At 47.3% G+C, this 260,116-nt stretch overlaps 7 protein-coding genes across 9 annotated transcripts; 5 read left to right on the top strand and 2 right to left on the bottom strand.

The window, feature by feature from the left end:
- The first annotated feature begins 25,248 nt into the window (after positions 1–25,248).
- ERGIC1 (endoplasmic reticulum-golgi intermediate compartment 1) lies at positions 25,249–79,357 on the top strand. Of its 2 annotated transcripts, XM_054287828.1 has the most exons (10): positions 25,249–25,347; positions 46,512–46,573; positions 53,005–53,077; positions 62,304–62,398; positions 63,029–63,153; positions 65,446–65,550; positions 68,649–68,709; positions 69,744–69,844; positions 72,414–72,536; positions 76,694–79,357. In XM_054287828.1, exons 1-10 carry the CDS (start codon positions 25,328–25,330, stop codon positions 76,799–76,801), a joined length of 873 nt encoding a protein of 290 aa, XP_054143803.1. In that variant the 5' UTR covers positions 25,249–25,327; the 3' UTR covers positions 76,802–79,357. The 2 variants fall into 2 exon arrangements, with proteins under 2 accessions (XP_054143803.1, XP_054143802.1); XM_054287827.1 differs by lacking the exon at positions 25,249–25,347 and having other exon boundaries at positions 46,456–46,573.
- A 2,900-nt stretch (positions 79,358–82,257) lies between these two features.
- Positions 82,258–86,555, top strand: RPL26L1 (ribosomal protein L26 like 1). The gene is made up of 4 exons (XM_054287830.1): positions 82,258–82,323; positions 83,126–83,298; positions 84,072–84,212; positions 86,384–86,555. Exons 2-4 carry the CDS (start codon positions 83,131–83,133, stop codon positions 86,510–86,512), a joined length of 438 nt encoding a protein of 145 aa, XP_054143805.1. The 5' UTR covers positions 82,258–82,323; positions 83,126–83,130; the 3' UTR covers positions 86,513–86,555.
- Positions 86,556–87,651: 1,096 nt separating this feature from the next.
- On the top strand, positions 87,652–99,341 carry ATP6V0E1 (ATPase H+ transporting V0 subunit e1). The gene is made up of 4 exons (XM_054287831.1): positions 87,652–87,778; positions 89,387–89,434; positions 94,349–94,472; positions 97,015–99,341. The coding sequence occupies exons 1-3, from the start codon at positions 87,675–87,677 to the stop codon at positions 94,440–94,442; spliced, it is 246 nt and encodes an 81-aa protein (XP_054143806.1). The 5' UTR covers positions 87,652–87,674; the 3' UTR covers positions 94,443–94,472; positions 97,015–99,341.
- A 742-nt stretch (positions 99,342–100,083) lies between these two features.
- CREBRF (CREB3 regulatory factor) lies at positions 100,084–123,286 on the top strand. Its single transcript, XM_054287822.1, has 9 exons — positions 100,084–100,168; positions 109,412–109,589; positions 110,489–110,614; positions 111,461–112,544; positions 116,491–116,685; positions 118,348–118,537; positions 119,059–119,132; positions 119,486–119,608; positions 120,667–123,286. Exons 2-9 carry the CDS (start codon positions 109,581–109,583, stop codon positions 120,780–120,782), a joined length of 1,917 nt encoding a protein of 638 aa, XP_054143797.1. The 5' UTR covers positions 100,084–100,168; positions 109,412–109,580; the 3' UTR covers positions 120,783–123,286.
- Positions 123,287–127,491: 4,205 nt separating this feature from the next.
- Positions 127,492–132,252, top strand: BNIP1 (BCL2 interacting protein 1). Its single transcript, XM_054287829.1, has 6 exons — positions 127,492–127,579; positions 127,660–127,752; positions 128,019–128,110; positions 129,031–129,132; positions 129,825–129,943; positions 131,636–132,252. Exons 1-6 carry the CDS (start codon positions 127,496–127,498, stop codon positions 131,830–131,832), a joined length of 687 nt encoding a protein of 228 aa, XP_054143804.1. The 5' UTR covers positions 127,492–127,495; the 3' UTR covers positions 131,833–132,252.
- Positions 132,253–148,946: 16,694 nt separating this feature from the next.
- NKX2-5 (NK2 homeobox 5) lies at positions 148,947–150,455 on the bottom strand. Its single transcript, XM_054288161.1, has 2 exons — positions 150,152–150,455; positions 148,947–149,554 (listed from the first exon to the last, which is right to left on the bottom strand). The coding sequence occupies exons 1-2, from the start codon at positions 150,453–150,455 to the stop codon at positions 148,947–148,949; spliced, it is 912 nt and encodes a 303-aa protein (XP_054144136.1).
- Positions 150,456–178,593: 28,138 nt separating this feature from the next.
- On the bottom strand, positions 178,594–187,792 carry STC2 (stanniocalcin 2). 2 transcript variants are annotated; one of them, XM_054288069.1, is made up of 4 exons: positions 187,624–187,792; positions 185,324–185,466; positions 182,693–182,904; positions 178,594–179,231 (listed from the first exon to the last, which is right to left on the bottom strand). In XM_054288069.1, the coding sequence occupies exons 1-4, from the start codon at positions 187,790–187,792 to the stop codon at positions 178,859–178,861; spliced, it is 897 nt and encodes a 298-aa protein (XP_054144044.1). In that variant the 3' UTR covers positions 178,594–178,858. The 2 variants fall into 2 exon arrangements, with proteins under 2 accessions (XP_054144044.1, XP_054144045.1); XM_054288070.1 differs by lacking the exon at positions 187,624–187,792 and adding an exon at positions 186,678–186,787.
- Positions 187,793–260,116: the final 72,324 nt, after the last annotated feature.

A 260,116-nucleotide genomic window follows, 5' to 3' on the forward strand; every position in this document is an offset into this window, starting at 1 on the left:
AGCTGCTAAAGGGTTCATTTTCCTGCCCTAACAAAAGCCAGGAAATACAAAATTAACCCCTTCCTCCCGAACAATCCCCGTCAGCGCCGGGGCCACGGTGCCTTTGTGAGGGCGAGAATAGAAACACGAGCACGGAGTGTGGGGGTGGGAGGTGACGCTCTCTGAGAGCAGATGGGACCCACTGCCATTATCCCGGGGCTAAAACACATCCCTGCTCCTCTGCCAGAACACGTCCGAGGACATGAGGACATGAGGACATGAGAGCATCGAGGGCTTCTTGGGAAAATGACTTCATGGGTGATGGCACAGCTGAGTGTGGCTTTTTCTGTCCTGGCTCCTCCAGGGGCCAGGGGTGTCCCAGTGCAGCTTGGCCGATGATTTTTGGAGATTTCGGAGCTGCTGAGATCTTCTGCTGTGCCTGACAGCGATGCCAGTGTGTGCCAGCCCGGTGACAAGTGACACAACCCCTGGCCTGGAACGGGCCCATTGCACAAAGCCCTCACCCAGCCCCACTGGTTATTCAGGCTTTTTAACCAGTCACCCATGGCCAGAATCAAATGGAACCAGTCCAGAATTACAGCACCTCTGGAACAGACCCCAGCCTGGATCTCGCTGCCTTTCCAGTGTGAGTTTTGCCTGAATAAAGGTACGAAGGATCGAGCCCCAACACTTGAGACACTGGACAAAAATGCATGTGGGAACATTTGGAAACCCTGCTGGATGCATTTCTTCAGCATGTGTAACATTTTCTCTGAATTCAGTTTCACAACCCAGCATTTCCTTTTGTAAATATTTGGACAGATTTTACAGAGGCACAGATTCATAAGAAACAGAAGGAAAAAGAAAGGAAAGATACATAGGGAGAGAGAGAAATAAAAAGAAGGAAACAAGCGAGCAAGGGAGGAGGGAAAGACAGATGGAGAGAAAGAAAGAGAAAGAAAGGGAAACAAAAAAAGGATTCAGAGATGAAAGGTCACCATAAAGAGAACACAAACAATATAGAATTACTGATGACTCACACTGCAATGAAAACATTACTTTTTTATGCATTTAGATCCCAAGATTTAACCCTTTGGCTGGGGTTTGGCTGAGCTCAGACTGCCTCAAATCCTTCTTCTCAGAGCTGGTGAGAAGGGGGAATAGCATGGCAGGAGGATAAGTCCTAACAGCATTAAAGCAGCTCTGGGTAGGGGTCTCACTCCTGGAGAGCCTGGTACATTTATTTCTGTGGGCCACGAGTGAAAAGATTTGGTCTCAGAGCTTGGATATTTCAACTGGGGACACATCTGGACCCTGATGGACTTTGGGGAATATGGAAAAGCCCTTTCTCCCAGCCCAGCCTGGGGAAATCTCAGCTCCCTGCTCTGCTGGCTGCTGCCAGGGGCTGTGGGTGCCAGTCCTGCACAGAGAGAGCCCCAGTGGGCACTGCCCGGACTCTGAGCTCCTCACCACGAGCTGCTGGTGCTGCAGGCAGAGCTCCAAACACCCCAAAACCTGAGAATCCCAGAGCTGCAGCTGGGCTTGGCCAGCAGCTCTGCCAGCAGCCAGCTCCTGAGACCCTGGACCTGTGTGTTCCCCTGTCCCAGCAGCCACCAACACTTGTCACAGCCTGAAACCCAGGATCTGCAGTGGGACAGTGCCCCATCCCTGTGTATTCCCCTGTCCCAGCAGCCACCAACACTTGTCAGAGCCTGAAATCCAGGATTTGCAGTGGGACAGTGCCCTATCCCTATGTGTTCCCTTGTCACAGCCTGAAATGCAGGATTTGCAGTTGGACAGTGCCCCATCCCTGTGTGTTCGTTCATCACAGCGGCCACCAAACCCTTGTCACAGCCTGAAACCCAAATCTGCAGCATGGACAGGGCCCCATCCCCGTGTGTTCCTTTGTCACAGCAGCCACCAAACCCTCGTCACAGCCTGAAATCCAGGATTTGGAGTGTGGAGAGTGCCCCATCCCCGTGTGTTCCCTTGTCACAGCCTGAAACCCAGGATTTTCAGCATGGACAGTGCTCCATCCCCATTCTGCAAGGCTCCACTCTGCTGGAGCAGCTCCACAAGGCAGAGGTTCTGCTTTCTCCTCGGTGACTCACAGAGCTGCCTGGGGCAAGTTGCTCAGAGCTGGTTTTAACATGATTACAGGCATTACAGAGCCAGCCTGGGATACCTGGATTTGATATTCAAAATCCTTAAATACCTGCCTGCAAAGGAAAATCTCTGGGAATTAGTGGCACTGATACACTTCACAGCTCTGGGATCAGCTTAGTGGGGCAAATGGTTTAGGCAATTTAATCTTCCATTTAATTGCCTCTATTAATCTGCTATGAATCATGCCTTGCACTAGGCATAAGGGTATTTATTCAATAAAATCGCTGTATTTGTAAAGTTCTCATACTTCAAGATGAAAGGCATTAGATACACAATAAAACACACTTATGGGAAATTATTCTTCCTATTGCTGGGACGGGTATTTTCGCAGTAACATCTCCTGATGGCTGGCAGGGCAAGGCAAGGAGGTTTCCGTGGGAGGAGGCTGAATTTGAATAGAAAACAAATGACGTCGCTCCCACCAAGGAGCAGGAGAGGCGTGTTCTCCTCCCCAGAACATGAGCCTCGCGTTTATTGCCCGTCAGGTGATGTCAGCGTTTTGTGGGCGCAGTGACTCTGTAAGAGCTTCAGATTCCCAGAACCATCCACCCTCATAAAGATTGAGATAAGAGCTGCTGAGGCACTGCCATTTCTTCTGTTCTCCTTATCTTTCCAGCGAGGTGAAGGCTTCATAAACGCACGTGGCACAGGGGAGGCTGATGTTGAGGCTGGGATGGCTCTGCCCATTAACCCAGAACAGAAATGGAAGGGGTAGAGCTGGAGATTGGCATCTTTTCCCTGTCCTGGAGCCACCACAAACCTGTTCTCCACTGGTGGTAGCTTCCACCAGGGAAGGGTCTGTAAAGCCAGTGTGAGCAGCTGCCGTGAGAAAGAATTTCATGTTCACACAAAACAACTTCTCCCAGCTCACAAATAACTGTCGGTGGAAAAAGCCAGCTCGGGATAATACAGGACTTTTAGGGCTGGAAGCTGAAGAAATGATGGAAAAGGCATTTCTGTCTCCTCCTGCAGTCCTGTGCTAAGTGCAGGAATCAAGGGAGATCCTCCTGCTGTATTTTCACTGCTCATCTTTGCCACTTCTGCCACCCTCCAGGTCTAAATTTGTCCCACATCTAATGGCATTAAAAGGGGACAGAAAGGGAGGATGTAATAGCAAAAGCAACTGGAAACTTTGCCTTTTAAACTTTGCCTTTTTAAAAAATAAAGTGATGTTTCTGTAATCAAAAAACCACAATTCCTGCATTCCTGGACTATGGAGTAACTCAGTGTGGGGACCTAAGAGTGACCCTCCACGAGAGCACGACAAAAAGTAAAGAAACCCATAGGGAAAGCAAGGCACAAAGAAATTCCAGTGGATATTACACTGCACATGCTCCAGCTGAGTCCCTTTGGTACTCTTGTTCCTTTTTCTGTGCTTTTTTATTCTTCCAACCTTTCTGTGCTTTTTTAGCCCGAGCTCCCAAGGTGTTTATAACCAGCTGTGGTGTTTAAACCATAACTGTTCAGAAACCCCCCGGTGTCAGTAAAGGCAGAGCTGCTTATTCATCCTGTGCCCTGCAGTTTGTGGCAATGTTTGCAAAATGACACGGTTCCCTCATGTGATGGAGGGAGGTGGTGAGTGTGTAACAGCGGTCAGTGAAAACACAGCATTACTCACAGGGGAGAAGAACGCTGGGCTGTTTGGGACATGACAGCCTCGAGGCTGTGGAAAAAGCCGAGCTGTGGCCCCCGGTGCTGTTTGCAGGAGCACACACACGGGGCAGGGTGAGTCACCCCCTGCCCCTCGAGGGGGACAGGGCTGAGGTGCAGCACAGGGACCTGCTGGTCCCTTCCTCTGTCCCCGAATTGCCTCCTCACGGCCACTCCTGGCCCTCCCTCGTTGCTCATGGGCCACTTGATAAAACGCAGGGCTGAGCTGATGTCATGGCCTTGCTGTGCGAGCTCCAGGTGAGCCCAGGTTGGTGCTGTCCTCTGAAGGGCTGCACAGAATGTTTCTTGGTGGGGATGGGTGAGGAGTGAGGTCACACAGCAGCACCGGCTCACATGGATTTGCCCAAACATGGGATGTTTCTCCTGAGGGTGGCCACATGTGTGGACAGATGCCCTGTGGCTCTTGGAGCCTCTCTCCAGCTGTGATTTCACCTTGGCCACCACTCAAAATCCAGAGCTCTGTTTAGAGAGAGGCCCAGCCCAAGGGATGCTCACATGAACACACTGCTGAGAGACGGATTCTGACAGCTGCTGTGCTGTAAAGAACTCCAATCCCATTAAAATCCCAGAAAAGCCACCCAGAAAAGGATGAGGGGAGCCCTAAAATGGAAATGGTTGAAAACTGGGGGAGACTTTTCTTTGAGTGAGGCATCTCCTGGAGGGCACGAGCAGCCAGAGAGCCCCACAATGGTGCCAGCCCTACCTGGATCATCCCAGAATCACCTGGATGGTCCTAAACGCACTTGGATCATCCCAGCCTCACCTGGATCATCCCAGCTTTACCTGGATAGTCCTAACCTCACCTGGATCATCCCAGAACCACCTGGATGGTCCCAACCTCACCTGGATAATCCCAGCTTTACCTGGATAGTCCTAAACTCACCTGGATCATCCCAGCTTTACCTGGATGGTCCTAACCTCACCTGGATCATCCCAGAACCACCTGGCTGGTCCCAAACTCATCTGGATCATCCCAGAACCACCTGGATGGTCCCAAACTCACCTGGATCATCCCATCCTCACCTGGATGGTCCTAACCTCCCCTGGATGGTCCTAACCTCACCTGGATCATCCCATCCTCACCTGGATGGTCCCAGCCTCACCTGGAGGGGAACCCTGGGTCTGGTGAGATTGGCATTCAGAGAGGGAAGGCAGGAGATGCTGTCTGAGTTTAAAACTGATCTCACCACTGAGAAGCACAGTGTCTCACGTGGAAATTGAGGATGAGAGTCCAAGTGTTTTCCCAAGGCCTGGCACAGTTGTTTCCTTATGTTTTTATATATCTTACAGCAATCTCTGAGAATGCTCTACTGTAATCAGGTCAATCAATAATTAACACTGCCATCCCCCAGTTAATGGGTTGTCACAACCATAACCAGGCTGAAGAATAAACAAATTTGAATTGAATTACTGAATAAAATAAAGGAATTCTGTTCAACACGCCAAAGGAAAAAAAAAAAAAAAATCCTTATTCTGGATGTGTTTGAGCACATTTATTTGAACACAACCCCTGACTTGGACACACAGGATTTCAAAAATGTGTGAAATGTAAGCCAGGGGCTGAACTTCTCCATTTGGCCTCTGATCAATTTAATAATTCAAGGCATTTTCCCCTCTTTTTTTCCTGTCTGTCCAGTTCAGGTTTGGCTCACGTGCCATGTCCACCAGTGGGATGTGCCTCATGGACCAGCAGTCACTTTTGTTTCTTCTTCATTTTATTTTTCTTGAAAAAGAGGAACAAGAAGTGAAAATAGCTGAAGGAGTGGGGCACATTCTCAGATGGTAAATACAAGAGGAGCATGAATCATCCCCTTATAGAAATGACGAGAAAGGATGAAAAAGGTAACGGTTTGGGAGAAGCAAGTTATGTTCTACATGGCTGATTCAGCTCTCTGGAGTGAAAATGAATCATCAGAATATTTAAATCATATTACCAGTATTAACAAACACAAAACCCCCAAGCTCAGGAAACCTTTGTTATGAAACAAATGTGATAACAGGCGAGAGAAGAACAAAGGAGCGCTCGCTAAACCCCGCGCTCGGCCCTGCTGCGTGTCCCAGCCCACAGAACTCAGAAAATCAGAGTGTGCTGCCATTGCCATCACAATGCCCCGCTCACAGCAGAGCCCTGAGGAGCCTCACAGCCCCAAACCCTTCAGAAAAAACCACACAGATTGTCCTGTCCTTCCAGAGCTTTTACACTGGGGCAGCGACACGGAGTTTTCACAGCGAAGGAATGAGCCAGTGGAGAGGGCAGGGTGATTGTGCAGGGTAATTAATCCCTCCTGAGGAAGGGTTCACTGCTCCTGAGCAGCACTCAGTGAGTGGATGACACAGACAGCAGCTCCCACACTGAGCAGGAGGTTTGACACCCGAGCTCCTCTTATCTCCCCGAACCCCAGCCCAAGTGACAGCGTTAATGAAGCTGTAACACATCAGATTTCAGGCAGGCTCCAGGTGGAGATAACAGAAAGGTCAGAGGATGGGTTTAAATCCCTTTATTTTCCTCCAGGCTGGCTCAGCTTAGCTTGGCTGGGACATAAAGTGACCCACGTGTCTGGGGATGTTTTCTTTGCCAGTACCAGGATATATCACAGCAGAGGCAGCAAAGCAAACCACAGGACTCCTTTACATAATGACTTGCAAAGGTTTTCTAGTGAGATATCTTGTTCAGAGAAAAGTACATTTGTGTATTCCGTAAATGTTTGTCACATTTGAATTTCTCAATACCAAAAGAAACGTGGCTGTTCAACAGCTGGAATCCTCAGAGGGATCCAGATGAGGTAGAAACCCATCTCCAATTGATTTCTGGTTTGGTTTTTAGCCTCAATCTTGTAGCTTCTTTCTCAAATCTCCAATTTTATCTTTCACCACTGACACCAAGGAACAAAAACTTTCATTCTCTGCCGGTGAGCAAGAATCCTAAGGAAGATTAGCCCAAAAATCCTGGGCAGCTATTTTTAACAAAAAAACTTTTGACTAAAGGAATGTATATTCCTGAAGCAAACATGGAGAGGAAAGGCAGAAAGGGAGACTGACAGGCCGGGAGACAAACGCTGCTCCACAGAGAAGCCTCTGAAACATCTGGAATGTTGCAGTGAAAGGTTATTTACCAGGAACGTCAGCCAGGCCCAGTGCAGATGGTTCTCATTAGGCTGAGATCAAGAGACCAGCAAGGCTAAAAATATGTGTTTGCTTTTTTAGAAACAGGACTAGGTTTTCTGTGCTTCAAAAATAATAATCACCCTTACGCAACTGCTGTAACTTAGAAGTGTTTTCTTGGAATATTGTTTGGCACGGTGGCTGGGATGCAGACTCTGCCATTGCCATTACTCACACAGCCCTTCCCCCTGAGGCTTTGGTGATGTAGCTTTTACTTAGAAACAGGAGGATGGCACATTACGCCGAAAAACGATGACTTTTGTTTATAAAGTAACAAAATATCTGAATTTCTGCTCTGGGCCAGGCTCTTGCCTGGAGTGAATGTGTGCAGCTTCCCTGGAATCCAGTGGAGCACTGGATGGAGTGAATTTGGGGGCCACTGGCAACAGCACATTCCATGCCAAGCACTGCACCTGGGGCAGGTTGGGAGTCCTCATGGTTTTCTTGGGAACCTGTTTGGAAAGAGTTGGTCAGAATCAATGGGAAAAACTCGGGTTACATCAGGCTCGGTGAGGAGGAGAGCAGGACTGCAGTTCCAGGGGGAGATGAGAGGTTCTGATTCCTGCTGACATGGTTTGTGAGGCCACATTTCTCCCCAGAAATCCTCTGCCCTGCAGGCACTGGGGACTCCAGTGAGATAAGCATTGCTTATCTTGCATTACCCATCACAACACATTTGGTGTTGGAAGCTCTGACTGTCAGCCAGCAGAGCAGGGGAGAGGGAAATATTCCACAGGGAATGGTCAGACGTTCTCAATGGGCTTCTGCAGCTTCCATTCAGATTATGAAACCATGGGAAAGGAAGGGAAAGGAAAAGAAGGGAAGGGGAAATGGGAATGTGGGCTAATGAACAATTCCTAACGAAGAGATTTGAGCTCGCAGTGGAAATACCAAAGGAAATTGTTCGCATCTTTCTGATGGACCCAAATTGAATAAACAGGTTTTGGAAGAATGCCTTTGATGAAATGGTTCCCACTGCCATGGGTTGTCCAGCTCCAAAGCAGAAGAAAGGCACAGGGCCTAATGGAACCTGTTACTAAATCCACTATTTTCGCTTGGGAAATGGAATTTGGGATGACACAGACTTAAATTCTGAGCCTGGGTACAGCAAGGTAGTGTGAGCAGCAGCAGAAGTGATCAGATGATAGATGAGTGCACTCTGTCACTTAGCTTTGAATCACTTCCTTTTCTCAGTTTGTTTTCTTGCGGTCACTACTGCCAGAAAAAATAACATTTTGAAGGGGAAAAGTGTGATCACTGCTTCTCTCATGGGATTCAGTTTGTGAAGGATGATTTCTCAGAGAGGCTGGCTGCAATGAGAGACGCTGTGAGGTCTGTCCTCCGGGGCATGAGATGTACAAAAACGACTTTGTGGGTGTTTATTAGAGTTTTTGGGGTTTGGGCTTCTTTCTGAGCAGGGCAGTGGAAAAAACACCCCTGGTGTCTTTCTGTCAGTGCAGAACAGTTCAAGAAAGGAGAGCAGAGAATCTCTTGTCTCCTTTGGAAAACAGGAACAAAAAGCAATGGGTAAAAACTGATACACCTGAACATGAGGAAGAATTTTCTCCTGCCCAGCCCTGATCAGAGAGCAGAGAGGGGATGGAGCCTCCCTCACTGAGGATATTCCAGAATTTTCTGGACGCAATCCTGTGCCCTGGGGCGGCCCTGCTGGAGCAGGGAGGTGGCCCCAGTGACCCTCTGTGGTCCCTTCCAGGCTGGGATTTCTGTGAAATGCCAGATTTCTGTGAAATGCCAGAGCCTCAGCAGGCAGAGCAGGGCAATGTGCCCCCGCCTGGGCTGCATCTCCTGGGAGAGGAGCACTGGGGTGTGCAGGGGTGGCTTCTGTCACCTCCCAGCAGCACCAAACTCACCTCAGGACAAGAACAGAAGCAGATGCAAAACAGGTTAAAGTCAGTGCTAGGAGCATGGTCAGAATGAGCAAACAATCCCTGAAGTATTCAGTGACAAATTCCACTCTCATACACTGAACTATTCTTTTTTTTTATTTATTTATTTTTTTTGAGCCCAGCACTGAGCATTTCTTGAAATAACATCAGCCCCCTGTCCAGGGCTGTGCTCTGCTCAGCAGGGCTGTCAGCTTGGCAAGTGGGCGACCTTCTGTGTAATGTATAATTCAAGTATCCAATACACAGATGATTGCAGCAGAGGCAGAGAACATGCAAATTATGTCCCACATCCTGCTGTTAGTCATCCTCAGGGGGGGAGCTCACCCCTCCAGAGCCAGGATCCCAGAACACACTGTATGTTTGTTAATCCTCACTTTTTTAAGTGTTTCGACAGCAGCAGCAACCTCCCAGCCCTCCTCTTGAAAATGACTGTAACCTAAAACTCCTGGAGTAAAAGACTCAGTCCTCTCCCCAAAAATAGCAAAGAAATTATCCACATTTCGTTTCACTGCTGCAGAACAGTTAGAGGTATTAATTTTAAAAAATGATAGCGAATTACACGGAATCTTTCATCAGAGGGGATCAAAGGACTTTGCATATTAATTACATTTCAGAATAAGTCTCTGAGCTAAGCTTTATTACAGGAGATAGTGAGTTTTAGGATTCATCTGGGCGAGAGGAAATCAGGACACCTGGGATTTACTGCCTGTGACGTGCTGCCCAACCTTCCTTCAGATCCTCTGTGCCTCAGTTTCTCTGTCTGGAGGAGAAGAATGGTTATATTTAACTTTGTTTTCAAAGGCTGAGGAAGAAAATCCTCTGGCACAAGTGATGTCTGAGAGTTTATGTGGTGTGACCGTGTTCACAGGGGTCTGAGGATGAGGGGAGAGACGAGGATCTGACTCCATGTTTCAGAAGGCTGATTTATTATTTTATGATATATATTATATTAAAACTATACTAAAAGAAGAGAAGAAAGGATTTCTTCAGAAGGCTGGCTAAGAATAGAATAGGAAAGGATTATAGCAAAGGTTTGTGGCTCAGGCTCTGTGTCCAAGCCAGCTGACTGTGATTGGCCATTAATTAGAAACAACCACATGAGACCAATCCCAGATGCACCTGTTGCATTCCACAGCAGCAGATAATCATTGTTTACATTTTGTTCCTGAGGCCTCCCAGCTTCTCAGGAGGAAAAATCCTAAGGAAAGGATTTTCCATAAAAGCTGTCTGCGACAACGTGGCAATTCCAGCCCCAGAGCTGCAGGAAGGGAGGTGGAGTGACAGATGTACCCAGTGGAGTCCTAAAGCTGATCTGTCTGCCAGGAAATTTCCCACTGGGCCTTCCTTGGAGGTGCCAGGATCTCTCCTCCCCCCTTGCTCTGTCAAATATCCTGAAGGCACCGCAGGGACCACCCTCACAGCCCTCACAGCCTGAGCCCCTCCTGGCTTGGGACGCTGCCACTTCCACTGTCACTTTCTTGGAGATAACCTTCTGTTTCTGTCTGACAGCTCAGCGCAGCCTAAGGATGAGATCATCCACGTTTTCAGGGGCTATCAACAGGAAATGGGGAGCAAAGCTCCTCTAAAATTTCAGCTTTCCTTTGAGAAGGATCTCCAGGCTTCATTGTTGCTCTGCTTGTGCTCTGTGTGCTTGAGAAACCTTCCTAGAAGAGACCAAAGGGACAAATCCTGCTCATTTCTCAGAGGATCTGGGACAAAATAATTCATGAGAATGAATCTAGAGTCACGTTCTAGCAATAATAACATGAAAAATCATCTCATTTCACAACACTGGTAATCAGCAGCTTGTGAAAGAAGAATCAAGAGCAAATGCCTTGAACAAAGGTTATTTTCCTTTGTACATACTTTAAATGGGTCTTATGGAATGGTAGATGTGACTGAGTGGCTGCATGTCACGGGACCAAAGATGATAAAATGATGAGAATCAGCAGCGATAAAGCAGCCCAAGAGGGAGAGGATGGGCCAGGCAGCATTTGGTTCCTCCTTATCAAACATGTCAGGAATAACCAAAACAAACACTGAGCCCAACCTGGGGTGAGTACAGGATTAGATAGGAGGGTTCAGAAGGTTATTGTGATCCCAGATCAGTGCAAATACCAACTTCCCTTTGGACTCTGGCAGAAGAGATGTTTTTGAGTGCTGCCTGTGTGCCCTCAGAGGTGCTGGACTCTGCTCTCACACAAAGTCCGAGTGTGGGGGGAGACCTGTCCTGCCACTGCCAAATCCTGCTTATCTTGCTTAATCATTGACTGGAATTCCAATTGGTGCTGCCTGCAGAGGCAAAGGAGGGGATCCTGCGGACAAGCCAGGGCACTGGGATGGGGTTTGTTCCCTTACAAAGGAACTGAGATGGGGTTTGTTCCCTTACAAAGGAATTGGGATGGGGTTTGATCTCTTAGAAAGGCACTGGGATGGGGTTTGTTCCCTTAAAAAGGCACTGGGATGGGGTTTGCTGTCTTAGAAAGGCACTGGGACGGGGGTTTGTTCTCTTAGAAAGGAACTGGGATGGGTTTTGTTGCTTAGAAAGGCACTGGGATGGCGTTTGTTCCCTTAGAAAGGTACTGGGATCAGGTTTGTTGCTTAGAAAGGAATTGGGATGGGGTTTTGATCTCTTAGGTACTGGAATGGGGTTTTGATCTCTTAGAAAGGCACTGGGGTGGGGGTTTGTTCTTTTAGAAAGGAATTGGGATGGGGTTTGCTCTCTTAGAAAGGAACTGGGATGGGTTTTCTTGCTTAGAAAGGCACTGGGATGGGGTTTGTTCCTTTACAAAGGCTCTGGGAGGAGGTTTTATTTTCTTACAAAGGCTCTGGGATGGGGTTTGTTCCTTTACAAAGGCTCTGGGATGGGGTTTGTTTCTTAGAAAGCAGAATGGCCTGTCCAGCACCCAGGAGGAAGGGGACCCCAGCAGGTCCCATTGTCCTGTGAAGAACAGAGCCAGTGGCAGCTGAGGGACTGGAAGGAGAATGTTCTGGGGTAAGCCCAGACCTTTTGCAATCAATCCAGTGCTCCCCACGGGGCTGCCCTTCCTCTTTTCTACGTGGCACTGCCACAACAGGAAAGGCACCAGCGTCACTGTGGATGTGCTCCTGTCCCATTCAGCACTTGGCACAGAGCTGCACAGCTGGGACAGGTGATTTCTGCACAAAATCCACAAAGAAACCTTGGCAAAGTGCTCTGGCAGAGTCCCAGTGCCCACTGGAAGCAAACAGATCCACTCACTGACCCCCATTTCTTCCCTTGGCTCATCCTCATGCAAACCAAGCACAGCTGGAGCAGAAAAGGAAAATCCTGGAGGTTCCTGGGCTGCCACTGTCACCAGCGCCAGCACTTGCCAGAGCTGTTTTGAGATTTGGCTTGCTAATGTCTGAGGAGTTGAGATGAGAACGATTGTGGAAATGAGAGACAGAAGTCTGGGACAAATGCTGCTGGATTGCTTCTTCTGGGGCATGTTCTCATCTGCAGCCCTTTGTAATTGCAAAAAATGGTGCCTTGCAGGTACCTGGAAGGGACTGGAGACAGACAGATGCATCTCCTCATCAGGAAGTCTGTCTTGATAGGCAGCCAGGATCCGAGGGGAGCGTGCATTATTTGCTATTATCATCAGCATCACCATCCCTAACCTCATTTCCCTGGGGATTTGACTCCAGTGGAAACGCATGAAGGGCTGTCCTGGGCTTTGTGCTGTGTTTACCAACCTTGCTGCCACACAAGCCCTTCCATGAACTTTGTGCCTAAGGAATGGGTCACACATGCCCCAAGCCCCCTGAATGCTGCTGGTTTTTATTGCCAGCTGCATTTGAGAGAGCAAAACACTGGGAGTGCTGAGGAAAACACCTGCAGAGGCTGCCTGGCTCCCCTCAGCCAGCAGCTCCAGGGGAGGAAAGCGGGACAGCACAAAACCAGTAGCAACGAGCAGGAGTTGCTGTGTTTGTGCCAAAACAGAACGCTGAACCCCGAGCTCTCTCACAGTGCATGTGCAGGAACATGATGTCAACAACTCCGTGCTGCAACAGGAAACAGAAGATAAGACTTGGTGAAGCTTCAGCTCTTCCTGAGAACTGACCTGCCACTGTTTTCGTTTATGCTGTGCTTTACAAAGCCAAGGTTACCAACACAAATAAGCTTTTTTGGCAACTTCAGCTTTATTTTTATTTCCCAAACAGTTTTAGGTGACTGCCAGTATGTCTTTATTTCTGAATGCTGTCCTAATTTTGAGAAAGAAGTGTGTATACAAATGCTGCTCCATCTGCAGTTTGGGCTGTACAGCCAGAGTGTGGAATTTCTTGACTGGATGACAAAGAGGAATAAAAAAACAAAATGAAAAATGATGTGCTAGTCATAATTACCAGGCATTCCAGAATATATTTCTGGAGAAGTTATTTGTCCTAAAGATTCATATGCCTGCTTTATAATTGCCAGATGACTATGCAAATATTAGCAGTGACATGACAACAAATGACATCCCCCCACGTATGGAAATGAAGCGAAATCTAAATTTACGAGCCACTCATTTTCATTATTCATCTGAGCCTAATCACAAGCACTGGGAAATGTCACTGTAAAATCCAGTGAGGGGTTGGTTTTTTTTTTCTGAACTGAAAATCAGAGGGCTGTTTCTTTACTCTGACATCTCACTGAATTTAGCACCCGCTGCCCCTGGTGTGCTCTCAGCCAGAATTTCAGCAGCTGAAATGAGTCTGTGGGGCTCTGAGAGCACAGAGAGGGATGCTCCACGAGGAAAACTGCTCCTGAAGGGAGCAGGAGCCGGCACAATGGAGCCACTGATTAAGGAGAACAATCCTGGAGGATTTCCTATGATGCCAAGCTCCAGGAGGAAACAGCGAAGCGACGCAAAGGAAATGAGTGCATTTGCTCAGAATGAAAAGGTCAGCCAGCCCCAACTTTTCAGCTTTGATATACATGTACCAGCCCAACTCCCATTTTTATCGCAGATTATAGCTTCCCAAGGCCCTCAGGAAGCTGACAGAGAGATTGTGAGGTTATCGGGTGGTGTGAGAACGGAACTACCTGTGATTTACAAACTTGTCATTGCAGCCCAGCCACTTCTGTGCAACGAAGAACAAAGAACCACCCAACAGCATCCCTTTGCATCCTCATCACACAGCTTTAAATAACAGCTGCAGTCAGCAGCAGGGACATTCAGACTTCCCCCTTAAAACCCTCTGCAAAGGGAGTTCAACAGAATGCAACGTGGATAGGGAAAAGCTGGTGAGCTGCAAATCTACACAGATTCTCTCACATCTCCTTCACGTGGACATTGCCCACAGTTAAACAGGCCTGACTGTAAATAAAGCAAAATCTTTGATGAAAAATATTGTTTCATTTGGGAAAAAAGCCATACAGGACTCCTGGGTTTCATCCACAATAATCCCATTGCTTCCCTATCACAACTTTATCTCCCCTAAATTTAATTTCCTTATTAATAAAATAGCAACAGTAATATTTAACCTTCTGTTGTGGGCTATTGCGAAGTGGTGAATGGTGAATCTTCACTGCTTGTCTGAAGGAAAACCAAATTATTACTGCCTGAACAAATGGACTATTTCTATTAATTCAATAGAGGCAGTGGGATTCATATTCTTTCAGTTAAGCCTTAGCTTTTTCAGCTCTGTACAGCTTTGAAAACCAACTCTCAGCTCTTTATGTGTGTTGAAAACAGATGTTGAACTTGTTGGTACAGGTGTAAAAGGGTTTTATGGGATTTTAGCCAAGGAAGGACACAGCACACAGAGTGAAACCATGGCACTGCTGAGGTTAATGGGAATACTCACAGCATATAATACAAACCAGCTCCTTGCACAGCATCTTTTGTATCTCAAGAGCCTCACTGAGACATAACTAAAATACCAAATCTAAAAGGCTTCCAAACACTACCTCAAGACGAGACTGGTAGAACAAAATTTCAGCCCATGGTACTTGAATGTATAATGAAAAATCCATTAGTGACTCACTTTTCCTAAGGATAGAAGGCAGCATCCTTATGAGTCAGCTTTCTGCTGAGAAAAACTCCTGCCTTCAATGGAGCAGGAGCCACAACATTGAAAAGAGCTCAATTATCAGCCATTACACTGTAGGCCAGAGTGGGGAACAGGTAATGAAAAGAGCAAAAACACATGAAGGACTCAGCTCATGGAGGACCTCTCAGCGTTATAAGACTGACCTTTAAATTCAGTGAGAAATGAGAGTTGCATCAGTCCATCACCTGCCTGGGAAATTTACTGCAGACCTCTCTGGAAGCCAAAGCACACGTGGGTGCTGTGGCTGCACTGCTAACAAGGGTAGGGTTAAATTGGGTAGGTGGCTGAATCAATTAAAGGGGAAAAATGAAAAAAAAAGTAATTAAATGTACTGAGCATTATCAAATTTGGGTGACTGTAAGGGATAAGAAAACTTTTGTAGAGTATGACAGATAACATCTACAGACAAAGAAACAATCATATGTAAGAGGAAACGTGTTGAATACTGACAAAAACAGTGATATGGGTTCTGAAATGATTTAAAGAAAGTTTCTTGCATCTCTTGTAGAGTAAATGAAGGGAGTCACTTCTGTTAGCACTGCACTAGCAAGGTACATTTTATTTTTCATCTCTCACTTCAGCTCCTAAGTCCTAACTCAAGCAAAACTCCCACTGGAGTCAATTAAATCTTCCTTCTGATTTGAAACAACATATCTAATGCAAGAGAAAGCCTTTCAGGCCCGTCAGCTTGTTCACACCTCTTGGCTGCCTGCAGTCCTCTGCAGCAGTGCAGTGTCCACATGAATCACAGCCCCTCAGAGCCACACAGCCTTTGGGAGGCTGGCATCTCCCTCAGATTTGTTCTACACCAGATTAATCCCACTGTCTTCAGTACACTTCAACGTGATTTTTGTGGGGGTGAGTCAGAGAGTTTGGCCTCCCACCTGAAATAACATTATCTGTGCCTCTGGACAGACACGATTCCGCTGCGCTGCTTTTTCACGCTCCACTCCTCCCTCTCAGTGCTCCTGCCTGGGATGTGCTGCCCACACAAGGCCGCCAGGACAGGGGCTGCAGCACCGTGCCACTCAGCAGCAGGACCTTTCTTTATTTATTCCCAGATAGGCTTCTCAGCTGTGTCACAGATGGCCCATCAATCTTACCAAAACTGACTGATTTCACAGCGAGAGAACTCTGCCGAAATTCTTTACTTCCCCCTTCTCTTGCTCCCCTCCACCATTTACCATCAGTGGCTCAATCACTTTTGCAATTAACAGCAAAAGGCAACAGAAAATGTTCTCCAGGCTGATGGGAAGGAGCCTCCCCTTCCAGGGGTTCACTTTCAGCTTCCCACCAGTTTTGACCAATTTTTGCCCTCTCTGGGGCAAGCCCAGCCACCTTACCCCATTTCCCTGCCCCGCCTCAGCGGGGACATGGGAACACAGCGTCACTTACTGAACTTTTTGTGGCCCCACGGGCACCAGGGGAACACCAGAGGTTCCTCATTTACATAAAGCAGCTCCAGCCATGACTCATCTCTGCCTTGTCACTGTGACGAGGCTCCTGGTGGCGAGGGGACAGCTGCGTCCTCCGTCACTGCCGTGTCCCCAACGTCCAGGCTCTTGCACAGCCTGCAAGTGGGGAAATAGCAAAATGTAAAACGCACCCAGGAAATTTCCCTGCAGTGTGGGAAAGATGAGCTTCTCCTACTTCATCTCCTACATCTCATCTGCAAGGCTTTGCTGGCTGTAGCTTGGTGTCCACCAAGTGTCCATCAGATCTCTGTCCTCCTGGAGAAAGATCTTGTGTGAATTAACATCGTGGTTTACCTCATTCCCCATCCATCAACCAAGGCCAGGGACTGCTTAGAAGATTGGAAGAGGGCTGAGGGATGTTGTCCTGTACCATAAACCAGTGGTGACCCAACTGAGAACGTCCTTCTCCATGTCAGGAACAAGTCCTCAACATTGGGGTTGGGTATTGGTCTGCTGTGACTCCCCAGAACAAGAGTGGGTTTCAATCTCTTTAAACTTTTAAGTTTTAGGAGTTAATCTCTGTGGACAGCCCATGTCCTCCATGGAATGAGGTTACTGCTCTGACTTCCCTCTGGAGGAGACCTTTTCTGCACATGGGCTTGAGGGGGAATCCAGGAAAATCAGTTTCATTAGGCTAATGTTAGCCTCTCTAATGAAGTTTTCTTCTTCCTGACACTGTTCACACCATTGTCACCAGCAAAAACATCCACTGATCTGGAAAAAGGACATCAGGGAAATTCCACTGAAATAAGTAGAATTGGAAAGTTTTCTTTTTTTTTTTTTTTTTTTTTTTAATAGGGTTGTTCTCACGATGATTTCAGGGAAGAGAGTGAGTGAGTAAGAAGATGAGGAAGGGGCAGGGAAATACCAAATGCTTTCAGTTTACGCCCTCAAACAGTGAATGAAATTTGAAATCAGTAGAATGGAAACATTTGGGATGAAGAATGGAAGAAAGTGAAGCACAAAGGATGAGAGACTCATGTTTCAGTGCTGGAAAAGTCATGGTGAGCAGGACAGTAATTTTTACGTGTTTGTTATACCCATACAACAAAGCCAACCAAAACAGAAGGGGCTAAATATTGTACCAAATATTCCAAGGTTTATTGCCTAGAGCTCATAACTGGGATAACCAAAATCTGCGTACAGATTTCAGAGTCAGCAGAGGCCAAAGAATTTCCTGGGGCATCATAACTTTGGCAACCCATATTGCAGAATAATAAAACAGGAACTTCAAGAGAACACAATGGAGATGTTTTCTAGACCTTTTTCCTCCCAGAACCTCATCCAGTGCCTGCAGATTGCATGCCAGGCAATCACAAACTGCCCAAGAGTCTGACATGTTCCCCTGAGTGGCCTCTGACACCAGAGATGAAAGGTACAGACGTATTTACAGCATGGGATGCAGGGAGCCAAGGTACATTAGCATATGGCAGCTAAGATGAATGTTTGGAAGTAGCCCAGTCTCTGAGTCAGACTGATCCTTTCCGTTCATAAACTTTAAAGTGCCAGGAAAAAAGCGAAAAAGTCCAATTAAAATAAATCCTGGCTAACTCCACTGCAGGCTTATCATCACAGCGTGAGGAGGACAGGGTTTTGTTCCTTCTCCTCTGAGAAGAAGCCATGAAGTGGCCTCAGCAGAGACGGGGTGAAAGGAGTGTTCTTTGGTGAGGGAGAAGTCTGGAGACTGCTGGGCCTGCCTTCCTCTGAAGGCTGGAGGAGTTTTCTGGAAGGTTTTATTTGTTGCTTTGGTTTAATGATTTCTGATTTTGCACGCTGTCATTTGAAAGGAACCTTTTACTTAATTTCTGGCCATTCAGCTCCTCCAAACACATCTCCTCTTAGCTTCTGCCTTAAGCTGGATTTATCCTGCTCAGGTTCCTGCACAGGCCTGCCTACATGTGTGGTCTGTTTGTTCCCAGCTCCCTTCTGCTGGACATTCCCTTCTCCAGCAGTTTTTCTCTCCATTTATTCATATCTCTCCATGCTTCCTTGCATGCTCTGTGTCTTACAGCATCTCCTCACTCCCATCTCAAGCCAGCACCTTGAGACAGCTCAGAGTCTCTGTTTGGCCAAGTGGTGATTGCTGGGGCTGGCACCAAGGACGGGTTGGGTCACAAAGGATCTGGAACTGGCCACCAAAACCAACCCCACTCCAGATCTGAGGCCAGACACTGTTTACAAGGGCCTGTAGTTAGAGGGCAAGGGGAAATGGCCTCAAACTGACAGAGAGCAGGCTTAGATGGGATTTTGGGAAGGAATTGTTCCCTGTGAGGGTGGAGGGGCCCTGGCACACGGTGCCCAGAGCAGCTGGGGCTGCCCCTGGATCCCTGGCAGTGCCCAAGGCCAGGCTGGACAGGACTTGGAGCAGCCTGGGACCCGCAGATGAAACAAGGCCAGAGATAATGATTTCTGCCTTAATTCATTAGAGGGTTAATAAAACATCTTTATGATATAATTTTTCTTTGGCCACACCCTGATTTCTGCAACAGATTCTTTAGCACTGACAAAACCTCCCCAATCCACTGACCACCACAGCAGTGCCAAGAGACCGAGTGAGAACAAGGAAAACACAAGTCTCATTTGCAGCAGAGGCAGCAATTAAAAATCCATATCCTTACTATGAAAAAGATGAAAAAAATAAAGGTATGTATTTCTTGTCTGCAATGTCCCATTGGGCTTACTCAGCTAGACAATATCTAGAGGAAATCACTGAGAAGGCTGATAAGGCAGCACAGAGGACATGCCAAAAGCAAGGCAGGGAAGTGCAATTCAACATCTCACGCACAGGGCTGGCTCCAGAGGGTCAGAGATGGGAGAGAACCCGCTAAGCTGCAGCAGCAGGACTGGCTGCCCACAGCAGGAGTTGGCAAATCTTCCAAGGAAACTTCCAGAGCCTTGTTGGAGAAATTCCTCCTTGTCAAGCTGTTGTTTGGGTTCAGTTCTTTACTGCCTGAGGGCCTTTGTGATGGCCTAGTGCTGCTGAATCCTCCCATACTCCTTTTGTGGTGGTGTTCACAGGGGTCCCAGGATGGGGGAAGGGATGAGAATCTTGACTCCATGTTTCAGAAGGCTGATTTATTATTTTTTTATATATATTACATTAAAAGAAAATTATATAGTAAAACTATATTAAAAGAAGAGAAGAAAGGATTTAATCAGAAGGCTTGAAAGGAATAGAAAGGAATGATAATAAAATCTTGTAACTGACCAGAGAGTCTGAGCTAGCTGGATTGTGATTGGCCATTAATTAGAAACAACCACATGAGACCAATCACAGATGCACCTGTTGCATTCCACAGGAGTAGATAACCAATGTTTACATTTCATTTCTGAGGCCTCTCAGCTTCTTAGGAGAAAAAATCCTAAGGAAAGGCTTTTTCATAAAATATGTCCATGACACCTTCTGCTGTAAAAAGCTGTTTCCATGTATTGCTGACCACAGCAGAGCTCCACAGAGACCTGACCCTGCAGCTGGGTGCCTGATCTGCCTTGCACAGCTCCCACCTGGGAAGAAGCCCCCTTTCAGAGAGGTCACTGTGGCACAGCATCCCCACCCTGCTGAGCCTGAGTGCCCACTGCAGCGGCTCTGGGAGACATCCAAAACAGCACTCAGGCACCAAAGTGCAACTCGTGCAGACTGCTGGCGCCTGTGCTGCTGAGAGCAGCCCAGGAAAGCTCTGCCTGCCCTGCTCGGCCACGTCAGATGCTGGAAGTGCCCACAGCTCCTGGGGAACGCTGCCCAGGCGCCGCAGGGTCTGGCGCCTTGTCCTGCCCCACTGCTCTGGGTGGGCTCCCTTCCCTCGGCTGCTCCTTCCCTCCTGGTCCAGAAATCAGCTGGGGCTTTTGTCAGGAAGACCTGCAGGACCCAATTTCCCAGGCATGATGGAGGCAGCATTAGGGAAGTCTCAGGAGTGATTGTAGATATTTAACATCAGTGAGTCAGGGACCCCTCCTCCAGTGCCCAAGCACAGTCACTGTTTCCGAGGTAAAAGCCCAAATTCAACACCAGAAATTCTGCACTTCTGGTTACACAGTGGCTCAGCCTTCACATTTTTCTCCCTTCATACCCTCAAGTTTCTCACACACTCTGTGTCAAATGTCCAGACCTGTCCTCCAGGGAAGGGCTCTCCAGCACTCTATCAGTATTTAAAGCAGAGGGTGGCTCATCTCCCAGGCTTATTTTCACTGACAAGACTAATTTAGATGTGGGTGCCCAATGTGTTCTCTAAGCCCAGAAGCAAACACTTTGTGGCCTGTATGAGTTTCACAGTGATGTATTCAGAGGTCCCCCTCTCCTGAGTATTTCCCACTGGCTGATGTTGGATCTTACCATCAGTGTACAGGCTAAGGGCACTCGAGTCCTTCAAGGCCTGGTCCTGAACTATTCCTCTCCAGTGTAAAGGGAATTTAAGGCATTTAACTCACTAAAGAACAGAGAGAATCAGGCATAATCCTCAACTCTCCTCTGCTGCTAATCCCAGATCTCCTTGAGATCTAGCCCTCTTAGTGTTCAAAGTCCTCTGCCCAGGATTTCACCCTAGTTAACTGTTAACTAGCATCTCCCTTTGGCCATGACCTTTGCTCAGGTGTTTGCAGTCTCCTGAAGCACACGGAACACTCACCACCGCAGGGGTGCTCTACAAAGCATGAGGTAAGCCTGGGACAGGGGCTGCAACTTCCTTGTGGCATTCATTTCCACAGTGGAAAAAGAAATAAAACACAAAAATACAAAAAATGTTCTGCTCGCCGTAACTTTCCCATAGTAAATTCCTGGCACCCAAAACGTGCCAGGAAACAGGCTTGAGAACAGGCAGGTTGTATTAAAAGCAGGGTAAATTTTCTAGGGCTTTAAGAGTGGCAGATTCCTCTGAGCATTTGCCCACTGTCACAGGACAAGGGAGAGGCCATGTGGCTGCACAGACCCCCTTCCCCACACTCATACACATCAGCTGTGCCCATCCCTGGGACTGAAAAATAATCAGATTATTTCTTCTGCCTATTGAGCAGGAAGAACAGACGTCGTTGTGTCTTCTTAAGGAAAAAGTGTAGCTATTCAATAAAGAAGGAACTTACACAGTAAATTCAGTAGATATTCATTTATTTTATTGTGTATTTGAAGTCCAATCTCACAAAAATAGATGGACATCATTACATGTGGTAATGATAAACAAACTACACTGCAACAAGACTTTAAGACAACATTCAAAGCTTGCTTTTTGTTCCCTGGAATTTGGGAAGTACTGCCAACACGTAGCTTATCCAAATCCTAAGAGGAAGGGCTGAGCTTTCATTACTGATTATACTTAGCACAGCACTTGTATTTGAATTCTTCACCTCCACGCGCATCCTGTTCCTGCAGCAAGATTTCCTCAAACGCTGGTATTTATATTTTGAAAACGCTTTATAACATTTTTTTTCTCTTCATTCTCTGCAATGTTTTTTCCCTTTCCTGAACGGCAGTTGTGCTCAGGGCTGCAGGCCACACCCTGCAGAACACAACGCATAATCGGGGGCACACGCCCTGCAGAGCAATGCGCTCACTCCATTCCCAGCCCACCCCTGCAAGCTGAATAAAATCACATCACCCAGGGAAATGGCCTGGGGTGGGCCCTGCCTCACAACATCCCAACAAAAGCCACGGGGCAGCTTTTGGTTGTGTTTTTACACACCTCTGTGGCAGAAGGGGAATAAGTGAATAAGCACTGCACCTTGCTAAGAGTCACAGCGCATTCCCCATCGATGAACGAAGCCCAGTTGACCCGAAAGGATGAGTGTGTGTACCCAGCTTTACCTTTGGCAAACAGTGCTGCTCGTGACCCACACAGCACCCACACCAAGCTCCCAATGCAAGAGCTGTGGCAGGAGCCAGAGGCTGAAACTCAGCCCTGTGTAAGGAATCATAAACAGATTGAAAAAGGAAATTGTATATATGAGTGTTACAGGATGTTAGATCAGCCCAAACCGTGGTGAGCAGGTGAGGATTGAGGTTGTACTTTCCTGGGAAAGAGAAAACTTTGAGAGTACAAAATTGAGATTAGTAAAATTCAGAGAATCATGGAATATGCTGAGTTGGAAGGGATGATCCAAGTCCAGCTCCTGTCCCTGCACAGCCCCAAAATCCCACCCTGGGATCCCTGGAGCGCTGTCCAAGCTCTCCTGGAGCTCTGGCAGCCTCAGGCTGTGCCCATCCCTGGGGAGCCTGGGCAGTGCCAGCACCTCTGGGGCAGAACCTTTCCCAAAACCCAGCCTGACCTCCCCTGGCACAGCCCCAGCCCTGCCCTGGGTGCTGTTCCTGTCACAGAGATCAGAGCTGCCCATCGGGAGGAAGTTCCAGGAGACCTCTCCTCAGTCTCCTCAAGGCTGAGTTATCAATGATTACTATAAACTCTCTAAATTAACTTTATTAATGTGAAGTCAAAACTTAAAAATAGCATATCAACTGGAGATGAAAAATATCCCAGAAACCTGGGCATGAATCATTTTACCTGCAAAAACAAATTTATTAAATAAAAAACCAAGAAGATGATTCAAATAAAGCACTTTTTGGTCACTGTTTTTTTCCTAGGAAGGAGGTACCAGTTTTGTTGTTGTGAGACATTAGTCAGGAACTCAGATAGACTCATCCATGATCTGATTTATCTGTAACAAAGTGATCTGGAATGAGGAAAATGCTCTTTTTTGCAAGAAGAATTATGAACGTGATTTAGGACTGAAGGGATTTGTTTGCTAATTTAGAACTGAAGCTGATCTTACTCTGGAGTCTTAGGTGAGTCAATTAATCCTCCCGCTTTGGTTTCTTGGTTGTTAAAGAGTCTGAAAATATTGGTGTACTGGTTTCAGAGTAGCAGTTTGGCTCAATGAACTTTCTCAATGCAATTTGAAAGGAAATAATAGTTTTAAGTCTGCTGTTGTCAGAAAAAGGTTGGTTTATTGCTCCCACAAAAAAGAAAGCGAACTTTTCCATCAGTTGTCAGTATCAGTTCGCTCATCGCAGCTCTAATGGTGGGACAAGCACCTCAGACGAACCCCTTGCTTTTGGTTCCCATTCTATCACACACCATGAGCTCAGCTGCCCCACCCAGCTGGACTGGGGACAAATTCCTGTTCTTATCTCCAGCTCAATGGAGGCCTTATGTAATTAAACAATATTGTGACGAGGGTCTTATCTCGGGGCATTAACTTCTTCTTCCCTTGGCAAGGATGTGAGCGAGCTGGGCCCGGCTGCAAAGCTGCTCTGAGCCCACGGCTCTCTCCAGTTTGACCTTTTAGTGGAAAATAAAATCAAATCCCCACAAGGCGAGCTCTGACTGGGCTGTGCTCTTGAGAGTCGAGCCTGCAGGACGAGAACTCTTCAAGGCCACCTCCAGATTTATGTACTGAACAAGTGAAGAGCTTTTGTAAAGCCTTCAGCACTCTCTTGGCTCCTGAGAGAGCCGATGCCTCTGCACAAGACAGTTAATAACAGCTAATGATGTGGGGGCCTTGCCAGGAGGCCTGGGTTGTGTAAGCACCTCGGCAGGCACTGTTTGTTTTGGTTTTTTTCCACAACGATCGTCCCCCCTGGCTACGCCTGTGCAACAGCTTGACCTCATGAGAGATGAGAATTGTCTCATTAATTTCACTGGGCTGCTCAGTTCTGGAGCGCAGTGTGAAGGGCAGCGGGATTTCGTGGCTGATCTGTTAGCAATCTGCTGAATCTGCTCGCACAATGCAGTAGGATAATTTAGGTGTCTGAGATCAAAAAAACCCCAAAAAACCAATTAGGTATTTTTATCTATTCCCCGGGGGCTTCTGGGGGATAATGCTGTGTTATCTCATACTTGGGATTCCTCCAGTTCAGTTTTTTATATTCCCAGCATGAATTATTATCTCTTTCTTTGAATGAAAATGGTATTGATTAACAGCTCTGACTATCCAGTAGTTTTTCCCTGCTTGTTTCAATTTGAATTTCTCTTTTTTTTTTTTTTTTTTTTAACCAGGTATGGGCCTAGTTTCTGTGTGAAGGGGAAAAAATGGAAAGATGTGCATTTCTAAGTAAAGAAATGATGACAGCAGGAGGAGGAGGAAGAAAGGTACAGAATCAATTAGAAATGCAGTATATTGCATACTCAGACTGCTCTCATTTCACTTTTTCTCTTGCCCTGCTTTTAGACTTAAAGGCAAGGATAGTTGTATTTTGTTCCTGCAGTGCAGTGTAACGTGAATGAGAGTGACAGTGATTCTGAACACAGCAGCAGTGACACTACCTGCACAAAGCGTCCCTGAGGGTGCTGTCAGCTGGTGACAGAATTATGGCACAGTGATGGTGCATGGAGCAGGACAGGATTGGCCTCATGCACGGCACTGAACCTGCCAGGGGTGCAGCCAGAAAAAGGCATGCAGGCAAAATGCAAAGACTGGGGAAATGCCTCATCTAATGAATGGGAAGCTTTTTCTAAATTTAATCCCTTGTCCCGGGCTGGGGACAGGGTGGGGATGGGGCACAGCTGGCGCTCGATGATCCTAGAGCTGTTTTCCAACCAAAACAACTCCGTAATTCCGTGCTGCCAGCGCTCTGAGAGCCGCGGGGCTGAGCGGAGCACGGCGAGCGCCGAGCGGACCCGGCAAAGTGCGGGAGCCCCGGGGCCGCCCGCATCCCTCACCCCGTACCCCGCATCCTTCATCCCGCATCCCTCACCCCGGATCCCGCATCCCGGATCCCGGATCCCGGATCCCCAGCGCGGTGGGGCCGCTCCGTAACCCGGCGGCGGAAGCCCCGGCCGGCTCGGCCGCCCAATGGGCTGGGGCTGCGCGGCGCCGGGGCCGGGGCCGGGGCCGTCACTTCCTGGCCCTGCAGCCGCCGGCAGCGAGGCCACAGCCGGGGCCGGGGGCGCCCGCAGCCCGCCCGCCACCACCACCGCCACCACCATGCCCTTTGACTTCAGGAGGTGAGTGTCGCCCAGAGTCGCGACAGAGCCCGCCCGCCCCGCGGGCAGCGCCCGCCGCCGCCCCGCGCCGCTCCCCGCCCGCGGGTGCGCGTGGGATGGGCGGGCGGATGGATGGATGGATGGATGGATGGATGGATGGATGGATGGATGGACGGACTGTGAGCAGGGAGGCTGTGCCCAGCTCCATCGTGCGGTTCCATCCAGCCGAAGGGGGTGTGTGCAGTGTGGGTTGCCTGGGCAGGACGAAGGGAGCAGCAGGAACCTGCGGGGTGATGGATGCGGGTGCTGGGATGGAGGTGCTGGGCTGCTGCTCCTCCCGCAGGTGTCTGGGGTCTCGCTTTTTGTGAGAGGGGTCATTATTTGTGATGGGGCTCCCATGGCAGCACCTTTAGAAGGTCATGGTGCGGCTCCCATGGCAGCTTTAGGGCATCATTCCTTACACTGGGGTTCCCATCTTCTGCAGCTTTAGGGCATCATTCCTTACACTGGAGTTCCAACAGCAGCTTCAGAGGGTCATTTCTTATGGTGGGGTTCCCACAGCAGCTTTAGGGGATCCCGGTGGGGCTCCCACAGTGGCTTTAGGGGGTCCCTGCTTATGCTGGAGCTCCCAGAGCATCTTTGAGGGGTCACTCTTTGCAGCTGGCTCCGTGTGCCAAAGCTGTGCCACGTGTCTGTTGGCTGGGGACCAACATCGACAGCTCCACCGCTGGTTTTGCCATTTTGAGCAGGTGCAAGTTGTAGGATTTGGCCTTTCTGTGTGGCTCCTTCATCCCCATGGCCATGTGAGGCAGTGTCAGGTACCAAAGCAGAAGTGAAAAAGACCTCTCTGACTTCACTGGAGCCAAAATAGCAACTGCAGGTTCATTTTCTTTTTTGAGCTGTTCTTGAACAAACAATTTGCATCTTTCCAAGTTCAGAGATGTCAAGGGGAGGATGCACAGATGAGTTTTCTAATACAGATTTTACTACAACGTTAATAGCACAATAAAAAATAGATGCATTTTTGGGAATACGCAGTTAACTACAGTCCTTTCCATGTAGGATCATCATGACCCCTACATGTGCACCCCTGTGAGATGGGAAATGGTGATAGTGCAGTGTTTTATTATATTTTTACTGTAATTCTAAACCAGGCCTCTCATTTATACAGGCTAACAGGATCTTGTGTGATCCATGGGGCATTGTTGAACATGGAGGCAGTTGCTTCTGAATGAAAACTTGCTGAAGCTGGAAACAGCATCTGCTGGATCATGTGGGATCCGGGGCCCAGAGCCTCATTTCTTTCTGCTTTTGTGTAAAATTTGATAGAAAAACTCTTCTTTGGAGACATTCTGCCAGCTGCGAATCCTATTGCCGTCCATTTTCAGAGTTGTAAAATACATGAACAATAAGAGATCCTGGGCTGTGGCTGTCACTTTGTAATAGCAGATAAAGAAAATGTTATTTCTGATGTCTTTGAAAATGTAATTTCTGTTGGGTCTCAGAATGGAAACACTGGCTCACCAAGAGCACAATCATCTTAAGTAAGATACAGCACTAGTGCTTCACTTTGGAATGGAAAAAAGATGTTCAGTAAAAGCTGAATTGCAGGGTTTGTGTTAATGAGTTACAAAAACAGAGACATCAGTTCAGATCTGCATTTTAAAGATTCACAATTGCAAATAACTCCTTTGTCATTCAGAGTGGAGGATTAGAAATAGACACTTCAAAGCTCTTCCTCAAATAACATAAGCTCACTGAACTTCAGCTTTTCTGCAAGGATGAATTTTTCAAAAGCTGCCATTGATAATAGGAATTTCCTATCCAAAGTACAAAGGAGCTATTGTCACGTGCAGCAAACCACTTTCCTGTTTTAGAAGCATGAACAGAGTTCAGGACCAAAAGGTTTGCAAAGGTTAGAGCCCTTTTTAGCTGTTGTGGGTTTTGTTCATAGTGCAGGCAGTGGAACAAAATCTGCTGAGGCTGGAAAATTTTACTGTTGTAGGTAAAATATGATGCACACGTAAAAAAAACCACACAGGTACTTCCTGACAACTCTAGAATATGCAATACAAGCCTCTTGGAGAAATAAGGTCACCACATTGAGTAAGTTTCTGAATGAAAATGACATTTTCACCGTGTAAATTTCAAGGTTTTTCTCTCAGCGATTTCAGCAGGATGTTTTGGCAGGTACGCTTTGGTACCCTGCCTTTTACATGCCTGTGTGTGGCCAGGAGTTTGGACTGCCGAGAAACTTTCAGAAATGCCCCCGCATGTCTTCTAGAGTCCAGAATTCCATGTGGAAAGGTTTTGTGTTCTTCTGGGGGCCACACATTTCACGTTGCATCTGAAGGAATTCTGGCCTTAGCTGCTCTGCCAAGGACATTTGGGAGGGCAAGGTTTTGTTGGTTTTGTATCCTCCCCTTTCTTAGAGCTTTATTTTTGGTATTTTAAGGTGGCAGGATGTTGATACCAGGTGTAGAAAGGGCAATTGTAGAGCAGCTGCAAGTTTAGACTCTCTAGGAGGAATAGGTTGCCCAAACCTCATCTGGAGATGATGAGACACAAATGACCAGTAATTAAAACAGCCCAGGACCAGAAATGTCCCTCATCTTCACCAACTAAAAGTCAAAGAAATAATTTACTTCCATGGGACTAGATCTCTTTGCCCTATCTTAAACTTAGCTAGATTGAAGAACCAAAATTCTTTTTTGGGAGTTTTCTCCATCAGTCAGTCTGATATGGAAGTAGCTTGGTTTGTTACTTGTACTTTTTTGTACATTTTTTTTTTCTGTAGGATTTCTGTTTTCTTGGCTTATCAGTGGTTCCCTTACCTAATACAAACTTTATTTAATTCATAAATAAACCAATATTTTCACAGTAATCTTGCATGAATAATAATTATTCTGTGTCAAGTATCTTCAGGGTTTTAATAGTACTCAGTATTTACCTAATGCTTTTCATTTTTCCAAGCATTTAATTCAGACTAATCCCCCCAGTCCTGCTGTGATGTTGGTACAGAACCAAATTTTCAGCTTCCAGATTGGAGCCTTCAGTACAGGTCTGTTCAGTGCATGTCACAAGAACCCAGCCCTCCTCCAGAACTACTGAATCAGTTTGTATTTCCAGAAGGCCTGGTTCTTTTCCTATTTTTTAACACCCATTTGGCTGAAAGACAGAGACAGATTTTTCCCTTCTTGCCCATCTCCTGGTTTTTAGAACTTGTGTCAGCAAAGCAGCTTTGGATGTGTTTGATGGGGGATTTTGAGTTCTCTCACTGGAGCTGAAAGGGTATTTCCCCTTGGAGCCCTTAAGATCTGGTGTCACCTGCACACTTGCAGCCTCAGAGGATGGTTCAGATGATAATTAGATTAAACTCTAAGCCTGGGTCATCTTGAGTGGTGATTGTGAGCCAGCCAGGAGGGATCCCACATGTTGTGTGATCCTGTTAGCAGGAGGCTGAGCTGGTGCTGGGACTTCAGAGTGCTCAGGTGTTGAGAATGACACAAATAAAAATGAGAATTACAGATAAAAGAATGAAGTGACTCCCGTGTAGTGGAGGAGGACATGCTGGGGAGAAGCATTGCTGCAAATTCTCTTTATGCTGGTGGCTTCTCCTTGCACCTGCCTGTCTGCATGTAAGAGTTACTGATGGGTTTGTGAAATACTGAAACTTCTGAACTATCTTGGTCACTTTAGTTGGTTAGACTGAGAAAAACTAAAATAGACCACTCTGAAATCAAGTTTTTGTTCTAATCCTGGGTAATTCACAGTTGTGCCCTGGCCAGGTGTTTTGCACAGAGTAGCAAATGTCTGTGAATCCCTATTTTTATTTTTAACTGAGAGATTCGGAATTTATTTCCAACAGTTAATCATTGTGATGTTTTCATTAGGGTTTTTATTGTTCCTTGTTTGGTTTTGGGGCTTGGTTGGTTTTTTTTTTCCACAATGTGTTAACCTGTATAAAGTAACAACGTGCTATACCCGGATTTTGGAGGTCATGGGAAAGGAGCCAGGCTTAGAAAGGATTTAGATTTAAATGCTGATCTAGAGTAGAAGGCAAAAACTTTTATTCCATCTGCACAGTATGACAGGCTCCCACTGTCAGCTGTTCTTTGGCATGTCTGTGATAAATGGTATTTCAGTGTGGGTGTGCTGATTCAGACCTATGGATCATTTTTATTGTTTTGGGACACAGGCAGGTCTTCGCTTTAGTTCCTGAAGGTTTTCTTTTAAATCAAATTGTTCAGTCTTAACCAAAGCTGGCACACTCCAACCTTCCTGCTCTCAGCAAAGAGAGTTTGTTTGGTTTTAAATTAACCTAAGGGTTGTGATGGTGAATGGCAAACTGATGCTCCCACTTGTGACCAGGCACAGCTGTGAAATCGATTCCTGACCAAAAGAAAAATAAGGGGACCATGAAAAACTGCTTTGTTCCTTCTTTTCTGAAACCTGAAGACTAAAATCAAGTTATTTGCCTTAACAAGTGAATGAGTAGGTGTCTGAGGGATGCTTAATTTGGAAAAAATTTTTCTCTGTAGACTGAAAATCACCTAAAACGCCCTGGTTTGTGCTCATTAATCTGGGCAGGAATCGATTTCACAGCTGTGCCAGGTCACAAGTCTGAGCATCAGTCTGTCCATCCCCTACCACAAATCTTAGGTCTAACTTAAACCCAAGCATACTCCCTTTGCTGAGAGCAATAAGGTTGCAATGATTTTGTCCAAAATATTAATTCCTGTATGTGATTGAGCTGGTGGCCATCAGTTCCTAAATCGATGTCTAGGGGCTGTAGCACAGCTCTGGTTTGGGTGGTTCCAGGTTTACAGAATTCCAGAATGGCAGAATATTCTCTTTTGGAAGGATCATCGAGTCCAGCCCCATGACCTTGGCATTGTTGGCAGCAGGCTCTGGCAAACTGAGCTCATTTCAGCAGTAGCTGCATTTCCATCCCCACCTGCAGCCACGTCTGGAGCCTGTTCCAGTTCACATTGTGCAATGGCACTGGTAAACAACCCTGCCAAGTGGTATTGCTGCCACCTTACGTAATGACCAACGTGGATTTGGGTGCCAAGCAGTGCCATGACTAACTTTGGCTCAACAATAGCCCTTTGAGGGCACCTGAGAAATTATTCTGCAGTCACAGCAGTCAGATGGGCAGGCAGAGCTGTACAGACAGAGTCTATTGATGTTTGTGCCACAAATAACTGATTATACATGGTCTGCATGTATGTAAATATTTCTTTCTAAGTGTCCCTAGTGCATCATTTCTCTCAAAATATGATCAGAGTGGAGATTTTTTTTTTCCTGAGTAAGTAGGGAAATATTAAAGTCTGGCTCTGTAGGAAAGTTTTGCATTGTTCCTTCTGAACTTTAACTGTCCTCCTTTGTTCAGTGCTTGGTGACACAGATGCTTCCTTCATGCCATCATAGTTCATTGATGTGAAAATGACTGAATCACACTGTAAACAGAGCTGAAGCAATGCCACCAGCCTGGGCTGGGAACTGGGACCTTGTTCAGCTTGTATTTTGAAGTGTGCTGGTGTATTTTTTAGGCATGTAGTTCAAATGGTGGAGGTGGTGAGGAAAGAATAGTCTTGCAATGAAGGAAGGAGGGGGGAATCATCTGTTTTTCTTGTCTTCTGTCCAAGCACAAGCCCTGAAGTGATGTCTAGGTATTCCTGTACAGAGCCAGCTGCTCTCGAAATGGAAAACTTGGTCTGCCAAAAAATTAACCACAGCCTTGCCACAATCTACAAAATTTTCCTTATGCTGAAATGCCTGAGTATTTTAGTAGTAAATCTTCTTTTACTGAAATGTCTGAGTATTTCAGTAATAATCATGGCAGACACACACAAAATGTAGCTGGCCAGTGCAGCTCACTGAATTGTGTGTGTTTGCATGTTTGCTTTTCTGTTTGTTTTTTTTGAAGGATGCTTCCTAATGAGATGTATTTAGTTTAATTCAGAGAAGCCAGAAAGATTGGCATGTAATAGAAGAGCCTTCAAAATGCTGTGTTAAAATGTGCAGCCTGTATTACTGCTGACAGGATCTCAGGTCATGATTCCTTAGTGTTTATTTAATTATATCCTAAAGCAGATCACCTCCTTCCAAATTGTTCCTCTCTGCTGACCACTGTGTGCCCCCTAAAACATCAGTAATGTAAATGTGACCTTGTTTTCTGATAAAGGTGAAGTCTTTGAGCCTTGCTTGGATTCTGTGTCATTCTAAATGAAATGTGAAATCTGAATGGAGCTGCTGCATTATAACAGTTTATATCTGGACCAAAAACCATTGGTAAAACCTCTAGAGTTGCAGCTCTTGAGTCTGTATCAATTATGGTTTTTTAGTGGGGGTCCATACCACAGATATTTTTTGAAAATTGTTTCAAACTAGGGACTTGGAAGGCAGGCAATGCAGCAGAATTGTACTTGCTTGCAGGTAACACACTTGGATGCAAATAAAAGCCAGGACTGAGATGTAGAAGCTTGTACAGAAATTCTTGTCTTCTTGGATTGGAATCCGAATAGGAGAACCTGAGCTGGTCACTGCAGAGTTACTGATATTGTGGAAAAGTAGAATATATTTTAATCCCTTGTATGGGACAGGAGTTTCTCTTACTGATATGGAGAAATCTCTCTCTGCAGTAGCTATGGATTGGCCTATGTGATTTTGAGGGAAGCCTTATGGAGTTCTTTTCTTCACCTATCCCTCTCTCCCCTTTTTTTTTCTTGGTTCCCCAGATGTTATATTTGTTCATGCTCTTTTGTACCAATCTCTGATTTTTGTGCTGAGCAAGCGCAGCTGAGACTTAAACCAGAAAGGAGCTTCCCCAAATAAAACCTGCACATTTCTGATGCTCACATAGTTCTTCCCAGACCTTGTTTCAAGGTGTTCAGCAGTGCAAGGCAGCAGCAGAGCCTTGGTGTTTTGTGATTCCTGGAAGCTGTGGCAAAGACTATGGTACAGCTCTTTTTTTCCATAGCTCTCTGGTCGTGTGCAGGTAAATTCTTGGAAATCACAGTCCAGATGTGAACTTTGTTCAGTGTCTGCAGCAGATCAGGACTTTTGTCTGTTTGTGGGAGGGGAATGTGCAGGAGGTTGAGAATCCTGAACTGACAGGTGTCCCACTGGGAAAAGGAGAAATGTTCAGGACCAAGGGCATCATGAAGGGGGGAAGTGCTGGGGAGCTGCAGGAACCAGAATCTCTGAGTTGAAGGCTCTGGACCAGGAGGGTTCCATTCAGTTTGTGGCATTCAAGTATCTGAACAATCCGCTTGGCTCGGGGAGCAGCCATATCTGTTTAATGCTCTTCCCCATTCTCTCTGTTCTCCAGAAAATGCTGCTCCCACTCAGGGCTACAATGGCTCTTACAGTCCTGCAAAGGGCTGGATCCCTTTAAATACCAGTCCCCTTGCTTGAGCATTTTTCCTTCATGACACTTTTCTCCTGTTTTGATGAAGCATAGTGTAATTTGCTCACTTTATTAAAAATACATTTCTCTTCCATCCTTCATTTTGACACCTGCTTCGCTGCCTAAAAGGAAATAAAATGCTTGCTGGCAAGACTCCACCTTTGAGTATTTGAGATTATACTTTCCTCCTCCTCCTAATTGCCTTTGGAATGTGTTTGAGCCTCACATTTTATTTTGCAGGAAAAAGAAAAGTGATGTACTGCTTCCTGTCTTCCATCCTTCAGTGTCACCTAAAATAGTTGCACTTTTGGCATATTGCAGCAATACAATTGCTGAGTATACTCCTGAGAGAACTCCTTGATATGCACTGGAAGAATAAAACCACGAAACTTGGCACGTGGTTGACAAAAAGGTGTTCTGCAGGGCAGCATAATAGAACCACAGAGCAGGCAGAAGGGAGGAAAAAGGAGAATTGGAATCCATCTAAGTGAGAGCAGAATATATGAATTTTTGTGCCTTTTTTCAGCAGCTGCTGTGAGGATTGCAAGGGTTTTGTCCTAGAAATAAATGGGTTTGTTTTTCTGTCCCTATGCAGATCCTGTACCTGCTAAGTAACCAGCAGGCCAGATGACATAATGTGCTCAGGCTGGTGCCTCCAAGGTTCTCTCAGCCCCTTTCCCTAAATGTCCACTTACCCAAAGGCTGGATTATATAATTAATGACAGTCCTGCTGGCCTAGCCTTGTTTTCTTGTTCTCAGCACTCCTCCTTGTTTCAGACACTTCCTCTGTTGGTTTCATTATGTTCTTGGAACTGGAATTAAGAGGGAGGAGCTGGCTGGCAAGGAAATGTATTCCTGCATTTCACTCCTGGGTTTGTAAGTGTGGAGAGCCAGCAGGTCAGAAAAAAAATCCTGTTTGCTTTGAGAACTGCTGTGATGTTGGGAGTGAGAAGTCAGTCATGCAGCATTGCAAAAATTGCAGTCTTCACCTGCCTGCAGTCCAGATAAACTGGTTTAAAACTCCATCAGCCCCTCCACCTCCCTGTCTGGTCCTTCTCATATCAGAGCTTGCTCAAAGTAATTGAGGATTAACCAGTTCCACTGTAATTCTGAAGCCCTGAGAGTTGGTCCAGTAAAGCCCAGGTTCTGCAGTGTGTGTGTGTTATTGTCCCATTGTGTGTAAATGAGGACTGGCCCATTGCTTAATGAGCTGTGTAATTTATCTGCTGTTACGGGGGTGTAACCTTATAAAATGTGTTAATAACTTCTTGGTATTTACAAGTATCGGCTTCTTGGTCGGGCTTTGAATCTGTATTTGCATCTCCAGCTCACACTCGGGGCCAGGCTTTGGTGTTTGTGTATTGAGTGTTTATTTTCTGTGTGAAACTGATTAGCAGGATCACTTATCTTACTTTGCACATGCTTCAGAGTTTGTGTCCCAGTTCCCAAAACCACCAGCACTGCTCACAAACTGCTCTCCAGGCACAGCCCTGGTGTTGAACCAAGCTGGGCTCTTGCAGAGCACGTCCAGTTTGTGTTCCTAAAGCCACCTTCCTGCTGCTTTCAATCAGAGAATCACAAAATATTCTGAGCTGGAAGGGACCTACAAGGCTCATTGACCCAGCTCCTGGCCCTGCACAGACTCCCCAGCAATCCCATCCTGTGCATCCCTGGGAGTGCTGTCCAAACTCTCCTGGAGCTCTGGCAGCCTTGGTCAGAGCCCCACGACCCTCTGGACAAAGCCCCACGACCCTCTTTTCCTAATATTCAACCTAAAAATCCCCACAACCATTCCTTCAGGTAGGACTTGGAGCTCTGCTAGTTTAGCCTCAGATATTTGCATTTTCCCGTCTGTAGATTGCCACGTGCTGGAGGAGAGGTGGGCAGATGTTGCCAGGTGCTGCTGTGCAGAGTGAACGAGCTGAAGAAGAAAGGTTTAATTGAGTGGAACAGGAATTACACAGTGAGCAGAACAAACTCAGGTCTGTTGGCGCCCATTGCTCATCGTGGGATCACAGCCTGGCTCTGCCTGAGCTGTCCTGAGCTGCTCCCTGCACATCATGTTCTCATCTGCCAGCAGACAGGAAACATAGAAATGTCATCTAAACAAAGAATTAGCAGAATGAAGTGCTCAAAAGTCAGTAGTTCCTATTTTCTGCCCCTGCTGCTGACTTCCTGCCATTGTTTTCCCATTCATTTAAACACATTTCACCTACTTGGTTGGACTGGGAGAAGAGTGATTGATTTTATTGTCTGTGCTGGGTTGTAGGAGCTAAGTGTTCTTACAGACTTGTCAGACTTTAGGTGGGAAGAAAAACAGCTAAAGAAAGGATTTCAGAATTAAATCTTGAGCTAGTATTTCTCAGTGAAAATAGAAAAATTAATGCTTGCTATACACTTGTAGAGTAAGGTGTAAGAATAGGGCAGCTCCACTTCTTCACCTGTTTTAGAATGAATTTACTATGTGTAGAAATTCTTCTTTCTTTGCTAGGTTTGTGGAGCAAAATTGGAGATTTTTGCCCAGCACAGGTATAGCAAGGAGCACAGGAGTTGAAAATGCAGAGGGTGTTGGAACTCACCACTTTTTTAGTGTCAAGTAAGAGAGGCTTAGCTTTAAAAGGACAGGCTTTTCTTGATTCTTCCACAATTAAAGCCAATCCTTTCCTAGCTCTGAAATTCTGGTCACATCTGACTTTTTTTTCCCTGTAGCAGCTCTCAAGCACGTGGGGAACATAATCCAGCCCAGGGCATTGCTGAGCAATGTTTGTCCCTTGCCAGGCTTCTTTTTATTCCTCTCCTCTCCTGGTGATGCCCAGCCCCTGGCAGGGTCACTAAGCAGAGTTGTGTCCTGCTCCTGCCTTCTCTCTGTCCCAGACCCCAGCTGTTCTCCAGGGCCATCTTTGCTGTTTTATTTCACATATTCAATCCTTAGGAATGGGGTAAGTGATCTTTCAGGTCATCTCTGAACACCCCAGCTGTTACACTGCTGAATAAAATAAATTTAACAAGTAAAAAGGTTAATCTTTTTATCTCTGGTTCTGGGCACAGGAGTTCTGGGGATGGTTTCAACAACTGTGAGCAGTAAAACTCCCCCCAGCTACTTCAGACAGGCGTCTGGGATTTTATTTTTTAAGTAAATGGTATTTTGCTAATCAAAAGAGTGCCTTGTGTGCAAACCTGACACAGCTGTGCTGTTTGTTCTACCTCTGTATTTCCCCTCAGCTTGAGCTGTCATGTTGAAAGCTAAATTGGTGGCTTTAGATTTATCCTTTTTACAGTAGTAACAGCTTTGCTTTTCAAGATCTTACCACGAGTGTCTGATGTGCTTTGTAGGAGGGAATGAAGCCAGAAAAGTGTGTTCTGATAGAAGTACCTGCTGCCTTTGGTGCAGTGAGACTGTGCCTAAGCCTGCTTGGTTTTATTTAGAGCTAGATGGCCTCTGAAGAGTTTAAAAGCCACCTGATGGCTTGTGCTCCTCAGCTGGTGTGCTTGGGCCCCTGGTGCCCAGCAGCTCTGTTGGCAAAGCAGGGATGGATTGTCCCAAAGTCATTGTTTGGGAGCAGTGACCCAAGGAAACAGAGGAGCAGTTGCTGCCTGTTAAACAGCTTGGAAACTCTTAGCTAAGATATTCAATTTTCATTTAAAATCTATTTTTTAAGTAGCCTCGGAGTATGATCTATGCCATCTTAGTTTCTCTTATTTTTTTCTAGCCCCATCTGTTTTGGGGGTTTTTTTTTATCTCAAGAGATCAGGTCTGGAAGCAGTTCCACTGGATGGCTCAGACTGGAGGGACCACAGAGGGTTCCTGGTGGCACCTCCTGCTCCAGCAGGGCCATCCCTGAGCTCAGGGCACAGCAGGGCCCAGCCTGCTCTGCCATGGGACCCCAGAGCCCCTCTGGGCCCTGCCCAGGGCAGCAGCTCTGCCTCCTCTGAGGGGAATTGCTGGGATCAGCCCTGCCCGGGGCTCGGGGGCCATGGCTGGGCCTGCTCTGACCTCTGCACACAGGGACAGACAGAGGGACACAGGGACAGACAGACAGGGACAGACTGGGCTGGGCTCAGGCCCTGCCTGGTGCTCTGGGGCCATGGCTGGGCCTGGGGAAGATGGGCCTGCTCTGACCTCTGCACACAGGGATGGACAGACAGGGGGACACAGGAGCAGACAGGGGGACATGGGGACAGACAGGGGGACACAGGGACCCCCAGGGCTGAGGGCTCCTGCTCCTCTCCAGGCTGAACAGCCCCATCTCCCTCAGCCTTCCCTTGGCGCCGAGATACTCCAGGCCCTTGCTCAGCTCCGCAGCCTCCTCTGGTCCCAGGAGCTCCAAGTGTCCATTCCTATCTAGAAGCTACAGCCTTAAAATCTGGTTTATTTCATATTTACGTGTTGGATGCTGGGGAGAGGATGGGGAATGCCATCCCTGGGAGTTCCAGGGCTGGTCACAGACCACACTGTGCCCAAGCTGGAGGGAGCCAGGTTTTCTCTTGGGCACTTCTAAATTTTAAGGCTTTGCTGAGATGAGCAGAGAAGCTGCCTGAGAAGTCAGCAGAGCACACAGCTAGAAATGCTCCTTGTCACTCAGCAGCATGCCTCTGCTGGGAAGGTTTCTCTAGAAATACCACTGGGGATTAAAGCCAGGGCGTTTCCATTCGTGTCTCCAGCTTGAATGATCCTGCTCTGACAGCAGGCAGAGCTTCCTTTTGGTACCATGAATTCACATGGAAAATAACCAACATGGCCTGGGTTTTTTCCTCCCTTTCTGCTTCCAAGGTTCATTGATTTGGGGAAGGGGAGAAGGGAAGGTGCTGAGACAGGGTGGTTAAACTCTGACATCCCCTTTGTAACACCAACCTCCTCTGAAGCATTCGTGGAGAGAGAAAATGGAGGCTGTTTGTGCACAGTCATCTTTGAATGTCAGATGGACTTAATCCAAGTTATATTTACCATGACTGAGTTTCTCTTTGCCTCCCATGTCCTCCTTCAAAATGATGAAGTGTTTTATGCAAAGTGGATTCTCAGCTGTAATTGCTGTCTCTGCTAAGAGCCTTAATAGTAGCAGCTACTGAATGAATCATAGTCCATAAACTCTTGTGCTGTCTCTAGGAAAGGGTCTTGCAGAGGTGGGAGCAGCAGGAATATGAGGAAACAAAGCTGTGTGGTGGGATGGGGGAGACTCTCCAGAACCATTGTTCCAGCTCATTTCATGTGCACTCAAATGTGTTTCCTCAAGTGGGGCTGAGGTTTCTCATTCTCTTCTTGCTTCACACCTGCCTTGGTTTCCTGAATTGCCCCTGCAGCTCTTCTGTCGTGAAATCAAACTTCAAAATAGACCCAGTTATACAAATGTTGTGGGAAGAGCTGGTTGTCTCTGCACCAGGTCTGTGGGGAACCCAAATAAAGGGGATGGAACCATCCATCTCTGCTCTCTGCTCAGTAAAGCAACAACAAGGTTCAAGGAGGCAGATAGGAAATGGTAGAAGGAAGAACAGAAGTGTTTCAAGTGACAAATCCCAAGGTTATGTCCTTGTCTCCAGGGAAGATTAATCCTCAGAGTTGAGGATGATTGGACTCTTTAAAGGCACTTAAATAGAAATTGGAGTTGGCTGGATTCACTGATATCTACATGAAGTAATTAGAGAGGCTTGTGTAATTCTGAGGGATGTGGCCTAAAAATGAATTTGTTTAGAATGTCTGAATGACAGATGCTCTCAAAGAGAAGGCAGTGGATGTTTTCAAGCCTGTTATCAGACAGACCTGCCTCAAAGTGACTCTTATCAAAAACCAAATGTAAGCTGGCATAGGCTAGACTGTCCTGGGCTGAGTTTGGCACCTGCCTTGCTCTCTCTGTATCTTCCACAATGCTGTAATTTTTTTGATTTTTTTTTTCACCAAAAGCCATCTGAGATTGTTGTTTTGAATGAATGTTCCCAGAAATGCACAGTGCAGCAGTTTCTCTGTCCACCTGAAGAAAAAAAAACAATGTAACAAATAGAGTACTTTATCTTCTTTTGACAAAAAGCACCTTTTTATTTCAAGACTGAGTTTTTTAAAACTTAATGTCTTCATGGGCTGCCTGTGTGTCATTTCTTGAACATGACAAGTACAGTGTGTAACAGCAGAAATTCTCTCTTCCACGTTGTAACTGGGTTTACTGGTGAGTGTGTAATGAGTGGACTTTGTAAGGAACCCGCAAGCTCTTTGTTTAGTCAGGAATTGGTGAGTGTGGAGAAATGGTGACCTCATGCCTTCTTGGCTTCTTGAGATTTGAGGTTTGCAGCCGTGCTCTGGTCCCCTTTGCAAGGAGGACTTGACAAATGGGAGAAACCAGCAGCAATATTTCACTGGGCTTTATCTGCAGTTTGCAGCTCCTTGCTGATCAATGGGGAGGGGCAGCAAAAAAGCAAAGGGTAAACAAGGTTTGGTAACTGCTTTAACCCCACTTGTATTCCCTGTGCAGTGGCAAGGAAACAGTTCTGGCATGAAATAGCTTCTCAAAGGCCAACTTAGCCTTCTTTCACTTTAGAGAGCAGAGAAAATTGCCTAATTGCAGTGGTAGCTGCTGTGCAAGGTTTAGAGCAAAAAAAGGAGAGGGGTTTTGCTGTGACAGCCATGGTTTCAAAGGGGCTGTGAAAAGACAGACTCATTCCTGCCTCCTGCCTTGGGAGTGAATTAATTGTACTGCAGATACATAAATTCAGTGTGAGAAGAGGCATCTCCACAGAAATCTGAGCGGCACTGCCCAAATCAGCCTCCCATTGAAGGGCTGAAGAGAGGAGTTGTTATTTCTTTGTGCTCTTTTCAACTGGAGCCCTTGAGTGAGGGTTTTTGTTGAGCAGGAACCATCTCAGCCTGGAAAGGTGTATTATTCTTTATTTCCACCCCATGTCTATGTGTTATTGTTGTCTTGCCTTTCTCTTTTTCAGCCTGCAGCCCATCTCTTTCTCAGGGAAGTCATGTTTCTTACCAAGAGGGAAACAACCAGGGATGGCATTTCTGCTGACCCTAAACCCCTTGTTTCAGAATCACAGAGTCCCAGGATGGGTCAGGTTGGAAGGCACATTGGGTCACTGGTCCAACCTTGTACATCCAGACAGTTCTGGAATATCCCCAGTGAGGGATCCTCCACATCCTCAAAGTTGACTTTGTCTCTCTGTATTTGATAATTCTCCCTTTGTGTAGTTCAGTCACTTCTGCTGTGGAATTGCCAGGTGTTTGATTAACTTCATAGTGAATTCTGTTTCTGCTGGAAAATGTATTGTCCCTGCAAGTCACTTCAGGTTTTTTGTCAGTGAAACAAATTGGTTCAGCAGCACCAGGCTGCCTCATTTGTTCAAAGAGATCTCAGAGCTGCTGATGTGTAATGAAATTAAGGTGGTTGTTCACTCCACACTGGACTCGTTACTGAGAGTGAGTAATGTCACCAGGAATTAGTGACCTCAGCTCCAAATGTGGTATCTGCTGAAAAATAGATGTCACTTCTCCAAGCTGGTAGGCATGGGAGGTGGAGAACCGAGTGTTGTTTCAACACCCACATTCTTGTGGGTGAATCACAGCCATGGACCCTTTCTGCTGAGCCAAGATGACAATGGTGTATTTACACCACCACTGACCTGCTAAAAGTGGAATGTCAGCCATGATACTGGTTGGGGTTTTAGTTTTTCTTAATCATCTCTGACATGAAAAATGTAATTTGTTGTAGTGCCTCTGACTGTCAGGATGTGCTGAAGTACCTACAATAGAGGCAGTATGATTCAAAAAGATTGATGTTTAAATATTTGGTTCTCCTGGGGAAAAACATAATCTGCCTGAAGAACAAAACCGTTTTTCCCCTGCCTGTGAGCATTAATTTGTGGAAAGGGACAAAAATGAATATTTTCCTGCGGATGTACAGTGCCCAGATTCTGTTCTGTGACCAAGTGCCACATGAGAATGTGTTACAGTTCTGCTTGATTAACTGGAATCCAAAATACACCCCAAGAGCTCCCAAACAGCCTTTCCCTGACCTCTCAGGTAAATTAGTGAAACCAGACCTTTGAGAATGGTACATGAGAATATTCCACTGCTGCTCACTCGAGAGCTTCTGCTGGGTCTTTGCAGGGACCCCACATCAGTGATTTTGGGAGAAATTCAGCCTGGGTGCCATGGCCAGGGCATCCCTCCTGTCTTTGTGCCAGGGAGAGATGGGCAAATGCTGGCAAATGAAGGAGGAATTAATGTTTTTCCTTCTCTGATATGAGCTCCTTTGGGTATCAGTTTCCCTTTGTTACAGGACATTTGAATTTAGCCATTGCCTAGTTTAGTTCTCCTTAAAAGTTGTTTGGTTTTTTTCATTGCGTCACATTCTTTGCTTCTTGTTCATGAAAAACTTAACAGCGCCTTACAGAGTTGTTGAAAAAGCTCTTCTCAGATTCCAGAGATGTCAGAGAGGATTCTTCTGTTTGGAGGTGTGGAAATCTTCAGTGAAATAATGTATTTATTACTTCATTTCCTGAAATATTTCGGGTCCAAACTTGAAACTGTTCTAGTGTACATAAAGCGCTGGCAGGCAGCTCCTGCTGAGGGAGTGAGCTCATCCTCTGCTCTGGGGAGGCAGCTGAAGCATCAAATGTAGAAAAAAACTGCATTGTTTGTGTGCTGTGCCCTCCCTGCCATTCCCCCAGCCCTGACAGTGACAGCTCAGGTGAGACCCCACCTGCAGAGCTGCCCCAGCCCAGCCAGGACCTGGAGCTGATGGAGAGACCCAGAGAGGCACCAGGATGGGAGGAAAGGCTGGCAGAGCTGGGATTGTTCACCTAGACAGGAGCAGCTTTGAGGTGACACAACTGCGGCCTCACAGTGCCTGAAGGAGCTGCAGGAAAGATGGAGAGAGAATTTTACAAGGAGTGACAGGACAAGGGGGAATGGCTTCACACTGACAGATAGTAGGGTTAGATTGGATATTAGGAAAAAAAAATTACTGTGAGGGTGAGGGGGTCTTGGCACAGGGTGCCCAGAGCAGCTGTGGCTGCCCCTGGATCCCTGGCAGTGCCCACGGCCAGGTTGGAGCCACCTGGGACAGTGGGAGGTGTCCCTGCCATGGCAGGGGTGGCACTGGATGAGTTTGAAGCTCCCTTCCAACCCAAACCATTCCATGATTCTATGACAAGCTCCTTTAAGGGCCAGCAGAATTCTTTCACCTGCTCTTGGAAATCTTTTTGGCTGCCCCTGGATCCCTGAAGTGCCCAAGGCCAGGTTGGCAGCTGGGACAGTGGGAGGTGTCCCTGCCCATGGCAGGGTTTGGATGAGGTGCTCTTTAAGCTCCCTTCCAGCCCAAAGCATTGTGTCATTCTATGATATGCTTCTGTTAATATTAGTGTAGGTACAGCTTTTGAAATCCTCCTGGCACTTGCTGGCACTTGAAATGTGCCACCCTTTTGTTTGGCTCCTTTGAGGTCACCGCCTCAATCTCACCTCAGTCTTTCCAAGAGGAATGTGGCACTCCTGTCCATCAGAGAGCTGCAGTCCTGCCCCACACCTGCCTTAATCCCACCAAGGTTTGTGAATTCTCTGTTTGAACCTTCTTAGGAATGACCCTGCTCATCTCTGTGATGCTGCTTTACCAGTTTGTTGACATTCCCATGAGGAAGGTGAGAAAGTTTTTTTGCTATGTCCTTTCAACTCTTGGATTGATAAAAAACCATTGTAGTTGATGTTAGTTATTAGTTAGTTATTCGATGTTAGTTATTAGTTAGTTATTAGTTAGTTATTGGATGTTAGTTATGGATGTTGGTTCCTGCAAACCTCTGACATTGCCAAATGGGCTTTTTTTATTTCTTTGTTTGCAACCCTGCACTCCATTGAAAGAAAAGACACTCTGGATGTGTCAGGAAATTCCTTTGTTGTACTGATGACAGCCTAATTCTATCTTTAGCCTCAAATTCTGGAATTGCAAGGCCAAGCCTTCCCTTTATGAGAACAGGGATGACCTGGAGGAAGAACTTTCCTAGCAGCAAGTTTGTTGTTTCCACTCTGAACCGATGTTAATTGATCAACTCAGATACAACTTCTCCTTACAAGTCTCGCCTTTGTGAGGGGAGAAAGAAACTTGCCCAAATCTAAATATAAACAAGGTGCAGTGGAAAATGCACATGTGCCTGCTGTAGGGGTGTGAAGTGATGTCTCCCTTCCTAAAGCAGCACGAGCTGCAGGTTAAGGGAGTTCAGTGAGCAGTTGTAAATCTACACCCTGGTTCCTCCTGGTCATGAGAGATGACTCCCAGGCTCTGCCATGGGTGGCACAGGGTGCCCTGTGAGCTGGCAGGTGCAGCCCCTTGTCACAGACATCTTGTATGAAAAATCCTTTCCTGAGAAGCTGAGAGGCCTCAGGAACAAAATGTAAACAATGATTATCTGCTGCTGTGGAATGCAACAGGTGCATCTTTGATTTGCCCATGTTAGATGTTTGTAATTAATGACCAATCACAGCCCAGCTGGCTCAGACAGAGTCCAAGCCACAAACCTTTGTTATCATTCTTTGCTATTCTATTCTTAGCCAGCCTTCTGATGAAATCCTTTCTTCTATTCTTTTAGTATAGTTTAATGTAATATATATAATAAAATAATACATCAGCCTTCTGAAACATGGAGTCAAATCCTCATCTCTTCCCTCATCCTCACACCCCTGTGAACACCATCACAGCCCCTCTGCACACCCAGGCTCCCTGCAGCACTGCTCACACCTTCCACAGCCTGGGCTGCAGCAGGGAGGCAGCTCTTGCAACAGAGCACAAGGTTCCTCTCTGTTCCCAGGCTACAAATACTCTTCCAAGTGACCAATGCCTCAGGAACCTGGAGGCTTGTTGGAATTTTTACTGCAGGTGCTTGCAGGAACATCTGACCTGAGGGCAGGTAAAACCTGTTACCCTCTGCCATGCACACAGCTCCTCCCTGAGCATTACAAATCATCTCTGCTGTCTAATCCTCATTCTTTTCTCTTCCCAGCACAGTGTAAGTGCTCTCCTGAGATTGCTTGCAGTTCTGGGAGGTAGGCAAGGAGCCAGTGGCAAAAGGAGAAAGGTTTTTCTAGTGCAGGCAGATTTTTAACCCTTAGGTCTGATAGGAGCTGCCACAAATCTCTCATTTCTTGGAGTTTTGGGTCTCCTGTTACAATAACTAGCTCTGATAGGAGCTGCCACAAATCTCTCATTTCTTGGGGTTTCAGGTCTCCTGTTACAATAACTCCTGTCAACTTCACAGATTTGTTTGCGATGTTTGCTTGATTTACTTATTTTTATAATATATGTAATTAATGAAGCCTTCTTTGGGCTTCTGTCATTGCATTTGATCTCTCTGGTGTCTCACAAACAGACTTTTCAAGCTGTCATTGAATCCTTTACATTTCAGATCTTCTAACTTGGGGTTCAAATAGAGTGAAAAAGGTGGCTCTTTGTCCTTGCCATGCCATCTCCATCATTCTCAAACTTTGATGCCATTTGGGCTTTCCCTTGCCCTTCTCCGAGTGCATAACCCCATTGCAGTTTTCACTAACGGGGATCAGACTGAGGAAATTGTATAAATTGTGGCCAGTATCAGATGAGAAGTTGCCTGGAACCCTGAGGAGTGTTGTTCCTGTGCCAGACTGTGAACCCTCCTAGCTCAGAATGTGTCTTTTCCAAGCGATTGATTGTTCTGCCAGGAGATTACACATAGCCAGTCCTTTTTCCTTTGGGCTGGTGATCATTTGGATTTACTGGTGTCACACATCAGTGAGCAAAATCTAACTGGCAGTGTTTGCCTCTTATCCCAAACTTGTCTTTTTTGATTGTTGTGATCATTTCAGCATCCTTGTGCAAGCTTTAATACACCTTCCCTTCCCTTCTGCTTGGCTCAGGTTCTGGATGTCATCCTTCAAGCTTCTGCTTTCATCTATAAAACCTTAATCGAGGACTTTTTGTGGTGTCTCTGCCTAATCCAAGCTTACTTAGGCCATGGAAAAGTTAATTTGTGGTGTTGGGTGTTGCTTATGTGATGAAATGACAATCTCAGAGGAGAGAGCTCTGCCTCATATGACATCAGCTTTCCAGTGAGCTGTTTAAAAAGCTGGATTATTTTTTTTCTTGTAAAGCTGTGATGGGCCATCATTTCAATACTAGTAAATATTTCTGATGGTGAGAACAAACTTCCTTTTATAGTATCCACACGCTGCTGTTTTTACGGAATCCAGCCTGGAGCTGTTTCCTATTTCTGAGTGTTGGCTCACACTCAGCAGCTCCTGGTGTTCACATGCTCTGTCTCCCTCTGTTTCTCTCTCAGCTTTTTTAGCCCTGTTGATCTATTATTGTGTCTTTGGCCAGACGACGCCAGCTTTCAGCATTTAATGGGCTGGGAGAGAGCAACAGCTTCCTCTGCCTGTGAGACCATGATGTCATCAGCTACTTTGGGCTCTTTCACCATCCTGATGCTTTGGTGGATGTGGAAAGAATGCAAACAGCACTTTCCAGATGTTCTCAGGGCAGCTGGAAAACCATGCGTGGATTGTTTGCTTGGGGAATATTGCTGCTCTGTTTAGGTTCAGCAGGGAGAAGGGTGATGAAAACACAGCTCCTGTGCTCTCAGGTGTCTCACAGAGGGTTGTTGGGGTGTTAAGTGATGGCACAGCTTATTCAGGACTCCAGCTGGGCACCTGAAATATCTTCCTACCTGCTCTCCATTCCCTCCCTTCCCTTCCTTCCTCCAGCTTCAGCTCCTGAGTGAAGTACAGGATCCTTCTGACCTCCTGCAAGGCAAATGCTGTTTTGTTCATGCAGTTCCTCAGAGTTACCTCAGCAGTTGAAGATAAAGAAAAGAACAGTTATCTAGTTTTTAAACTCCCAGTAAAATATTTGATGTAGTAGAAGCTCCTGAATAAACACAGGGGAGTTTCATCTTGGTGCAGTGCAGACTGGGAATTTGGAAGCCCTCTCCAGGGCTGGAAAAAGCATCAGCTCTCACCCACTTGTGGCATATCCAAAAAAGTCTATTTTTAGGGAGAAGCGGTCACTTCCTTCTTTAGGGTGGGTGGGTGGGTGTTTTTAATGCATTAATTAATTTTTATTGAGTGATGGAAAAGCTGATGTCAGAGCTGCATTGCGGTTGGGCGTGCAGGAGCACAAGGTGGTAGGAAATAACACAGCTAACACATGAGGGCAGGGAGAGTTTAACCATGGGCAGTTTAAAATAGCCCAGCTGAGCCCTATGGATATTAAAAACTATGACTGAATCAAAACAACCATCTAATATTAAACTGGACTTAGCTGGGGGAGGAACAAACCTGTTGGGTTAATTTCTGTTGTTGTATCCAATGTCCAAGGGATGTTTTTTGGTCTCAACACCTGCATTTCTGACTTAGGGGTTATCTATTTTTGACTTTGCAGGGGTAATACAGGTTGTCTTTTACTGGGGTTTTTATTGAGGAGTCTGTAGAGTATCCTTTCCTTTTTACAGTGGTCTATAAACTTGTCCAGCATGACTTCTTGCCTGGCTGCTCTCACAGTTCAGATTGCACAGATCCACAGCAGGGAGGGGGAGGGAAATGCTTTGGAAATGGGAGCCAAGGCAGAGCACAGTTACATAATTGTACAAAAGAAAAGAGGTTTTTTTTGTTTTGTTTTTCCTTCCCATATCCTCCTGCCTACTGAAAAATTGTTGTTGGAAGGCTGGATGGAAAAAACTTCAGCATCGTTCATCCCTATGGGGGCATGAAATGCATTGAAATGTTCCACCTGTTTTATGGCTGGTGCTTTTCCTCTTTCAGGTTTGACATCTACAGGAAGGTGCCAAAAGACCTTACACAGCCAACCTACACAGGGGCCATTAGTAAGTAACTTCTTTTTGATGTCCTTGCATAGCCCTGGTCTAAAATTAAAGATTGTTTGGCCTCTCTGTCTGCAGGAATTCTTTTAAAGGGATGGTAAGTATTGGAAAGGGTGTCCTTTGTTGCTGAGGCAGCTTGTTCTGCCCATCAAACAGTGGGATGGTTTGTGTGAATTCAGAACTGAAGCATGGTTTGGGTTGGAAGGGGCCCCAAAGAGCCTCCAGCTCCAGCCACTGATAGGGATCCACTCTCACTCCCATGGATCAATCCACGGACTCTGGCTGATACACATCTCTTGCCTTGGGCCCCTTTTCCTCCCTTCCTGCTCCTGAGGGAGGCTGGAGGCTGAGTAATGCCATTTCACACAATGATGTGCAGCGAGCTGGCTGGGCAGAGGGCTTGGTAAACATTGATCAGGCTGATCCTGCCAGGCCTGTCCTTCCCCTGCTCGTGCAGCTTTCCTGTCCCTCTGAGCAGGGACTTCCTTTGATCAGGGAGCTGTGCCCCACTCAGCCACGCTGGGAGATGGGTCAGTAGTCTTGTGTGTCATTGCTGACGTGAGTGATGTCACATCCCTTGGTGACAGCACGCAGGACTGAGTCAGTGCCAGTGAATCAGGACACAAAGGAAAGCCCTCTGTGAGCTGGAGAAACTCCTGCCTGTGAGCATGGCTGAAGAACAGGTTGGTGTGGAGTCCCTGTCCTTGGGGATGCTCCAAACAACCAGAGCTGGGCCTGAGCAGCCTGCTCAGAGCAGGGGAGTTGGGTGGGATGGGCTCCAGAGAGTCCCTGCCAGCTTCAGCTATCCCGTGCTTCTGTGAAGATAACACATTTCCCTAAATATTTACTCTCAGAGTCCTTGTCCCCTGAGCTCTCCTGGCCACTGAATTCCTTGTATCCCAGCTCCCATGTGGGTTTGCTGAAGTTGGGAACAAAGAGCTTGACTCAAACTGTTTGGGAATTCAGGGGCGGATGAGATTTGGTGTTTTGAAGGAACACTTTGAACTTGTGAGTGATCCTGCCTTCTCTGCTGTTTTGGAAACTCAAGAGTTCCCACACTGCCACTGGGCTCCCTTTGAGAATTTGTCTTGTTATGAATCACCTGCAAAAGAGTATTTTAGCAGCAAAAAAAACCATCAAAGGCCACCAGAGTTTAGGCTTTCAGATCTGCAGTAAACAGCTCAAGTGATAAGTCTGTTGTGGGAAGGCTTCAAGGTTGTGACTCTTACTTACAATTATTAGCTGACTTATTTCTCTCTATTGTTATTTACAGCTTCTCAGGCTTTGATTTTCTTCTCTAACTGGTTCTCCTTCTTCTTCTCACAGTGTTTTTAGGCAGCCTGATAGAAGCTTCTCAACCACACAGGCAGCCAACAAACTGGTGCCTTTGCCTGAGAGGATCTTGTGAGCAGCTTTTCTAAAGGGCTTTTTTCTGTCTGACCAAGCCTGTGGCTTGTAATTTGAAAGCCACTAATCAGGTGTTGTAGGAGGCCATGGATGAGACCAGCCCATTGCCAGGCCAGCTGGGAGCCTGGGAAGGTTGCATGACCTGGAGAAAAATTGCTTTAGGGAAGTCAGCTTGTGTTAGTTAACACTGGGAGCTTGAGTGCAGGGGAAGGCTCTGCCTCTCAAAAAAGCTTTTAGGCTTTAGTAATCATGTGGAATTTCTATGACTGTAACTTTATTTTGGCTTTCTTTAAATCCTCCGAGTTTTACAGAGCAGATATAAAATAGTCCATGATATCCAACTATTAATTTAGGCCTTTTCCATATGATTTCTGCTGAAACCTTAGTTCAGTATCACTTCTGTGCTGAAGGCTTTCTGGGATAGGAATGGACCTACTACAGGGTTTCAGCAGTGACTTTTGGATTGTATAAAGGTCTATTTTCAAAAACAAAGGTTGAGGTTTATTAGGGAAGAAGGCACAGCTCAGATTACAGAAGAAAAGAGATGGAAAAGAACAGCTCTGCTCCTCACCAGGGCTGAAGGTGCCAGGGCTGAAGGGAAGCAGCAGCTAAGGGAGAGGAAGTGTTGGGGGATTTTGAGGGAGAAGAGCAGGTGGTCTCAAACATGAGCAAGCTCGGAAGCCAACTGGAGTTACTGAGGCTTTCTTAGGTATGGATTTTTAAATCCCAGATTTGCAGTGAATGCTTTATACAAGATACTTCAGATCTGTGTGGCAGCCACTCAACTACAAACAATTTTTTAGGAATGAAGAAACCAAGAATTTACTTGGAGTGAGGTTTGTCCAGAACAGCACAGCCACTGCTGTGGGCTTCTCTGGGAAGTGTGTAGAAGTCACTCATTCCTTTCCCTCAGTAAAAGTCCCTTCTTCAGGCAGCATCCCTGTCGCGTTGTCCCTCTTCCACCAATTTTTCCAGGTGCTCCCACTGTGTGTAGCATGTCTGTGGTGCCAGTGTGACAGACGTGGTGACAACCTGGCCATGTTTGGGTACAGAGGCAGCAGCAGCAGCACTCCTGGCTGCCTGACAGTTGGCATCTGGCTGGGCAGGAGCTCTGGAGAGGAGCCTGCAGCTGCTGGCACCCTCCTGCTGCCCAGCCATCGCTGTGGATGCATAGTTTGCATGCACATGTTGTATGCACACATGGAAACGTTATCCAGAAATACTCTGTGCTGTTTGGGGGCTGGAGTTTTAAATACACATCAGGAAATATCCGAGTTATGATTCACATGGCGCCTGTAACAGGACCCGTTCCTTGTGCTTCATAACAGTTTGCTCCACTGAATAATAAATACTATTAATTTTATGCCTTAATATAGACATGGCTCCATGTTCTCAGCCTGTGTGATGTGTTAAACACTTTGCCTTTCTCTCATTTCTCCTGGGGTGGGGAGGCAGAGCCAGGAATGCACGCAGCCGGGGTTTGGAGTGGAAGGGATAAGTACAGAAAGGTTAGTGCAGGAATACAAACCTTGGCAGAGTTTCCCATCCTTTTGGGATTGCAGATTAGCACTGTGTCTACACCAGCAACCTTTGATATATTGATCATGTTATCATATTAGAGCTTTAGAAAACCTGTCTCAGATGTTGCTGGAGCTCTGTGGGAACGTCGCCGTGCTCTTGCAGCTAACGAAGCTTTGTGCATGAATTGTTTGATTCTGTCTGATCCCAGCCTTTAATCTACTTTTCCAAATATAGTACACTTGTCAAATGTGGGTGGTAGGACTGCACATTTGCATGGAGGCAGGTAAAAGCCTTCACTGTGAAAGAAGCAGCAGAAGCACCCCGTGCATAAATTCCTGTGCTGGGAACGTCTGTGCCTGCAGCTCCAGCTGAGAGAGGAGCTCCTGTTCTGCAGCTGAGGAAATGCTGCCTCTGGAGAGAGTAACTGATAGTGCTGGCACATGAGCCTCATGCCAAAAGCTCCCCCTGCCCTGGAAATGTGTGTGTATAGGAAGAGTTGAGCAGTGCAGTGTCCTGTTTCCAAGAGGGTGCTGCAGCAGATGCCTGAGGAAGAGCAGGAGGGGCAGGTCAAACACTGCACCAGGCTTTGCTCAGTTGACTCCTGAGCTTCCAGAGCTGGAGTTGGTACCTTTGTGTTTAGTATCCCTCAGTGGATTTCTTCCTCAGGGCATGTGTGATTCCTTTTTGTAATCTAACAGGTTTTATTTCAGCATCTGTAGTCAAGAATCCTCAGAATTTAGTTGTGCAAAGGAAAACCTTCCCTTGTTTTTAACCTCCCCTTTCCATGTAGTTCCCATACTGGAAGAGACAGTGGGTGATTGTTCCCCACTCACCTCCTTCAGGCTGCTCATGATTTTATATCCCCCTCTCATGTCCACCTTCAGCATTCTCTTTTACAGCTTCAAAACTGACTCTGTGGTTTGAGGACTGGGAAAAGCATTGAGGAGCTTTGAAAGTCAGTCCCTGCCAGGCACTTGAGGGCATTCTTGCAGGGTTTATTAGATACAGCTTAGTGGAATTTTACTGTGCTGTGTTTGGTAAGTATTGTCACGAACCTTCACTGCAAGAGCTGAACTGAAAATGGACTTGAGGGAGCAAGTACTGGAAAAGAAGAAGGTATTTTGATTATATAAGTGGCAGAGAAGGAAGTTTAAAAATTGGAGGAGAGAGGAAGCTGTGGGAGAGAATTTAGTTAAGAGAGTTAGTAGTAGCAGGCTTTCCTAGAAGTGCTTGAGAGCAGAGAGGTCTGGCTGATGCTGTGGAAAGCCTTTATGGGATTATAACAAGCAGCAAGGAATATGGGAAGCAATTAAAGAAAAAAGGCTTGTCTACGTCAAACACTCTCCCTGCAACGGCCAGAGATCAGAGATCTCGTGTCTCTGTCAGTGATCAGCACTACAAACACTGGATCCACTCATGTGCTGCCTTGGTTTCTTTTTTTGGGCTGTTATGTAGGTGTGGATGTTCTCACAAGAATTTGCTGCTGTGCTTTGAGCAGAGCTTTCTCCTGGTGCCCCGTGCCAGGGTCACAGCCCTGGTGACCTTCTGTGTCCTGGTGGGAGCAGCTGTGTGCCCATCTGAGGTTTCTCTCAGGATTAATGGCCCTTCTTGCTTCCTGTTTTCCTGCTGGTCTTTGGGGTTTTTTTCCCTCTCTTTCCTCACCCTAACTAGTGAATAATAAAGTTCTGGAATGCTCTTCCCAGGGAGGTGGTGGAATCACCATCCCTGGATGTGTTTAAGAAAAGACTGGACGTGGCACTGGGTGCTATAGTGTGGTTGAGGTGTTAGGGCACAGGTTGGACTTGATGATCTCAGAGGTCTCTTCCAACCTCATTATTCTGTGATTCTGTGATTTTTTTGGCATCTCTGTTAATCCCTTGCACTTTAGAGTGGGTCAAATGAATCCACAATTGAAATTACCCTGATGAGGAAGGGGAAGCAACGCATTTCTCTTTCCTCAGAGCTGGAAGAATGAGGCACAAGGCTTTAGGTCACTCAAGGCTCTGTGTCAGTACTTGCCCTCAGCACCTCTTTCCTTCCCTTGCCTCTCACATTCTTTACCAAGGGAGAGATAAAATTGTTCCCAGCCTGTTGTTACTTGAGCTTCCCGAAGGAATGGGCACTCAGGCTGTGCAGGTCATGTAGAATAAAGTTGAGGAACGTGGCTTTTTTTAAAAAAATGTATTTCTCAACCCTAATTAGTGGTCATTTCACAGAGGGCTGTGCTGGGACGGAGGGGTTGTGCTGGGATTATGCTCTGGCTGTCACTCAGTTCCTGCTTTGCCTTTCTGTGAGTGATTCATGGTGAATTTGGTATTGTATTTAACACAGGGACACACTGCAGCCCTGTCCCCTTGGGCTGGCACATCCTTGCCTGCTCCAGTCATCCGTGATCCATGGGATTTACAGCTGTGCTTCCTTCCAGCCCCTCCTGGGTGGGTCACTGTCACTGCTGCTTCAGTGTCCCTGCTCAGGGGTTGGAATCATTTCCTGGTGAAGAGCAAACAATAAAATTCCAGCTACTTTGGGTTCCCTCCATGCAATTCCGGGTTGGAATTCCTCAGAATTGTTGTCTGGCTCCCTCACAATTCCTTCAGTGGGGATTTTCCCTCTCTGCAGAGTCAGCAAATGGAGAAATGAGAGAAGTCAGGCACTGGCTGCACAACTCCAGTATTGCCATTTCTCTGCTGTCCAGCTCTGAGGTGCCTTTGGAACACAGAGCTTTGGAACCTGACTGAGAGCCAAAATGTCCCCTCATCCCCAAAATAGTGTGAGGAGACTGTGTGCTTTCAAAGCAAGGAGGTGCTGGTTCTTTTTGCCTACTGGAAGTTTTAGTAGTGATAAAATTGGGAGCCAAGGCTCCAAGGAAGAGATGCTGTCAAGAACAGGGAGTGCTGGCACACCAACATTGTGTGCTGGAAAAGGAGAATGTGGGAAGATGGAAATGATGACAGAAAAAGTGGCCCAAAAGTGGAAGATATCCCTGTTCTGGGTCATTAATTATTAAGCCAAGGGATGCTCATATTTTCACTGCAAGAGGCAAAGAAATTAAGATGAGGCTTTTCTATTATCTAGAAATTATTATCTTATTAATAATATCTCTAAAATATTATCTTGCCTGTAAGCAGAATTAAGACATGTCTTTGGTAAGTCCCAAGGTTGGGAATGCAGTGGTCAGGATTTTATGTGAATTTGAGAGCTTTTAGGTTTTTTTCTTGTGTGCAGAATCTTCTGGTGTTTGCTCAGTGGGAAAGACACAAGTTTGATATTTATGCATTCATAAAATAATTGAATTTTTAATGGTTCCTCAGGATGTTTGGATATTGGCATGGCATTGAAGTCACTGCTCTGGTGGGCCCCTCTTGGTCATGGACTCTAAAAATTGTTAATTCTCATTTGTGTAAGGGTGGCATATCCATAGGGGCAGTGATAGGGCTGTGTGAAAGCAGTTTTTGTCTTTGTTACAACACAAAACTAACCTTTTCCTCTCCTTGCCTCTGTTCCAGTCTCTGTCTGCTGCTGTCTCTTCATATTGTTTCTCTTCCTGTCTGAGCTCACCGGATTCATAGCCACTGAAATGTAAGTAAAAGTCATGTTTTCCCCTGCGTTTAAAGTCATGTTTTCCCCTGTTTGTGTGCCTGTGAATCTTTACAGCTTTACTGTTATCTGACAGAAATATTCCTGTTATTTCACTAGGTCATTTAGTTGCCTAATGGGTTTGGGATTCCTTTAGGTTGAGTCCAAATTCTCAGACAATCATTCAGCTTTTTAATTTGTTAAAATTAATAGGCAAACTTGGTTCTGAACTATTTTTGATAGAGGATCCTTTATTAGCTGCATGCTGGATTGCATAATTAGCAGCATGGAGAAATGGATTGCATAAAATAAGAATTATTAATTTAATATCAATAATTGCTTTTTTTATGATGTCAGAGCTGAATCTCTGATTCATGCAGGTAGCTTTATTAATGTGTGAATTTTTTTCTTCTTTTGTTGAGCCTTACTAGGAAACCTTATTCACAGGTTTTGTGTCTGAGGACAAGTTGCCCCAAGTGGTGTCAGCTGTGAGAAAATGGAAATAATTTCTACTTTTTGAAATTATTCATTCAACAAGTATGAAGTACTTATTAACACCGAGTTAATCAGAATTTTATTTTTCCCCTCCTGTTCTCATGTCCTTCCTGCCTGAAAGTAAACTTTTAGTAACTCTTAACACATGTACCTTTGTTTTGGGCTCTAGGAAACCTTCTCCATCACCCTGCTGATGTGGCAGTGAGCTCACTGAGTGTGAGGCACAGTTCCTGGATAGTTGGGAAGGGTGGAACTTCTGTCAGGCTCACATGATGGTCCTGATAGCCACAGATGTCAGTGCTGAGCTAAAAGGCTCTGAAACCTTGCTCAGATTGGCCATTTTGATAACCAAGAGAGGCTCTTGCATTGTTTTTGTGCAGCTCTGTCTTGGATCAAGAGTATGATTTCAGGAATAATGTTGAGGTTGACTAATGTTTAACTGAAGGCAGGAGTGTAATCAAGCTCGAGATCATTTTTTGTGCCTGTTGCACGTTTACTTCAGAGATGGTATCTCACATTTCTTGCTTGCTCACAGTTTCTTTGACTTCAGTTCCGTGTGTTTGCTTGTGAAATCCGGGGTCACCTTATCAGCCACTTCACAGAGCTGAGTTTCCTTGGGTTTCTTGTTTTACAAAACACAGAAAAGCCAGACAGACTGCTTCAAGTAAAGCACTGCTTTTTCTTTCTCTCCTCATAGATCCCATTCTCTTGCCTGGTTTTCTTTTTTCTTCCAGTTAATGCTTTACAGGAGGAATTAGTAATATTTACCTAGTTTTGACCCAGTTACTGGAGAGCACATCTTTATGTAGTGGCAGTTTCCTGACTAGAAATTCCTTTTTGAACAGCACAATTGCAAAACTCTGAGGAATCTCCTTGCTTTTTCCTTAAGAAGATGATGCATTTTCCACAGAAATATTGGGAAGTGCTGTAAGCACGCTCAGCTGACAAGTTCCTCATTAAAACCTCAGAGAGATGGTGAAGTGCCTTTCCCAGCAGGAGCTGTGTGGGCTGAAGGTGTTTGCAGGCAATAAAGCAGTAAAGTTGGAGAGGGGATGTCACACAAGAGTCTGGGACAAATGACTGCAGGAACCTGATTCGTCATGGGCTGTCCAGCACAAAAGCTCACACAAAAGAGTGGGAAAACCTCCTCCTGGTGAGTTACAAGTCACCAGACTCTTGCTGGGAACATTCACCCCCAGCAGTTGTGAAAAGGCTCTCCCAGAACAGCGGAAATGCTTCAGAAAGTCACTTCAAGTCCTTCCCAGTTCAGAGACTTCGAAAGCAGGAGTAAACTTTTATTTTCCATTTCTTACTCATTGGTTTCTCTTCTGAGAAACCCAGTACAAGTTGTTGTGAGCCTCTTGTGGTTCGCTCTCAGTCAGGTATTACTGGCAGTGAGTTGTGAGGCAGCAGAGCCTCATCACTGGGAATAAGAATTGGGAGCTCTGCGTGGTCTGGAACTTGTGAGAGCTCTGTGCTGCCATTAAACTAGGTAATAGCAGATAGCAGGGGAAATACTGTCTCAAAAAGGTTCCTGAGCCTTGTTTTCCCATGATCCAAATACTTACAGATATATGGAAGATTCCTTATGTGCAAACTGTTCAGCTCTCATCAGCTTTTATTGCAAGCTTCAAGGTGTTTTTTTTAATATTGAGAGTCTCCTACAACAGATACCTCACCCAGACTGAAGTTTCCCAATGCCAGCCAGGACCTGGATGATTACAGGTGTGCAGTTACGTGGGATGAACTTTCCTGCTTTGTCACTGCCAGCTGTGCTGTGAGACTGCATCACTCTTTCTCCTTTCGTGTCATATTTCCCTCAAAGCATTGACAGAGCCAGGCTGGGTGGGGAGAGCTGCACAATTCTGATGACAAGGTGAGCCCTTGGCCTGGTGTTTTACATCAGAGACGTGGCACGTGCCCTGCTGAGCCCTCAGAGCCTGTTCCACAGTTATTGTGTGTGAGGTGTGTGCAAGGACAGCTCCTTCAGGGCAGGGGTGCCCACAGGATTCCCTGTCTCACCCTCAGCACTGAGATTCCCTCCGTGGCTGCACCTCAAGCAAGAGGTTGGTGTGGTTTGTTCAGCTCGTGCTGCAACATGAGAAAAGAAGAATCTGCTGTGCACCACAGTGACCCCAAACACTCCCAAACGCTCTCAGGAGTGCAGCAGCCTCAGTGCCTGGCGTTACTCGAAATCTCGGTTTGGCCGCACTTGCCCAACTTCAGAGCTGTTTTTCCTTGACCAGCCCGTTGTGGTGGCATTTACAGTCTCAGCTGCTGAAGGCTTGTCTGGGTGGCAGAGAGCCAAGAAATGACACCCTCATCTCGAGGATCACAGTCACAGCCCTAAACCCAAACATTACCTGTGTGGGGAGGACGGCAGCTGTGTCATAACTCGTGTGGGCATTTCTAATGAGCGCTGGGGCTGTGCTCAGGAGCTGGCTCCAGTTAGGAAGTCAAAGCAAGACACTGCAGGAAGCTCATGGAAGAGGTAACACTCCAAAGGCACGTCCTATTCCGCTGCTGACGGGTTTCCTGGGGAGACCAGCCCTGAGGAGGGTAGAAAACTCCCAAGTTGCTCATCTTCCAGATTTATCCTGTGACCCTCACAGGCCTGTGAGCAGCCATGAAGGAAATCCAAGCTTGGCACTTAGGTGGGGCTGCATCCTTCCCAGGAAAAGCACAGTGAAGGGCTGGTGAAGGAAAAGAGCTTTTTTCTTTTCTCAGTCACAACCCATCATTGCCATTAAGGGGAGGGTGAGTTTAACTCTGGACGTCAAGGATCCTCTTGATTTTTAGGGTTTTTTTTTAGTCCAGACTAAGAGTGACTGAAGACTTAGTGCAAACTTCAGGCATTGGAATGTCCCCATCCCTGGAGGTGTCGAGGGACCACCTGGATGTGGCACTCAGTGCTCTGGGCTGGGGGACAAGGTGGGGATGGTCACAGGTTGGACTCAACGATCTTGGAGGTCTTTTCCAACCTAAGTGATTCCATACCAAGAACATTGATGAATCCCCTCAATTCTGTAGAAGATAAAGAAAAGGAGGTCTGTGCTCCACGTTTGAACCTCCGAAAGATGAACAGCATCAAACTCTCCTGTCCCACTGAGCCAATGACTCAAATGGCTGAAGAAATTAAGCTGAAGGGTTAAATGTGCCTGGTTTTTCCTGGGAAAAACCAACAGTTAGTTGAGTTGAGAGTACTCTGAGGGCTAGAAATGGCTTGTTCTGCCTTTAGCAGCCTCCTCATTCCTCTGCTGCTGTGTTGCAAATCAGAAGCATAGAAATCACCCCTCTCTTTTCTAATTAACTCAGATCAGTGCTAGACGTTAATAGCTGGCAAGATGATAATCTCACTGTTTTATCACCCTAATTAGGTCATGAATTATGTCCTGTAAGATCAATAATAGTTTTCCAAGTATTCCATCATTAAGGATTAAAGATGTAATTAACTAATCTAGTCTGCCTTGCATTGGCAGCCAGGGGATGGGGTAGGAGGGTATGAATGTGGTGCTTGTGGTATGAATGTTTCTGCTCAACACTCATTCATCTGCCACAGCACACTGTAGGAAGCAACAGACTGTTCCTGGCAATGTTTGCCTTTTGTTTTTTTAATGTAATAACAGACAAAAACCTATCTGAAGTGACAAGTTTGCTAATTGGAAAGCTGAGCCCCCCGCAAGGCAATTAATTACTTAAGCAGAATATCTGCAGTAAAATCACTGCCTTTTCATGAAAGCATCAGCCATGAATCATGGAATATCCTGAGCTGGAAGGGACCCACCAGGGTGATCAAAGCCCAGTTCCTGGCCTGAAACAGGATAACCCCAAGAAGGCTGTCAGGAGTGTGGGAGGAAGCAAAACTCCAGGAGTTTCAGGGAGCAGTGTTCCTTGTCCACACTGGATTCGTCTGCATGGCCAGGACTGGTTCTGCAGAGCAGCAGGATTGTCACCAGACCTGTCTTCAGAGATGTTTTATCCCACAGCTCTCCAGAGTGTGTGGGGTGTGTTTTGTGGCTCTCAGCCCATGGAAATGGTACCAAGCAGCAGAGTGTGGTCCGGCTGCAGCAGGGGTTCCTTCTGCTGCCAGCCCTAATCTGGGAGCACAGAGATGCCACATTCCTGTGTCCTGCCACTGAGCTGGAGATGCACCTCCAGCCCTGCTGGCTCATCCATCTGAGGCAGATGAAATGCTGGAGCCAAGCAGCCCAGCAGAGCTTTGTAGGCAGAGGAGACTGGAGTTGTAATCCTGCTCCTGCCACGCACTGACCTTGAGACAGAGACTGTTCTGCAGAAGGCTGTAATCCTCAGCAGCCCTGAGAGAGGCAGGCAGGTAAGAAGCTTAATTGGTGTTTGTGAGGCAGGGTGGGGATTACCTCAGAGGAGGTGTTGGAGCTTTGTGCAGGGTTGCTGTGCCCTGTGTGGGCTTGCAGGAAGCGGAAGGTCGTGGCGTGATGTCACCTGCAATTCCTGACTCAAGTCTACATTGACGTCTTTCCAAGCCTTCTCCTTCTTCCTGTCTCCTGGAGAGCTGTAATCCCTTCCTTTGTAGGGCAGCGTGTTTGCTGTGCTCCACAGCTGATCTGGGACAGGCACCTTCACACTCAGGAGCTGCTTGGGATGCAGGAGATGACAAATGGCAGAGCAGCAGACACATGACGCAGGAGAGAGTTTGCTGACCTGCTTCTTGTTGTTGTTTCTTCACACAAATGGAAAAGAAGATTTTGTCTAATGCTCTCTGCTCTGGAACCACTGAAAATGTGGTGATGCAGGAATCTCAGCATTGGAGGGTTGTGTTTCTGCAAGGTGGTTGATTAGAGCTGAAAGGGCAAGTGGAGTCAAGAGGGCTCACCTGAGAAAGTCTTTTGAGAAGCTTTGGGCTTCCTCAGGAAAGAATAATTATTTTCCCTCTTAGGCATGGGGTCCTGGAGACCAGAGGGTGCCTCCTGGCAGTTGGAGGACGAGGTAAAGTGCAGCTTTCTGGAGGAGGTGGCTGTGTTTTCTCTGTGGCTGATGACTGAGGAGGAGGCTGGCTGATTGTTTGCTGTGAAAGGGGGAGAAAAAAGGCTCAAATCTGAAACAGGGCCTTGGGACAAGAAGGACACAGAGCAAGGCAGACGTGTTTAGAGAGCACCCATGCAGTGTGTGAAGCTCTGGAAGGTGAATGCAGTGCCCACCCTCAGATCCAAAGCCTCTCCAGCTGTTGAAGTGCTGCAGTTAGTGGCCAGAGCTGCCGGGTGGAAAGAAATCACTGTGGAAGTTTTGTTTCTGGGGAAACGAAGCTGTTGTGTCATAAATCTGAGACCTAAAGCGCAGGGAACAGGTCTGACTTTCTTTGGATAAAACCCTGGAGCCATGTTCTGCCCTCTGTGGCCCCCTTGCCTCGGCCCTCACGTGCCATTGGCATGATCTGGCCAAAGGGTCCCTGCAGCTTTTTGCGTGGAACGCTGGAAGTTTGTAAGCAGACAGGGTAAGCAGCCCAGTAGCATCACTCAGGAATGTGAAATATTTCCAAGTGGCTCTTTCTAGAAGTGAAGCAGATTCCTGATGTGTGGATCATGGAGAAACTTCCCTGCTGTTCCTCGGGTCAGTGGTGGGAGGCTCTGTGGGGGTGGGAGGTCCAGCTCTCACCTTGTTGTACTTTCAGAGCTTTGCACCCTCACCCTCCTTCATTCTGCAGCTTTTATTCAAATGTTCCTTAGTAGCAGCCCGGAAAACACCAACTCCTCCATGTTTGGAGAAGGTACACCCAGCCTTTGGGGTCACAATATCACTGCCTCTCTCTGCCTGGCCTCAGGTTTTATTTCCTTTGTGATCATCCCAGATTTACTGTTAAGGCGCTGTTCCTCCTGGGACACTTCATATTCCAGCTATAGAGTCAACTTCTTTTCTTCCACCAGAGATGTTAGTCCTTCAGGGAGAGTGGCTAGAGGGGGTAAATAGTGCTTTTCCTGACATCCCAGGAGAGTGATTGAATAGTAGGAAGGCTGTGTGCCATTTGGCTTCCTGGCCCTGGTTAGGAGGATGGCAAGGGACAGGTGAGTGCCAGCCCTTTGCCCCCCCAAAGCTGGGTGCCAGTGGTTCACTGCCAGGAATAGCCTTGACCATGGAAATTTGCATTACCTGTGAGATTTCCAGAATTCAAATACTTCAAATATTTGAGGAGATAAATGGCCAGTTTGTTGAAACAACATTTTTGTGAGGTTTGCCCCAGCGAGTGCAGCCTGTGGTGTGTTGTCATTGCACCCTTGGTTCCCCATGGTGAGAGGGAATATCAGTGACACACCAAGGATGCACTTTGGAGCTGGATTTATCATTTGGGCCCTCAGCAGGAGCTGATCATGCCATGAGGAGGCAGTGGCTGGGCTGGGAGGGAGAACAGGATGCAGCTGGATGGGTGCTCCATGGAAGGACAGGCTGTGGTTGAAATGAGGGGAAGGAAAGGAAGGATCGCTGTATGAGCTCCTGCTGTCTGTGCAGTGATAGATTGGGTTGTGAAATTTGGAACATGAGTTGCAGAGGGGCAGAGGGCTACTGGGTGAAGAGGAGGAGGAGGAGGAGGAAGTGGCAGTGAGCCTTGCCCAAGGGACAGGCTGGGAGCCACTGGTCCAGTGACTGGGCTGTGGGGCAGGAAACCAGTTTCCTTCTGCAGCTCATGGGCTGTGTGACCTGCACAGGCTGCCCTACTTCCCTGTGCCTCAGGGATCAGCCAGCAGCCAGGTGAGCTCAGCACTTGCCTGCCTGTGTCAGAGCTCCCCGTGCTCAGTTCGTGCTCTGATTTCTGCCAGAGAAATCAGAAATTTCTTTCTCATCACCGAGCGGCTCCTGTGCCTTCACTGTCAGAGCTGCACGATTCCTGACAGGTTCAGGGTTAGAATCAGCAAATACAAACACTGACAGTGCTAGGGCTTTTCTCCAGAGAGCTGGGATGTTGGGCTGAGCTGCTGCCCCTGGCTGCGCTCTGCCAGCCCTGCTGTGGATGCTCCTGTAGCCAGGATCACCGAGGTGGCACTGCTGGGCATCCCTGGGCATCTCAGAGAAGGAGCCAGGGTTTCTGACGGGGGCTGGAGCTGGGAAATGGATGGCAGCACTGAGAGGTGCCTTGCTCTGGGGGATTAGTGCCCATCCTGGCTGGGGCTGCTCCTCCCCAGGCCCTATTTGGATATATGACTTAATCCAATCTGCCCAATCTGGCAGTAATGAACACGTAGAGGAGAGAATGCATTCCACCCAGGAGGAGAGGGCTCAGCCAAAAAGCTGCTAACTAGGTCACTGATGAGCAATCTTTCCCCTCCCTCTGTGTCATTTTTATTAATCACTTGAAAAATAGGTTGAGTAATGATTGCAAGCAACTTGTCAAGCCAATTAAAACCAGAGAAAGGTAGGGCTGTGAAGCCGAAGACAAATGCTGTGCTGGTTTTAAATGAGTGTCTGTAAACCCCACTGACCTGTGAGTAATTGCCTCCAAAAACCCTGGCAGCATGTGTGTTTCTCAGTGTGAAGGTTTGTTTCTTCTGCATCCACAGGGCAAACAGTTCATCGTGGCCCAGAGATGTATCACCAGAGCAAAATCACTCTGAATCTGTCCTGTAGCTGCCTTACTCTGCTTTGACTCTTAGCATGTGGACTCTCCAGTGGGGCTTGTCAAAGAGTTTAGTGCACTTTGAATGTAAAATAAAAATGCTACAGAGCACTTACTCGGTTTATTTTATGCAATTTGCCTGAATCTAAGCTCCCATAGCTTTATAATCTGCCCAGCTGGAAGATAAAGTATCAAATCTTATTTGTTGAACGGGGAAAGGAGCTTCTAGGTAATGTCACCATCGTCTCCGTTCAATGGGGTGAGTCTCCCCAGAGTGGATTCTCCAGGACCATTCAGCAAATGCAGCACTGGGCTTGTTTTGGTTTATTTTTACGTGTCGGATGGATGGTGTGTGTGCCAACAATAAATATTTATACTCCTGCATTCCTCTGCCTCTCTATCTGTGTTTTGTCTCCTGTGAGATGCGTGCCAGCCCTGTGGGTGCAATGAGACAACATTACTCTTTGGGAGGCTGCTGTAGTGTGTGAGATCCTGCTGTCCAGGATGTTTCTTCCCATCTGTTCCTGGCTCAAATCCCCTTCTCCTCAATTTTAGTCGCCACTTTTGGTTACCATTCATAGCCTGAAATGTGATATTAAGGGGAAGAATACAAATATGTCCTGCTGCCTTCCTTCTCCTGCTGCTGCTCTGTCAGCTGGGCGGCAATAACAAAAGGCAATTAGTGACACAAATAAGCTTTCCTGGGGGTAGCTGAGAGCAGCCTTTCTCTGGAACTATTTGTGGCACAAATGGAAAAACACGTGCTTCCCTTCTGCCTGAAAGGAGCAGCAGCCCAGGGAGGGAGGGGTGGATCAGTAACCTGCCATCTCTTCAGCAGTGGCTCTTGTTTTGTAGCACCTCTGAAACCTCAGGGTGGAGAAGGGTACAGGGAGCACAGAACAGAAGTTTTGTTTTTTGCTGGTGCAAAACTTGTTTAAAGCCTCCTGCACTTGCCAAGAAATCAAATAAAGCCATGATTTGCCCCCATTCCATCCTGGAGAGCTTTCCCTTCTTTCTGTAACTCTGCTGTAGCCATCACACAATCAAACCTCCTCTTTTCAGTCTCCTTTCTTTCCTCCCTGTGCAAGTTTTTGGGTTTTCCCTGTGGGAAGCAGCCCTGAGCCTGAGCCCACCTGTGTTTCTGCCCTCCAGAGTTAATGAGCTCTACGTGGATGACCCAGACAAAGACAGTGGAGGGAAAATAGAAGTGAACCTGAACATCAGTTTGCCAAACCTGCACTGTGAATGTGAGTACCCCTTCACTTAGCAGCTTTTCTTTGTGCTTTGAGTAATACTTGAAATGGGCCCAGACTGGTACAGTGGCCCTTCCTCTGTAACAGGATGGAAATAAGTAGCTGCAGCCTCTGCCAATACCCCATTGCTTTCTGTTCCAGGCCAGGGCACCTGTTTTCTTGGACCATGTGGTTGATCTCCGTCACTGGCTTCTTTCTGAATCTCATTTCCTTTCTTTTTTTTTATTTTATTTATTGTTTAATAGCAACCTTTTTGTGTCTGGGAGCAAGAAACCTCCCAAGCTCCATTTGGAACTCTGAATGCCCCAGCTGGTTGTTGGCTCTTCCCAGGTCACCTGCCTTGTCTGCCTGAAGTTGTTCTTTTTGTGTGGTTGGGGTGCAGGCAGCTGGCAGGACTTGGGAGGTGTATTTGTGTAAAATAGACAGTGTGAAAAGTTTGGTTGCAAAGCTTTTCTGCTATAACAATTTTTGACAAAGGGCATTATCACCTCAGTTTAGTCAAGTGTCAGGAAAAAAGGTGTGGATTTTTTTCAAGTAAAACCAATACATACTTTTCCTATGCAACCTTCCTATTTCTTAATTTAATTTTTTAAAAAAATTATCTTTTCCCTCCCACTCCTGCAGTGGTTGGACTGGACATCCAGGATGAAATGGGAAGGCATGAAGTGGGTCACATTGACAACTCGATGAAGATCCCTCTCAATAATGGGGATGGCTGCAGGTTTGAGGGCCATTTCAGCATCAACAAGGTGAGTGGCACTGACAGTGACAGTGACAGGGGGTGAGCGTGTGCTGGCTGGGGAAATGATGGCAGGATCCATTTGTGAAAAGGAACATTTGGAAATCTCTCTCTCCTGCTGTGTTGTGTGTGTTTATGGCCCTGTTCAGACAGAAGTTCAAGTCAGTGTGGGGAGAGGAGGCTGCATGGCCAGACCCACAGGGAATGTGTTAGATCAGGGGTTTGCTTCACTCTCCAGAGCAGGTAATGGAGACAGAAATGCTGATCAGCTCTGTGCAGCAGCCCCATGTCCAGGGGATGTGTGAGAACCCCACAGATGCCAAAGGGCTCCTGTGTTTGCTCCTCACGACTTCTGCACCTCCAAGCCCTGACTCAGTGTGGAGAGGTCTCTGGCAGTGGCCGCATCCCAGCTCTGCTTTGTTCTGAGAGCTGCAGAATGGCAGGAATGTTCCCTGGCATTCTGGAGGGTGCCAGGCTCCTGCAGGGATGTTTGGAATACAGCACGTGGCGCCACACATGCTTGCTGGGGATGCTCTGCTTCTGGCTCAAGGAATGAAAATCCAGGCCTGGAGGAGGCTCCTCTTTGGGATGGGTGTGTTCAAGATTGAATAATCTTGCTATGTAATGCTGGAGATGACTTGCTGGGGTGGGGGAGGCACTGGTGGGACCCAGAGATGTCCTAAGAAGGGCACACCCTTTATTCACTCCTCTTGGTGTACCACAGGCTACAAAATCCTCCTGCCTTCTTTTCCTCCCAGGTCGTGCTAAAGCACATCTAAAAATAACAGACAGCACCTCTTGCTGATTCTGTGGCATGGAAAGGATTGGGGATTTGAAAAGAGGACTTCTTCCTCATCTCCAGGCCACCAGGATGGCTGGCAGCTGGTAGTCCACAAAACTGGGAAAGAGCTTCTGGAAAGTTCTTGTCCAGACAATCCCCAGAGCACACAGAGCTGAGGTAGCTGGGGGTTTGTGTGCTGGATGTGGTGTGTCCTGCTCGCCAAGGGGGCAGAATGTGGCACTGAGGAGCTTCCTGCACTGCTCATTTGTGTCTCATTTAGTGCCTGGGAGGGGAGGGGAGCTGGCCCAGGGCTTGTGGCTCTGGAAGCCCAAATCTCCTGTGCGTGACCTGGCACTCTGCAGTGCCTTGGCAGGAATTGGACAGGCTGGGAGCTGCAGTGGGACCTGGCCAGCCCTGGGAACTGACCAGGGCTTGCATTTGGGTGTTGCTGTCCCAGCTGCTGAGGGAGCACAGGGTGACAGTGTGAGATGATGGTTTATGCTGCTTGCTGCAGGCCCTGACGCCCTGTTTGCTCAGCTTGTTTATGACACTGCTGGTGCCCACACCTGAAAGTGCTCCCAGGAGAGCACTGCTGTTCCTCAGGTCATTAAATCAGCTTTCCTGAAAGCACATGGAAGGGCATGTGGCCTCCCGTGGCCCTGCTGGTGAGGTGTGTGTGCAGAGAGCAGCTGGGCAGCAGTTGTATAACCACCCTCCCACTCCTGCCCTGGGCTGTGCCACATTGCTCCTCAGGGTTGCTGCATTTCACAACCTTTTCTCAATAGGAAAATATTCTTGCATCCTCCATGTCAGTGATTGAGCTGAATCTGCTGAAGGACTTCAGGGCTAGTGACCTGAAAAGTGCATGCATGCAGAGTGGTGCCAGCAGAGAGACACCAGGGCTCATTTTCTGTCTTGGAACTGAGCCTTTAGGTGAAACTTGTGCTTTTCAGTTCTTTGTATTTCCCTCCATTAAAAAAATTTAAAGGAAGGGCCCCTGCTAGCTTCTGCCAAGGAGAAGATCTAGGTTAGTTTGTATGGGATGCCCACGTGGGTTTGGTGGTGGATTTTCTCTTTATATAAAACTCATTCCTGCACACAATCTCAGAGGTAAAGTTGCTCATGACTGGTACCAGAAGAGAAATACATCCCCAGCTCCCTGGGCTGCTCTGCAGCAGTGGGCCCCTTTGCAAATGCCAGATGTGGGAGTAAGACATTGAGCAAGAGAGACAGGAATTTTATTTTAATAGGGATGAAAGACATAGCCCTAAGTGCTGGGGATCCCTGGAGCTGGGAGTGACCCACTCCTCATCCCCTGGTCAGGACCATCAGCAGTGTGGGGTGCCAGACTCCGGGCTGCAGGATTTGGGTGCAATGGTGTTGGTCAGCTGCAGGAAGGTATCACGGATTCTCCCATCTTCCTGGATGAATCCAGGCATTCCCATGTCACACCACAGAGCCTGGCAATGCCTTGAGGGGTAAAATGTGAAATCCTGTCTTCCCTGTCGTGGCTAATTTTAGGTCCCTGGTAACTTCCATGTGTCGACGCACAGCGCGACGGCGCAGCCGCAGAACCCCGACATGACTCACGTCATCCACAAGCTCTCATTTGGGGACAAGCTGCAGGTGAGTCCTGAGACTTCCCTGGCTCTAGGGGAATGCAGTGAGAGTGGTTTGATGTTAGACACTTCGGTTTTATGGAAGGCCTGGGTGTCCCTGCAATGTAAGCTCAAGGCTGGAGGAGTTCACAGCTGCCACCAGCTGGGGCAGGAGCAGTGTCCAGGCACAGAGCAACTGTGCTGTGTTCTTCTGAAACTCAAAGTGTTTCAGTGAGTTTCAGTGAGTTTTCTTTTGGAAAACTCTGTGGAGAGAGTTAGAAATGAGGGCTTGTGGCTCAGCAAAATCCTGGTTTTAGCATGAGCACAGCAAACAAACCCTTCTGCCTTTGTGGAGCAGCAGTGATGCACTCAGGGAAGATGTGTGCTGGCTACTGTGCTCACCACAGCAGCAGTCAAGCTCTTTTTAATTCACTTCATTCTGCTTATATAGCAGACACCCATTAGTCAAATTTGCTCTGTGAAACACAAGTTAGACTTAGCACTGCCAGTTCCCTGCTGGGAAGAAGCTGAATGCATGCACTTGCCTGGTGGATAGAATTTCACCAGGTGCTGCAAGTTATGTAATATTACCTGATTTCTCAATAAGGACAGATTACAGCACTAGCCTACTTCCAAGGAGCTGCCCTCACAGGTGGGAGTTCCACATGTGCACACCCAGCTTGAGACTCACCCTAAACGTTGCTTAGCCTTAGCCTCTCTGTAATCTTCTTTCCTCAGCACAGACGTCTCATTAGTCTGCTCCTTGTACACCCACTTCCAAAGCCCTTTTTCATGCTAACAAGTCTAAGCGTTGCTTTGTAGTCTTCTGGTTCTGCTCCCGCCTCCTTTTAGGAATGATCTTGTGTGGGAACCAGGAAATATTAGCGTATAAATAAGCTTGGCTTAATGTCTGTGAAGCACACTGAGATTATGAAAAATAGGGGGTGAGTGGTAATGGGGAGCTGTGCAGCCTGCGTGGGAAATGGGTGCTCTGAGGGAGCATTCCCATTGTTTTATCATGGAGCAGCTGGAGTGTGAATCAGCATGGAGGAGGAGCCTGGAGAGACAAGCAGCAAAGTGCCTTCAGTTCTTGTGGTGAGAAACCTGTCTGGCAAACGTGGAGTTGGCTCCTGGCTGGGGCAAGTGGAGTATTTTCAGAGCTGAGGATGAGTGCTCGTGGTCTGAGGTGCTGCAGGCGAGCAGCAGCTCAGCAGCACAAATTAAAGAAGGATATCTTCACCAAACAGGTGCTACCACGACTCAGCAAGTGTGGGGAGCTTTCAATCTGCCTAGCTGCACCTTTGAATATTTCAGGTTGTCTCCACCTGCTTTGATGTAATAAAAGCTTATATTCCTTACAGAGGGTGAGGAGCTCCTCATTCACTTGTGTCATGTGCTGGGAGTTTGTTCTGTGTGGGATCACTGACTCTGCCACAGTGATCCACTGAGGGACAGGCTGTGTTCTCCAGAAAAACCAGTCTCTCTGAAGCAGAGATTTAAATATCATCTGGCACTGAATGAGCTTTGAGTCCTCATCAGGACTTTGTGCACAATAGTGGCAGACTTCCTGCAGATTTTTCATCCTCATTTAGATGAGATCAGAATTGAAACCTGCAGAATTAAAACTCATGCAGTGAGTTCTGCATGTCAGGTAACCCAGGAAGGAGAGGGATGAGGAGAGTAAGAGATGATGCCTTTTTACTGTCAGGGGTGGACAACTCTCCTGACAAGGTTAAAGCCAGGATTATTCAACACCATAATGTAGAAATTATGATTAAAAATGCAACATCTCCTATTTCCACGTCTCTCTTTTACTGAGTTACCTGACAGCTGGAGGTAGGAACTCATTGGTTTGAATTTTGGTCTTTTGGATGAGGGGAAAATCCACCAGAATTTTGAAGTGGACCTTAAAGTCTCTGGTGCAGATATTCAGTAAGAGACTTGTTAGCTGTATCAAGAATGGAACACCACACTGTAGTCCACTCCGGGGGCTTCTTTTTCTTCTTATGCCTTTTACAGTGAGTGAAGAATGAGCACAGGCTGCAGATGTAGTGTGGGAATGGTGGTGGTTGTGTGAAATTCCAGCAGAGCAGAAGGCCTTGCCGCAGGATCAGCTGCTGCTTTTGCTCTGCTCCTGCTCCCAGCACCTTCCAGTTGAGTTTGCTGGGATTTTGTCTGTCCAGAATTTCCTTTCTGCTGAGCAGAACTGGTTCACTTGCTGCTTCCCCCCTCATCCACTCTGCAGTGCTGGGACCAGGGAAATGTCCATGAGGAACAGTCCATGAGGATGAGACAGACACATGTTGAGAGGGTCTGGGAAGGAGATGGCATTGCCCTGTTGGTGAGGTGAAACTGTCACACCCCTGACCAAATCCTCCCTCCAAACTCTTCTTCCCTGTTGTCTGACTGAAGGTCAGGAATTTCTGGGTTGTGGAGTTCTGTGTCCTTTCTTTGTGCCTTGTGAGCAGCACAACCCCTGACCTGCAGCTGCTGCCGTGGGCTTTTCCCTGCCTGGAGAGATCACACATGGATGATTCTGCTGCTGGAGATCAGACTCCAGGTCACAGCCTGTGCAGGGCATGGAAGTGCTGTTATTGTGGGCAAACAGATACTCACAGGTCTGAAACCAGCTGCAGGAAAAGCTGAAGGGAGGTCAGTGTTGGGATGTGTCCTTCCATCAGCCATCTCCAAGGCTGATGAGTTGTACAGACCCAGCTGCCCTGACACCAGCCACCTTTGGAGGAGAAAACTGCTGAGTTTTAACCCCACTGTGACTCCCATCTATTTCCCTTTCAGCCTGATAAAATTAATTTCACAGTTACCTCTGCAAAGCTCTTAGGAAATAGCTCACGGTGAAAATTTCACAACTGGCCTCTTCCAACTGCAATTCCTTTAGCTTCGGAGTGGTTTTGGAGTTTCATCTTGTAAGATGTTGTGAAATCAGCTTTTTCACTTGGAGCCAGCCACTGTGATGATGGTCACTGAAAAATATTTGGGGTCATCTTTCACTGAGTTGAGGCTTTGTTTTTTGGAAGGGTTGAATCAGGCTGGTTACAGGGTAGGGAAGCAAAGGTCAAGAGTATCAAGTCAGAGCAGAGTTTCTTCATCCTCCTTTTTGCTTTCCAGGTCCATAACGTCCACGGAGCATTCAATGCCTTGGAGGGAGCAGACAAGCTCAGCTCAAACCGTGGGTATTCCTGGCACTGCAGCTCTCAGCCACCCTCTGCAGGAGGGAAGGCAGGGCCATTCATGCAACACTGCTGTATCCAGTGTGTTTCATTTGCTTCTTTAGCCAAAATCATCCAGACATTGCTGGCTGACATTTCCATTTCCTCCAGTGCTTAGCCCAAAAGGTCCTTTGCAGTCCTTGTGGAGTTTTTTATCCATATGCTGTTCCTGTAGTGTCCCTCTGCTGCTGTTACTTCCACCAGAACTTTGCCTTGTACTTGTTGCAAATTACCTGGAAATTTCTGCTCTGTGGATGGCAAGAGGGACATTTTCATGGCCCAGCACAAAAAGGAAAATTCAATGCATGCTACAGTTCAGTGTAGAGAGTTGTCTCTTAAATGTTCAGGCTCCTCCAGGACATCACTCCTGTCCATTCCTTGGAACAAAATTTCTGTGGCTGTTCCTGAAGCTATACAGTTGTGGTTTGGGTTTTTTTTTTTTACCTCCAGAAGCCAAATGTCATCGTGTTACGCTTGGCTAGAGGATCCTTCAGAGATGCCATTTAGAATTCTGTTTCTGAACTGTTTTAGAAGACACAAAAACGAGAACGAGCCATTTAAATAATGAAAAAAAAAAAGTTAAGCAGCTGTGGGAGAAGGAGGATGAGAAAGCAAGAAAGAAACGGTAGTACACAGGTTGTGATACCTCAGAGTTTTTAGTCAAAATTCTCTCAGTGGGCTGCAGCCCTAACCTCAGCCAGTTCCTGCTTTAACCAGGCTGTTTGTGTGGTGATGAAAGTGTTGCCATTTATAGTTGCAGGCAGTTAGGAAGGTTGGAGGAACCCAAACCTTGGGTGGGTTGTGGTCCTGCAGAAGGTGTGGGCGGCTCCTGGTGTCACCCAAGCAGAGCTCTGAGCAAAGGGCACAAACGTGGCATGTGAAGCTTTGTCCCTGAGATAAGGAGGAGGGAGTCTCCCTTTTTTGTGACTTGTTCTGTGGGCTGGCTCCTTTCTCTCAGTGCTAACATGTCCTTCCCTTCCTCCCCTGAGCACAGCCCTTGCCTCTCACGACTACATCCTGAAGATCGTGCCCACGGTGTACGAGGACATGAGCGGCAAGCAGCGATACTCCTACCAGTACACCGTGGCCAACAAGGTAAAGCAGCAGCAGCCTCTGCACCCACGGGCTCCTCTCTGCACCCCAGGGGATGCTCAGCCACCGGTCCTGCTCTCCCCGTGCCCTGTGGGTTTGTAGGTGAGCAGTAGCCTCTGCTGGGAGAAGGAGGAACTGAAGCTGCTCGCAGTGGGGCTTTTCCTGCTGCTGGAGTCTGCCAAGCTTGGGCTTGGGAGGGTTTGTCAGAGCAGGTGCTGGTGGTGCTTTCATTCCTGTTCTTCCTCCTGGCGTGCTCACCTGTCAGTTTAGCTGATGAGGATTTCTGTGAGTTGTGTGGGAGGTGTTTACAGGCTGCAGGAGCTCCTGTTGTGCCTGGCAAGGTGCATCTGAATGGAAACGAATCCAGCTGAGCACATAAAACATCACTTAAACCTGGTTTTAGCAACTAAACAGTCTCAGTTGTGATGGATGGGTGAGACAAATAAATCAGCAGAGTTTTTAGCTTTTTACAAATGTTTATTTCAGATATTAAGTCACTGAACTGAAGCAGCAAATATGGTGGTGGTTGAGTATTTCACAGTCCCTGCATTATGATAGTGAAGTATCACAGAATCCATTAGTTTAGAAAACATTCAAGATCACCAAATCCTATCAGTGACCAATTCCCACTTATCACCCAGCCCAGAGCATGAGTGCCACATCCAGTATTTTAATAATTCAATGTACTGAATTTTTTTGAGGGGAAAAAAAGAACCCTATTTACTTTTTACAATAAAAAGCATCTTCCAGTTGAAAATTATTTGCCATTTTGGTGCTAAATGAAAGTCCAAAATCTGTTTGTAATGTCTAATTACTTCTAGTTTGCCCTAAGTGATAATTAGGCACACACTCTCCCGGACCATTTCTCAGTTAATGTTCCTGACTGGTGACTTTGGGCTTGCTTGTGTGGTGTGTCCCAGGGATTTGGACATCTCCCTCTGTTCAGATTACAGTGTATTTGTTCTGCTTAATGTCACAACTGCTGTTCTGATAAGACTCCTGTGACAGGAGTTCTGAAAGTAATTTGGAAAGTAGCAGGAGCTTTTGACACTTCTGTGAGCTTGGCTGCAGACTGGGGCGTTGAGCCAAGTCTGACTCATTAGGGCAGGAGGGCTGGTGGGGAGAAGGGGACAGGAGGGAAAAAATGAGGTCAGTTCTGTCAAAACTGAGGTGCTGAGAAGCACAGCTGTGCTTTCTGCTCAGGGTGCTTCCATCCTTCACTCCACACTGAGCAGTGGGAAAGGGAAATGGGAAGCCCCTGGACCAGTCTGGCACAGAGAGGCTGCTCTGAGGGTCTGAAGGGTACAAACTCTGTCTCCTCTCTTAGCTCCTCTGTTTCCTCCCTTCCCACAGTCCCAAAGTGAGCTGCAGAACTCCAGTAAAAGCCTGAAAATGTCACGACTGGGGACTTCTGCTTCTCTTGTCATCATGGGATGAACCACCTAAAAATAGGGGAATTTGGGATTTATTTAAGATGATTGAAGATAAATACTGCCTCACCAGCACACGGAGAGCAAAATTAATTTTTTTGTGTGTGTCATGCTCACATGAATCCTGTTGCTTGCTCTTTTTTTGTTTTTCTGAAGAACTTGAGGCTGTCTTTGCCTGTTTGTGAAGGAGAATTGCCCAGGAGAGGAGATGTGAGCTGGCAGCTTGTCCCCGGGCTGAGGGAGGGAGAGGCAGCCTGTGCCACACTGGGCTCTCCTTGGACTCTGGGTCCCAGCCTGCTTTCCTGGGATTTCTCTTCACCCTGTGAATGTCTGAAAAGTGATTCCTGTCTCCACTGCCAGCACAGGCAAAATACTATCTCAGGAAGATGTGGCTTTAGTTACCAATTTAGTGCTGGTACTGAGCAGTGTGTCCTGCTGGGTGCTGTCCTGTGGCTGGACCTGTTAGAAACAAATGGATTAAAGGAGAGTGCCACTGGAAATCTGGAATGTGTCTCTCCCAAAGCAGCCTGGGATATTTTTTGAACCTTTGCTAATACTTTTCTGTATACAGTTTCATCCTGGCTTTCAGGAGTTTTAAATGTGCCTTGAACATGGTTCCACATGATTCATACTAAGAGGGCAAAGCATTCCCATTGGGGAGGGGGCCTGACAGAGCAATGCAAGGACAAGGAGGGGTTTTCAGGCTCTTACAAACTAAATTCCATCTGTTTGGTGAATTATTTATGTACAAAATATAGACATACATGTGATTTACAGAACCAAAACTTCACCTGCAGCCAGGCTGTTTGTACTGAAATAGAGCAGTTCTAGGATGGAGAATCAATGACAGCCTTTCTGTTTAGTCCTGTAACTCTGAATGAAGGTGAGAGTAATCACCATCACTCTGTCCCCTTAGCTCTTTCATTATCAGGCTGGAAGGAGATTGTTTTCCTTTCTGATAAGGATGGGAGGTGAGCACTCACACTGGAATTCACTGTTTGCTTCTTTCCATCTGGTCACTGCTATAAAACACTGGGGTGAAGGCCAAACCCACGGGGGCAGTTTTCTGGCAGACACTCTCTGGAATGGGTTTACTTACATTTTGTGCCATTTTCCCCTTTTTTTGCCCCGTTTTTCCCCAGGAATACGTGGCCTACAGCCACACGGGCCGCATCATCCCGGCCATCTGGTTCCGCTACGACCTGAGCCCCATCACAGTGAAGTACACAGAGAGGAGACAGCCTCTGTACAGGTTCATCACATCGGTGAGTCACCCCAGCCTCTCCTTCTCCCGTCCCCTGCCTGCCTTTCATGGCCCTCCTGAGCCTCTCTTGCCCACAGGAGTTGGGTTTCTGCCTCAGGGCAGTGTGATGTGGGGATACAGCAGCGCATCACTGGGGTGCTGCTGGACTGGGAGGTGACTCCAGTGCTCTGACAATTTGATTTAATAGCTGGGCACAAAAAGAAGGGAAATGAACCCATTCCAGAAGGACCAGGCTCTGTCCAGGCAGGATGGGCTCTCTTGCAGCATGTCAGAAGCTTGGAAGTAAAGCTGAAAACTGCAATAAACTGCTCAGTAATGATGAGATCAAATGTGCAGAGAATCTAGAGTAGTTTGGATTGAAAGAACCTTAAACCTCATCCCATCCCACCCCCTGCCATGGCAGGGGCACCTTCCACTGTCCCAGGGTGCTCCAAACCCTGTCCAACCTGGCCTGGGACACTTTGAGGGATCCAGGGGCAGCCACAGCTGCTCTGGGCACCCCCACCCTTTTCCTCCCAAAGTCACCCTGGTCTCTCCAGAGGGTTTTCCTTTGTTCCAGTGAGGGAAGGAGAACTGTTAGATGACACAGAGCTGCTTGTCCTTGCCATCTGCTGGTATTTGGGTGATTTTTACAGTAAATAGGAAGAAAACTGGCAGTGGAGATTTTATCAGCAGCCGCTTCTCTCCTCTCCTACAAGACACTGATTATTTTTTTTTACACTGAGTTTTACTCATTGCTGCTGCTTGGCTTAATAAGGAGTGCCAGTTGCAGGTATTTACTCCTGAGCAGAAGTGGAAAAGAGCTGCATTATCAAATTCCAGAGGTGTTTTCCTGACGAGTTACATTTGAATGTGTCCAGAGAGCATCCTGCAGTCCTGATCTCAGCATCCAGAACAAAGCTGTGCTGGCAAAACTGCTCATTAGGCAAAGAGCTATTTAAAGATCCTCCAGAACTTTAAAAAAAAAAAGTGTCTTCAGGGAGTTGGCTTAAAATTGGAGCTGCAGTGAGCTGTGCCAGTGAGCATGGTGGAATGTGAAGCACTTGATAAATTGGCTGCAGTGAAGACCTCAAATTCTGATTTTTAAACTGTTTGACTGTTTTAATTGGAATTCACATAAACAGCGTGGTGGAGTTGCACTTCAAGATTTTGATTTTGCAACTTTTGATAAACAGCAAGTTCCCTTCACGGAACTTTAGACAGTGAATAGAATACACAAATAACCAGATAAGGGGGCTTGAAGTAAAACCTAAATGTCATGGTGAAAGACTTTCTCTTCTTAGCACATCCACTTGGCTTCAAAAAATAATCCTAAAAAAGGTCAAACATCAGCATTTCACGACTTGGCATCTCATTCTGCTTCTTTCCCTAAAATTGTGCTCCCAGAAGTTTCTTACACATCACGTTGGGGGTGAGGATGTGGAGGTGTTTTCATGGGAAATGATTTGATAGCTGGGATTATTCTTTAATTTGATTGTCAGCATTGATTCACTGCTGATCTGCCATTGTATGCCTATAAAAAGCACCTTTTTTGAATGGTATCCTGTTTCTGAGGATAAGCCTGAGGAGCACAGTCATGTGTCTGACATTGCCTTTGTGTCACCGTGCTGGCAGCCCTGCCTCCTCCTGTGCATCCACTGGTGTTTGCCTTTAGGCACCAGCCTGCATCCCGCTCTGCTGTGATCCCTTCTGTTCAGAGTGCAGGGAAGGGGCTCAGGGTGCATTCCCCATGTCCAGAGAGCTCTCACTGCTGGGATTATTCCCCTTCTGTGTCTCCTTCTGTGACAGACATCTTTTCATGAAAAATCCCTTCCTTAGGATTTTTCCTCCTGAGAAGCTGAGAGGCCTCAGGAACAAAATGTAAACATTGATTATCTGCTGCTGTGGAATGCAACAGGTGCATCTGTGATTGGTCTCATGTGGTTGTTTCTAATTAATGGCCAATCACAGTCAGCTGGCTCAGACTCTGTCCGAGACAGAAGCTTTTGTTATTCATTCTTTCTGATTCTATTCCTAGCTTAGCCAGCTTTCTGATGAAACCTTTTCTTCTATTCTTTTAGTATAGTTTTAATGTAATATATATAATAAAATAATAAATCAGCCTTCTGAAACATGGAGTCAGATCCTCATCTCTCCCCTATCCAAGAACCCCTGTGAACACCTCACATCCTTCCCTTCATCCTTTCATGGCTGGGCCTGACCCCACAGACCTCATGGAGCTAAGGGCAGATCCCTACCAATAACTCATCCCATTAAACCCAGGGAAGTGCCTGATCCCTGCCTGTACGTGTCGGAGCTGTGCTGATCCAGGAACATTTGGTGCAGCTCCTGTGCTGACCTGGAGCCCAGCGCTGCTCACAAGCCCTCCAAGCCCTTTTTTCGTCACCAGTTCTCAGAGCTGTGTGTGCAGGAGGCCCCAGTGCCAGGTGCGTGTGACTCATCCCCACTCAGCACTACAGAGCTCTGCAGATGAATTTATTTATATTTTTTTTTTCTATTCCCCAGCCCCTTGTGCTGCTGCACTGAAGTCAGATTTTCCTGCCTGTGATGCAGGATCTGCGTGTTGGACGGGGTTTGTGTTTGTGGTGTGCCATCTCCCGTCAGCTGAGCTGCTCTGATGAAACAACCCAGCTCCATGGTGGGCATTGCCCTGGGGAGCCACCCTGTGCCACACCCCAGGGCACAGCAGGGAGGGGGTACAGCAGCAGGAGCTGGATTGTCCCCTAAAAACCCTGACTTTGCCTCAGGCTGGTGCTCTGGTGTTAGCAGCCTGGATCTGCTGGAATGCTGAGTGTCCTGCACAATCCCCATTTCTGCAGCTCCTTGTCTTACTGAGCTCACTGAATGTTCAAATCTGGGTAATAAATGCACATGGTAAGGAGCTGGAGCTCTCAGTGCCTTTGCTCACCCTTGATGAGCTGTTTGTTCCTTCCCCTCAGCGCTGCTGCTGCTGCTCCTACGTTGGTTTTTGTCTCTGACTTTGCCCATGGGGAGCTGTGTGGGAGCAGAGACGTGGCAGGCTGTGTGTAGTGTGGCACCAGTTCCCTTCTGGGCCTGCTGTGTTGCACTTTTATAATGTTTATCATGGAATTATTTAGGTTGGAAAAGATTGCAAGGCCACCGAGTCCCAGCTGTGCCCAATCCCCACCTTGTCCCCAGCCCACAGCACTCAGTGCCACCTCCAGGGATGGGGATCCAACCCTCCCTGGGCAGTTCCAGTGCCTGAGCAAAAAAAAAAAATTGGTTTTTATGTTGTGTAGGATGGGGTGGTTCTGAGAATAACAACAGGGTTGTGAGAAGGGGAGCAGGAAATGGAGCTTATCTCCTGACAAGGGCCTGCCTGGGAAAAAGGGGATTTGCTATGAGCTAGGAGCTGAAGGAGAGAGCAATCCCAAACCAGTGAGCCATTGTGGCAAGGAAATATTTTGTATTGTTGGTCTCCTTCAGCCTAAATGTCTGTGATTCTATTTCCACAAAGACTCTGGTTTGACAGAACACACAGAATATTTCTGTGTTTTTGTAGCACTTGAGAAGTGAAGTAAGCTGTTGAAGCTAATCAAGAGATCAATTTTTTCCCTAATTCTGTTCTTGGAAGTAATTACATGTTTTAATTCGACCCAAGATCCACATCTTGTGTGGAAAACTCTGTCCCACAAAGAGTTAAGCTGGCTGCTGTGAGCAGCCCTTGTCATGGAAAGTGTTAGGCAGGGCTGTGGTGTCACTGTCAGCTGGGTTTCTCTGTTACTCACTGCCCTTCACGTGCTATTTCAGAGCCTTCTGCCTGTTTGTAAATTATCTTGTGAAATGGGGAAAAGGGCTACAAGACTGGTGTTTATGACAGAAAACAGTATAGGAAGATGTGAGCAACACAGAATTTCTAGAAATCTGAATTAGGTGGAGTTCAGCCCTTGCAGGAACACTGTGCTGTGGGAGCTGGGATTTGTGATGGTCAGGCTGTGAGGAGTTCAGCACTCATTTATTCCACTGCAGGGAATGGTTTTTGTGAATGATCCTCACGGAATTCCATCCCCAGAGCTGTCACCCACTCCTTGCTGTGCTTCCAGCAAAGAGCCCAGCAGCAGGACCCCTCCTGCAGCCCAAGCTGTGTGAAAGTTCCCCTCGTTGTTGACAAAAGTGTTTGTCTGTCTGTAATTGCAGATATGTGCCATCATTGGAGGAACATTTACTGTAGCTGGGATCCTGGACTCCTGCATTTTCACAGCATCAGAGGCCTGGAAGAAGATCCAGCTGGGCAAAATGCAGTAGCAGTGAAACTCTACCCTCGACTCCAAGGACAGGAGCAAATATTGACAAATCTACCACTACCTGTTTTTGTCTTTATTTTCTATTTGATTGAATCAGTATGTTTTTCTCTAATCAGGCTGGTCAGCGAAGACATCTTCAACAAATCAAAGAAATCTCCGTGCATTTCAGAGCTCTGAGAGGGAAAAATCAGTGGAATCAGGGTGTGGATTTCCTCCCCCCAGAGAGAGAGGTTGAAATGCCATTCGAGATCCAAGTGAGGATGGCAGTCTGTCCTCTGGCACGTTCCTATGGCAGTGTACAAACTAGGGAGTAGATGGCAAAGAGCTGAACTGTCTTGTGGCACTTTTTGGAGTTCTGTTGGATTTGCATGATCAGACAATCGACTTTTGCATAGGGCAAAATTACACATGAGGAAGAAATTCCACCCGTGGTGCCAAAAAGGTGATGTATCTGTTGGTGAGGAGTGGAAAGTGTTAGTCCCCACAGCAAACCTAAGAGACAGAGGGCAGAAATAACACCAAGAAATGTTTTGTGCTTCTATTGAAAGCTCAGTTGTTCAGATACAACCTTCCTAACCAAGTGAAAAAAGAACAGGAAGCCTTCCCCAGCTACCTTTTCCTAGGTGATCTGTGATCCCAGCAGTGGAGGGCATTTCTTTCACTCTGGATGTAAAAGTGGTTTCATTCCTTCCCACTAACTGAATATCCAGTCTTGTGTTTACAGGTGGCATGAAGTAAAAACCAAACTGAGCAACACAGTTTTATGTGGCCTTTGCTTTGAAAGGGAATAGTTGTCTTTGCAGCATTAGCTTTTCTTTCTTCTGTTTCAAACCCAAAAGTCTGGATTCTGCACTTCTGCTTTATTATTGTTGTTGTTGTTTTCTTTTGAAAAGAGGTTTTATATTCTCTGTGCTCAGAAAAACGGTGCAGCCCTCTGGGTGGATGAGCACAGCTTCCTCTCTTGCTCTGTGTGTGTGTATTCAATACACCTGTCAAACACAGGAATTCTGACTTTGCAGGATTTAAGCTGCCTCCCTTTTCGTTTAAAACTCAGCCAGGCATCTTTCCTGATGCTCTCCCACAGGTACCCAGGGCAGCATTCCCACAGGCTGACCCTTGCTGGGAGTTCTGTTTGATCCCTTCAAAAGATTCCTGAGCTTCCCTGTCCTTTCCTTCAAGCCTTGTCTTCTGGAGCCTCCAAAACACAGAGCTGTGAGGGGAAAACTCCTGCCGGGGGTGTCTTGCTTGTCATTTGGTCTCAAAAATGAGAGCAGATGCCCACCAGTGCATTTTCCAGAGCCTCATCAGTGTTCCTTGAGTAGTGACAGTCTCTGCATGCCTTGTGAATGTCTGAGCTGAGGATACACAAATTTTAAGTCTTTCAGGATGGATTAAACAATAATAATCATAAAATGAGAGTCTTGAACTCAGTGCTGTAAATTGTAAGATGGGTGCAGGGTTTCTCTTGGATGATATCCATTGCCTTTTCCTGGAGGCAAAATATCCAGACTTTATGCTGTGATGATATGAATTGTTGAATATTCAGTGTTATTGTTAGAGTCAGATGCATTTCAGAAGAATTCGTGATTGTTGAAATTGTCTCCTTGCTTTGGGAGCAGGGAAGGTGCTGCCAGTTTTACCCACCCCCCAAAAAGCAGCAGCCAGCTCCTCTCCCCCTGCCATGCCATGCCCTGCAGTCACTTCAGACACCGTTGGAATCTTGGAATTTTTCCCTGTCCTTCTCTGGACTGATTGCTCTTGCTTTAGGTGCAAACTGGATTGTGGAACTTCCTGTACCCGTTCATGTATGGGTAGATTTTTTTTACTTTTTATTTTCCCCCCATTTACAAAAATGAACTTTTTCAGTGAGATGCTTGTGTTCACCTGGGTGTGTGTGTCCCTGTGCCTGTGAGTGGGACCCCCTGGATGAGGGATTTTCCATGGCAATTGCTTCTCCTGCTGGCTGAAGGATTTCCTCTAATCCACTGTGACCAGCTGAAACTCACAGCTAAAATATCCTCATTTTTCCTTTTGGATTTGGTCAGTCTTTGCTGACAGCTTGGGAACAGTGGATTACAACAATGAGATTTTTAATATTTTAGCATCTTCCTTACACTGAGATTTAATTAGTGCATCCTTCTCCTGAGCTGGGCAAGGGGAGATCTTTGCAGTACAGTTCATTTTCTGGAATTTCTCCTCTGGTACAATTTCTTTGTCACAAACAAGAGGTGGTTGCAGATTCTTTGTGTCTCCTGGTGTATTATTCCCATCCTTCTCCCCATTCCCTGTCTGTATTAAACTGCCTCCTGTGCAGTCCAGGCCAGTTCTCTAAACCAGACCAGTGAAATTGGTTTGTTTGGAGTTTTTGGAGGTTTTTTTTTATTGGAAGTAACACACTTCAGCGTGCCTGCTCTCTCTGCCAAAACATCCCCTGCAATAAGGTAATAAATCAAATTTTTTTTTTTTTGTTTTTTTTGCAAAATGTGGAAACCAGATTGTCCTGAAGTTCTGGCAGGAGGAACATCTGTACCTGGGTTTCCTTAACCAGGTCTCAGCCTTTGGGAGCTGCCAGGCCAAGGCCACCTTCAGGGGCTGCTGGGGTTTGTGGTGAGCTCGTCCTGCAGGGTCACACCGTGGCACTGCTCCGTGTGTTTACAGCAGAATCTGCTCCTCATCTCCCCAGCTATGAGAGCAAGGCAGTTACTGCCTCTGCACCCAGGAAATCTCACTTTTATTCTGATTTTTCTGAAGAGAAAATGAGCTTAGTTGTGCTTTTAAACGTCCTTACAAACAAAAGAATTTCAGGTCAGAGCAGAAGGAAGCCCTCAGTTGTAGGGCTCTGATTTTGCCCTTCCTAGTCAGTGTTTTCATAGAAGAATTTGGGTTTCCACAAAAGACATCCCTGTAGATAATATTTGAAACTCCCACTTTAAATTATTCCCTGTAGCTCCAGACTCCACTCTTTGGTGAGAACTTGAGTCATAGGATGCTTTGCAATGGTGGAGTTAAAAACTTCCAGCACTAGGGAAAGGTATTAGGTGTATTCTAGGCACTATCTGGACTGCTGAAGAGTATTTTAAAAAGAAAATAAAATGGAAATGGGGTACAGAAATCCAGGAGGGATGAGTCTGTGAATGTTTGATCTGATCTCTCAAATCCTTGCATTTATGTGCGCTGTATGAAATGAGATCTGCAGTGCAGGTGGCCCCGTGTGCCACCAGCTCCTGAATATTTCTCATTTATTGTTCCTTCTCTGCTGGGGCTGGGAATGGCTGTGATGTCTCTGCTTTCCAGGAGTTGTGTGAATTTGCAGATTGGGGGTGTCACTCTGGGGTTTGTCCCTGGAATGTGGGAGAGGGGCAGGGAGGAGGAGCAGCCCTGCGTGTCTGGTACAGCAATGCTTTAAGCACAAGTCTTTTACATTTCTACCGTGGAGACTGTTAAGGAGTTCTGGCATTTGTCTTTTTAATTTGCAACCTTATGTTAATAAACTATTAGCCTTTTTAGTTCCATAATTAAAAATAAAACTCTTACGTGTTTTGATTGGCTTCTTGTCGCGCTCCTGTTGCAAAATCAATCCAAAGGAACTTTTTTTTCTTTTGTTTTTAATTATGATTTCAGTGAGCTGAGCGTTATCACACAATGAAATCACTGGGAGCAGGTCACTGTGGTGAAAGTTAGCACGAGGCTCTTTTGTAATCAGCCCTGAGTCATGTCTGGACATTCAGTGCTCGGTTTTGTACAGTACCAAGTGTCCCAACCTCCCTTTTTTTAAGGAAAGGTGAAGAATGGACTGTGCTTGGGGCTTGCTGGGTTTGGTATGTGAAATAACCCAATTTTTGTCCCCTCCCCTCCTTTAATGTCCACTTAGTCTTGCTTCATAACTATTTAGAAATAAATGAGGCAATGTTTAAAGATGGAACAGTAAAGGGTTACAGCGCAGTGAGTTTGGGCTCAGGGTATCTGCACCATCTTGAGAAACCAATTTTTCCTGTATGCTGGGAAGATCTTTGTGGAGGAACAGATCCTGTTCCAGTGACTGGAACTCACATTTCCACAAGTGATGGGTGCTGCTGGAAGCCCCTCACTCTGTAAATGACAAATAAAGGCTCTGGGGAAGGTGTTTGTCCAAATCCCAGCCTGCTGCAACTCGGTCCCAAACCTTTCCAGCCTATCTTTATAAAAAACCCAGCCCAAACCCAACCAAGCCAATCAATTGGTAATTTCTACCAATTCTCATTGAGAATAAATTAATCTGTGTCCTGAAATATGTACTAGGGCCACATGTACCTGAAAGGGGAATGGTTTGTGCGGGTGAGCCGGGATGGAGGTGACAGTGACACAGGAGCAGGGGCTGAGGGACATGGCATCAGTGTCACTGGTGTCCCTTGGGCTGAGGGACATGGCATCAGTGTCACTGGTGTCCCCTGGGCTCAGGGACATGGCATCAGTGTCACTGGTGTCCCTTGGGCTGAGGGACATGGCATCAGTGTCACTGGTGTGCCACCGTCTTGTGCTCCGGGTCTATCCTGGCTCTGTCCCTGCTCTATCCTGGCCCTATCCCGTGTCTATCCCAGCTGTATCCCGAGTCTATCCCAGGTCTGTCCCGAGTCTATCCCGGCTCTGTCCTGGGTCTATCCCCGCTCTATCCTGGCTCTATCCCGAGTCTATCCCGGCTCTATCCCGAGACTATCCCGTGTCTATCCCGGACCTATCCCGGGTCTATCCCCGCTCTATCCCGAGTCTATCCTCGCTCTATCCCGAGTCTGTCCTGGCTCTATCCCAGCTCTATCCCGTGTCTATCCCAGCTCTATCCCGAGTCTGTCCCCGCTCCATCCCGAGTCTATCCCGGACCTATCCCGGGTCTATCCCCGCTCTATCTCGAGTCTGTCCTCGCTCTATCCCGAGTCAATCCTCGCTCTATCCCGAGACTATCCCGTGTCTATCCTGTGTCTATCCCGGGTCTATCCCCGCTCTATCCCGAGTCTGTTCTCGCTCTATCCCGAGTCTATCCCGGCTCTATCCCAGCTCTATCCCGTGTCTATCCTGTGTCTATCCCCGCTCTATCCCGAGTCTATCCCGGCTCTATCCCAGCTCTATCCCGTGTCTATCCTGTGTCTATCCCCGCTCTATCCCGAGTCTATCCCGGCTCTATCCCAGCTCTATCCCGTGTCTATCCTGTGTCTATCCCCGCTCTATCCCGAGTCTATCCCGAGTCTGTCCCCGCTCCATCCCGAGTCTATCCCGGCTCTATCCCGGACCTATCCCGGGTCTATCCCCGCTCTATCTCGAGTCGATCCTCGCTCTATCCCGAGTCTATCCCCGCTCTATCCCGAGTCTGTCCCGTGTTTATCCCGTGTCTATCCCGGCTCTATCCCGAGTCAATCCCGCTCTGTCCCCGCTGCAGCGCTGCCCTCCGGCCGCCAGGGGGCGCGGCTCTGTCCCCGCGGCGGCGCAGGCGGAAGCGGCAGCGGAAGCGCCTCTGGCTCCTCTTCCGGGCGGGCGGCGCGGCGGCGGCAGCGGGTGAGGCACCGGGAGCCGCAATCCGCGGCCATCGGGGCCATCCGCCGCCATCTCCGGCCGGCGGGGCCTCCGCGGGGAAGCGGCGGGGAGCGGGAAGGGGCTCGGGTGGCCGGGAGCCCGTCCGGGGCCGCGGGACGGGGAGAGCTCGGGCTCCGGGGGGAGCTCGGCCTCCTCCGGCTGCGCTTCCCTGGTGCATTACTGACTTAACACAGCCCAGCCCGCATGGGAAGTGCTAACGTGTACACTCAGAAATTGGAGAGTTGAGCAAAACCAGCCTTTAATCTAATTTATCCTCGATTTAATTTATCCTTTGCTGTCCGGATCAGTGGTGCCCGGACAGGCAATCCTGTAGCGCAGTTGTTAAAGTTTAGGAAAGGCCGGAATTATCTTGGGTTTGCAGATATGTTACCTGCACGCTGTGCTGAGGAGCGTTACTGGGGGTGCTGGAGCAGTGCGAGCCCAAAATACACACATTTATAGATTGGTGTAAATCTATATCAATCTATAAAAGATGAGGGGTGTGACTGCAGGGCAGCATCCAGCTGGCCTGGAACAGGGAGCTTTGGAAGAACGGTCTGATGTGCACGTGTGTCCATCACAGGCTCACTGTCACCCAGGACAGAGACTTCAATTTACTTGAAATTCGAGATATCAGGGTTTGTTGATCAGTAGTGGGATTAAAAACAGTTGAAATTGCTTTTTTATGCCGTGGCAGCCTCTGTGGGTGTGCATGATGAAGTGTAGTGTGTATACTGTGAGCATCTCTCTAACTGCTGGGGTTTTTGGGGTTTTTTTCGTGCAGCCAAAATGAAGTTCAACCCCTTTGTGACCTCGGACCGCAGCAAGAACCGCAAACGGCACTTCAATGCCCCCTCCCACATCCGCAGGAAAATCATGTCCTCGCCCCTGTCCAAGGAGCTGCGGCAGAAGTACAACGTGCGCTCCATGCCCATCCGCAAGGACGACGAGGTCCAGGTACGGCCCTGCCACAACTGAGCTGCTTCCGGGGGGTTTCAGAGCTGGGAAGGGGCTGGAGAATTCCTGAGGGAGCTGGGAAGGGGCTCAGCCTGGAGAAAAGGAGGCTCAGGGGGCTCTTCTGGCTCTGCACAGCTCCTGACAGGAGGGGACAGCCAGGTGGGCATCCAGGATGAGAGGGAACGGCCTCAGGCTGGGCCATGGTGTTTCCCAGGACGAGGAAAGAGATGAGAATCTTGACTCCACGTTTCAGAAGGTTCATTTATTACTTTATGGTATATTAAAAGAAAATGATATATTAAAACTACAGTAAAGAATAGAAGAAAGGATTTCATCAGAAGGCTAGCAAGGAAAGGAATGGAATGATAATAAAATATTGTGACTGACCAGAGAGTCCGAGACAGGTGGACTGTGATTGGCCATTAATTAGAAACATACACATGAGACCAATCACAGATGCACCTGTTGCATTCCACAGCAGCAGATAATCATTGTTTACATTTTGCTTCTGTTAGCTTCTCAGGAGAAAAGATCCTAACAAAAGGATTTTTCATAAAATATATGTGTGACAACAGAGCTCTCCCATTTGGGTTTACTGCACAGAAAATGGGGGAGAAGCACAATCCTGATCCATTGCATGTTCTGTGTTGGTAATGCTGAAATTGTCGGGTCACTCATGAGTTTGTGGCTTGACTCCTGTGCAGCTCAGCTGCTTTGTGGGGTGGGCTGGCTGTCCGGGGCTGCTCCTGGAGCTGTGTGTGTGCTGTGTGCAGGTGGTGAGGGGACACTACAAGGGCCAGCAGATCGGGAAGGTGGTGCAGGTGTACAGGAAGAAATACGTGATCTACATCGAGCGCGTGCAGCGCGAGAAGGCCAACGGCACCACCGTGCACGTGGGCATCCACCCCAGCAAGGTAAGGGGCACCTGGGGCTGCTCTGGGGTGGCTGGGACCTGGTGCCAAGTGGGGGGATTCCAACGGCACCACCGTGCACATGGGCATCCACCCTAGCAAGGTACGGGCACCAGGGCTGCTCTGGGCTGGCTGGGACTTGGTACCAAGTAGGGGGATGCACCTGGAAGCTGCTCCATCTGTGCATCTCCAGCCTGTGTGTGGAAGCTGAGTCATTGTTTAGTTTTGATTTTGTTGTTTAGCTTTGCTTTCACCCCACTCTGATTCAGCGGAAAACTACAGCTAAAAAAAATTAAATGTTAGTTTTACTGCTAATTCTCATGTGCAAACAACTCTCCTTGCTGTGCAGTGTGATTTAATAAGGTTTATGGTATGAATATTTTAAATTTAATATTTTTAATTAAATCTGTTAAAATAGTTAGAATAAGTTTAACATGCTGCACATCCCACTCTTAGCACTAAAATAAGAATAAAAATCTCAGTCTTTGTTCCAGAATTTACAGAAAAGTTTTCTAGTAGGAATATATTAATCTGGGCCTAGTTGTTACAAAGTGTGTGGATGCAGAATGTTTGTTAGTATAAAAATAATCACTTTGTTTTGCTTCTGCCTCTTGCACAATGGTCAATATCGGTGCAGGCTGGGATATAAACACAGGCTGGGGATGCACGGCTGGAGCAGCCCTGGAGGAGGATCTGGGGGTGCTGCGGCCAAGAGCTGGAGCTGCCCTGGCCCCCAGAGCCCCCCATGCCCTGGGCTGATCCCATGGGCAGCAGGAAAAAATCCTTCCCTGTGAGGGTGGCAGGCCCTGGCACAGGTGCCCAGAGCAGCTGTGGCTGCCCCAGGATCCCTGGCAGTGCCCAAGGCCAGGTTGGACATTGGGGCTTGGAGCACTGGGACAGTGGAAGGTGTCCCTGCCATGGCAGGGGTGGCACTGGATGATCTTCAGGCTCCCTTCCAGCCGAAACCATTGTGGGGTTCTGTGAACAACAAATGGAGATGTTGCCTCAAGGAAGTGTTAGGGTGTCATGAGGAGAGATGTGAGTTCAGACCATATTGGAGAGGCTTAAACAGATGCTCAGAATTGTGATTGTTCTTGCAGACAACTGTGAACTGAATAATTCTGAACCTGGGTTTGACCTGAGGTATTTAGAGCTGGTGAAAACCAGGCAAAACTTGTTTAGATCATAACAGGAAACATTTCAAACTAAACACAAGAACTTGCCAAAACCTGGTTTGAGGCAGATGAATTCAGTCTGCTTCAGCCTTGCCACGTGGGCACAAAGATGGAAGTGTTGGTGGAAAAAATCCAGTTGTAACAGGTTTTCTGTAAATGGTTGGTGTGTTCAGCAGAGGGAGGGCAGAATTATTCCAAAACATCACGACTTGTGTGCGGCAACAACATCTGAGTGACAAGGTGACATTGTGGTGGAGCCAGTGCTGAATAGCAGTGAGAGAAACAGAATTTTCTGCTGCTGCTTTCCTCTGGGAAAATTTTCATTAATTGGGAACTAGACCTCAATAAAGCTTTGCATAAAGATTCTGGTTATTAATGCAGAGAGCAGAGGAATGTTTTGTTACAGACTTGCAGTGTGAACAATTTGAACCTCTCCTGGGCAAAGAGGTGGGAATTACAATTGAGACCTAAATTACACAAGGAATTAAGGAGAAAATGTGCCTGTATGGCATTTCTAGGATTTGATTGTAGTTCGATTTTCCAGGTAGTGCTTTCAGTAGCACCAGCAATTTCTTTGCCAGTTTGAGGAGGCAGGAGCAGGAATGGTTGGATAAATTCTTCCCCGGGAGGGTGATGAGGCAAAGGACTGTCTTGTTACTGACTTGTAGTGTGAACAGAGGTGGGAATTACAATTGAGACCTAAATTACACAAGGAACTAAGGAGAAAGTGTGCCTATATGGCATTTTTAGGATTTGATTGTTAGTTCTGTTTTCCAGGTAGTGCTTTCAGTAACACCAACAACTTTTTGCCAATGTGAGGAGGCAGGAGCAGGAATGGTCGGATAAATTCTTCCCCGGGAGGGTGATGAGGCAGAGGGTGCCTGGAGAAGGAAGTGTCCAGGGCCAGCTTTGGCTGCTGCCTTTGTGCTGGTGGGATCAGCTCTGGGCTGAGGTGGATTTGGGCTGGGCAGGGAGGCTGAAGTGCTGTTCCCTGTGCAGGTGGTGATCACCAGGCTAAAGCTGGACAAGGACCGCAAGAAGATCCTGGAGCGCAAAGCCAAGTCCCGCCAGGTTGGCAAGGAGAAGGGCAAGTACAAGGAGGAGACAATCGAGAAGATGCAAGAATAGCTGCCTTCCTGATTGACACCATTAAAAAACTGCTAAAATTTAATATGTTGTGTGTCTTCTTTCAAAAATATTAATATGTCCTGCTCAGCATTTAAATATTCATACTTGTCTTTTGACTTTGTAAAAAATATACTAAATTTAAAAGCTCTTGGTACCTTTTTTTCACTGTTAAGAAAAACAGTTAGAAATGCTTCAACCAACCTGAAAGAGCGGTGCAATCCTGAAACATCCATCTCAACAGTCGTTGTATTTCTGTCTCTTCATTAGATGTGCCCATGTTTTTTTTTAATATTAACATGTTAATTCTGTGCACTGAATATGTAATTAATTCAGGTCTTAGATTAATGAGGAGAAAGGGGTTTACGAGCAGTGCTGACTGGTTTGGAAGGGATGGGGTGAAGCAGTGTCAGCACTGCTGGTGATGCTTATTTGATGAATTTTCTGTGAGAGATTTTTCCTGGCACTTTGTACCTCCATAATTGAGAGCTGCTTGTTGAAAACATCCCTGCAGTTCAGCGAATTGACTGGCTCAGTGAATGGCCCTCTAATTGCTGCTGCGGAGGGACAGAAATTCATCTGCCTGAACAACAATGGATGCTGGCAATCGAGGAAAATTGTTTCAGAAGCCATTCATAGCCTGACAGTGAGGCTGTGTTGGGTGGACTGGGGTGGGTTTCTCTCATGAAGGCTCAGGGGTTTTATCCCTCCAGCTTGTGCTGCTCAATATGACATTTCTTAACCTTGAGTGGATTTTTGAGGGGTATATGAGGAATTCCGTGAGGTTTGTTCATTACCGGGACCTTTCCAGGTACAGAGCTGCTCTGTGGGATCGTGTCCCAGTTCTCTGAGGAGCTCAGAGCCGGCAGGAGCTCCGTGTCCGCTTACCCGGCAGCGTGTTTGGGATGGGGATCCCAGGGCAGTCCCGATCCCATCGTGGTCCTTATCCCGCGGCAATCCCGATCCCATTGCGGCTCTGATCCCATCGCGACCCTTGTCCCATGACAGCCCCGATCCCACTGCGCGTGCCCCGCGCGCTCCCGCGGCCCCATGGCTCCCTCACCGCGCGCTCCCGCCGGCCCCGCTGACGTGGAGGGCGCTGATTGGCGGGCGCCGGGCGTGGCCTGGCAGGAGGCCCCGCCCCTGTTCCCCTCAGAGCGCGGCCATGGCGTACGGCGGCCTGGCGGTGCCCATCATCGTCATGAGCGTGTTCTGGGGGGTGGTCGGCGGCGTCCTGCCCTGGCTCGTACCCAAGGGGCCGAACCGCGGGTGAGTGACCGGGGGGCGGCGGGCACCGGGCACCTTCCCTTCCGTGCCCCGCGGCTGTGGGGGGAGGCCCCGGCGGAGGCGGCCCCGGAGCCCTGAGGCGCCCCGAGGTTGCCGGGCCCGGGGCCGCCGCAGCCCCGCGGGCGCAGCGCTGGCGCAGCACGGACGGGCCCGGCCGCCCCTGGGGCTGCCAGAGCCGGGCGGTGCCTCGGGGCCCCTGGCGGGTTTGGGTTTCCCCTGAGGCCCTGGCACAGCGTGCCCAGAGCAGCTGGGGCTGCCCTGGATCCCTGGAATCCCAGATTGGACACTGGGGCTTGGTGCCACCTGGGATAATGAAAAGTGTCCCTGCCATGGCAGGGGGTGGAACGAGATGAGCTTTAAGATGTTTTCCAACCCAAACCATTGTGTGAAAGCCCTGCAGGCAGAACGTCCTGTGTCAAGGTGGCTCTTTGTCAAGCGGTGTTTAAACAACAACTTCCTCTTTCTTTCTTTCCTTACTTGACCTTTCCTAACTTTCCACCGTCCTCTGGTTCCACACTGGGTGAGACTGGAAAGGCTGCAGAGGAGGATTTCTGGGGGAAATGTGTGCTGGTGCCCTCGTAGCTGAGGACAGCAGCTGGGCCTCTAAGCTGATGTTTTTCCTGCAGTGGTTGTGGCTGCTCAGATTAAAAGGCAGACGAGTTTTTGTCTTTCTCTTTTCTCTAGGAGATAATGGCTCCTTAATCTCTCTTCCTCTCTCTGACACTCCCTCTACTCCACAGGTACCAGCTGTCTTTCTCTCAGTTCTTTATCTAAACCCTCAATATTCCTCAAGCTCTGATATTCCCTGCCTCACTTTCCAACCTGTGTTTCATGCCTGGAAACTTGCCTGTCCTCAGAAATACCTTGGGAAAAGGCTTCCAGGCATGGGAGTGTGGGAATTCTGTGCCTCACCAACAGAAGTTACTGACCTCCCATGAGGTTTTGTTACTCAGTTGGGGGAGGAAATATATAGATGGAAATGCCTTTTTATAATTTAAAAATAAAAAAAAATGAAATAAAACACTTTGCCACCGAGTTCTATGAGCTGCAGAATATCTCATTTCCTCTCCTCCCATTTCAAACCCATCTGTGTGTGTGTGTGTAGCTGCAATTTCAAGAGTTTGGTTCTTCCTTCTTTTCAGCTTTCCAGTGGTGTCTGACACAGCTGTGTTTCACCAAGAAAAGAAAATTTTACACTACAGCTTTGAGGTTTGATTTTGTATTCCATCTGTAGACTCCTCATTCATCATATAAAATTGAAAGTGACAATTTGCCACTAAAACTTTCTTAGAATTCTGCAAATGGAGAAAGTGTGCATCCAGACTAATGTGAAGGGCACTGCATCAGGTTTTGCTGCTGCTCACAGTGATTTTGTTCCATCCAGCTGTAGAGTGTTTGGCAGAGCTGTGTCAGTCCTGCAGATCTGAGCTCTGCAGTTCACTCAGCTGGAAGAAGCCAGAACATTGATGTTGAGTCATCTTTCATATGATCAAAGTTGAACTTGTCCTTGTTTGCTGTGGGGTTTTCTCTGTGAATGTTGTGATCAATCACAACACCACACCTGATCACGTTTCTCCTTCCTCTTGGCAGAGTTATCAACACCATGCTGGTGACCTGTGCTGTCTGCTGCTACCTGTTGTAAGTACAAACACTGCCCTGCCCACTCCTCTTGTAATCACAAGTTCCTTTTTTACAGCTCAGAGCACTTAGAGGCTTTTTGAATGTGTCACAGAGATCTGGACCTGTTCTTTGACAGCTCTTGGAATTCTGAGTTCTAAAGAAAGACCTTCAGTGTGCTGAAGAAATTTTCCCATTGGAAATGCTGAATTAGAAAACCTGAATTCCTCCTCTGACACATGAGTGTGAGCTGTGCTTGCATGGAGTTGCTGTTCCTCCTCTCCAGTTCCCTTCCTCATTTGTTCACATATATAATGACAAATTAACGTTTTCCTGATTCTTAGGCTTTTTTTGCCTTTTCCCTTTCCACTTTATATTTAATTCTCACTCAAACCCACTGAACAGCTTTTCTTTTAAATTCCTTGAATATATTCTCAAAATCTGGTGGAGTGGTGGGTGGGAAAGCTGCTGCATGGTGGGTTTTTAGTGAGACTTTGATATATTAAGACAATTTCTCTCTAAATGCACAGTGTATTTTGAGGCTGCCTCCTTTCTGTAGGAGATTTAGTAGCAATTATAAAATGACTTGTTGAGAGCTCCTCATATAATGTTATTTATCAGGATTTAAGCCAGCTGCAGCTGGAGGCTGCAAGACAAAGCTTGCTTGTGTTTTTTCTCTCCTTTTTAAATACTGTGGAGACTGATCTTGTAAAAAACTGCTGTGCAGAAATAACTTTGAAGGAATTTGTTATGGAGAGTAAAGTGGTAAAAATCTGGCTTTATCTTAAGGGTTAACTTGTTATAAAAATTATTATTTGGAGTTCCATTTGAACCTGAGTGGTATTTGTACTTTCCTGAACTATTTAGGCATTATTTATGCTATTCAAAGGAATGGAACATGAATATTTAGAGAAATGCATCTCAGTGTTCCATGTTCCAGGAGAGGCCTGTTGGGTTAACAACTTACACAGGTTTGGTTTAGGTTAATAGTGTGATACTCAGGGTTAGTATCACTTTATACTCTAGAAAATTTATTTCTGTTCCAAGTATTTGATTTGTGAACTCCTAAGAATTCACTCTTGCTTAACTGTAGAAGCCCAGCAAACTTGGCTCTGTTTTGTATCCACAGAAGTTTTTAAATTTAAGTTTTGCTGAGTGGATATAGAAATTTGAGAATTTGTGCAATCAGCTTGAATTTCGGGTTAAAATTTGGGAATCTCAGGGCTGTGAAGGTCTCCTTGCCCTGCACATGAAGTTTGTGGCAGCCCAGTCTCATAACAGGTTCCAAGTGTTTGGCTAAAAAAGGACAATTTTCTGGTGATTTTTACTGGGTTGCTGCATTTATGTTACAGTAAGTTGGGTGTTTTTTAATTAGGAGGAGCTTTGTTTTGATTTTATTTAAATTTAAAGTTCTCACTTGGGTTTTTTCTACAGAAATTATGTCCCACTCTTCTAAAACCCTTGAGGTTTGGTGTCTGTTGTTTGAAGGAGAATTTTCCTTGAAGCAGAGGCTGTGTGGCATCTGCAGCATCCTCTGGATTGTGATGGGAAATGTATTTGTTGCAGAATTTCTTAACTTTGGCTAAATTCTGTGAACTCTTCAAGTGTACAGTGGTGTGTGACTTGTAGGTTTAGTAGATTATTTTATCTGAACAGACCCATTATAAAGCCTGCTGTTATTAACATGTTTTATAAACTGCTCTTGTGTGTCCAGGGGTTCTTTGCTAATTTTGTGGGCTCTAATTTGTTTTCTGAAAGCCAAATTTCTCCATTTATACTTCAGGAGAAAAAAAAAAAGCAGCAAAATCTTGGGATATTTTCAACCTTCCATAGTTGTACCCAACCACAGAAATTGCATTTGTGGTGTCTGCTTGCCAGAATGCAACAAAAAGCAGATTTTTTTTATCATGTTCCAAGACAGAACTTGCCTCATCACAGATGCTTTCATTTTTTTATTTGCTCATTTATTCTGTATAAAAATGTAGAAGAGCCCTCTTTGGAAAGGACCTCAAAAGATCTGGTGCAACTTTTTCCCTCTGTTTTATTCAAACATATGGAGCTTTATTGTTCTTGCATTCTTTTCCTTTTGGGGACGAGGCACTGAAAACATTTAAAACCTTAATTTTGGGTGGTTAAAGAAAGAGATTAATTTTTCATTCAGCCTTGAAAGAAGCCCAAAGAATTATTCCTGGGGGTTCTTCATTAGATCTGTTAGGATAAAATAATTTCTGCTGCCCCAGGTATTTGTGTGTCCTGAGCAGTGGCTGGTGCTGGTCTCTGTTCCTCTGTACAGCTGTTCAGTCTCTGCTAGATCTGCTTTTATACTCTTTGAGTCACCTTTCCTGTTCAAAGTAGGGAAAAAACAATTTCCTGTCTTCATTAAACACCACTTGATTAATAATAAATTGGTTTTCACTGAAATTAATTAGCAGTCAATACATTTCAACTTAAAGCTGTTCCTTCTGTATTTAGATTTAGCAGTGATAATTTGAATAACCATGTTAATTACATGGGATTCATTTGGTTGTTCTGTGGAAGATATTTGCATCTGATTTGTGTACAAATCCTGTACCCAGCAGCCTTTTGAAGAATAAACCATTCTCAGGGACCTCATAAAATCTAAGGCAAAGTCCAAGGAGTTACTGCTGCAGAAATTAGAGGTTACACCATATTCTGAGGTACTAAATCTATTTTGCTGTGCACAAAGCAGTTCCTGAACAGTGTCATCATGTCCTAACAGAGGACAGGGTGCTTGGAAAATTGTATTATTTGCTGCTGATTCTAACAGGATTAAAATATGGATGCCCAAATTGACATTTAAACAGAGATAGCAGGACCTTAATTTGTAACACGAGCACAGACAGATGGCAGTTGTGGTGGGAAGACCTTTTAAAAAAATCTCTGCTACAACAGAAGGGACTTTAATTTCCTTGTCTGAGCTGGATAATTACCAGTAACTGTTCTAAGTGGGATCTGGTAGAATTCGAGGACCCGTGGGTGGCTCGAATGCCATACCTGCTTTTAGCAGCTCTGGAACATTGCACCTTGGATACAGAGGTTTGTTTGACTCTGAATCCACTTTGCTGGATTGTTGTATAAAGCAGCATCACTGAACCAAGCACGGGAGAAGCTTTTCCATGCCTTACCTTGAAGGCCAGGCAGTTGCAGCCTGAGAGCTGCTTTAGATTGCTCACCCTGCAGGCAGGGGAGGGCTGTGCCGCTGCCCTGATGGCACCGGGCTCTGAGCTCGGGAATCCTGCACGGCCCCAGCAAACAAAGAAATGCCTTTTAAACCTCCACGCTGCCCTTCCCCAAGCCTGCTCCCACAGGCTGAGCTTCTTAATGTGCTCCCAGCCCGTTTAATTCCCAGCCCTGCTGGGCCCGAGCTCGGGAGGTGAGGGATTCGTGCAGGGAGTTCCTTCCTGCTCCGCGGTGACAAAGGGAATAATGTGCTTTACCGGGCTTCTGGTGTTCTACCCTCCTCCCACTTGTGTTACTTCGGGATGCTGGAGGCAGATGGCACAGTGCTCCTTGGATCTGTCTGGTGGATCTGAAAAATTAACCCTTACAAAGAAATCCCCTGATCATTTTAAGAGCTAATTTGCTATTCTCTTAAGTAGATTTAACATCGTGGTCTCAAAATGCATTGTTGTCACTGCTTTGGACAGCAGAGTAGAAACGTGTCAGCCTGAAGGTTTTTGGCTGCTCTCAGTGGTGTCTTGCTGATGTTTTAATTCCTTTGTAGAGCCTGCTACGTGTTCCAAGGCTGTGTGACTGATGGGCTGCTGCAGGCTCACTCCTTGTTTTAGCTGCAGTTCTACCCCCTGCAAAACTGAAAGGGGCATTTTGCAGAAATATTGGTAAAATTGAGGAGGATTGATGTGTTTTCCTGAAGTCTGAGCCACATCTTTGCCTCCGTGGCTGTTGCAGGCAGCCGACCTGCACTTGGTTTGCTGGTCAGAGCATCAAGGTTTGTGTGGAATTTTCCATGACTGCCTAAGCACTCTGATACATTTGTGGCAGCTCCCATTACAAAGCTGCTCTGCTTTTTCTCCTCCTTACAAAGCATTCTAGAAATAGCAGACAGATGAGCCAGTGTGTTCACTAAATGTGTTTATAGAGTTAGTATTTAACATAGATTTAAATCCATGGAAGCATCCATTGCTTTTTCTGATTCTTGTAACGTTTACAAAGCAAATATGTCTTTTAAGAGTGGAATATTTATTTCTGTTTAGCTTTCCTGGATATTTTCCACAAACTACATTCCTCTTGTTCTCAGTTCTGGCCATGGCTTCTGCAGTGTTAGTTTGTGCTGTGCTCCAGTGACAAGGCTGTGTGCTGATCATCTGGGGTTTGTGTCATATTGGGGTTGTTTTTGTGGGGTTCTTTTTTTGTGTTCTTTTGTCCCCTTTTGCTTCAGGTCCCTGTTTCTTGACCTCTGTGCCAGGTTTAAATTCACTTTTGTTAAACCTCTGAAAAATATACCGTGTCTGCAAGGTTGTTGTGCACTGAGAAGCAAATGAGAGAGAGGATGTTTCTCAGAGGTTGTTGTTTAAAGGATGCTTCAAAGGCACTGAAAAAAGCTCTTGTCTCTTTTATGTTTTCATCTTCTGAGCCCCCAAATAGCTGAGTTTCATGTGTCTCAAAACACTTTTCTGTCAAAAGAGAGGTGTGAGGGCAGTGCTAGCAGGTGGGTTTGTGTTGCTTTCAGTTGAGCAGGACAATCTGTTTCAGCTGCAGAATGATTTGGTGCCATAACTTCATTGCTGGTGGCTGGTCCTTGTGTTTGACCTTGAGTAGAATTTTTATATGAACCCAGACCTTCCTAAAATAGCCTTTTCTTCTCTGATAGTCCTCATGTTTGGACAACCTTCCACTGTCACAAGCTGTCCTTTGGCTGATTTGTCTCTCTTGGCTTGGGGGGTTCTCTTGCAGTTGGCTGATTGCAATTCTGGCTCAGCTCAACCCTCTCTTTGGGCCTCAGTTAAGCAATGAAACAATCTGGTACCTGAGATACCACTGGCCTTGAGGATGTCTGTGCTGTGCTGCAGCTCATTGACGGTGAGTATGAGCAGATTTATTGAAGTATTTGCTGTGTTAAAGCTTCAGGAGAGATTGAATGGTAATGTGAGCAGTGTGCTAAACCAATGTAGCTCTTTGGTAGGAGGAATCTGTCTTTCTGTAGGCTGCAACAAAACATTTTGGATGTTAGTCTTGATTGGATACATGAAAAGCTTGAACTGAATTATTGACAGTCATTTTTCTTTCTATGCTGTTATGTAGTGCAATGTTCAGGGGTTTGTAAGGAGAACAAAACATTACTTCCAAAAAAAGATGCAATTGAACTGGGTAACATAAGTGGATTTCCTAATCTTTACCAATTGTTAAACCTCTCCTCAAGCCTGCTATGCTACCATTTCATCTAAGACCTGTCCTGATTTCCAAGGCAACACAGCATTGCCCTCATTCATCTGGGAAGTTGGAATGGGAGCTGCCATTAGAATGTTCTTTATCTCCTGAGTTCACAGCTTGATGGTTTATTTTGTTTTTAATGACAGCCTGTGTGCAGCTTTAATCCCAGCTGAGCCTGGTGCTTGCTATCAGGGCAGTGCTGCTGGAATGTGGTTCTTGCAGTTCCTGGGCTTTCTGACAGGGCCAGCACAAATAAAGTGTTGTACCAAGAGGAGCTTGATGCTCTTGGGCTTGTTCAGGAGGGCAGCATTTGGAATTGAAGGTTCAAATGAAGGAGATGTGGAAACAAGCAGCCATGATTATAGTTTTTAAGCTGGTAACTGAATAATTAAACACATTTTTTGTTTGTCCTTGTACAACACAGTCTCAGCTCAGTGCAGCAGGCAGTGACAGCTGATGTTACAACTCTGTTAAATCCTTTCTGTGAGGTGTCCTGCACATTTGCTCCCCAGTTTCAGAGAGGGTTTCCTGTGAACTGGGCTGCTGGCAGACTGGCCTGTGTGTGTGTCTGCAGCTCCTTTTAAGCACCAGGCAGAAGCTGAAGGTAGACTTGGCCCTGCTTCAGCACCAGGCCTGTAATTAGCCAAGTCAGTCAAGCACAATTTCCTAGGAGCATTTTCACTGCTTGGGTGCTAACATATAATTAGTTAGCTAAAACAGAGAACAGTGTGTTTTGGTAATGGGCACAAAGATCCCATAGGATGATTCAGTTGCCTGGGATCTGAAATTGGAGTTATCTGGACAGAAAAATTGGGTTTCATGGTCTGTGTTGAAACCAGCAAGGAAAGGCAAGAGGTGAGACACAACCTCTGGATTCCTGCTAACAGAACCAGGCCCTTCCTCTCTATTCCAGCGAAGGATTTTCCAGAGAACTGGAATTAAATTTGTACCAAGGAAGAGAGGGACCTTGTGTGTTTGAAGCTGACTGCAGTTTCTGAGGAACTGTCATTTTAAAACTTATTAATGGAGCATTTCAGCCCTGCACAGCACATGCAGTTTTGTTACATGAAGGAGTTTGTTTTAACCTTTCATCTGATTTTATTGGCTTGATTTTGGAATAAAATTAAGATTGTTGCCTCTGAAAAGGAAAGGTTTAGAAAAGTAAAAGCACATAATAATCCTCAAATATCTGTTGTTTGTTGTTTGAAATGTGCTGTCCCAGGTCACAGCACTGCAGTGTTTGAGTGCTGTGGCAGGGCTGAGGTGCTCCAAGTCCTGTCCTTGTTCCCGTGGAGTTTGTGCCTAGACGGGAGCTGGGGGTGAGATTCCATCTGATAAGAGCTGGGATATCTCTCTGACACTGCATGGATTCCCATCAGTGTAGCAACCAGTTATTTCTGGATTTGGAGCTGTGCTTTTCCAGCATTCAGGGGAGATGTACTATACTTGTTTCTGCCTCCTGTTCCTTTCAGTTGAGGTTTGGGTGGATTAGTATGGAAAATGCAAAGAAAATGAAGTGCTAACTCCCAAAGTGGAAAGATCCTTAAAAATAAAGATGATTAAAGCAAACCCATTTTACTTAACTGAGCAGCCTGAAAATGCTCCAGTAAGTTCCTCGTGTTCTGCTGAGGAACTCTGCATGTGCTGGCTTGATTGATCTGTGCCAAATCCCACAAGTTTGCTCTGTGTTTTCAGGCAGCCTCCCTCCCATCCAAGGGATGATTTTCTGGCAATTCACTTGATGCATCCCCAAGTTAATGGCTTGGATGGCAGCGTGCAGGAGCACACAGAGCTCTGTAGCCGTGGTAAATCCAGGCTGTGCACTCTCCCAAACTGTGAGCCAGCAGTGCCTTTTCTCCTTAGCTTGGTGAATTCACAGCCTGTGCTCTCAGAGCAGGAGCTGCCTTTGTGCAAGTGGAGAAGGGCTCTCGTCCAGCTCGCTGGGTGCTGTTACAGCAATGAAAACATTGGAGGGAAAGAGTTGTTCTACCAGCTTATAATGTAACTAAAACTGCTTGCAGTAACTTCAGAAATGAAACTGCCAGGCAAACATCCCCACAGATGAATTATCTCCAGTTCTTGACCACTGCCCAGTGCATTTGTGGAGTGGAAATAGCTGTGCTTAACAGCCAGGCCTACAATTAGCAAGCTGTGTCCATGAAGGAATAATGAAGGTGCCTCTTGCTTTGCAGGTGCAGAAGAGATGAAACCTGCAGTGACCCAAAGGTGCCCTTTCTGTAGCTGTTGGACACGAAGCCTGCAGTAATGCCTTAACCTTTCTAATGTTCTTCAAGTGGCTTCTTCAAAGTCCTGTGGTTTTCCTACTATTCCATTTAACAGAGTGCCTAATGCAATTTATACTCCTCTTTGGTACTGTCAGTTTTTGACTGTTAACTCCAGATGTGATGAAAATTTCTGTTTTTTACGGGTCATGGAATCACATTTCCTGTTGACTTTATCTGTAATAACTCTTTATATTTACAGGTCTTATCTTGTCTGTCATTGTGCTGTTCACCCCTGTTCTGTTTGCACTGGGCAAAAATGTGTGCAATAAACTGTGTGAGGAGAGGACAAGCAGTGGTACCATGTGCTGATGGTGATTTTTATTTTTTCCAAATTAATTGTATTCTTGAGAAATCTGGCCTTAAATTTCTCATGCCTGGAAATAAAACTAATCCTCTGCTTGATACAAAACGTTCTCGTGCCATGTTTAACTGTTATTTGTCTGTGGGTTTAATTGGATACTTGGAGTTGAGCTGAGGATGTTTACATGATGTGGATAAATTGTAATGAAGTTAAATAGCAGGAATAGATGGGGAATTGTTGCCTGTATTGAGACCTCTGGGGTAGATCTCTAATAGGATTAAACTTGCAATTTAAAATTGCTGAAAGGTGCAGGAATAAGTGAATGCTTGGCTTGAGAGCCTCTTTTCCAGGAACTTCCCATTGTTTGAGGGGGGCTCAGAGTAGCAAAGGTAACGTGGTTAATTTGATGAAGCCTTCACTGTGATTGTGACTGGAGGCTGATTTAATCCCTGGCACATTTGGAGGATATTATAGGAGCAAATGGATTGAATTGAACAGCAGACATTCCAGTTGTTTTGTACTGACCTGACCCTTGCATGTGGATTGCAGAGCTGGGAAAGCCCATGGCAATGTGGGCAAGGGGTTCCTGAGGCTCCTCAGTGTCAGCTGAGTCCCTGGGACTGGGATGGATCTGCTCAGTTGGTTCTGAGGAGCAGCTTCCAAGGGTATAAATGCTGCTCCCTGGATGCCTCCTTACCTCATGTCCAGATAAATTACAGTTATTCCCTTTATTGTTCTGCACAAGGACATAATGGAATGGTTAATATTTTATTTGCTTTTCCCTCTTGGATAGCACCATTAACTGTTCAGTGGGACAGCACTCATTACTACACAGGAAATTCCAAGATCCTGACATGTAACTTGCAGTGATCCAAAACTGGACAGTGTGAATTGCAAAAGAAGGAAGAACGTGCTGGTTATTACAAATAAACATAGCAGCTGTTGGGACTGCAATAGTGGATTTTTTTTTTGTCATGTCACCTTCTAAGAGCTGTATTTTACCATGCAAGATGTTGTACCCCGTCATGTTACACAGTCTGTACCAAAAATTACAAGGAAAATTGAAACCAAGTGATCATATAAAAACTTGAAATTGTTGTTTGATTTTTGAAGTGTGTGGAGAATAAAATGTGTTGACATTGTACGAGAGGAGGGAGAGAAATGCTCCAAGATATCGTTGACAGATTTGAGATTTTGAAATATGTTGATCTGCTTGTCATATTTAGCCTGAAGAGAAATATCCCAAGAGAAGCACTCAGTGACAAACAGTGCTGTTTATTGTGTTACCACTGTCTTTAACAAGCTTTCTATTTTAGGTTCTAAGCTATCACTTGCTCTAGAAGAGAGAAGAGGTCCCATGGGTGTCTCACTGGTGCTGAATTGAATGGGAAGAGCTATTCTAAGCCAGGACAAAGAAGCCATAGAGCAGTTTTCACCTAGATGCTTCCCAGAAAGACATTTCCCTTTTCCAGAGTTAACGTTTCCTCTGAAGCAGATGCCAGGTGAAGGCAGATGAAGAAGCGAAGCAGATGAAGAAGCTAAAGAATAATGTTTTGTGTGTTCTGCTGGGTGGTGCATGGTGGTTGGGGAATGGTCTGCTCCTTGTGTGCCAGGAATTAACATTGCTTGGGATAATTTCCTTTTTTTGCATGACTGCAGGAAGTGAGAACAGAGGGATTCAGCCGCTGATGTTGAACAAACAATGCAGGTACCAGAGCCCTTATCACACATCCCTCTGTTGTCTGACAGCAGAAGAGAACACAGAATGTTCAAGTGTAAAAGAAAGAAGTTTGTGCTTGAAATGGAAAGCCTGTGCCTGTATTGAAAGATATTTGGGTAAAAAATGAGGAAGGTGAAGGAAGCTGACTCCACAATCAAGTTATGAAGGCTTTTAGGCCATAAACTCTGCAATGTACAGAGCAAGAATTCAGGTCAGGGTCATTCAAACGCTTGTAACTGCTTTTGTTCGTATTTAGGAAATGCATTTCTGCCCCTCACAAGAAATTGTTCTGCAGACTTTATAGAAGTTTATTTTACTTTTCCTCTAGTGGAAATCATGGAAGCATTTTACTCCTGTGCAGGGCTGAGTTACCAGAGGTGGGTGGCTGCTCCCTTGTTTCCAGAATTAAACCTCATGGACTCTTCTGGGGCAAAAATAGAATAAATGGGGGAAATATGAAAACTTTTTTAAAGAATAGAAGACATTCTTTACAAATAACAAGATAAGAACGGCTGGCTCTATTTTTATTATGTTTATTACTAATAATTTCTCCGGTTGTGTCTGAAGCAGTCCAGGCCAGCCACGTGTCAGTGTGAAAGGTGGTTGTGCATGTAGCTGAAGGCAGTGGGACAAGTGACAGAGCTGCAGGTAGGACACGGACGGATGAATGAGGGGGGTAAGTGTGAGAGCGATGCCGCCGAGCAGCAGGACGGGCTGAGGGACGGGGACCCAGCACGGCCTCAGGAGCGGCGGCCGCGCCTCGGCCCCGCCGCGCTCTATCCGCGGGCACCCGCCTCCCCGCCTTAAATACCCCCCGCGCGCCGCTCCGCCGTCACGTGACAGACACAGCCCCCCGCTATTGGACGGCGCAGCCCCCTTCCCCCCGCCTCCCGCGCGCGCCCGCCCCCTCGGGCCACGTGAGGGTCGAGTCACGCGATTTCCGGGAACCCGTCAGGAAGGGACATAAACAAACAAACCCGGGGCCGCATGGAGGGGCCGGGCCGGGCCGCGCGGGGCTGCGGCCCCCGCTGAGCACCGTGAGTCAGGGGCTCGGGGGGACCGCGGGGCTCCGGGGGACTGCGCCGCACCGAGGGCGCCGGGGGTCGGGGGGCCCGGGTGGTCCGGCGGGAGGAGGCGGTGTCGGCGGGCGGGGGGCTGCAGGGAGGGAGGGAGAGCGGCACGGAGGTGTCTGCCCGGCTGCCGGGGGCAGCGGGATAGGGATGGTGCCAGCAGCCCCTCCGCTCCGCTCGCCTGCCGGGGGGGTGTGGCTGCCGGGGCGGCGGGAGAGCTGCAGCGGTGCGCGGGGGGTGTCCGGTCCCGGAGCGGGGCTCTGGGGCCCGGGGCCGGGCTGGGGGCGGTGGGAAGGGGCTGCAGGGACGGAGCGCGGGCTCCGCGGGGAGTTGTCGGCGTTATCCGCTCCAGCCTCCGCCCGGCAGGAGCGGCCCGTGCCTTTACAAGGAAAGCGAGTCTCGCAGCGAGCGCCGGGGAGAGGAAAGCGCCGTCCTGCCGGGGGAGCCCGGCCGCTCTGGGCGTGCGGGCGGAGGGAAGCCCTGCACTCCTGCCTTTCGGGGCTCGTAGACGCCTCCTCTGTTTGCGACCTGTTTGAATGCCCGGGACGGCCGGGGGTGACCCATGGCCGTGCGGGGTCTCTGTGCCTGGCTGTGCTGGTGCCCGACGGGCGGCTCCGCTGCGGAGCAGAGCTGGCGGAGAGGGGTCACCGCTCTGCGAGTGCGGGGCAGGGCAGGACGGGACCTTCCCCGCTCCGGCGCGCCGTTTATGTAATGCCAGAGCGGCGGGCCGGCTGTTCGCTGCGAGCCGCGGCCCCGGGACGGGGCTTCTCCCGGGCAGCGCGAGTGCGCTCCGGCTGCCCGCAGCCCTGGCAGGGCTCGCTGCCCAGGGGCCGCCCCCCGCGGGACGCGGCTCCCTGGGCGGTGTGTCCGGCGCGGAGGGGCCGGGGGCGGCCGGGCGGGTGCCCGGAGTGGCGGGCGCGGCCCGGGGGTCGCGGGGCCGCGGCCGGGGCGGCGGGAGGGGGTTTGTTTACATGTCGCCTCACCCTAGCTTGAAAGGGCCGCTGGGCGGGTGAACGACGGGCGCCGCGGCCAATGGGAGCACGCGCGTTGGGGCAGACAGCCAATGAGCGGGCGCGGAGGGCGGGGCGGCGGCGGCCGGGGTAGGCTGCGCTGGGCGGTGGGGCGGCCATGTTGGCCGGAGGTGTGTTAGTGGGTCAGGGCCGGGCCGGGGGACGCGGCGGGGCCGCGGGCACCGCGCGGGGCCGTGGCCGCGGGGGCCGCCCGCCGTGCCCGTCCCTCCGCAGCGCGTTGCTTCAGGGAGGCTGTCCCACCTGGGCGTCTGCACCGGCCCGGGGCGGTGCCCGCGCTCAGGGGGTCCCGTTCCCCGCGCTCAGGGGAGGACGGGGCGCGTTCCCGTCTCCCGCTCCCCGCCCGTCCCCGCAGGTTTGGGTTATGAAACATCCGCGGGTTCCCCGCGCCGCCTCAGGAGCCTCAGCGTGTCCCCACACGGGTGTCGGACTCTTCTCCGTGTGTGCTCCAAGCTCACGCCGGTTCCTAGATGGGAACACTTTAATTAAAACCCCTTGTGCTAGCGAGGACTCAAATCTTTATTATTTACCTTTATTATTAACCTTTGTCCCCAGGGTCCCCGCCCTGGGCGTCGTTCCCCAACCGCGGCATCGCTGCCGTGCCCTCCCTCGCCCGGCAGCCCCTCAGCCCACGGCATTTCTGTGCCGGTGTCCGGGATAATTCCGCTGTCACTCTCGGTGTAAAACACTCGGGGTTTGTTCCGGCTTCCCCGTGCAACAGGCTGGAGCTGGGAGCAGCCAGCGCTGCCAGCCGAAATGTGCGATTCTCACTTAAAGCGATCGTGATCTTTCTGTCGCTGCCACTCCAGGGGTAACTTGTTGAAATCATGCTCCATGTAACAGGCAGAACGGAATCGGATACTCGTATTGTCTTATAAACACTTCTAAATGTTTTAAAGGTTGTGTTTAAAAGGCCTCTAAGGTCACTTCCGAGCATCCTTGTGGGGAAGGTTAGTTATTAAATGTGTTTTCATAATAAAAATTACAGAGAGGCAGATGCAGGTGCTTTAGAAGTGTGGTCGATTTCTGCTGTTGGCTTCTTAAATGAGAAGTCAGGATTTCTATGGAAAATAAATCATAGAATCCCAGAATGGTTTATGTTGGAAGGGACCTTAAGGATTATTTAATTTCAACCCCCTGCCATGGGCAGAGACACCTTCCACTGTCCCAGTGCTCCAAGCCCTATCCAGCCTGGCCTTGGGCATTGCCAGGGATCCAGGGACAGCCACAGGTTCCCTGGGTATGATCCTTCTGCAAGAAACCTTTTCTGCTAAAATAATCTCAGTGAGATTCCTTTTAAATGCATAAATAACAGTAGCTCAGAGACCTCAGACATGTCCACAGCCAATAGTTCACCTGAGCCAAGAAGGAATTACTCTGAATTGATGGGAGTATTCCCTGATAAGAGCAGTCCACAGCAGAGACATCAGGCCTCCCAAGCATCCTCCCCAGGTGGTTTTTAAATAGTGAGAGAGGCAAACAGCCTGGCAAGGACAGAGATTGAAGTCAGCATTAGCAGGAATTAATTGGGAAGAAACAGAAGCTTTTGTCCCATTAATAGACTGATGGGATAAATAAGAGAGCTCACAGGTTTACATTCCCATGGCCTGCATGTCCATGCTCTGTGATTTGGGAAGTTCAGCTAAATGTTTTAACATCAAACCTTGCATAAGAAGTGCTCGAGAGTTGGCGTTGGCATGAAAGTTAAACCAAAAGTTTTGTTAAAATTGTAAATTTAAAGTTTAGACCTTGCTATAAAAATGTCCCTGATTTTTTTTAAATCCTTCTGGTTTTAAACTCTTAAGCCACGTATTTTTTTGGGTTTTTGGACAATTTTGACTGATGCATTTTTTGAATTTTCTGCTGGCTGTGAAGTATCTGGTACAGATGCCCCATTTCTAACAAGAGTATAGCAATTATAATTTCACAGTACGAAGAGTAGACCAGACTGTACCGTTCCCTTCATCATAAGACTTGGGTTGCTTTTTGTTTTTTCCTGGAAACTACAGAATTATTTTTTCTCTTACTCTGAAAGACTCTGTCAGAAAAAAATACAGGAACAGCCATCCTGTCAGGATCTAGAATATTGCTGGAGATAGGAACCTGAATTGTTTAATTTTGCTTTTGTTTTTTTGCCTTTGCTTTCACCCCACTCTGATTCAGGGGAAAACTACTAAAAATTAAAATTTTTATAAATTTTATTTTATATAAACATTTAATTTTTTTAGCTTTATGAATGAAGCTAAAAAAATTTTAAATGTTAGTTTTACTGCTAATTCTCATGTGCAAACAACTCTCCTTGTTCTGCAGTGTTATTTTAATAAGGTTTATGGTATGAATATTTTAAATTTAATATTTTTTAATTAAATCTGTTAAAATAGTTAGAATAAGTTTAACATGCTGCACATCCCACTCTTAGCACTAAAATAAGAATAAAATCTCAGTCTTTGTTCCAGAACATACAGAAATGTTTTCTAGCAGGAATATATTAATCTGGGCCTAGTTGTTACAAAATCTGTGGATGCAGAATGTTTGTTAGTATAAAAATAATCACTTTGTTTTGCTTCTGCCTCTTGCACAATGGTCAATATCAGTGCAGGCTGGGATATAAACACAGGCTGGGGATGCACGGCTGGAGCAGCCCTGGAGGAGGATCTGGGGGTGCTGCGGCCAAGAGCTGGAGCTGCCCTGGCCCCCAGAGCCCCCCATGCCCTGGGCTGATCCCAGGGGCAGCAGGAGGGGCTGGGATTGTGTCCCCTCAGGTGAGACCCCACCTGCAGAGCTGCTGAGACCCCAGCCAGGACCTGGAGCTGCTGCAGAGATCCAGAGAGGCACCAGGGCTCAGAGGGATGGAGCTGGCAGAGCTGGGGTTGTTCACCTGCACAGGAGAAGCTTTGGGGTGACACCATTGTGGGCTTGCAGTGCCTGAAGGGAACCCACAGGACAGATGGAGAGAGACAATTTATAAGTGACAGGACACAGGGAATGGCTTCACACTGACAGAGCAGGGTTAGATGGGGTATTGGGAAGAAATCCTGCCTGGTGAGGGTGGGCACACCCTGGCACAGGGTGTCCAGAGCAGCTGTGGCTGCCCCTGGATCCCTGACAATGTTCCACGCTGGGTTCAACAGGGCTTGGATCCACCTGGGACTGTGAAAGGTGTCCCTGCCCATGACAGAGGAGTGGAACCAGATGATCTTTACTCTGTCTTCCAGCCCAAACCATTCTGTGACTGTGATTCCATCATTTTCTGGGATCTGCTGTTGGCTGACACAGCTGGGGCACCCCCAGAGCTGGGAACTGGCTTTGGCATGGGGGGGGTCCATGATCCATGAGCTCTGTGCTGCTCTGGGGGCTCATGGCCTCTGCTGCCTCTGTGATTGCAGATCAGAGCTTCTCCTGAGAGCTGTCACTTCCAGGTCTTGAATTCTATCTGCTGTGGGCGAGTAGGGTTGGAAAAATACCACTGGAGGGGGAAGGGATGGTCAGTGGAGGAAGAGAAACAGAGACAGTGTTTCTGTTTCCCTCTCCTGAAGGGAAGAGGCTTAGAAGAAGTGAAACAGTCTGAGTAGCTTTAGTTCTGTTCAGTGGCAGTGCTCCGTCAGACTCAGGGTCTGGGGTTTTAAGCAGGTGTTGTTTTCTCTCCAGGACAAAAAAGCAAAGAGCATAATGCCTTAGATGCTTGTGCTGGCATTTTAATAGAAATCCTTCACCAACAAGGGGGACTTGGTTGCTTTTATGAGTCCAGGAATGAGACTGTGGTGGGTGGAAATACAAGACGACATTTTAAAAGAGTGTCTTTGCTCACTGCTATGAATTAATAATAATAATACTACTAATAAACTTCATGTCTTTGTGCTGGGGGAGAAAAGTAAAATAATTTTTTAAAGTCTGGATAATAATTGAAGAATCATGTAGAAAGAAAAAAGGGACATTATTCAGAAACAAAAGTAAGGAACAGAAGTGTTGATTGAGGTTGGAGAAGTCCTCCAAAGCCATTGAATCCAACCTGGGTGTGATTCCCACCTTTTTACCCACACCAGAGCCTGGAGTGCCATTTCCAGATGTTCCCTGGACACTCCAGGGATGGACCCCAGGCACTCTGCATGTTCTCAGCTTGAGGACTGCCCTGAGCAGAGGGTGTTCTGTAACAGAAAACAAGTTGGCACAAACTGTGGAAGGAGAAAAATGTTTTTAAGAGACGTGCAGGAGAACTTCCTGCATCTCCAACTCCAGTATTTCATAAAATAACCAGATACCATAAACAGTGCAAGGCACCTAATGGTTCTCTCCAAGCACATGGTGTAGTTTTTGCGCTTCCTCTGAAATTCGGAGTTGGCCATGAATGTTTCAGCCTGAGCTTTTAGGTTTGGTACCGGCAGGCTCTCATGAGCTATTTTTTTATACCTGCATCAAAACTGTGCCTTTGACAAGCTGTGCTGTGTGATGCAGTCACCATCGTGAAAGTGTAATTGTTCCTGTAATGCACTTACAGCAGGCATTTAGCTGCTGGGATAATGAGCACTGTGCAGCCAGCAAAACAGCCCAGCCATGCTCCGTGTGCCTTCCCAGTGTTCAGAATACACAGCTGAACTGGGCCAGAAATAGCAGCTTTCCCTACAGCCATGGTACAAATGATTCATGCAGGTGGCTGAGGAAGACTTTCAGAGGTGCTAAGCTGAAAGCTGAATTTTGGGGTTTTCTCTTGGAGGGGCCTCTTTGTGCTGTGGCAGGAGGGTGTTTTAGTGGCCCAAGAGGCAGCACAGGCACAGGAGCTGCACTGTGTCCCCTAAATGCTGTATTTGGAGTTTAGCTCCTGCTGCAGCCTGGGTTAGACCAGTAATCCCAGGTAATGCACCTGCTGCTCTCCTGTGGGAAATTCAGTCTTGCTGGGCATCCTGGAACCACTGCTCCTATTCAGAAAGTAAATATTAAATACAGGGGATTGTTTTTAATTAGGAATTGTCATTAGATTAATTAGATGTTAACTCTACAGAGCAGGCTTTGGATCCTTGTTGATGAGTGATGGGATTTTAACCAATGTACATGTGCATGCCTCCATCAGCAGCCCAGGTTCTTAAATGTTAGAGGGACACAGCTGTTCCTGAGATCACAGAATCATGGAATGTTTGGGCTGGATGGGACCTTAAAGATTATTTCATTTTAACCCCCTACCATGGCCAGGGACACCTTCCACTGTCCCAGCTTGCTCCAAGCCCCATCCAGCCCAGCCTGGAACACTTTCATGGATGGGGCAGCCACAGCATCTCTGGGCACCCTGTGCCAGAGCCTGCCCACCCTCACAGGGAGGGAGGAATTCCTTCCCAATATCCCATCTGACCCTGCTCTGTCAGTTTGAAGCCATTCCCCTTGTCCTCTCACCCCATCCCTTGCAGAGTCCCTGTCCCTGTGTGTCACAGGCTCCCCTCAGGTGTCCTGCCCTTCCTCAGCCCCAGTGAAGGCAGGAGCCTCCCCCAGGAGCAGAGCTGGGCACTGATGTGACTCCAGACCTGCAGGCACAGAACCAGCTCTGGGCCTGGCTCTTTAATCACCTTAATCTGATTTCCCTGCAGGCTGTTTGTTGCCAGAGGAGCAGGCGCCCTGCCCACTGCTCGGGCTCTGTGTTCCACCTGTCTCTGCATTTGGGGAGGGCTGATGGAAGGCATTAATGGAAATTGTCCTCAAGTAGAAATGCCTGCTATATTTATCTTCAGTAATTCTTCGTGCTGCTGTACTTGAGCTCTGCCACAGCTCTTTTAGTTCATTCAGAGCTGCATTCATTATAGATAACACAACAGCTGGACTATTCTTTTCTAACTCAGTCTTGGGCTCAAAGTGCCAGTAATGATAAATTCTGTAAGAATGGGACTTTAACTGCAGTCTACAAATGACTTTCCTTCACAGCAAGTTCTGATTTGACACCTGTGCTCCCATATGTGTCATTGACTTGTGCCATACATCTTTATTTACCAGTTTGTGAAGAAGCACTGGTGGGTAGGTGTAAACAGCAGGAGGCTTTTAATGGTGACCTTGATCTTTCTGGGAAATTTGGAAAGCAGTTGGAAGCAGGGCTGCTTTTTGGGAGCGTGAAGGATATCTGGATTGTGCAGCTCCCTGAGGCAATGTCTTTCTTTTCATGGCCTCACTGTGTTTTCCTCCTCCACAGAGCTGCTGAGAAAAATCCTACATTGTGGAATAGTTGACTAGATGCTACTGGGATTCAAGTCATGTTTAAATATTAATATTATGAAGTATCGGGAATAAAATATAAAGAGAATTATAGGATTAGTTGGGTTAGCTGATGCACTGCTTTGACCTGAGAGGATGTGCACTGGCATTCTTAAATAGTGGAAGAAGTTTATCACTCCAGTCTTGGAGATGGTAAAAGTATTCTGAGCCTTGAATGTTTGCTCTGAGGATTTGGAAGTGATCCAGAGTCTGGCACCTGGAAGTGTTGGTGGTTGGTACTGAAATCAGTGTCAGTAGAGATGAAGTTTCACCCCTTTGCTGGCTGTGTGTGGAACAGCTGAGGCCTGTGTTCTGACAAAAAACACAACAAAGAATAAGCAGTGAAGAAGCAGCAAATGTTTCCTTTCTTTGCCCTTTGTATCACGGAGAGCTCTGGCAGTGTCCTTGTGAATGCAGGAGGTGGTTTGGAGGTGATGTCAAAGCATTCATCTCATGTGCTGATGAGAAAGGCATCCATGTGCATGGAAAAAAAGTGTTCAGGTATTTAGAATCATAACCTTGCCTCTCTCTTTGTGCCTGAGAACATCCCTGTGTTTGTTTTGGAGAGCAGACCCCTTCTCTGAGCCCAGTGAAGTGACTCAGTCACTGCTGCCACATCCCCACCTGGGAAGGACCATCCTGCTGTGGTGTGGCCTTTGCTGGGTGAAGGGAGATGGGGCTTGCTGAGGCACAAACTTCACTTTAAATGTCACTTTTGAATAAGTAAAGGGTTCCCTGGAGGTTTTGGAGCAGAAAGGAGCTTTTCTCCCAAGGAACTGGCTCATTCACCACAGGGCCCTGTGAGGAATGGCTGCTCTGGCAGGGATGGCGAGGCTTCAGCTGAGAGCTCCTGTGAAACTGGACCTGGAACTGGTGTTCTTTATATTCCAGCTGCTCTTTGCAAAGCAGGCTGTTTCATAAGTGAAGACTTCTTTGCATAGTGTCTGTTTTTACCACAGTCTGATAGTCCATATGCTAAAGAGGCCAAAGTGGCTGAGATACCATCTGAAAGTGGGAATAATCACGGGGATGCTGCCATGTGCTGCTGGGGGAGGGTTCTGAGCTGTGGGAGAACACTTCCAGTTTACTATTTGTTTTTAAAACAAGACAATAAACACAGCCTGAGCAGATTGCACCCAAGTCTGACTTAGGAGCGATGCTGAGTGAGGATTTTCCTTACACTGTTCAAAATGCTGGGTTAAGCTCAGAAGAGTCATTAGACAAACAGCTGAAGTAGAGCAGGTCTGTAGAAACTCCTAAACTGGTAAAACTACCAGTAAATAAATTGGTCCAATCACAACCTCTGCCTTACTTGAATTAATAGAGAAGATATTTTATTAGACAGCTGTGGATTTGGCAGTTTTTAATTTGCTCTCTTGGGGAAATCTGTTTCTTCCACTCCTGCTGGATGATTCCTGTGATCCTTTACCACTAGATGTTGCTGTGTGAGTGATTGATGTAATCTTATCTGATGCTGGATGGATTCATCCCTGAAGAAAAGGAGGAGATACCACTGGAAACAGCATTTCTGCCTGTTTGAAATTTGTATTTTGAGACTTTTGCCTGAGACATTTTTAGAGTTTATTGGCTCTGTTACATTAGTCATAAAGGTTGTTTCTCTCTTGGATACCCAGCAGTGTGCTGATTATTGTTCCCAATTTGGCAGCATTTTCTCTTCAGGTGTGTCTGTAGAGCTGCTGGTCTCAGCAGAGAGAAAAAAAGGCAATAAAATGTAACTTGGCCAAAAATGGTTTTGCAGCAACTCTGTTCTGTAGCATCTGTGGCTTTTCATTCAATGAAAGATGGCAGGGGAAGAAATTTTCGATACATTCCAGCATGAGAAAAAAATCAATTTTCAGGGGAAATTCTTGCCTTTGACTGTTTTTTAAGCTTTCACCTTGTTGGTGAAGGATTACTCACCTCCTTGGGGGTTTGCTGTGTTTATTCTGCACAGAAGTCGACAAATAGAAAAGCTCCATCAGGGTGAACTGAAGTTATCCTAAAGAAAAATTTCATTGCATGGATGTTGTAAACTCCCTGAGACTGAAGTAAAGCTGGAAAGGAATCTACAAGTGAATAAAACAAGAAGTTTGGAATTGGATTTGGGGAATCTGGGCTTGGAAATGCCTCAGGTAAGTCTGCTAGGATTTTCTTCGCTTCTGTAAATAATTTTGCTTTTGTTTAAGAACAAATCTGACCAGCACAAGGAGGGAGGATGTGTAGGAGATTAAAGGATGTGTATTTTGTGGGGTCCCTGTGGTGTCTGTGGTGGAAGCTGTGGTGCTGCTCTGGGTGCTGTGTTTGTTCCAGCTCCAGCCACGTTGTCTGTGGGTGAGGGAGGATGCCTGGAGAGCAGAACAGCCTTTTATTACTGCAGTGATTCACCCTGAGCACACTCAGTGACTTCAGCAGCAGTGTCTCTGCCTTCCCAGCCCTCAGGGGGAGAGCGTCTAGGAGAGGAATTGAGGGCTGGAATTAAATGTAGCAGAAGGCCTTGCTGCCCATTCCCTGCATGCCCACTCATCCTGCATAATGCTTTTTTTGCCAAATTACACTTCGTTCTTGAGAGAGAGGTAACAATCTAGATTTGGTTGTCGTACATTTTGCTTTCCTTACAATTTTATATGGAAGTTTTATGAGTTCTAATGGCTCTAAACACAGTCCACACCGCTTTAGTACAAAATTATTTGTATTAGAGGGACCCCCAGATCTTGCCAGGACTGGCCCTCAGCTTCTACAAACGCCAGCATATCCCAAAACTTGGCTAACATTAGACTTTCAAAGCAGCAGGGAAGAATGAGGGAGCAGTGAATGCTCTTGCAGCTCTGGTGGATAGAAATGTGTCCTTTGATTGCTCCTGCATGTTGTCATCTGCTCCTGAAGCATTTTCTGGCTCTGGGGAATGATGTGCTTATCTGTAGTGCTAAAAACCTTCTGAGACCAGGAGGAATGGTGATTCTCTTTCTGTTTGTGGAAGGCGAAAATGTGCCTTCTCATATCATGTTTGAAATGTGTGTCCACTGTGTTGTAGCCCAGTGTGAGTGGAATGGACCCTCCTTTTGGGGATGCCTTTCGGAGCCACCTGTTTTCAGAGCAGACTCTGATGAGCACGGATCTCCTGGCGAGCAGCTCGGATCCAGACTTCATGTATGAACTGGTAGGTCAGCTCTGTGTGCCCACAATTTCATCTCCTCACCAGTTCCCGTAGGAATAAAGGGCTGTTCCTTCAAGAATGCTGGAAAATTATTCATTATTGCTGGCTGCTGATTAGGGAAGAGCTGCACTGCTTGCCCAGCAAGTGTGATCGTTCTGCAGCAGGCACTTCTTGAAACAGGCTCAAATCCACCTTCACTGGTGCTCCAGCCCTGTCCAGCCTGGCCTTGGGCACTGCCAGGGATCCAGGGGCAGCCCCAGCTTCTCTGGGCACCCTGTGCCAGGGCATCACCACCCTCACAAGGAAGAATTTTCCCCTGCTGTGTTCTGCTTCACCCAGGCTGTGAATGCAGGGGCAAGGGAAATAAAAATTGACTCACAAGTTACTTGTATGAGCATTTCCTTTTTCAAAGGAGAAAGGTCACTCATGGTCATTAATTGGTTGTGTTAGAATGAGGTTTTCCAGAAACTGGTGAACTCAAGTGTATTCTGTTAAGCGCACAGCAAAGATTGACCTAGATTATAGAGATGCTTGTGATGTCTTTCATATTTTAAATGCATGGATATTGGTACTGGTTTAGTTCCTGGTGAGCAGATGGGTTTGCAATAGCAGGGAAATACAGTGTTATAGGAAGAGCAGTGTCTTCAGAAGGACCTGTTGCTGAAGCACAGGACCTGAACTTTATTCTGACCCTCAAAAGAAGCTCTTAGTTGAAAGTTGAGGTCTCTTCCTAGGTCACCCCTCTCTCATACTGCACTGGAATTGAGCTCTCCTTACCAGGTTAAGGAGAGGAAAGAGATGATGGATACTTTTTTTGGTAGTAATTTTAACTTACTTTATTGTGCACAGGACAGAGAAATGGACTATCAGCAAAGCTCCAGGGACAACTTGCTTTTCATGGAGGACTGCAAAGACCTTGAGAACTTGGAGTCTTTTACGGACATCCTGGACAAAGAAGCTGCTTTCACCTCCAAGTGGGAGCAGTGGGATACCTACTGTGAAGACCTAACTAAGTACACTAAATTAACCAGCTGTGACATCTGGGGAACAAAAGAGGTGGATTACCTGGGCCTCGATGACTTCTCAAGCCCGTACCAGGATGAAGAGGTGATAAGCAAAACACCCACACTGGCTCAGCTGAACAGCGAGGACTCCCAGCCTGTCTCAGATTCACTCTATTACCCTGATTTGCTCTTTAGTGTGAAACAAAACCCTTTAAATCCTTTGTTACCTGGCAAGAAGATGGCGAGCAGAGCAGCGGCACCGGTCTGCTCCTCCAAGAATGTCCAGGCCGAGGCCGCGCTGTCGGACTGTGCCCAGAAGGCCAGCAAGGCTGGCAGCCAGCCTGCTTCCAGCACACAGATCATGGCCAAGACCAACGTGTACAGCAGTGAAAAGGTGAACATTCACGTTGAATGTAAAGACTATGTTAAAAAAGCAAAAGTAAAGATCAACCCCTTGCCGCAGAGCAGGCCGGTGCTGAGCCAGGCGCACGCTGACGCGGCCAAGGAAAACACCTGCTACTGTGGGGCTGTGGCAAAGAGACAGGACAGGAAGGGACTCGAGTCCCCCCATGCTCACAGCACAACTCCTGGTTTGCCTTTTAAAGAGACTCGGGAGCTGCTCCTCAGCCCTCCCCAGGAGAGCCCGGGGCTGGCTGTGGGGGAGAGCAGCCTCTCCGCCAGCGCCTCCGTGTCCGACTCCTCGCAGAAGAAAGAAGAGCACAACTATTCTCTTTTTGTAACAGACACTTTGGGTGAACAGTCGGCCAAAGCAGAGCCCGAGGAGGAGGAGGAGGATGAGGATGATATTGAAGATGAGGACCACGATGAAGGGTTTGGCAGTGAGCACGAGCTGTCTGAGAACGATGATGAGGAGGAGGATTACGAGGACGATAAGGACGATGACATCAGTGACACCTTCTCAGAACCAGGTACCGGGGGGTTGCTGGGTTTGTCCTCTGAGGGGGAAGGAAAGCTTTTGAACTCCTGGTAGTTACACATGAGCAGCACTGATCTTAGGTTGTGAACTCTCCTCCCACGTTTTCTAAGTGCTTTGCAACATGCAATTTATTCAAAGTATGCAAAGTCTCTGTTGGCCTGTTTCATGAAAAACTGCACAAACTGTGGTTGTGCAACAAAAATAAAGATAGTGAATACAGGAAGCCCAGCTGTAGCCTGAGGTTAGAGCAGCTGCCTGCAAGTGTGGCCTTCTTTTTTGTTGTAGCTCTCTGGTAGGATGTGCAGAACTTTCTAGCACTTCTCATAGCAATGAATTTATCCAGAGTTGGATCTGTCAGGATGAAATCACATCCTGAGTGAAATGATTCCATAATTATTTAAGTCCTACTCTCAGGTACAGTTTTTCCACAGAATCCAGAGAATGACTGAAATTAATTGAATCATTTCTAGATGGTTTCAGCAGTAACACTTAGGGGCTTCAGAGGATACTGAATTCCTCTCTCCTGCCTTCAAAAATGGAGTTCTAAGAGCAGGAATAAGACTTAACCTTCACCTAGAATGTAGCAAAACAGTAATATTGTATAAAAATAAAATCTGCGCAGGATTGTAATCAAGTATTAATTTAATTTCATAAAGTATTACAATATTCACATCTTATAAATGCCCTGTAGTAGAGAATAAGAATTAAAGTATTCAGACATTTGGCAATATGTAACTTCAGGGGGATAAAGCAGCTGAAATTTTTCCTTGTTGAGAGCAGCAGCTTCCCTAAAGCTTGTCAGTGTTTGTCATAATGAACTCTCAGATGAAATTATTTTCTAATTAGATTTCCTGCGTTGGCATTAAACTCGTTAAGCATTCTGCCCTTTATGCTACTTTCACATGCACACAACACATTTTTATTAACATTTTGAAGCCTCTTCCTCCCTTCTGGAGTGAACTCCCTCTGCTTTCTGGGGCCCTGAGCAGCTGTTCCAGCTCTGCAGCCCATGGGGGATGTGTTGCACTGGGAGCCTGGAATCCCTGAAAAAGAGAGGTTGTGTTAAATGCTGTGGGTGGAATTAATTAATTAATGATTTTACTGACCAGCAATCCACATTCTGCAGCAGTAGCTGAGGATCTGGGCTTATCCAACCTTGCCAAACCCTTCCATGAATGAAGCCTAAAACCATTCACCTCAAATGTGGTGATATTAAAAAATTTATCATCTATTTTAGAAAATAACATCTCCAGGTATTCTAATCATGCCACTGTTATATTTTGTGTTGCTTTTTTACCTCTAAAGGTAAATACTGTGGGTAAAGGATCTAAAAATAGGCACAGCACAGGAAAATTAAACCTTCCACAGGTCTGAAAGCAAAATCAGTTGGTATTTTGAGTGAGGCTGTAATTTACTGAAAGGACAAAAATCTGCTAGTTATGGCTGACCCTCTAATGTTTTTTTATACATAATTTACTTCTGGTTATTCTTCATGTATGCTTCTAGACTGAATGAAATGCTTTCTTCAAATGTTATCTGAGAAAATATTTAGATATAGTGAAGGAAAAATAGCTAAAAATGTGACTGGCTCTCAGGCAAGTTTGGACAAGAATGTTTTTATTATCACCATGACACAGATTTAGCAAATTTGGTCTCCTGCAAAGGTAGTTTATTATGGGAATTACCAGCCCAGACCTTTTCTAGCATTTGGTTTTGCTATTACTGAGTATATTTTTCTTATCTCATTTCATAGAAAGATTTTTCAATGACTGTTAGTCAGGAGATTGCAGAAATGGGAAATGCAGCAATTTATTCATTTGCCAGGAGCACTGGAGAAGAAATGAGTGTGAAGTGCTCGTGGAGACGCAGAGATGGTTTCCAGAAGCTGCAGTGGGTCAGTGTGAGCCCCTGGGGCTGAGCTGGGGAGCACTGGCAGTGATTTGCCCGAGGCCTCAGCGGTGCAGGGCTGCAGAGCAGCAGCTCCTGCCTTTGTTCTCGGGGCTATTTTTGGGTTTCACCTGGTCAGAGTCACGTGCACCCTGTGCTCTGTTCTGCTTCATTTAACCCTGGTGAATTTAAACCCAAAACCACGGGGAGGGATGTGAAGAAAGACTTTTGGGAAGGGGTGAAAGGCTTCAGAGTTGAGTACAAGAACCCTTTGAGATTTCTTAGAAGCCTGCCCTGCTGTGTGATCTTTGCTAAGAGGAGGGATAAATGCAGAGCAGAGCAGCTGAACAAGTTTGTGTGTTAGCTTAGGACACTGCTCTGGGTTCTTTTATGTCACTTTATAATGGCAGCAGGTCAGTGTGGGCCTTGCAAGGCAGGATGTATTAAGTCAATGTAATTGAAGTTTCTAACTTAATTACAGTTTGAATAAGCAAACAGGAAGTCCTGATTTTAACCTTGTTGTACATTTGTACACTTCATCTCTTACAGAGATTTGTTTTCATTGGTTGGATTAATTCTGTGTTATCATGAAGATGGGCTCCATTTATATATTTCTGTATAATGAGTTCCATAGCTTTTTTATAAGGTGGAAAGTCAGTGGGCTTTTTGAGTGTATTTTAATACTTATGTCAAACAGTATTTGAGTAAAATGGAAATATAGTTACAAATATTTATGGCATTTGAAACCATATTTCATGTAAATTATCAATAACTTTGGCTATACAGCACAAATGTTTTATAAAGCATGTTTCATTGTTTGATGTGCCTTTAAAATCCTGCCTTCCCAACAAACCAGAGAACCCAAGTAAATGAGTTGATGAAATTATAAGAAACAGAACTTCAGGATGGATTTCATCCCTCTGCATACCTGACTTCTGTTCGTGCTTTGGGTTATGATGTGAGAGACAGACCAAAGCAAGAAAGTTTGTTTTTCCTCTTTCAACTGGTTTTTCAAGTGCAAACAGACTAATTGAAGGGACTGTTTTAAAAGGAAGAAAGTGTTCTTTGTGCTGCTGGAAGATGAAGCAGAGCTGAAGCATATGGGGTCAAGGCTTGCTAAGCCTGCAGCCCATGCATGGGTGGCTTTTCCTTCAGCTCCATCACAGAATGTGATGTTTAGAAATGCTCCTTTTTGAGTCAATGTAAACTAATATTTAGCATTTTAGCACAAAAGGTCATGCAGTGGTTTGAGAGTTTTTTTAACCTTAGTATAGATTATCTTTATTTTCTAAAGCATATCTGGGGTTTGAAAACCTGTGGTTTGGGTTTACATAGTTATGGTAAAATATTTCTGTGATGGGGGCAGTGGCATTACAATTTCCATGTCCTCCATGAGCAATTCATGATATCAAGTGCATCATAATTCACCTCTAAAATATTATACAGCTTTACTGAGGGTCAACAGAGCCCCTTTCTCCAGCCTGGGAGGGATCAGTGCTTGCATTTATTCCCTGCAGGTCTTTGGACTCAGGAGCAGCAGGAGTTGGATTCAATCCTCTGGGCCTCATCCAACTCACATTGTTCTATAATTGAATAATTTTTTCTTTATTGTCTTTTGCTAATCCATCTTTATTTAATCTGCTTCTCTTTCCATGCTTTTTGTCAAATGTGGAGGTGAGTTAGGATTGTGTTCCTGCCAATTCATGGGGAAAATTGTCAGGATGGGTGAACGTGGTCCAACATCTGCTGTCTGTACTTGGCACTGCTGGGATTGTGGGGAACTACAGCTTAGGGGGTCAGAGAGCATAAAGGGACTTTAAATACGTAAATAATTTTGTTTTTTTCAACTAATGAAGGCCCATCAGTGGCTCAGTGTCTGTCCTGGATTTAAGGCCAGTACCCAAGAGCAGTCAGTGCTGGAAACCAAGTGTTAGATAATGCAAAACAGAGCTGGCTGTGGTTTTGCTCTCGACTTGAATCCTCAGTCTGCTGCTAAAGGGCTACAAACAATTCTGTCAGCAGTATGTAAACAACCCCCTGCATCATTTTAGGGTATGAAAACGATTCTGTGGAGGATTTGAAAGAAATGACTGCCATCTCCTCTCGGAAGAGAGGCAAGCGGAGATACTTCTGGGAGTACAGCGAGCAGCTGACACCATCCCAGCAGGAGAGGATGCTGAGGCCCTCGGAGTGGGACAGGGACACCCTGCCCAGCAACATGTACCAGAAAAATGGGCTCCACCATGGTAAGAAATCCTCTTTCTGGTCACAAATGACTGTATTCCCCTTGTGACACCGTCAGCAGCCAAATTCCCCTCCCTGTGAGTGCTGGGAAGTTTTGGCCATGAAAGCTCCAGCCCTGTAAATCTGTTACTCTGCAGCGCCCAGGGAAGGCACAGTGAGCACACAGTAGGGACTTTCAGTGTGGTTTCTTCCAGAGGAGTGTGGATGAATTGGGAATTGTGACTTCCAAGGGCTCTCAGTGGAAACCCCGAGAGTTCAAAGCTTTCTCAGTGTGATACTGTAAATATTGGAAGGGGACTTGACTGGTGTTTGCTGCTCGTGGCTGTTGCTGTCAGTGCTGCCTGTGTTAGCAGGAGGCTGGGAGGGCTCTGGGCTGCCAAGTTCAGGGACTGGTATGAGCTGAGGACAAGCACTAAGGCACAGCTGTCTCTCTCCTTGTTTTTCTCCTGTGAAAGCAGCACAGTGAAGCAGTTACTCCTCTGGGAATAAACTATTTCCTTAAGATGCCCTCTTAGAAACTTAAACCAGTTGCTCTAATAACTGATTGATTCCCAGTGAGCAATTACTGCACCACAAACATGATTAACATCACCCAAAACAAACCACTCTTAGGGGTATTTCTGTTTTCTTCTCACAGGACCTCTTTTAGGCTGCTCCATTTTGATTTTGAAGGAGCAATTTAAACCAACTTCCCTGGTTGTAAGGTTAATGTTCCCTTAGAGTTGAAAATTACTGCCTTTAACATGGCAATTGGCCTTCTCTTAAATCATACTATTTTTTTGTTGTTCTTGCTGTTACCTGTAGATTTATTCAGGGAAGAAAACATTTTTTTCTTTGAATGTCCTTAGTTTTTAAAAGCTTCTTTATCTTGTAGTGAAATAGCAGTACCTAAAGTCCCTAATACTGCTCTTTCTCATCATGGACCTCTGAGCAGCCTGGTCTAGTGGAAGATGTCCTTGCCTGTGGCAAGGGGGAGAAAAAGATGAATTTAAGGTCCCTTCCAACCTAACCATTCTGTGATTCCATTATTTTATATTTGTTATCCAACACCAAATAACCAAAAGTGCTCTAAGGACTCAAACCGACAGACGCTTGGCCACTTGACCTTGAAGTCAAGTGCAAAACCAGGCCTTAAACAGCTTCAAATACATAAAATACAAAGGGTTAACTGGCATTTATGTGGATGATTTCATCTCAGCATTGCTGAAGATTTTTTCAGCAGCAGGCCTCAGCACTCTTTCTTAGTACAGGGCTTTGGCAATAAGATTATTTAGGAGTTTAATCCACTGGAGTGTCCAGAAGGATATTTTGGCTGCATATGAGTTAACAAGTTTACAGCTGCAGCAAAACAACAGGGTTTGAACTTGTGACATACATTTTGCAGCAGGGTTGTGTGTATGCTCTCTGTCACATCCAGTGGCCTTGCCAGCAGTTTTTGCTCTTATCTGATCTGGATAGAATATGAATTGTACAAAGCTCTTTGTGTGGAAATGCTTTTTCTATTGTGAGAGGCCGTGGGGATCACCTGATTCCAGCCCATTCTTCTGCAGTGAACAAAGGAACTTAAACTGCACCCAAAAGATGCCTATTTTAGAGTGTTTTCTCACAGGTTTGTGTATGTATTATGTCACTTCCCTACCCATTTTTCTTCATCTTTAAAACAGGAAAATATGCAGCAAAGAAGTCACGGAGGACTGATGTAGAAGACCTGACTCCCAACCCCAGAAAACTCCTCCAGATTGGTAACGAGCTGAGGAAGCTGAACAAGGTGATCAGTGACCTGACACCCGTCAGTGAGCTTCCCTTAACTGCCAGACCCAGGTCAAGGAAAGAAAAGAACAAGTTGGCTTCCAGGTATGCATTGGGTGAAGCTGCAGGGATGAGAAAATTTGGATTGCTACAAGTTTTTTCTTTAGATAAAGATCTAAATAATTTTTGCCTAAAGAAATTCTGCTTCATGTGGCAGCTCCTGCAATGAGAGTTGCATTTTATCAAATGGGAGTTGCCAGTTTATCAAATGGGAATTTCCAGTTTATCAAATGGGAGTTGTAGTTTATCAAATGGGAATTTCCAGTTTATCAAAAAGCAGAGCAGCTGGCACCTTGGGAGCTGTGGTTTGTGTGTCCCTTAGATAAGGATGTGTTTCCACTGGAATTGGTTTCCTTAGCTGTGGAGCAAACAGCTGGGACAGTGGCAAATTCCACAAGTGTCAGATGTGAGCAGATGCAGGCAGCAGAGTGTTTTCAGAGCAGCTGAGTGAGGATGGATGAGTTTGTGCATCACAGCTCTGGGAGGGTTGGTTGATGAGTTCATGTGGCTCTTACTACTCTGGAATTTCTGGCAGTGCTCTAATTCTTCCCCTCTTCTTGCCATAGGGCTTGTAGACTAAAAAAGAAAGCCCAATATGAAGCCAATAAAGTGAAACTCTGGGGTCTCAACACGGAATATGGTAAATACAACTCTTCACATCTTCATTTTCCTTTTGTTTGGGCAAGTCTGTGTTTTGCACCATGGTGTAACCTGGCTCATAGAGAAAAGAGTTGGTACAAACCCAGCTCATTGAATGAAATGAATGTAACTTGGGTTATCTGCAATGTTGAGCTACTTTGCAGGTGTGAATTATGTAGATGTATGCATGTTCTGTAAATATTTTTGAAAATATTGGTAATATTTGATGTAAACTATTACATTTAATTTTACAGTAAGTGTGATGTGACACCTTTGACACAGCTGTGTGTGGGTAACTGTGAATCCCTTCCAGAGGAATGTGCTGTAAAGCTAATCCTTTTTTTTTCTTTGCAGATAATTTACTCTTTGTCATCAACTCCATCAAACAAGAAATAGTTAATCGGGTGCAGGTACCTAAGGATGACAGAGGAATCAACATGGAACAAAAGTTGAACATACTTATTAAAGACACTCTTGGTAAGCAGTGAGCTTTGTGTATTTACCTGGGTACGGAGATAGAGAATCTTTTGTCCTGAGGAGGCCCAAAGCTCATCCCATTCCACCAGAGACTCCTTCCACTGTCCCAGGTGGCTCCAAGCCCCAATGTCCAACCTGGCCTTGGGCACTGCCAGGGATCCAGGGGCAGCCACAGCTGCTCTGGGGACCTGTGCCAGGGCCTCCCCACCCTCACAGGGAGCAGTTCCTTCCCAATATCCCACCTAACCCTGCTCTCTGGCAGTGGGAAGCCATTCCCTGTGTCCTGTCCCTCCATCCCTTATAAAGATTCTCTCTCCATCTTGTCTTACTCAGGCACTGTGAGGCCACAGTGAGGTCACTCCAAAGCCTTTCCTCTCCAGGCTGAACAACTCCAATTCTCCCAGCTCTCTGATCATCCTGGTGCCTCCTCTGGGCTTGCTATATTTGATTACAAACAATTTCTGATCTGGAGGAACGAATTAACCCTTTCCTGGTTCCATTTGTCCCAGCCAAAGTGTCCCCTGGCTTTGGTCACCTGTAATGATGCCTTGTGAATGCTGAGCTAGAGAAGAGACTGGATGGAGTTCCAGAATAAAGCAGGGATTTATTAAAAGCATCTCCTCCATGGATGCACCTTGGGCAGCACCAGAGCCCAGCCAGGGCTGCACCCAAGATGAACCAAAATGGCCCCAAAATGCACGGCCGGGCACGGGGTCTGTCCCTGGGATCAGTTCTGCTCCATTTGCACCTTGCAGTTCATTGTCCCATTCCAGCTTTAGCCCAGGCAGTCCCACCCTGCTTGTTTTCCTCTCTCCAGCCCACGGTGTTTGTGCTCCTGGGCTGAGATTTGGGTAATTTGTCCTTGGTGCCCAGCTGGAGCAGGAATTGTTTTGTCTCCCTGATCTCTGCACAGAGCTCACCATGCCCTGATGTGAAGCTCAGACCCACACACTAAAGCAGCACAGAATGTGAAAAATAGAAAAGCTAAACCCTGAGGCATCAGCAGGATTGTGCCATGAGCAGTGAGCTGAGAGCAGCTTCTCTTCCCTCCCTTTCAGGACTCCCTGTAGCTGGCCAGACGTCGGAGTTTGTGAACCAGGTGCTGGAGAAGACGGCGGAGGGAGACCCCACGGGCGGCCTGGTGGGGCTCAGGATACCCATGGCCAAGGTGTAGGGCAGGACTGAGCTGCTCCTGGGGCAGGTTCTGCCTGTGCTGCCGAGTTCCTCGCTGTAAATGGCATTCTGGTCTGCATGTCAGCTTAGCATTCTGTAAACACTCACCTGTAGGTTCCATTGGTTTCAAGTAACAGTGTAGGAAAACAAATCACGGCGTGGTAGAAAATGCTGCAGAGCATTTCTGGACCATAAACCAGATAGTTTCAAAGCTGCTTCAAGCTCAAGGGCAGAAATGAGAGTTCTCTTTCAAATGATCTAGGACCAGAATATATCACTTTTGTTTTAGAAGCAAAAACATGGATTTGCTAGAGAAAAAAATATTTTAGCATTTGCCAGACATTGTGACAGGTTTATGGTCCAAGTGAAGTAAGAGGAAGCATTTTTTTGGTGAAGCTGTCAATGTAGGGAGTTTTTTGTTCTTTTTTTATTTTATTTTTAAATAATTGAATTTTCTTTCCTTGTTCTTAAAAAAAAACCAGTAAGCTTTCTTTGCAACCATTAACTTGTACATAGCACACGCAGCATTAGAGCTAGTGTGCCATATAAGATTTTAATTTTCTGAGCTTAATAGAGTATTTAAATGTCCGTGCAAGCGAGAGAAAACAAAAGTATATTCTTTGTGCCTTGTATTTTGTGGGGAGAGCTATCAGTATAAGCTGGTAAAGTTTTGTATGAAGAAAACCCTGAGGGGCAAAACCGAGCTGTATAGATGGTGAAATTTTAGGTTTTAATGTATTTGTTCCAGCTCTTAAAAATTTTTGAATGTATATAGGAATATGTTGAAAATGTAGATATATGCCACAGAGTCTATGTATTGTATAAAAGATGGCTCTAGAAAACTCAATTTCGGTACTTTGGCCGGAAGAAAACAAATACTTGCACATTAATGCGATTGTTTATTTTTGTACCAAAGACAAATGCAACTGATATGGCGAACTGCCAGTCTAAGTAAAGTTTTGCACAGCTTATATGATACTGTACTGAATGTAAAAACAAAAGAAAAAAAGTAAAAAAATTAAAGGTCAGGGTTAGGGATCTTACTGAACTGTGAATTTTTTTGTTTGGGTCCAATTATCTACAGAAGGAGCATTCATACATAACAATATTATTTTGCTGTTCTTGTAGTTCGCTTCCATGGTAGATAAGTTGGTGGCCGTCTTGGAGTCTTTAAATCTTTTTTCTCTGCACTTACTGTAGGAGATTTTAATATATTTGGATTTTAGTAAGCTATTGGTAAAATAGTTTTCGACTTTGAGAATTTAAAAAAAAAAAAGTATTTAGCTTGTTGTAGTATACTTCCACCAAACAACCAAAATAAAATTATTTTTATTGTAACGTGTATATATGTAAAGAGGAAAAAAAGAGCTACAAATATCTAATTCCTTAGTTGCCACTTTTCCAGTTGATGTATTATTATGCATGTGATGTTTCCAAGGATCAACACAGGCTTCAAACAAAACAAAAAAAAAATTTATAGACTTTTATATTTTTGTACAGGTATTTCGAAACTAGCTTCTTCAGACTTATATGTGACTTATTCTTGTTAATTCAGTAGTTTCTATGATTGAAGAATATTAACACAAAGTTCTTATTTGCTCTTCTGCTAATAAGAGTTGGCTTTGTAGTCAGTGTTAACGTACAGATAAAAGCTTTAGCCTTTGATGAGAAAGTCCTTTATCTCAAGGCAAGATCATTCTCTGGTTTCATGGACCCCCCCTCCTTTTCCTCCCTGTTCTTTCTCTCCCTATTTAAAGATGACAAAACACTGTTTACTGAAAATAGAAATACCAAATATTTTCAAATGTAGCTGCTGAAAAAAAAAATGCAAAAGTCCATGAAGGCTTTCTCCCCACTCCCTTTGGGGAACTTCTCCACTTTGTTTCTAGTTTGTCTGTTTGTACTGTGATTCCTTTTTGTTTATAAGTAGATTATTTTTGTATCCAAGCTTGTACTATAAGAGAAAAAAGCCTGAATTGGTAACAGTGGCCGGTGAAAGTGGTGGCCCTGCCACACTCACAGCTTCCTTTGTACCTAAATATTTGGGAAGACTCAAAAGGGAGGAGGAGGCCAAAATACCACTACTGAGCTGTACAGAAAGTCTTTCCTACAAGAGACTGAACAAATACCCAGGGCAATTTAGGCAAAAGTTTGTAAATCCACTTAAGGCTTGCAAAATCTGAGTGGAATGTGGGTGTTTTCCTTTGAGGCGTTTGTGGTGGTGGTGGTGTTGTTGTTCAGGTGAGGTGAGAGTTGGCTGCTGCTTTCCACGGTGGGTCTGGTGTATTCCTCTTGTTCTTGTGGAGCTGCCCAGGGCCCCCAAACCCCGACAGAGAATGTGTCCTGTGAGGTGCAGGCTGTGCCCGAGCAGGGCTGAGCACGGAGCTTGTCCCTGTGCTCCAGCCAAACCCTGCAGGCCAGGCAGCATCTCAGCATGGAGAGAGAGCAGTTTGAAATCAGGTAAAAACTTCTGGGACAAATTCAACTGACAAGGTATTTAAAAGCCCCCCCCCCCCCCCCCTTCCTTTTCTTACTGCCTGGGAATCCTGGGCAACACACAACTTTATAGCTTTTTGTTTTTGTCTGAGAACCAGACTATGATTTTGGTCTCGCATTTCAAAGTAGACTTTGAATCTTTAGTGAGTTCCATACCCTCGCATTTCAGTGTTTCCTATGTATTATTTTAAGTTAAAGCTTTGAAATAGTTGAGCTTTTTAATGTTGACACTTTATTTTGTAACTATTTATATGTATGTATATCTTAGAAAAGCACTTTGTTTAAAAAAAAAAAAAAGAGGAAAAAGAAAAAAAAAAAAGAAATTGCGTTTTATATGATTCCTGCCACTTGCTGCTAACTCTGGGCTGGTCAGAATGCTGCAGCGATACTTGAGATAAATAAAACCTGGCAGTAAAATGTAGAGTAAAGATAAGACCTTTTGCTGGTTTAACTTTATCATAAAGGTGACATAGGCAAGCTGTGCAGCTTTACATTTTAACCAGGGGACTCTGTGGCATTTAAACCGTCTAGAAATGGTTGTACTTTAATGCCAGTAACAATCTGCTTCCTCTAGTGTCATTAAAATATATACATTTAGTGTATACTTATCACAAACAAAAATCTTATAGGGTATAAAAACCAACAAATGTACATGTTCTGTTTTTTGGCAATTGTGGCATGCGTTTTGGGGTGATCTTTAGAGAAGACCATTTTCTAAAGATTTTCAGTGTTCATACATAGTATGTGGATCTTAACGAAGTCCTGGGGTTTTTTTTTTTGTTTGTTTGTTTTTGAGTGTAGGCATTGTGAATATTCACTTTTAATCCTATATCCAAAAACAATGATCTATTTTTTGATTTAATACAACCAGAAAGCTCTTCCTTTTTCTGATACACTGGATTCTCTAGGATTTGTTTCCATATTAAAAGCATGCTGTCATAACTGCTCTTGTCGAGATCTCGTCAGTCTGAACGTAGGTGCCACACTTGGAATCGATGGGCTGCTTGTTCTGCTGTACCATGTATGACCCTCGTCCTTCCCCTCCCTTCATGACAGATGATGATGTGGCTTTATATTGTGCCTTACTTGTACATCTAGAACTAAGTGTTTTTCATTCCCTCTGAACTCGTCCAAGCTTCTGAGGTGGAATCAGAGCTGACGTAGGCGTGCTGGAGCGAGTGCGGACAGGGCCGATTTCAGTTTCTCTCAGTAGTCCTTTTGTATTTCTATGGAAGACCAGTTTTTGAATGGCCTTGCAAAACGTGGGGGTGCTCCTGAAGGGTGTTTTTAAACCCAAACCCCCTTTTGCTAACGCTTCCTTTTATGGTTTATTGAACACATTTACTGATATTTGGTGAGTACTTTTTGTTTTTTGGGATGAGAGAGACTTACTACTAAAGCTATGTTTACGTGTGGATGAGCTGGATTTTCCTATCATACCAGTCGAAATCATTGTGATTTAATAAAGTTGTATTGCTGTAAAGCTGATGTGAGAGTCAGGCTCAGCTGTGTTCAGTTCCTAATTTATAGATTGACTTTTTTCCATACTAAGAGGGCCAGGGAAAAGTTGGGGTTTTTTAAAAAAAAAGCAAACAAACAAAAAACCAACCTAAAATGGATGAAAGGTCTTTTAACTAACCTAAAAGCAAACAGACACTTTGGAAATGTAGAAGTGTCAGTTTAAAATTTATTTTTAAAAGACACCCCCCAATATTTATCTAATATTTGCCTTCATTAATGAAACAGCTAATTCACAGCTATAATGACTGGATGTGCTTTTCCATAAATCATTTAAACATAGCTTTTTTTTTTTTTCTTTAAAGAAGCTCTAAAAGGTTTTATCAGGAGAATTTCCAAGGGTTGTATCCAAGCTGCCTCCAGCAGAAATAGCAAATGCAGTTCTGCTCCTCAAACGTGCTTGCTCGTCTTCCTGAAATTCTGCTGAGGCACAACCCAGTTCTGGACCGTGAATGTCAGGATCTGTATTTGGCCTTGAGACCCGAGTTTCAAGAGTGCATCTAAGCATGATTTGATTTTCTTTTGAAGTTGGAGGCTTCAGTTGGAATCACCTAGTGGAGTGTGCTGCTAGATGTGGTCTTGGCTTGTTGACACAGCCTTGCACACAGCTGAGGTTTATTTTGTTTACCCCAGGGATCGTGTGAAGTACATTTCAAACAGTTGCTGCCTCAGTGACTGATCCTTCTTGTAACTGTATTAAGGGCATTAGTCTGTTGAGAAAACACCACTCTTGAATATCTCCCAATGTACATTGGGATTCTTCAATGTCATTAATCAAAGATGGCACTTTCAGGCTGTATCTTCTTTGCAGCAAACAAAAATCTCTGTCTTTCTACAACTTGCATTTCACAATATGCCATGTTTTCCCTCCAGTGCTTCGAGAAGGTGTCTTTGCACTCTGAATATAATCCTCAGCCTCTTAGACATCCATGAACTTCCATGGGAGCAAATACTGACTCGGAATTTATTGTCTTTCTAACAAGCTGTGGAGCTAAAAGTGGAACCAGAGCTCTTTTAAGCCACACTTGCATTTTTTTTGTTTCCCCATTAAAAAAACCACCAAAATTCCAAACTTTTTACATCATTGTTCAGAGTTTTTCTGGAGTTTAAAATAATTTTTAGTTGGGTATATTTAAAGTCAAATTTGCGTGACTTAACTTCTGGATTGACTTTTCTGGTGTTGGAAAAAGCACATCCCACCCTATCAAAATCTTCTGATTAGGAAACAGAATCTAGTAAAAAAACTTGATTTTAATCTCTCTTATAATGATGGATATTCATACATTCTTATTGGAATCGCCTATCTTCCCAGAGTATTATATATCCAAGGAAAACTTCTTGCTCAGTATTTGTGGTTGGGTGAACTCTTAAGGCTGATGGCACATGCAGATGCAAAAAAAAAAAAAAAAAAAAAAAAGGCATTTTAAATAAAACATTAAAAACATAAAACATGGCATCCTGTTCTGCCTATGCTTGGGGTCATGATTGTAATGCTGTCCTTGATATTCTATAATCAACTTCCAACTGGAGCTCAGAAAAACTTACTGAAAGTCTTGTCTCTGTTAGAAAATAAATTTACCTTGTTCAAAGCATGATCTGTTAAGAGTTGCAATGTTAAATGTTGGTTAATAGTTGTGCAGTTTTATTTTTTTGAAAAGAGGCACAATTAAACTATTGACTTTGTTTACTCTGTCACCCTTGATCCCTAGCACTTCTATTCAGATACAAATTCATCAATGTATGCAACATCCTTTGTAATTTAAAATAAAAATTGTGGAGGAAATACTGTCTCGAGTCATTGTGTGGAATGATAGTGTGGCTTCTGCTGCCTTGAACTAAGTCCCTGACATCTTGATATTTCCAGGAAATTTCCTTTGGAAGGGATGACAGCTAGGTAAGGAAATATCTGGATTTTCCTTCCTCATGCTCAGAGCTGCCTCTCAGCACTGCTGGGGCGGTGTGGGAACATCTGGAGAAGCTGGGTCAGTGCCTGGAGAAACTGCTCCCTGCAGCTCCTGTGGAAATGGCCTGAGGCAGAGGGAAGGAACAGCACCAGGGGTGAGTGTGAGAAAAGCAAAGAGCATTGCCTGATTCTCATTTCGGGGATGCAGAAATGACCCTGCGTTCACCCACCCTGCTCCTGACCAGTGTCAGCCTGGCCAGGAGCCCAGGGAGGCTCTTGGATATAAACCTGGAACTTCTCCAGGGGAATCTTCTGGCTCTGCATAATTCCTGACAGGAGGGGACAGCCAGGGGGAACAGGGACAGGAGGAGAGGCAATGGCTTAGGCTGGGCCAGGGCAGGCTCAGGGTGGGCAGAGCAGGAATTTCCCCATGGAAAGGGGGCTCAGGGCAGGCTCAGGGTGGGCACAGTAGGAATTTCTCCATGGAAAGGGAATCTGGAACTGCCCAGGGAGGTTTGGAGAGCCCATCCCTGGAGTGTCCCAAGGAGGGCTGGAGGTGGCACTCAGTGCTCTGGGCTGGGGACAAGGTGGGGATTGGGCACAGCTTGGGCTCGATGGGTTTCGGAGGTGTTTTATAACCTCAGAGATCCTGGAATTGTGCTGTTTCTCCCTTTGGAGCAGCACATTCCCCGCCATGGCCCCGGCCCCGCCACGTCCCCTCAGCCCCGGCGTCCCCGCCCGCCGCCCGCAGGGGGCGCCCGCGCGCGCCTGGCCCGCCCCGGCCCTGCCCGGCCAAGATGGCGGCGGCCGCGGCGGTGCCGCTGCGGGTCTGCCACCAGGAAATCGTCAAGTTCGACCTGGAGATCAAGGCGGCCGTGCAGGTACCGCCGCCAACCGCGGGACACCCCGGCACGGCCTCGGGGAGAGCCGGGCCCGCGCTGACCGCGCCGTTGTGTTCCAGGACATCCGGGACTGCCCGGGGCCGCTCAGCGCCCTCACGGAGCTCAATGCCGCCGTCAAGGAGAAGTTCCGACACCTCCGCGGCCGCATCCAGGTGAGGGGCCCGGCCGGGGCTGCTGAGGGCACCGAGCTGTGCTCCGGGCCCACCGGCTGTGCTTTAGGGCTGGAGGAACCCGGCTGTGGGTTCCTGCCGGTGTTTGGGGTGTTCTGCGAGTGTTTTGGGGGTCCCGGCTGAGATCTGGGGAGTCGCAGCCCAGGATTATCAGATAAATGTGCTCCGAACCCGCTCCCCGGCCGGGGCTGGGCTGTGCGAGCTGCGGGTGGCTGCTGAGGTTCTGGTGTTTGTGCTCTCCGCCGAAGGAGCTGGAGCAGATGGCCAAGGAGCAGGACAAGGAGTCGGAGAAACAAGCCTTGCTGCGGGAGGTGGAGAACCACAAGAAGCAAATGCTCAGGTGGGTCTGGCAGCTGGGGCTGTTCCCCAGCCCGCTGTAAGCTGAGATTGGCTGGGTTTGGTGCGGCGTTTCCCAGAGTCTGGTTTGGAAGCCCAGCCCCTGCCACGTGTTTTGTGCCAGACCGAGAGGTCAGGGACAGAAAGGGTTCAGCTCCCTTCTCCTGCCCTGACTTCCTGACTCTGGTCTGACCCTTTGAGCTCAAAGAAGGTGGCTCAGGAGTCTGGCTCAGTTTTCTTCTTCCCTTGGTTCTTGAATGCTACACTGAGGAGCAGGAATGTCAGGGTAGAATGTTGTTCTTGTGTGTAGGAATACAGAGAAGGTGAGGGGCTGAGGGAGCTGGGAAGGGCCTCAGCCTGGAGAAAAGGAGGCTCAGAGGGGATCTTCTGGCTCTGCACAACTCCTGACAGGAGTGGGCATCCAGGATGAGAGGGAACGGCCTCAGGCTGGGCCAGGGCAGGCTCAGGGTGGACATCAGCAGGAATTTCCCCATGGAAAGGGGGCTCAGGGCAGGCTCAGGGTGGGCACAGCAGGAATTTCCCCATAGAAAGGGGGCTCAGGGCAGGCTCAGGGTGGGCACAGCAGGAATTTCCCCATGGAAAGGGGGCTCAGGGTGGGCACAGCAGGAATTTCTCCATGGAAAGGGGGCTCAGGCACTGGCACTGCCCAGGGAGGTTTGGATTCCCATCCCTGGAGTGTCCAAGGAAGGGCTGGAGGTGGCACTCGATCCTTTGGGCTGGGGACAAGGTGGAGATTGAGCACAACTGGGACTTGATGATCTTGGAAGTATTTTCCAGCCTAAGTGTGTATTGGATTCTGAAGATCCTTGCATGTATCAGGGGTGCCCAGTTACAGTGGTGAAAATTGTCTGTGCTTGCAAGGTGTTCCCGTCACGTTACAACACTCTGCTCTTGTGATTTCAGCAACCAGGCAGCCTGGAGAAAGGCAAATCTGGCCTGCAAAATTGCTATTGACAACTCTGAGAAAGATCAGCTGCTGCAGGGAAGAGATGTCTTGAGACAAAGGTATTGGACTCTCCCACTGTACTGTGGGATTTAAGCAGTGTCTCCTATATTCACTCATTTTAAATGGAAGTGACATAGTATTTCTAAGTTATTAATTATATCAAGTGTAGCTTTTCTTTTTTAAGTGCATTTCCCTTTTGTGGAGATTTGGGCTGTTCAGGATTATGATGAATTCAGGTTTTCTTGGCATGTCTAAGCAGAAAAGGGGATAAATTAACCTTCATAGCTTTACAAATTCTTTACAAAGTCTTTTACATTAATTCCAGATAGGTTTTAAACAAGACCTGGGTCATTATCCAAGCTGTTTTCACATCCAGAACTGGATGTGTGTGTGTGGGGGTGTGTATTGAAAGCAACAGCTGGGATACTCAGGATGATAAAATGGGTTTGTGTTGGTGCTCCCATATAGCAGCTCATGGAGTTACACAGTCCTGGATGAACAAGTGGTGAAGTACAGGGCCCTGTGAAATTCTGGGCTGTTATTTGGGCTCAGGACTTTCATATTTTGTGATTATTCTTTATTGTTTAGCAAAAACAATCTGAATTTCTCATGCAGTGAAAACCAGCACACTGTACACTGCAGAGATGTTTAGTGCCAAGTATTGCTCTCATCTCCCTATCAGCAGCATTTTCCCAGAGCATCCAAAAAAAAAAATTTTACCTCTCCCTGCTTTGCTTTTTTCTCTTTTCAGGAAGACCACAAAGGAAAGTCTGGCAGAGAGTGCAAGCAACATCACAGAGAGCCTGATGGGCATCAGCAGGATGATGTCCCAGCAGGTGCAGCAGAGCGAGGAGACTGTGCAGACCTTAGGTACAGGTGGAGTTTGGGCATGGAGGGTGATGGAAGCAGCTTTGCTCAGCTCTGTCAGCCTGGGGAGAGGAGCAGAGTGGGACAACGTGCTGCAATGATGATTAAAGGGATGGCCAGCAGGGCTCCTCTAACAGCTGGACATAAACAGGAAATATCAGTGTACTTTGTGTGGGGTTGCTGTTTCACGATCATGAGAAGGAAAAGGGGTCAGGATGAGGTTGGGTTTCTTGTAAAAGCAAACTGAGCTCACACAGTGCCCAGAGTGAGTCTGGTGTTACTCTGTGCCACTGTCCTGGCACACATTTGGGGGCAGCAGAGGAAACAAAAGGATTCAGGTCCCTGCACAGAGCAAGGAGTGTCTGCAGGGCTGTCCCAGCCAGGCTCCAGCTGGGATGGCTGAGACACCAAGATCAAGTGCCTTGAACCCGAGGTCACTTGCTCTGTCAGCAGTGCCTCAGGGACTGTGAAACCAAGATTTCACCCAGTCCTTGGCTTCAACTCCCAAACCATAAATCAAGTGACCTGTCAGAACTGGTGATTCATGGAGCATTCACAAGTTGCTGCCTGGGCCTCTTCCTAGCTGTGCTTTTGGGCAGGAGGGAACTTTAAAGACAAGGATAAATAACTCAAGTTTGTCCTCCTTTCCTTCTGCCCCATGTGAGGCTGGCAGCTGGGCACAGTTTGTTCTTCTCCCATTAAAGGGACAGTTTGGCAGGCACTTTTTCACCCTGTTCCTGAATGATCAGCACTTGGAATTCATCAAGGGAAAAACTACCAAAGGTCGTTTACAAATCCCAGCTGCAAATTCTGAGTTAGCAGTGGGAATTCCTGCTTCCTGAGCATTCCCTAGGATGCAGTGAGGGTTTGAGGCAGGGAAGCTCTGCTTTGTCATTAACTCTGGCAAAGAAGTTTTCTGTGTTCACTTGGATCAAAATGCCTCTTGAAATGGGATGGGACAAAGTGTTTTGCACAATATTGCAGACCTGTTTCTGCTCTGTTTTTGTGAACCAGACAATGCTGGATTTGACCTTTCTGTGAGCAGGCAGTGTAGGGTAATGCACTGTCCTGCAGGCTGTGCTTTCTGTAAAGTAGAAAAAAAGGCATTCCAGGGCTTTTGCTTTTGTTTTGAAAGGAGCAAGGCTAAGAAGTTTGGGGCATGTGTTTGTTTTCTCACACACTTCTAGTTGACCCTTCTTGTTTTTATTAGGCAAAAAATTGCTCTGTGTGAATTGCTCATTCAGAAATGCCTATTAAAAACTGTTTGAGCTGAATAATTCTGCAAGCCCACACTGATTTACTGCTGGGGCTTGGGGGACCACTTTCAGAGGTGCAATTAATATATTCAGTTATTACCCTGTCCTGCTGCTGCTGGTGATTTCTCTCTCTAGCACCATTCCTATTTCACTCTGCTTCCAGCAGTGCTGTCTGAAAAACCCGAACTAGATTTGACCTGCTAACCCAAAAATTCAAAATTCAGGAGCTTCAGTAGTATCTTTAATCTTTTCAGTGCTCTTATTTCACTTTGCACCCCTGAGCTGTGAGAACTCTGTGTCAGTCTCACCCACAAGTCAGCCTGACCCAGAAGGATCCCTCAGGCACTGTGTTACCAAATATCCTTACACACTTTGCTGGGTATTTTTAAAGCACAACATGCTGATTTAATTTTTTTTTTCTGTTCCCCTTTAATTTCAGCCAATTCTTCCCGAACCATCCTGGAAGCAAATGAGGAATTCAAGTCCATGTCTGGCACCATCCAGCTGGGGAGGAAGCTGATCACCAAGTACAACCGCCGGGAGCTGACGGACAAACTGCTCATCTTCCTGGCCCTCGCCCTCTTCCTGGCCACAGTGCTCTACATCCTCAAAAAGAGACTCTTCCCGTTTTTGTAAAATCCCAACAATCACTGAACTATTAAAAAAAAATAATCAGAAGGAGATGGTTGATAACGGTGGGGCTTTTAAATGAAATAATAAAGGGATATTGCAATGGCTGGAGGAGCGTTAGAGTAGGCAGGAGTTTGTGCTGTCCCCTTGGAGCTGGTGAGCTGCCTCAGAAGAGAGTGATAGATCGTGCTTGGAAAGAAGAAATGCCAATTTGCCCGTGGGTTTGGGGAAGCAAACACCTGAGGGACTGGGCATTCATAGGTGCCAGTCTGAACTTTCAGCCTCTCACTGATTTCTGCCTTGAAATGAAGTTTTGTCCTTGGCTTGGACTGGAAGCTGCTCTGCCATCTGTGTGTAAGGTGCTGAGAGTAAGAGGAAAGATGGAAGAGAAAAACTCAACATTCCATTAATAAAATATTTATTGTATTCATGTCAACAGAGTTTTGTTTAAAAGAGCCTTTCAGTGTAAAAATTCTGGTTTTTCTTTAGCAGCAGTGGTTGCTTATGGATTGTTTTTCTGGGAGCATAACACAGCCTGGCTCTGTCCCTCTGGCTTTGGGAGGGCTCTGAGCAAAGCAAAAATGGGAACTCCACTTGTTACTCTGAATTCAAACAACAGTTAAGAAAATTAGATTGGCAATCTACTAAAATCAAAAATCCTTTTCCTCCTTTTCTTTATATAATTTCATCCTTTATCTTTGCAGTATTACTGCCAAGGGGGGCATTTGGAACTTGGAGTGTTTTATTCCTATTTTGTGGCCCTGGAACAGGCAGACTGGACAGAGTGGATGTGGTTTCCGTATTGATCATTCCTTGTATTTCAGGGGAGTTCTTCCTCCCAGCCTTTCCTGAGATACAGAATTGCACCATGAATGAATTAAATTGATGATGTGATCATTGGGGGTTTGAATAAGAGAAATGACTCAGCTTCAAAATCTAATCTTTGTAAATAAGATGCTGCCTGCATAAAGTGTCAATTTACAGGGAGACAATTAGAGACGAAGGAATTGGGGGAAAAATAGCAAGGACTACTGGATTTTTTGAGAGAGGGGAAGGGGAGAAATTCCCCTTCCCCTCTCTCAAAAAGGGGATGCAACAGGTACTTGAATAATTTCCTTCCACAGGCAGCCAGGAATCACCCGGGCTCCTGACTGGCCACAGACCTGGCAGGGAATAATCAGTGGAGACAGCGAGATAAATGAGATAAATTTTATTTGTCTTTGTGGTGAGAAGGGTGATTTGGTGCAGCAGCTCAGGAGGTGCCTCAGCAGCCACCCTGGAGCAGAGCACAGCTCATGATCATTGCCTGTGTCCCTCCTGGCACACATGGTGCTGATTGCCTGGGTCTCACCTGGCACAGCTCATGGTGATTGCCCGGGTCTCACCTGGCACAGCTCATGGTGATTGCTCAGGTCCTTCCTGGCACAGGTGAGAATTGTTCTCCAAACAGGCTGCAGGTGCTTTGTATCACAACCAAATGCCACAGCCAGGTGGCATCATGGTGATTACCTGGCTCCCACCTGGCACAGTGGGGTGCCCCAATCAGCCCTAACAATGCCCATCTGGGGCTGATTGGGTGGTGCTCAAATACCCTCCCTGCAGACTCACTCTGGTGGTTGCTTTGCTCCTGGTCACAGGCTCAGGTCCTGCAACAAAGGTAGGACTTGGTTTCTCTTTTTATTTTGGCAAAGTGAGCAAATTTTTGGGAAGATGAAGTGGTTGTGCCTGGCTTTTTGTTGTCTGATCCAGAGAATGTGGAAAGTTGTGCCTGGGCAGGTTTTCTTTGCCTGCAGAGGTTTTATATTTGCACTCAGGATGTTGTGCCTCAGGGTCTTGCTGCCGTGTGCCTGAGGTTGTGTTGTGAAGGGTAAAAATGGATTTGTGTTGGTTTTCTGAAAAGGAGTAGCATTTTCTTGGGTATCTGCATTACCAAGGTCAGCAGATCCATCAGAGGTGGTGGGAAGGGAATGGCCTCTGCATGTTTGGCCTTCGAGGCCAAGGGCTGGAGCCCATCTGAGACCAGGGACTCCAGAACTGCAGGAGTAGAAAGAGTTTGGGAAGGAAGGAAGGAAGGAAGGAAGAAGCAGGCTCTGGAGAAGTGTTGAGGGCTGTGCTGGAGGGCTCATACACAAGTGAAAGCAACAGGAGTGCTCCTGTTACTCCTGGGCCATTCTCCTCCAAAAGGTGCCTGGTACCCTCCCTACAAGTGGAGGGTGGAATTTACTGTCACAAAATAGTTGTAATAAAAGTATTTTTTCTTTGAAGAACAACACTTCTTTAAAACAAGGACTAAGGAACCACTAGGAGCTTAAAAAGGGCTGAAATCTTGCTGTGGAGTTGTGGGGCTGAGACACAGCTGGCAGCAATCAAGTAGCTTTGGGTTAATGAACTCCTGCTCATTAACTGTGTCCTGCAGCCCCTGAAGGGACTGGGGGTGTTTGGCTGAGCAGCTGGAGCCACTTAGGGATGAGCATGAGGCAGCTCTGATGCCTCAGCACTTTGAGAGGTTTGGAACTTGGAGGTTTGTGTGAATTTAAGGTCCTGCTGGGGAGTCCAACCCACTGGGAGCAATTTGCTTTGTCTGAGCACTTGTGGAAAGAAGGGAAATGCCTGAAGTTGTCCCTTGGAGTGCCAGGAGCCAGGCAGGGATGTTGGATATTTGGCTGTGGGTGTAGATCCAGTCCTGGTCTCCATTCCCACGTGGCCATGGTGGGAAGGCTGTGGGCAGGAGCAGGTGCCATTGCATCCCCGAAATCTGCAGCGTGAAGGTCACTTCCAGAGCATTCAGTTAGGTTTGTATTTCCTTGGAAAGTTGCCTTTTATTAATGGTTGCAATAAATGTGGGCTTGAGGAGCATTGGAAACTTAACATACACTGTAAATGTGCTGAGAGAGACTGACTTGATTTGACTCATAATTATTTTATTATTGATTATGGTGTTATCAAATACAGAAATATTGCAGAGTAACTCTGGGAAAACAAATGAAGAGGATAATCCTATTTATTCCCTCCTCCCCTCCAAGAATCAAGAGGAAATGAAGTTTGTAGTTGAAGTTGTGCTTTTGAAAAATGCTTTCCACATAACTGACTTTACCAAAATGGAAAGGTGAATTCATAGCTTGGAGGTTTCTAAAAATGTCTCTGCCAAATGTGCGTGGCTGCTATCACGTGCCAAGTGGCCCAGAGCAAGCCAGGCTGGAATCTTTGGGGGCTGAGAATATCCAGGGGACATGTGCATGCTTGTCTGCAAATATGTGGGGCTCTCCCTCAGAAAAAGGGGAGGATGGAAATCAGCTTTAACAGTGCTTTGCCACCCTGTTTGTAATCAGCTTTAATATTGCTCTGCCACTCTGTTTGTAATGGTGTGATTCTCACAGAAGAGAATCTGAAGCAAGTCTTTTCCCCAGATGTGGTGTCTTGGTGATTGTATATTGCTGCAAAGCCCTTTCTGTCATTGAGTGAGTGCTTGTTGAGTTTCCTTCCCACAAAGGTGAGAATTGTTCTCCGAACAGGCTGCAGGTGCTTTGTACCGCAACCAAATGCCACAGCCAGGCTCTCAAATCATCCTGCTGCTCTCCAAAGCTGATTGTGGGCTTGTTCAGGGTGAAGCTGTTGAATAAACACAATTTTATTATTATCTGCTAGCTTATACAAAATGGTACGGACTGTGCCACAAAGGGAATGACAGCTCCACTGAGTTGAGGTTTGGTTTTCTCACAGGAACCTGCGATGGAGACTCTGTGCCAGTTTCTTTGGTGATGGATTGAGGGAGGTGGTGGCTGCCTGTACCTGTGTCTTGAAGTTTTAATCCTCTCCCACATAAAGAGAGCTGCAATCTGAGGAAAGGACAGGGATCTTTATTAACTAAATTGGGTTTAGACCCAGGCCCTTCGTGTGTTCAGAGATCTCCACTCAGTTTAGCACCTCCAGGTGTTGCCTTGAGCACTGAAATGCAGCCTTGCAAAGCCACTAAAAATAATTGGGCTAGAGCTGGGGCGCTTGGTGGTCAGAGATTTGGTGCTGATGCCTGCGCTGTTTACTCAAGAGTTGGACTCGATGATCTGTGTGGGTCCCTTCCAACCCTGAATATTCTGTGGCTCTGAGCTGAGAAGCAAAGCTGGTGAAGGTCCCCAGCCCCATCCAGCCCTGCCCGGGCTCTGCCCTGGCTGCTCCTGCTGGCAGTGACCCTGGCCATCTGGGGGACAGTGACCCTGCTCCCGAGAGTGCCCAGCCTGCTGTGACACCTTGCCAGACCGCTTCCACTTGTGCTTCCTTTTATTTTTATCCCGCACGGCGAGGCTGATCCGATGCCATCGCTGCCACATCAGAGCCGGCTCCCGCATCCCGCTTATCGAGCGGGGCCGGGGCTGTGCCGGGCGGGCTCTGCCCCGCTCGGGGTGTCGGGGATGGCATGAAAGGAAAATGCCACTCGGCTGCTCCGAGCCCGGCCCGCCGATAACGCCGCGTGTGTCCCCGGGGCGGCGATAAGCGCGCAGAGGGCAGGCGGGGAGAGCGGCTCCGCGGGCATCAGCGCACACCCGCGCCTGCAGATAGAGCCTGTATATATAGAACCACATGAAAGCCTCTCGCTTTCTTCTTTTCAACAGCGGCAGGGCCGAGTGTCACAGCCGGGGACGCGCTGGGAGCTGACCCGGCGGGCTCGGGGCTCGCTGTCCCGCGGGGATGGAGCGGCGAGCCCGGGGCCGAGCGATGCTCTGCCCGCTGATAACGCCCCGGAGCGCCCCGCGCGGCTCGCTGCCCTTTATCTCCCAAAGGGACAGCGGGACTCGGCTCTCCTGCTCGGGGTATTGCCTTCTCGTAGGTGTCACCCCAGCTCCGAGCGGGTTTTGCCGCTGCCGATGGCAGATAACTCTGTCAGAGGCATCCGGGTGCTGACATTATGGCCAGCCAGCCTGAAAGCGAGATAAGATTTTTCTATATTGAGTAAGTCTATTGATCCGGTCGGCCTCCTGTCCTGTGTCTGATGATAACTTGATGTTTCCAAGAGAAACAAGGCTCCCCTTGCTCAGTACATTCACAGAAATATAGTGTATATATTAAAGAATGATAACTCGCTGCTTCAAATTTAAGCAAGCCTTCCCCTGTTCTGTATGCTGATATACATATAACACATATAAATATATCTATAAATATATCTATAAATATATCTATAAATATATCTATAAATATATCTATAAATATATCTATAAATATATCTATAAATATATCTATAAATATATCTATCTATAAATGCATACACCAGTGCAGTGTTTGGATTAAATAATGAAGGATTCCTTTCTCAGCTGTGTTCTTTAAAGATGTTGCTTTTGCTGCTTCTCATTTGTATATTCTTACCAGCATTTGCAATTTCTTCATTGTATTATTCCCGTTTGTTTAAATGACAGGGATGATGTTTGAAAGTAGCTACAGCAAAAATCAAAATAGTTTAATGTCAGTGGCTCCTGGCTTTCACTGACTGGCTTGTGCCAGTAACCTGCTTATTCGAAACAAACCAATAAGTTATTTTTTTGATTGAGGAAAAAGAAAACCCAAACAACCAATCTCTTTATCTGTAGATTTGTTTAAAATAGTTTTGTCCTTGGTAATTGCAGCCTTTGACCCAAAGTTTGTTCCTGATCTTTCACAGACTTCATGATAAATAACTCTGTAAGCAATCAATAAGGTAATGTTCATGCTGAGAGACAGCAAGTGGGAAATTACCTTCTCATTACTGAAAGTGAATTCATTTTTGCGAAGATGGGGGTTTATATTTAGGTTTTGCAGATCTCAACAAGAGCTTCCTGGTCTTATCACCTTGTCAAAAAAAAAAAGTGTCTGTCAGAGGATTCCAGAAGAGATAGCGAGGAAATGCCAGTGGAGAAAGCCTCGCTCCAGCCACAACAAACAGTAAATATAGACGGAGAAAAACCTTTTATGTTCAGTACTTAGCTGCAGATGAAAACTTTGCTTCTGCCCCTGCGAGAGGGGAATGGCAGCGGAGCTATTTTGGTGGATTAGAGCCAAAAGATAGCAGCAGCTCTCTGTGCCCTCGCCGGGGCACTGGACTCGGTGAATTGTAGCAGTGAGCGCGGTGTGTTAATTCGGATGTCTCAATTAATTGTAGCAATGAGCACTGTGTGTTGTTAATTCAGGTATCTCAATTAATTGTAGCAATGAGCACCCCTGGTGTTGTTAATTCGGGTATTAGTGAGTTGTAGCAATGAGCCTTGTGTGCTGCTAATTCGGGTGTATCAATTAATTATCGCAATGAGCACCCTGTTTTGTTAATTCGGGTATCTCAATTAATTGTAGCAATGAGGGTCCTTTGTTAATTCGGGTATCAGTGAATTGTAGCAATGATTGTAGTTAATTCAGGTATCTCAATTAATTGTAGCAATAAACACACCTGTGCTGTTAATTCGGGTGTATCGATTAATTGTAGCAATGATTGCAGTTAATTCGGGTATCTCGGTGAATTATAGCAATGAGCACCCTGGGCTGTTAATTCGGGTATCTGTGAATTGTAGCAATGATTGTAGTTAATTTGTATCTCAATTAATTGTAGCAATAACCACCCCTGTGCTATTAATTGGGGTGTCCCAATGAATACTAGCAATGAGCACCGTGTGTTGTTAATTCGGGTGTCTCAGTGAATTGTAGCAATGATTGTAGTTAATTCGGGAACGTCAATTAATTGTAGCAATGAGCACCCCTGTGTTGTTAATTCACACATCTCACTGGATTGTCCCAATGAGCACTGTGTGTTAATTCGGGGAAATTAATTAATTGTAGCAAAGAGCACCCCCGTGCCGTTAATTCGGGTGTCTCAGTGAATTGTAGCAATGATTGTAGTTAATTCGGGTATCTCAATTAATTGTAGCAATGAGCACCCCCGTGTTGTTAATTCGGGTATCTCAGTGAATTGTACCAATGATTGTTGTTAATTCGGGTATCTCAGCGAATTGTACCAATGATTGTTGTTAATTCGGGTATCTCAGCGAATTGTACTAATGATTGTTGTTAATTCGGGTATCTCAGCCTCCTCCCCGGCAGTTCCTCATCCCTGACCCCACAGCAGAAATTCCCGAGGCCAGCACAGCCCTGGGTCCCTCGGACCGTGTCCATCAGCCCCGGGCACTGCTGGTGACAAATGACATTTTCTGTGCCTTTGTACTGCGGGGCACAAGATGGGAGGTTTTACACCCCAAGATCAATTATTTTTAACTGGAGAATGATAGCCCTGCGTCGGAATTATCTCAGGGCTTAATTCACATCAGTTAAAGCTTTTCAAAGGCTTATTAAAATTCCTTAAGTGCGTCCAGCTTATCAGCAGTTGAGTGTCGATGGCATTGTACAAATGCTGCTATTGGAAATAACTGTTAAGTATTGTTTGGCCTTATTATTCTCATATATACATTTTGTGCCTGGGACTATTAATACTACTTAGTACTTACATGATTCCTTTCATCTGGTGATCCCAGGGAAGCAAGGACTTCTCTCCACTTTTTAAATAGAGGGAAACTGTCAGGTCCAGCAGTGCCTCAGGCTTGGGTTTAACATCTTCCACTGGATCCTGTCAGATTGGAACAGGATTTTATTAATCTGTGCTGCTGCACCTTGTCTGGTGTGGGCAAACGCAGGGCAGCAGAGCTGCTCCTCTGTGGAGCTGGAAAATGTGGCTCAGTGTGAAAATCAGTCTAAACAGGCAGCAGGAAGGTGACGCTGAGCAGAAATCGGTGCAGCAGCCCCTGGTGTGGGGCAAAGGGAAGGTGGAGAGAGGCGTGGAAGGGTTTTTGGAGGAGGATTTGTCACTCTGGGTGTCCCTGTGGTGGCAGAAATTCTGAGCACAGGGCTGGAGCCCCACGGGTGCGGGGAGAGGGGCAGGGACGGGCTCTGGGGAGCTGAGGGTGCCCCTTGCTCTGTGTTCCTGTGCCAGAGGGAGGGAAAATCCTGGTGGAAATACAATAAATGTAATCATTGCTTTCCTGGCATCTGATAGAGCTGTGGGAGGTTGGGATGGGGTTGTTGATGTGTGTGAATATCCACTCAGAAACCCTTGGGATTAGTTTGTGTATTTTCCTTTTTTTCCTTTTTTTTTTCTTTCCCTCCTCTGCAATTTAACTCATTTCAGGCAGTGATGGAAGCTTAGATTTTATTGTGGTCTGTATTTACTCCACAGCGAGGCTCTGTCCGGAGCATTTTGAGGAGCTGACCATTTATTGCAGGAACCACTAGGTAGCACTGTGAAATAAAGTTCTGCTTCCCTGAACAAAGCCCTGCCAATTCCAGCGTGGCTGGGCTCAAAATGGAACAGAGGCAGCACGGGAGGCTTTGAAACTTTCTCCAGTCAGTTCACAGTCAGGTGTGGGAGAAATGAAGCTGTCGGGGAGGTTTAGGCTGGATTTTAGGATAAGGTTCTGTACTCACAGTGCCTGAGCACCCTCTGGGGAAGAACCTTTTCCTAAAATCCAGCCTAAACCTCCCCTGGCACAGCTCCAGGCATTCCCTTGGGTCCTGTCACTGCCCACCAGAGGAGAAATGCAAGGTTCTGATCTTATCTTGATTTAATATGTTAAATGATTATTTTTCCAAAGGAACAGAGTCAGGTAAAAATTTGGTTTTGATCATTAACTTGTTTTCATTGAAACAACTTCAATCTTTGACTTATTAATCCCCCAAAATTACTCAAATAAGGTGATTTGTCAGGTTTATTTTGTAACTTTTAGGCTTCACCAAGCTAGCAGGTTATCCTTCTGCATTTTACCTCCTCGGGGTCAGGGTGCAGCACCCAGGCTGCAGAGCAGAGCAGTCTGTGCCCATTTCTGTTCCAGTTCCCAGCAGCCAAGTGCAACGTGTGTTCCTGCAGCAGCCCCATATCGCTGCTTTTTAAAATTAGCCCTGGCTTTGGCTGCTGCAGGGACAGGAGACATGATAAAGGGATTGAGCATCACGCTCTGCCAGGGCTGCTGGGCTTAAATCCTCCGGTTACAGGAGCCCTGGCCTGGCCCTGCCTGGCCCCAGGGGTCACAGGGGGGTCTTGGTCACTGCCAAAGGCTTTGGGGACCTTCAGTGCTGCCTGAGGAGCTGCACATTCACAGGAGGGGATTCCTTTCATGTCTTGGCTGTAGCTGATGCAGGAGGTTTTCTATCTGCAAAACCAAGGAATTGGACGAGATGGTCTTTGTAGGTCCCTTCCAGCTGAGTTATCCCATTCTAAAATTATTCCAGAAGGACATGGAATTGCTGGAGCGAGTCCAGAGGAGGCCACGAGGCTGATAAGGGGACTGGAGCACCTTCCCTTTGGGGACAGGCTGGGAGAGCTGGGAATGCTCAGCCTGGAGCAGGGAAGGGTGTGGAGAGCCCAGAGCACCTGGCAGGGTCTGAGAGGGAGCAGAGGGACCCTGCCCCAGGAACAGGAGTGCCAGGAAAGGGAGGAGTGGGCTCAAACTGAAAGAGGGAAATGTAGCTCAGGTGCATGGAGGAATTGTGCCCAGTGAGGGTGGGCACAGGGTGCCCAGAGCAGCTGGGGCTGCCCCTGCATCCCTGGCAGTGCCCAGGGCCAGGCTGGACAGGGCTGGGAGCACCTGGGACACTGCAAGGTGTCCCTGCCACGGCAGGGGTGGAATGAGAATCTTTCAGGTCCCTTCCAACCCAAACCATTGTGTGTTTGTGCACAAAGGCACTTTTTGAGGTGGGTGCAATTCCCCGCTGTCAGGGAAATGACTGCAGAGTGCTGACCAGAGTACTGCACAGTGTCCGCGCTGGGGCTGCCCCCAGTCCTGGGCAAGCCAAAGCCATCCCAGCTCCAGCTAAAACAAAACAGCTTATTTACCCTGACAGGGGCCTGGATTGGATGCTTTCCTTGATGCTTTCACCTTTTATAGGTTTGGCCACCCTGGCTCGGGGCAGGATGCCGTGGTGGCCTCACCTGCTGCTCTGGGGGTGGCTGTTCACGCTGGCTGGCAAGCTGCTTTCCTTCATCCTCCTCCCCCTGCAGCATCTGCAAACGGCTTATGTGGCATTTTCATCCCCTGAAGATTTATGGTGACCTCTCAGGGACCTTCACCAGAGGATCAGTACTCTGCTGACACCTGTAGATCAACATAAACTTGACCCTTGGTCTGGACAGATCCATCAGCACAGAGCCCCTCCTGTGAGGCATCCTGGGCTGGGGAGGAAGCGGCACCGGTGGCACTGCAGAACCCTCCAGCCCAAGGTCAAGAGTCAAAATGATAAAGGAAGGCTGAACCTGTGGTACCCAGGCAGAAAATCAGGGTAATAACAAGGGAGAACTCGGGGAAGGACGATTCACCCTGTGGGTGATGCTGGAGTGAAGGAAAAGCTCTGTGGCGCTGCACATTCTGTGGAAATGCTGCTCCCTCGCAGGGTGTGTGATAAGGAGGGATCTGCTGCTTTAAAAAGCTGCTGCTTGGGCTCATCCTATCTTTAGCTCAGGGCAGCAAAAGCCTTCTCTCTTCTGAAAAGTCAGTTCTCCTCTGTGCAAAGGTTTTCCCCATTTCCCCCCCATTTCAGGGATTTCTCTCTGGCTTTTCAACCTTTCCAGGTGATGGAGGATCCTTGTTCCTCACTTGAGTTCTGCCTCTGTAATGCCATGCATGAGGTGGAACCATCATCTCAATATTCCACAAATGTGAGAGCTACAATTAAAATTGGCTTCTCGATTTCAAAATCTCAAAACTCTTGAGTTTACCCAAAAAAAAGCAAAGCAACAAGCAGAGGATGCTGCAGCCATGACGAGCACTCTGCAGAGCTGCATTTTCCAGACTGATTTTTATTTAAGGCGTTTTTCTTTTCCCCCAAGAAAAAAAAAAATCCACAAAATGTCAGTGACTCAAAGAGAAAAGGAAATCCAGTTATCCATTCTGTATTTAAGGAAAATATAAAAATACAGAATGAAGACCTGGAGTCCACACTTTTCTCTCAGCTGATTTTTCAATCTCCTCTGCTTTTAGTCTCCTCAGAAGAGAATAGGATGTTGTTATCTTGGGTGATAAAACAGGAATGATCTCTTTTGAAAGCAATGGGCCAGGGAATTTTGAAGGCAAAAATCTGCAAAATTTGTGATCTTATCTTAATAACAAGATGACGTAAATGGGAATTAATTAATTAATGGGGAATTAATGGGTAAATGGGAATTAATTGCTTAAGTGATCTCTCCAATCCCAGCCACCTGTGCCTCAGTCTGAAGCTGACTCCTGCTTTACCTGAGCTCAGCTCCTGTTTCTGGGTGTTTTGGGGGTGAAATGCTGATCCCAGGGGCTTGCAGGGATGTGATGCTCACATCAATAACTCTGTGTGTGTGTGGCTTAGAAAATCCAATTAGGAGGAACTGGGGAAATGAGGTTGGGAAATCATCCCTGGCAGGACCCAAGGCAGGTCCTGGGTGAGCGAGGTTGGGGAATCGCCCCTGGCAGGACCCAGGGCAGGTCCGGGTGGCTGCAGCTGCGGGATGCAGCTGCGGGATGCTGTCGGTGCCCTGCTGGTCCCAAGGACAGGGCTGTGCCCCACAGGAGGGGTTGGTGGCTGTCATCTGCACAGGCGCTGCCCGAGCCATCCATCATCTCCTGCCGTGGCCTTGCACCACCTGTCTGTCCCCGGCAGGGCCGGCAATTAAAACCTGAGCTAATGAAGGCAGCAGGACATGAAAGGGCTTTGCAGGAGCTGATCAAAGGGGCAGAGCGCAGCAACTTATTTTTCCAGCCCTCCAAACCGAGCAGGTATTGAGTGAACTCTCAAAGTTGGAGGGAGAACCCCTGGACTGCTCAACCTGCTGCAAGCACGATGCCCCTCTCTAATGGGCTGGGAAAATGCCCAATCTCCTGGCTTAGACCTGTGGTTTACCCATTTGACCGTGATTCTTTGCTGACACCAAAAATTGTGTTATTTTAAGCGGGGATGAGTTAAGGGATGTGTTACATCAGTGGGCTCAGTGCTCCAGCTGCTCACATACACAGCTGGTTCAAAATGCTCTTCTCATGTGAATTTCTCTTCCTGGGTACTCAGTTTCTTGAAAATAGTTTATTTTCTCTCTCAGCTTATTGATCCAGTCTCCATTGGAATAATTTCTATTTCATTGGAAGTTCCAGCAGGTCCTTCATGCAGGGGCAGAGAAACTCGCCTGTGTGATGTCTGTAACTCTTTGGTTCTATTGTCTCGTATCGTCCTAATTCAAATTGTCCAAATTATTATTACTCTAATTGTATTATTATTATTTTTATAACCATTTTATTACTATTAAACCTTTAAAAAAAAAAGAAGTGATTGGCATTTTTCACACCTGCTTTTCCTCACCCCATCAGCTCCAGCCCAGACTGAGCAGGACAAGGGGGGATGTGACTGATGGGCTGCTCGGGATGATCCTGTCTCCAAATGGGTCTTTTTTACTGCATGTTCCTGTCTCTAAGTGGGTTTTTTTTGCTGCAATAAACTCTGGAGTGGCAGCGTTTAAAATGACTGCAGGAGACAGGTAGAGACCTTCAATTAATGTGTTCTGTGTCACTTTGCTGAGCCTTGATTGATGAACTTTCACAAATGCGTCGCTTGATCTGCTGGGAGAAATCTCTGCTTGCCTTCTCTGTGTCAAAACGCAGCGGTAATTTCGTGTTTTGGGCCATAACAAACCTCTAGGAATGAAAAATCGGACTCCGGACTGAAAGCCCATCCCTTTCTGGCGTTGGAGTGGCATTTTAAAGGTGTTGATTCTTCTTAATAATCCCCATTAACGAGAAATCGCTTACTGCTGATACTGATCTAAACTGATGTCAGTGAGATGAATTAGGGCCGGGCACAGGGGGTTGTTGATCTGTTGTTTTCCCTCCGAGTTTCTCAGGAACACTGAAACACTTAATTCCTGCCAGGACCCTCTCTTGTTTTCAGACTCCAGAGAATAACTTCCGATGTGAAATCTCCTTGAACTTAAGGAATAAAATTCTGGCACTCTAGGAACAGCACGGGTGTTTTTTTGGGAAAAACAATTACTTCAGTTCCTACAAAACTGCCACAGGCGAGGGATTTGGTATCAGTCCCTTACAGCTGACAACTCGTTCCTGTACGAATTCTGTGAATTCCAAAGGGTTTGGATAAACTTGCCTTGTGCAGTTTGTCTGGAGAAGACTGAGCTGCTCTCAGCCTGTCACCTTCAGGTGGAGCTGGGGCACCGAATTACCAAAAAACCACCCAAAAAACCAAAAAACAAACAAAAACAAACAAACAAAAAACCCAACAAAAAACCAAAACAAACAAACAAAAAAAAAGCCCCCAAAAAGCTGGGTTTGAACAGGGCCTTGAATGCCAGTGCCAGGCTGCATAATCCCCCCCCCCCCAAAAAAAACCGAGGAAAGAGCGAGATGAAATCCAAGTGCAAATCTTAAAAGCTTTTTTTCCTACACCCCCTGGCCTGCCCCCGGGCACTGGGAGGATCCCTGATTTCAGGTTCTGTGGGGAAATGCCAGGATCCCCCTCTGGATCCCTTTCCTAAGCACAGGATTTTTGTGCTGTTCCAGAGATGGGAAACGCTTCAGACTGAGGCAGGACCAGGTCAGATTTGATACGTGGGATTTTTCTGAGCCTTTTGTCCCTGCCTGACCCTGTGGGCTGAGCTGATGTGGGGCTACAGCTGGAAATGAGGCTGTGCTGGAGAGCAGGAATAGGAGAAATGGGGTCTGTGAGCACAGGGAGCCCCCTGGGCCGGTGTCTGTTGCTGGGGGGGTCTGGTGCCTTGGGAAGGCTGAGCTGGAAGAGAGACCAGACAGAGCTACAGAATAAAGCAGGGATTCATTCACAGCATCTCCTCCATGGATGCACCTTGGGCAGCACCAGAGCCCAGCCAGGGCTGCACCCAAGATGAACCAAAATGGCCCCAAAATGCACGGCCGGGCACGGGGTCTGTCCCTGGGATCAGTTCTGCTCCATTTGCCCCTTGCAGTTCATTGTCCCATTCCAGCTTTAGCCCCTGCAGTCCCACCCTGCTTGTTTTTCTCTCTCCAGCCCACGGTGTTTGTGCTCCTGGGCTGAGATTTGGATCATTTGTCCTTGGTGCCCAGCTGGAGCAGGAATTGTTTTGTCTCCCTGCTCTGTGCACAGAGCTCAGCATCCCCTGATGTGAACCCAGACTCACACACCAAAGCAGCACAGAATGTGAAAATAGGAAAGCTAAACCCGAGACATCAGGTCGTTCCTCCTGTCTCTCCTTGGTCTTCCATTCACCCAGCTGATGGAAGATCTTTAGCCGTGGCTGCTGTGCCCTGGCAATGCTGCCCCAGGCAGCTGTGCTCGTGTCCGCTCCTAAATCACTTTCTGAGCCGGCTCCAAGGCTCCGGCTGCTGCTCCAAACCCCGACTCACCCTGCCCTGCATCTGCCCGTGATGCAATTCCGCAGGAGGAGGGGAATGGGTGAGCAGGAGCTGTGGGACATTCATCCCTGCTGACAATGAGCACAGCCCTGGAAATCAGCCCCAAAGCTGTGCCCAGAGCAGCCCCTGCAGGGACAATCCCACTGAACAGGCAGATTTCTTGGTAGCTGTAGCTCTGAGTTGTTATGGGAGGAAAATCAACTTGTTTGGAGAAAATAACAGCGTGTGAGGAAGGGAAAGGATGTGGGGAGTGTGTGAGAAGGGCTCTGTGTTGATGTGGGGAGCTACTTTTTCCTGTGGCTTTTTCTGAAGTTTCACTGTTGTTTGCCCACTTAAAGGAGGGCCCTGCTTAGGGCTGGTTGCTGAAAGTTCAAATTTTAGCTAACTCTCAGTTTCTGCACCCATGTTAACTCAGGCCTTGTCCGGCTTTTGGGGCTCCCTGTGTGCTCGGAGCCTGGCTGAGCTCTGTGCTGGTGGCAGCAGGAGTGGCACGGTGGCACCACTGTGACCGTATGACAGCTCAGGCAAACCGTGGCCCCAAACTGTGACTGCCCCCACCCCTGACCAGTTTAAACCCAGCTTTTAAACTCCTGCCCCACTCAGTCTGATTCTCCATTCAAGGGTTATCTGAAAAAATGACAGAACTGTTCCTGATAACTAAACTCACTCCTAGGTATGAAAGGTTTGTCATAGGCACGTTATTTAATTTAATTTTATTATTATCTGATGTTAGAATAATAATATTTTCCCGGAGTTTTGGGACACCTTGGCTCTCCTCAGGGCATTTTCCTGTTGCTCTGCTGCCTCTGTCCCACCTGGATCCTAAGGCAAAGCCCCCGTGGAGCCCTGGGGATGGTTCCAGGTGAGGGGAGGTGGCTTTGCCTCCCCCTGGCCTGCCCAGGTGCGCTGTCCCCTGCTCCCGGCTGGCAGGTTGATGTCCCCTCTGTCACAGAGCCCGTGTGGCTCTGCGGGGTGAGCTCCCCGAGGCAGACTCCCCTCGGGATGAGGCTGAAGGTCCCTCCTTGCCCAGCCCCGAGCCCCACACAGGTGTTTGTGCCCCATTCTCTGCACTGGGGGCTCGGTGGGCAGCACCCAGCGCTGCTCTGGCATTCACGGGGCTGGGAGCTCCTTATCTGTGCAATCCCACCTCGGAGGGGTCTGTGGGGCTGGGAACGAGGGAGAGAGGCTGCAGGCGGCTCCCATTCCCCGGCAGCCTTTCATGCTGTGTCCCAGGGCCACAGCCACCCTGTCTCCATCCCTGTTTACTGATGGGGCCGATAGGGCCGAGCAGGAGGGGGGGCAGCGCCCCCTGATCGCGCTGTCACCGCCCGGGCAGCCTCAGCCGCTCTCGGAGGATGTTGTGACTGCGCTGAATTACAATGTTTGTTGTTTCTCACTCCCAATAATTGACATTTGATAGCGACTACCGTAAAAGCGACCGAGGGGCTGGGGCTGCGGCACAGGAGAGGCGGGAACCGGGCAATGGGGAACCCCGGGCGCTGTCCCCGGGCACTTTGGGGACAGCCGGGGGGTCCTTTGTGCCTCCCCCCGATGGGCAGGGGCTGTGGAAATATCCCGCGGATGGGCTGGGGGCAGTCCGGGGGCTTTGGGTTATGGTTTGGGGTCATATATATTATATATACATATAATATATGTACATTATATATATATATATATATATAATATATATACATATAATATATGTATAGTGTATATATATTATATATATACATATATGTACATTATATATATTTAATATATAATATACGTACCTATTTGTTTGTTTGTTTATTGTAATTCCCTGCACAGAACTCTCTCCAGTGATTTCCGTTCAGGGAATTAAATTATAAATCAGCCCCGCTCCCCCGGAGACTGGGAACGATGGGCTCGGTCCCGATCCCAGCCCGGGGACACGGGGTCGGTGCTTAGCCAGGCTGAGAGCTCGAAAAGCGGCTTTAAAATAATTTTTAAAACTCCTTAAAATACAAACAATATTTGCAAGCGGTAAAACGGGAATGGCGAGCGCACGGGAGGGCTGCACAAAGCCGGGGAGGGGGGACCGGCAGGGAAAGGCTCCGGGATCGGGGAGGAGGCCCCGCTCCCCCCGGGCTGTCCGGGATGCCCAAGAACTCCAGGGACGCGAGGTTCAGCCACTCTCTTTAATGACAACTCGCTGATCTCTCAGCTCGTACAGCAAAGGGCAACGCGTTCGAGGGGGCGGACAGTGCATTTCCATGCTAACTCACGTTTCAGTGCAGAACCCTACGGGACCTGGCGGGCCGGAGTGTCCGTGTCCCTCGGGAGTCTGTCTGTCTGTCTGTCCGTCTGTCCTTATCCCTGCCCAGGCCGGCAGTAGCGGCCTCGCAAGGGACACCTGGGGGTGCCGAGATGCCGAACTGACCGAACAGCGGGGACCGTACGGGAAGTGCAAAAATTAAATGTGGACGTCAATAATAATAATAATTAGTATAGAGTAAAAGTTAAAAAAAAAAAAAGAGTCGCAGGGCTTGGCTGGGTGTTGTTGGGAACAAGTCACGCGAAATTACCGGCTGGTTTGTAGGAAGGAAGGAGGGGAATTATCAGGGCGATGAGCCGGGAAATTCGGGCATCCCTCGCCGGTGCTTGCCTGTCCCCGCACGAAACACCAAAACCCGCCCCGTCCGTGGCCGCCGCACTCGTGAGATCCGCGGGGACGCTGCCCTGAGCCGTCCCAGCCCGCAGCCCGGCCGTGCCCCCACCCGGGGCGGCTCACCAGGCTCGGATGCCGTGCAAGGTGGAGATGCCCGCGTTGCCCTGCGGGATGGGCGCCTGCACCGCGTTCAAGTCCCCCACGCTGAAGTTCATGAAGTTGTTGGCGGGCGCCGAGGGCTGCACGGGCTGCATGGAGGGGTAGCTGCAGTTGTAGTTGGCGTTGCAGGCGGGGCTGTTGTAGTTGCTGTACGCGGGGTAGGCGTTGTAGCTGTAGGGGTTGATGCTGACATTGTAGGGCGAGCTGTAGGGGGAGGATTCCCCCAGGCACGGCTTCCCATCGCGCACCAGCACGGGCACGGCGATCCGCCGCGGGGGAGGGATCCCCACCATCTCCAGCGTCTGGTCCTGTCTCTGCCTTTTGCATTTGTACCGCCGGTTCTGGAACCAAATTTTCACCTGCGTGGAGGTGAGCTTTAGGACGTTCGCTAGGTGGTCCCTCTCGGGGGCCGAGAGGTATTTCTGCTGCTTGAACCTTCTCTCCAGTTCGTACACTTGGGCTTGAGAAAAGAGGACGCGAGGTTTCCTCCTCTTCCTCTGTCTGGGGCGCTCGGGGTCTTCCAGGTCTCTCTTCTCCTGCTCCAGGCTCTTGTGTAGGGAGCACAGTTCTGCAGCAAAATCAAGGGGCGAAGGAAAAAAGAGGGAGGAAAAAAATGTGCAAAAATTTTATAAATTTGTATTTAATAGAGAGCGAGCGAGCGAGTCCTGGCTCTTCCTCGGCCTCGCAGGCCGCTGTGGCCGCCCTGCCCCGCTCTTTAGGTACCTCTGCAGCAAAATTTCCTTGGTTTTTGTTTGAAAACAACGGTGCCCTGTGCGGTAATAAGAGTCTCACCCGCCTGTGCCCCAGCCTGGATTTATCGCTCGTAGCTTTGTGTTGAAACCCATCCCGAGGGCTGAGCGAGTCAGGAATCGCATTTGTCACCTGGTTTGTGTCCACACTCGAGGCCTCGCGTGTCACAGCTCTGCCCGTCCCGTTGGACAGGGACACATCCCCGGGGGTCTCAGCGGGGCCCTCCCCGGTGGGCTCAGCCCCGCTCCCGCACGGGATAACGATGATAACGATGCTGCCGCTCCCCGAGCCCCGACACCGAGCGCAGCCCGCACTGTCCCCTGTCCCCGCAGCCCTGGGCACCCCCGGCCGAGCTCCCAACCCTGCTGGGGGATCCCCATCCTCCTGCCCTCCCTCGCTCCTCACTCGGCCTTACCTTTCTTGTCCGCCTTGGCCTCCTTGGCCGAGTCCATCTCCACGAAGCTTTTCCCGTAGTAGGAGCCGGGGAAAGCGGCCGCGGTTTTGCCGGGGGGCGGCTCGGGCAGCTCGTCCCGCGGGTCGGGCAGGGCCGGGGGCTCGGAGCCGAACGCCTCCTGCTTGAAGCTGGCCAGCATGCAGGACGGGGAGGCCAGCGCGGCCAGCTCCATGGAGCCCAGGCTGTGCTGCTGCTGCTGCTGCTGCTCCAGGTTCAGAATATCCTTCACCGAGAAGGGCGTGCTGGTCACAGGGCTAGGGAACATTGCGGAGGGCAGCGGGGCAGCGGCCGCAGCCCAGGGTCATGGAAAAGGAGGTTGGGAGCGGCCGAGGTGCAGCAGCGGTGCAGCGTGGGCTCCCGGAGGGGGCACATAGCATTCCCGAGAGCGGCCCTGCCTTGTGCACTGCCGCCAGGTAGGAGCGGACCATAAGGCCGGGGAAGGAGGGACTAGGCAGTTTTTGGGTGACTTTAGCTTTCTATTGGCCAACATTGCGGTGATGGTATGAGAGATGCAAAGTTCCATGTCACCTAATATAGTAATACATCTCAAAAACAGCTCCGCTCTTTTAAAGGGGCGGCACTGCATTTATCCAGCTTTGCAGCGGAGGGTTTGTTCATCCATTTGAAACAAAAAAAAGGAGAATGGCCTAATGCGTACAAACTCACTATCTGATGCTATCTATCATACAGTCACATTAAATAAACAGGCCGGGAGGAAACCATCAACAAAATATGTGCTGATTTAATTTTTTTTTTTTTTTCAAGTGAGAGAACGGAGGTTTCGTTTTTAGTATTCTGCAATATCCGATGACAGGAACTAAAAAACGTGAGTTCACCGCTGTGCGAAGCGCGCTGAAGGGGAAATCCGCGCTCAGGGTTTATACAGATTTTCTAAAGCAGCACGGTGATTGCAAAGTCCAGCTGACAGCAGAGAGACCCTGAGCAGCCTCGGCCTGGCTTTGGAGAGGGAAATGCCGACTGGGTTTTCCTCTCGTGTGTTTGTAAAGCTTTCAAACAAAAAATGCGACACTGTCTGGGAAAAAAAATTAAAAATCAATCAAAACAAGTGCGGGTGAAGGTGTTGCAAAATACACGTGGGCATGGGAGGGGTAGGTAAAGCAAGGGGCCGCGGGGCTGCTGTGCCCGGCCGCGTCCCGCAGCTCGGGTGGGCGCGCGGCCCCCGGTTCATGGAGCAGAGGTGGGGCTCCTTCATTTAACTCGCGTGGAGCCGCTCAAATAAATCTCGGCTGCAAAGGCGCAGGTTGCGGAGGGGCGGTTCGGGCTTTGTGGGTTAAGGGGGGCGAGAAAAAAAAAATAGAAATAAATAAAGAATCTCAGCCCGGCGCTGGAGCGCTCCAAGAGAGAGGCACGGGGATGGGCTCGGTGGGAGCAGGGCAGAGAAAGCCCGAAGGGCTGCGGTGAGTTTGGGGGGCCCTTGGCTGAGCGGCGGGGTCAGAGCCGCGCGAATCCTTTCTCCTCCCGCAGGACGGGACCCTCCGGGGCGGGCGGAAAGCGCTGCCCACCCCCGGCAGGACGGAGCCGCCGCTGCCCCCCGGATTTGGTGTTTTGGCTCCCCGGGGAACTGAATTTCGGATGTTTTTGCGGGAGCCGCTGCTGGGAGCGGTTTGCTGCCGAGCCAGCCCCGGATCTGGCGATATCAGTCGGAGCGATCCCTGCGAGCGGGGAGGCCTGAAATATTGCGATTTAATGAGGGGAGGGGTCGATGTTCGCGGCTGCGTTTCCTGCAGGCTTCCCTGGGAAATCACTGCAGGGGATGGATGCTCCCGTGCTGCAGGAGCAAGGGTGAAGTGCCCCGGGAATGTGGAGGCAGCCTGGGGAGAGGGGCTTGGCAGAGTGTTTTTGGCACCCCTGGCCCTTCGCGGCCTTTCTGAACCTCGTTGCCTCCTTTTTATTACAAGCTTAGAGGGGTAGGTTAGATGCGGGCTAAAATAGCGAAGCCATCCCGAGCCTCCCCAAACCCAGAGCCGCCTCTCAAGTTCGCCTTGGCGACATCCCCGTCCTGCGGGGTGGGAGCAGCGCCTTGCAGCGCTCCCTTCCTTTATCCCGGGCCTTCCCGGGTCAGGCTCGGAGCCCGCACGGCCGCTCCTGCCCCGGGGCTTTCCCGGAGAGCCCGGAGCGCGTCCCGGGACTCACGGAGCATTCCGGGCTCCCCGCAGCCCCCCGGTCCCACGGCGGCTGCCGATCGATGTGGGCCCGGCTGCGCAGGGTGGAAGTGATTAATTGAACGATAAGCCGGAGCTATCATTTGGAATGTCATTAATGCGTCGGGGAGACATTCATTGGAGACAGACAGCGTTATCTCCGCTTTATCTTCAACAATGCATCACTTTTAATACTGCAGTTTAGAAACAAATGGGGGCTTTAGCCTCAGCCCTTCTCTTCGTGTTTATATTTTTGGAAGAATCACAACTAGTGGGAGTCCCGGGCTCGGCCCCCTGATAAATGAACATTAGCACTTTTTAGAACTACTGTATCAACAAAAAGAGCTGCAGGGCCGCAATAATTGGTGAAAAAGCAAACACTCGGCAAAGAGAGGCCAGGTCTGCTCTGTGTCCGGCTGATTGATGAATAAGTTACTGACGTACAGCAGCTCACGGACTTTCCGGGTCGGGGCTCAGCACCCATTCCTCCCCCCATTCCCGGGGCTCTCCAGCGGCCCCCTGAAGCTCCGGCTGTCCGGTGTAAGGGACAAAGGGACAGCTTCCCCCAGCTCCGGACACTGCTGGCAGCCCGCAGCTCCTGCCCAGCCCGGGGTGATCCCGAACTCTCCCGCATCGCTTTTAACTTTTGCGGTCTCGTTTTTGACCGTGTTTAAATAACTTAAAAAAAAAAAAAAAAAAAAAAAACAACCAAACATTAAAAAGGGGTAAAGCGAGCCAGGACCCCGAGGAGCGCCCTGAAACACTTTCTGTAGAGCCAGGGGTGTAAGTGGGGGCGATGGGGCGAAAAGCCGCGGCTGTTTTTTCTGGCTGTCAGGGCAAAGTGGGGGTGCCCTGTTCTGTCCCCCGCTGCCTTCACTCTGCTCGCAGGTCGCTCTCGCTGCCCCCTCGGAACTGAGCCTGCCCCGGCCTCTCACAGTCCTCGTCCACACCCGCCCGTTGCTTCTCTCCGGGATTGCTGAATGTAATTAATGCTAGGTTCAGTGTGCTTTTATAATTTTTTTCTTTCTATTTTTTCTTAAAAAAAAAAAAAAAAAAAAGGACACCAAAAACTTTTTTTTTGCTGAAACCAACCAAACAAAGAGAAAAAAATCCCCAACCCCTCAATTAGCTCCAGAGGGCACATCCTCTCTCCCTCGGAGCTTTCGACACCTCGGACTGTTTAGAGAGAGAGAGATGGTACCTTTTAAAAAAGTTTTCCTCTTAATCCCAGCCGGTTAAGATGTCCAGGGCCCCCTCCCGTTCTAATTCCCAGCTATCTCCGAGGACTCTGTTTATACCTCGCCAGTAAACGCTGGGGTTTGAAACCTTGTCACTAATTGAGTGCTAACACTTCAGGTGCTATAGATTTGTTAAGAGCCAGTAGTCCAGAAATAGCCTATTAGGGTTTCCTTGCGGGAACCGGTGCCAATCTCCCGCTTCCCTCCGTGGCGCCGGCAGCCGCCGGGACCCCGCGATCCCTGCGGGTCCCCGAGGGCTCCCCACGGTCCTTTGGGCACGAATTCTTCCCAAGCCATTGGGAAGGTGCTGCGAAGCGGCGAGCCCTGGCTGGATAAATGCTGCCGTGCGTGTCGCGTCCCACCGGGGCTCTAGGAGGACGTTTGGGGGTAGTGGGGATGGCTGGGCCAAGGAAGGTTTTGCTTTCACTCCTCTGGAATTCTGCAGAGGGAAAAAAACGCTTCGGAGCTGTCCAGGCACTTCACTCCGCCGCAGCTAAAACCTCATTTTTTTCCCACCTTTTTTCTTTCCCTCTTAATTTCCCCCATTTTTTAAAAATTGGGTTTTTTATTCTCTTATTTTCCCCCGGTCCTTTCAAGCACTAACGGCCGTCAAAAAAAAGAGTTTGGACTTTGATGCGAAGCCGGCCTCGGAGCGGGGCCTCTGCTCTGCCCGGTGCCGGGAGCGCCGCGCTGCCAGCCCGGGGCTCCCTCCGGGACCAGCCCGGTACCGGCACCGGAGCCAGGGGCCCCGGGTGGCCCTGCCACAGCCCCAGCTCGCCCCGCCGGGTGTTTCGGAAATAATCGCGTCCCTTCCCTCCGTGCAAACCGCGGGGAGAGCGCGGGTGCTGTCAGGGCACGGCAGCCGGACAGCACCACGGAGCATCCCTGTATTACAGCACAATCGGTGCGGAGCCCCGGTGAAACCTCCCCCGTGAAACCTCCCCGGTGCCGCTTCGCTTTGGGCACCGCAGGCCGGGGCTGGCCCGGGCGCCGCTTTCCACCTCCCTCGGTGACTCGGGTGCGGTGATTCGGGCAGGAGCCCTTGCAGAGCAAATGCCTCCCTGGAGTTTCCCCGGCTGCCCTGGGCTCCGTGCCTGGAATCTGACAATTCAGCCGCTCCTCGCACCTCGGGCGCTGGAAGAGTTTTCCCCCGCGGCTGAAGCGAAAGCTGGGCAGATAAATGAAAAGCTTTAATTCTACCCTGCCTGTAACTTTTTTTTTCTTCTTTCTACTTGTAACCGTGCTGGGTTCGCTGGTGAGCAGAGAGCGATGGGGGAATTCTCCGACCTTCCCGCCGCCCTTTCCCCGTCCCCGGGCAGCGCTCGCGTTATTTGCTCTCGTTTCGGACCCGCCGCTTTTCTGCGCTCCTGAAAAAGTTTTTTTTACCCTTCCAGGTAATTGCCAAAGCTCTTGTTCGTTATGTTTCCATGGGGAAACACTCCGGGCAAAAGCCATACTGTGATTTTTAGGGATGGGGAATTAAACGAGTGACGAGATTTTGATGTGACAATGCTTTGTCACACTCGTCCCGCCGTCGGTGTGCGGTGATGGACAGGAAAACAGTTTCAAGAACGAAATACCTTCCGGGCACTGGGAAGTCTGGGCTGTTTCGAAGGACAAAAAGCTCTAAAACACGGCGGGGCTTTGTCCCCGTTCGGGCAGAGGGGTCCCCGCGGCTCTCTGGGAACGGGAGCGGCGCTCGGCCGGGAATCCCGAAACTGCCTCAAGATTTCAGGGTGTTAGCGGCTTGTCTGTCCGCACGATGTTTTCCAGAGGAGATAAAGGTCTGACCGCTCGGGTACTTCCTGCCGGCCGTGTAAAATCCGATCCCTCTTGCGGTGTCACCGTGAGCGCTCGGCGCTCCTGGGAGGGCCGGGCCGGGCTGGGGGAGTCACTTTTAACATGAGCGGCTGTTCGGGCTTTAATTTGTCCTAAAAGCGTTCTGTCCTCGCCCGCACACACCCGCAGGGGTGAGGGACCGGCCGCGTTCCGGCATCGGTGCCAGCTCAGCCCCGCCGGGCACTGCGCGTTCCCCCGGGGCTGCCGCAGCAGCATCCAGATCCATCCCGGTCCCTACCTTCTGGAAAAGGCCCTTCCCGAGGGATCAGCTCCCGAAACAGGATCCATCCCGGTCCCTACCCTCTGGAAAGGGCCCTTCCCGAGGGATCAGCCCCTTCCTGAGGGATCAGCCCCTTCCCGAGGGATCAGCTCTGCCGGGACGGATGGCGGGATGAGCCCGGGTGAATTGAGTTACAAGCCCTGACCCCCGGCTCCGCTCCGGCGTCTCCCGGCCGTGTCCCCTTTGCTCCCAGCCTGTGACCCATGAAATGGGCTGTGCTGGGGCGAGCCAGGGCTGTGTGTCCCCGTCCCTGTCCCTGTCCCCATCCTCGTCCCTCCCGCGGGCCCGGCCCGGGATGGCCGCTCTGCCCTTCCTGCCCGTCCCTTTGCTCCAGAAAAGCGAATTCTCGCTTGGGCCCCGCTGCTTTTGCCGCACTCGGCCCTGGGCTGTCCCGAGGGAGCCTCCCCGCTGTCCTGGCAATGTTCCGGGGTGAGCTCCTGCTGGGAGCGCCGCGCCTCTCTCAGGTAATAATAAATAAATTCAAAAAACCACAACAACCCCTCCTCAAAAACCAACATCCCCTCCGAATTCAACAAATCAGCAACTACCAAAAAAAAAAAAAATTAAAAAAAGAAAGGAAGAAAGGAATATCCTTCTCTACCACAGAGCTCTCGGAGCCGAGATTATTTGATTATTTTTGATTATTTGATTATTTTTGCCCCGAGATGCGTTTGGCAGAGCCGGCTCCTCCTTCCCCACTCCTGAATTCCGCAAACGGAGACACCGCGAAAAACTCAGCCCTGCCGGAGCAGGACCAGGGCTTTGAGCCGGTTTTATTTTTTTTGGAAGGCAGGGGAATTATCCGTTGTTGGGTTTTGTAAAGGTCTGACGGGGAATGGATCGATTTCTCCGAATTGTTTCATTTTTGCATCCTCTCTGGAAAGCAAAAATTTCGGGTGCTCCTGTGGCTTCTTTTATAGAAAGTAAATGTCTAAAAAGAAATCCCTGCAAAATTAAAATATATAAGAAAGAGAAACCGATAAATACACAGAGGAGAAAGGGTTTTCATCAGCGTGATGAATCTATAAGTCACCGTACGTAAAACACAAATATCTCAAGTGCATGGCAAGAACAAAAGGGCAGAAAGAAACGAAAATCTTGTAAAAGTTATTCTAAATTTTTACCTTGTTCTTTTCCCCCCCTATTCTGAGTTAAATGTTCAAATTTTGGATATTTTCGCGAGATCATTATTATCATTATTATTTCTCCAAAGAGATGTTGCATAAATAAAACCAGGTCTGAATTTTTTCCCCCTAAATTTTGCCTTAATTATCAGCCCGTTTTTCAGCGGTAGAGGGGAAAACACCATTTAAACAGCACTTCATTTATTTTTTTTTTCCTGGAGTCCTGGAAATCCAATAAAAAACCTGGTGGGAAGGAGGGAGAAGTGCCCGGGTGCCTCGGTGCTTTCCTCCCGACCAGCTCTGTGCGATCCCTGCCCGGATCAAACCCAGCCGCCGCCGCCCTTTCTATTTGTCAATTAAATAATAAAAACAACAAGAAAATTCCGAGTGAAACGCACAAAACGTCAATCGCCCTTTAATTTCGCGTGCAGGGTTTATTTGTTGTAGAATCGAAAGGATTTGGGGTTGGCTGCTGCCACTCTCTCACACTTCTGTCCGCTCTCCTCCCGGGCGGTGCTTTGGAGTTACTTTTGGTTTTTAGTGACATCGTATCTGCCGTGCCTGGAAGCTAAAATTAGTGCGGGGAGCGCTGCTTTGGGAGAGGAGGAATCCGAGCCAGGGGATCAACCCCGGGGAGCTGCCCCGGAGAAGGGGCTGGGGCGGGTCTCGGCTGTGGGATGGGGGATTGTGTCCCCCAGGGGCAGGGGGAGAGTTTATAAACCCCAGAGCTGGGTTTGGAGCCAGCGCAGGGATCTGCAGCGCTCTTGCCGTGCTCGGTGTCCGTGAGCATCCCAGGGTTTGTCTGGAGTGCACATCCCCGGGGCAGCACCTGCTGCAGGGCAGGGAGGGGAGCGCGGGGAGGATGCTGTTGGACAAACACCGCCGGGACCCCATGGCCAGGCCCTGCTCTCCAGCTTTCCCATCTGGGAAAAGGTCCCTGGGCAGGCACTGCAGCTTTTTGGGGCACCCTCACCTTTGAGGTTAGAGCTGGAATCACAGACGATCCTTCCCTCTGATTTCTGTTGTTTTCCTGACCCCGGCCCAGCGCAGTTTTAATGTTCAGCCTTGATCAGAGCTCAAGAGGACATTTCCTCCTCCAGTGTTTCTCTGGGCAAAGAGGCACCACCGGATTTTTTCCGTAATGATGAAAACATCTGGCCCTCTCTGAGCTGTCAGGCTCCGCTGTGCTTCTTCCCAGATGCCTTCCCCAGCACAGCCCCGGTGCCCGAGGAATTCCCGAGCTCCAGCTCAGGGATACTCGACCCCGTCCACACAGGGAGGCTGACTCCTCCTGCATCTTCACTCCCTGGGTTTGGATTTTAGGCACAGCCAGCCCAGGGAGGGGGAAATCTCCACCCTGAATTATTTTCTGAGGTTTTTTCCCCTTCACTGTGTCCAACAGAAGTTGTTTCCATCTTGTGTGTGTAGCTGAGGATTAGCTGCTCCATGGCTTCCATCCTGGAATGAGGGGGTACATCCACGCTTTTTCATTATCTTCACTGTCAAAACTTGCTTTAGTAATAATGTGCCCTTAGTTTTGTGTGTCAGAGTTAGATCAGGCATCAGGCATCAGGCATCAAAAAAAGTAAAAAGATCATAAACTCCCCAAAGGGAAATAAGGAAATATTGAAGCACTGATTCAATGAGATCCCAAAGTGCTGATCAAATTTAAATAGCTGAATTACAAGGATCTCTTGCGTACTTCAACTTTCATAACAGAACTGAGGTGAAAAATTATAAATTTTATTTACATATTGTGTTTTAAAAGGAAGAAAGTCATGAAACTGATCTGCCCCTGGAAAGTGAACAAAGGTACATCAAAGTGGAATGACTGAAAAAATAAATATGTTCTTAGGCCACAAGAAAACACTCTGAAAGATGCATTTGGCTCCAAGTAGCTGGAGCAGCCTGAGCCCTGTCTAGAGCAACTCTCAGGATTTCAGCATATAAAAGGAAAGGGGGCGATATCCTATGTTTAAAAATATGGCTTTACTTAGTCCCAGGGAAGAATAAACAAAGCAAAGCCAAAATCCTCAATGTCTCTAGAGAAAAAAAAAGTGTTTAACCACAATTCTAAACTATCCTTTTCCTTATCCCTCCCCACTTTTTAAAAAATGGACAAATAACAGCGCCAAGCCCCAAAGCCTTGTGTCATATTCCAGCCTCTCCAGCTTCACTCTCATTGATGCCAAAGTTCATGGAAGAACAATAATATTTACAAAATATGAACCTGATCCAGTAGTTCACATTCAGGCAGCGCTCTGCACTGAAGGTGATGGAAGCTGTGGCCAAACAGAGCAGAAAATCCCAACGTGAATTGAATTTCATCAGGGATGGGAAAGCTCTGCAGGCTGATCCTTCCTGGTGCTCAGGATTTTGGTGCTGTGCAGGAGAACAGGGATAACTCCATGGTGGAGATCTAATGGAAAGAGATTCCTGCTCCCATTCCTGTCCTCATTCCCACCACGTTTATTCTGAACCACTTGTTAGCATTAGCTGGATTAAAGTTCCAGCGGGATAAAATGTCCTGCAATAGGGATTTCTGCTTTACATTTTGAGGGCAGTAAATGCTGCTGTCTCTGTGTACATTTTTATTGTAAGCTCCACTGGCCCTGGAGAAAATCCTCATTTTGAAAAAGCCCCTTGTATGACTGGAGTCACCCTGAGCTGCTTTTTATGTGTATCACACATGAGGGGAAAGGGATGTGGTGTGAGCTGCAGAGCCAGGACCCCAGCACTCAGGATGTGACTCTGTTGTGTACATTCCCTGTCAGGCTTTTGGGTTTATTTCAGCTCTGCCTTTCCCCCCTAAAGCCTGAGTGTCCCAAAGTGCACAGGATGCACAGTGCTTGTGCAGCAAAGGAACAATTCAATATTTAGGTTTATCCCTGTTGCTGAGCTCCCAGCTTTGTTCCACAGCAAGGTCCTGAACCTCGGAGTTTTTCAGTTTTTCCTTCATTTCAAGGGTGCCCAAGTGCTCTGAAGGTGTGAGAGGTTTTCCTTTGCTATCCCACATGTGGAGAGGAAATAACCAGGAATTTTAGCCCTGGATTTAAGGAGCAGAGTGTGAGGTTAAAAGCATCCATGAATTTGGGGTACTCCATGTAAGATTGTTGCAGCATGAATGAAGAGAATTTCAGAGGTTAAAAGATGCTACAGCATTCCAGGCATGGAGAAAGCCTGGAGAAATTGCTATTACATGGAGGGAAACTTGGTTATGTTTAGGTGATTCTCATGTAGATAAGAAAAATTCCTGGTCCTGGTGCAAAGGTGAAATATTTTCCTGAATGCACAGATGTGTTACAGTCACTCAAAGCAAGAATCCTTGGGATTTTTCCGGTGCATTGTTTTCCAGCCTTGCTCTCCCTGAGGTTTTCCAAATAAAGCAGGTAGATACAGGTTCCAAAAAGAGCCAGGTGCCTTTTGGCTCAGCTGCTAAAAAGTGTTTAGTAAGTGAAAATAATGGAAATATCAGTCAAGTCTCCATTAGGTGGAGAGCCAGGGATCAGAGGCTTCTCCAGCTGGCCAGTTTGGAAAGCTTTTGGGAAGAAGAAACAGGGGGGGAAAAAGGAGATTTTCTTGGGTAAATGCCCTGAACTGACGGTTTACAAATTGTCCTCCCACTCAGGCAGCCCCTTTCTTTGGGATGAGAAAATCTGCAGCAGACAGGTGCCACCAACACGTGCATCTGCTCCACCTGCAGGCACTTGGGCCGTTCTAAAGCCAGAAAAAGTGGAGCTCCTGCTTGCTTTTTGTTTACTTTCCATGTTGTAAATTTAAACCCATCTAATTACGGTTCTCCAAGTGAACAGTCCATTTGTACACTCTTGCAGCATCCTGCCCTCCTGCTTTTTACAGGCAATGCTATCTCAGCTCTGTCCGTATCAGCTCTGTCTGCTTTGGGACACCCCACCCTGGAGTGGCTTCACTTTTATCAGTGCTGGTGGGACATTTTCCTGCTGGGAAAGGCCATCCTGAGGAACAGGAGCTGTTACCTCATCAGCAAGGTGTGAGGTGGGGCTGCCTTTTGATCACTTGCTTGACTCAGACTCGATGTGAGCTCTGTGGCAACTCCATGGCTGGGGCACCAAGGCATCCTGTCAAACCCATCCCCTTCTCCTCCTCCCTGCCATCCAAGGCTGCAGATAAGCAATAGTGAGATGTCTGTCTGTCTGTCTGTCTGATGGAACCAGCAGTTTCTGGTCTAATCCATGCTGGGCTGCAGCACAAGTGTCTACCAAGGATGACAGAGTATTATGTTTTATACAATACATACTGGTGGGTAAATTTAGAGTTGACAAGTCCCTTCCACAATTGGAGGACTCAAGGACAGTCCTATCAGGTGGCAACTGGCTGGGGGAGTATTTATAATCCATTTGCTGACTGGAATTAATATGAATCTGTCATCCCTTGTGCCGCTTGGGAAGCCACGTAACCAGGGGCTGGCGGTGCCAATGGCTGGGGGAGATCTTTGTTGGCAAGAGCTGGACGTGTTTTTCCCCACTGATTTCAGAAAAAGCTGTCACTGAGATAAAGCCCTGTCTGGATCCTGTGTTTTGTGAGCCCTGCAGACCTGGGGAAAGGGGACATTTGACACGGGCAGCAGATTGAGGTGTGGGGGCAGCCGAGGCACAGCTGGCGTGTCCCAGGAGCTGACAGCTGTCTGGGGAGCAAGCTCAGAGCTTCTGGCAGGCCAGAGCAGCTTCTCCTGCTGCTGTCTGCATTTAGCAGGTAATGCTGCCTGTTATCTGTGCCCACAGACGGGGAACTGAGGCTTCCTCTGCTCTAATCTGGTGAAAAGCAGCCAGGCCAAGCAAGGGAGGTGCTCGGTCCTTTCCTGTCAGCCGGAGCCACAGATTCACTCAGTTTCCCCAACCTGCTGGATGTGAATGCCTTGATGGAGTTTCTTACCCTGACCATTTGCTTTTTGTGTGTGTTAAAAGCAGCTGAGAGTGTTCCCTGCAATGCTGTGCTCCTGCAAACACCCAGGGGCTCCTCAATGGGCTGGAGCTCCTCTGGGAGCAATGAAAGTTGTGAGGGGAGGTTTCCTGACAAATGGCATCCCTTGGCTGTGCAGCTGGGTGATGTAGATGTGATAAATGACAATAAAAGTGGGGACTGTTACAGCTGAAAGGAATTGTACAAAGTAATTAATTTTCCCCAGGTTTTGATGTCCATTTTTGCATTTCATTGTGTTCACAAAGGCACAATTTCCCTCCTTCTTTTCCTCTACTCAGACACAAACCTCTTGGAGATATTTTTTAGCCACATTTTATCTCCAAGCAATAAAAGCCAAGTTAATTTTAATCCATTAAAATAACACCCTCCAAGACCAGCCACCCAAATTTTAGAGACAGAATGACAAAACCTTTAAGGAAAAAAAAAAGTTTTATTCAGTGAGGAGACTTTTCTCAGGAATATGGGGAGGCTGGTGGCATTCCCTAGGGATCCATGGGGCTGTCCCCTGCCTGGTGACCCAGCTCTCCCTCCTGCTGATGCTCTCCCAGGCCCTGGGGTGCAGCTCCCTGCCCATCCCAGATGGACACAGCCAGGTTTCAGAGCTCTGGCATTTGGAAAAAAGATCAGAAATCCGGCCTGAAGTTTCCAAGCAGGGAATTGGGTTTCATTTCCTCTCCTCTGCCCCCACACTGGGTGGAACTGGGGCTGGATGGTTTCAGAGGCAGTGCAGGTCATTAGAGGAGACTTTTATTCCCTGCCTGTGTCTCCTCTGTGTGCACTGATGGCTGAGATCAGGCAAGACAGTTTAGCTCTTAAAAGGTTCAAATGTCTCTTCTAAAATGAGCTCAGAGAGAATTGTTCTTCCTTTAGGACAGTCCTTCACTCCTGAAATGGGAAGTTTTGCCCCTGAGACCTCTTGGCTTCTTGCAGAGATATTTTATTCTATTTTTAAAGAAAATTTAATTGACTGTAATCGTGCCTGCTAAATCTGAGCAGGATCTTGCATCTCTCAGTTCCAAATGAAAGTTCCTTGGAGTTTTAAATGAGACTTCAGGCAGGTTTGATGTGCTTAGGGCAGGTAAAATAACTGGGGGATAATATCCAGAATTTACCATTTGGCCTGAGACTGCAGGGAAAGGGATACAAATCTCCCCAGTTTGGCACATTGCATGCACAGAGAAAATTGTACTGCAACCCACAGCTTGCTTCACACCAGATCTTTTCACTGTCTGAATTTGACTCCAAGCCCACGCACGTTTCAGAGGAGAGCTATATTCTGCATCCCTAAATCACATGAACTGCTGGAAGTTGGCACAGGTTTGTCCCCAAACAGAAACCAGAGAAAAGGCTTCCTTCCAGAAAATCTGTTGCCAGATGGTCATTTTGAGCAGAAGGAAAGGAAGAAAATGTGAAATGCTGCTCTGCTTTGAGGAGTGGTTTCATAAATGCAGCTTCATGCACACTAATGTTATTGGCTGCTCCTTCCAAAGCAGTGTCAAGAAGTGGATGTGTGCAATTTATCAACGTGTCTGTTCCCTGAAATTAATGGAAGAGCCGAATTGGAAACCTTGGACTCTTAAATTCTTCTGTATTTCATCTCCTTTTGCTCTTTTCCTCCGCACAAACCCCATCGCCACTCTCCGCTGACCATTTCCCAGGCCCTGCTGTTCATTTTGGTTTCCTCAGGTATTTAATTTTATTTCATTTTTTTCCTCCTGGTGCTTTTTCCTGGCACCACAGACAGGTCTGTGACTGCTGGCTGCTCTCAGCCCCTGCTCTGAGGACAGGCAGTGCCTCTGCCCTCTGCCTGCCTGCTGTATCTCACCTGTCCCTCACAAGTTCACTAATGGCCCCGATAAGCAGCTCCAGGAGGATCCAGGGATAAAATTCCCTGGGGACAGCTGATTAGGGAATATCCCACTCTGCAGCTGGTGCTGGCCCCACTCAGAGCTGAGCTGTCCCTGCTGTCGTGGTCGCTCTTGGTGCTTTAGGTGAGGAGAGGAGCCAAGGCTGGGGGTGTTTGCTGCCCTGCAGCTGCTGATCCTTGCAAGGCTGTGGGCACAGAGGGGTTAAACTCCTTCAGAGGAGGTGCATGGAAAACCAGCACTGTTCCAATATTGATTAATTAGATTTTATATCATGAATTAAGCTGTTTTTCCCTGTGTCTGAGCCCTGTCACACCTGGGATGGAGGGAGGGCTTCTGTGGGGCCAGCAATGGGACAAGAGGAATGGGCAGGAACTGATCCCAGAAAATTCCACCTGGATTTGAGGAAAACCCTTTTTCTGGGCAGGGCCAGCCCTGAGCAGGGCCCAGAGGGGCTCTGGGGTCCCATGGCAGAGCAGGCTGGGCCCTGCTGTGCCCTGAGCTCAGGGATGGCCCTGCTGGAGCAGGAGGTGCCACCAGGGACCCTCTGTGGTCCCTCCAGCCTGACCCACCCTGGGATTTTGGGATCCCTGCTGTTCATTATCATTGGCATCCCTGCTGTTCATTATCATTGGGATCCCTGCTGTTCAGTATCATTGGCATCCCTGCTGTTGGATTTTGATTTTTCTGACTTAGAGATGGGACAGCTGAAAGGTGTTTTAAAAAAACTTTAATTCTATTTTTAGTCTCATGTGAAGGGTGAGATAATACAGATATAATTTACACTATCACAATCAGACGCTAATTATTTTTTAATTACGTGATAAGTGTTTCTTGGCTTATTAGCTTTAGTCACACTATTCTGTAAATAAAAAGCTGAATAATTTTAAAGCTGATAATTTAAAATTACCCCTCGTAGGTCTTACCACAATGCATCTTCCACAGTTCTATTTCTCTAAAGCATCCAGTCTTTTTTTCAAGGCCATCCTTTAAACTTGTTTCTGGTTCAGTTTCTCAACAATGTCCGTCCATTCCACGGCATTTCTAAGCCAGCATTTCTTACCTCAGGTTTTGCATGGAGATTTGTATTATGTGAGCCTTCTGCCCAGGCTTTGGGAATTTTCTGTAAATGCATTTCCTCCACTCTGCAGTGCTTCCCAGCCCCTTTCTGTGCCCATGAGCAGCGCAAGGTTGCCTTCAAGTGAAAGCAGAAAGGAACTGCAGGGAGGGAGGGATGAGGGCTGGGGGAGCTGCAGCTCTGCACCTCACAGGACAACAGAATTTATGAATTAAAAAAGACGAGGAACAAACTGCCACACCGATAATTTGACAAAATATCCCTAATTTTGGTCATCCCGACTGGAATCTGTGTCTCCGAATTCAGAGAATTTGTGCTCCTGTGCCTGCGCTGCTCACAGATCGAGCTGTGGCTGGGTGGGAAGGGTTGGTGCTGCCAAAAGGAGTCAAAGCTTCACCTTTGAGAGTCAGCACCTGACACGGGGCTGTTCTCACCCTCCTCTGCTTTTCCTTCTGTGGAAATGAGTTTTTATGTCTTGCCTGACACCAAGGGTCAGATTGTCCTGAGTGTGTAAAAGAATGAGCTTTGCTCCCCCTCCCTGCAGCCCACTGCTCTGCTTTTCTTTTAATGGAGAATTTAAAATATCTCATGTATTAGTGACAGGTAAATTTGGTCTATTTGGATTATATTTCTCCTAAAAAATGCAACTAACTTCAGAACTACTGACAGAAGTGGTCTGAGTGTAACTTTCCTGAAAATAGCCTTATCTAAATTTTATTTTCTTTTACTAAAATAGCTCTTGAAATAATATCTCAGAGTTTACTTATAGTTAATATCAACTTTCCACTGTTTCAGAGCCCAGCATCCATTTTTTGGAGGTTCTAAATTAATATTATTTTTATTTCAAGTCCCTACACCTCCTGTGCTGTTACCCTCAGAGTTGTATGAGAAACTGAATATTGAGAGGAGAAAAGTGAGGTCCTCTCCAGAAATGAGGAGACCTAAATAGGAGTGTCAATTTAAACAAATCAAAAACCTCCAGCTGCTCTGTGTCCTGTCCCCATCACAGTTGGAAGGCAGGAGAGTGTGAAAGGATTTTTTTTTGTCTTTCCTGATGCCCTAAATCCACATAGGAGAGAATTCTGGGGCTGGGGACAATGTGTTAGAGGTTGTGGGGCCATATTTGACTTTTTAGACTCTGAGCAAATCACATTTATTTCACATTTCCTTCCTGTCGTGGATGTGGCTGTTCAGGGCAGGCTGCTGGGAGCAAACCCAGGAAGAGAATTTGGGAGATAATTTGATTTTAGCTGGGCGCACAGCAGCCCAAAGCTGCATTTCTGTAGTCAGAAAAGGGGCTGTGAGTGCAGTGTAACAATAAACCACCAAATCCCACAAACCGTTCCCAAGTTTGGATGTGCTGGTGTTTTTCTGGGCTGGCAGAAATCCCAGCCTGCCCCAGAGCTCCCACCCATTGGGGTTTTGCTGCTGCCTGGAACCGCAGCTCCTGCACAAGGGGTTTTCCTCCCTCTTGCTGAAGATGGTGCTGCAGAATCGGGAATTGTGGCTCTGGAGAGGAGCGTGGGTGGGCACGGCTGCTGGGGGCCACGGCCTCCTCCTCCTCTTCCTCTTCCTCCTCCTCTTCCTCCCCTCCCAAAGCTGCAGGAGCTGCTGGCAGCCCTGGGGGAGCCCGGCAGAGCTGGGGGTGCTCCTGCCCTCCCTTCCAGGGAAAACGGGATCCCTGGGGATGCTCCCACACCTCCTGTGCCCCACAGATGTGGGGGTGTCGGGGCAGGATGGGGGAAACCCTCACCCTCCTTTGCTGCTTCTCCTCACCCTGCACAGGAGGGGAGGTTTGGGCGTGGGGCTGCTCCACAGCCAGGGGATGCACTGATGCTATCGTGATTTAAATCAAGATTTTCGAGTCTTGAATCCCAGTCCTGTCCCAGGATTTCCTTGCAGGGATCCTGGTTCACGATTTGCAGTCAGATTTCCTGGCTGGTGGGCTCTGGGGAATCTCATGGCAGGAATTTAGGATATTACTGCCCCGTTTTCACCACCTTGGGCACAGGACAGGCTGCACTTGCAGCTCTCCAGTCTGAAAACTTGGTTCTTGGTTTATTTATTTATTAATTTTCCTATTTATTTTGTTTTTGGGGTTTTTTTTAATTTTTTTCCTCTTTCTTTTTGGTTTCTGGGTTTTTTTTTTTTTTTTTTTATTTTTTTGTTGGGGGACAAACTGACCTTTGCCAATGTACGTACCAAACTCCTCCTGAGATGGAGGTGTGGGTACCACGGGGCAGGTTTTGCTCCAGGAGTGGTGACCCTCACCAAAATCCTGTAGGGATCCTAAACTGGGCTGTTGTGGTTGACCAGTGAATGTCACTCAGAACCCTAAACACCTGCATAAAATTTGTTCTGGATTTGCCATACCTGTATATATTTACTTTGTCCCACTTATCAGGCATTTATTCAGATTTTCAGTAGGATTATTGATTCCATAAGAAAATTATGCCATGCATATTTTTAGAAAATTTGTTTCCCTTTTTTGTTTTTGTTTTCTTTCATGGTTTATGAAATTTATCAGTATTGAAATGGAAAATCAGAAAAGAAATGAGAAGGAATTAGTATCTAAATTAAACTGTCTAATGTGTCAATTAGAGATGAAAAATAAAGAGTATAAAGGCCTGTTCTGCGTGTAAAGCTGATTTGTTGAGGGAATTTTTAAGTAGGGAGTGAAATGAAGTATTTTTGCTTGTCAGGGTCTTCACAGTTTTAGTAGTAGAATATATTTTGGACTTTCTGATGGCTTGAAATGGAAAATAAACTTTCCTGCTTTTCAATTCATTAATTAACACCTGAATGATAAAGTATCCCACTCAAACAGATTGAACAAATCTGATAATTTTTCTGTATTTGCAGTAAAAGTTATTTTCCTCAAAATTTGTTGAGTTTTTTGCCACGTTCAGGTCATGGTGTGTGGCTTCCACCATCTCAGCAGTTTGACTTTCCTTTAAAATGTTCTCATCATGTATAATTCGTGCAATTTTTCCCTGTAGTGCAAAGGATTTCGAGACATGATGGTATAATTTTGATTCTATTTCTGATGTCATTTTAAATTCAAGAAGGCAAAATGAAAAAAAACCTAAACTGTAATAATTTAATGTACATCTCCACCAGGAGCCCCACTGGCTGCCCGTGCATGACCCAGCAGGTATTTTCCGCCTGGCACTGCTTTTGTTGACATTGATCTTGACTGGGGAGGATTTCTTATTTTCTGCTCTCACCCTCCTGACATTTATTCCCGGAGCTCTGAGAGTTGTTGTGAGGAGTTCGGACTCTTTTGAGCTTAAGGATTCTGCTGGGGATGTTTTCCCAGTGCCCAGAGCTGCAGCCTGGCATGGGCAGAGCCGGGACACCAAGCACTGCTCCGGGTTAATTTTGCCAATTCAGGAGTCCTGCTTGGCCTGCAGGAAGCCACCAGCACCCTGGGCCAGACCTGGAGCCCCAGGTGGATGTCTTGGAAAACACAACCCATATCAGCTGGCTCCTGACACCTGTATTTTGGCAACAAACCCTTCCCGTGCCCTGCCAGGCGCTGCTGCTGTGCTACGTGGCTTTGGGCCAGTCACTTCTCACCTTTGCTCCTTTCATCCTTTGCTGTGGCTCTCCCCGGCGTCGCCTCCTCGGCCCAGGGACTCTTGTACCATGTATTTACCTGGTCTGAGGAGGGTAATAATGGGTAATAATCATCAGGGCCACCTGCAGCAGGTCTGACAGGTCCAGCTGGCCGAGCACGGGCACAGCACGTTCCCTGCCGGGCTGTGCTGGGCACCAGTACCCACAGCTCCTTCCTGCTTGCAGCTGGGCTGCCCAAAATCTGGGAGCTGGGTGGGATGAGGGAACAGAGAATGGGTGCAGGAATAGCAGGGTGTGGTGCCAGTGGACACAAAGTTGTGTGTGCTGGCTTTGCCTTCCTGCTGGACAGGCACATCCTTTGGCTTTGCCTTCCCACTGGACAGGCACATCCTTTGGCTCTTGGAGTGTTTTTTGGGGACCAGAGCAGCCTCCCCTGTGTGCACAGGCTGAGCCTCATTAGCAGCTCATTAGTAATGTCTCCGGAGTGATTTCTTCACTCCCTGTGCCTTCCACACGGTCTCCTTGCAGAGGATGGGTGTCCTCAGGGAAGGGTCGAGCTGAGTTTGCCTCTTGAAATACACCCACAGTGAGCAATTTGTCAGCTCCGCTCCCTTGAAACCCCTGTGAGAGGGAATTGTGGAGCAGCTCAGAGTCCCCATTTGCCTCCTCATCTTTCCACATCTTCTCTGTTCCTCCCCTTTCTGTCTTGTCTGTTCTTACACTTTCCACTTGTTCCTTGCCTCTCCCTTTCTCCTCATTTTCTCCTCTCTCCTTTCTACCCCCTTCTCTTCCTCTCTCTGTCTGTGCTGCTGGATATTCTGAGCAGTGACAGCAGCTGCTGGGAGCTGGAATCCAGGGAGATAACAGCACTGCCATGAGAACCAGCCTGCCCAGCCACAATTAGCCCTGCTGATATCTTTCACCTGGGCAGAGCTGCCTTATCATTGCTACTTCTCGGAAAATGAAGGGTCACAGATACTGATCACAGGCTCCAGCATTTCCCTCCGGTTTTTGCATTGCTGGAATCCCTTTCTGGCTCCCCTCTCCCCAGGATTAGTTCTGCATCCCTGTGGTTCAGCTGTGCTGCTGTCAGATGGAAAGCAGGCACCGGAGCTTCCCAGCGCTGCTGGCTGGAGCAGAGACCCCAGGAAAATCCACCTGGTGTGAGTGACACCACAGCCAGGAGCCCTGGCAGTTCAAAGCCAGAAATAAAATAGCACAGCAGTGCTCCAGGGCCTCTCTGCTGAATCCTTGCCCTGTCTTTGGGAGCTGTTGAAGGGCACGAGGCACAGGGGATTTTTCCTGTGGGGCTGATCCAGTCCCACCCTGCTCCTGCAGGGAATGGATCCCTGTTCTCTAGGGATATGGAGATATTGGCAAATACTCCCACAGGTTTTTTTTCCCCACCCTGGATGGGCTTTAGCAATTATTTCTAAAGCCTGTAAATAGTGGGGTTGTCCTTCCTGTGTTTTGGTGGCAATTTCACCTGTGTGATAAAGAGAAACCAGAGCCAACTTTGTGCTGCTGTTTCGTGGGCTGTAAGATTGCAATCAGAATAACTTTTGGTTTATCCCAGTGGCAGACTGGAGGCCCCAGCCCTCCTGTGACACCAGAGTGGCCTTGCCAGTGCCACAGGAGGGTCCCTGGCTCCGGCCCTGCTGTTTTCCTGCCGGAGGAGTGAACTGTGAGCGCGGGGGTGCGTGCCCTGCAGCGTATTGGAGCAGGGGTTGTGCAAGCCTTACTACGGCTGCAGCTGCACCTGTGGGCAGCCAGGGCCTCGTGTGGGGCTGGGACATCTCCTGGACTGGGCTGACCCTGCCTTTCATGTGTGTCCCTGCAGTGCCCGTGCGTCAGCGCCGTGCTGCTGCTGCGTCGTGGGCACACGCTGTGCCATCACCCTGCAAAAGCCCTCCTTTCCCTGCTGATGGGACTCCAAAGTGAGCCCTCGGTGGCAGCACCTGCTTTTGTGACCCCTGAAAGGGTTTTCAGTTCACTCATTTTCTTGTGCCGTAGAGAATTGCTAAGATAGAACAATACTTGCATTCTTAATTCAAAGATAAGGATGGCTGTTGCACTGGAGATTTTATTTTTCCTATAAAATCCAGACTTCCCATTTCATCCTCTGCCCTCTCTGCCCTGCCTGTGCCTCGTGCTGGTAGAGAACATGATCCTCCTGTGAGCTGCCCACAACCCTTTGTCCCGACAGAAGAAAACATAGGTGAATCGCCAGAGGAATGTGAATCCAATAAATTGCAACATTTGGATGTTTATCTGACCCTCAGTGTTTACAAGGTTGTCTGGCAGTGGCACGAGAGAGGGTTTGACCAGCTTGTTGGTCAATTGGGCTGAAATCTGTTCTTGTCTGGTCAGTCTGGCAGTGCCCTAAGAACAGCTTGTTCCAAGCAAGCTCCTAAATGAGTTTATGTGCTAAACTGGCATCATCCCATGTTCTCACTACTGTCTCTGCTCCCTTCTCACTCCACCCCTTCAGGTTTTTGATTTCTGTGCTATTGCTCAGAATAATTACTATATTCCCCCTCCAAAATGGTCTCTTTTCCTTGGGTAGGTACAGCTTTTCCTTGGGGAGGTACAGCTGTCTTTTCTCCTTTAAAGAGAGGGCCTGACCTTTTTTTCCAGGCTGTGCTAAAGCTGTGATATGTGACCAGCAAAAGGGAAGTGTAGGATGGCCAGAATTCAAGCAATAGGATATATAATGTCATAAACCTTAGTAAACTTTATTGCAGATATTTAAGAGCAGTATTCAAGAGTTATCTTTGTCATACTTAAAGAGTTGTACAGTTCTGGATTATGTGGAGAGGCAGGATGGATTTCCTGCTTTTCCATGGTTTGCAAATGGTCTGTGCTTAGGGAGTGCTGCATGAAAACCCCGTGCCTCAGATCAGGCATTGCTGAACGTGGGAAGTTTGAGGACAGATTATTTTCAGCCTCATCTCTTTTCTGGCTTTGACAAGACTGTCCCTGATAAGCCTGTGGAGTCAGGGAAGCTTCGGTGATTTGGAAAAAGCCTAATCCTAATGTCCTGCTGTTATTATCAGTGGGTTGTTTCAGAGGTTCTGATGAACCCAAGATCCTTTAATTGTTACCCAGACTCGCTGCCCAGCCCTGGGCTGTTGGCTGTGGCCAGCTCTCTCCAGCCCGTGTGCCACACACACAGAGCCACATCTCCTTTCCCAGGAATCTGCAGAGTCAGCCCTGCTGCCAGGGCCTGCTGGCACTCTCAGGAGCCCTTTCTTGCTGCAGAGCATTTCCAGCCTCCCTGGGCATCCTCTGGCCCCTCCAAGCCATCCTGGCTGCTTTGAATCCCTCTTTCTGTGCAGGCTGAAACGCTTTTAATGAGCTTCTGCAGACTCATCACCAGTTAGTGGCAGCTTTTGGGTCAGCAAGTGTAGGTGGGAGAAAACCACGTAATTCCTGTCATTGCTGTTGCAAAGCATCTTGTGCAGGCAGTTAATGCTGAGTGCCCAGGAAGGCACTGTTTCATTTTCTGCATGGGGAGGCAAAGGGCAATGTTTCCTTCTCCTTTTTTTGGCCAGGGCTCTCTCCTGTGATACACGGATCAGTAGCCCCAAGGTTGGGGCTTGCTGACAGCCAGGAGCTGCTGCAATCATAAATAATAATAATATTTTACAGAAGGCTTCAAGCATGTGCACTGCATCCCTCTGCAAACTGATTTTGTAGTGACTTGGTTTCATGTCAGTTTAGCAAAATGCTGAATGTGCATAGTTCCTCTTCATTTTATCTTAAAATAGGACATCTAAATAAGGAGCTCTGTAGGCCTTTCCCAGTCTCTCCTGGCTGTCAGCTTTCACTGAGCTTCCCCACACCTCCCACTGCATTTTTCTCCAGGGTAGGAAGAGACTCTGCAATGTAAGTGGGATTATTCATGGGTGACAAATGTAGCCCGGTGTGACAGTGGGATATAGAAAAGCAGCTACAAACTGCAGAAAATCTGAGAGATGGAAGCGGGGTTTCTAGCAGGGATTTCGTGCCATAATGGCTCAGCTAGCAGAGGGCTGATGCTGTGCTGGGTTACAATGCAGCCTGGTTTTAGCTTTTCCATGAGCTGCTGTTTCCAGTGGCACTGGGGAGGGAAGCTGGTGCTGCCTGTGCCATGGAGACACTCTGCTCCTGCACTGTGTCAGCCAAGCCAGCCCTGGGTTCAGCCCTGCTGAGGCTCCTCTTGCTCAGGGCTGGTGGCTGTGGTGTCGCCAGAGCCACTGAGATGCACGGCAGCCTATCCAGCACTGCCCCTGGGGCTCTTCCTTCCAGCAGAATTCCTTAAAACAGCCTCCATCTACACGGAGAACCTCGCAGCAGACTCTCCAAAGAAAGGCTTCTTACTTGAAAAGAATTTCTAAATCAACTCCAAGCCACGTTTTTATAGGGGAGGATGGTATTTGCAGGAAAGGTTAAGGCTGTAACAGGCAGTATTCTTGGAGATAGGAATTCTCAGCCCCTGCAGCTTCCCATAATTTGATGTGTCTCTAACCCTCGAGTCCCCAATTAAGAAAGATATTCCCATTTCACATTCCCAATCAAGAAAGACACCAGGTTTTCATTTCAAACTGGCTGGGAGATTCTTCCCCTATAGAAAATGCACAGGAATGAAAAAGGTGAGGATTTCATGAATTACAAAGTTCTGCTTAGCCCCAGCCCCGTGCCAGGACCTGCTGGTGCTGGTGCTGCAGGAAGGACCTGGGAAAGGCACCAGAGGAACTCCTGCAGCCCCTGGCATCCCCTCTCCAAAATCCCCCCCCTGGCTGCTCACAGGGCAGCTGCCCACCCTGGCCCAGGCTTTGCTCGAGGCTGGAGATGAGCTGAACTCATCCCTGGGGGAACAGGCAGGAGAATTTGTGCCTGGAGCAGGTGTGAGAGAAGCCTTTCCTGCGAGAGTCTCCGAGGGGAGCATGGAAACACGAACAGAACCAGCAGTGAAAACTGAGTGGGATTTGTGTTTCTGGTGAGATGTCAGGAAATAGCTTTAAAAAATGCTCTGCTGAGAGGCTTCCCAGCAAGCTTTTAACTGTTCCCTCACCTGGGCAGATGGCTGGGACGGATTCCTCAGGCGTGACGCAGCACGGGGCTGCTCTGGAGCCGCCTGGGCTCTCCTGGCATCTCCAGGCAGAGCAGGGAGGGAAGGGCAGCACCTGGGAACCTGGGCAGAGCAGGCGGGAGCGCTGGCAGCGGCTCTGACTCAGCTCACCGTGTGGGCTGACATATGGAAATTGCCATATACATTTGTAAATGTTTTGGTATGCCTGAGCAAGCCAATATCTGGAATTAATTTTGTTCTTTTGGGAGGCAAGACAGGGGAGCCCGTAAAGAGGATAAGTCCAAATGGATCACAAGTTTGGATACTGGGAGGGGGGGGTTTGTTCAGCTGGCTGCGGATGTGCACTTGCAGCTTGAATTTTCTGGATTTGGTTTTCCTCACCTCACTTGTAAAGGGACTCGGAACAAATTGAACTAAGATCACTCCAGCCTCGAAGCAGACTTGTAGCTGGTATTAAACATATTTTAGTGGGTTGTGCAATGCAGAATCCTTGCTCTGCAGTCTGTTTTAGTGTTTCTTTTTCTCCCTGTGCTTCTGCACTTTTTAATGTCAGCACTCTTGTTACTGACTGTGCTATTTTGTGAGACCTGAGGGGAGCTGGGGGTCGTTTCTCCATCACTAACGTTTGCCACTTTGGGGAGCAGGACGCAGGCTCACCATTTTTCATGTCAGGAGGTGAAAAATAACTTTTTTTGGTCGAAATTGTGGGGAGGAGGCAGAATGCAGCTACCTCAGCTGCATCACAGCCATGGTGAGGAGCAGCTCCTGCAATAAAAATGCACTGGGATGGTGAATGTCAGCGAAGGGTCCACACCAGCTATTCCTTGGCTGCAGGCTGGTCTGAGCTCACATCCCAGCAAACTCTGTGACAGCTCTGCTGGCAGGGTGCACTCTCCCGTTGGTGTTTGACAGTCCATGACAGGATTATAAAGAGCTGCTGCACCTACAGGCAAAGAAACGCTACAGGTCCTACATTGCTGCAAATCTCATTTAGGCTTGTGAAGCCCATCTCATCCAAAGGCTTCAACTGGATTAGTTATTTTTAAACCCCACAGAAGGAGTGTTAAAAATGTGCTTTTTCATGCAAGCAGCCTTAAAAAAAAATTAAAAAAACCCCCGTGCTTTATGTTCTGAGGTGCTTTCTCATAATTTCCCCATCCCTTTGCTGCCTACACCCCGACACGGTATGAAAATGACTTTGGAGACAACACAAAGGGCTGTTTCTGCAGCTTGCTTTTTGTAAACCTTAGGGTTTTGCTTTTCTCCTTTGCTGAAACTCCAGTAAGCATCTAAGATTTCAATGTGATTTAAGAGAGAATTACAGCTCCTGTGATATCCCTGCACAGAGCCACTGGCTGGTGCTTACTGATAGGTTATTAATAGTGCCAGTGGGGAGTGAAAATAGATGTCCTCTGGTTTTAGGGTGAAATCTTGAAGGGGTGGCTGGCTGTGTGACATGAACTGAGTCTCTCATAGGTGCAGGAGGAATCTTATCAGCTCTTGCAGCTTGCAGCAAGGTTTGCTGCTGTATTTGCTAATGGGTCTGGCTGGAATCCAGGGTTTGGGCTTTGGGGGCTGCCAACACCTTGGCCACAGGCAGGTGCTGTGGTCAGCCACAGATGCCCTCCCTGCTGCTCTGGGATGCACCCAGGGATGCTGGGCTGTGCCTGAAGCCAGCCTGGCTGAGCTCAGTGTGCCAGCTCCAAAGGGATTTGAGGACCTGGGATCACCAGGGCAGTGAGGAGAAACCCCAGGAGTGCACCCCTGCTCCTGCCCCAGCCTCACCCTACTGATCCAGAGCCATGGGGTGGCTGCAGTGACCCCAATCCATGGGGAGACCTCCTGGTGGAGGGGCTTTGTCTGAGCTGGAGAACTGCAGGAGCTTCTGCTCCCTGCTTTTCACCCCAGAGCTGGTTCTGCATCCCCCTTCGTGCCTCAGGGCCCCAGCTATCAGCAGAGAGGTGTCCCTCTCCTGGGGAATGGCACACAGCCTGTGCCCTGCTCCAAAGGGGGGGTTGGCTCTGTCCCCATGTCCCTGTGGCACTGCCTGGCCGGGGGCACGAGCAGCCAGGTCACCCCAGCCCTGCTTGGCTGCGGCTGCTGGCTCAGCCTCACAGCGCTTCTCCCACCCCTTATCTCACAGCAGCTGCAATTCCAGCCACACAAAACCCAGCCACAGACTTATTCCAAACATTTATTAGTGTTTAAGGAAAATAATAGTGTGTGAAAGGTACAGAGCTTTGTCTAAAGCCATATGCATTTTCTTTATTTACAAGCTTATTTGGCTGCAAACTCTACACGAGATAAAACTAGTATGTTTTTCTCCCAGAGATTTGGAATTAAGGACAGTTTGTCTTTTATTTATTTATTTCATTTTATTTTTCTCCTTTTAGTTCAGCACTGTGAGTTAGGACAGCATTTTCCAGGGTTTACTGCTATCTTTTTTCCTGTAGGCGTTTTGCTTCTCTCGCAGTATTTTCATTCCAGAACAAGGCTCATTCCAGATGCAAAGCATAAAGGAAACATTCATACCTTGGCTTTTAAGCTAAACCTCCTTCATGAACAGCAAGTTCATAAGGAATGTTGATTAAAGCATCATACAGTATCTAAATGGACTTTTTTTTTTCTCCTTTTTTTTTTTTATAAAGAATTAAGGCTATGTAGATGTCACAATAAAATAATCTCAGGTAAAACACACCCTATCTGTTAGATATGAAAGAAAGGTTTAACAATAAATAAATGATTTATGCTGTCAATAACATTATGGAACTGTATAAAACTATATTTACGCAGCTTTAAACATAAAAAAACCATACTAGTGGCATGAATATATACAACACAGGTCATGACATACGTTTAAATTATCATAGCCAGCAGTGTTCTTTTTTTTAAATGGGGACACTATAATAAATAGAAATGTTAAATATTTACAATAATAGCATATGTGGAATCAGTAGATGAACACATAAAATCTTCACACACAGAGGAAAAAAAAAATGATGCCTTATACAAAAATCCCTCCCACCCACAGCTTGTCCCCCCCCTCCCCAATTTTCATTGACTAAACAAGGGGAATACACAATTTTCCCCACAGAACCAATGAATACAAATAAAACTGTATGCATGCTGAGGTGATATGTTGACTGAGACATTCAAAGATGTAGATCTCTGTTTGGTTCCCATTGATGAATCAAGACCTCTAATGACAGAGGGATCTTATTTCAGTTCAATGCAAGAACATTGGTAGCAAGTTGTTGTTTCTGGTTTGTGTTAGCTTTTTTTTTATTGTTTTTTTTTTTTTATTATTATTTTTTGTGCTAAAATGCTTGGATTGTCTTTTTGGTTTGAGCTTGTTCTTCGTGGTGGTGCTGTGCCACCAAGGGGGAGAGGACACTTGCAGGAAACCCACGGAGGCACGTGCCAGAAACCTTCTTGGGGCACCACCAGCAGGATTTTGGAGCAGAGGAGGTGGCCAAGAGAGTCAGGCCCACACCAGGGTGCTCTGTGGGGCAGCCTGCCTGGGTGTCCCAGGGGTGGCTGAGCTGTCACCAGCCCCACGGGGCAGATGCCACACTCACTGCACCATCACCGAGGTCTTTGCTGCTACAGCACCTGGCCTGAGCCCAGCTCTTCCCACTGAAACCAAATGAAAATTTCATCACAGAACTTTGCTAAAGTCGGGCAGGATCGAGGCCAGGTCTCTAAGCAAAGACCTGGTGATCACAGAGACACCTTTTCAACTCAACTGTCCCCTCTTGCCTCCTACGTGGTCGCTATTTAAAGCAGTGCCTCCAAGTTCTGCGGGTGGATCCCTGCATTAAACCCTGAATGTAGCTATTAGGAGCCGTGCTCACTTAGCAGGAACTGAAATCTGAGTTGGAAATTGTAGCCAAATTCCAACACCCTCCTCTCCTGTTTATGCAGCTCCTTCCCACCATGCAGCAAGACGTACGTTGGTTCATGGGTACGTTCTGTCTCTGCTGAACTGCCTTCCTGCCCCCACAGCTTTCCTCCCAAACTTTCCAAATGAGAAGGCTCCAATCCCCAGCGTGATTCCCACTTTCTAAGAAAACCTCCCTTTTTTCCTCTAGAGGAAGCTGAGAGCTCACCCTCCTGTCCCTGTGGGTGCTGCAGCCTCCACTTCCAGTACAATATCTGGGAATATAGGATTGCAGAGCTGCAACCTGAGAATAACAATTGCATAGGGGGTAGGAGAGATATGGCCAAACACCTCATTCACACTTGAAACTGCTTAAAGACAATAAACTCTTGACACTCTTCACCTTTCCTAACTCGTTCTGTGGAGATTGGTTGTCGTTACCTGCACAAGAATTACAAAACCCAAGTCAATCCCCTCTCCTTGTCTTTGGCATTTGGATAAACCAAGCTATAGGCAGGTTAGAGTGGGGCTCCACATCCCAGCAAACCACACCACACTGCTAAGGAGAGGCAGGCTTCTGATGGGCCTTCAATGCAGCCCTGATAAGAACTAAACATATGGGGATTTATAGGGTCCTTTGCTGTCTGAGCCCACACCTGCCCCTTCAGGCTTGGGCTGTGAGGGTGGAAGACCTGTATCACTGAGGGGGCAGATGGAAGCAGAGAATATGCACAGGGCTTTCAGAGGTCCATGAGAATGCTTTTGGGGGTCCTCCACACCCTGTGCAAGTCTTAACAGTCACGTTGCCTTGTCTGGAAGCTGATTACTTGCCTTTGAAGTGACTGGGTATGGTTCTGTGATCAGCAAGTGTCAAGTTATGCAGCTGTTAAAAACTAACAGGGGGCACTTAAAACCAGGCAGCGTCGCCCAGGTGGGAACAATGGCTCAGAAGTTACTTCAGAGAAAGTGGTGGAGCTCCAGACCACACGGTTCCTGTGCCAGAGACGGGGCAGCTCCTTCATTAGAGAGCTTCACACAGAGAGCCCTGAGCTCTGGCGTTCCCAGCCACAGGCAGAAACCAAATCCCCCTGGAATTCAGCCATCTGCTGTGAGGCTGTGCCCTGAACCTTTGGAGGTGCTAAGCCACAAGCAGCCACATGCAGCCTGGCAGAGCCCACTTGGAACCTTCTCCCCTGCCAAGGAGACCAAAGGGAAAAAAAAAACCCAAATAAAAAAACAAAAAAACACCAAAAAAAAAAACCAACAGAAACCCCAAAACCAAACCCAACCCAACAAGATCCTAAATTTCAGATGATGTCCGTTTCATAAAAAAAAACACCAAAATAAAAAGGGGGAAAGAATTTAGCTGGAGACATTTTGCCACCCGAGCGCCGAGTTTGCTGGATCGATAACCCATTGCCACTGCTCTCCCTTTGCTACTATATACACACTGATGCCGAGGTCCATAGATATCTTGCAATGCCCTGTGCTTGACCTCTGAATGGGAAATGCTTTGGAATGTCCATAGACAGGAGGATGGAATCAAGGGAGGAGGTTTCGGGGAGGGGAAGGGGGAGCTGGTGCCTCTTTTCACCTCCGGATGTCGGAGAAGTCGGACAGTTCGTCTGCCCGGTCCAGGATGCCGTGGGCCCCTTTGGGAGCGTGGCCCCCAGCTTTGACCCGGGCGTTGGAGTGGCCCTTGGTACCTCTCTCTGCCTTGGCTGCTCGTGGGCTCTCCCTGTGCTCGGCGTCAGCGTGGGCCGCCATGTCCCCGCGGCCTGCAGCGGCCCTGCTGCCTTCCCCCACCTTCCTGTCGTCCCCGTGCACGGCCGAGGTGCAGAAGCTCAGGATGGAGCAGAGGCTCCCCCAGTTCTGCTCACACTGGGCCTGGACGCTCCTGGTTATTGCCTTTTTCACCTCCTCGCCGCAGGTCAGCAGGATGTTCACCAGGTCAACGTAAGGCCTGCGGGGAAAGGGGAGCGGCGAGAGAAAAGTTAAAAATCCACCCCAGGGAATCGGTGAAGAATCTGCCTCACCCTCCCTGGGCACAGCAAATCAAGTGGTGTGAGTGCCTGGCACCCCCTGACTCAGCAGCAATTCTGCCCACGTTAATTATGGAAAATCCCATATTCTAATCAGGCATTTTGCTGCAGGAAATGCACGGTGGCATCCTGTCAAAGCCTCTCTGGATTGATCTTGCCTGCTCTCCCCCTGGAGATACTCTGGGAGAACTGGAATGTTCAGCAGAGAACAGATGAGCTCTTGCTTGGCAGGTGGAAGAACCGTCTCACACTTTCTGCCTCCATCTCTTTCCATACCCTCCCATCTTTGTCACTCAGGACAGCAGGCAAAGGACACTTGCTCCTGCCCAGGGCCATCAGCTTCACCAAGCAGGCTCTGCCTCTGGGAAAATGGCAGCTACAGAGCATTCTCCAGCCCCAGTCTGCAAGAGGGAGGCATTTTCTCACTCAGCTAGAGAGTCTTTGGCTTTCCTCATCATCTCTGGAGCACTGGGTGCTGATCTCCATCACAGGCAAGATCCTATCTGGACCCAGGGTCTGCCTGAACAGAGCTCAGACAAATGGAATCCACTTTGGTGGCACTTTTTTCTTCCCACACCAAGTCTTATTTCTTCATTTCCTTACAGAGCTTTCAGTATCCACCTTTTCCCAGCCAAACAAGGCCTCAAAACATGCCCTGCCTGAATCCCCTCTGTGCTTCTCACCCACCCCTGAGTATCCCCAAGGCACCAGCAGCTCGAGCACAGGCACTTGGGCTTCTCAGCCACAGGTCACCGAGTGCAGCAATTTTAAAATACTTGTGGTCACAAGTTTTGTGGGTCAATATTGATGTTGTCTATTGACACAACTGCTCAGCTGCTTGCAGCCCCAGAAGGACGTGCTTAAAAATCTTCCATGGCAGGAACCAGCCACAGCACAACGGGGAAGCTGCCCAGGGTCAGCAGCCGTGGCTGTGTGGGGTGGGTGGTGGGGCTGCACCCCCTGGGCACCCCATCCACCAGCTCTGCTGCCTGTGGACAAGTCTAAATCTCTTCTCATTAACTTAAGACAGAAGAGATGAGGAAAAACCAGCACATTATGCTCAGTGTCTAACTTTACCAACCGCTTAAACTCATTTTGAATCGCTAATCTTGGAGAGCCACCTATTCCCCCTATCTCAAAATATTTCCCATGGTTGGATTGTTCCTACTGTTCAAAAAAAAAAAAAACAAAAGTTACTTGGAATGCAGCAGGGACCAATCTGCCAAGGCCTGTCACCACTTCCACCATAGCAAATCAGCCTGACCCCCACAGCTGACTCAGGAGGAGGCTTCGCTGCCCGACCGCGTTCCGAACACTCATCGGGAGAGAGCAGCCAGGGCAAAACAGAGAACAAGCCTGAGAGCTGCCACTTGCTCCTCTGCTCTCAGGGTTTTGTTTTAAATGTAAAGCAGGAGATAAGAGAGAGCTGAGCACGCTGCATACAAAGTGATCCAGCAAGAGGACATAACCCTCCGTCCCTCCCAAGGAATGAGCTCTTGAAATTGGGCATAACCTCTGCAGAAATCTTTGTAAGAAAAAAGGTCGCTGGTATGACTAAAAAGTGGCTCAGCTGCCAAATATTTCAGGTATTCAGAGCCTGCCAGAGCCCTGCGGATTAATACTGGCCCATTTCTCCTTGCCTGTTTTACTTTCTGCATTTCAGCCGGCCTGACCAGAGTACCTGAACTGAGCACAAGGCTGCGAGTCAGCAGACGTGATTTTATTTCCAGCTCTGCCACACTTGCCTATTGATCTCGAACAAGTTCCTTAGTTCAGGAGCTTCAGAGATGGCCTCTAAATTTAGGGGAGGGGAGGAGGCTGGCTGGTTCTATTTGGGGAGTCCCGCATAGGAGAGCCGAGCTCCCACCCCGGGAGATGCTGGAGTGTAGGAAGCGCTAAATGAGATCATGCAAATTATAGGTGTTCAGCTGAATGACCCTCTCTTCTCCAACCAACAACCCCCCAGCTCAGCTCCCCAGAAATAAGCAGCTGCCTCTGAGCATTCCTGCTTGAGCCTGTTCATAAAACAAAGATAACTCACTCCTCCTCGGACAGGCTTTTGGCTCGCACGGTTCTTCTCATCCCCAAATGATGGGGGGGTTAATTGGTGCCAAGTACCCAATTTATAGCTGCTGACACAGCCCAGACAGTGCCCAGAGAGGTGCTGCTGGGCAGGATGGAGCCCTGCTGCCCTTCTCCCCCAGCCAGCAGGATGCTGCCCACGGCCCTGGGCACAGCAGCTCTGCCCCCAGCCATGCCTTTGATCCCAGCCTCAGGAATGTCCAGGGAAAGGGCTTTGCTTTCAGGCCACCATGTGCAGCTGGAACAAACCACAGCACAGGATTTATGGGAGCAAACTGGCACTGAAACATCTCTCTGCAACTGCAGCTGAAATATTAGTGGGGGGTGGTTTTCAGCACTAAGGGAGGCAGAGCACAGCTCTTTTGGGTAGTGAGGAAAATAAAATGCAAGGCTAAAATTCCCAAAGAAGTGATTCTGCAAAAAAATTTGTCTCTCATGAGTGCTGGGATTTGAGTTTCTGTGCTAATATCAAGGCACAGAGGTGTGGTAGGAAGATGCTCTAAGGTTAAGCCTGATGCCAGGCTGTGGCTCAGCCTTGTTTCAGGAGTGAGATGTTCACCTGCAAGAAAAACAGGCTCTGATTTTTGCATTTGTGCACAAAGAGTCAGTGCAAACAGCTTGTGCTTGGTTTGTTGCTGTCATGCAGCAGCTTTGATCAATTGCAAGTAGGATTTGTGCCTGCCATTCCTCGGAGGACAGCTGTGCTCCCAGTCAGAGGAATGAAGTCCTCAAAAATCTGACTTGTGCCTTCATTTTGTACAACCCCATGTTTTATTAAAAAGCATCTGAGATAAATAAAGAATAAGATGAATGGGAGATTACCTGGGGGACTGCAGCTCTTTCAGGGACAATTAACTACAAGACATTTCAAAGTATGTATTTAAAGAAGAAATTATCATCTTGCTGACAACTTTGCATAAACCTTCTTCCCCCTTCTCTAGTTGTCACCTCTAACAGGATACTGAGGTCAAAATGATGCCTTTGAGCCCAGAAAACAAAAAAAGCATTGTGAGATGCCTCTGGAAATGGCAGACACCCATGCTGTATTTGCCAGAGCACCAAGGGGACCGGCACATCCAGCTCCAACTCATTTCACCTCCCTGCACAGCCACATCTCTCCCCTGGTACACAAACCTCAAGGGGCCCTGCAAAGAGAGCTCTGCCTTGGTGCTGCACATGGGAAAACAGGAGGTGCTCAAGGCCAGAAGGAGGTGAAACAGCTCTTGGGCAGATGCACAGCCCACTGGCACTCCTGGAAGGAGCTCCCACGCTCTGACTGCACCAGCACGGAGGCACTTACTCATGCTGCAGCAGGTCTTTGAAGTGAATCATCTCCACAATGACCTGGACGTTCTCCTTGGCAGCAGAGCAGAGGTCATGCTTCAGGTAGCACTCCCGCTGTAACTGGAACACCATCTCTTTAATGGCAGGGCACTTACGGCTGATGCAGCTGAATTTATGCCTCAAGGCATGAGCCTTACACTTCAGAGCGTCTTTAATGAAGGATTTTCCCTGAGAAGGAAAGAAATGGAGTAGGTCTGTATTTTTGTCCATTAAGCACAGCAGCTGATTTATGCCCAGCCAGCTGCTTCTCTGCAGGACAATGTCAAGGGTTATTACAGAGCTAAGGATATCACTGCATGGCTTTCCCCTTCTTCTCTGTTTCTCTGCCCTTAAAGACCCTGCCAAGTTACCCAGCTTTGCTGCCCCAGTGCATCTGAAACACCCAGGGCTTCCTCACTGCTCCTCTGAGCTTTGCTCTGCCCCAGCAGCTGAATGCCCAACGAGGGAAAGAGCAAAAGTAAGCACCTTGAAGTAATTCAGTGCTGGAGTTACTGGATTAATTTGCTTTCAGGGGGACAGAACAACAGGTTCACACAGAGGAGAGGGCATCCTGCCATGCTGAGCTCCTCAGGACCACAAGCAGATACCATTCAGTAACTGCAGGGTTTTTTTTTATTATTTTTAAATTAGTTTACAAACATGTATGGATGATCTATATGCACCTGCCCTATTCCCCAGACATCAGTATTTTCTTCCTCAGAGAGGGACTCAAATCAGCACTAATTATCATCATCATAATCCTACAGTGTCTTCATGCCTGTTGCAAGAAATTCTAGGTGAGATTAAGAAAATCACACCAAGAAGCTAAAAATTAAGGCGGAGGAAAGCTCCTTTAGCAGCATCTCTTTAACCACTGTGACTCCTTCACTCAGTTGATGGTGGGCAGCAAACCTACCCCTTCCTTTCCTCTTTTATGGGACCCTGCAGCTACAGCTCTGCTCAGACTCCCTGTGCCTTGCTGAGAACAGGCCCATGGAAGGCAATGCCTCCCCCTCTTCATCAGCCTCAGATTCTTTATGCAGGTGCTCCATGAAGACCAAAGCCTTGCTCCCCTTTATCCAGGGGTGCACTGCCCCAGCTCCACTGACACTAAATAAGATTCACCCAGACCTGCAAGCAGATGCTGTCCCCAAATTTTTCAAGTCAGAAATGTTTGTTGCTCATCCAAGAGCTGCTTCACCCCTTTCTGTTTCCCATAGCAAAGGCACTCCCTTGCCCTTCCCTCTAGGAACAAACACAGCACAGTAGGCAAATAGGGGTGAAAAAGAGAATTCTTATATAAACCCAAACTGACATCAATTCTCAGGTTTCAGAGCAGAGAACAGAAAATGGCCAGTGTTAGTCTTGTCATTTAATGCAGCTTGAAATAACTGGGGATGGTACAGAGAGGAGCTGTGAAAAGCCATGTCATAGCAGAGGCTAAAGTCACCTTCATGTTAAATAAAGCTGCAGGGGTTTAAGTCTCCTGCTCTGCACTGGGGACAGGCTGGATGTGAGGCAGGCTGTGTTTGATGAGCAGTACCTGGGGATCTGGCATCAATGGCTGCTCTCAGCCTCCACAGGCACCATTCCCTGCCTTCCCAACTTTCCTTCCCTGCTCCTTTGGTCAGCTCTGTCCACTGACAGAAACATTGTGCAAAAATAAAGGAGTGCTTTCTGGAAGCCACTTGGAAATTAAGTTGAAGGTTTTCAGATACCCACAAAAGCAGCAATTCCCATTTTAATGAGTAGCCAGGCCCTTTGTAAATCTTTGTGCATTTGAACCTAAAGCTCCAGCACTCCCCAAAAGTGCTCCCTGCTGGGTGGTCCCAGCACCCCTCATGGGACAGACTGGATCCTGAGGACAGCTCTGCTTTGTGCCACACTTTGAGCAGTGCCATGGAGCTGGTGCTTTTAGTCAAGTTATTCTGGAAGCTGCCCGCTCAGGCCAAATGCCGCTGGCCTGTCGGAATGCTCCCTTCCCTCCACTCTGAAATGGGAGAGGAGGTTTACAGGACATAATAACAGGATGGCTCAATGATGTATAAATGGTCTGGGGAGAAAATGAAGGAGACAAACTTAATGCCACATACCATGGAAGTAACGTATTTTAACGTCAGTGCTCGAGCCCAAGGCTTGCTTGGGTACAGCAGCTTTAGGGGGTTGCCTGGGCTGGTTGTGTGCAAGTCTTGAGGGCCAACTTTAATTGTTGGGAAATACTGAGATAATTCTAACTTAACTGGAAGCCCAAGTTGCACCTCATAGTCAGCTTTGACATGGTGTAGAGGCTTAAGCCACCCAGGTTTCTTAAACCCATGTTTGGCTCCATGAAGGGTTCTGCTGGAGTTATCCTGGGTACAGGAGGTGGAAGGGATCCAGGCAGCTGCAGCTACAACCAGCCTGTCTCCTAGGACAGGCTGCTGCTTTATTACTGTCCTGAGGTCCTGATTCTGGACCTTTCAACCAAAAAACTCCTAGGGAATTAGTGAATCACGGCAAGCAGACCGGCTCTGGGAATTTATTGGTGCAAAGACGCGTTAAGGAGCTGCAGTACATGCCAAGTGTGCGTTAGAAGCAAGCAGGCAGGTAGGACATGTCCCCGTGTTACCTGGGCATCGAATTTTCCAGCGTTGTGCAGGAACGTCATGCAGATCTCGTGTAAGCCTCGGATCTCGCAGGAATTGTTCTCAAAGCATTCAAACACTCCACATCCCACATCGCCAGCATTGACCAGGCAGTGCTGGATTTCAGCTAAAACGAGTATTGGTTAGAGTTAATCTGGAGAACTCTTCACAGGAACTGGCGGTGGGTAGAGAGACAAGAGTTGTTTTGCTACCAACATCAGTTTGAGAGAAAAATGCGTGACAATGGTTAATCGTGCCCGCTTTTCGCAGGAATTAGGCCAAAACTTGGGTGTATTATGTTATGAAAGTGATATCCAAGAAAGAAATGCCAAATCCACTATGCTTACGTCAAACTATTTCACTTGAGAACTGTCTCATGCTCTTGAATTCCTCAGGAGCAAAGGACAGGCGTGATTTTTGTTCTCTGGCTAGTGCAAAGCCCCCCCCCGCAAATTTAAGTACCAAAATGAGAAGCCCAGGGCCCAGCCAGCCAAAGTTTTTCATTTTTGCTACTTTGAGCAAGTTTCTGGTCATTTAACACAAGGTTTTTTACAGACCACTGGGTTTTGCCTGTCAGGATGACTCTGAAGTTAATGGCCAAACTCCCATTGATAGGTAAAGTCCTTTGCACCAGGAGTTGTATAAAAATGCAACTGTGTGCTCAGCCATGCAGAAATCAATAGAAAATATTTATATTTCTATGTGTAGTACATAAAATAGATGTACTGGAGCTAGCAGTTACACATGTGTTTATTCTGCCCTTTCAGATGTTATGTAATACTGCAAAAAATGCTGTCTAATACTCACTTTCAAAAAAAAAAACCCAAAAAAACACGCAAAAAACCAAACCAACCCCACCAACCCAAAAATCTAATTCTTAACATGACAGCTTCTGGTCCTTTAAAAAAAAAAAAAAAAAAAAAAGGATGTAGTAGTACTGCCAGAGGGAAGGTGGTTGCTCAAAAAGCCTGGGGATAAAGTTAAACAGGGGCAGCTTTTAGACCAGAACTGAGGATGCTAAGAATTCCCGTACTCTGTGCCCTGTGGTACCTTTAATTAAAGTTCGCCCTTGGGAGCCAGCCTAATCCCCCTGGAACCGCAGCGCGTTTCAGCCATCCCCAGCCTCCCCCTCTGCCATGCGGTCCATTTGCAAGTCTTTACAGCAACTTTCGGTCTAATTCCCACCCGCTGCAAGGCAGAGCGAGGAGCCGCGGATGGAGCGCGGAGCCTGCCGGAGTTCTCACGGCCCCCCCGCCACCCGCTCGAACCCAAATCATCACCGCCGCACTTTTTATTTTTTGCTTTTTCCCCTCACCTTTGATTTTTTTCCCCTTCTACCTGCCCTGAAGTGCATCTGGGGGCGGCCCAGGGGTGGGACGCAGGGGTTTTCTGAGCACAGAGGGAAAGGCGGGGGGGAAGGAAGGGGCACTGGAGCCCCTTGTGGAGCGCTGCGGAGCGCGGAGCCGGGCGCGCTCGGGGCCGGGAGCGCGGCTCCGGTGCTTGTGTTGGCATCCGGATGCAAACCCTTCGCCGGATCACATGTCCTGGCTCCAGCGTGCTGAGAACTGCACAGTGCCGTGATTCACATGTGGCAGTCCCTAATGGGCATTCGTGCATTCCTGCTCGTGTGTGTTTAAACACGTCTCGCAGCACGGAGAGTGTTAAAAAAAAAAAAAAAAAAGGGAAAAAGAAAAAAAAAAAAGGGGGAAAAGGGAGGGGGGGCGGGATGAAGGAGGGGGGGAAGGGAAGCGTCTGGATCCCGCGCTCTCTCTTTGCACGGCTGGGAAGCGATCCAGCCAAGTGCACGCCCCAACTCTCTCTTCCTAGGCAGATAATGCCCGGGGGAGGGAGCGCGGGGGGCGGGAGAGGAGGAGAGAAACCCCCGGCCCGTTGCATCATTGCCCGGCTCCCTCCGGAGGGGGCAGAGCCCCGGTCATGCCCGGACCCTCCCGGCTTTCCCCGGCCCTCCACCCGCTTCCCAACGCCGCGCCGAGAAACTTTCTCCTCCTCGCCGGGCTCGCAGCATCTCCGCGGGGCTCCGGCCGCGCCGCGAGCCGGGCGCGGGGCCGCGGCCGGGCACGGGCAACACGTGCTTGGCAGAGCCGGGCTTTAAAGGTAATTAGGAGCGAGCTCCGATTTCCTGCGATGATTTACGCCTGACAGTCGGACAGCGAAATAAAACGCCTGTCATAACTCGACGCGGCTGCAGCAGCAGCAGCCGAAGCAGCAGCAGCAGCGAGGGGAGGGGGACACGCAGAGGCCAGCCCGGCGCCCCCCGCCGTACCTGTGTTCTGCAGGGACAGGCGCCCCTTCTGCTGCGGGGTCCTGTCCTGCGGCCCCTCCGGCGGGTGCGTGGCCTCAGTGCCCGCGGCCGCCCGGGCGCTGGCCAGCAGCAGGGCCAGCAGCAGCGCCGGGGCCAGCAGCAGCAGCTTTCCGCCGAGCTCCGCGCACATGGTCGCGCCTTCCCCCCGCCGCCGCCGCCGCGTCCTCCCCCGCGGGGTGCCGCACCCGGGCCCAGCGCGCTGCTCGCCGCGGCCCCGCGAACCGCATGTGCCCGGCGCGGCGGCGAGCGCGGAGTGGCGGCGGCGGCGCCGGAGGGAGCCTCAAATATCCCCGCCGAGCCCCGGTGTCACTCGCATGAGGGAGCCGAGCAGGTGTCGCTCCGCGCCGCGGCCAATGGCAGCCGCCGCCCCGCTCCGCCCGCCCGCCGGGGGCCGGCCCGGCCCCGCCGGCAGGTTGCAGCCGCCCGCCCCCCGCCCCACCCGCACCGCGCCGGGGGATGGGGGTGCCGGGGGATGGGGGTGCGGGGGGAGGGAGGGATACCAGGAAAAAAAAAATTAAAAAAAAAAAAGGTGAAAAAGCGGGATTTTGACACGCTGATGAGGGAGGCGGCAGCCAGCGGACGGTCACCCCCCACCCCCTCCGTGGGGAACTTCGGGGCGCTCCAGCCGCGCTGGCCTTGCGGGAGGAGCAGCGGGGTGCCCGTGCCCGGAGCCGGCTGCCACCGCCGGCCGTCCTGCGGCACTGCCGCCTCATGGCAAGACTTGATTTCAAAGAAAAAAAAAAATTCCCTTTCCGAAGCAGCTATTGCAATGACTTTCTTGGAAATCTTCCACTCCCTCGGTTTTTTCCCCCCACCACCCTGAGATTCTGTACTCTGCTTGCTGCGAGGGGATTTGGGCCAAATGCATCACTTGAGAGGGGAAAGTGGTACCCTGGGTGCACACCCGGATGATGGGCGAACAGGGACGGGCGCTGCTTTCCCGGGGGGGGAGAAGCCCCCTCAGACCGTGGGGAGAGCATCACCCTTGCGACCCCCCCAGCCGCTCTGGCTGCTCCCTTTTGTCCGGTAGCTGGATCGGGGTGGGGGGGACACGCTCACACACACCATAGGAAAATCCGTAGCAGGTGATGAGAAGTGCCGCGCTGGCTGGGGAGGGGCGAGCGTGTCTCCCCTTGCCCTGCCGTAATGCACATCAGATGTTTCATCAGACCCCGCCGGCCCCATGCGCTCCTGCCGCCCCCGAGCCCCCGGCAGTGCCGGGGCGCGCTGTGCCGGGCCGGGGGCGGGGGTCCCGCCGGGGGGGCGCAGCTAGGAATGTCTCCAGCTGCTGCTGCCGCCCGCTCCCTCACAGCTGTCAAAATGCACTTGAGGAAATCCACTCACACCTCCCCGAGCAAGGGTCTCCTCGGCGGGACGTGACACCGCGCCGCAGGACCATGGCTCCACGGCTACGCACCAGCAGGCACGTCCTGACACCCCCTCGCAGCCCCCGGGCAGCCCCGGCCTCCCCCGGGTTTGTCTCAGGCCCACGGGGGTTTGTGTGCCGGGGCTGAGCGCTGCGAAGTTTTATTTATTTTTTTTTTTTATTTAATCCTTGCGGAGGATTTGACATCGTAACGTCTTTTTTAAGGTTGAAATTCTTAACGGCGGTGCCAAGCTCGTGTGGAAATTCCCTTTTATCAACATGCTGCTGCCTTCGGAACTGCAACTTGCAGCTTTCCCCTAAGGAGCTGGCTGTGCCAGGGAGGATGGCTGCAAAGCCCCCGTGCCCCTGGGATGGGCTCTGCCCTTTCTGATAGCAGGGCTATTAAGGGAATAGGTTTTTCTTCTTCATTTGTACCTCACCCGGAGTGCCTGGCCCTTCTTTTGTCCTTGTTCTCTTACTATTTATACTGCTGAAGAGTTTTGCTATTTAATTGCCTTTGCTAGGTCTAACTTAGCTTGAGCGTTGAAAGACCGGGGGCTGGATGAGTTGAACTCAGGCAGGAGAATTTAAGGGATGGCAGTTTTTCTCTGTTGCAGGAGATAGCAGCCAATGCACTGCTTCTAACCAGCGAGTCTGTATTATATTTATATAAAATATATTTTTTTTCCTGGTGCCTGGCAAATGATGCTTTCTCATAATGCTGTTTCCCTGCTGCTTTCATTCTGATGTCCTCCTGCAGCCACTCCTTATCATTCTTTCTGCCTCTTCTTAAAGTTACAATTTTGGACATGTTTTACCTTTTAGACTTTTGAATTTTGTGCAGTCTCCATCCTCCAGACCCCATGTTCCCCCCTCCGCTTGGTTCCTCCAGTCAGGTCTCCTAATTTCTCAGGGCATGTCCTTCGAGCCTCACAACCCTGGCTGCTCCTCCTTTTCAGCCCCTATTGTATTAATCGCTGCAATCAAGGTTATTTTAACATCTTTTCCTTACCAAAACTGTGCCTAAAATAGCCCCTCATGGTGTCACTTTGGGGGAGAAATCTGCTGCTGCCAGCCCGTTGAGCATTTCCCATCTCCTCCTGCTCAGCGGAGCAGGGCAGCAGGTGGCACTCAGAGCTGTGGGATTTCCCCGCTTTTTCTCTCTCTCCTGGTCATTTCCAGGGTGTTCCTGGGTTTAGGGGTCCTGGTGCCATCCAGCCCTTCCTTAGGGAGTCAGGGAGCTGTGGCTGCACTCTGGAGTGGGTGCTGTGAGGGATGCACAGGTCATGCTCCAGCAAATCTGGCGTCTCTCGGAGCGTGGTGTAACTCGCTCCCTGGCAGCATGCTGGACTGCCAGGTGATTTTATGGAATAGTTACCAATCCCAGTGATTTAGGGACGTCTGAACCCCAAAGGCACTGCAGCTTTGCTCCAGCACTGGGAGCTTGTGTGGACACAGGAGCCTGACTGCAGGGTTGTGCCCTGCTGCGAGGCGTTTGAGGACACATTTGAGCAGTGACACTTGGAGAGGACCACAGCTCCTTCCAGCAGTTCTGAACACCTGTTGGCTTTCAGGAATACACTCCGAGCTGCCTTTGGTTAACATACACAGGCTTTTCTTTTTAAGAGTGTTTCATAACTCCATTGAGGCTTCATATGATCAAGCAGTGGCACGAGCGTTTTGCAACTGCCTTGAAATGGGAAGCATTTAATTGTTTGGCGTCTTTGGGGAGATGAGCTGCCCTCATGACTATTAAGAGGGCTGTGTCCCTGCAAGGCCGTTGCAGGCAGGTGAAGGCTGAGGAATGCTGTGCAAGAGGCTCCGGCACACAGGGAGAGAGCAAGCACACCCACTTCTGAAGGACAGAGAGGCCGATGACTTCAAAAGGGAAGAGGATGCTGTGGGGAAGGTGTGCCAAGGTCTGCATTCTGGGCTTTCTATCTGTGACTAAACACATTTCACACTAGAGCTAGAGTGAGCTGTGCTGCGCAGCCCCAGCAGCGCAGTGGGATTTCATCAGACTCGAGGAAAATAAGCAAGGCAGGGGAATTGAGTGTTGCCTCCTCTCCTGGGTAATTTTCCCACCTCGAGGCTTAGTGCAAGGTGCTGACTTGCAAATGACACATCATTACGAGGCCAGCCCAGAGCTGCAAAGCCCTGCTGGGAACGTGGTCAGGAGATCGGGGGAAGCTGCCTCTTGGACTTGGTTCCTCCTGGTGTGGGACCTGCTCTGGGAACATGTTGATTTAATTCCCACAAGCTGGTTCTCGGATGGTGCGAATAAAGCTGCTGACAGTGACTGAAATGGGATTCGACACTGGAGAACCTGTTAGGCTCAGTAAATGTAGGGCTGTTGGGAGGCTTCAAAGGGTTGTATTTTAAGCCACTTTTCCCCTCTCATCATCGATTTTGAATTTCTGGTAGCTAGTTTTTATGAGGAACGAGCAGAAGTTGACAATAAAGTCACAGAAAATGAAATTTATGAAAAGCCAAAGCTAATTGTATTAAAAATGACACATATATTCTCTTCCTGATTGCTTGTGTAAAAATCATGTATTTGAAAAATATTCTCAATGAGTTATGCACAGGTTTAAAGCTGATGTGGCTTCTTTGATAAAATATGAACCACTGGAAAGATTTATAAGAGTCAGAAACGCTGCAGAACATTTTAGTATTTAGAGCGACAGGAAACCACTCTGAGATATTTTTAAAACAGGTATTTACTCAAGTAATTGGTTACTTTTAATGTGGAATAATAAAACCTGGTGCAGCTCTATTGGACTTGACATAAAAGACAGGTATGTAATTTGTGAGCAAAACAGGGTGGAATGTACACATTGTACCTGGGGAGGTATTTCAAGAAAGACAACTCCTTGAGACAAAAAGCCAAAACAACTGACACGCCGGGTTACATGCCAGAATTGCTTATTCCTCAGTTAATCAGCTGTGTAATGAGTGTCCAGAAACAATCCCTTCTGCCCAGGTAGTTTGAGTTTCAAACTTCATCAGCTTTGTGGCTGTCATAAAATGGATTACATGGAAGTTGGACCAAAACCACATGTTTCTGAGAACATTTTGGTTCAAATAATAATAATAATAATAATAATAAAAAAATGTGGCAATGCCTGTGCCAACAATTTACTACAGAATATCTGAACCAGATGCTGTTAAACTATAATTCCAAACAATTTGCCAGAATTATATATTTTCTTTATTCCTAAAGTCAAACTGAAGATATGCATGTTTTCTATTACTGGTGGATATAAACAAAAATGTGATGAGATTACAACTCATATAAGGCAGATAATGCCCAACAGTCAGGATTTCTGGGACTACTGCACGAGCTAAAGAAAAACTGGAAGTTCTGTTGGTAATTATGTGTGACAGGCTTATCAAAATGGGGCTGTTCAGACTGAGACATATCAGACTGCAGTCTGCTTAGTCACCACAGAAGAGCTTTGGCCAAAAATCATCCATTTCTCCCTTTTTCTCACAGTAGTACATTTTTTTTTCTGCCCTGAGAGAACGGGGAAGAGATCTGCAAGACGTGGAGAGTTACATTCTTGGGTAAAAGAATCCATGGAGGGGTCTCCTGTTAGGAGATACTTGTAGGCCATCTCTAATTTGCCAGTTCTTATGCAGCTGAGCTGCTCAGTGATGGCTGAAATGACAGACCCTGACGTCAGAATCAGCATCTTGCACGGACAGAGTGAGTTTTAGCAGGGGTTTTTGCGACATTGCATGTCATTCAGGGTATGGAGGCTTCTAGCTGGCACTCCCACCAGCTGAAACAATCTTTACCTGCTGTCAAGAGGCTCTCAGAAAACCTCAAATAATTTCCTGGAGTGAAGTGGCTACCTCAGGCAGCTGCAGCCTGACACAGAGGAGTGCTGGACGTCCTGTAACACCCCTATGCCCAGGTTGGCTCCAAATCAGCAGGGAGAAAAATCCACCAGAAAAAATAAAAGGAGAGTTTCAAGAAGCAGCTTTGATTTAGGGAATTGTTCAGCAAAGTCACCAAAAGCAAATCCCCCTGAGTGCTGTAAAGGAAAGAAGGATCTGCAAAAGATTTGCGGTGGAGTCTCTGGTTTCATCCAGACCACGGCCTGCTGGGACACAGCTCTGGCTCCCAAGCCAGGGCTGCAGTGTGGGATCCAGCTTGGAGAGCATGGAAACTCCTCACAGCTCTTCTGCAGAAACCCTGCTTGATTTTGGGAAAGGAGAGAGCAAAAAAGCATTTTCTGGGTCCCCCACCTGAAGACCACGTGGCACATAAAGCCTTCTCTTTGTTTGATGTGATTCAAGGTTAACATGGGCTCAGTATTGGGCAGCATCAAATCCAGAGGTGAGCTGGGTTCCATGTGCAACACAGGATGGTTTTGAGTTTTTGAACCCACCAAATTCTGAAGCAGGATCTACAGGAGAGGAGAGAATCGCTGCTGAGGCATTAAAGCCAAAGCCCAATGCAAATAATTTGATCCAGTGACCCAGGTGACATTTATCAGACACACCCAATTTTTGTGTGTTTATGATGCAGTTACACGAGGCAGAAATTAAAGATAGGCAAGATTTTCTGGTCCCTTCTCCTCTGAAGTACCAGATCCTTCCGGTGTTCTGCTTCCTCCATTCCTCCTCCTCCTCACCTCATGAAGGAGCCACAAGTAAAACTTGCAGTCAAAGAGGACGTTGACCTTTTTTTTTGCTCTGGGAAATAAAAAACAACAAGCTACCTTGGCATTCCTGGCCTTCCAATTCACACTAAGCCTACCAGCTTGTGGCCAGACCAAAAGCAAAATGCTCCAGCCCACTGTGGTAGGAGTATCAGAAAGGCAGGTCAGGTAACGGGACTGTAATTCCATGGGGCTCGCCAAGAAGGAAACGTGCCAATGTAATTAGAGTGGTAATTATAGCACCCGAGTCACCACCCACAGACTGCACAGAGAGTGATTCCACAATCAGAGTCCAAACAATACAGTGCTCTGGAGCTGCTCTGGCTGCTCCCAGCTGGCCTGACCTGGGATCCACAGGGCATTGCTGCTCCTGGGAATGGCCGTGCACAGGCCAGCAGCTGGTGAAGAAATTAAGGCTCAGCTTTTGGTTTTATATCGAACCCAAGAGATTCAGTGCAATCCTGCAGGGCTGGGAAGAGCAGTGAGAGAGAAAATCACCTCTGCAGTCTGATCTTGGGCTCTCACTGGCCTTCCATAACCACATTTCACTTTTTATGTATAGATGGTCTTCCCGCTGATTTGGGATTTCTCAGTTGGATCAGACAATAATTAACCCATAGGTCCAGGTGTTCCTATGGCCTGGTAGGACCTCTGTTTTCACTCCTGTGGGATCTGGACAGATGCTCTGACACACAGCACAGCCTGTTGACCATGTTGGCTTAGAGGTATTGCATCCATGGCCCACATGACACAATTTATAGGTTTTTATTCTTCCTGTGGAATAATGAGTACTGTGAGTTGAAACTCACATTAAAAAAACCCCATGCTTTAAAGTAAATAGTTAATTGCAAGTTGAGGCTAAAACGATTCTCCAAATCTCAGCAGTTATGAGCCAGGCTTAGAAAAACCAGGGCTCAGTGTAGGGAGCGGAGTCACAGAGCTGTCCTGCTCCAGCTGCCAACACTGGAACAGGAAACTTTTGAAATAAAAATGAAGGTCCTGCTGCTGTTAGGGAACTTACTGGGGCCACTTGGATGCAGGAACTGCCTGAACCCCTCTTTCTGCAGGGCTAATGCCGGCATCTGATTTCAAATTAACACAGCGTTCATCCACCGCAATGTGATTTGCACTAACTCTGCCACCAGGATGTGCCTCTTGCCTGCGTCACCCCTATCTGTGTTTATTTAACGTGTTTTTAGGATGAATAAGATTTGCTTGTGGTGGAAGCCCTTTATTTTGTGGGGCTGTGGGGACGGGAGCCCTGTGCTGGTGTTTGTACCTTGCCCTGTGCTGGCTCTGGGGAAGTTGTGTCCACAAATGTTCCCTCCTGCTTCCAGCAGGATCCCAGGCCAAGGAAAACACATTCCTTGAAGAGATAGGTAATTGCTTGAGACTTTGTCTAATGTTAGAGCAGGACCAAAAGAGCACTTGAACCAGTTCAGTATTCATAATAATACGTGGTTCAGAGCTGACTAAAAGGCTATAATTCTTTAGAGGGGTTCCTCTGACATCATAAACCACCAGAGTTCAGCCAGTCAGCAGAAAGCAAAGATTGGATTATAGCTGGGCTCATCAGCATGGCACCGTACATGGCAGTTTCTCATGTCTGCAAAGGGATTATTTCCAAAGGTTTTTTCCTCCTCATTCCAAATTACTTTATAACCCAAAATGGAAGAATTGCTGGATGCTGTTTTCTGTGTGAAAAAACCCTCAGAGGTAATACTTGCTGTCTTGTCTGTCCTGGTGTAATCAGATTTTAATCTGGAACTGTGTCCAGGAGTGCAATTGAATCCTTTCACCCCTTTAATAAGCTGTGGTGCTGCACTACAGCTCCAACAGCACATCTGGCTGGTGCACAAATGGCCCCTCATGAAATTGTTCTCCCATCTCCCCAAGAGTTTTGCCCATCCATGTACCAATCCTGGCCCCCAGAATTACTGAAACAGAATGTAAACATAACAATATAATGTAAATACATACATAATATAGCATAATATAATGTAAACATAATGTATATGAAATATCTTCTGGATATGAGTTTGGTGGGTCCTTTCCTGGGGCTATTTCAGCTACACCCATTTTCACAGTCAGTAGTGGGTTCTGTGTGCCAAGCATGCCTTGATTCTTGGTTGATGTCATATTGCATTCAGAAGTAGCTGGGGACCGTTTCAAAACAGAGATCTGTTTATATAAATATTTATATGTAATTTTCTGATAGCCTGGGGAAACCAAGTCAGTGACTGAGGAAATAAATAGGCATGGAAAAAATCATAAGGGTATTGTTTATGAATATAGACAGATGATAATAACAAGCAGAACGAATTCATTGGAGAGGGAGAGCTGGCATGATGGATGCTAGCTTTAACACCATGTACTAAACTTTCTGTACATCTTGTTTCAGAATTCCTATTTCATGAAAACCCACAGGAATAAATTAGTGTGTGGGTGAGAGGTTCAGACAGAGCCGACTTGAGGGTGGAATGTGCAGAACAGGACCACAGACAGGGTGTCCATGGCCTTCTGCTGCCTCCTGGGACTCCTCTCTGTCATTTCCAGTCTCTGTGTTCAGCCAGGTGTCTCTTCTGATAACTGCTGGCCCTTTGGCTAGAAGCTGCCCGTGCTTTTGTGCTTCTGTCCCCTGCAGCTCTGCTGGGTGTCCTGAGAGCTCTGAGGTTCCTCTGTGTCTTGGAGTCCCCAGCAGGAAGGTTGGGGTGCCTGTCTCCAGTGGCCTGTGTCACACCAGGAGTTTCACCCAGGCTGGGATGTGCAGCAGCCCCTGCTCCAAGGGGTCTCAGCAGCCTGGAGCCATAAAGACCCAAAAGAAGAGAGTAGGATATGGGCTGGTGATCCAAGATCAGCTTGGTTTTGAAGTGCTTTGAATTCAGAGCTCCCCGTGGTCAGTGGCTGGTGACAGGGCTCTGTGTCGACATGTGCCACCCCTGGGTGATGGGGAACGGGCACAGCAGCCTCAACTCTGCCCAGATCTTCTGGGGAAGCTTTGCAGGGCACAGGCTTGAGCCCAGCACAGGCTGCAGCCAGGCCAGCCTCAGCTTGAATGGCACCGGGCTTGGGTTGCCAGGAGGGTTTTCAATAATAACAGCAGCTGTCCCAAGCAGTGGCACAGTAACACCCATTTATATGATTTATGGGAACACTGTATGTAATGATTCCAGCATATACAAGCAGGACTGAACTCCTTTTTAGCCTCCTGAATAGAGGCAGTTGTGTAATACCCACAGGAGCTTAGTACTTGTAGGAGTATCCGGCGCTGCCTGTGGCTGGAGGAGCTGTTTACATCCATCATTTCAGCTGACCCCATTAGGAGCTTTTGCAAGCAGCAGAAGAAATTTCCCTGCTGTTGAACCTAGGAGAGAGCAGGTAGCCTGCTGCCTTCCTGAGGTTTCCACGTCCTCCTGCCTGCTTCTGTGGCATGGTCAGTCAGGGGGATGCAGTTTGTGTTTAGGGCTGGATTATCAGTGAGCATAGAGCTGGCATTGTCTTGGCTGGCCCATCGTTGTGGGCAGACTGGCTGACTACAGTGGCTTGAGTCCTGAGATCATACCAGCAATTCTTCTTCCACAGCCAGCCTCCCGTTATAGGCTGCTGGAACACACTGGGGTATTTCCAAATTCCTTTTTTTTGCCTCTGTCTAGGAGGGTTATGGAGTTCCCTCGGCGTTTGCCTCTCCTTCAATGATCATCTCTGTTGGGCTCAATGCACTAAGCAGGATCAAATCTTTGGGTTTGTATTTGCTAAAATGCAGGCTGTTCAATTTCCTCATTGCTGGGAAGGATTTGTTAGGTATGGAAACCTTGGGGTCCCCCTTTCAGAGCCCTCCTGACACAGGGAACCCTCGGGGATGTGTGGATGCACATCTGTGTCCACACACATTCCTCCCTGTGTGCCTGGAAAGCAGAGCTCAGCACAGATGTCCTCAGCTGGCTGAAGAGCACTGAGGAGAGGTTCACAGTGGCCTTGTGACAGTGATTCACAAGAATAAGTCAGGGTAACATTCTGCAGTCTTCTATGAACTCCAGCTAAACAGAAATCAATTGTGTTCTTTGCAGTGCAAAAAAAAAAAAGTTTCTCCCCACCCCCTTTCCACCTTATTTAAAGAGAGTATTTTGTAGTGATTTACATTTTGGGGTTAAGTGTATTATGTTGGGCAAAGTTTGATAATAGGTGCTGGTGTTATTCAGATGATCTTGATGGATCATCACGCCAGAGTAGCCATAAAGACCCAAAAGAAGAGAGCAGGATATGGGCTGGTATCTAAGATCAGCTTGGTTTTGAAGTGCTTTGAATTCAGATTCATGAAAAAAGATTGTTTTAGGAAAATTTGATTGAATGTTATCTTGTTTTTCAGTCAAAAGTCTCTATTAATTGGCTGACATAATAGTTCTGTGCCTCTTCTGTGAAGTTTTGAACAAACCTGTACGATTTTTTGGCACCTACAAACAGCTCCTATGCCAAAATGTGTCTCCTGAAATAATCAGATGATTAAATCTCCTGCCAGGAGGATATGATTTCTCTCAAATTGATGCCTAGTCCCTGCAAATTTCATCTCTTGTCTCATTAAAATGATTTGGAGCCTATTATTCTCCTACCAAAAGTTCAGCCTGTGTTTTAAGGACAGAAACAGCATAACTTAAATGAGGATGTTTTCATTTCTCAAATCTCGGGTTAGACTGTGTGTCATTCTCTGACGTATCTCTTGAGCATTTATGGCTTTCAATGACGTTCAGCAGAGCAGATTATCATTGTTTTACTTTGATTTTTGGGTGCTGGTTTAGTCTGATGGCACCATGTCTAAACTATGAACCCATTTCCCTCGGTGTCCTGTCCTGGGTGTCTGCTCTGGGATAAAAGTGGATTTATTTGTGGATGAAGGCTCCAACGGACAATGCTTGTGCCCAAGCATCTCTTGGCGTTGGCCCTGCTGCAGTTGGGTGTGCTGAGGGCAGTTCAGAGCTGCCTCTGGCTGTGCTCCAGGGTGAGATTTTCCCTTTCCTTGCTGCCTGACCAGTGTGATGATGACAGAGCTTCTGAAGGGCTCGCTCTGCTTTTAGTGCAGCCTCATTTTGGATGAGTTTCCCAAGTTCTTCAGTCCTGGCCTTTCATGAGAGCCACATTGCACCTTCCTCTCCTTTCTGCTGCTGCATCTGCCAGCCTTTACCTCACTGAGCTGTGTCAGAGCCAGCCTCTTCCCTGTGACACCACGTATGCCGACCTCTGTCCCCTGTGACGTGACTTTCCACCAGGCTCCACCTGATTATGTCATTTTTCTGCAGAATATGGTCTTTGATCCAGCCTGAACTGGTCCAGCAGGAGCAGCTGATTCCCACCAGTCTGTAGAAATGGCACAAAGGCTTGGAGGATCATGAATGGGTTTTGTGAACAGGATTCACCACAATTTTACTCCGAGTTCACATGAGGAGCAATTCATCTCTGTCACAATTCACCACAATTTTACTCAAAGTCCACATGAGGAGCAATTCATCTCTGTCACCCTGGAGGGACAGTGAGGAAACCATGAGTTGCCCCCAGAGTCAGCAATTGTTCTTATTCCCACCCACTGGAAATGTCCAGGAGAAAACTTAGCCCAGTTAACAGAGAGATGAACCCCCTCCAAACTATCACCTTTCTCAGTTAATTTAACTTTCCATGGTAGAACAGCAGGTAGCTGAAATGACGGGTCACTCAGAGCCACTCAGATATTGACATATCTGTATAATTTATTATTACACAGACATGAACTTGACTAAGAGCTGGATTCCTCCTGATGGGGCTGATAATGACAGCTTATTTAGTTCTTGCAGTTCCATGTACTTGAGGCATCCCATTTCCGTGGGACAGAGTTATTCCTGACCAGCACTGTGGTTCCCAGGCTGTCACTGTCCCACCTTTGATGGCAGCTGAGGTTTTGCTTGGGCCTTGGGGACACTTGGGGATGGCGACTCTGCTGCTTCAGCAACTTCTGGTTCCCCCCATGTGGTTTCCCTACACTTGGGCAATCCTGTCACAGGTGACCTTTGCCTCTGCACTGCCTGGAGATGGCATCTGCCCTCAAACCCCTGTGGGAAACATGAGGTCTCCTACGAGCTGTGGGACACCCACCACAAGCTTGCACTTGGGCCTGCTCCAGCTTTCAGCTCACTCACAATCCTTTTTGGAAGGGCTTTATCCTGCACGCAGGGAAGGAGTGGAAATTGCACACAGATGGGAGCTAACAGCTGGTGCTTTAACAAGACCCCTCTTTCTGCTTCCCTGGGGGAATCTGGCTCATTGACATTCATTCCCTACCTTCCTTTTCTTCACCAGTGCAGAGTCTGGATTTCCTTTGGTTGGTTGTTTGTGACCTGACTTTTCACAGCAGCTTTTTTTTTAGTGGAGCCCTGGTATGAGCAGGTATCTTTTCCTATTATGAGTTTTGCATTCTGCTCAGTGCAAGCTGCTTCCCAAATCCATTGCAGGGCTGAAGTGCTCCACCAGGGCATCCCAAAGCAGTCTCCTCACTGCACGTTTGGTGCCAGGTCCATCTCCTCCCTCTGTCTGGCATTTCCAGCAGTTTTCATTGTAGCTGTCTGCAAAACTCCAGCCTGTGCAGGCAACAGGAAAAAAAAAAATAGAGGAAAAAGAATTTTACTAATAGCTATTGCTAAAGCATTTTGGTCTAAAGACCTAAAGTCCTTCATGAATATTGCAGTGGCTTCTCGAGTGGCCTGCAGTCCACACAGCCCCCATCTGCTGTGCTTTTTCAGACTTCAGCTCATCTGCTCCCTCCTGCACGTCTTCACCAGTGGAATAACTTTTTCCTAGCTGAAAGCCTTTGCCAGCTGTGCTAATACTTGCTTATAAACTTGCTTACAGAGATTTCACAATTCCAGCAGGCAGGACTTTACTCTTAGCCCCTGCTTAAAGTGCAGGCTGAAATCCTGAACTTGGCCCTTTCTGAGAAGTCATTTCTTTCCCTCTGCAGATTCATTGCAGGGAATGCTCATTCCCCAGATTCCCATGTAAACCTGGCAGTCTTCTATGAACTGCAGCTAAAAAAAAATAGATTGCATTCTTTGCAGTGAAATAAAAAGAAGTTGCTAGCAACACATTTCCACTTTATTTAAAGAGAGGATTTTTGTAGTGACTTAAAATTTGGGGTTAAGTGTATTATGTTGGGCAAAGTTTGATAATAAATGCTGGTGTTATTCAGCTGATTTCGATGGATCATCACCTTGGGGTAGCCATTTACCTGCTTATCATGTTTTTCAACCATTTTCCTGTGAAGGCTCTGAGACAGGAGACTGGCAACCTCCTTTGGGTGGTGCTGTGTTTGTAATCCCAGGGCAGCTCCCATCACAGAATGGGTTGGGTTGAAAGAGACCTTAAACCTCATCCAGTGTCACCCCTGCCATGGCAGGGACACCTTCCACTGTCCCAGTGCTCCAAACCCCATCCAGCCTGGCCTTGGGCACTGCCAGGGATCCAGGGGCAGCTACAGCTGCTCTGGGCACCCTGCAGTGCTCATTGTTGAACAAAAATGTTCCACTTTTTAATTACTTTTCAGTTATATTGGTCTATCTGATATATTTTTATATTAGATTGATTAGGGCTGTTTATTTCCCCAAATCAGTTTTGTTTGATTGTGTGTTTGGTCTTTTCCTTATAACAAAAGAAAGGTAGAATCATAGAATCATTTTGGTTGGAAAAGAACTCTGGTATCATCAAGTGCAGCCTGTGCTCCATCCCCACCTTCTCCAGCCTTAGGATGATATTTTTCCATATTAATAAGAAAATGTATGGGTTTTCTTCTGCTCTTATAGCCCTGATTGTACAAAAATGGAAAATGATCTTGGATTCAGACTCTGCTTTTGTTTCTGTGAGCTTATTTCCAGGATCAGCTTCTCTTGCCCACTCATTCATTTGGATTTTCACCCCTGCAGGAATCAGTGTCCTATGGATTAATATCAAATATTTCCCCCTCTTGTGTTACTATTTAGCTTTTTATTTTAAGCTGGGAGTTCTGGTGTCTCTGTGCACCGTTTGCACAATGATTTTGCTGTTTTGAGCTTCATTTTCCAGGCAAGGTGCTGTTTATTGCTGTGTTGGTATTGTGACTGTGAGGGAACAGTATGTTTTCATCCCTGATGTTCCTTCCCTGAGCAGATCAATCCCAGTGAACTCTTACTCAGCAAAATGATGGGAGATTTACTCAACATTTGCTCAGAAAATACATTCTGTGGTTAGATACACTGCCTGATATGACCACACTTCAACAGCGCTGTCAGAGCTGACCTGGGATTTAGGGCTGTGGGGTTGATGCAGAGCAAAGGCTTCTTGCTGCTTTATTTTAAAAAGTCGGGTAAAGCACTGGAGTAAAAATAAAATCATGCTTAAAAATACATAAAATTTAGGAAGAAAAGACAAAAGTTATTCAGATTTTGGTTCTGTGAAGCTCGACAGTGTCCTTTTGAGGGCTCTATGCCAAAACAACAAAGCCCTGTGATTCTCAGGCTGTTTAAAAGAGCAGGAGACAGAGAACCAGTCCTTGCTGAGGCTCTGCCAAAGCCTCAAGTGGAGGCAGACGCTGATGTCAGAATTCTGCTGGGATTGTCTTGTTTGCTCCGTGATTGACAATCCCTGTGACACCATCCCTGTGCCCAGCACGGCTCTGTTGGAGTTTTCCACTGGCTTTGGTGAGAACTGGCTCGAGTCCTGCATTTGTCTGATGTGTTAATGTGTTAACTGTGTCAAAAACTTTGTGACACCCTTGCCCATTGTGCAGCTGATGATCTATGGGATGATAACTGTATCTGAGGAGGACAGACGACCACAGGAATTTCTCTCAGTGTCTGTTGCATTGTTGTTAAAGACAGAACTATCTGTGGCCCTGACAGCACAATTGCATTATAACAGCAGTAGGTTTTGCAGGGAGTTAAATTTTGGATTGCCACTTAATCACCAAACCAGTGAAGTGTTATTTGACTGAATGGAGAACATTTTGCCTTTGACTGGGTGGTTATTATTTTGAAGTGCCACGTAATTTGCTGTTATTATTTTCGGTCAAGAATTAAAAACAAGTCCCTGGTTTGGGTCCAAGCTTTAGATAAAGAACATTGCAGCAGAAACGAAGGGAGGAAAGCCCAACATATCCTCTCTGATACTCCTGTCATCCAGGGCTTTGTTGTTAAGGGTTATGTGTATAACAGGATGGCTTAAACATTTAATTTGCATTATAACATTTAATGAATACTACATAAAAGTAGAATCTCTGTGTTTTCAACAGCTACACTCCCTAAAAACCCTTGTGGCAGCCATGGCTGAGCTCCAAGGTCCTTTCTTGACTCTGCCTCCTTATCACACTGAGCTCCAGTGGATTTAAATGGGAGTTTTGCTTGAGGAGAAGGCTGATACTTGGGATTCAGAGCAGGATGTTCTGTGAAAGGACACTCACCCATAACCTATATTGCCTTGACTTGGCAGTATTGTTTTATCTGGTATATCTGACACTCTCACTTACGTAAGAGTGAGAGTACGTAAGAAAATAGTTTGTACTGTCAACAGCTCTGTTTAACCTTTAATAACAAAATTAGTAACTAAAACCAAGGGGCCCAAGTCCTGAGGCCCATATTTGGGTACTTTCCATTGAAACCAGTGGTAAATTTGCCAGGGACAGGTCTGGAAAAGCCCTGAATTTTGAACTCCCAATTTACCCCAGCAAGCTTTTTCAGTAGCCTCTGTTTCTGCTCTCCAAAGAGCAACTGGGACTACAGTGGCAGGGAGAGGAAACGTTAGAGGAACCTTCCTGTACTTTCCATGTAATGACTTTATTGGAGCAGACATCTGATGATACCAGGTTTTTCTAATTCCCATTTTTATAAGCGACCTAATGCGCGGAAACGTCAGTTCTGGGCATATGTTCCCGTCCCTGGAGTCTTGTTCAGACATTAGAGGAACATTTTCTGACTCAAAAGATAAACACTTCTGCTCGAGTTCAGGGACGGAAATTGTTTTCATCGCAGCAGGTGTTGCCCATTAGTTCTACTAGAACTGAAACCCTAAGCTGGGCTTTAAGGGAGATGCATAATCGAGCTCTTACATCATTGTGAGATGTACCGTACTTGAACCTTTTGCTTGCTGAGACTGTATTTCCTCCAAGAAACATCCTGTTTTGCAATCCCCCAAATTCCCCATGTGCCATACAGCATTAGGGATTTCATCACCTCCCGGGCACACAGGCTGTGCTTTCTGCACCAGACCCGTAGGGAGGGAGAGACAGAGAGCCAGACAAGTCAGAGGTTTCCATATTTCCTGATGGGACCATGTGATCCATGAAAGATGGCTTTATTTTCATTGCCCCCCTCCTTCACTTCACGCTGTTTCCATTCTAGACCTGCTGGAGGCTGCTGATTGCATCATGTCGAGGACAGGATCATGCTCCCCTCAGCCCTGTTCAATTGTTCCAGGTCTCATCTTGCTTTTAATGGCCTTGGCTGCTTTATTTCTGCCCTTCACTGTGGCATGTTTGAGAACAGAATTTATTTCTTAGCGGTTTTTCATTTCGCGCTGTCACTGTAAATCTTCATTTATAACTTTAGGACCTAGTTGGATTCATCTAAAGCCACTGGGGATTGTTACTCTGGGTTTAAATAGAGGTTTGCCAGACCTCAGCAGGCTCTGACTTCCCTGAGTGGCTCCATCTGGGCACCCACCTGTGCTGGCAGGTCCTGAGCTGTGTTAAGCTCAGCCCTGGGGATGTGGGGCTGCTGTGCTGGGCTGTGGCTGCACCTTTGGGCTTGGTTTGGGTTTCTCTGGGTCTCTGGAGCGTGGCTGACCCCAGCCATGGCCACTGGACCTGCTGACCTCTTGCCCAGGCACTGGAGGCTGTATCTCTCTATCTGGTGATGCTGCCCTGCTCTCATCCTTGTCCGTCCCTTGCAAAGCACATTTCAGTGGTTGTGGGAGGCAGGGTCTGGCCCTCAGCTGCTGCAAACCCTTTCAAGAGTGCTTTCCCTAAAGACTGCTCATTTCTTATATTTTGTACTAATATTTGAGACCTATTTGCATCTCTGCTGCGCATTCACAGGTTGTGCCAAAACCACAGCGCTCATTGTTGAACAAAAATGTTCCACTTTTTAATTAGTGTTCAATTATATTGGTCTATCTGATCTATTTTTATATTAGATGGATTAGGGCCGGATTTTTATTTCCCTAAGCAATTTTGTTTGATTGTGTGTTTGGTCTTTTCCTTATAACAAATGAAAGGAACAATAACAGAATCATTTTGGTTGGAAAAGAACTCTGGCATCATCAAGTGCAGCCTGTGCTCCATCCCCACCTTGTCCCCAGCCCAGAGCCCCGAGTGCCACCTCCAGGGATGGGCTCTCCAACCCTCCCTGGGCAGTTCCAGTGCCTGAGCCCCCTTTCCATGGGGAAATTCCAGCTGTGCCCACCCTGAGCCTGCCCTGAGCCCCCTTTCCATGGGGAAATTCCAGCTGTGTCCACCCTGAGCCTGCCCTGGCCCAGCCTGAGGCCGTTCCCTCTCATCCTGGATGCCCACCTGGCTGTCCCCTCCTGTCAGGAGTTCTGCAGAGCCAGAAGGTCCCCCTGAGCCTCCTTTTCTCCAGGCTGAGCCCCTTCCCAGCTCCCTCAGGAATTCTCCAGCGCCTTTCCCAGCTCCATTCCCTTCCCTGGACACACTCCAGCCCTCCAGGTCCCTCCTGAATTGAGGGTCCTAGAACTGGACACATCAGTCATGGTGTGACCTCAGTCCCTGCCCTGCTCCTGCTGCCACCCCGGTTTTGGCACAGAATGACACCTACAGCCACTGATTCCCTGGGTTATCACTGCTTGGTTCTCTATAAAAATGCAGTTAAAACGGTCCTGACCCTGCAGTGCAGAGCTTGTAAGAAAAGATGATCCCAGGATTTCTTGCAGAAGCTCATCCTGGCCGGAATCACCTCTCAGAGCTAAAACTCCTTTTGACCCAGCAGAGATGTGGAGGGCAGAGGGTGTCAGAACCCAGGAAATTCCTCTGGCTGCCCTGGAGGGCTCGAGCCCCTGCCCAGGGGGCTCAGAGACCTTGGCACAGAGCCCCAGACCCCTGTGCCTTTGATTTAGCCCTTGGAAAAAACAATTCCAACAATTCCAACAATACCAACCTTATATGAAGAATTACAAGCCACAAAAGTTCAACTAAAATGATAGTGAATTTATCACAGGGTGAAAAATAGATTTTTGGGGTTTTTAGAATGGGGGTTCAGGGGGAAGATGGAGGAATCTGCCCAGCCTTTCTCCTTCTTCTTCTTGGCCTCCATCTCCTGCAGTGATGTTGGCACTTTTGTATTGGTTTAGAGTAGAAGCTCAGTGTCTAACATAGGTGATAGGTATTAGAAAGTAATTGTAAATATTGTACACGTAGTTTTTAGTATAAAAAAAAAATAACACCACCCTGGGGGCAGGCAGAGTGCCTTGGACTGTCTTGTTGAGTGGACCTTGACAGGACAGGAGAAAGAATTTTATAGATAAGAAACAATAAACAACATTGAGACTGAGAAATGAAGAGCTCTGGCTCCTTCTTTGACCGCCAGGCTGGAAAAAGAGACTTTGTGACACATCTTGGGGTCCCTGTGAGCAGCAGAGACCCCGAGAAGAGGGGAGCGGAGGAGGGAGGATCCCCCCGTGCCCATCCCCAGGAGCATCCTGCCGGTGTCCAGCAGCTGTCCCTGCCTCCGGAGCAGCTGGAGCAGCACTTTTCCCTCATCCCACTAGAGGGTGGGTGCCGGTTGGACAAGCCAGGCTCGGGCTGGAGCTCTGCCCGCTTGGCAAGGGCACAGCGGGAGCCAAGCATTAATTTATCACCTAACGAGGGTGGCGGGGCTGCCAGGACTGGCAGTTGGTACCTCACAAAATATTCGGCTTGGGGATGGATGTGGGAGTTTTCCTTCTCTGCTTCAGTCTCAGGGATCAGGAGATGTTCTGAGTATTAATAATATATAAATAGAGAGAGCCAACTTTTTGTAATTTTTTTTACATTTTATTTTTAGTAGCTCAAACCAAAAATATCTATACTCCGTTTCTAAATTAATTTGAGAGTTTTTCACGGTAGCATGTTCTACCAGGCACAGCATTTAAAAAGTGCTTCTTTCAGAGATGAAAAAGAATAAAAGAAATAGTTCAGATCATATTTTCTTTGGGTTTAATATCTGCAAAATCAGTTGCTTTGTGACAAAAAGATGGACAAATAAAACAGTCATCACCACCTTCACTTTTGAATTGAAGAATGGTTTGTGCTTTATAATAAACCTCAGTTTAGAAATGATCTGATTCATTGTATAGCCATCAGCATCATCTCATCAACTTCCCTGAGCTGTACTTCAAGTACAAGATATTATTTCAGGTTTTAATTTTTTTTTTCACCTAATCTATTTGTTTGCCTTGTGGGAACTGAGAATGCAATCTCTGTTCAGGACTGAGCCAAATAATGTTGTAGCTGAACTTTATAAATCATTTCCAAGACAAGATGGAATAAAGGCAGAAAAGATAAAAAGTTTATAAAGTTTGGAGGGAGAGAATTTATCTACAAAGAAATATAATGGACCAATGTTAATTTGGTGTTGAATAGGCAAGGAAAGGGACTAAAACCATAAGAAACTGGGTAAGGTGAAAAAAATAATCCTATGCATCTACTTCTGTGAGAAATGATATTAATGTATGTAAGAAGAATATTTTTGACACAAAACTCAATTTATGAAGTCAAAAACTTGATCTTAAGAGGAAGATGTTCAGTTGTATCAATCAAGCTAAAATAAAGACAGAAACAGAAAGGACAGTGGTCTGACTTGGACATCTGTTGCTTGATGACAGCCCCTGAGAGCCTTTCCTCTCTGGCATGACATATTGCACACTTGCATGGAGCAGGGGAGTTTTTCGCTGGGTCAAGGGCAGAGTATTGCACAAGCAGCCCAGGTGACTCGCAGGCGTCGTGGATCCATTTTAATCTCCCCTTCCAACATCAACGTTGGCCTCTGCTGGAGACAGGAGCAGGGGAAGATGGATCACTGAGCCTGTCCTGGCGTGGTAGCTCCTATGTTTTGTTCCATAGAAAGGGCTGTGATCAACAAAAGCTTTGCCAGCGGAGGTCACTTGCCAGTTTATGAGCAATGGGATTGTTCTGCTGGTTTGTGCAGCCCCGGCTGTTTTTGCTGTTATTGAAATGTGACGTTGGCTGACAGCTCTGTGGGATCTCACATATGGAGGCTCTGCTCCGCGGGGATGGGAGAAACTGGACAAATTGTGGAGGGTTTTCACATATGGGGCCAATTCATGCCTGATGAACCCCTGTGGAAGCTGCTGGCGCTGCACCAGGCGAGAGGCTGACCCGTCACATCCACTGATTCATTGTGGTGCCGTTGTCAGGACTAAAACACTCAAAATTTTCCCCCTAATGGGGGACCACGCTGAGTTTCAGCATGTCCTGCTCTGCTGCCCGCCTGTTTCTGTTGTTCTTACATCTTCTGGGGTTGTTTGTGTTTGTTTAAAAGGAGCACAGTGAACTAAGCTGGCGGTTGAAGCGGCAAATGTGGCTTAGTGGGATTATAAAGACATTTGACATTCTTTGCCACCTTCTTAAATGTGTGACGTGAATGGGTATGAGAACAGGCAATGTGGATAAAGAGGAATCAGATGACAGAAATGAGACCAGAGTGGTGGAAAGCAGAGGAGATGGGAAAACCACCGGGATTTGTTTGTTCAAGGATGGTCCCAATCTGTCCCATGTCTAAGTGGCTGAGAAGAAGGGATATGAGTCTGGAGAAGGTGGATCACCCTAAGAAGATGATCAGGAATGGAAGGGATTTGTGGAACTGGGAAAAGAATTCCCAGATGTTTCAGCTGGGTTGAAAGATCTGTATGTGAGCAAGGGTGAGGGAAACTTCACCAGTGTGTTGTGTATCATTAAATGAGGCTTGGTGGATGTGGTGGCCCAGATTTGCAGGGTGTTAGAAGAGCTAATGAGGGCATGGATGCAAAGACATGACTGTCCTGCTGTTTTCCCAACAATTTATGGCCATGGTTTAGAAAGCAAGGGAGAGAAGATGTTGGGATGAATGATTTAGCATAACCAAGCTTGAGTCTATTGTTACACACAGGCTCTCAGGGTATAATGTGGGGCTCACTTCCACTGCTTGCAGTGTGTTGTGGAGCAGGAGGCTGGAAGAGGAAAAGTAAAACTCCATGAAAATAGAGTTGTGAAGCTTGAAAAGAGCAGCAGGGCCATAGGCCCTCAATGAGGAAAGCAGGGGCATTGTATCTGAATAATGGAAGATGCTTCAGAACGGGCTGAAAGGGTGAATAATAATCTGGTAACTAAAAAAAGAACTGTATGGGTTATATTTATTTGCAAGAGGGCTGGTAGTAATCCTAATTCCAACTAGGAATACCAGAGGAGGCTGGCTGGGAAGTGATGTGGGCAGTGAAAGGAGAGGGTGGCTCAGGTGGTGGGGAGAACTTCCTCTGCAAGCAGTGAGAGTCTGTAAAATAGTGAGTCCCACCCCTCATTTCACTGTGTTTGTGCACTTGTTGTGGCTGTTTCTTGTGCTGCAAACTTTGGGTGGTGAGAGCCCCAGATTTCAAAAAGGAATGAGGGATTAAGAGTGGGCTCTGGGCTGTGACTGTCAATGAGGTGCCACCACCTAGTGCTTGCCTTGGAGCTGTCTTCTCCCAGTCTTTTATAACTGGACAGGACAAACACGAAGATTTGCAAGCAGATCCCATCATCTATCCAGGAAAACACCAGGTTGTAGAGCATTTAAAGAACATTTATTCCTTTGTGATTAAATTTTAGCAATCTGGAGCCAATAGCAGCTGCTCTCTCCACAGGCTTAAGCTCACAGGTAAATTTGGAATCAGAGAATCCCAGAATGGTTTGGGCAGGAAGGGACATTTAAGAATACTTAATTCCACTATCCCAGGTAGCTCCAAGCCCTGTCCAGTTGTGTTTGAGGTAGAAGCTGGTGAGGGTTTAGCTTGGAATCCAAAGACAGGACAGGAGGATGAGGCAGGGATGATGTTCAGGTGGTGTTAGTCTGGTTTGTGCATGCACCATGAGAGAAGGGAAGAGCTGGGTGGGCACAGTGGTGAGATGGAGGTAAAAGGAAGTTGCAGAGACGAAAAGAGGCTAAAATTGAGGGTAAGGTTTAAAGTCAAAGGTTGTTAGAGACAGGAGGTTGAAGGTGGTGGATATTGAGCTGTTTATTATTAACACCTTCCTCTCTTGAGCTCTCCTCAGTCTTTTATGGTTTTTTTTTGTGGTTCAGACTCTCAGACCCTGTTTCACCCTCCTTTCACTGAGCACAGCCTGTCCCAGGCAGGCAGGGTTGGGAATTGCTTGGATTGCAGCACTCCAGCCCCAAAACAAGCAGAAAATGCAGCTCCACACCAGCTACATCAGTGCTGCTCCAAAGGCCAAAGTTACTCCTACAAAACTCCTGATGTTACACTTAGGGATGGATTTTGCCTCTGTATTTGAGACTATATGCAAGCTGGGCACCTTAAAAACTAGTAATAAAATTAAAAAATGGTGTTATTGCCTTCCACATCTTGCTTGTGTAATCTGCCTGCAGAATGTCTGAGCCATCTTCTCCCAATCTGGAGGTAGTTTTGGTTTCACATAGATGGTTTTTGACGGGCCACCTCCGTCAGCCACTATGTTTTGGAGCTGTAAAAATAAGAAAAATAATAATTTTGCTCCCTGAAAGCCAAATCAAACCACAGTGCAGATCTGACAGCTGTCCAGGCAACTGAAAACAATCAAAACATCATGCCTTTAAATCAACAAATAGAGAACCAAAGAAATATTAAGTGAGATTAATCACTGTCAATTGTTCCAAGATTTTATAACAAAGGGGCAGGAGGAGGAATTAGTCTTGCAGACTTTACACCCCCCCTTTCTTTTTCTTTTTTATTATTTTTTTCTCAAAGAGCAACAGTTATCCAAGTCAGTAAAAATGAGGTAATTATATTGCAAAATTCTTTGGATGAGAATGAGACTTAGTTCTAAAATCTGAAGCTACATTTACCCACAGCAGAAAATTGCTGGAAATCGGGTGAATAGCAGCTTGCATGTTTATTTTTCCTAGAAGAAAACAATTGACTCTTCAGAACTCGTTTGGAAGTGACTGAAAACAGATGGCAGCGGAGATGATTTGCTACCCAGAAGCATCAGGGTGGTTATGAATTCCTGGGGGCTCCTCTCGTGTTTGTCTGCCTTGGGCTTAAACAAATACAAACTGGGCTGGGGAGCAAAAGGGGCTTTTCAGGAGTTCTCAATCACTGGTCCCTCACACTGAGAAAATGGGAATGCAGCTTTGTTATTCCTCTGCTGGGATCATTAGTTAGTTTGGTGTGTGCTAGGGGCTAGGCAGAGCTGGCACTACCTTCCACAGATCCTGAAAATTGATATTTTTATTCTGTACCAGAGGAATGAAGGTGTGCAGAATGTCCAGACAGAAGCTTGATAAAGAGAAGTCCCCTCGGTGTTGTTTGTGGGGTTGATCTTCCTGGTGACCCTCTAGCAGAATTAATTTGTCCTGCAGTAACTCCAGGTGTTTGTGATTGCAATTCAGGACTTCACCAATAAGAAATAAAAAGAAAAATCTCCATTTTGTGTGCAGAAGGTGTGATTGGATCCCCCAGTGGTTTTGGGGATCCCCTGTGGTAATGGGGTGAAATAAGGAAGATGCTGTGGAGGTTGGTTTTCTTTATCAGAATGAAGCTGGGTATTCAGTGTTTGAGTAAAGCACCTTTTCCTCTGATGATTTTTCAGTGTTAATACACCAAGAATTCAAACTCTCTTTCCAAGCCAACAAGTAAAGGCATTAAATGGCACTTATGCTGTGTTTCCTCTAGCCAGAACACCCAAACCAGACTTACCATTTCCCTTAGATTAGCCACTGAGAACAGAGATATAATTACCCCTTTTCTATGTCCTATTTATAAATCCTGTACAAGACATGGATTTTCAATGTATTTCATGCATCAGTCTTCATAATTTCTATATCTCTGTGAGTTGCTGCGTGATTTTTACTGCTGTGTCCACAGCAGTGACAGAACCAGGTGTTGCTTTAATTAACTGTGCAGCCTGAGGACACCCATGGCAATACTTTGATCCAGAAAAGAAAATTATTTTAGATTGTCTGGGTAGCAGTGTCCTGTGTTTAAAGGTGAGCACTCAGATCCCTGCTTTGGTGGATCAGGGAGCAGGTGCACATTTTCACAATGCTTTAAATTTTTTTAAAAATAAATTTAAAGGATGCTGTGGGGGGATTCCAGAGCAAACTCCCATTTTCAGGTGGCACCTGTAGGGCTGTGAATTGCCTGGGCTCTGAAGGTGGAGCTGTCCCTTTTTTGCCACTTTTCGCCCTTGGTTTCAAAGATGAGGCTGGCCCAGGCTGACCTCCCGTGCTGCAGCCCCTGGGGCAGTTCAGCCTTTCAAGGTTTGCTGATACAAGGTTAATTAGTGTAAAGTTTGACCCCTTGGCCCCCACTTTCTCTCTCTGAAGTCACAGTGAAGTTTTTGTGCCTTTTTATTTACCTTGCAGGTTATCTCCCTTTGTTCTCCCCTCCCCTAGCTCAGCTCTCTCTCCATGGCTCCAGGCTCTCTCCTTTTCCCTCTCTTGTTGTCACCCTGAGCCTCTGGAGATCTTTTTGCTGAAGAAAAGGCAGAGTGAAAAGTCCCCACAGCCCAGCTCACATAATCTGATCTAAGTTTAATCCAATTTGCCTTGGCAGGAGTTTTAGGGCTGAGTTGGGCAGCCCCAGAAAGCAAACCTGGGCTGGCTTGGGCCTGGCCAGGAAGGTGCTGTGGGTTAAGGTTTAAAAATGAACTAAAAATGGATGGATGGCCTTTGGAGAAAGGACCTTGCACCAGTTTCCAGCAGAGGAAGAAGCTGGGACTGGGAAATTAAAAGCAGTTCAATGTGTGACTTGAAGGGCACTGGGGGAGTGACTGAATTCTGTGCAAGCCCTTGGCCTTGGAGGTGTCTCCCCATCTCCCCTCCTGCTAGAACCATCTCTAGGAGTTATCTTGTGGTCCCTGAACAATCTGGCTGCTTCTCCCTGCCCTCCTCTGAGGGGTGGAGGGATGTGAGAGTTGGTGGCATCAGCTGGAAGCATTGATGGGTGATTGGTAGAAAAACCTTTCTACATTTTAATAAATCAGCTGTTGGTTACTGCCATCCATGTTTTCCCCTCACACTCAGTGACAAGGATGAGCAGAGCAACCAGACAAAGTTTTTATGGTTCTTGGGATGGGTCTGTCCCCACAGCCATGAGCAAAGCTCTTTCCATGAGCACCATGAGGGCTCTGAAGGATGCTCTGCTTCACTGTGCTCATTTCAGGCTTTTGGGAATTTTGGTGGGAGCAGAGACTGAAGAGGTAGAGGAGGTACAAAACTGCTGTTTCCTGATAGTGTCAGAAACCAGAGTTTATTCCCAAGACTTTCAACCTTCTGGAGAGCTTAAACTTGTGCTGGTGGTAGGAATGTGTGTCCATAATGCAGCTGGGGCCCATCTCTGAACAAAGTGTTCTTCAGGTTCTTGCTAATTAAGCACATGGCCAGGGTGCCTTGGATGTGAGCAGCATTTTAGTCATGTTTACAGAGGCATGAAATAGTGTTCCTTGTGTTAATGGTCCATTTAATAAAGGCCTTCCAGCTAGGCCATTCCAAGGCATTAATTGAACTTCTTGGGTGCTCAAGGCCATTAACCTTTGATTGGAGCCCACACCAGAGGCAAACTAATCACTCCAGGTTCTCCCCAGCATTATTGCTTCAGCACAGGGCAGGAATGTGGTGCAGGGTGGATAAATCATTCACCACGATATCATCAGGGCTGCTGGGCTGCCACCTAATCCTAGTGCAGGGGTACAGAATGTTACAAACCATGGCAATTAGCATTTGCAGGCACTGGGAAAGCTGCTTGAGTGATATACAGGAGTTAAAAAAAAGAAAAAAAGAAAGGAAGGGAGGAGGGAGAACAAGAGAAGTAGGGAGCTGAATGTTGGCAGGGAACTGCAGCCTCCCCCCGGGCAGGTGCCTCACCTGTGTGGTAGTTTGCCCTTATCTCTGCTGATCTGGACCATCTGCCAGGTCTTTTCCATCCCTGTGCTGGAGGCAGGGTTGGTTTGTGCCATAATGATGCCTTATAACGGAGAGTGCTGTGCACATATCCAGAAAATCCAAAAAGATCCGGAAAAAACACTGGAGACAGTTTAGGGCTCTGTATTAGAAAGTTTATTTTCTCTTTTGCTTTCCTTGCTGTCTGGGGGAGTTCTCTGGGGGATTTGTATAATTTTAGCAGTGACTCCAAGCTGCAAATCGAAGTTGGTTTTCTTGCTCAGACCAAAGCTGACAGTCCTTCCCCAGATAAAACTCACCCTGGCTCTTATGGGGCTTAAGACCACCACTGTCTGAGGTGACAGTGCTCAGGATTTCCTTGCTGGTTCTTTCTGGTCTGCTGTAAGGAGCTCTGCTCTGTGAGAACCCCAAGAAAACAAATTAAAAAATTGCATTGACAACTCATTCTTTCCACAGAGTTAAACCAACCAAATAAAAAGACCCTCCCAAACCTAATTTCCCACTCTTGTTGGTCTCCTAATTGCCTTTCAAAGAGGGAGGCCTCCTCTCCTTCCCATCTGACTCCTCTGGGCACCCCCTTTTCCTTGGCTCTCCTGCTGGCTAAGTGCTGAGCTATCTGCTCATCTGAACCAGCAGGAGCTGTTTGGAGCTTCTCAGACCTCCAGTGGTGCTTGCATCCCAACACAACTTTGGTCTTGCAGTGCTGAAACACAAGCAGAGACTGTTCTGGGAAGCACAGGGCTCTGCCTGCCCAAAGCCAGGGGCTGGGACAAGCCTTCAGCTCCATCCATGCTGATTCCAAGAAGCAGCTTTGGACTGCTCTGGTGTGAAAAGCTGTCTCTGCTGCCCTGGGGCTGGCAGGGATCTGGAGTCCTGGTCCCCAGTTGCCAGTCCTGGTTCCCAAAGAGAGGGACTTTGGTCCCATGGACAATGAGAGCAGGATATTCTGTGTGTCCCTGTCAATGTGACCTTGTAGCAATGGGACTGGAGGGTGGAGTTCCCAAACTGTGTGGCAAGTGGCTCCATTCCTGAAGGGATCGAAAACCCTCCAGTGTGCTCATGAGCAAAATGAGGAGGAATGTGTAGCTACTGGCTTGCTTCTAGGACACTGCAGTCCCTAAGTCTAGCCTAAACCCATTGCCAGAGCAATGAAAGAGCAGGGATGAGTTTGAGGGAGTGCAAAAGAACATGAGCTCACCCTGGAGGTCTTAAGCTGCCAAGGTTTTCCTGAAAAGGGAGCTGACTCCATGCAGACAGAATACAAGGACTCAAATGTCCCCAATAGGAAAGTTTCTATTAAAAAACCCAAATCCAGACATGTGCTTTTTTATTAATGAGAAAATTCTTCTGTTGTTTATGAGATCAACCCTTTAAGGGGGGCAATGGGAGGAGAAGAAGAAAAGAAGCTGTTTGTTAGCAAAATGAAATCCAGACAAATATTTATAGCTACTTTCAAGTGGCTTGTTCTAACATGAGTCGACTATCCTTAATACCTTCCCTTTAGCACCATTAAGCATCTCACTGGCAGTCAGAACAAATTTATGAATGTCTTATAAAAGTCAACAAGCCGCAGGAAAAAAATAAATAAAAAAGAGCCTTATGCAAACAGTGCTTCATTGCAAGAACTCAAACAAAGAAGGTCACATTCATCATTTGCTCCCAGAGAGGGAAAGCCAAGGAGACGGATGGATGATGACACAAGACCTGGCTGAGTTTAAATCCCCACCTCACAGGAGTTTCTGGAGGAGCTGCCAGGGCGACCACACACTCTTTGCAGGCTGCTCTCCTCTCCTGCCACATCTCACACGTTCCAGTAATTGCTGCTCTCCATCTGAGCTTTGCTGTGGCTGCTGGAGTGTGACCTGCAAAGCCACTCCAGGAGCTGAATTCCTGTCCAGTGCAGTGTGCTGGGCAGTGGGCTCAATAAAACCAAGTGGGGGAAACTTATATTGTTGGAGCCTGGCCATCAAATGGGGGAATTGAGAGGAAATCAGGTGCTCAAATGTGATTTCAGTGTGACCTAAAGGAACATTCCTGCTGGAGTAGGATATCATGGTAATTTTCTCAGCAGCTTTTAAGAGTTGATATAAAAAGTTTTGGTGGTTGTAGGTGCTGGTTCCCCATTGTATTCAAGCACTGTGATGTACAAAATGGCAATTCAATTATTGGAACTTGATGCAGGTAATGAGTCTTTATCAGTTCTAGAAAGCTCTGAAGGCAGAAGGGTGATCACCATGAAAATGCCATTCTTTCAGTGACAAAGGCACTTTTCATTCTTTCAGTGGTGACAAAGGGAGGACATCTGCATGGTGGTCCCTAGAGGTTAAAGCTGGGCTGAGCAGGGGCTGGGGGAGGAATAAAGTTCAGCCCAGAGCAATCCCAGTCACCCACTGTACTGGGGAGACATTTGGGACTGGGCTCAGGAATGGGGCATGGGGATAAGCCTGGCTTTAGGGAAATGTTAAACCAGTGAAGAGATGGGGATTGTGGAAGGAATGTGGCTTAGAGGGTAAGAGATGGGGAAAGATTTTAGCCTGCACAGAGGATTGACAATCCTGGATTAACCTGGCACTGGAGGGTTTTTCTGTACATAGCTGGGGCTTTGGCTAAACAGTCATTCCAACAAGAAAACTCCTTTCTTGTGGCACATGTGTTATTTCTGATGAATCCCTGAATTGTTTCTCAGCTCTCAAACCTGCACTCTATTTTCCCTAGCTTTAGGAAATTGGATCAGATTTGGAACAGAGGGGGTTTGTATTTTTTCTTGCCACAATGGGGAAGCACATGTGTGCACATGGGTCCCATCCTGGCACAAAACCAACAAACACAGAGCTGCATTCCACTGAAACCAGAGCCAGGTCCCACCAGGTGATCAGTGCACCAAAGGGAGCTCATCCCTTTTGCCCCCAGAGCTGTGAAATTCTTTGAATTTTGGATAAATGCAGATCACAGTGTGCACTAAATTACTGGTGTTCTTGCTCTCCTGAACCTTGCTCTCTCTGCTGTCATGCAAGGGATGCTGAGAAGCTCTGCTCCTAAATATAGGTTGGAAAGTCACTGTTCCTTGATAGGATTAATGCTGCCTGCAAGTTAAAAAACCTCAGAGGGAGCAGGGCACAATTTGCTTGTGCCTATTCTGGTTTATGCAGGGTGATAACCCAGTGGAAAAGAAGCTGTTGCAGGACATTTATAATTTTTACCTGTTAGCTCATTTTCCAGCCAAACTGGGAGGTCTGTGCCCAAGAGAGAGCCTGCAAGTTCATGGAAAGGGGAGTGGGAAAAGCAATCCACAAACTTTTCATCACTCATACAGAAAAGAACTAAAGGAACAAAAAAATCAAGTGAGGGAGGATGGAAGAGCCTCATGGTTTGGAACAGGTTTTTTAGGGTTAAAGCCTGCCTGCTGCAGTTAGACTTTCTCCTGCTCTGAAATCATGCAGAAGTTAAACAGTTCAAGAGTATTTGCTGTTGTAAATTGTTATCCAGAGCCCCAGTGCTTTTGGCTGGGCTTTATCTCTCATGCATGTCTTTTCCTTCAATATTTAAGGTAATTTTCTGCTTTATCACATGACCCAAACAAATAACAAACCCCTCAATAATTTCTTTAACCACTTGTTTTCTTTCAAACATTTTATCTTGCTGAATTATTGAGTCAGCTGGAATGACCTTGATGTAAACAAATATTTTTGAACTCATGTGAGGATCAAAGAGAAAAGAATGTGAAACAGAGGCTGGAATCTGGAAATGATCCATGTGAGGTTGGCATCAGTCTTCCATCTTTTTTTCATTCTTTTTTTTTTTTGGGACAAGAAGCCCAGAGCAAATTTGCCCTGTTCAAAAGTGAGGAAAAGTGACACTCAGGCAGCAGCACAATGGTTGCAGCACTGGCATTTATAAAAATTACTCTCCTTTGTTTCGTGCTTTAGCATGATCATCATCAATATAAATCATAGATGGTGTGGAGCAAAGCCTCTGTTGTTTTCTGGTGGCTCTTTTGCTTGGATTCTATGACTGGACTAGAATTTTAGCTGGAAAAAGTTAAGCTAGCACTTAACTGCAGGCTAAGAAATTGTGATTTTTCTGTAGAAATTCTCTCAGATTTCTTTAAGAAATGAAGAAAGTGGGAGTTCAACATCACTAGGCTGTGCTTATGACTTTTAAATTATTTTTTACTATTACCAACTTTGAAACAAATGGATCAGCTGTTTGCATTTCGAAAGGAAGCAGCCCAAACTGCATTTAAGAGCAAAGTTAGAACTTTGCTGCACTGCTCAGAAGTGAGGGGTGAGCTGTGCTGGCAGGAGCAGTTCTGCTTCACAGTTTTTCTGACTGCTGGCACTGGAATTGAGAGGAGGTTTTGTCATCTATTAAAAATGACATTTAGCTTTGCTTAAGGTGACTTAAAAGTCTAAAAAAAAGCTCTGGAAATTTCATGTGCTGCTGTGAGAACTGCAGAAAAATAGAAGCCCTTTTCAGAAGCAGCCTCTGATTTTTGTGAATCTCCCCTTTGAAATGCCTGATCTCGAGTCCTTGAGCTGAGCTTGGGAGCATTTGCAGCTTTCCTTGGCTTTAGCTGGATAAGAAAGGTGATTATCTGTGAAAACCTGCTTTGTCCCTTAGGTTGGACACTCAGGATGAGAAGAAACATTTCAGCACCTGCCTGAAACACTTGCTCATGTTATAGGGGCACTCAGAGCTGAAATAGCCCAACTTCCAAGTTTTATATAAAATATAAAACTCCTATATTTTATTTTGTAGCCCGCTCTTCTCTGTTGGTGGGTGGGAGGAACAAAAGGCTCCCTGGAGTCAAGAGTGGTTTTCTCTTCAAAAATTCCCCATATCCCCCTTGATGTTGAAATTAATAAAATCCCCACTGTAGCTGTCACATCTCCTTTACAGGTTTGTTAGGTTTCCACTCAGTAAAAGGTTAAATATCTAAGAAGTTGATTTTCCAGACTTTTAGTGGAATTAAACAGTAGATAGGTTTTTATGGAAACCTGATTCTCCAGAAGCTGTAAGTTCCGAACAGCAACAAACAAATAAAATTTGACTTTTTTTCCCAGCCACACAATCTTTAAAATATTAACAGGGTTTTAAATTTTTTATTTGTACTAGGAATCATTTTTCCAGCTGTTGAGCTGATCAATACTTTCATTTTTCTTTGCTCACAGCCCATCAGACATTTTATTTTAGTTTTTAACAAGAAGGAAGCTGCATTCACTTCTTGGTCTTACTCCTAAAAATATATTTCTGAGTGCAATTAAAGGAGTCTTGTCACCAGTTCCTGGATTGCACAGAAGTCCTCTCTGATACTGCAGGGCAACATTTTGCAGGCATAAATATGGGAAAGAGACTGCTGCCATTGTGACAGAGCACAGAAATACTTCGTATTTATTTGTACATGCCAGCCCAGTTCTGACATCAGTGGCACCAGTGTAGATCTAAATCTTCTTGGGACATTGCAGTCCTGCTCTGTGGCGTAACACTGGGACAGAGAAACTCCCAGTAACTTTCCACTTGCCTCATGGAGACCCTCTGCTCACAAAAAAAACCCTCTTTCTTGGAAAAATGTTGGGTTTTTTTTTAATTGTTTCTTTTGCTTTTGTTGGGACAGGTGATGCCAGTGGGTTGGGTGGAGCTCAGAGTATGGGAAAATGACATTCCCAGGACTCTCCAACTTGTGTTAGACTCACTGCAAAAGAAATTTTGCTCTTTTTGAGGGGATTTTGATCTCAGGGGAGATCCCTGAGAATCCCTTCCCGGGGCTGGAGTGTGGGGACAAACCTGGACCCTGGCCAGGATTGTGGTGCAGGGGAACTGAGCATTGTCTGTGCTTCCAGAGCACAAATCCTCAGGAACTGAGCTGGATGTGCCCTTTGGAGTGACCACCGAGGCCTCCTTGGGGTGGCCACCGAGGCCTCCTTGGGGTGGCCACCGAGGCCTCCTTGGGGTGGCCATTGAGGCCTCCTTGGGGTGGCCATTGAGGCCTCCTTGGGGTGGCCACCAAGGCCTCCTTGGGGTGGCCATTGAGGCCTCCTTGGGGTGGCCATTGAGGCCTCCTTGGGGTGGCCACCAAGGCCTCCTTGGGGTGGCCATTGAGGCCTCCTTGGGGTGGCCGCCGAGGCCTCCTTGGAGTGGCCCCTGAGGCCTCCTTGAGGTGGCCCCTGAGGCCTCCTTGGGGTGGCCATTGAGACCTTGGTGTTGCCAGAGGGTTGCAGGGGAGGAGTAGAAGGAAGCCTGGAGGTGGTGGCTGAGCACAGACATTGCCTCGTGGTCTCCAGAGCTTTTCCTGGAGCTCTGACACTTTTCCTGACACTCCTGTCATCTGCCTGGGGACATCTGACAGACCTGCCCTGATTTGTGGGACCAAACACTCTGCCAAGAGCATCAACTCAATCACTCCTGAGAGCATCAGCCACAACATCAAAGGGGCAGATGAGGAAACCAATGTCTGCACTGCTGCTGGTAATTTTGGTCCTCTCTGGTTTCTAAAAGGAGGTGCAGAGGGGAAGTTGCACAATCTGGGAACTTGAATGGAAAATGAAGAGGATTCACAGAATCAGATAATTCTCCTGAGGGAAAAATAAACTCCCAAGGAAGAGAGTGGCTGGGTATTTTGAGCACAGAGGTTCCCAGCAAATGGGCATCTCCCAGACCTGGCTGTGTGTGGCCTCTGCTGTGCTGTGCAGCTCAGGGTTTAGAGCATCCATCACTCATGGCCAGGGGGGTTGTGCAGTGGAACAATGTGCCTTTGTCCCTTCCCTGGGTAAAGCTGGGCTGGGTGGGTTGTACTGATGATTCCTGTCTTGATCTCAGCACTTTTGCTCATAAAGTGTCTTTCAGCTGCTGTGAGGGGATGAGGCGAAGCACAGCCAAGTGACACAAGCCCCAGAGCCACCCAGCCCTGCCTGCTGCCCTTCAGCTCCTGCTTATTGCACAGCAGGTTTAAAAATAAGCTGATTTTCACTGATCAGTGTCTGGGTTCCCTTTCTCCCTCCATCTCCATGAAGCTGGCAGTGGGTTCCTGGGCAGCATTCCCACATTCCTGGGAGGAGGCTGTTTTTCACACCTGCTGATGTTAAACACTTTGGGACCATGGTCCTGCAGATTCTCACTGTCCCCTAAAGGCTGGTGTGGGATGAGATTCTGCGCTCCTGTTTAGTTGTTCTACAGACTGGGCCGTGTGCTTGGACTGGTGCCCGAGCATTTTTACAAGTCCAGACTTTCACTCTGCCCCTGAGAGCTGCTAGGGTTTTTTCTCAGGATTTTGTTTATGTATGTCTCTCCCTGGCCTGGTTTTTAGGGGAGAGAAATGCACAGAAAAAAATGCTAAATGATCTTGATATATATGATAATTAGTTATTATTTGTAAATGGAAAATCAGGCTCTCACTTTGGCCTAATGTCCATCAACTTCCAAATATCATTTCAGGAGGGAATGTGTTATTTTTTATTCTTAATCAGATTTTTGTTGTTTTCCCCTATTACTTTAAATGCCAGAATTAGAATATTTCATAATATGCGGTTGGAAAGAGAATTTGTTGTGTTCAGAATCTCTTGAGGAGTGACATAACCAGATAACAGACACAGTTATCTGTAGAATTGCTGTACACAGAGCAAACACAGCTTCAAAAACAGACAAAATTATTTCTACTATACCATATTTGTATTCTCTGTATTACTTGCAAAATGCAGCTTATTCCTATCTGAGATGGAGTTCAGCTGATTTGTTTTCTGTGTTGGTGTCAGAAAATGGAGTGTCTTTTGAACTTGTGGCTTGCAGGTGAAGGAGGATAAGCACAGGAATCATTTCTATCCTGGTTTTGTAGATTCATTCCAGCATCTTTGTACCTCTGGTTCTGTGACAAGTTTTGAGGTGGCACAATGTAAACTGCAAATCTTTGATGAACCCAAATGGAAACTTCATAGGAAGATAATAAGCAACAAAAGATTTTTCCGATTTCTTAAAAAAATGTTTAGGGCCTACTCAAGGCACAAATAGTGGATGAATTATGCCTATGACAAGTCTCCAAAATGTAGCAAAAACAATTTATATAGAAGCTAAGGTAACTTAGATTTTCATAACTAAAACCATTTAATGTGAATTTCCCAATGTCAGAAATGAAAGAATGAGTAAGAAAATGGACAAAGGACCCACATTACTTCTGCTTTAAAAATCAGGACAAATTAAAGCAGTTTGAGCCCTGTCTCTTTCCTTACCTCTGCCTATTTATCTGCTGTGCTGGTTGTTGTGGCAGTGGAGCAATTCCAGCCATGTGCCCATCACTCTCCTGCTAACTCTGCCTGTTTAAGATCCTGGCACTGAGGATTTGGCTGCTGGGGAATATCACTTAAATGTGTTTAATATCAGTTTAATGTACAGTTTTGTTAAAATGAGGATATTGTCCACAACACCAGTGGAACTGGGCAGAACTGGTCCCAGTGGTTTTTGGAGAAAGGAATTTCCTCCATTTCTCCAACAATTTGCTCAGTTTGCCTGTGTGAAGTTTCCTAAACCTTCACAACGACTGGTACCACAGATTGGAGAATTCAAGTAGAGTTTTAGCAGGGAATTGCAATCCTTAGTGCTTGAGTCCGTGGGAAGGAACACAGACAGAGCTGTGCTGTGTCATCCCAGCAGAATTCCGGCAGCTCAGGTCTGATTTGGGTCACAGCATCCGTGCAAGGAGAAATCCATATCACAGCAAAGAACACAGGGATATTTCCCTTGATTGTGCCTTCACAGGCTGCAGCTGAGAAACTTTTTGAACCAGAGATTTGTTCCTCTTTTTCCCTCTGAGATTAGTGGCAGCTGTGGGCACTCAGTAATCTCTGAAGCCCAGACTACTATATTTAAGTGCCTAAATATAGCCACAGAGGCCTAGGAGCCCATGGGTACCATTGAAGTGGACTGGAAACTTCCCATTTGCCTTTCTGGGGGTTGGATCAGGCCCTATTTCAGGTAACTTTGAAAAAAAGAAAGTAAAATTGGATTAAGTGGCTTGTGCAAGATGGTTGAACAAATGGGACAAATGGCTGGCAAGGCTCAGGAGCTCTGGATGCCATTCCTGTGCTCCCACTGCCAAATTAAATTCGTTCTTGTAGAGAAAGAGCTCGTGCTGGTGAGCCTGTTGTAGAGGTGGAAAGGCATCTTAATTGCATCTTCTGAGGGAACAGAGCTGCAGGGGTATTTTGTGCTGCTCTCTGCAGCAGGGTCTGGAGAGCAGGAGCTCACAGGATGCTGCAGCCTGATTTCTGCCTGCATAACAAAGTGATTGAGACACAACCTCCATCTGTTGGTCCAGGAAGGAGTCACTGTTTGCAGTCCTTCTCCTCATCCTGGAGTGCACGCACGTATCTGCTTGCAGAATTTAGGATCTCTGAAACAATATTTAGAGAGGGGGAAGGCAGGGAATCAGGATTTGCTGTTATGGTAAATGGTATAATTTGGGGATTTCTCCTTTTCAGGCTACAGCTCCTAAGCTGGTGGCAGGGAGATGAGCCAGCCTGGCAGGGAGCTGTGCCTCAAGCCTTGCCAAGGCCAGATCCCTCTCCCTTTGAAGGCAGGAAGAGTTAAACCATTGACTTCACTGCAGTTGGGTTAAGCCTGTAAATAGTTCCTGACACTTGCATATTATTAGCTGCTCTCATGGCCAGATCTAAGCATACTTGATGTCTGGAGGAATTTGACTTTGTATACAGCCAGACATTCCTCATTTCTCATTAGCTGGGTAAACATATGTGCAGAGAAGTTGGGTTTGTCCTCTCAACACAGTTGCTTCTTCCTGAGAGGGTGATAGATGGCCTTGTGGAAAATGTGTGAAATATAACATTTCTGGAAAGAAATCCATAGTTTGTCTCACAATGAGCTGTGGCTGTGACAGCTGAGCAGGGGAGGCTCAGGCCAGGCATAGGTTGAAGTCTTTTGTGATGTGGGGCCTTTGGCATGTGGGGACAGCAAGTGGGGGTTCAACAGATGGGAGGGGAATGGCAGGGAGCTGTCATCCATGGCTGTGGCAAAGGGCATGGGAGAGGCTTTGGGATACTGTCTGTAATTCTGATTATATAAACTGATTATATTACTATATTAAACTTGCACAGGGCTAGAGAGTGGTTTGTGTTGGAAGACACCTTGAATTTCACCCAGTTCCACCCCCTGCCATGGGCAGGGACACCTTCCACTGGAGCAGGGTGCTCCAAGCCCTGTCCAACCTGGCCTTGAACCTTTCCAGTCAACACGTGCCAGGGCCTCACCACCCTCACAGGGACCAATTTCTTCCTAATATTTAACCTGTTGTCCCCCTCTGACAGTGTGAACCCATTCCCCTTGCCCTGTCACTCCAGTTCCTGATGAAGTTCCCTCTCCCACTTCTTGTAGCACTTCAGGCACTGGAAGGGGCTGTGAGGCCTCAATTCAACCTTCTCTTCTCCAGCCTGACCAGCCCAAACTTTCTCACTCTGTCTCCATAAACTCCATCTCTTGCTTTTCTTCATCTCCTGCTCCCCAGCCCAATTTTATTCCCATCCTTTCCCGATCATACACCAAGAGAGCTCCCTATGGATTTCTCAGGAGGATAAGCCGCCAGCAGGTGCATTGGCACCTCACTCAAGTGAGTGCTGGAGGAACACCAAAAACTGGATCCAGCCCAAAGGAGACTCTGAGCTGCCTGGTCTCTCTCTTCCTCAGTCACCACATTCCATAACCCACATAGTTATGGAATGACCACAAGCCTTTGGGACTGGGTGGTCCAGCTGCTCCTGAGGTGGGAGAGGGCTCAGTGCAGCTGGGACAGGACAGGGACGTGGCTTAGACAAGGCTGGACACCTTCTTAGCTCTGCTGTGAGAGCTTCAAGTTGGGTTTATTACTTATTAAGTGCCTGTTCTGATCCTCATTCCAACGAGGCCAAGCTGCTGTGCCTCAGCCCTTGTAGGGCACTTCTGGTTGTGTTCCTCTCCTGAGAGCTGAATGAGTTGCATCCTGCCTGATATCTCTGGGCAAATTCCACGCAGAAGGCATTGGGCAGCCACACCCAGGGCCAGAATTTGCTCCAAAACATAAGGGGTTGGTTTTCCCCCCAGTGCTCTGCATGCAAATGCAAACACAAAGCAATCCATTTAAATCTGCACTTTCCCAGAACAAGGGTTTAGACCTGGATGTGTGGGCACAAAAAATGAGTCTAAAATTAGACTTACCTAACCTTCAATTAAGCTTGATATCTCAGCATCCGTGGGAATGATCCCCAGGCCTGGAGTTATTGCCTGCTGAGAGCTGGGCTCTTTCCTTGTCTGAGGGTAGTGCTGTATTGTTCTCTTAAGGGCTGTGTGAGTCACATCTTCTATGAGTTATCACTGTAATTAGTCTACATATTAAGGGGAAAAAATAAAATAAAAGAAGGGTATACAAAAGGATAAAGGCAAAACATATAAGGAGCCCCGGTAAAATCGTGGAGCTCTCCATATGATTTTTTTTTTTTAGTTGAGAAATAAAACATTTCTATCTTCTTTCATTTAGGCTTCCACAGAAATGTCTCTCCCATATGTCAGTGGTGTAATCGACATAATGAACAAAACTTCACAGATGGACTGGCTGATGCAAGGGACATTCTTTGATACTGGCAATTACTGAGCTTTTGATTCCTATGTTGCATAACTTTAGAAAAGAGCTGTAGTTCAGGGAGGTGAGAATTTCTTCCAGAATAATCAGTGGCACAAAGTAGCTGGAGGAAAGGGCAGACATTAAAAAGAGAGGCCCCCAACCAAAACCCTTTTTAGAATGTGTGGGCCCTTTTAAAAACAAATAAACAAACAAACCCCACTCTGATTCAAAGCTTTACTTTTTGACCAATGTCCTCAAGTTAATGGGTTTTTTCTCCCCACAGTTTATGCAATGATAGAGCTCTTCTCACTGTCTTGGAACTTGTTTGTGCCCTTGGCTTCTGAAGTTTTTAAAACTTGTTTTAGGTTTTATTACAAATGCTTTTTTTAAACTAAAGGCCTTTTAGGAATGCAGGAAAATATTTGTTTTGAAGTCCAGCTTTCACCTTCATTGCTTTCCTTGGCCAAAATTCGCCACTTATTCAAATTCACAAAGTTCTAGGACTTCAAATTTTATTTCTGTAACCCTACTTGGTAGGTTAGAGATCAAATCCCTTCTGGATCCTGTCTCTGCCTTTCTCCAAAGATGCTGCTTGGTGGTGACGTGGTTTTAAACCCTGCTTCAATCTCCTCTGCCCGTTATTGCTGGAGCAGAGAGGTGAAGTCAGAAAGGTTGAATTTACTATGACCGTGTGTCCAGGACTTGGAAAAGCTTTGTGGAAAACAACAGTCTAGTTTGTATGAAAGAGGACATTTTCTTTTTGCTGTTTTATTGAGATGTGTCATCCCAGCCAAGAACCTGGAAGACATTAAAGTTGATGTGATTGTCACAAACATTGAGGGTTTCATTTTTTATTTTTTTTTAAATGAAGCAGCTACACTTTCAGAGAGCCTGAGGTGGAGCAGCAGCCCACAAGGAGCTATGAAGGTGACATTTTGGTTATCCAGGAACAACAGTAACATGCGAGAGCTCTCAGTTCTACGTGTGTGGGGAGAATATAAAATTTTATGAAGTGATGGTTTCCAATATAGCGAAAGATATCTCACTCTTGGCATGAAACTCAGACATCCACCCATCCAAAGCCTCTGCCTGAGGCCTCCCCAAGCTCACACTCTCCTCCTTTGTTCCCCAGAGCTGCCTGATTCCTGGGGCAGTCATTCTGTCCCCAGGCAGTGTCCAGCTGAAGGTGTGGTCGTGTCCCTGGACCAGCAGAGCTGTGACACCACTGGCAGCTGTTTGGTGGATCTATTTGCAATATTTGCATGGAGAAGGTGTATTCCCTTCCCTAAGGACTCTACCTGCCCTCAGGGAGAGGTGTTTGTTCCTGATTCAGATCAGCACCAAGCTGAAGGCTTTGGTGAGGGTTCTCTTCCATCTTCCCTCAGACTGATTTCAGGTGCTGCACATATTCATCTCTCCCCTGCTGCCCTGCTTGCTGGGACTGTGACCTCTGAGTGCCTCTCTCTATTTCAGGCACATTGTCCTGGTATTTTCTGGCCCAGAGCCTGCTTTTCTGGCTGGAGCAGCTTCCCAGGGACTCTGAGGCAGCTGGGGGTTGAGCTGGGAATGGAGTCTGTGCTCCTTGAATCCCTGAAATGCTCAGCCTGCTGTTGCTTCCTTTGCTTTTGCAGAGGACCTCCAGAACACCAATGTTCTGCTGAAGCTGTAGCTGGAACCCTGGGTGCCACAAGGGAGATGCATCCATTTATTTTTGGTCCTAAGGAGGGCCACCTTTGGAAGTGCTGTCTGCCCTCAGTTTCCAGGGTTGCACCTGACTGTTCCCCTCTATTTTGAAGTAAATTTGAAGCCAAATATGGCTCAGAATAACTGTATTTATCCATCTATCCATTCCTGAACTTGGATAAATATCACTGTCAAATGCTGTCACATGCTTCAAGCAGCAATTGTGCTTTGATCAAGATGAGATTTCCTTGGGAAAGGGGAGAGAGTGGTCCCACCTCAGATAATCCATGGCAGAAGGAGGGAAGTGAGCTCCTGATTTATTGTTATTGGCTGGGGGTGACATGATGCAACTGCTGCACAATAGAAAATGTGGTTGCATTTGTAGACTGAATGATTCCTAGCTGAATTTCCATTCAGTTTTGCCCTTTCCTGCTCATTCATCACTGGTGCACAGGCCATAATTTCCTTCAGCATATTTTAATTCCAAGGCAGCAACTGGTTTGCTAAGAGAGGTTAATCTTTGGGATTTTACTGACTTGGGCTCAGAAATAATATAAAACTCAGTATCCAGATTATATGAAATAACTGAAATTTGTTAAAGAATACACATAATGCTGTTATTTTCTCCTTGACTGGATGAGTGATTCCCAAAGTTAACAGGGATCCTCCATCTGAGGAGTGAGACTCCACTTGTTCTTTTTTCAAACCTCCCTCAGAGTAAAGCAACTTTTCTCTTGTATTTAAATGAAGTTTCCTGTATTTCTCTGTGCCCATTGCCCCTTGTGCACTCCCTGGATAACATTGGGAAGATCTCACTTTGTATTCTTTTCTCTCTCTGTCAGGTATTTAGTCACTAATATCTGTATTCCTGCAGTTATGCAATTTTCTGAAGCCTTCCCTGTTCATTTAAAAATAGGATTTTTTGCTTCCTCGGTCAGAGAAATGCCGTTTAGCATTTCTGCTCTGGGCACAGGCAGCAGGAGGAATGTGGCATTTGGATTAGAGATGATCTCCAGCCCTGTGCTCTCCCCTGCAGGAGGCTGCCTCTCTCTCTCCTCCACAAGGAGATAAGCACACCGATGGCACCCTGGTGTTATCACACCAGAATATTTAGCAAATGGCTTTTGTCCTCCTTGGACACGTGTCCCCAGTCCTTGGCATGAGGGGATGTCACCTGGGAGCTCCTGCTGAGACATTGTCTCACCTACCCCTCCTTTTTGTCTTACCCACCTTTCCTGCCTTATTATAACTCAGCGAGGGACACAGCAAATGTTGGCTTCCCTGGCTGCTTAGCACAGTGGCAACTCTTAAAAAAAAAAAAAAATTAAAAAAATTAGTCGTAATTAAGGAGTTGTCCTCATGATTTGTGGTTTTGTATACTGGCAAGCAGGCCAAGGCTGTCTGATTTCATTTCTGTAAAAGAATGTTACTCCAGCTCCTTGCCAGTTTATACCATTCCCCATGCAGGGCAGTAGATAATTTCTCATGGTCCCAAAGCTTTCAACAATACTCTATTATGTTTCATGACTCATAAATGGGCTGGTGCCCATGGAAAGCCATGTGGCTCTGTGCAGGCAGCACAGCTCCCCGCAGTAGGTTAGAACTGATTTCATAGCCTCCAGACCTAGCATGGTTTATTATTTTTATGACTTGCTCACTGTTCTCATTGTTGCTAAGACCATATTGCATCAGGGATAAAATTCAAGGCCCTGGTACAGAACGAAAAGCACAATTTGTGGAGCTGCCATTGGAGGCAGGAGAAAACAAGACCAAACAACAGGCTGAACTCAAGTCAGATCTAACAGCTCCCAGAGATAAGCAGCTCCTGTGAAGTGCAGGCAGCTGATAGATTTGATATTATCTTCACTGACAGAGCTGTGGGGATTATTCTTGGCTCACCTGTGCGCTCAGGGCTCTGCTGATGGACGTTGCCCACCTTCACTCTTTTAAATCAGAATAAACCTGAGCGTTGGGAAAATAGGATAAATAATCCTGAGGCTGGTCCTGCCACAGAGCTGAATCAAAGCAGCCAACTGTGACTTGCAGCATTCCTGCTCTCAGCCTGCTGAGTGTGTGCAAGCACCAGTGAAGCCACAGCCCAGCCCTCCACACCTGAGTAAAGGCTGGGAGACTTCAGTGCTGTGTTTATCCTGCTTTTATTAATGCCCGTGAAAAAAAAAAAAACCAAACCTGCTGGCTGGTTTCTGTCCTCAGGATTTTTTAATCCTATTGTGATTTCCTGGGGTTTTGATTCAGCTGGCATGATCTCAGCAGCCTTGTGATATGGGGAGGGCTGGGGTGGAAGGGGGGCCAAGAGGGGATCAGGGCAGGAGCGTTGAATGGAGTGGTTTTGTCTGCTGTTGTAAAGCCGTTTTGTAATACTCAGATAACTTCTTGAAACTGCTGCCAGGTACTCTTGCAAGCATATGACTGTGGAAATATCTGCTTGAGTAATAAGAACAATAGAATTTGAAAAAAAATTTATAATATTAATTTTAAAAAATTAGCTTGGGTAATAAAAACAAACAAGTCAGTATTGCTTTATTTGCCAGTTAGATCTGTTTTCAGATTCTTATATTCCAGGCTAAGACAACATTTAGGTTGTAATAACACAGGCTGAGAGCTTATTATTTTTTTTAATATAATAATCCCTTTCCTTCACATATTTGTCCAGCTCTTGTGGAACCATTTATTCAGTCTCTGATATCTGAATTTTTAAAAAATTGCTTTCAGATTAAGCCTCAAAAGAACATGCAGTAAAAGCATTTTAAAATGCACCTTCTTATTGTAGTTGCTCCTTGTTATATAATTTCCCATTTGCTATTTCTTTCTTCTCATTTAGCCAGGTAGGGAGTTTTTAATGTACATATTTATTTGAGGGGACTGAATAGATTTGGTCTGATGACAGAAAAGTACGTTCCATAAACAGATCTGTTCCTTCAGCAGAGCTTCATCTGTTTAGCAATTTATTTTTCTTTTGGAAGGAGTCGCAGCATTAACATTGGGAATGAAACAATCTCTGAGCATTTGTACAGAGAGCAGGGACTGGAGTCAGGGAGCTTTGAGCAGCAAAGCATGTGTGGATCTGCTGGGATGCCTAATGATTCATTTAGTGCTGCCGTGCTTAATGATTCTAACGAGCAGATGTGGTAATGCTGCTGCCATCCTCACCACCTCCCTCACCCCTCTTCCCCCTTGCTATTTCCAAGCAAATGAAAAGCCAGGATCCAAGCCTGGCTTAGGCAGGCCTGGCTGGCAGCAGGGCTGTGTGTTCAGCACCCTGGGCAAGATGCAGAGCCCAGGTGGGATCCAGGTTTCCCACAGCCTGGCACACGCTTGTGGCTCCCATGGATTTCCCACGAGCTCCAAGAGGGAAAATTCCCTGAGCTGGGTCCACAGCAGGGACTGCAAAGGGAGGATGCAGTGCCCAGCTGTAATTAAAAATGCCTTCCTATTAGTCCATGTGGCTGGAGCCAAAGGATCTGTGCTCTGATGCTAAGGGAGGCAGGGGCAGTAATTAATGAGCTTGATGAGCTTTTCCATTGCAAAGAACCCGGTCCCATGACCCAAGACAGCTTTCCTTGCAAGTCAAAAGGAAGATTTATTTATTAAAGCTCAAGGCAAAGGTAAGGATAGATAGGTAAAAGTTTTGGAAACAACCTAAAATCCTTGTAGTGCAGAGCAGCCCGGGGAACTGTTTACCCAATTTTCATGCAGAATGCCCTCCTTCCATCCCACCTCTGACCAACTCCAGACAGCCACCTGCCTAGACATGCTCCTTGGGGATTTTTCCCTCAATTCAAATGCAAATGCTATGCTGATCACTTGCTCCGGAGGTTGGAAGCTGCTCTGGAGCACTTACATGAATATTTTCCCCAGCAGCAGAGGCAAGTTAGTTTTGCCCCCATGTTTGGCCACTTGCTCTTGGCACTGTCCCACGCAGTTCATTGCCCCCCAGTTGTGCTGAGGCAGCTCTTTGTGGAGACGTGAAATCATCCAAAAAAAAAAAAAAAAACCAACCTGACTGCTGCTCAAAAGAATTTTCCCTGACCCAGTTTATCACAGAGACCCACAACCAGTTGCATCAGCACCTGGAAACAGGAGGTAAACTCAGGTGTAGGGATGGTGGGAACAGGAGTCCTGGGTCAGGCAGGACAGTAGGGACTTCTCAAATTTGATTTTTTCTGGAAAAAGAGGTTGTATAAATACATCTCCAGGTTGTGGTTGTACAGTAGCAGACCTGTGCACTCAGAGGCAGTAAATTGGTGTAGGTCAGGGTTGGGAATGCAGCTTTTCTCTTGAGCACAAGATACAGAATCCATGCAGGATTAAGAAACAGCTGGAGGTGGCACTCAGTGCTCTGCTCTGGTGACAAGGCAGGGATTGGTCACAGGTTGGACTTGATCATCCTGGAGGTCCTTTCCAACCTCAGTGAACCTGTGACACTCTGTTTTGCCACCTTATTTCAGCAGGAGGATGGAGAACACTGGGCCTGGCAGAAGCTAAAAGGGTGCAGGCAGGTGGTGTTTGCCCTGGCATGAAGCCTGCTGGGACAAAGTTGATGTGTTGAAATGTTTTGAACAAATTGGAGCTGTCTTACCCCTTTGTGTCTTATCCACGTGGCATTTTCAGGCAGGATCCTGGTGCTTTTCCTAGCCCATCGATGGATGTGTGGCTGCTTTTCCCTCATCACAGCTCTTTGCAGGAAGCTGTTCAGTTCTTGAGGGAAATGTTTCCTTCCTGGTTTGCAGCTGGGGCTGTCCTGTGCCTCCTGTGTCACCAAAATTGTGGCTCAGAGCACGAACCCTTCTCTACACCCTCCCTTGGCTTCTCACAGAGGCTGCACAGCACCTTTAGATTTGCCCTTAAAACAGCAATGGGGCTGCAAACAAGCTGCTTTCCTGGACACACAATCTTTTGGGATAAATCTGCCTTTCCCTGCTGTCAGGATTTGGGATTCCTGAGGAAAGAGGAAGAGCAAGCATCTCCCCAAAGGCAGAAGGAGGTGAAAGATGTGGCTGTTTTTGCATCACTGAGGTGAAGTTCAGAGGCAGATGGAAAATGGGAGCAATGTGGAGTTAATGCTCTTGACCAGTAACTTGTGTATTCATTTATCCAAAACACAGGGCTTTGCAACCCCTTCTTTGAGAGCTGGCCCAGAAAGTCTGGTGCTTCTGATGTTTCACTTGGTGCTGTAGCTCCTGGCCTGGCTTCTGGCTGGCAGATGTGGACAGAAGGACAGACAGGTTTGGGTTTGATGCCCATCAGGAGCAGAGCCTCTCCCACAGGCTGCTGATGAGGAGATGCAGAGCTGAGGGGCTGTCAGAGAGCAATTATTGTCAGAGAGCAGATCTGCAGATGTAATGAGTTAATGCCTAAACAAAATTAGTTAGAGCCTAGTTAAAGCAGCGTGCTGTGTCTGAGGAGTGGTAGAAGGCAATGCCTTTGGACATGCATTGAAAATGGATTTTTTTTTTTCCCCTGGAAAAGTGAGCTGCTGGCTCAGTACAAAGTATGGTGTTATTGAATAAATGTCAAAATCTGTGAAAACACAGGCCCAGAGGCTGTGTGCAGTGCACAGCTGAGGATTGTTTCCAAGCACAAGGGCTCCAAGTCCGAGCCCATGAGGAGATCTGTGCAAAAAGCTGATTAGGTGCATTTTCTGGAGAGGTACCTGGGGTATACCCATAGTCCCAGTGCTTGAAGAGGCAAGTCTGAGTGCGAGCCTGGCAAAGTGTCTTTAATGATGAGATTTGGACAAACAAGTCAACACACAATTACTTTTGTTTCCCTTTTCCTCCACTTTTTATTTTTTCATGATTAGCTGAAGGTACCTAGAGGATGCTTTGTTCTGCTATAACTCCCTTTCCCTCATTTAAACCAACTTAGTGTGCTTTCCTGGACAGCAACCAAGTCTATATTTGTGCCAGCACCCCAAGCTTGTGCTGACTTGTTCCATTGTGGCAAAAACTGCTAATGAGTGCAAATGTGTTCCTGGAAAACTCTTGGTGCTGGAGAGGCATCTCTGTCTGGAATGATGCTCCTGGCTATGAAATAGCTGAACACCTGTTCCTTGCTCAGTGCAAAACCCCCCAAAAACCAGCAAAGAACCATAAGAACCTCAGGAGCTCAGCTCCCTTTTTAATTTCTGAGTGCTCCCTGTCTGCAAGGCCTGCTGGTCAAACTCAGGTTTTGGGATTTCTGTACCAATTTTGCCAATTCCTTCATCCACTCAGGAACAAACTCTGCTCTTCTGTTCTCACCTGTGAAGGGCTGTCATGATACAAAAGATTGAGGGTTGGCCATTAAGAAACATTTCCTGCAAGATTCAGAAGGAGGCAAACTGGTATTTGGAAAGCTGTTTGGCTTGGGAACATGAGGGGTTTTGTTTTAAGGCTGATGTTTAATCACCTGAGTCCTGCCTAATCAAAACTGAGAACTGGGCTGTATTTATGGCTTAGTTACATTTGTTGTTTGCTTGGAGTGGGATTGTTCTGCAGTTTTGTGTCACAGCTGCCACCAGTGGTGGAGGTATTCATACAGAGAGGCTGTTTGGCATTTTCTAGCCCTGGAAGTGTCCCAGGTCAGGCTGGACAGGGCTTGGAGCCACCTGGAATAGTGGAAGGTGCCCCTACCCATGGCAGGGAGTGGAATTTGGTGATCTTTAGGGTTCCTTCCAACCCAAACCATTCTCTGATTTTATGGGAATTTGTTCATCTTTATGGGAGTGGATCTGGGGTGGAAGAGGAGTAGGAAAAAATATCCCTGAACAGTTTTATATTAATCTTAAAAACAAAAAACAACAACAAAATAAACCATTCCACAACACCACCCCCCAAAAAAACCAAACAAAAACCTCCCTGACCAACAATTGCAAAATTTCCAACCAAATAAAAGCCCACCCCACTCACAGAGTCAGGTTTTCAGTTTGTGTTACTGCTCTCACTGAGCAGTGGAGGAGCTGGCCTGTCCACACACAAACTCACAGTTGGTTCACCCTTTCTGCAGTTATTTTGCCATCTTTGTGGCGTTTTTAAAATGATTATTATTTTTTAAGCAGCACATCCAACTTTGAAAGTTTTGCTGATAATCAGAGTGGACTTTCATGTCTGAGTCCTGAAGGAGATGAAGATGAAAGGCTCTCCTGAGCACCAGAATCATTTGGCAGCCGTGGTTCATCTCAGGGATCCCTAACTCCTCCAGGGCTGGGAACAAACAGTTCTTGACTGTTTTCAAAATCCATCTCCACCAGGCACTTCATCATTTTGACTTTCTAATACATGTGTTCACAGAAATATATAGAACCATTTAATAGCTTCAAGCTGTTCTAGGTTAATCTACCCTGGTAGGTACTGGCAAAATCTGAATCTATTACTTCATGAGCTGTTGTTCAAGAGACCTGGATGGGTCAGAGGAGTGGAAATGGAAAATAGTTTGGTTGTTTTTCTTTTTCTTGGGTTCTGGTGTGAATTTGAATACCAGGCAGCCTGAATATTGCAAATTATGAGATGATTTAAGGTGTTTCAGGTCAATTTCTAGAGAGCTGAAGAATCATATGGATTAGCTGTGTGGAGCAGGATGGAGGATTGTCCTTCTCTAATTCTGTCTTTGCCAGAAACAGTTGATCAGAATGGTATTAGAGAGTAATGAAAAAAAGAAATGAAAAAGGAAAAGAGGGAACAGCTGTTTACAGTGATTAGTAATGGGGTGGAAGGCAGGCACTGGTTCAGGATGCTTTCCCAGCCTGGAAAAGGTGCACAGTCTGGATTTTGCAGCTCATTATCAGAAAAATGTGCCCCAAATGTGGCAGGGAGGGCAGGGGCTGGCACTGGGGTGGGGCTGCCCCTCTGAGGGCGTTTGGGACAGTGGAGAGGGTGACAGTGACCCTGGTGCCAGCTCTGGGAAGGGATTTCAGGGCTGGCACCCCAAAGCAAAGCTCTGCTCCCCTCCGGGCTCTGAGCTGATGCTTCCAGCCTGGGTTGCCACAGCCTGCAGCCAAAATCAGACTCTGCAGAGAGAGCACAATTCCTGGGTGAACCCAGCCTGTTGTAGCTGAGACAGTCACAGTCCAAAGCAACACACTCCATTTTCAGGAGGCTTCAAAACGTTTTTATTCTAGCATGAATGCTTTTAATGCATTCTTACAAAGCTCATAAGTTTACACTTCACTCATTGATCACAAGAGACAAACAAAGTATGCATTGGAACAGGCAGCTGCAGGTTTCTCTTATTTATCCTTTTTCTTTCTTGGTTTCTATGTCAATGACCCTGGTAGAGAATTCTTTCAGGGGTGAGCATGGATCCTCTTGCCAAGCATCTCTCTGGCTCACAGCAGTGGCTGTGAAACCTCTCCCACACCAGCCTGATGCAGCCACCTCTGAGGGAGAGCTTTGAGGGTGGCACCCAGGCACAAATAATCAATATTTGTACCTTACAGCTTTAAACTGCTCCCAGTAGAAGAATAATTATCTAATAGTTAGCACACTCCAGCTTGGAAGTGGGAAGTCAAATCCTTTTTGCCTGCTGTTACCTTAGTTACCCTGTCTGTACATTTGGGATAAAATGAGAATCCCCTACGACAGACCTGGGGAGCTGTTGCAAGTGTTAATAAACGTTTGCACAGCTCTCCAAAGTTCTCTGATTAAAGTAATTCTGAACTTGTGAAGTGTTAAAGTCTTTTTGTAGGCTTGGCTGCAGTGAAAAGTGACTGGAATAGAAGAAGCTGAGTCCTGATTTTGAGAAACTATTGCGAGCAGAATTTGAAAGAGGATGGTTATATGTTAAGCTGTAAAAAATCAGATTTTATATATTTAGAGAAAGGCAGATCTTGTGATATTGACATAATATTCAATTTTTTCCCCATTTTGCCAAGCCCAACCACCCTATTTCTTGGTAGAAATTCTGAGAAATATACTTTTATCTTCTATTTAAAATGTGCTTTAATAATTATTACCCTTTCCAGACCATCAGAAGTACAGACAAAGATGTCTCCCATAGCAGCTGTTCAAGAGACTTACAGGGAGAAAAATTCACAATTAGTTCACATAATCTCAGAATTAGACCCAGAACACCCTTTGCCTACTCTGTCTCTTTTTAAAAAATTTTATATGAAAAATTCCAAGCTAGGCAGTGACTGTTACCTCCCTGTGGATGTTTAGTGTCCTAGGAGCCTCACTCTTGGCTTTTTGATGGTGCTTTGTGTTAAAAACGTATAATAACAACAACAACAACAACAACAACAATAATAATAATAATAATAATAATAATAATAGCTCCCAGTGTTCATGGCAAGGCAAGAAGATTTGAAGTTTCTGGTCTATAACTGGCTTTTATCCTTCTCTGCAGTTGCCAGGGTCAGCAGAGCCTCCAGGCCAAGCTGCAGCATCAGTTACACCCAGACAGCTTCAGACAGTCAGGGACTGGGTGATGTAGGTCTAATATCACCAAAACTGGAAAAAACCAAAGCCAGGCAGCTGATTTTTATAATCCTATATCGAATATTTCTATATCTACATCTAATCTATATCAATACCTATATGTATGTATATATATTTTAAAATATTTTTTAATGGAGGGCCTAGATGTAATAAATCCTTAGCAGGCTGTTTAGAAAAGGCCAGGGCAAGTGCCAGACTCGGGAGGATGGGTGTGGGCAGGGCTGTGGAGGGAACAGAGTGGCCTGTCTGAGCTGGCCAGGCAGACTCCTGCAATTACATCTGAGAGAGGAGCTGCCCACGTCAGTGAAAAATGAAGAGTATTTCTGTCACCCATGGCTTGGTGCACAAATCAAAGAGAGGAAGCTCACTTAGCACTACATGCAAGAAACCCCAAAGCCTGGTGTGTTCCAAGAAGCTCAAATATACCCTGTCCTGACTGCTGGGAAGGGAAGCAAACATCTTGGGTGGTTTGCACATCATGCCAGGGCTGCCAAGCAAAGCCAGGGCTACTCCCTGCCACGTGGAGAGGAGAATTATCAGGGGAAGAAAGTCTGGGAGGGCTTTTTAGTTGGGCTGATGGTGATGGGAGTGCTGGTGTCAAACTGGAGGGGACCTTAAATCCCAAATTGTGTGATGGGGCACATGTGATTAAATACAGAGGAGCCGTGGGAAACTCAGCCCTAACTCCTGCTGGCAAAAAGACACCCTGAAAATGGGGGTGTTGCCCCTATAGGGTGTCCTTTCAAATCATAAGAGTGTTGTAGAAACATCCTAAGCGCTTTCTAGGGCTTCCCAAATGAACCCCTGCCCCAGGAATTTCACCTTTCTGCAGCAGCCTCCTGGCAATTGCCTTGAATTGGTTCAGTTCTGAAGGGCAAAAGCAATTAGTGATGCTTTTGTCCAAGTATCATGCAGATCAAGTTAATGACGTGCAAAAATCCTGTTGAGAGCTGTCTAAGCTTTGCTTGTACATATAATTTCATTGATTTACCAAACAGTATCATTTTTCTTAAGCAATTGTCAACATTCTTAAATAGATGAAGAGTTGCTTATAAATTGTAGTTCTGTCAGCTCTTACTGACATCAGCTAATCTTGAGACTCAGTTGAAAAATAGGGCACAAGAAGACTGAAGTGAGTAATGAGATTCCAGACTGATTTATTTTAAAAATGTATTTATTTAATTAAAAAAGTTTATAAGGTACATAAGCATAAATGTTGATTGTACATCAAGTATCTTTAAATGCAAACACATAGTCTCTAGGAAATACCCAAGATATTCCATAAGGGAAGATGAGAAAGAGAATAAGTCCAAGATTTCCTGGTCTATGGAATTATCTTCTAAAGAAAGTAGAGAACTTCCCCATGATACTAAAATGGAGTGGGAAAAAAAAAGCAAAAAAGCAAAAATGCTCTGACATACTTCAGTGGAATAATGCAGTGAGAGAGATAAGTCAGTGATTCTCAAGATATCCATGGATAGTTTCCATCATGAACAACTTTAGCCAGTAAAGCAACTTTTGAGCTTGGATGAAGGGTGAAATTTTGAAACCCTGAGTCTGTGGGGTGTGATTCACCTGCCCAAATACAGAGATCTCCATCTGTGCTCGTCTAGACTGCCTTTACAGTCAGCACAGAGCAAACAGGCATTTCTAGGGCATGATTTGCCTTTTCCTAAAATAGTCATCTGGGATATGTCAGGCAACTGCTTGGAGACAGAAGTCCAAAGATGACTTAGCAGTATGGAAATCTGTGAGCCAGAAAATCGTGTTCTGCAATTCAGAGCTTGCTTCTGAATGCCGAGGGTTTTTCTTTTTCTTTTTTTTTTTTTTTTTTCCCAAGACCTACGTGGAGAGCCATAAAACACGAGGTTTCAGAACCACAACCTGACCTGAACCACAATCCCTGGCTGAGGATCCATGCCAGGGAAGCTGTTCCCTGCAGGTCTGAGCTGGGAATGGGACTGGGATGGGACCCATGGTGCGGCCGGCCTGTCTCAAACCGTTTGGAAAAATTTCTTCCTGGAGAATAATTGGGTTTTCAGCGATTGCTTTGCGGCTGGTTTTTAATCCTTCCTTCCCACAGAAAGTGTAATCCCAGCAATCTCGGAGGAGTCTGTCGGAATCAGCCAGAGGAGGGCACTTTTGAGCTTTGGGAGACCTCTGGGCCATGGGGCCGAAGGTGCCGCGTGTCCCATTCCTTTTTTTTGCTGGTCACATCCCTAAAATCCTCTAGCAGCAGGCTGGGCTCGGTGTCTGTGCCCTGCCACGGGCTGTGGTGGCTTCCATCCCTTCCAGACTCCCTTCTCTTGGTTGCCAGTTGTGTTTGTGTCTGTCAGGAGGTGGCAAAGAGCCAATGGTTCCTCTTTGAGGGGTGAGAGAATCCCAGGGTCATTGGAGTTAGAAAAGACATCCAAGACCACTGAGTCCCACCTGTGCCTGATCCCCACCTTGTCCCCAGCCCAGAGCACCGAGTGTCACTCCAGGGATGGGCTCTCCAACCCTCCCTGGGCAGTTCCAGTGCCTGAGCCCCCTTTCCATGGGGAAATTCCTGCTGTGCCCACCCTGAGCCCCCTTTCCATGGGGAAATTCCAGCTGTGTCCACCCTGAGCCTGCTCTGGCCCAGCCTGAGGCCGTTCCCTCTCATCCTGGATGCCCACCTGGCTGTCCCCTCCTGTCAGGAGTTCTGCAGAGCCAGAAGGTCCCTCCTGAGCCTCCTTTTCTCCAGGCTGAGCCCTTTCCCAGCTCCCTCAACCTCTCCTGGTGCTCCATTCCCTTCCCCAGTTCTGTTCCCTTCCCTGCACACAACCCCAGTGTCCATCTTGCTGTGCCGAGCCCAGAACTGGACACAGTCCTCGAAGGGCCTCACCTGTGACAAACAGAGAGGGACAATCACTGCAACAGGTCCTGCAGGCCACACTATTTTTGATGCAGACCATTGTCTTCCTTGCCCAGCTGAGCACACTGAGGGATCTGAGCTGCAAAGTTTGGGTGCGGATGAAGGTGCTGCTGCCTCACTCCCAGGCTCTGGGAGCTTTTCCTGCAGGAGATGGCTGAGCCAGCTGATCCCTGAGATTCTCCTGTGCTGATGGAGTGAAAAGGGCACAACCTGGAGGGCTGGGCTTACCACAATGTTGATTTTTCAGTTGTGGCCATCCTGGGGTCAAGCTGATGGCCTGTGCTGGGTGATGTCCAGCTGTGTCTGGAGGCCCTGGACAGGATATGGATTCTTCCCTGTCCCTCAGCCCCAGGGCCAGAGGTCATGTACACATCACCAGGATGGTGATACCCATTGCCTCGTGGTGGTTTGGAAGTGTGGGAGTGCTTGGCTTCCTTTGGGACACTCCTCTCTTGGAAAGGCCAGGCCTGCAGGCTGTGTGAAGTCGGAGATGGGCTCAGCAGCCACTCCTGCAGAGAAGTATTTTCAGGGAAAGTATTTAAAACACAAACAGCAGGGGAGTGGGGTGGAAATCTCAGGGAAAGTGAGATCCGTAGGTTTTGTGCATATGTTGGCTTTAAAGAGTAGGGGACCCCTGCTGAGCTTCTTGGCACGGGGAGCCAGGCCAAGGAGGACATCAGCAGATGGGTTCATTACCGAGGCATTCTCATTATCACCCTCAGGGCCAGCCCCTGTGTCCTCCTGGTGGGAGCATGAGAAGGAACACCGTGTTCCCAGCCCGGGGGAAGTGCTTTCCTGTGGGACAAAAAAAGCCACACAAGTTCACGTGAGGAGCTGCTGCTCCTAAAGCCCCTCCCTCGCCTCAGCCTGAAGATGTAAAATTCAAATGCACCATTAAGGAGCACTAAGTGCCAGTGGGAATCTGGTTTATCTCAGAGGAGGCTCCCCTGGTGTGACCCTGTCAGGGCATTAATTCCAGTTCCATTACTTCCAGTGGAGCTCAGTGGAACTTGTGCAGAGACAGCAGCAGCAGCAGACAGAACTTGAGCACACTGAGTAAATCTTGGTGAATCCAGCATGAAGGTATTCCCTACTGAAAATGGACTCATGCCTCGAATTTGTTCTGACTTAGCTTGTAGTGGTAGTTCTCTGAAAACAGGGAAATGGTAATTTTTCAGCACTCAGGCTCCTTTAAAACTTCCTTTGCAGGAACAGAGATATTCAGTTAAACTGATGGCACTGCAGCTCTTTCCCAGGGAATTGTTAGGCTTTGTGCAGGCTCTTATCTTTCCCAGAAGTTGTGATTTGCAAACAAATAAATCCGTGTAAGGCTTTGCATCCCTTGCTCAGACTGTCATGCCTACATTGGTACAAAAAATTGGTTTCTTCAGCCAGTGCTATTCTTACTTTTCCCCTCACAGTGAGTGTGTGACTGTGGGTTTGTGGAGAAATTTGCTCTCAAATCGGTATGGAGAAAGGTCCAAAAGGGGGTTCGAGACCTGGTAAGGATTTTGAGCTGGGATTTGGTGGAGCCAACCCCTTTCTGCCCGACACAAGCTCATAAGCTGTGGAGAACTTGTGTGCTGGACTTGGAAGTGTGCAGGCTGGAATTTCTATCACCTCTTTCCCAATTATCATTGTTTATGCATGAAGCCACCTGTTTTCTTGGGACCTTGCCACAGTGAAAAGAAGATTTTTTTTTTGCATGTTCCCAAGAGAAGGAGAAGACAGATTAAAAAAAAAAAAAAAGAAAAAAGAAAGCAGGCGTTTTAACGTTTATGAAGAAAAAGCAAATATCTATTGCAACAGACCTGGAAGGGCCAGAATGGACTGAATGTTCCTAAACCTTTATGGTAATTTGCTCCAGTAATTTCCATCATAATTAAGAAGCTGATAGTGAAGCCATTATTGCAGTGAGTCAGGCCTGCAAGATCTGCTTCCACAGCAGCCATAGCTGCAGGCTGCCCATATCCTGCATTTAAATGTTATTAGTTTAGAAGTGGTTACTAGAAATATATCTGTTAAATGGAAAGTTTAGAGCAATCCAGATATAGGAAGCTGATAATGAACCCCAGCTGCAGGGAAATGAGGAGGTTTTATGCACACCTTGTCTCTGCATCCACCTTTGCCTCCAGAAATACAACAGAGTAATCAGGAGGAATTTAAATTTTTTTTTAGGATGCTGTGTCCTGGCTGTTTCCCTGCTGCTGGCTCTGTCCTTCCTCTGGTGTGGATGTGAGAAACAAAATCAATCCAGCTTGGTGAAGGCAGATGTAGCAAAGATCACTCTTGATTTTTCTTCTTATCTGTCCAAATAATATTCTTCATCTCCTGCCCGTGCTGACTGCCATGAAAACTGTTGGATACTGAGTGGTTCTGAAAAGCAAATTGTGTTAACCAGGTGCCAAAATAGGAAGGTGGATTGTACATGTTTTCCCTCTGAGTATTGTGGAGCTGTTATTAATGACAGATGGTTGATACAAACAGATTTCAGCCCTGGAATGTTTCTTGCAAATTTGCTGGACATCATTTGTGCTCCATGATAAAATGACTGAGAGGTTTGGAGTGGTTTTGTTCATTTTTTTTTAAAGTGAGAGAATAGGAAATACAGAATAATGGTGAATCTGGTTCAATTATTGAGTTCCTGGTAAGAAGGATGGCAGTTCCCCTGTGAACCCCCACTGCAGGAATGCTCAGGACCAGCAGGATCACAGGGAGCAAGGACGTGTCTGGAATTTGGATAGTGCTCAAAATGTGCAACACTGGATCTTCCAACCTCCCTTCTCTGCAAGGAACTGATTGATTCCTCCTCCCTGGGGCAGGTGTTTGCCAGATTTGTTGTGGGATGTGCCCCATGTGGAGCAGGGAATCTTCCAACCTGTTTTTCCACAGTGATCACCAGGGAAAATCTGAAGGAGCGGCATTGAGCTGATGCCTTCCAAAACCACAGGATATCTTCCACCAATCTTGCTGCCACATGAGTGCCTGGCTTTCTGCTGGGTCATTTTACATTATCTTTAAAAATATTTAATCTTTTCAATTCACACCAAAAAGGGACAGAAAATGACTCAAGAAAAGGTCAGCCTTCTGTTCCTAATACTTAAGATCTACACCTAGTTGCTTCTTTTATTACCAGCCAGATACTAAATCCTGGTTTATGGATTGAGTCCCATTTCCAAGAGGAACTTGAGCAGGACAGCCTGGCACACTCTGTGTGTTCCTAGGAGTGAGGTGGCTTTGAAGGCTCCTGTCCTTTGGGCAGGAGTGGTTCTGTGCCCCTGGAACCTCACAAGAGGTTCTGTGAGTGCTCTTTGAGCCCCATCCCTGATGTTGGTGTTGCATTTACCAGCAAGGTAAGCAGAATTCCTGCCTGCAGCCCAATGCATGGAGCACAGGGTGGCATTTCCTGCCCTGGCCTCGCTGCAGATTCTCCTCTGCATGTCAGGATTTGCAGTCCTGGCACGTGCTGCCCGTGGGAGGGCTCCCTGCAGCACATCCATCCCTCCTGGCACGCTCAGCCTCAAATATCTCCTTTGCATGGCTGAGGAAGAGCACAGAAGTGTAATCACTTGCTGGGAGAGAAAATGCAAGATATTATAAAAAGCTTTAGCAGGATGACTCAGGAACAAGAATTACTGTGTGCTGTCTAGTAAGAATTCTAAAGCTCTTATAACTGAGGGGTTTTTTTCCATTTTATGAGTTACCAAAAGCCAAAGTTGACCTATTAGCTCACATTATGACTAAGGTATCAGCCACAGGATTATGCAGCAGTAGAGTTTAATGTTAGTCTTGAAGCTGAGCCCAAGCAAAGTCAACGCTACGATCTGAGCTAATTGTGACTGCAGAATAGCAAGAAATTATTTAAGGACATTCTCTTTCACAGCTTTAGGTTGGTTCCTGGGGACATGAATGAACTGGAAATCTCAACTTTCCTTTCCTTTGGGAGCTGAAATTCTAGGTGAAAATAAAATGTTATAATAATTGCAAAAGTCTTTCATGCAAGAATTATCAGATAACTCACAACCAGACTTGTACTTCTGATAAATTTTTCAGCTTTGCTTAGCTGATCTGAAAATTCAGAAGGCCTTGATTTTCAATTAAGCAGGCAGGATAAAAAAATCCAAACTAACTCTGGACTGAAATCAAGTCAAAAAAATGTTTAACTCACATGTTTGGTTGTGGAGTTTTTTTGGTTTTGCTTGGTTTGGATTTTTTTGTTTTGTTTTGCTTTTTATTTTTTTTCCCTCTTTTCCCCACTTTGGGATGTATCTTTTTCAATGGAAACAATTTGCTAGAATTAATATAGAATCATGGAATTGGCCTGGGTTGGAAGGGACCTTAAAGATCATCTTGTTCTACCCCATGGCAGGGACACCTTCGTCTGTCCCAGGCTGCTCCCAGCCCTGTCCAACCTGGCCTTGGGCAGTGCCAGGGATCCAGGGGCAGCCCCAGCTGCTCTGGGCACCTGTGCCAGGGCCTGCCCACCCTCCCAGAGAAGAATTTTCTCCTAATATCCAATCTAAACCTACTTATTTTCAGTTTGGAGCCTTATCCTCTCACTCTAGGCTGTTACAAATAGTGTCTCTCCATCTTTCCTGTAGTTCCTTCAGGCACTGGAAGGAATTTACATCCAGCCAACCTGGTGCTGCTGGTTTTATTTTGCTTCCCCCGAAGGATTTTGCCCAGTTCTGTTCCCAATCAGTGGCAGAGACCCCCACCCTCATGCGCAGGAGCTGGGCTCTCTTAGGAGAGCACTTTTCTGGATAATCTCCCCCAACCAAGGCCCAAAGTGAAGGGCATGGGGAGATTTAGAGGATTGACCCCAGGAATGGCAGGTTGGAGCCGTGGCTCTGGGGAGCAGTGGGAGGTTTGGCTCCCAGGAGCTGCTGGAGGAACAAAAAGTTCCTCCTGTCCCTGGCATGGGCTGAGCCACGGCCGGCGGTGAGCTCCTGACCCAGCACAGGATGTCTGTGGGATGGGAGGGAGGTTTTTGGAAAAGAACTTTGAGCACTTCTGCAGGAAAACGTTCTGCAAACAACTGTGTTTAATCTCGGTCTCTGCTCAGATGTGGGTGCTCGTGGTTTGCAAAGTTTGTTCAAGAAGGGGTCAGCAGGGTAACTCCAGCATGATGGACACTGGAGATGTCTTACTCCTTTACAGAAATAAAGATTTGAACAGGGCAGGACATCTCTGAGCTGCCAGGGGAGTGAACTCTGAGCACTGCCTGGCCCCAGCCTGCGGTGGCTTCAGTTACAATAAATGTGTGTATTTTATGCTCCCAGTAATTACCTCGTTAGGGGCACTTTGAAAGCAGATAGTGCTTGATCTTTTGGTGGAAAAGTTGTCCAAAATGTGGAAACTAAGAGGAGAGAGAACAGAAGGAATTCTTTAGAGCTCACATCTTGTATAATGTGGGGACTGAGAAAACAGACCTCGGCTCAATAGGTTCTGACTCTTCTTTATATTTATTCCACTTCAAGGAGGATCAGAGAAGTTCAATTAAGAAATTCTGTGCATAGAAACTTTTGGAGTTCCATTTTCCCCCTTTATCTTGCCATGCAATATATAAAACATTTGTTAAAAACCTGAGGAGCTGTTGGGACCCCTCCACCTAAAATTATTATTGCAAAAACAAGTCTTGCAGAATTTTGCCCGCTTTGCAAGGTCCCAGCCTGGAGACACTATTTGTGAGAAATAATTACATAGGATAAAGAGAAGTGTTTGGATTAGGGTTGGGTAAGAAATTGTAGCAGTCACTGCTAAAAATCTTGGGGTGAGAAATGTTCTGAGGAGAGGACCATGGAACAGCAGAAAAGGTGGGAAGAGGTAGGATAGCAAGAAGAGGAATGAAGGAAGGGTTATTGAAGTATTTTATTCATTTAAAAGAGACCCCCAAACCAACAAATACACAAAAAAGACTTCTAGTTGGGCCAGCTCCAGGGATCTGCAGTCTCATAGGTGACTCCAGGAGAAGACACACTCCTTGCTTTACTTGGAATGGAGGGGAGACAAATGACGAGAGAGAAAAATCCACACAGAGTGATAGGAAAAAGAAAGCAACCCTCAGCATGGAAGAGCTGTGCTGGGAAAAATGTGAACAACTCATGAGGATGTTGCTGTTATTTGTTCCAGTACTTAATATTCTAGACAAAGAGGGCTGTTCTCTGAATTTCTTCGTATGACCTTATTGTGTATTTGGATGTATTTACTGCTGACCTGGAGTTTTGGATGGGCATTGGCTGGAAAATTTTTCCTTACAGAGATTGTTTTCTTGTTTCATAATAGGAGAAGTTTAACCCTTCTAGGAAAGGACAGCTGGGGCCTTGTTTCTCTGACATTGCCAATAATAACAATCACTGGTTCCTTGTCCAAACATTCTTTCGACACGAACGACATTTTGTACAGAATGTATTTCTTCCAGAAATATTTAAATTGTTTTGTAAATGCAGTGGAAATTTTGATATTGATTTAATGGTTGTGGTATCAAGCCCTTGAGGGGAAAATGCAGAATGTTCTCCTTTGATTTTCTATTAATCTTCTTTCTCTTATTATCTTAATTTCAGTGGCTATTTCCTGTGCAAGGATGGAGTTGTTGTCCTGTCCTCAGAACCTCTGGTGGCCCTCCCTCATTTTGACACGTGAGTATAACTACATTTACTTTATTTGGCACATTTATACAAATTAGTGAAGCAAATTCCTCTGTGCTGGTGGCAAATAGAGACAAGGAAACCTCTTGTGACAGAAATAGGTGATGGAGTGGCAGCTGCCAGGTCACTGTTCATACCATAAACAATTCTGGCTAATGTTTATATTTCTGCTTGTTTGTAAGCCTAAATGGGTGAGATGAACCCACACCACACAGCCAGATTCTCATTTTTTGGTCATCTCATGATGTTGGCAGGTGTTGGATCTGGTGCTGTTGGAGAACCAAAGTCTGGAGATGTCAGGACATCTTAGATGTCACTTTACCTCCAGAAATCTGCCAGCTTTGCAGGACTTGGGGAAGACTGGGCTGTAAAGAGGATGTATTTAAACAGGGAATCATTGGGCTGTTAAAATGTTTGCTGCTGAAACTCCATGATCAGTGAGGCCTGGTGGGACTGCAGTTCTATGCTGTGGTTAAAATATCCCCACAATAAAATACCTTCCCCTCGGGCAGGTCTGTGGTGTGTGGGACATGCTCATCTGGCACAAGGTCTGCTGCTGCTCAGCACAGAGCAGCTGAGGCATTAACAAGAGTTCTATAAATAATGCCAAAAGAGATAACAATACATGAGTTTTCCTCCTCTGTCACTAGCAGAGATAAGTTTGCAGCCAGCCAGGTGCTGGCTGCACACACAAACCTTGGAATATTGCACTCACGAACTGGTGTGTGCAGAGGGAGCATCTGGGACCATCCTTTGACAGGCCCTGGCCTTTCCCAGGAATTCCTCCTCCTGCTCATCACAGCAAATTCCAAGTGCAGCAGAAAGACAGAGTCATGCCTCAGACCTTTCCAGATCCTATAGGAAGCAGCCAGGCCCATGGACCACATCCATATGTTGTCAGAGCTGGCTAAAGCCTCTCACAGTCAGAGCTGCAAGCTGAATAACTGGAGCCTTGCATCAGATTTGGAAAACAGACTGTTCTGTTTCATACCCCATCCTCAGCATGGGGAGCAAGGATAACACTTCAGCTGGCAGCACTGGTCATGAGGTTTTACAGAATGCAGCTCATTCTTCCATGACTCTCAGCCCTGGAGTGTTGACAGCAAGAGACTTGAAGTGGGCCAAGGAAATTGATGCTGGATGCGAGTCAGGTACAAGGCTGAATTCAGCTTGGATTTAATGTTATTGAAATACCACAGGTGGTTTCTGTTAGGGTTTGGCCTCATGTGGCAGGACTGAAGTCAGGTCAGCTGTTCAGCGAGATCCAGCCTTGAATTCTCATGAGCATGGGGAGTTGAGTGAGATTTCAGTCACACCTGAAGCACAAGATTGTCCCTTTCCTGTTTGGGTGTGAACTTGGGACCAGAAATGGCAGAGCCATTTCTGAAGTGTACACAGAAACCAGAGTGGGCTTGTGTGAACACAGGTTTCAGTTTGCTTTAGCTTAACTGGGATTTGCACCAGTGAGGTGTGACACGGGGCTGGGGTGCCTGGGAGTTGACCCTTTCCCTTGTTAATCCATGGTTGTTTTATCAACTTCCACTTGGTCACAGGGGAACCTCAAGGTGTGTTTGCAGAAAATCTGTGGGAGGTTTGAGCCTGGTGAGAAACCACAGCAGCTCCTCATGCCCTAAGCTGTGTCCATGAGTGTGCTGAGGCTGAGCCACTGGGAGGGAGATGCTTCCATCTCCAGGCTCTGGTTTATCCTGTGGTTTTTTGGACCTTGCAATGCTCATGGGTGTTCTGACATTGACAAATACCCACCAATGTAATGAGAGGACTTTGCAAGCTGTTTGAGGATCTGGTTTGCCATGTCTTGATCAGGATTGGCTTTTGCTGATATGGTTCAGTTAGAAATGCTGTGGCTAAGTGCCAGGGACAGGATCAAGATGGAATTATGAGCAGAATGCTGTATGAACAGAACACTTCCAATGTTACACCACAAAGCAAGGATGATTTCCATGCTTCCTGAGGCAAGGTACATAAAAGGAGAAAAACACCTCTCTGCTGGGTCAAACTCATCCAGAGAAACCTGTTGGGGTGAGATACAGACCAGAGGGGACATCCCCAAATGTTGATGCCATAAGGCTCCAGAGTGGGTCATGTCATGCTTTTCTCTTGTGACACTTCTCCTTTCCCCCCTTATTTTATCAATACAGAAATATAGGCAGCTCCTCTGATATTTCTCACTTACACTTTTGAGATTTGAAAGAGACAGTAAGAGCTGGAATTGAAAGACTTTCATGCAGTCAGATGTATTAGAGTGGCACCACTTTTCATCTCCTAGCCCAGACTCTGAGTCCTCTCTGCAGTCACACAGAGAACATAAAAAAACCAGCAAAGCTCTCCTGTGAGAAGGCTGCAAGTACCTTATGTAGCAAAGGTGGTACCATGGACTATAAATGGAGGAAATGAAACATTTCCTTGTCTCTTTGCCCCCCAGAGGAATCTGTACTGGCTGCAGGGGCCAAGGAGGATCACCAACCACAGCCTTGATTTTCTAGGCTCAGAATTAGTGGGAGCTGACCCCAGTCTAAGCCTCATCTCTGCTGTTGTTTGCCAGCTCAGTCACTGGTGATATGATCCAGAGTGGTCATTCATTAGCTGATTTGCTGCCTCATTTACATTTTTACCCATTATTTACTAATTGTATTCAATTATTCTCTATTAGTTTGACAGTGAAAAGGGTGGCAGTTATTTCAGGGCTGGCTGGTTTATTAATTCCAATCAATGAGCAGCAGAGAGGGCTGTATTTTTCTGCAGAGTTTCAGCAGTGCCAGTCACAAAGGTACAGAGATTTTGAGCTATTTTACTCAAAAAGAAGACTTTTCTCCTTCACTGGTTTGATTTTAAATATTCAGCTTGCCTTCTTCCCCCTCCTCTCCATGCACAGAGGATTTGAATCCCAGAGTCTGGTTTTGGGTACCCTTAGCCAGTGAAATGGTCAAATATGACTTCCAAAATACACAAATTGCGCAAGGGCTGGTTTTTACCAAAGGGCTGTTTTTTGCAGAGTCATTTTTTGCTTATAACTACATCCTAGCAAAGCCTGAGGGACCTGTAAGAAGGATTTGTGGAGCCAGAGAGGTGGTTTGGTTTTTTTTTTTTTTTGTTTTTAATCCCTTCAAATTTCACCTCTATTTCTGAGGTCGAATCATAAATAAAAATGAGTTTCTGTTAAAAAAAAAAAAAAAAAAAAAGAGAGAGAGAGAGAAAAGTGCAAATCCTTCTCCTCCAGCTCTGGCTTTACCCAGGTACGCAGCAATTCTGTTTTATCACGGAAGCACCTATTGTGTGAGAAACCCTGTGGGAGAAACCCTCATTTGCACCAGGTTTGGATAAATGGATAAATGGAGGCTGATGGATAAATCTGCTCCAATTCCCCTCAGCCATTCCCAGTCTGGATTGTACATTTTGGGGGGAAATCCCTCCCTGCCAGCCCGGGGCTGAGCGCGCTGATGAAGCCGCGCGGAGTCGCGAGCGATGTCGCAGCACCACGGAACAAAAGAGCCCAGTGTTGAGCCTCAATCAGGGTCCTAAATCATGGCCCTGCTGTGACAAACTGCACAGGGCCTTGCCAGTACTTTTAAAATGAAGCTTTCTTGCCAGGCTGAGAATCCATAGAGCCCGGCCAAAGAAAACAATGGGAGGGAGCCAGGGTTCTCCCAAGCCTTGGCATGAAATCCACAATAGTAGCTTTGGCTGGGCTCCATGGGCTCGAGCACATGCTCCAGAAGGTCACTTCAGAACACCATAATTGCTTGGTATTTACTTGCAGACAAAAATAATATAATAATAACAACAACAACACGAGTTCCACCAACACAACTGAGGGGCTCTGCTGCAGCCTCAGCTCTCGGTTACCCATCCCTGGTGCTGTGAGATGGAGGGGGAAGCGTGCTCTGAACAGCTAAATAACAGCAGGGGTGATGAGCAGCACGGCAGGTTTGGGGAGGGAGAGTGGATTTTATGTCCCAGCTTGTCCTTGAAGCCCTCAGCAAAGTTTGTCATGGCCACTCAGGGGCTGTTTGCTGATATTTGGGGTCACTCCGAGGGTCACTGCCGAGTTCACCTGAGGAGAGTGTTTGCTTTTCCAAATATCCTCCTCTTTGCATCTCTCCTTACTGGCAGTCCTGCTGGAGAAGTCAGGATCTGAGCAGATCATTAAGACTGGAAAACAGCCCTGAGTCTAAAGTCTGGCTCTGAAAACTCTGAGCTGGGCAGAAAGACTGCAAAGCCAAGCTTACTCTGAATTTCAGGGCCTGGATTGGATGGTGCAAAACTCCCTCTGATACAGAATGTTTGGTCCTGATGCTCATAATTCAGGATGTTTGCTAGTCCCTTATCCCTAAAAGTGATCCCTCTAGCACAGAGGAAGAAATGGGGCTGAAAATCCTTGAGCTGTCTCTGCTCTTAACGTGCAGTATCCAGGACTCAGCCTTTACTATTTACATTTAAAAAAAGAAACCACATTTGATTATTCAGCATTCTTCTTTTACATTTTTATTGCCATTTTGCAGAGCTCTGAAGACCAGAGAAAACCTTTCTGCTTGACATATTTAATATTTTAGCACTTCATAGTGTCTTTAGACAAAAGCATCCAACATGCATATGTGTTTTGGCAGCTCTGCTTGTGGCCTCTGTTCTGTCTCTGGCCTTGAGAAGCAAAAGAATGAAAGAAAAAAAAAAAACTACACAACTTTAAACTGGGTCAGGATTGTTCCCTTTATTTTTGTTGATAGCTCCATTTGGGATTTGCATTGATAGAGGAGGGAGGGGGAAAAAACCACATGCCCCGAGCATATGTCCTCGAAAAACCATGTCACATCTTCATTTTCCTGGGCTGGCAGTGCCTGAGTTCCACACTTTCTGTGATGTAAAACTAACAAGGATAGAAGTGGAACAAACTTGTAATCAATTCCAGCACAACCAGGCACAGCACAGCCAGGATCTCGCCCCGTGTGTGAAATTCAGGGTGCTGCAGGAGAAATCCAGGCCATGCAGCCATGGCAGCCCAGGATTTCGAGCTGGAGATTATTTTGGGCAGGATTCTGCATCCATGGCAAAACAAAAGCAAGCAGAAGCGCTCCCTGGATCCCTTTGTGTCAAATTCTTGTCCTGGGCACCTTCGGAGCGCAGCTCAAATCTGGGAAAGTGCAGTTGTTGGGAAAGACCCAAGGCGTGGATTGAGGGGTTTCTTCTGGGCACTCAGGATCTGTTTGCCTGAGTTTTAATCCCCTCTGTGCAACCCAGGAGCTTTGTGCACATGAGCTGTGTGTTGCTGATACCATGGTGATGATTAGTAACCCCAAAAAAGATCAGTGCTTTCAGCCAGGGCTGCCCTGGCCCCCCAGGCCAGCACCTCTGCCTGTTTCCACTTCTTTTCCTTTGGTTTAGGGCATAAATTTCTCCTGGGAGAAGAGTTTTTGGACAGAATTTGTGCACACAGTGATTTGCACTGTGAGATTCTGGTATCTGCAGGGGGTTCCGTGGTAGTGCCTACAGCAGCAGGGGTAGAAATAATAGAAATAATCATAACCTAACCCAGCAGCTGGTGGGAGAAGCAGCAGAAATGTGCTGTGACCTTCCAGGTGTCACATAACAGCTCAGTGTCAGGGCTCTGAAAATAAACCCCCTGTGTTTCCTGTCTGCCAGCCCAGTGCTCTGGGCTGGAGGGGACAGCACTGGCTGGTGACATCTCCTGATCTGGGTTGATTTACAGGCTGTGCAGAGGCAGGGAGAAAGAAATTAATGATACACAGAGTTCTTTATGACTGTGGATTTTCATTTTTGCTGCATTATTTTAAGTCCTAACCTTAAAATCCTGTTAACTTTCAACCCTGTTAAACCTAACCCTGTAAATCCTGTTATCTTCTACCCCTCACTATTGCAAATTTAGCAGTATCTTAGCTGCCTGGTGTTTAAGAAAGAGAATAGTCATTGGGGCATTAGCCCAAGAACTGGGGATTTTTAAAATTTCCACATCCCCATTGTTTTCAGAGATCCCCTAAAAGTCCCTTTGCTTCTGTGTGTTTAGGTAAAAGAGGAATCTCAACTGACAAGTGTCAGATAAATGCACAGAAATGTGGGGGTGCCCCAAGTGTCTTAGCTTGTGGTTTTTATTACCAGGGTTTTCAATCTTAGTGATTTGCAGAAGTATGGCTGGTCCCTGCCAGGAGTCTGGGTTGCTTTGCCATCAGATGGCTCAGTCCTCACTGGGAAGTTCCCTGTCCTCAGTGATCCCACGTGCTTTTCCCAGAAAATGGGCTGATAGAGCAGTGCTGACAGATTGTCAGTCTGTCCCCTAAAGCCTTTAATCCTCCAGAGTGAAAGCGAAACCCTCACTCACCTTACCTCAGCTCCTCTCACTGCAGTTTGGGATCTGCTGCTCCCCTGCTCCCTTCCTCCCCTCTCCATCCTCTAGGGATGGACATTTCATCTTCCACTGCCTCAGCTCTGAAGGGAGTCACTCTGGGCAGTGTCACAGCACTGTGTTGTTCTAATTCTGCAGGAGTGTTGAAGTCAACACGTGTTTGATGTTAGTTTTGGCAGGGCCAGGGTGGTATCAACTGTCCCAAGAGGAGAATTTCCACAGTCTCCAGTTATTTACCTACCCCTGACCCTGTGAGACGGATTTGCACAGGGAAAAGCATGGAAATGGTTAATCTGAGATGCCTGGGCAGGCAACTCCCTGCCTGTCAGCTTTCTACCCTTCCCAGATGTGACACCTGATAGGGAACCACTGGTGGGAACTGGCTGGAGGAGGCAGAGGAGGCAGATAAGGAGCAGCATGAAATTGTCTTTTGCTTCCCTGTGAGTGCAAGGGAAGAAACCAGCAGGTGTTTTCCAGGGGAGAATGGCATGAATTGAGCAGCAGAAACCCAACTCTCATCTCTCAGGATAGTTTTCCTAAGCCTCCTGTGAACCTCCCTTGGCTCTGGTGGCAGCTCAGCCTGGTGGCTGGGCAGGTTCAGATATCTGCACGTCTGTAAATAATGAACAACAGCAATTCCACGTTCTCTCTGGGAGACAAAGCAGCACATTGAGCACTGCTGGCAGGCAGCAAAGCTCAGCAGGACCAAGCTTAGGGCTGCTGATTTCAACTGTCCCCTGTGTTAAAGGGACATCTTGCCACGGTGGAATTGTCTGAAACCCAGCACTTCCAGCCTTCCTGGTTGCTTTTCCTTCCTCCTCTCTGTGCTGCTTACTCAGCCAAAGTAAGGGCTGACTAATATTGGAAGGATTTGCCTTTCCATTCCCTCTATCCCTTTTTTGGCTTACTCCTTTCTTTAAAAATTACACACAGCAGCTTTGATGTCCAGACCTGCAGATGGGGAAACTGAGGCACAGGAAGAAGAAAAAGCTGAAAGGTGGCACAGTGTCAGTGCAGGGGAGAGCAGCAGAGCCAGGCACAGAGCCAGGCACAGAGCCAGGCACAGAGCCAGGCTCTCGTGGTCCCTCATCCTGTGCCCAAGAGTTACAGATGGATGCCACCTCAATTCTGGCAAAATTCATAAATTCTTGCACAGACCAGCCCTGGCACATTCCAAATTCACTCCCAGGTCACCTTCTGCAGTGGATCTCAGAGCCTGCCTTCCCTTTGGCCCAGCAGCAGGGGAGAAGGCAGTGCTGGTGCACACCTGGAGCTGTGCCAAGGCTTAATGAGCAATCAGAAAGGTCAAGGAATGTTTTTGGTGCTTATTGTCCCTGCTGCTTCTCCTAGGGGTGTCCTTTAACCCTCTGAGTTCAGCACTGCATTGTGGAAGTTTGGTTTTTGTGCTCAGTGTAATTGTCCCTTCAGTGATTTGAAGAACTCTGAGTGTTCAAGGACCATTTGGGGAGTAGAGGGGGACACCCAAGCACATAAATGACTTATTTAGGCAAGGTGCACATTGATTTCACTTTGTGTTTGGTTTGCAGCACTGCTGGTAGTGCCTCCTCTTCCTCCTGCACCAAACTCAGGAGGGGATCTTAATTCTGGGTTGTCAGTGATCTCTGTGTTACCTGGTGGAACCTTTCTTGGAGTTAGCTAAAATAAGCTAAGAAGTGAAAAAAAAATTGGATTTTTTACCTCAAGTTGGAACTGAGTTCCTCATTCGGTATTCTGGAATATGAAGTGATATATTCAGAAGAGAGTTTGCTGGGGATTATCTAGAAGGATAAAAAGAAAGAAGTGCTGCTATTAATATATATCTATAAAGAGAAATTGATATGAATGTCACCATGTACTGCTCAGCCCCTGCCCAGTCCTGCCAGGCAGCAGCAGAGAGCAGAGCCCTCTCCAAGGGGAATGCTGATGTGGGAAGTTAACTCTGCAGCTCCCAGGACACCTTGGATGGTGCTGGGGTGGCAGTGCTGTGATCCACAGAGGGCAAAAACCCAGGGGAGAGCCAGGCCAGCCCTGTGTGCCTGGGAAATGTGGCCCTACAGAACGGGCAGGGCTGCAGGAGCAGCCAGAGGGATGTGCTGGCTGGCAGATCTGGCCCTGGAGCAGGAACATTGCTGAGGGCAGGGTGGCAGCTCCTGCTGGACACAAATGCAGCTGTGGCTGAGGTGCTTCTTGAGGGCAGCCTTTGTTCAGGCATTCAAAAAGGAGCGTGTAAACCTACACCTGCGCGGAGCACATTGCTGTGGGGCTGAGCCAAGCCCCGGGGAGGTCTGGAGGAATCTTTCCACACTGACTTCAGTGGGCTCTGAGTCCAGGTCCCCAGTGATTGGCTTGAAGTGACACACAGGCTATTTCTGTCTGACAGTTTTTTCCTTCCTGCATTTTCCAAAAACACCAGCAAGAGGAGAACAAGTCAGGACTTCATCTGTTTTGCCAAAGCAGGACTGAGGGTTGCATTATTCACCACATCCCAGGGCTGGCTCTGGAAATGGAAGGATGCAGCACTGCAAAATCCAGAGGGTTTTTTTGTTGCCTTTTATTTTTATTTTTTTTTAAATGAGATAAGTAATCTGAGCCATTTGCTTTCTTGTTGTACAGGCTGAACCAATGGAATGGTTCAATGGGATGGAAAGATCTCTGGAAACATTCACAATGTGCTCTTGACTTGCCTTGGCGCGTTCGCGATCGCAGTGGGCGTGTGAGATATTTTCTCTCTAAATTTGTAGAAACAACTAAAAAATCCTGCAATAATCCATGAAAAGGGACACTTGCCAGGAGGAGTCTAACACAATGCGTGGAATTGCAGGGCTCACTGTGCCTTCCAGTTCTTTTTCCTTGAATTTCCCTTTATCTAAACTTTAATTCTTCACCCATTCTGTGGTATGAGCTCTCCTGCGGCTGTCAGCACCACGGAGCAGTGCAGGCCTCCAACTCTATGATTAAAGCATTAAACATCAAATTCCTCTCCCCTGCCTCACTGCAGAAGTTTCAAAGGAGTTTGGTTGCTCTTTTTGTGGATTGATGTAGCTCTAGGGGCTTTGACAGTTGAACAGCCGTGGTTGTGTTGGTACACAAACTTCCCTGCTCTGTAAAAGATGTGTGTGAGAAAGCACTGACTGATGCATCTCTAGAGACCTCATGCAAGAGCTTAATTTAGTCCTCTTTTTTAATAGAAACTTGGATCTCAAGCACTATGCTTGTGTAATGACAGGCAAAAGGAAAAACTAACAGGCCTGCTTGCTTTTGAAACCTGTCAGGCATTTAAAGAGGGGTCTGCAAACAGCACTGTGTATAAAAGTGAAAAAATGACCAAAGTGCTGATGAAAAACATTTGAAAGGCAGTCAGAGCAATGCGGTGAGTAATTTGGGACTGGCAGCCTTTCCAAGCAACACGTGAGGCTGTGTGCGCCTGGGGGAGTGTCTTCCCCAGGGCTGGGATCTGCAAAACCAGGCTGGGCTCCCCTTGATCCTGAGGGGTGTCCCTGGGAGCTGAGACATCCCCTCTCTCCTTCCCCTCCTTTAAACCTGCTGCAGCTGCTGTGCATCCACCTGCAGACGTGGTGCTGAGGTCTCTGTGTGTGGATACTGGGAGCAGGACACAGCAGTGACAACTCTCCCAGGAGATGGAAGGTCCCAAACCTTTCCTGCACATCCTAATTGCAGTGTAAGTCTGGCTTTTACAGCCTGTAGCCGCCCCTTTATAATTTTTTGCTAAATCATGGTCTCTCAGCAGTCAGTTGACACTTTCACAATGCTTCGCAGCTCCATCCCTAAGGATTTGTCTTTATATTTAATGTATTTTGCTGTTTGATTAAAGCTCCTGCTGACAGCATGCTTGGCTAGGGACACAGCAGCTCAAAAAGCTGAGTATATGGTGGTAAAAGACATGTGCTGTGCTCTGAAAGAGCTGTTATTCCTGCCTGCATTTGCAATCTCTGAGCTGGACCTCAGCTTGTGACCCCACAGATTCCAAACCTGTAATTACTGACTGCTACCTCTGCTGTGAAACACTTTATTAGGCCTTTAGAGTCATTAAAGATTTTCAGGAAATTTATGGGAGCTCAGGTCACGTTGCTTATTTGTTTAGACAGGCCAGGATCTGCCAAAAACGTGGCCTGTAGGGTTTCTGTGCTCACTCATGTCTGCTCAGGGCACTGCCTGGTTTATCTTCCATTGCCCTGTGCTGTGGTGGATGCAGCAAAGAGCAGAGAGTGGTGGCAGAAAATGAAGGGAAATTCTGCAGCTGGTTTCTTGCCTGGGGACAGCGGCCTCTGGACCAGCAGAGTGTGGGCTGGGACTGTGAACTCAAATAAAGCTGAACCCTGCACGGTGTGGGAGTAAGGACTGAGCTCAGAGTGAGGAAGAAACCTGAGCATTGGTCCCAGGGGTTTGAAGGGAATATTTGCTCCCTCCTGCCTTGGATCTAAAGGAGCTGAGGGCAGTCCAGGGATCTCATGGCAGCTTGAGCCAGACAAGGTGTGGCTCTATCCAGAATCTGAGTTTAGTGTTCACCAGGGTGGCTCAGAGCAGCAATTCATATTCATGCCACTAAGTCCCTTAATTTAATTCATCTGCTGCTATTTTTTTAAATTTTATTTTTTATTTTTTTAAAGGCTTTGCAAATGCCCTGTTGTGTAGCAAACGTGGCATCCAACGTGGCTTGCCCAGCTGTCACAGAGAGGTTCTGCCACCCTGAGCCAGCTCAGCAATGGGAGGCAACCTCCCCAAAATGCTGTGCTGATGGTGCTGTGCAGGGTTTGGGGAGGCAGCCTCCCAGAAATGCTGTACTAATGGTGCTGTGCAAGGTTTGGAGATGCATTTGCAAGGTGTCTGTTCTTACAGGCCTCAGAGGTGACTTTGTACTGCACTGTTACAGAACTGCATCTTTAAAGCTGGGCTTGCAAGTCTAAACTGAAAACATCCAGCATAAAACAGAGCCTTGCTCTGTAGAGCATCTTCCTGCAGGGTTAAAAGCACTTGTAATGAAGAAATTCAGTTGTGATTTCAGTCTGACTGTGTAGCAGGGTCTAAAGATAACTTCTCAGCCAGCAGCTCCCCTCTGACCCCAGCAGGGGCTGTGCTGATGGCTGTCCCTGCAGGAAAGGCTGACCCCATTGCCAGGGAACAGCAAAACCCAATGTTCCTGCAAACCAGCCAGGCTGGGCAGCCTGCACCTCCCTGTGTGCGGTTTGTGGCCAGACTGGCACTGTTTATCTGTGGGTGCTCCCTGGGATTCACCCCTGGGATGGAGCTGAGGGTTTCTCTGTTTTTGGATGCCCATGGCAGTGTGGATCCCTGCTGCAGGAGCTGATGAGCTCTGTCTCTCCCATCTGGGCAGCACATGGGCAGGCACAGGGGCTGGGGTCTCTCCCTGAGCCCCTTGGGATCTCTTCCAGAAGGTTGGCAGCTGGAAAGGGAAATGCCAGAGTGCACCTCTGGATTTTGGGGCTGCCTCGAGGTGCTCCGGAGGCTCCAAAGGCAAGGACAAGCCTGGCACTTGCCCAGTAACACACACATTTCCCAGTGCTCTTGTGTTAATGAGAATTATAACCAGCCATGGCCCTGAGCCTACAAAACTTTCCAGCCTCGTTTGTCTTTGCAGCCCAGCAGAGGTGTAATGGAGGCTGGTAATGACACTAATTATTCCCCTCCAATTTCAAGGACACAAAGCCCGTGCCAGCCCGGGATTAGATGGCTCCTGACTCTCAGACCTTTAACAGGCCACTGGCTTCTCTTTCTCCCAGTGTTAATCAGCAGAGCTTTGCTGACACAGTGCCTTGGCAGCGTGCCCTGGAGAGCTGCAGGCAGGGGAGGATGAGACAGACCACACGCCTCCATTTCCTGATTTGCTGTATATCAAGATATAGACAGACCTTCATTTTTTGATGTGAAAGCAGAATGAAAAACTAGGTTAAATCAGTCTGGAGGGATATTAAGCCAGTTCTCAGGAAGCCTATGCAATTATTATGCCTCATCCCAGCCTTCTTGATTGGGAACATGCCTTTAAGAACATGATCAGCCCCAGGAGATCTCCCCCTTAGCCTGGGAATTCCACCCTGTCTGCTGACGAGGAGGGAGGCTGGGCCACAGAAACTCTCCATTCAGAAGGAGAAAGCTTGGCTTCCCTTTTTTTCTTTTTTTTTTTTTCCTTTTTTTTTTTTCCTTTTTTTTTTTCTTGCCTGGCAAATTATAAATGTGCACGTTGGATTCTTTTGTCAAGCAAATCTAATGGGACTGGCCTGAGCTGAATGGCTGGTCTGTGTGATGCTGGGACTGGGTTTCTTTTCAGGTGCTCACTGCCTGTTTCCAGGAGATGAGGATTAGCATCTGCCTGTGGCTGGGAGCAGCTGCAGGAGCTGTGGCCCTTGGCTGGAGGGTTTTTGGGAGCTGGAATGGATCGTGTCAGACTGGCTGGGCTTTGGGGCTGAACAGGTGCCTCCTCAGCCCTGGGTTATCACAGTCCAGGGCCAGCAGGGAGGATTTTTTTTCCTCTCTTTTAAAAGGTGGGAAAGTCATCCAAGGTTTGGTTTTCATGCAGATTCCCTTCTGTTCCCTGCAGGCAGTCAGGCTGCCAGCTCAGCTGGGATGAGCTGGTTGTGGGGATGAGGAGGGGAATAAAAAAGTTAATCAAACCTCAGGCAGGAGCACAGTTCTCAAGGCCAGCAAGCCTGGGATTTCCTTTGCTTTCTTGTGAAATTCCTGAGCTACTTGGTCCCAGGCTAGCTGGGTTTTTTCCATGGCATTTAGAAAACAGGTTCCCAGGCAGAGCATTTCATTGATTTGATATTCTGATAAAACCCACCTAGATCTGACTTTCCAAGGGGAGAAAAAATAACTCCAGCCACTACAGCTGAAAGAATGTGAAGCTTTAACCTGTCCAGTGCAGGAGTGGGCTCCCCTCTGTCTCCCTGTCCCTGCCACAGCCCCCAGCCCCTAAAGGCACGAGGTGCACACACAGAGCCTGTTCTTTGGGAAATCTGCCTTTGGGAGTGCCCATCCATTACGGGGCAGTGCAGCTGTTCACGTGCAGACAGCTCTGAACTCTCCCAGGGGCTGTGGCACACATCTGGGGGTGTCTGTCCCTCACTCTTTGTCCATCCCTGGGGCAGGAGGGAAGAGCAGCCACCTCCTCCACCCTTGGGAGCCAGCAGGGAGAGGTTGGTGGCTCTGGTGGCCCTGGTGGCCCTGCAGACACCCCATTCTCACACCCCACGCATCCCAGCTGCTGCTGTGGGCACCTGGCCCTTGTGCCAGCCCTTGGCATGACCCAGGGCTCTGCCCCTCCTGTGCATTTTATGAGGTTTGGCTTTGAAAGAGCAGCTTCCTCCAGCTCTGACTGCATCCATTTCTGCACCAGCTCTTGTAAAAGGTTTGAGATGGAATTAACTTTTACTTCCCACTGCAAGCTTCCAGCTGGGGGCTGTTTTCCTGTGTGTGCCCAGAGAAAATCTCTCTCTGTTCATGGAGATCCCTGAGTGCCTCTGCCCCCTCCAGCATTGCTAATCCACCTTCCTTTTATCCCTGCCTTAAGCCCCAAACCTTCCTAAGTCTGTTCTGATGGGTCTGGGTGCCTAAGTCACCAGAAAGTGCAAATATTCCAAGAGAATGTGAGGATCTGTGTTCCCCAGGAAAAACCTTGTGT

This window comes from Melozone crissalis, unplaced genomic scaffold, assembly GCF_028551555.1.
Source record: "Melozone crissalis strain CALT ecotype California unplaced genomic scaffold, PUWL_Pcris_2 ptg000061l_1, whole genome shotgun sequence".
NCBI lineage: Eukaryota > Metazoa > Chordata > Aves > Passeriformes > Passerellidae > Melozone > Melozone crissalis.

Coding starts and splice junctions, on each gene's coding strand:
- ERGIC1 (XM_054287827.1), top strand. CDS start 46,456: ATGAAATGCATTGAAATGTTCCACCTGTTTTATGGCTGGTGCTTTTCC. Junction 65,551..68,648: donor CATTTGGGGACAAGCTGCAG/GTGAGTCCTGAG, acceptor TTTGCTTTCCAG/GTCCATAACGTCCACGGAGC. Junction 72,537..76,693: donor TGTACAGGTTCATCACATCG/GTGAGTCACCCC, acceptor CTGTAATTGCAG/ATATGTGCCATCATTGGAGG.
- RPL26L1 (XM_054287830.1), top strand. CDS start 83,131: ATGAAGTTCAACCCCTTTGTGACCTCGGACCGCAGCAAGAACCGCAAA. Junction 83,299..84,071: donor GCAAGGACGACGAGGTCCAG/GTACGGCCCTGC, acceptor TGCTGTGTGCAG/GTGGTGAGGGGACACTACAA. Junction 84,213..86,383: donor TGGGCATCCACCCCAGCAAG/GTAAGGGGCACC, acceptor TTCCCTGTGCAG/GTGGTGATCACCAGGCTAAA.
- ATP6V0E1 (XM_054287831.1), top strand. CDS start 87,675: ATGGCGTACGGCGGCCTGGCGGTGCCCATCATCGTCATGAGCGTGTTC. Junction 87,779..89,386: donor CCCAAGGGGCCGAACCGCGG/GTGAGTGACCGG, acceptor TCCTCTTGGCAG/AGTTATCAACACCATGCTGG. Junction 89,435..94,348: donor GCTGTCTGCTGCTACCTGTT/GTAAGTACAAAC, acceptor GTTCTCTTGCAG/TTGGCTGATTGCAATTCTGG.
- CREBRF (XM_054287822.1), top strand. Junction 112,545..116,490: donor TGACACCTTCTCAGAACCAG/GTACCGGGGGGT, acceptor GCATCATTTTAG/GGTATGAAAACGATTCTGTG. Junction 119,133..119,485: donor GGGTCTCAACACGGAATATG/GTAAATACAACT, acceptor TTTTCTTTGCAG/ATAATTTACTCTTTGTCATC.
- BNIP1 (XM_054287829.1), top strand. CDS start 127,496: ATGGCGGCGGCCGCGGCGGTGCCGCTGCGGGTCTGCCACCAGGAAATC. Junction 127,580..127,659: donor AGATCAAGGCGGCCGTGCAG/GTACCGCCGCCA, acceptor GTTGTGTTCCAG/GACATCCGGGACTGCCCGGG. Junction 127,753..128,018: donor ACCTCCGCGGCCGCATCCAG/GTGAGGGGCCCG, acceptor TCTCCGCCGAAG/GAGCTGGAGCAGATGGCCAA.
- NKX2-5 (XM_054288161.1), bottom strand. CDS start 150,455: ATGTTCCCTAGCCCTGTGACCAGCACGCCCTTCTCGGTGAAGGATATT. Junction 149,555..150,151: donor GGCCAAGGCGGACAAGAAAG/GTAAGGCCGAGT, acceptor ATTTTGCTGCAG/AACTGTGCTCCCTACACAAG.
- STC2 (XM_054288069.1), bottom strand. CDS start 187,792: ATGTGCGCGGAGCTCGGCGGAAAGCTGCTGCTGCTGGCCCCGGCGCTG. Junction 185,467..187,623: donor CCTGTCCCTGCAGAACACAG/GTACGGCGGGGG, acceptor TACTCGTTTTAG/CTGAAATCCAGCACTGCCTG. Junction 179,232..182,692: donor AAAGACCTGCTGCAGCATGA/GTAAGTGCCTCC, acceptor CTTTCCCCGCAG/GCCTTACGTTGACCTGGTGA.